Here is a 288,358-nt window from a genome sequence, read left to right on the forward strand (position 1 = left end):
AACAAAACAACAATAACAAAAAAAAAATAGTAAGACTAAGACTAACCTAAGGTGTGTAGGGACGTAGATTTGGGTGATAAAACAAAAAGAAACTCAGGAAATTGATTACTATAAAGTCAGGAAGGAGTTCCAGGAAGATTGGTGAATAGAGTAGATCAAGTTTAGCCCTACTCCAAGGAAAAGTTAGAGAAGGGAGGGAGGGTGACTGAGATGGCAATAAGAGTGCAACTGACCTGGGAGAGTCTTCTGCACCACATAGGGCAGCCCTGGTTTCAGGGGCTGAGGAAGTGAGAAGCAGAAAACCGGAGCCTTATGTGGAGGCGTGCAGCCCTCAGGAGTGCACAGATAGAGTGACAGGGACTAAGAAGTAAGCCAGGCCGCATTTCTTGAAGGCACTACCCTCACTGGTGCAGCCCTGTGACCCGCGACTCACCCCACAACCCATGCACCTGAACTGAGTCACCCGCCCCATTCCTGGTGCTCCAAGCACCCTCACCCCACCAACCCCCAGTTGGCATGCCCACCCCACACCCCCACCTCAAGTGCAGCCCAACCCACCTCTCCTGCACCCCTCCCATGCACTACCTCCCCCTCCCTGCTCCCTGCAGGCTGTGCCCAGTGCATAAAAGCTGGGCACTAACCTCCATACCCAGGCTATACCCACCCCCACCTGTCACATAGCCTCACCAGCCCCTGACCAGCTCTGCACATCGGTTTATGGCACCCCAAAACCTATGCATGTGCACAAACCCCAATTGCGTCCTACAGCTCTGGGAACATCAGTTTACGGCACTCCTAGACCCATGCATGCGCACAGCCCTCAGTCATATTTCCCATATCTGAGAGAGCTCTGACCTGTGCAGACAGGTCACATCTGTCCACTCCCAGGAAGATATAATGCTGACCCTCTGTTATAGCTCTCCGTATGCGCACAAAGGGCCCCATGCCCTAGACCAGTGTACACCAGGGTTACGCCCCCCAGACCTATGCACCCACACAGCTACATCCTCCCTGGCTGCTGGGTGCCTATGTTCATAAGCATCAGTGTAACATCCCCAACCTGTGCCTACACCTTCCTTGCAATGCATCACCGCACTGAGTGCCCCACCCTGTACCCTGCACCCTGCTATACATCCACCTCACAAACACAAGGCATTAGACTACTGAAAGAAATCAACTCCCAAAGTAAATCAATCAGATATTTACATGCGACGAAAACAACAGAAGATCACTAAGCATATCACAATGCAGACAGGCACTGAACAGCCTAACAACCAAAATAAAACACGAGAGGAGACACAGATGCTGGAACAAATAATGAAAAATGTTCATAAAACTTAATAAAATAAGGGATAGTTAATGACATAAGGAGATCAAGAAGAAAGCAGAAGGCTGGGATCTAAAAGAATAAATAGAAAAATAGTGGATATCACAGAGATTAAAAACTCTGTTGACCAAATAAAAAACATATTAGAGGTACACAACAGCAGATTTGAAGAGACAGAAGAAAGAGTAAGTGATACAGAGGATAGAATAACTGATTTCAAACACTCAACACAGCAAATGACAAAAAAGATGGAAAAAATTGAATTCAATCTCAGGGAAATGATAGACAAAACAAAGCACACAAATATAAGAATCATTTGTGTCCCAGGAGAAGAGAGGAGTAAAGGGCTAGGAAGAGTAGTTGAGGATATAATGGGGGGAAACTTCCAAACCCTTATAAATATACAAGTCAAAGAAGCCAAACAAACTCCAAACAGAATAAATCCAAATAGGCCTTCCCCAAGACACATACTTATCAGTGTGTCAAATGTTGAAGAGAAGCAGAAAATCCTTAAAGCAGCAGGAGAAAAACAATCTACTACATAAAAAGGAAACCATATAAGATTGAGTTGAGACTACTCAACTGGCACCATGGAGGTGAGAAGGCAGTGGTATGATACATTTAAGACCTGAAAGAGGAAGATTTCCAGCCAAGATTCTGAACCCAGCCAAACTGTTTTTCAAAACTGAGGGAGATATTAATGTTTTCATGGACAAAGAAGTCCTGAAAAAATTTGCCAACAAGAGACTGTCCTATAAGAAGTACTAAAAGGAGTTCTGCTGACTGAAAAAATAAAAAATAATAATAAAAAAAAGACAGGAAAGGGAGGTCTGGAGGAGGGAACATAATTGAAGAGTACCAGTAAGGGTAACATAAAGGATAAAAAGAAAAAGAGAGAAAAGAATATATAGATCTTAAAAATAAAATAAAAAAGAAAAGATGGTGGATTTAGTAATTTTCAGTAATAACTTTGAATGTTAATGGACTAAACATACCAATTAAAAGATATAGATGGGCAGAATGGATTAAGAAATATAATCCATCTGTATGCTGCTTACAAGACACTCATCGTAAACACAAGGGCACAAATAGATTGAAAGTGAAAGGGCGGAAAAAGATTTTCCATGAAAGTTGTAACCAAAAGAAAGCAGGAGTAGCTATACTAATATTGGACAAAATAGACTTTAGACATAAAGACATCAGAAGAGACAAAGAATGACACTTTTAAAAGGGACAATTCACCAAGAAGATATAACAATCATAAATGTATATGCACCCAATCAAGGAGCTCCAAAATACATGAGACGGACATTGGCAAAACTGAAGGGAGTAATAGATGTTTCAACAATAGTAGGCGACTTCAATACACCACTCTCCTCTATAGATAGAACAACCAGACAGAAAATTAACAAAGAAACAGAGAAGTTAAACAACTTGATAAATAAATCAGACCTAATAGACATATAAACGTCATTGCACCCCAAAACACAAGGCTATACATTTTTCTCTAGTGCTCATGGAACATTCTCCAGGATAGATGATATGCTAGGGCACAAAACAGGTCTATGTAAATTTAAAAACATTGAAAGAGTTCAAAGCACTTTTCTCTGATCACAATGGAATGAAGCTGGATCTCAATAACCACCAAAGAACAAGAACATTCACAAATATGTGGAGAACAAATAACACACTTTTAAACAGTGGGTCAAAGAAGAAATTGCTAGAGAAATCAGTAACTATGTGGTGATGAATGAAAATGAGAATATAACTTATCAGAACTCATGGGATGTGGTAAAGGCTGTGCTGAGAGGGAAATATATTGCCCTAAATGCTTATATTAAAAAACAAGAAACAGCAAAAATCGAGGACTTAACTGCTTACTTGGAGGAATTTGAGACAGAACAGCAAACTAACCCCAAAGCAAATAAGAGAAATAACAAAGATTAAAGCAGATAAAAATGAATGGGAGAACAAAAGAACAATAGAAAGAATCAATAAAACCAAAAGCTCGTTCTTTGAGAAAATAAAATTGATGGGCCACTAACAAGACTGACAAAGAAAAAAAGAGAGAGGATGCAAAGAAACAAAATCAGAAATGAGAAGGGGTGCATTACCATAAACCCTGAAGAGATAAAAGAAATCATAAGAGGATACTATGAACAGCTTTATGCCAACAAACTGTACAACTTAGATGAAATGGACAAATTCCTGGAAACACAGAAACAGTCTACACTGACTCAGGAAGAAATAGAAAATCTTAACAAACAAATCACAAGTAAAGAGATTCAATCAGTCATCAAAAATCTTCCTACAAAGAAAAGCCCAGGGCCAGATGGCTTCACAGGGGAATTTTATCAAACATTCCAAAAAGAACTAACACAAATCTTGCTCAAACTTTTCCAAAACAATTGAGGAAAAAGGAACTCTACCTAACTCCTTTTATGAAGCTAATATAATTTTAACCAACCAGGTAAAGATGGCTAAAAGAAACGAAAACTACAGGCCAATCTCCCTAATGAACATAATTCTAAGTAAATATTAACAAATTGATTCCAGTAACACATTAAAAGAATTATACATCACGACTAAATGGGGTTTATATCAGGAATGCAAGGATGGTTCAACACAAGAAAATCAATTAATGTAATACAGCACATAAACAAAACGAAATGGAAAAATCCCATGATCATCTCGACTAGTGCTAAAAAGCATTCAATAAAATTCAACATCCTTTTCTGATAAAAACACTCCAAAAGATAGGAGTCAAAGGTAACTACCTCAATATGATAAAGGGAATATATGAAAACCAATAGCCAGCATTGTACTCTATGGAGAGAGACTTTTTCCCCTAAGATCAGGAATGAGGCAAGGATGCCCACCGTCATCACTATTATTCAACATCATATTAGAAGTTCTAGCTAGAACAACCAGGCAGGAAAATGAAATAAAAGGCATCCAAATTGGGCGGGCCGCGGTGGCTCAGCGGGCAAGAGTGCTTGCCTGCTATGCCGGAGGACCCCGGTTTGATTCCCGGCCCCAGCCCATGTAAGAAACAAACAAACAAACAAAATATAATAAAACAAGAAAATGTTTAAAGATGTTTCCCTTTCTTCCTTCCATCCTTCCTTCCTTCTCTCTGTCTTTCCTTCCCTTCCTCCCTCTCTCTTTAAAAAAAAAAAAAAAAAAAGGCATCCAAATTGGAAAGGAAGAAGCAAAACTCTCATTATTTGCAGATAATATAATTCTATACTTGGAAGATCCTGAGAAATCTACAGCAAAGTTACTTGAGCTAATAAACAAATTCTGCAAGCAGCGGGATATAAAATTAATGTGCAAAAATCAGTAACATTTGTATACACAAGCAATGATTTAACTGAAGAGTCAGTTAAGGAAAAAATTTCATTCAAAATAGCGACTAAAAGGATAAAGTACTTAGGAATGAACTTAACTAGGGATGTGCTGGTTTGAAAGGAAGTATGCCCCCTAGAAAAGCCATGTTTTAATCAAAATCCCATTTCATAAAAGCAGAATAATCCCTGTTCAATACTGTGATTGGATCATCTCACTGGATGATGTGATTTAGTCAAGAGGGATTGTTAAACTGGATTAGGTGACGACATGTCTCCACCAATTTGGGTGTGTCTTGATTGGTTTATTGGAGTCCTATAAAAGAGGAAACGTTTTGGAAAATGGGCGATTCAGAGAGAGCAGAGAATGCTGCAGCACCACAAAGCAGAGAGTTGACCAGCCAGCGACCTTCGGAGATGAAGAAGGCAAATGCCTCCCGGGGAGCTTCATGAAACCGGAAGCCAGGAGAGAAAGCTAGCAGATGACACCATGTTCGCCATGTGCCCTTCTAGTCGAGAGAGAAGCCCTGACTGTGTTTGCCATGTGCTTTCTCACTTGAGACAGAAACCCTGAACTTCATCGGCCTTCTTGAACCAAGGTATCTTTCCCTGGATGCCTTTGATTGGACATTTCTATAGACTTGTTTTAACAGGGACATTTTCTTGGCCTTATAACTGTAAACTAGCAACTCATTAAATTCCCGTTTTTAAAAGCCATTCCATTTCTGGTATATTACATTCTGGCAGCTAGCAAACTAGAACAGGACGTAAAGGACTTGTACACAGAAAACTACATAACATTGCTAAAAGAAATCAAGGAACATCTAAATAGGTGGAAAGACATTCCCTGCTCATGGATAGCAAGGGTAAATACAGTTAAGATGTTAATTCTACTCAAATTGATCTATAGATTCAAAATTCCAACAACCTACTTTGAGGGCTTGGAAAAGCTAGTTACCAAATTCATCTGGAAGGGAAAGAGACCTCAAATAGCTAAAAGCATACTAAAAAAGAAGAATGAAGTGGGAGGATTAACAATCTCTGACTTTAAAATCTATTATAAAGCCACAGTGGTCAAAACAGCATGGTACTGGCACAAAGAAACTGACCAATGGAATTGAATCAAGAGTGCAGAAATAGACCACTAAATCTATAGTCAACTGATTTTTCACAAGGCCCCCAAATCCTCTGAACTGGGACAAAATAGCCTTTTCAATAAATGGGCTTGGAAGAACTGGATACCAATAGCCAAAAGAATGAAAGTGGGCCCTTATCTTACACCCTATACAAAAATTAACTCAAAGAGGATCAAATACCTAAATATAAGAACTAGCACCACAAATGTTCTAGAAGAAAATGTAAGTAAACATCTTCAAGACCTAGTGATAGGAGGCAGCTTCCTAGACTTTATACACAAAGCACAAGCAACAAAAGGAAAAATAGATAAATGGGAATTCCTCAAAAGCAAATGCTTCTGCACCTCAAAAGACTGTCAAAAAGGTGAAGAGGCAGCCAACTGAATGGGGGAATATTTGGAAATCACATATTGAACAAAGGTTTGATGTCTTGTATACACAAAGAAATCACAGAACTCAACAACGAAAGAACAAACAACACAATTTATAAAATGGGCTAAACATATGAATAAGCATTTTTCTGAACAGCAAATACAGGTGGTTCAAGCACATGAAGAGATGTTCATTTTTGTTGGCTATAAGGGAAATGCAGATCAAGACTACAATGAGATATCATCTCACATGTACAAGACAAAACAGGAAACTATAAATGTTGGAGAGGATGTGGAGAAATTGGGACACATATGCACTGGTGGTAAGAATGTATAATGGTCCAGCCACTATGGAAGATGGTTTGGTGGTTCCTCTGGAAATTGAATAGCAAGTTGCCTTAAGACCCAGCAATAGCACTGCTTTCAGAAGAGCTGAAAGAATGACATAAGCAGACATTAGCACACCAGTGTTCATAGCAGCATTATTCACAATCACCAAAAGATGGAAACAACCCAAATGCCCATCAACAGATAAGTGGGTTAACAAAATGTGGTATATAGAGACGATGAAATATTATGCAGTAGTAAGGTAAAATAACATTCTGAAGTGCATGACAAGATGGATGAGCCTTGAGGACATAATTCTGAGTGAAATAAGCCAGACACAAAAGGATAGATACTGTATGATTCTACTTTTGTGATCATGGAAGAAGTAAAATCAGAGGCTTAATTTTGTAATACAGAATATAGGGGGCTTAGAGATACATAGAACCTAGAGATGGGTGAACAGTTAGCTAGTCAGGTTTAACTGCAACGTAAGGGAATAGATAGAAGTGAAGGTGGTTCTCTATTGGGTCTATAAGTAATATTACCATATTGAAGATGAACAAGTTGAAAGGGGTTGTATAGACCTACGTGTCCCACTGATTCACACTAGAAATATAAACTAGTTCTTGCAAGAACTACCTCAAAGGTATGATTCGTGTACAAAGAGTGTTTAAGTCCAGGGTACAGGGGGAAAACTGCTATTGCATGCTATGGGCTATGTTTAAAAGGAAAACATCAGCACTACCACAGCAACAACAGAGGTAAATAATGGGGGGGAGGGACAAAAGTTAAGAGGAGGTTTAGATTTCCTGTCTGGCAAGGGTTGTTTATTGGTTTTCTTTCTCTTGAGAACAATGAAATTATCTAAAAATGAGTGTTGATGGACTGTGGACTTTGGGCACTATACATGACCCCTGATGAATGCAGGTGGTTGAAGGATGCACTGACTGAGAAGTAGACTGGCAAACGATGATGTATACTTATAAATGAATATTGTACTGCTACAAAAAAGGAATGAAGTTGTGAGGCAAGCAATGATGTGAATGGACATATGGGACATTTGGTGAGGTAAAATAAGCCAGAAAGAAAAGAACAACAACGGTACGTGCTCCTTTAGAAAATACTTACAAGAAAATAGAGGCCTAGATTGTAAGCTTTTATAGCAGACAAATTTAATTATATATAACCTGATATTTAGAGAAAAGAATGAAGCCAATCAGATTGGGATGAAAGTAATTCAGAAAACAAAGGTAAGGAAGACAATGTCTATATTTTAGAACCTTTTACATACTCTTTGAGACCAAAGGAAGAAAGGTTTATTTGGTCTGGACCGAAATTTTGTGTAGCACGTAATCTAAAACAACTTATCTGTATAGCTCATTTGAACAATTGAAACATAGGGAGCCCAGAATAAGAAAGGGGTCCTTTAATCCTGTATAGATTATTGTAATGCCTGGATACATCCTAGAGTATATTAAGCAGATAATCAAAAAGTATTGGCAAAGTCCCCTGAAGAATGGGAGAAAAAATACAGAACTCTTAAACTTTACCATCAGGAAATCCTCTGATATTGTGTCAAATGTTAGGGAAACCCAAATCGATAAGCCATACCCTTGATGTTGAGGCTTACTCTTGTGAAGCTTATGTATGTAGTGGAGAAGCTTAGCCTACCTCTAGCTATACCTAAGAGTTACTTCTGGAGGACCTGCTTTGTTGCTCACATGTGGCCTCACTCTCTCTTAGTTCAACTCCATAAGTAAAATCATTGTCAATTCCCCTACCTGGGACAAGACATCCAGGGATGAAATTCTCCCTGGCGATGTGGGAGACGACGCACAGGGATGAATCTGGCCCTGGCACCATGGGATTAACGATTTCATCCTAACCAAAAGGGGGAAAAGAAGCGTAACTAATAAAGTATCATCAGCAGAGAGAGTTCAAATATAGTAGAGAGGCTACTCTGGAGGTTGCTCTTATACAAGCTTCAGTTATACCTTGCTACCTTATCATAACCTGCCAAACCCCAACCAGGAACATTCCAGCCAATCCCAAAGAACACCTAAGGCAATATATAAGATTCCACAAGGGTTCCATGCACTAGAGTCACTTTCCAGAAACCTACAGCCTCCAGATGGGTCCCTGGACCAGATAAGTCCTGAAACCTAGAGGGCTCAGCCTTTCCAGAACGTCAGATAATTCTATCTCCCTACCCCATATTATTGACAGACACTTTCATGAAAAAGTTAAAATGGCCATAGCCCATTCTAACCCCCTAAAGAGAAGGATAGAAAGATCAAAGGTGATGGTGGAGTTATACAGTGAAGATAGGATTTAACAAATGAATGATTGCTGAATCATTAAATTGATAACTCTTTTAGTCTCCAGTATCCTAGAGCAATTACAAGTAAAAACTTAAAATTGTGGAATTGCAACCCACGTCAAACTCTGAAATATGTTCTACAACTAATTGTGGTACTGTGCTTTGAAATGTATTGCTTTTTTTGTATATATGTTATTTTTCACAAAAAAGAAAGAAAAAAGGTCGATTGTGGTAATAAAAAAATATTTAAGCCTTCTAGCCTCCTATATTCTGGAGCAGCTAAAAGGAAAAATCTGAGAGGATGGTAGGGTAGTCCATGACAAACTCTGGAATCTGTCCTATACCTACTTATTGAAGAGTGCTTTGAAAACTATTGCTTTTTTATTTCTTCACTTTGTATATATGTTATACTACACAATAAAAAAGTTTTTAAAAAGTCAGGAAGTTGGAAGGAAGGAGGCAGCTGGTAGTGGAATAGGGAACGTGGTGGACTTCTGGGGAGGTTGGTGAAGTACTATTCTTGATCTGGGTGGCGGTTACAAGAGTGCTCAGTTTATATTAATTCACTGAGTTCATGTGCTTGACTTTTTTATTCACCAGTCCCTGAAATCTGAGAGTCGGGAAGCACTGAATTAGAGCAGGTATAGAAGCCGAGGCAGGCAGGGCTGCTTGCTAAGCAAACCAAATGCACTTGATTTGCCCTTGAGCTGCTGGAGAGGCCTGACGGGGCCCTACACAGAATGCAGTTAACTCAAGTGTTCTTTAATCACTGAGCTAATGGATGTGTCCGTTCTCTTATATCACACATAATTCCAAAAACGATTTGCAGCAGACTATGAAACAAAATAGTAGTACATGAGACATTCACAGCAGAATCAAAGTTGTTAGGAGCAGGGAAACAGATGGTCACAGCTGAGCCTTGATTTATAAAACATTCACATCTACCTTCTCACCAACAACTGCTGGACAGGTGCTGCTCCTTTGCTAGTCAGGCTGGCGAAACACCAATGCCTCCAATGAAGCATGTTATAACCAAGTCTGGGCCCCGTACAGGTCTGGGCAAAACCATGACCCAGCGGACAGCTGTACAAGCTAGACCCATCATCATGTACAAGAAGGATCATTTAATTCCAAATAAGCTGCCTTGAACAGTGGCTCAGTTAACACCTAGAGGGTGGAAGAAGGTAGAGGAGGGGAAATACTCCCAGGTTACCCCCACCTTGCTTCCCCATCATGAGGTGAGTCTTTCCAGCGATAAACCAGACACTGGTTATAAGCACAGGTTGTCAGTGACTTGTTCAGGCAGGAGTCTCTGAACCACACTCTCTGAGTTATGCTACATTTGTGGACATGGCTGGCATGCTGCTCTCACTTCCATACTGCCCAGCTAACAGTTGTGCTCTGACCACACGTTTCAATTTCTCGTCAGACACAGAGGGCCCAGAGCAACAGTACCATTCTCCATAGCATGTAAGTGTGCACTAGGGACACCACATACTGGTGACATGTCTGTTTTTTTGTCCCTGCAGTATGTATTTATTACATCTACTCAGCACCAACAGTGTTCTAAGTCCTGAGATACCTGTCAGCACTTTCCTTGTCTCCCACCTTGGGATGTGGGACCCACAAATCTGATGCTCTTCCCCATCTGACTCTACTCTAACACTAGATTTCCCCAAGTTTCCTAATCTAGCAGGCACTTCCTTGCCTCCAAGACTTTGCCCACACTGTTTGCTCCACACAATATCCGTTCCTCTGACAATCCTCCACCCTAAGGAGAACTCATCGTGGCCAATACCTCCTCTAGTGTAATATTTCCCCTGTAGGATAGCACTGTGAGGTCCTCTGACAATCCTCCATCCTAAGCAGAACTCATTGTGGCCAATACCTCCTCTAGTATAATATTCCCCTATAGGATAGCTCCGTGAGGTACTCAAGGGCAGGGCCTCTGAGTCTCATCTCCACGCACCAGGAAACACACATCAGGCCTGACACAGGGTTATAATAACTAACATTCATCAAATACAACATATCTGATACTCTCCTAGGCATATATTTAATTTAACCCTCACAAGCCTACAAGGCAGCTATTATCCCATTTGTAGTTGAGAAAACTGGGATTCAGTGAAGTTACGTAGCTTACCCTTAGGTCACAGTAGCAAAGATTCAACCCAAGGACCATAGGCTCCAGAGTCTGTGATTTTAACCACTGCCAATGTATTCAGTTATTCTACAAACATGTACTGGGAGCCAGATGTTATTCAGTGAACAAAGTGAACAAAGTCCCTACCTCATAAAACTTATATCTGGAGTTAGTACATAATTACTGTAATAATTGTAGATACTAGGAAGAAAATTAAAGCAGGGTAAGGGTTTAAAAAGTGACTGCTGTGATCTATTGCTATTTTAGGGTGGTCAGGGTAGGTCTCTCTGATAGCATCTGAACAGAGACCCAAATCAAATGAGGGAGTAGTTTTCAATGGAAAAGCTTGGAGACAGTTCTAGTAACTGCAAACTACTTGTTGTGTGGCCTCTGGCTAGTGACTAAACTTCTGTGAGGCTGTTTCCTTACATATAAGCCAGGGATAATCTATTTTTATTTGCAGGTTATAAGGAAAAAGAGAGCAGTGTGTGTAAAGCACCCAGCTTAAGCTAAACTCAAGCCTACACCCACAAAATGCATACATACAGCCGAATTCCATGCTCCTCTTCCCATCCGATGTGAATTCCCCTTCCTGTTTCAGGGATGCTGTCCACCTCTCTGCACACTCTTCCCCAACACCCTAAAAACAAGACTCCCAGCCTTCAGGCAACCTATGCAGCACAGCCCACGCCCACCCCCTGCTGGCAGGATGTTGTACTGCAGTAGCTGTCCTCAAGCCTTCTGTCTCTTTCCTCCTCCTCTTCAAAAACCTTCCTTCACACACCTATTTAATGGAATACTGTGTTAAATATGGCTTGTAATTGCTTTTTTCACTTAGCCATACACTGTGGTCATCTTCCCATGTCAGTAAATATACATTCACCTTGTCTAGTTTTTTAACTGTTGCAATGTATTTCAGAGTATAGGTGTGCCTTGTGTTATCATGATCCCATTAAGTGAAAGGGGAAGAAGCAGAACATTATATGTAAATGCTTTTATTTTTATAAAAATTATATATATCTATTTCCCATGGAAAGAGGAGTGGGATGGACAACTGACGGAAAGGAATTTTCACAGCATATATTTCTTTGTTCAAAAAAAATTTTATGAAGATCATAAATTACTTTTCATAAATAAAAATAAAGGGATTTCTAAAACACTGTGAGAAAAAAAAGCCTTCCTTATCTGGGCAATGAGCACCTGATAGGCACCAGAGATCAAGATGAGCAAGAGATCCACCCTGCCCAATAAGAACATGGGCAACGACAACCCAGAGAGGAGATGCCAAAAGCTAAGAATCCACAGGAGTACAATGAGGGGGCAATGAACTCTGCCCAGGGAAATTAGGAAAGACTTCAGAGCAGGTGACTCTTAAAGAAAACCCTGAACAATGGAGGAAGTGAACAAAGCAAGGGCAATCCAGGCAGAGTGAACAGAACATGAAAAATCAGGGAAGCATACGCTTATGCAGCTTTTTGCCAAAGCAGCTTGGCTGAAGAATAAAACCAAAGGAAGCTGGGTCCTGAGACCCTCTGAAAGCTCTTACACCTGCCAGCTTTGAAAAAGCAAACCCCTCCCTCAAGAAGAGCTTTTTTCCCCAAAGGGAAATAGGGTCTTGTGGGTCCTATGTTTGAGAGAATATAGGCCTCCCTTACCCTCTTCAGAAAGCGTCCATTCTGTGTCAGTCAAGTGACAGTCTTTGCAACCTTGGCCAGGTCTCTTCACCTCAGTTCTCTGGGGAGTGGAGAAATAACCCTTGTCCACATCCCTTTCAAATAGCCCGCTCCCAACACAGTAGACACCAGACTTAAGGAGCAGGCAAGCCGAATGATGTGATCGAAACCACAGCTCAGTCCCCTCAGACTCATGAAACTGCACCCTCCACTGCCTACTTCTTACAATCCCCTCAGACTCATGAAACTGCACCCTCCACTGCCTACTTCTTACAAACTCCCATAAAATTCAGTGATCCCACACAGTTTTGTTTCAGGTGTTTTATTAAGTGGGCCAAACTTTAGCTGGTTTCTAAGCTGCGAAATAACATAAATATAACAATAATAATATAGCCAGTTAGACTGTGACAAGCTTTTCCTTTCCTTAAAAAAAGAAAAGAAAAAGACAAAACACACAATGGAGAGTTAAATAAATAAAATGTAAAAAAAACCACACACACAAAAAACCACCCGGTTAAAACATGCTTATGTTTACTTCTGTGCAACTCAATGCCAAGAGGAAATGTGTTTTTCTGCACGATGACATACCCCAGCTTGTCTCCTTCCCAAATAATACTGACAAACGAAAGATGTGGGACTGACTCATCAGTGCTTTCTTACAGGCACTACTAAAAACCCTTTTGATTGGAGCATGGGGCTTCTCGCTTAGCACTTCTGTGTGTGGCCCGTGAAAGGCAAATACCATGATAATGTTAACATAGAAAACATTAGTTTAAAAACAATGTGGAATGGCCTCATTAATACGACGGGGTGAAGAAGCAGAACTGCCCCACATGTAGCGCCGCAGGCTCAGTCCAGAGAGGCCGAAGGCTCCCAGCATGTGGCCACGGTGAGGGAAGGCACCGGCTTCAAAATAAGCAGCACCAACCTCATCTCCCTCTCCCTATCACTCTTTCATGTGAAAGTTGTGTAAAAAGCAAATCGGCAAATAAACTCTAAAATAGATTATTTATTCCAAAAATCCTCTAGTTTTCTTTTTACAGTGAGTATACATCTCCTCTCTGCTTCCTGCACAGCTCCCCTAGGTTCCTTTGGGAAAAAGGGTCAGAGCTACAGGATGGGAGTCTTTCTTGGTCCTGCTGCTAGCTAGTACTGGGAGATCAGATGTCAATGCCCTTGACAAGGGATGTCTCCAGTGTGATGTTGAACTCCTGCAATGTCTGCAGCACACGGATCAAGGAATTGACAAGTGTGTGGTCTTTGATCAGCGCCACATCTTCATACATGTGTGCGGTGATGGGGCAGTCAGCCAGCAGAGCAATCCATTGGTGTAGGAGGTGATCTCTGGCAGGGTGAGACCAACCCAGATGGATCAGAAGGGCAAGAGAAAGGAAAGAGATAGGGTTAGTGCAAGGCCAACAGGGAAACGTACTTCAGCATTCCTTGAACTAAGTTTTCCCCCTTCTCCTTTTCCCTCCTTAGAGAACCCCACCACCAACCTAGACACCAGGCTCCAGTCAGCATCACTCCATCTCAGCAGCCAGTCTCACCCAAAGCATTGCTCCTCCCCATAATTACCAACCACCAGGAATATGAATAGCTAACACTCACTTGGCACTTAGTATGTGCCAGGCTCTGTTACAGGAGATTTAATCCACATGACAACCTTATGATATGAAGTAGGTACTATTACTAACTCCATCTTATAAATAAAGAAATTGAAGAGAATTTAAGTAACTTGTTCAAGGTCACACAGTAAGTGGCTGACGTGATGTGAAAGTCTAGTTCTAGAGTCTATTTTAACCACTATGCTAACTCCCTCCCACACAGGGCCTGAATTTATTTGTGGTTCTAACTGCCTTAGGTTTATCTGGACTTCATAATCTCTCACATCACCTATTGGAATACCCCAAACAATCCTGCCCACTCCAATCTATACCACGTTATATCAGATTATTTCAAACCCCTGATTAAATAAGTTTGTCCTAATATGGCAGGAATTTTCATCTGTCCCAGCTTTTCAAGGCCCCTACCTTCCTTTTCATGTGTTTCCTACTGCTGAACTTTCCATATTTATGTGTTAGATCCTATCTCTATTATGTGTTAGAGTATATCCCTATATCCTTCAATTCCTTTAGGTCGGACCTCTGTCTGCCAGTTTTCCTCTCTGTCTGCTAATTCTCTCTGCCTCAAACTCCCTTCCCAGTTCTATCCTTCCATCACCTCAAATACTGCCTCCTCTCTGACGCCATCTCTCATCTTCTTCTATATTTTCAGCAAAACTTATGAATGCATATTTCTTTTTGGGACCCTAAACAACTTTCTGTCTTATACTGTATTTATTAGGGATGAGCGAACCCCTAAATGGGAGGGACCATGCTTTATTCAGCTCTGTCCTATCACCTTACATTAAGGCCTGGCATATTCAAATATTTATTAAAGCAATGACTAGATATATTCTGCTTCAAATATCCCCAATGGGTTTTAATCCTTTCCATTGAAATATGGCCTTTTCTCCCCCATTAATACACTCCCCACATCCCTATCCTCAAAGATCCCCGGATATATATACGGAACACAAAGAAAATGAAGGGCCTCTAAGAAGCCCTCCAAGCCTCATTTGTCCAAGGGCACCTGGTCATTAACAACTCTCCATCCCTGCAACACACCAGGCCTCCAGCACTACATTCAAGGCATAGCTGTGTGTTCTGGGCCGCAGTCAGTACCTGGCTCCCAAGCACACCAGCATCTGAAACTTGCCATCCTTGCCGATGTTCCGAGGAGTGTTGTTGATTGCAGTGACAAATCGGCAGAAATTCCGGGCCCTTGTCTGCCAGTTTTCCTCAGGGACAACTTCATTCTGCTCCAATGTCTCATAGTAGGTTTGTGCTTTTTCTGTGAAGAAGAGAAAGGCTTGCAAGAACAAAGGCTCTCAATAACAACCTGTCTCTGACTGTCCTGAGGCCACTTAAAATGAACCTCTCTAATTCCATGCAGTTAACTTAATGAGATTAACAGGAGTATTCTAACATTATTGGTAATATTTTGAAATGATCTTTATGTTGCCTGTCCTTATTTTTAATTTATTTATGTGGCCCTTATTATAAAGATGGTCTTTGTCCCTGGTCTAAATGATAAACTTTGCTCAGAGTTACACTTCTTGCTTGAAAATTCTCCAGGAGTGTACAACATAGGGCCTGGGTTCCATAGCTATCAACTGCCCTTGGATCTATAAGGAGAAAGCATGAGAACTCAAGAATCATCCCATATTATATCATAGATGCCTGGAAAGAATCTTTTATGTCCAATTTTTCAGGAGGTGAGGAGGGAGGGAGGTGGGGGGTGGGGCTTCTGTCATTCCCTTAAAGAAAAATCATAGCACACAAACAGCAGATCAGGTTTGAGAGAACCTGACTTGGGTTCTGCATTTCAGATGCCAAGGCTATAGTTAGCACTCATGTTATATTAGCAAGTCCATCTGTGTCTCTGCATGCTTTTCCCACCTTCACACCCTAGCCAAACTCACCCAGGAAATCCCAAATGAAGACATTTTTGAAGAGCCGGGGTGATTTAAATCCATGCTGAAAAGCCTGTTCCAGGGCCGAGACAAGGCCACATTCTCCACAGAGCAGTAGTGTCAGACTACCTCGCTACATAAGGAAACAAGGGTCAGGGAAAATGCCAGGCTTGCCTCAGCTGAGCTACCCTCCCACCACTCTACTCCCAAATTTATAGCCCAGAGCTGGGAAAACAGCAAAAGAAAGCAAAGACTTATCTATTCCCCCTAGTACCTGGGACAATGCCTGGTTCAAAATGGGTTTGCCATGAATAGCTATTGAATGAATGGATGGATGAATTGATGATGGATCTGGGTCACATATAAGGAGAGTCTCCACCAGGGAGACAAAGCCAGTGAAGCCATTATCCAAGGAGAAACAGGCAAATTTAGGACCCAAACAGGCACTGCTCATCAGGAGCCCAGGGACTCCATTCAGTCCTCAGTGTGAAGGGAAAATAGGGTAATCTGAAGCAGATGGCTCCTGGGGAAAGAATCTGCTCAATTTCAAACTAACTACAAAACTCTAGGCTGTTCACAACACATGAGCCTAGAAGAGTACAACAAGATAACTGGAAAAACAAGATCATTCCCTCTTACTCAATATACGGCCCTGGATTCAAGAGTAGGAAGGCTCACCTCTTTCTCAGGCTTATGGAAGTGCTTCACAATGCCATTGACCGCCTCCCCAATGGACTCCTGGATCTGCCCAGTGTTCAGCTCTATAAAAATCAAGCAGACATCCTTAACCAATCCCAGACACTAGCAGTGCTTACCTGGCTGAGAAGAAGACTGAGGATAAAGGGAGGGCCCACGGAAGAGGCAGGGCAGTCTGGACCCTGGGAAGTGGTGGTTCTTGACAAAACAGCTTTGATGTGCTAGCTCTTCCCCAAATCTTGGGAAAATAGCAAACACCAACCACCTCAGAGTTCTGTTTCTAAGAGATGCCAATAAATTTAATTTTCCATTTTACCCTGGAATTTCTGGCGATCAAAGGGAGGCCAAGAGTTGGCCATGAAGCTCAGGCCTAGGAAGAAGGCCCAAAAGGAGATCCCCTCCTCTGTAGGATCAAACACAAATAGTACAGAACACCCAGACTTGAGCCTCATATGTTCTCTCCTTTCCTTCCAGGCCTCTAAAGAGGGTACCAAATGTCCCAGTTGATTCATAAGAGGAGTGTGACAAATGTCGAGGCTGCTTTGTCAGCAGAGGCAGTTCCTGGGACAACTGCATAGGTGGGACACAGGCTAACAGAGATCTGCCCATTCCCCAGGTTTTGTGGCATGAGGGCCCAGTCCTTCCTTCCTCTTACTGGGCTTATTGTTGGGTGAGATGGTAACAAGCCTCCGGATGACACTGGGAGACTGCTGCAGTGGTGGGGTCCGACATGGCCTTTCGTCCACCTCAGGCTGGGATGTCAGCAGCTCCCCAACAAGGATTCGCTCCAGGCTTCCGTCATCCATGCCCTTTCCCAACCACCGGCCACATGGGAACCTGAAAACCAATTAACGGCCTATTAGAGTCACCAACCCCTTCAGTATCCCTCCCCTTGAGGCTCAGCAAGAACCATTAACAAAGCCAATTCCTGGGGACAGACTCTGAAACTAGGTGGCTAGGGACCCCCACAAAAGACCTTACTCAGCTGATCCCATATACCCACTGATGTATGCAATCAGGGTAGCCACCTGAGCAGCATCAGTGGCCTGGGACTTGTGCAAAGCAATACCATACACCTTCACTTGGAAAACTCTCCTGCTGTTTCTTTTCAGGTACATAAAACGGAGCCAGATAGGAAGCCTCTCACACCTCCAGGGTGTCCTTGAGAACTCTGCAAATCTAAACATCAAAGACATCCTCTGCGCCACTTTTTTAGGGCATAGCTGAGGGAATACTTACTTGTAGGTATGTCCTGTGATCTCATTCCTGACCATCACATGCTCTACCAGCCATTTGGCATACAACCCAGAGTTATCATGGCCAATTTGTACAGTAGTGAGCTTCCCCAAGTTCTGACACTGTGGGAGAATAACCAAAGAGAGAAGGAATAGTTCAGTAAAATGAGAGAAAAGAACAGCAGAGCTGAGAGCTTCGAAGACCAGAAATCCCACTCAGAGGTCTCAGACTTGACCTTTTTTCTGGAAACTACACAGGCACTCCTGGGACTGCCATCACCAGACTTTGGAGGTACAAATCTGACAGGCTTCCTGTAACCTGGCTCCTCAGTATTCACAGAGGCAGAACTCATGACTCCACCCACCTCCAGGGCTAGCAGTAGGGTATTATCTCATGAGTTGGGCCATCACTGAGAAAAAGATGCTACTACTTAGAGGAAGAACAAGACCTGGGAGCAGGAGGCTCTTGAAGATGAACAATAGCCTAAGGTTCCTAAGTCTATGAACCCTTGGGCTTAGCAGCTGAAGGAACTCTTAGAGATTTCTCAACACACCATGGACAGGGAAGTAGGTAGTTCAGATGCATAAGTGCCTTCCAGCCACTGACTATTTAGACAAGGCAGGCTCACTACTCTTCAGGGTCAACCCTTGGTTCCTGTTTCAGATCATCTCAGGACAAACTGGCTATACTGACATATAACACTGCGCAGAGCAGGCCTCTGTGAAACTCCCCAAAGCAGCTACTGCAGACCTGAAGTCATGGGCCCTGGATAAAACATACCTCAAAGGTCATCTCTAACACGTTCCTGGGAATTTGCAGGATCTGTGTTTCACCCAGTTCTCCTGAGATGCAAATCCATGGATTGGCAGTGAACATCGAGCCCCCCAGCTTCTTGCTTGGTACAATTAGGATATGGTATGGGATCACTGTGCAGGGGAAGCCACAAAGACATGAGATGGATCGTGAATCACTCCCACAACCTGATGGGGCCCTAAGCTGCCCCAAGTGTGTTGGCATGATTGTCGTGTCTCCAGAACCTAGTCCCTGGCTAGCTTAGAATAGTAATCAATTCCCCTTCAGTCTCACTCCTCCCCAGGTAACCACCCAAACAGTAAAAACTCAAGCCCATCTGAAGGCTCAGTGCCAAGAGAACCTGTTTCTTATACAATATCACCAACTCCTGATACTGCATTGAATTGCTTCCAGAACACTGTTTAATCTATCATCTCATGAACTCCAATAACATTTTTAAGAGAAAAACATTCTTAGCAGGCATTACAATACCATTATAGTAGGAGAAATAACTTGCCTCAAGTTTCCTAAATTCTAACCCAGCAAGACTTCTCCAGCAGGCCCTATGTCTCTGAGAGGGAGGGTAGAATGTCAGATAGAAATAAGAGTCCATGCTACTGAGGCTGCTGAGAAATGACCAAACAACTAGCCATAGGGAAAATTCAGAGACCATCCCCAAGCAAACAAAGAATCCTGACATCAAAAAAAGATGAGGTCTGAGTGGTACAAGGGTAGTTCAGTGGTAGATTTCTCGCCTGCTAGGGGGGAAACCAGGGTTCGATTCCTGGACCCTGCACTTTCAGGAAAAAAAAAAACTTTTGTAAAAAAGAATAAGGCTTCAACAATACTAGGGGAAAATAACTGGGGGATGGGGAGGACAAGAATTAAGTTGAGTTTTGGATTTTCTCTTTGGTGTGGGTTTTTCTGTTATTTTTCTCTTTGGAACAATGAAAATTGTCTAAAATTGAGAGTGATGATGGCTGTATAACTAAGTGAGGATATTGTGAAACACTGATTATTTGGGAGACAATATATGTTATATGGATATATCAAAATGAAATCTGCAGATTTTAGATAAATAAATAAATAAATAGGAAGAAAAGATAAGGCTTAAAGGGCCTTAGACCATATTGAACCCTCTTCCTCACTTTGCAAAGAGAGACTGAGACCCACAGCAGAGGTGGGCTCTGCTCACAAACACATAATGAGCTACGGGAGAGCAGGGCCTGACGCAAACTTCCCAATGCCATCTGGAGCATTGTTTCTACTCCTCCAAAGGGAGGTGTTCTTCCCTTTGGCCTGGTTTGCAACCTTCTGTGATGCAGAATATCTCTCTCAGCCCAAGACAAAAAGGAGATTTTTTTACAGATATGCAATCAGAGAAAACTTCACCACCCCATCTCACTCTACCTTCATCACTTTGGGATCCCAGAGATGTGCTGAGGACAACACTAGCAACACGATGGTCAAAAGGACTGAGCTCCCCAGTGAAGAATAAGAGCCAGAAGCTTCAGAGAAAAAACAATTTCTAAGCAGGGCAAATGGACCTCTTTTTCCATAAAAGCAAAAGGCAAAGAGATAACATAAGTAGTAATTTTCTTTCTTTAAAAAGGGGAAAGTGAGTTAGCTTCATGCAAGGTTTGTGAAAGTTGGGATGTCTGTGGAGAACTTGGCTACTCACAGATAGTTGTGAAGACATTGGTGAAGCAAAAGTAATCAACAGCATTGAAAGAGAGGAGGTGATAGAGGAACTGTTCCTTCTCGTCATCACAACGCAGGAAGGCATAACGCTTGTATAACTTTCTGTAGGAGAGGAGGCAATACATCAGTTTCCCAACCGAAAGGGGGGAAGGAAATTAGAATTATTCAGCCCTGGAAGGAATCAGCTAAGGAAGAATATATCAGGCCTCAAGTTCTTTAGGGTCACCCTATGTTCTAGTTTGCTAGCTGCTGGAATGCCACACCCTATAAAGGAACAAAGCTAGCTACTCATCTCACTGAGGGCTAGAGGGGGACTGCTATGGCAGGAACAAAGATAATCAAGCATTACCTTGGTCCAAGGTTTGATGTGACTATAATGTCTAAGTGTAAGTGGCCATGGACTGCCCTCTGCTAAACTGAGTGCTGGAAAAAAATTCTATCAGAGTTGACACAGGTCCTTTCAGGCTTCTAGCTGGGTTATTGCTCCAATGTATGGTATGCGTACAACAATGGCAGGAGATCTGCGATCATCATTTATTACCAAGTCCTACCTCAAAATGTTAAGCAGACCTGAATCCATGAGTCAGGTCTCATGTGAATGTAAGCCCAGATAGCTCTAAAGACAATGAACAATAGGCTTCTGCACCTATCTCTGATCCCAATCACAGAGAAGGAAGAGCTGTGAAAATCATGTCCTTCCTCCCTTTTCAAACTTCCTCCCTCCCAACTCTCATTCCACTGCCTACTTATCAAAGACTAACTCTTTGACATTTTGGGCCCTGTGCAACTGCAAAACAATATATCTTCCCCACGTAGAGGGGACAAAGAGAACCAAATGCCCAGGCCCTCAAAACAGAGAACAAAAGAAGGCAGTCCTGATTGCCAAGACTGCAAACCTATAAAGGTTTATAAAGTGTTTATAAGATATTCTCAACATATATTCTCAACTGATAACTCAAGGCCAATGTGTACAGGTGCTAGGGAAGGAAATACATGCCATCAAGTACAGTCTGGGTGAATAAATCAGGTAAATGCTACAGCATAAGACTGCCCATAATGAGTTGCCAAATGAAAGGCCCTATCTTGGAATTTAAAGAGCCATAAGCTGCAGTGATTCTGTAAGGTTTTCTTAAATAAGAAGTATATGAAAGACAGTAAGAACTTAGATATGTGATGCAGAGGAAGAAGGACAGGTTGTGGAAACTAGTTTGGCTGGAGTTGGGAAGTGATCAGTTATCAATGAGGCTGAAAGGTTAGGCTAAGGTCAAAGAAGAAAGGCCCTGAATATCCAGGCTAGAGTTTACAACGTACCATAAAAGTAATGAGTTTGTGGATTTCTGCAATTTGTCCTAGAACTAAATAAAGAGCCACAACCAACCAGCACATGAAGAATAAAAGGGGACAAGGATTATTAAATGAAGGCAGTGGCTATAAAAATAATGAGACTGGGGGAGAAGAGGCTAAAGGATTTGAAATGTGTATATGGCTGGTAAAGCAAAATAAGGAATCACTCCAAAGTTTGAACCGAAAGGGTTAGGAGAAGGATGTTCAGAGAGGATGGCAGTGACAAATTTAATAAAAAGTATGGGACAAAAGTAGTTACATTGAACATTGTGAAGTTTGGTTTTATTCTTTCTAAAGGTAAGATATCCAGATGGAAATAAATGTGGACTGGAGCTCAGAAGAAATGTCAGAGCTAGATCTTCAGATAGGGAAGTCACCTGCTTAGAGGTGACAGAAGTCATAAGTGGATGAGATCATCAAGTGAGAGAGAAAGAATAAGTGAGAGCAAACAAGAGAGTGAGAAAAAAAGCGTATACATGTAGAGCACTGAGGATTGTGGATGTCAACATCCTGGCAAAAATATGGGGATAAAGAGAATAGAATGGTGTGAGGTCATGACATCCTTAGTACTACCACTTTAAGAAAGCTGTTTTTGGGCATACAGACTGAGAGGATAGGGAGAACAAATAAAGTAGAATTATTTTTCTATGGGCAAGGATAGAATAACGTAAAATATCATATGCAAATTGTATGCATACTGAATACAGCAGTAATGTTAAACAAAATATGCCCCCTTCCCAAACAGGGATTTCTTATTCTTTCCCACTATTCCTAGGACCCTGGGGTTTTACCCCAAGTATAGTGGCCTTACTTGGTAAGCTCATGCTCTGAGAGAAGCTGCTTCAAATGTCTGGAAAGTAACTTTTTTTCCATGGACAGTCGCACCCATGCTCTGGCTTTTCCCACATCAGTCTTTATTTCCCCAATGTTCTGGATATGCCTAAAGGGGAAGCAGGATGGGAAATGAATTCAGTGTCAATGCCTTACCTGTAAAGCCAAAAGATAACTGCTACAGCCCTATTCCATCCTGGGAGAATCAATCAATCTAATCTCTCCCTTCCCCCTCTCTCTTTCTCTCCCCTCCTTTTCTCTCTCTCTCTTTTCCTTCCCCTCCCCCCTCTGTCCTTCCACTTCTCTCTCTCTCACCACAATATGGAGGGAGGAAAAAGCAGTAGGCCCTCAAAAAGCTAGGCTAACCCAGAGCCCCAAGGCTTTGAACCACTCTGTCATTTTTCTTCACTGTGATATAATTCTCCAAAATGCTTCATGAAGTGTAAGACCAATGAAGAGGGCATCCTGGTTAGCCGAGATGCTGTAAAAGAGACCAGCTCAGAGTTCTTGCTATTTAAGTGGACACCTAAGCAACAAGTGAAAACTGAATTCTAGTGGCTTATTATATGTTAGACTAACCTCATATCTTGAATGAGGGAGATTCTCAGGGGAGACATGACTGAGCTGGCATCAGACCTCCTCCGTTCTGAATCAAGAAGTATTCCTAGAACACAAAAGTTGGTTATGCCTAAAGAGATATGAATATGCAAATGGCTGACCACATTTCTTTATCTTAAAAACTTTCTACAGAAAATAGTGGAAGACTTCTGGGAAGATGGCGGAAGAGGATAGATAGAATTCATCCCTTCACCATGGAAAAACGTAAGAAAAGACAGAAAATGATTGGGACAGTGGTTCCAGGGTATGAGTGACCACGGAGGAACTTCTACATTATATAGGGAGAAAGTGGATGAAAAGGCAAAGAAAATATGATTGAGAGGACAGGGTGAGCTTATTTAATCATTACCACACCTAGGACAGGCTGCTATACTCAGGATGGAGTAGGTGCCAAAGGAACAGCACAATCTCACACTCCCACTTCTGCAACCAGCTTGGGAGAGCTTCCCTCTCAGCTCTACAGCCAGGAGCTCCTGCATGGTAATCTAGGAGCCAAAAGACTTGGTTTACCCAGACACAGAGACCTTGCTACAGTGCACAGTGCCTATTCTCCATCCCTGAGGCAGGCCACTGTGGACTCCTCTGGGGAGATTGGGGGGCCTTCCCCTCAGGAGCAGGGAGAAGGCAGAGCACAGCCAATCTGAAAATTGGCCAGCAAAAGAGACACTCTAGGTCCCACTACCTCCATCCTTTCTCTGGAGCAACCGGGGCATGCACAGGCAGAGAGGTGGGGATGAAGGAGTGAACTGCACTGCAATGCCAGGCACTCCTGGCACTCCACGGGCAGAGGAAGTTGAAACACAGGCCAACATCATTCCACACAGGAGCCTAGAAATAACCAGACCCAATGTGCCCACAAGTGGATTCTCCACCGAGGAACATGGTATCCACTTCCCACCCTGGAGGTTGGTGGCTTTCAGCATGCATGGAGACCTGTAGCCTTGACTGAATTTTTACCTGATCTAGATCCTATCCTGCTGGTGGCCATAGCTAAGGACAGCATGTCTGAGGGGAAGAGGGCACCCAACAATACCATCAGCTGGGAAGATAAGGAAAGTGCATACAGGCAAACTGCCTTTCTACTCAGCCTTTAACAGTACTTCAATTAGAGTTATACTTCCTGCATGAGGCCCCGGCTTTACTTTGGCTGGGAATTACTGACAAATCAAGTGTCACAGAACTTCAACACAAACCTAAGCAACCACAAAACATTAGACAAGTGAGGGAAATCAGCTTTCAAAATAGCCTTATCAAGACAATCAAATGCCTAGAAATCAACAAAAAATCACTAAGCATACCAAGATGCAAGAAAATATGGCCAAGCCGAATGACAAAATGAAAAAGCCAGAGGAGATACAGAATAATTAAAGATGTTCATACAAATCTCCTAAATCTCTTCAAAGGGTTGGCTAAAGACAAAGGATATTGAGAAGAAACCAGAACAGCATAAAGAAGAATTTGAAAGAATATATAGAAAAATAGCAGATCTTATGGAAATGAAAGATACTCTAGGTAATATTAAAATATACTAGACACACACAACAGCAGATTTGAAGAGGCAGATTAAGAATCAGCAAACTAGAGGACAGGGCAACTAAATTCAAATGCACAAAAAAACAAATGGCGAAAAGATGGAAAAATCTGAACTGGATCTCAGGTAATGATGGACAACACAAAGTGCACAAACATGAGAATCAATGGTGCCCTAGAAGGAGAAGAGAAAAGGGCTAGGAAAATTATTTGAGGAAATAACAGGGAAAAACTTCCCAACCCTTATAAAAAACATAAATATGCAAATCAAAGAAGCCCAACGAATTCCAAATAGACCCACTCCAAGAAACATACACATACACAGACTGTCAAATACTGAAGAGTAGGAGAAAGTTCTGAAGGCAGCAAGAGAAAAATGATAAACTACATAAAAAGGAAAACATATAAGACTAAGTTTGGACTACTCAACAGGCACCACAGAGATGAGAAGGCAGTGGTATGACATATTTATGATTCTGAAAAATAAAATATACCAGCAAAGAATTATAGATCCACCAAAGTTGTCCTTCAGAAGTGAGGAAGATAAGCCAAACCCTTGATCTTGAGGCTTGCCCTTATGAAACTTATTTCTGTAATGTCAGAGTTAAGCCTACTTATAATTATGCCTAAGAGTTACCCCCAGAGAACCTGTTTTGTTGCTCAGATGCAGTCTCTTTATCTAAGCCAACTCTGCAAATAAACTCACTATGCTTCCACTTATGTGGAACATAACACCCAGGGATGTAAGACTCCCTGATAATGTGGAACATGACTCCCAGGAACATGTCTGATATTGGCATTGTGGAACAGAGAAAGCCTTCTTGACCAAATGAGGGGAAAGGGAACAAAACAAAGTTTCAGTGGCTAAGAGATTTCAGTTGAGAGGTCATTCTGGAGGTTACTCTTATACAAGTTTCAGCCAAATATTGCCAATTGCCACAGTACACCAAGCCCCAACCAGTAACATTTCTGAAAACCTTAAAGAATACCCTGGGCTCTATTTAAGACTCTGTAAAATTCTTTCTTAGTTAAGTCCATTTGTTGAGAAACTTAAGGCATCCAGATTGTTCCTTTGCCAGATAAGACCTGAAACCCAGAGGTACCAGTCTCTCCAAGAACATCAACCAGTTTCATTCCCCTATCCATAACATCAACACCCCTTTCCAGCAAGAAGAAGTTAAAATGGTCATTGCTCAGCTATCCCTAAAGATTGAGAGAGTGATCAGGTGAGAGGGAGAGAAATAACTGAGAAATTAGGACTTGGAAATGATTTGGACTACTAACTTGATATATGGATATTTCTTTTTAGTTTCTGATATAATGGAATAGCTAGAGGGAAATACCTGAAATTGTAGAGCTGTGGTCCAGTAACCTTGATCTTTGATAATGAATGTGTAACAGTATATCTTCTGTTATGTGACTGTGTGATTATAAAGGTCTTGTGACTGACATTATTTTGCCCAGTGTACGGGTAGGTGAGTAATAAAGACTATATATATATATATATATATATATATATATATATACATAAAATAGGGAGGAATAAGGGGTATGGGATGTTTTAGGTGTTTTTAAATATTTTTTATTACCTTATTTGGAGTAATGAAAATATTCTAAAATTGTTTGCAGTATTAAATGCATAACTATATACTGACACTGTGAACCACTGATTGTATACTTTGGATGGTTTATTTGGTGGGTAAGTATAGTTCAACAAAATTGCATTTAAAAAAGTGAGAGTGAGTTTAAAATTTTCACACAAAAAACAAATGCTGACAGAATTTGTCAACAAGAGACCTTCCCTACAAGAAATACTAAAGGGAGTTCTGTTAGCTTAAAAAAAAAGAAAGACTGGACAGAGAGATCTGGAGGAGGGCACAGAATTGAAGAATATTAGTAAGGGTAACTTAAAGTATAAAAAGAAAGAGGGAGAAGAAAAACAGATCAGACAAAAACCAAAATATAAGATGGTAGATTCAAGAATTGTCTTTACAGTAATAACTTTGAATGTTAACAGACTAAACTCACCAATTAAAAGATACAGATTGGCAGAATGGATTTAAAAATATGATACATCTATATGCGGTTTATAGAGACTCATCTTAGACCCAGGGATATAAATAGATCAAAGTGAAAGGATGAAAAGAGATAGTCCACACAAGCTGTCGTCTAAAGACACCAAGACTATCTTACTAATATCAGACAAAAATAGACTTTAGATGCAAAGATGTCAGATGAGACAAGGAAGGATATTAAATATTAATAAAAGGGACAATTCACCAAAAACAAATCATGATCATAAATGCTTATGTACCTAATCAAGGAGCGCCAAAGTACATGAGGCAAGCACTGGCAAAACTGAAGGGAGCAATAGGCATTTTTACATTAATAATGGGAGGCTTCAATACACCACTCTCTTCTACAGATAGGACAACCAAACAGGATCAATAAGGAAATAGAGAACCTAAACAATGTGACAAATGAATTGGACCTAACAGACATATATAGATTATACCCCCAAACACCAGGATGTACATTTTTCTCTAGTGCTCTTGGAACATTCTCCAGGATAGATCATACGCTGAGGCATGAAACAGGTCTTAAATCTAAAATGACTGAAATTATTCAAAGCACTTTCTCTGATCATGACATAATGAAGCTAGAGATCAATAACCATCAAAGAACTAGAACTTTCATGGAGGATAAATAATACCCTCTTAAACCGTGGTCAAAGAAGAAATTGCAAGAGAAATTGATAAATATCTGGAGATGAATGGAAATGAGAATACAACACATCTAAACTTGCGGGATGTGGGAAAGGCAGTGCTGAGAGGGAAATTTATTGCCCTAACTGCCTATATTAAAAAAGAAAAAAGAGCAAAAATCGAGGTCTTAACTGCTCACTTGGAGACCTAGAGAAAGAACAGCAAACTAATCCTAAAGCAAACAGAAGAGAAATAACAAAGATTACTGAAGAAATAAATGAATTGGAGAACCAAAAAAGCAATAGAAAGAATCAATAATACCAAAAGTTGGTTCTTTGAGAAAATCAGTAAAATCGATGGATCCTTAGCTAGGCTGACAAAGAAAAAAAGAGAAAGCATACAAATAAAGAAAATCAAGGGCAGGCCATGGTGGCTCAGCAGGCAAGGACGCTTGCCTGCCATGCCAGAGGACCCAGGTTTGATTCCTGGTGCCTGCCCATGTAAAAGAAAAAAAAAGAAAGAATTATTGGGCAGGCCACGGTGGCTCAGCAGGCAGAGTACTTGCCTGCCATGCCAGAGGACCCGGGTTCGATTCCCAGTGCCCATGTAAATAAATAAATTAATTAATTAAAAAAAAAAAAAAGAAAATCAGAAATAAGGGGGGAGGCTCATTATCATGGATCCTGAAGGAATAAAAAAATCATAAGAGTATACTATGAATAACTCTATGCTAACAAACAGACAACTTACATGAAATGAATAATCTCCTAGAAACACACGCACAATTTATACAGACTCAAGAAGAAATAGAAGACTTCAACAAACCAATCACAAGAGATTCAATCAGTTATCAAAACTTTCCTACAAAGAAAAGTCCAGGGCCAGGTGGCTTCACAGGGGAATTTTATCAAACATTCCAAAAGAACTAACACAATTTCTGCTCAAACTCTTCCAAAAACACTGAATAAAAAGTAACACTACCTAACTCATGTTATGAAGCTAACATCACACAAATACCAAAACCGGATAAAGATACAAGAAAAGAAAAACTCAGGCCAATATCCCTAATGAATACAGATACAAAAATTCTCAACAAAATACTGAGACATTGAATCCAATGGCACATTTAAAAAAAAGTAGATCATTTAAACAACCCAACACTGGGAGCCCAGAATAAGAATTGAGGGCCTTTAATCATGTATAGTTTAATGTAATGCCTGGGTCCATCTCAGAGTATATTAAGCAGATTATGAAAAAGTATTGGTGGGGGTGCAAGGGTAATTCAGTGGTAGAATTCTCGCCTGCCATGTGAGAGACCCAGGTTTGATTTCCAGTCCCTGTACTTAGCCAAAAAACAAACAAACAAGCAAAACAAACAGACAAAAACCAAAAATTCAATGAACAGTGCTACAATAAAAGGATAATCACATGGAAAAATAGTGAAATGTGACCTGGCCATACAGTATATCCTTCCCCCAAAAAAGTACTAAAAAGGTCTCTTGAGGGATAAGAGAAAAAATATGGAACTACTAAACTGGGGAAACCCCTGATACTGCATCAAACATTAGGAACACCCAAATCAATAGGCCAAGCCCTTGATCTGGAGGCCTGTTCTTGTGAAGCTTATGTATGTACCGGAGAAGCTTAGCCTAGCTATAGGTATGTCTAAGAGTTACCTCCAGAAGACTTACTTTGTTGCTCACATGTGGCTTCTCTCTCTCTAAGTCTAACTCTGCAAGGGAAACCATTGCCCTCCCCACTACATGGGATATGACATCCAGGGATAAAAGTCTCCCTGACAGCATGGGAGATGGATCCCAAGGATGAGCCTGGCCCTGGCACTGTGGGACCAACCACAACGCCATCTTGACAAAAGGGGGAAAAGAAGTGTAAGAAATAAGGCATCAGTGGCTGAGAGAGTTCAAATAGATTCAAGAAATTACTTTAAAGATCACTCTTACACAAGCTTCAGTTAGACACTGCTACATATCATAGTTTGCCAAACCCCAACCAAAACCATTCCTGCTAATCCTAAAGAACACTTAGGGTGTTATGTAAGATTCTACAAAGGTTCCATGCACTAAAGTTACTTTCCAGAAACCTACAACCTCCAGATGGGTCCCTGGACCAGATAAGTGCTGATATGGAGAGGGGTCAGCCTCTCTAAAACATCAACTAGTTCCATCTCCCTATCCCATATTATCAACAAACCTCCTCCAACATGAAAAAGCTAGAATGGGCACAGCCCAAATACTCTAAAAAAGTGGGAGAAAGATCAAAGGTGGTGGTGGAGTTATACAGAGAAGACAGGCTTAACAAATGAGTATGACTGCTGAATCATTATATTTCTTTTAGTCTCCAGTATCTTAGAGCAGCTAGAAGTAAAAATGTAAAATTGTGGAATCAAAACCCATGCCAAACTCTGAAATCCATTCTACAACTAACTGTTGCAAAATACTTTGAAATTTATTGCTTTTTTGTATATATGTTATTTTTCACAGAAAGAAAAAAAAAGTCAACTGTGATGAAAAATGCACAGCTATATGATGATATTGTGAACCACTGATTGTACACTTTGGATGATTATGTGGTATGTGAATATATTATATGTATCAATAAAAAATAATTAAAAAAGAAATCCTACAACTCAAACAATAGAAGGACAAGCAACCCAATGATAAAATGGGTAAAAAGATATGAAAAGGCATTTTTCCAAGGAGCAAATACAAATGGCTAAAAAGCACACAAAATGTTGTTCACCTTCATTAACTACTGGGGAACTGCAAATCAAATCCACAATGAGATATCATCTCACACCTTTAAGAATGGCTGCTATTAAACAATCAGGAAACCACAAATGTTGGAGAGGATGTTGAGAAAATGGAAGACTTATTCACTGAGGGTGGGAACATAAAATGGTACAGCCACTGTGGAAGATAGTTTGGTGCTTCCTCAGAAAATTAAATATCAAGTTGCTCTATAACCCGGCAATTCTGCTACCTGCATATACCCAGAAAATCTGAAACCAGTGACATGAACAGACAAGTGTACACCAATGTTCATAGCAGCATTATTCACAATTACCAAAGGATGGAAACAATCCTAAGTGTCCATCAACAGATGAGTGGATAAACAAATGTGGTACGATGGAATACGCAGCAGTAAGAAGGAAGGAGGTCATGAAGTAGGCAACAACATGGATGAATGCTGAAGACATAATGCTGAGTGAAATAAACCAGACGAAAAAGGAGGGAAATTATATAATTTCACTAATATGCACCACCTAGAAAATGTAAGCTCAGAGTCTTTAAAAGTAGAGTACAGGGGACTTTCAGATAGACAGAAGCTAGAGAAGGGGAAGTGGTTACCTAGTATGTACAGATTTGTTAACAAGGTTGATCTTAAATGTTTGGAAATGGATAGAAGTTATGGTAGTATGAAGGGGTACATGGGTGGTTCAGTGGTAGAATGCTCGCCAGCAATGCTGGAGACCTAGCTTTGATTCCTGGCCCAAGCTCCACCACTGCCCTGCCCCTCCAAATGAAGTGATGATAGTTTGTTACCGGACCCTGGCATTGTGGGATTGACAATGCCTTCTTGACCAAAAGAGGGAAAAGAAAGGTAACAAATTAAGGTTTCAATGGCTAAGAGATTAGAGTTGAGAGGTCATTCTGGAGGTTACTCTTATGCAAGCTGCAGTGAGATATTACAAACTGCCATGGTATGCCAAGCTCCAACCAAAAAGTATTCCTGAAAACCCTAAAAAACACCAGGGCTCTAAGACATTATAAAAGTTTTATTTATTAAGTTTATTTTTCAGAAACTTAAAACCTCTAGATTTTTCCTATGCTAGATAATTCCTGAAATTTAGAGGTACCAGTCTCTCCTAGAATATCAATTAGTCACATTCCCCTACCCCATAATGCCAACATCCCTTTTCAACATGAAGTTAGAAGTCACTGCCCAAATATCCTTGAAGATAGAGCAAATGATGAAATGAGAGGGAGGAGTTGTAATAGAGAAATTAGGATTTAACAAAAAGTATGACTAATGAATCATTATTTAGATGTTTCCTTTTAGTTTCTAGTGTATTAGAACAACCTGAAGGAAATACTTGAAATCATGGAACTATATAACCCATGCTATACTTTGAAAGTAGACAAAAACCGCTACGTAGGGCATTCTTGTCTCTGTTTTTCAACCAACTATTCTCCCTATGTTCAGTGTTAGCTGATGTCAACTAGTACAAAAACAACAAGGAGTTCATGCTATCTTTTCTTATCATTTGAATTCATCTTCACCATAAGGATTAAAACATCTAAGAAAGGTAAAACAAAATCCCTGGTGGAGAGGGGAAAATGTACGATGGTGTGTGATGGGGAGATGGTTCCAGTAAGTAAAGGAAGGGAAGGCACTGTCCTGGGAAGGGCACTGTAGAGTGGCATAAAGGATATCAGACCAGGAAAGTCTAGTTCTCAACCTGGCCTCCTACTTTAATTCACTGTGTGAGCTTGAGTAAATTCATCTCCTTTCTGGACTGCAGTTTCCTTCTCTTTTAAAATAAGAGGGCTGGACTAGATGATATCTGGAGTCACTTCCAACTCATATTTTTATCAAACTAGAAACAGAAGGGAAGCATAAGGGATTATTCACACCAGGCCTTAACTTTGAGGAGTTCTAAGGTGGGACACTAACAAACAGGCTCTCCTGATTGACATGATAGATAACCCCAATGCCCACAACAGAGAAATAAACTAAAAAAGATGGCTTGCTCTAAACAAAAGATAGCAGGACCAAACCCAAACCTATATTTATCCTAAATTTATATCTTGTTGATATAAATCTATCTCACTGATCAAAGGGTATAAAAACATATATTGAATGCAAACATTATGGCTTTGATATGTTCTGTGGTTCAAAGAGACTGGTGGGTTCATATTTAAAACAGAAAACATTCCAAAGCAAAGGCTTCATTGACCTGGAAGAGTTGGTTCAGATGATAACTCCAATTAGGTATGGGAAAGTGAGTGGATGTAGTTTTCTTCAGTGGTACAGAGACCATCTTACCTGAGGTACTGAGGCTTCCTGATGTGAGTTTTCTCTGCCGGTTTTCCTGATAATGTAACAGGTGGGACCACAGAGCTGATTTTCCCTGGAAAACCAATGCAAGGGAGAAATACCTATCAGTTTAGATTTCAGAGGCCAAGGCATCTAGTGAATTGTTAGGGATAATTTGTACATACAGATAGAGGCTTTTGCTAAAAAGTGTCTGTACTTTCTCGTCTCAATATAGACATGAATGCAATATATATAGGCATATTGCCTTATAAAATTTAGGAGAAAAATGAAGGGAACAGACAAGTGGCCTCAAAGGGAATAGGAAAGAGATGGCCAAAGATAGCCAAGAGACTAGTGGATGTGAAAGAAAAAGGCAAATAATAGGTCAATTTGAGTAGACAGAGCAAGACGTTTTTACAGAGGAACTGTGCGCTAGTTTGAAAGTGTTGTGTACCCCCAGAAAAGCCATGATTTTAATCCTGATTCAATACTGTAGGGTGAAAGATTTTGATTAGGTTATCTCCGCATAGATTTGGCATGTCCAACCGTAGGTGTGGCCTTTAGATTAGATAGAGATGTGACTCTACCCATTCAGGGTGGGTCTTGCTTAGTTTACTACAGTTCTTCAAAAGGGGAAACTATTTTGGAGAAACCTCAGATGCGAACACTTGGAGAACAGCTGCTTCAGAGCTGACAGAGACATGGATGTTTGGAGATGCTTGGAGTGCTTACAGAGAGAGCACATGCTGACATATGGGCAGAGCCTAGCAGATGTTGCAATGTGTCTTCCCATGAGATGCTAAGCAAGCCGGAACAGAGTTGTGTCCTAGAGGAGCTAATGAAGGCCCACAGATACTTAGAGAAGAAACCATTGGCATCAGAAGCTGGAAGCAACAGAACCAGGAAGAAGGACCAGCAGATGCCAGCCACATGCCTTCCCTAATCAGCCTTCCTTGAACCAAGGTATCTTTCTCTGGATGCCTTAGTTAGGACATATTCATGGCCTTGGAACTGTAAACTTATTAAATTCCCCCTTTAAAATTCATTACATTTCTGGTATATTGCTTTCTGGCAGCCTTAGCAAACAGATACAAACTGATATCCAGTCAAAGAGATCCTATGATAGCTTCTGAATTTCCTGAAATATTTAAGGGTATTCTTACCCTTACTGCAGGCTGGGGAGAATAAGACACTGATATGATAAGGGATAAGACTGTGCAACTGAACGTACAGTTCAAGAAGCCTATAGGAAGGTAGGCTGGTACTTAACTGCAAGGGTGATATGTATCATAATTGATATAACAGAACAGCTTCAGTTACACTGATAAGACATAGTAATTCATCATTTTGCCAAGGGACGAATCTGAATAGCACTTGAAAGATAATGGAAGAGAAAAATTTGCCTATGTAGTGAGTGAACCCAGCTGGCCACCCAGCAAATGCTTTCTGTCTCTTTCTAATCTTACTTCAGTATAGCATGACCCTTCTTATAAGCCAGAAACTTTGCTTTTATTCATCACCACCAGACTCATGGTAAAACATTTTACTAATGTCCCACTCAGAGAAACATTTACCATGAGTCTGGTGGTGATAAATAAATATATAATATTATATATTATAACTGATATAAATGTTATATATAGTCTGTTTTGTAGCAGAAGCTATTATAACACTTTTATAAACAATTTTAGTTTTATATCTAATAAAATTATGATAATAGAAGCTGCCATGTCTTCAGGATTGCTACGAATTATGAATTATTTTGAATTATTAAGCTTTATGCTACATGTTATAAAATACCATATTTTTGTTTGTTTGGGGGCAGTTTTTTTGCTTAAAAATTCTTTTTTGTTAGAAAAGTTGTAGTTTCCAGAAATATCATGGATAAAATATTTTAAAGTAGAGTTCCCATATACCACCCTATTATTAACACCTTGCATTAATGTGGTACATTTGTTATAACTCATAAAAGAACATTTTAAAATTTATACTCAAAATATAAAATTTTATTTAATAGGTACCACTATTCCCATTTTATAGAAAAAAGTAAACTGAGGACCAAAACGTTACTTGTAAAAGGTCACACAGGCAATAAGTGGAATGTTAGTATTCAAGCTAAAGTCTACTAATGTCAGAACCAGTGCTTATAAATATTATGCTAAATGAACTCCTGCTGAAGCCACCATTTAACTTTTTTTATTATTATTATTATTTTAAACATAACAACATACAAAAACAAACATTCTTACCATATGATCATTCCATTCTTGGTATATAATCAATAACTCACAATATCATCACATACTTGTATATTAGATCACCATGATCATTTTTTAGAACACTGCATCAATTCAGAAAAAGAAATAAAAAGAAAAAAGAAAAAAACTCATACATACCATACCCCTTACCCCTTCCTCTCATTGACTGCTAGTATTTCCATCTACCCAATATATTTTAGCCTGTTTCCCCTATTTATTTTCTATAGCCCTTACCATTCCTTTTCCTTGATCACTAGCATTTCAACCTACTAAATTGATTTTAACATTTGGTCCCCCATTATTTATTTATTTTTAATCCATATGTTTTACTCATCTGTCCAGACCATAGATAAAAGGAGCATCAGACACAAGGTTTTCACAATCACAAGTCACATTGCGAAAGCTGTATCATTATACAATCATCTTCAAGAAACATGGCTACTAGAACACAGCTCTACATTTTCAGGCAGTTCCTTCCAGCCTCTCCATTACATCTTGACTAACAAGGTGATATCTATTTAATGCGTAAGAATAGCCTCCAGGATAACCTCTTGACTCTGTTTGGAATCTCTTAGCCATTGACACTTATTTTGTCTCATTTCTCTCTGCCCCCTTTTGGTTGAGAAGGTTTTCTCAATCCCTTGATGCTGAGTCTCAGTTCATTCTACGATGTCTGTCCCACATTGCCAGGAAGGTTTACACCCCTGGGAGTCATGTCCCACTTAGAGAGGGGGAGGGCGGTGAGTTTGCTTGTCGTGTTGGCCGAGAGAGATAGGCCACATTTGAGCAATAAAAGAGGTTCTCTGGGGGTGACTCTTAGGCCTAATTTTAAGTAGGCTTAGCTTATCCTTTGCAGGGATAAGGTTCATATGAACAAACCCCAAGATTAAGGGCTCGGCCTATTGCCTTGTTTGTCCCCACTGCTTGTGAGAATATCAGGAATTCTCCACACAGAGAAGCTGAACCTTCTTTTTTTCTCGTCATTCCCCCAAAGGGACTTTACAAATACTTTTTTATTCACTGTTCAATCACTATGGGTTTTATCAGGGCATCAGTCTGGACAAACCTACAAACTTTCATGCCCTATTCAAGGTTCCATGTACTTATGGTGTTCAATTAAACTGTCCACATAAGTTATATTAGGAAATGCACTAGTCAAATTATAAATTTTGTATCAAATAAACATTTTTTGCTTTAGTCTTACACATACGTTAAAGTTTTAAAATACGAATTGCCATCTATTTTCAATACCCTGCAATACTGATATTCCTTTGTTCTTCCTCATGCAAAAACATTTAATTTGTCCATTTAGTCACTATTATTGTACACTCTAGGCATTTCTAGACTTTATCATCTCAGTCTTTATCATCTATCTTTACTTCTGATTTCATTTGTGCTCCCAGGCCTCCTCCCTCTATCATTCTCACATGCAGCTTCATTCAGTATACTAACATTATTGTATTACAGTTAGGTAGTATTGTGCCAACCAATTCTGAATTTTTACAATCAGTCCTGTTGTACAATCTGTATCCCTTCAGCTCCAATTACACAACATGCAGCTTCATTCAGTATACTAACATTATTGTATTACAGTTAGGTAGTATTGTGCCAACCAATTCTGAATTTTTACAATCAGTCCTGTTGTACAATCTGTATCCCTTCAGCTCCAATTACACAATATCTACCCTATTTCTATCTCCTGATGGTCTCTGTTACCATCTGAAGTTTTCCAACTTCATTCATTAATGTCAGTTCATGGCAGTGACCATACAGTATTTGTCCTTTTGTTTCTAGCTAATCTCACTCAACATAAGTCCTTAAGGTCCATCCATGTTGTTACATACTTCATAACTTTATTCTGTCGTACAGCTGCATATTATTCCATCATATATATATATATATAATATATATATATACCACAGCTTGTTTAGCCACTTGTCTGTTGATGGACATTTAGGCTGTTTTCATCTCTTGGTAATAGTAAATAATGCTGCTATAAACACTGGTGTGCAAATGTCTTGTTTGTGTCCTTGCCCTCAAGTCCTGAGTAGATACCTAGAAATGATATTGCCAGGTCATATGGCACTTCTACATACTTAGCTTCCTGAGGAACCGCCAAACTGTCTTCCACAGCGTTTGTACCATTTGCATTCCCACCAACAGTGGATAAGTGTGCCTCTTTCTCCACATCCTCTCCAGCACTTGTCATTTTCTGTTTTATCGATTATGGCCATTCTGGTGGGCGTGAGATGATCTCTCATTGGGGTTTTGATTTGTATTTCCCTAATAGCCAGGGAAGTTGAGTATCTTTTCATGTGCCTTGTGGCCATTTGTATTTTCTCTTCTGAGAAGTGTCTGTTCGTGTCTTTTGTCCATTTTGTAATTCGGTTGTCTGTCTTTTTGTTGTTGAGTCGAACAATCTCTTTATATATTCTAGATACTAGATCTTTATCTGATATATAGTTTTCAAATATTGTGTCCCACTGTGTAGGCTGTCTTTTTACTTTCTTGATGAAAGTAAAACTTCTTGACGAAGTCCTTTGATGCATTTTCCCTACATTTTCTCCTAAAAATTTTTATGGTCTTCAATGTAATGTTTAGGTCTTTGATTCATTTTGAGTTAATTTTTGTATAGAGTGTGAGATACGGATCCCCTTTCATTCTTTTGCATGTGGATATCCAGTTCTATAGACACCATTTATTGAAGAGACTGTTCTGTCCCAGGTGAGCTGGCTTGATTGCCTTATCAAAGATCAATTGTCCATAGATGAGAGGGTCTATATCTGAACACTCCATTCGATTCCATTGGTCAGTATATCTATCTTTATGCCAGTACCATACTGTTTTGACCACTGTAGCTTCGTAATATGCCTTAAAGTCAGGTAGCGTGAGACCTCCAAGTTCATTTTTCTTTCTCAGAATAGTTTTAGCTGTTCAGACACTTTGCCCTTCCAGATAAATTTGGTTATTGGTTTTTTTATTTCTGAAAAGTAAGTTTTTGGGATTTTAATTGGTATTGCATTGAATCTGTATTTCAATTTAGGTAGAACTGACATCTTAACTATATTTAGTCTTCCAATCCATGAACATGGTATGCTGTGCCATTTATTTAGGTCTTCTGTGATCTCTTTTAACAATTTCTTATAGCTTTCTTTGTAGAAGTCGTTTGTCTCTTTAGTTCAACTTATTCCTAAATATTTTATTCTTTTGGTTGCAATGTAAACGGAATTTTTTCTTGATTTTCCCCTCAGATCATTCATTACTAGTGTATGGAAATACTATGCCACTTTGCTGTACTCATTTATTAGCTCTAGTAGTTTTGCTGTGGATTTTTCTGGGGTTTTCGACATATAGTATCATGACATCTGCAAACAGTGAAAGTTTACTCCTTCTTTCCAATTTGATGCCTTGTATTTCTTTTTTCTTGTCTAGTTGCTCTGGCTAGAACTTCCAAGACTTGTCTTGTTCCTGATCTTAGGGGGAAAGTTTTCAGTTTTTCCCCATTGAAGATGATGTTAGCTGTGCATTTTTCATATATTCTCTTTATCATGCTGAGGAAGTTCCCTTCTGCTCCTATTCTTTGAAGTGTTTTCAACAGGAAAGGATGTTGAACTTTGTCAAATGCCTTTTCTGCATCAATCGAAAGATGATCTTGTGGATTTTTTGCTCTGATTTGTTGATATGGTGTATTACGTTAATTGACTATCTTATGTTGAACCATCCTTGCATACCTGGGATGAATCCTAGTTGGTCATGGTGTATAATTCTTTAAATGTGCAGCTGGATTCAATTTGCAAGAATTTTGTTGAGGATTTTTGCATCTATATTCATTAGAGAGATTGGTCTGTAGTTTTCTTTTTTTTTTGTTTAACTTTTTTTTATTAATTAAAAAAATTAACAAACAAAACATTAAGATACCATTCCATTCTACATATACAATCAGTAATTCTTACTATCATCACATAGTTGCATATTCATCATTTCTTAGAACATTTGCATCAATTTAGAAAAAGAAATAAAAAGACAACAGAAAAAGAAAACGATAATAGAGAAAAAAAAAATTGTACATACCATACTCCTTACCCCTCGCTTTCATTTACCACTAGCATTTCAAACTAAATTTATTTTAACATTTATTCCCCCTATTATTTATTTTTATTCCATATGTTCTACTCTTCTGTTGATATAGTAGCTAAAAGGAGTATCAGACACAAGGTTTTCACACTCACAGAGTCTCATTGTGAAAGCTATAGCACTGTTCAATCATCATCAAGAAACATGGCTACTGGAACACAGCTCTACATTTTCAGGCATTCCCTCCAGCCTCTCCACTACATCTTGAACAACAAGGTGATATCTACTTACTGCATAAGAATAACCTCCAGGATAACCTCTCGACTCTGTTTGGAATCTCTCAGCCATTGACACTTAGTCTCATTTCACTCTTCCCCCTTTGGTCGAGAAGGTTCTCTCAATCCCTTGATGTTAATTCTCAGCTCATTCTAGGATTTTTCTCAGTCCCTTGATGCTAAGTCTCAGCTCATTCCAGGATTTCTGTTTCATGTTGCCAGGAAGGTCCACACCCCTGGGAGTCATGTCCCACGCAGAGAGGGGGAGGGTGGTGAGACTGCTCGTCATGTTGGCTGGAGAGAGAGGCCACATCTGAGCAATAAAAGAGGCTCTCTTGGGGGTGACTCTTAGGCCTAAATTTTAAGTAGACTTGACCTATCCTTTGTGGGGTTAAGTTTCATATGAACAAACCCCAAGACTGGGGGTTCAGCCTATAGCTTTGGTTGTCCACACTGCTTGTGAGAATATCAAGAATTCAACTTGGCGAACTTTCATTTCTCCCCGCTCTCACCATTCCCCGAAGGGAGCCTGCAAATACTTTTCCAGTCACTGATCAAATCACTCTGGGATTCATTGGGGCATCACTCTGGACAAACCAACAAAATCTCATGTCCTACCTGAGATTCCAAGTACTTATGACATTCAATCAACCTATCTACATGAGTTATATTAGGAAATGCTCTAGTCAAAATATAGATTTTGTAACATCCATTTTTTGCTTTAGTCTCACATATAAGGTGACATTTTAAAGTATCAATTATCATCTATTTTCAGCACCCTGCAATAATGACATTCCTTTGTTCTTCCCCATGCAAAAACATTTTTAAAATTTGTACACTGTACATTTCACTATTATTATACACTCTAGGCATTCCTAAATTATACCATCTCGATCTTTAGCATCTTTCTTTCTGATTTCATTTATGTCCCCAGCCCTCCTCCCTCTGTCATTCTCACATGCAGCTTCATTCAGTGTTTTAACATAATTACATTACAGTTAGGTAGTACTGTGTTGTTCGTTTCTGAGTTTTTGTATCCAGTCCTGTTGCACAGTCTGTATCCCTTCACCTCCGATTACCCAATATCTTACCCTATTTCTATCTACTGATGGTCTCTGTTACCAACGACATATTCCAAGTTTATTCACTAATGTCAGTTCATATCAGTGAGACCATACAGTATTTGTCCTTTAGTTTTTGGCTAGTCTCACTCAGCATAATGTTCTCAAGGTCCATCCATGTTGTTACATACTTCAAAAGTTTATTCTGTCTTAAAGCTGCATAATATTCCATCATATGTATATATCACAGTTTGTTTAGCCACTCATCTGTTGATGGACATTTTGGCTGTTTCCATCTCTTTGCAATTGTAAATAAAGCTGCTATAAATATTGGTGTGCAAGTGTCCGTTTGTGTCTTTGTCCTTAAGTCCTCTGAGTAGATACCTAGCAATGGTATTGCTGGGTCATATGGCAATTCTATATTCAGCTTTTTGAGGAACTGCCAAACTGCCTTTCACAGTGGTTGCACCATTTGACATTCCCACCAACAATGAATAAGTGTGCCTCTTTCTCCACATTCTCTCCAGCACTTGTCATTTTCTGTTTTGTTGATAATGGCCATTCTGGTGGATGTGAGATGATATCTCATTGTGGTTTTGATTTGCATTTCTCTAATAGCCAGGGACGTTGAGCATCTCTTCATGTGCCTTTTGGCCATTTGTACTTCCTCTTCTGAGAAGTGTCTGTTCAAGTCTTTTTCCCATTTTGTAATTGGATTGGCTGTCTTTTTGTTGTTGAGTTGAACAATCTCTTTATAAATTCTGGATACTAGACCTTTATCTGATATGTCATTTCCAAATATTGTCTCCCATTGTGTAGGCTATCTTTTTACTTTCTTGATGAAGTTCTTTGATGCACAAAAGTGTTTAATTTTGAGGAGCTCCCATTTCTTTCTTTCTTTCTTCAGTGCTCTTGCTTTAGGTGTAAGGTCCATAAAACCACTTCCAATTATAAGATTTATAAGATATCTCCCTACATTTTCCTCTGTTTTATGGTCTTAGACCTAATGCTTAGATCTTTGATCCATTTTGAGTTAACTTTTGTATAGGGTGTGAGATACGGGTCCTCTTTCATTCTTTTGCATATGGATATTCAGTTCTCTAGGTACCATTTATTGAAGAGACTGTTCTGTCCAAAATGAGTTGGCTTGACTGCCTTATGAAAGATCAACTGTCCATAGATGAGAGGGTCTATATCTGAGCACTCTATTCGATTCCATTGGTCAATATATCTATCTTTATGCCAGTACCATGCTGTTTTGACCACTGTAGCTTCATAATATGCCTTAAAGTCAGGCAGCGTGAGACCTCCAGCTTCGTTTTTTTTCCTCAAGATACTTATAGCTATTCGGGGCTCCCTGCCCTTCCAGATAAATTTGCTTATTGGTTTTTCTATTTCTGAAAAGTAAGTTGTTGGGATTTTGATTGGTATTGCATTGAATCTGTAAATCAATTTAGGTAGGATTGACATCTTAACTATATTTAGTCTTCCAATCCATGAACACGGTATGCCCTTCCATCTATTTAGGTCTTCTGTGATTTCTTTTAACAGTTTCTTGTAGTTTTATTTGTATAGGTCTTTTGTCTCTTTAGTTAAATTTATTCCTAAGTATTTTATTCTTTTAGTTGCAATTGTAAATGGAATTCGTCTCTTGATTTCCCCCTCAGATTGTTCATTACTAGTGTATAGAAACACTACAGATTTTTGAATGTTGATCTTGTAACCTGCCACTTTGCTGTACTCGTTTATTAGCTCTAGTAGTTATGCTGTGGATTTTTCAGGGTTTTCGACGTATAGTATCATATCATCTGCAAACAGTGGTAATTTTACTTCTTCCTTTCCAATTTTGATGCCTTGTATTTCTTTTCCTTGTCTAATTGCTCTGGCTAGAACTTCCAACACGATGTTGAATAACAGTGGTGATAGTGGACATCCTTGTCTTGTTCTTGATCTTAGGAGGAAAATTTTCAGTTTTTCCCCATTGAGGATGATATTAGCTGTGGGTTTTTCATATATTCCCTTTATCATTTTAAGGAAGTTCCCTTGTATTCCTATCCTTTGAAGTGTTTTCAACAGGAAAGGATGTTGGATTTTGTCAAATGCCTTCTCTGCATCAATTGAGATGATCATGTGATTTTTCTGCTTTGACTTGTTGATATGGTATATTACATTAATTGATTTTCTTATGTTGAACCATCCTTGCATACCTGGGATGAATCCTAGTTGGTCATGGTGTATAATTTCTTCAATGTGCTGCTGGATTCGATTTGCTAGAATTTTGTTGAGGGTTTTTGCATCTATATTCATTAGAGATATTGGTCTGTGGTTTTCTTTTTTTTGTAATATCTTTGCCTGGTTTTGGTATGAGGGTGATGTTGGCTTCATAGAATGAATTAGGTAGCTTTCCCTCCACTTAAATTTTTTTTGAAGAATTTGAGCAGGGTTGGTACTAATTCTTTCTGGAATGTTTGGTAGAATTCACATGTGAAGCCATCTGGTCCTGGACTTTTCTTTTTGGGAAGCTTTTTAATGACTGATTCAATTTCTTTGCTTGTGATTGGTTTGTTGAGGTCATCTATTTCTTCTTGAGTCAAAGTTGGTTGTTCATGCCTTTCTAGGAAGTTGTCCATTTCATCGACATTGTTGTATTTATTAGCATAAAGTTGTTCATAGTGTCCTGTTATTACCTCCTTTATTTCTGTGAGGTCAGTGATTATGTCTCCTCTTCCATTTCTAATCTTATTTATTTGCGTCCTCTCTCTTCTTCTTTTTGTCAATTTTGCTAAGGGCCCATCAATCTTATTGATTTTCTCATAGAACCAGCTTCTGGTCTTATTGATTTTCTCAATTGTTTTCATGTTCTCAATTTCATTTATTTCTGCTCTAATCTTTGTTATTTCTTTCCTTTTGCTTGCTTTGGGGTTAGTTTGCTGTTCTTTCTCCAGTTCTTCCAAGTGGACAGTTAATTCCCGAATTTTTGCCCTCTCTTCTTCTTTGATATAGGCATTTAGGGCAATAAATTTCCCTCTTAGCACTGCCTTTGCTGCATCCCATAAGTTTTGATATGTTGCGCTTTCATTGTCATTTGCCAGGAAATATTTACTGATTTCTCTTGTAATTTCTTTCTTGACCCACTGGTTAAGAGTGTGTTGTTGAGCCTCCATGTATTTGTGAATTTTCTGGCGCTTTGCCTATTATTGATTTTCAACTTCATTCCTTTATGATCTGAGAAAGTGTTGTGTATGATTTCAATCTTTTTAAATTTGTTGAGACTTGCTGGGTGACCCAGAATATGGTCTATCTTTGAGAATGATCCATGAGCACTTGAGAAAAAGGTATATCCTGTTGTTGTGGGGTGTAATGTTCTGTAAATATCTGTTAAGTCTAGCTCATTTATTGTAATATTCAACTTCTCTGTTTCTTTATTGATCCTCTGTCTAGATGTTCTGTTCATTGATGAGAGTGGGGAATTGAAGTCTCCAACTCTTATGGTAGATGTGTCTATTTCCCTTTTCAGTGTTTGCAGTGTTTGCCTCACGTATTTTGGGACATTCTGGTTCGGTGCATAAATATTTGATTGTTATGTCTTCTTGTTTAATTGTTCCTTTTATTAGTACATAGTATCCTTCTTTGTCTCTTTTAACTGTTTTACATTTGAAGTCTAATTTGTTGGATATTAGTATAGCTACTCCTGCTCTTTTCTGGTTGTTATTTGCATGAAATATCTTTTCCCAACCTTTCACTTTCAACCTATGTTTATCTTTGGGTCTAAGATGTGTTTCCTGTAGACAGCATATAGAAGGATCCTGTTTTTTAATCCATTCTGCCAGTCTATGTTTTTTGATTGGGGAGTTCAATCTATTAACATTTAGTGTTATTACTGTTTGGGTAGTACTTTCCTATACCATTTTGCCTTTTGTATTTTATGTCATATCTAATTTTCCTTCTTCCTACACTCTTCTCCACACCTCTCTCTTCTGTCTTTTCATATCTGTCTCTAGTGCTCCCTTTAGTATTTCTTGCAGAGTTGGTCTCTTGGTCACAAATTCTCTCAGTGACTTTTTGTCTGAAAATGTTTTAATTTCTCCCTCATTTTTGAAGGACAATTTTGCTGGATATAGGAGTCTTGGTTGGCAGTTTTTCTCTTTTACTAATTTAAATATATCATCCCACTGTCTTCTCGCCTCCATGGTTTCTGCTGAGAAATCTACACATAGTCTTATTGGGTTTCCCTTAAACCCAATGGAAACTGATGGATTGCTTTTCTCTTGCTGCTTTCAAGATCCTCTCTTTATCTTTGACCTCTGACATTCTGACTAGTAAGTGTCTTCGAGAACGTCTATTTGGATCTATTCTCTTTGGGGTGCGCTGCACTTCTTGGATCTGTAATTTCAGGTTTTTCATAAGAATTGGGAAATTTTCAGTGATAGTTTCTTCCATTAGTTTTTATCCTCCTTTTCCCTTCTCTTCTCCTTCCGGGATACCCACAACATGTATATTTGTGTGCTTCATATTATCATTCAATTCCCTGAGTCCCTGCTCATATTTTTCCATTCTTTTCCCTATAGTTTCTGTTTCTTTTTGGATTTCAGATGTTCCATCCTCCAGTTCACTAATCCTAACCTCTGTCTCTTGAAATCTACCATTGTTGGTTTCCATTGTTTTTTTCATCTCTTCTACTGTATCTTTCATTCCCATAAGTTCTGTGATTTGTTTTTTCAGAATTTCCATTTCTTCTTTTTGTTCATTCCTTGCCTTCTTCATGTCCTCCCTCAATTCATTGATTTGGTTTTTGATAAGGTTTTCCATTTCTGTTAGTATATTCTGAATTAATTGTTTCAGCTCCTGTATCTCATTTGAACTATTGGTTTGTTCCTTTGACTGGGCCATATCTTCAATTTTCCTGGTGTGATTTGTTATTTTTTGCTGGCATCTAGACATTTAATTACCTTAATTAGTTTATTCTGGAGATTGCTTTCACTTATCTTACCTAGGGTTTTCTTGCTAGATGAGTTTGTTGTCTATCTGTTCTTTGACCTTCAGTTCAGTCTTTTCTGGGCCTCTAGCTTAAGTTTTGTTTAACAGAGGGCAAATTTTCAGTTCTTGTTTTCTTGTTTCTTGTCCTGCTTGTAAGGTGCCTTTTCCCTCCCCACCCTTAGGAGGGTCTACATAGGTATTACAGACTCCAGCCGGGTTTTCCTGGACTAAACTGGCCTCCTATCAGGGGGAAGGAGTCACCCGCGTCAGTTTTCCCTGAGGGTGAGACCCAGCAGGTTGAAAGGCTTTCCTGTGAAGTCTCTGGGCTCTGTTTTTCTTATCCTGCCCAGTATGTGGCACTTGTCTGCCTGTGGGTCCCACCAGCAAAAGATGTGGCTCCTTTAACTTTGGAAGGCTCTCCCTGCTGGGGGCGTGGTGGAGACAGAGGAGAGGTTGTAGGCTGGCTTTAATGGCTTCAAATTGCCAAGCCCTGGGGTCTGAATTCCTTGAGAGAGGGATTCCACCTAAGTTGGGCTTCACCCCTCCCCTGGGGAACAGGTGGGAGACAGCCCTGAAAGCAGTCTGTTTCTGCCTATTTCTGGGCAGCTGCATCCTGAGTAGTCCCACTGCTGAATCCAGAGGCAGCCAAGCATCCGTAGAAACAGCCACAAAAACTTCCGTTTTGTCCCCTTTCCTCTTTTTTGGTTAGCCCAATAAGCGACCTCCGCCTTGACCAGTGTCGCCTGAGCTGGGGGCCTATTTTTAGTAGTCAGAATTTGTTTATTAATGCCACAATTGGTGTTTGGTTGGACTCAGTCTCTGCTACTGTTAGAGTCTCTTTCCTTTCCCTCTGGGAAGCCGCCTGTGGGGGAGGGGTGCTGCGCGCCGCAGCTTGGGGAACTCACGGTTCCGGAAACTCGCAGTTGGTCCAGCTCGTCCAGACTGGGGTACGCTGTGTGTCTGGTCACTATCATAGCTCCGGGAGCTGTTCTGTACTGTTTCTGGTTATTTAGTAGTTGTTTCGGAGGACAAACTAAAACACGCACATTGCTAAGCTGCCACCTTGGCCTGTAGTTTTCTTTTTTTGTAATATCTTTGTCTGGCTTTGGTATGAGGGTGATGTTGACTTTATAGAATGAGTTAGGTAGCTTTCCTTCCTCTTCAGTTTTTTTGAAGAGTTTGAACAGGGTTGGTACTGATTCTTTCTGGAATGTTTGGTAGAATTCACATGTGAAGCCATCTGGTCCTGGACTTTTCATTTTGGGGCGCTTCTTACTGACTGATTCAATTTCTTTACTTGTGATTAGTTTGTTGAGGTTGTCCATTTCTTCTCGCACCAAAGTTGGTTGTTCATGCCTTTCTAGGAAGTTGTCCATTTCATCTATATTTTAGAGTTTACTAGCATAAAATTGTTCATAGTATCCTGTCATTACTTCCTTTATTTCTGCAGGGTCAGTGGTTATGTCTCCTCTTCCATATCTGATTTTATTTGGATCCCCTCTCTTCTTCTTGTCACCTTCACTAAGGGTTCATCAACCTTATTGATTTTCTCATAGAACCAACTTCTGGTTTTGTTGATTTTCTCAGTTGTTTTCATGCTCTCAATTTCATTTATTTCTGCTCTAATCTTCATTATTTCTTTCCTTTTGCTTGCTTTGGGATTAGTTTGCTGATTTTGCTCCAGTTCTTCCAAGTGGACAGTTAATTTCTCGATTTTTTCTTTCTTCTTTTTTGATATAAGCATTTAGGGCAATAAATTTCCCTCTTAGCACTGCCTTTGCTGCATCCCATAAATTTTGATATGTTGTGTTTTCATTTTCATTTGCCAGGAAATATTTACTGATTTCTCTTGTAATTTCTTCCTTGACCCACTGGTTGTTTAAGTGTGTGTTGTTGAGCCTCCACATATTTGTGAATTTTCTGGCACTCTACTATTGATTTCCAACTTCATTCCTTTATGATCTGAGAAAGTGTTTTGTATGATTTCAATCTTTTAAAATTTATTGGGACTTGCTTTGTAGCCCAGCATATAGTCTATCCTTGAGAGCGATCCATGAGCACTTGAGAAAAAGTTGTATCCTGCTGTTGTGAGTGCAATGTTCTATAAATGTCTGTTAAGTCTAGCTCATTTACTGTATTATTCAAATTCTGTTTCTTTATTGATCCTCTGTCTAGATGTTCTGTCCATTGATGAGAGTGTTGAAGTCTCCAACTATTATGGTAGATGTGTCTATTTCTCTTTTCAGTGTTTGCCTCAAGTATTTTGGAGCACTCTGACTAGGTACACAAATATTTATGATTATTATGGTTTTCTGTTGAATTGTTCCTTTTACAAATACATAGTGTCCTTCTTTGTCTCTTTTGATTATTCTACATATGAAGTCTAATTTGTTGGATATTAGTATAGCTACTCCTGCTCTTTTCTGATTGTTGTTTGCATGAAATATTTTTTTCCAACTTTTCACTTTCAACCTATGTTTATCCTTGGATCTAAGATGCATTTCCTGTAAACAGCATATAGATGGGTCCTGTTTTTTAATGCATTCTGCTAGTCTATGTCTTTTGATTGGGGAGCTTAACCCATTAATATTTAGTGTTACTACTGTAAGGGCAGTACTTTCTCCTACCATTTTGCCTTTGGGATTTTATATGTCATTTCTAATTTTTCTTCTTTTTACCTTTACTGATAGTCTTCATTTCTACCCTCTTCACACCTTTCTCTCCTGTCTTTTCCTATCTGTGTTCTAGTCCTTCCTTTAGTTCTTGCAGAGCTAGTCTCTTCGTGACAAATTCTCTGATTTTTTTTGCCTGAAAATATTTTAATTTCCCCCTCATTTTTGAAGGACAATTTTGCTGGATTCAGAATTCTTGGCTGGCAGTTTTTCCTTTTAGTATCTTATATATATCATCCTACTGTCTTCTCGCCTCCATGGTTTCTGCTGAGAAATCTATGCATAGTCTTATTGGGCTTCCCTTGTATGTGATGGATTGTTTTTCTATTGCTGCTTTCTCTTTCTCTCTCTGACATATGATATTCTGATTAGTAAGTGTCTTGGAGTACATCTATTTGGATCTGTTCTTTTGGGATATGCTGCACTTCTTGGATCTGTAATTTTAAGTCTTTCATAAGAGTTGGGAAATTTTCAGTGATAAATTTCCTCCATTAGTTTTTCTCCTCCTTTCCCCTTCTCTTCTCCTTCTGGGACACCCACAACATGTATATTCCTGTGCTTCATATTGTCATTCAATTCCCTAAATCCCTGCTCATATTTTTCCATTATTTTCCCTATATTTTCTTTTGCTTATCAGATTTCAGCTGTCCCATCCTCCAGTTCACTAATCCTATCTTCTGCCTCTTGAAATTTAACATTGTAGGTTTCCATTGTCTTCTTCATCTCTTCTACTGTGCCTTTCATTCCTATAAGTTCTGTGATTTGTTTTTTTAGACCTTCGATTTCTTCTGTTCATTCCTTGCCTTCTTTATATCCTCCCTCAATTCACTGATTTGATTTTTGACGAGGTGTTTCATGTCTGTTCGAACATTCTGTATTAATTGTTCCAACTCCTGTATCTCATTTGAATTGTTGGTTTGTTCCTTTGACTGGGCTATAGCTTCAATTTTTCTAGTATGAGTTGTTATTTTTTGCTGCCATCTAGGCATTTAATCACCTTTAAATGTTTATTTAGTTTATTAGTTTATTCTAGAGATTGTTTTCACTTTTTTTACCTAGGATTTTCTTGCTGGGTGACTTTGTTGTTTATCTGTTCTTTGACATTCAGTTCAGTTTATTCTAGACCTTTAGCTCAGGTTTTGATTAACAGATCAGAATTTTTCAGTTCTTGTTTTCTTGTTTCTTGCCCTGCCTGTAGGGTGCCTTCCGCCCCCCACCCCACCCCCACCTCATTAGGGTCTACTTAGGTATTATAGACTCCACTCAGATTCTCTCAGACCAAAGTGGCCTCCTCTCAGGAGGAAAGAGTCACCTGCCTCAGTTTTTCCTGAGGGTGAGACCCAGCAGGTAGAAAGACTTCTTATGAAACCTCTGGACTCTGTGTTTTTCCTATCCTGCCTGGTATGTGGTGCTTGTTTGCCTGCAGGTCCCACCAGCATAAGGTGATGTGGTACCTTTAACTTCAGCAGACTTCCCTTGCTGGGACTGTGGTTGAGACAGAGCAGAGGTTGTAGGCTGGCTTTAATTGCTTCAGTTTTCCACACCCTGGAGTCTGAATTCCTTGAGGGAGGGATTTCCCCTGAGATGGGCACCACCCCTCTTCTGGGGAAGGCACAGCCTCCAGATAAACTCTAAAACAAGCTTAATTCTGCCCATGCCTGGGGCAATTGGAGCCTGAGAAGCCCTACAGCTGTATCCAAAGAGCAGTCAAGCCTTAGAAACACATCCACAAAAAAAGAAAAGACAAAAAAAAGTCCTTTCAGAGCAAGACACCCATTCCTCGGGTTTGCCAATCATGAGCTTAAGTTGGTATATTGCTTTGTGCATTTCCATGTCCTATATGCCCCCTCCTTTCCTTCAGGGCCCAGACCCTTTCAAGTATTTTGTGCTGTCTGATCCAATAAACCTCTGGGTTTTTTTTTCTTTTTCCTCAGCCCTGCCCCCTCTGCACCAGGGCAAAAAACAGCAACCTCAGCTTTTACTGGAGATTCAGCTGAGCTGGAGCCTATTTTTAGTAATTAGAATTTGTTAATTCCACAATTGCAGCTTGGTTGTGCTCAGCACCTGCTGCTAGTAAAGTCTTTTTCCTTTCCCCTCTGGGAAACTGCCTGTGGCAGGGGTACCGGCTGCTGCAGCTTGGGGGACTCACGGTTCTGGGTGGGCTTGCAGCTGGTCCAGCTTGTCCACACTGGGGTATGCTGTGTGTCTGGTCACTGATGTGGCCCCAGCAGTTGTTCTGTATTGTTCCTGGCTATTTACTAGCTGTTCTGGAGAATGAATTAAATCCCACTCCTTACTAAGCTGCTCACTTGGCTCCTCCCTTTCACATACGTACCACCATTTAACTTTTGAAGTTATACTTTCCTGAAGAAAAATTTATATTCTGGGATGGATTTTAAGATTTAAGGTCTTGGGATATATCTCTTGAGGATACTAAGGACCTATTTTGTTTCCATCCACTAAAAATGGATTTTTTTGGGGGGAGGAAATACAACATTTGAATGGTGGAAAATCCTTATCTATAGATCAGCAAGCTGTCAAAATTAATTTGGTGTGTTTGGGTTTCCTACAAGATGTAAGTCTTAAAATCCAACAAACTCAATGGTAAGTAAAAAAACAAAAACAAAAACAAAAATTAAAATCAGGAATACCATTTTTTATTGATTAATATACCAAGTATCTGAAAATATATATATATTCAACATTAATGAGATGTGCAACTACTATACACCATTATTATGAAAGAAAACAAATATACGTAGAAGACAAACCAAGAGCTTAAAATCTTCATGCTCTTTGACTCAGTAATTCAATTTCTAGAAATCCATTTATCTATCTATTTACCAAAACTATTACAATGTAGGCTCCTGAAAAGGCAGGGACTTTGTCCTATTCATCACTATATCCCCACTATCTAGAAGAGTGCCCGGTACATAGTAGGCACTCAAAAACTGAATGCTGACATGTTACCAAGCACTATGTAATAAATAGGCTCTGTACGTATACAGGGTATAATAATGAATAAGTAAGACACGGCCCTGACTTTATGGAATCTGCAGTTTGGCCGAGGAGTCACACATTAAAAAAATAAAAAGAACAGAGGCAATGTCCTCAGCTGCATGTCAGTAAAGACACCCTATAAGGACTTTATGATTTGCTGTCATTCTATGATTAAGCTTAAGTTACGTATTTGTACAGTTTCCACAACGCAGTATGGGCTCAGTCATCCTCAACCTGTTGGCAAAGGACTTTCCCAGTCTTTTATAAAAAGGAAGACTGGTAGACCCAAGCCACAACAGCAGGCAAGATCTTGGTGCTCCGTTAGAGGAAGGTAGGGCCCCTTAATACTATTAGCATATGCCACACATTAACACAGCTGATCACTAGAGAGCCTTCTCATGAAATGATTTTGAAGAGCCAAAAGGTTAGAGGAAAACTAGGCCCTCTAAGCCAGAAGAAGGAAGACCCTGGCTCACAGAGATTATACTGGTAAGAAGGAAAGGCAAAGGCAAGGACAAGACACTTAGGTCTTTCTAGTTCAGGAGACATGGATTATTCTTTTTCAAAGGGCTGAAAAGGACTGCAAGATTCAAAGAAGTCAGATCAACCATTTATGGATACAGCAAATGGGCAGCCAGAGTCAGGCTGGCCACACAGTATACAGCACCAGATTCTCACAGAATGTCCCATCTGCATACAAGAGAAATGTTAATTCACAGACCTTTTCCCAGTGGGAATACACAGTTAATGAACTGCCTTTGAGCATGTTTGGTTCTTCCCATGTTCCAAGTTCTCTCATTCTGTTCTAGCTCCAGATAGGCCCAATTGCCAAACATAATCCATCAGGCTGGCCTTCAACTCTACTTCCATAACAGAAGATGTCATTATTTTAAAAATCTAACAAACACACAGATTCATTAAGTTTTATTTTGTTTTCATTTGTTTAGCTATTTCCACAAGTACCATGCATCATTCTTCAAAGCCAGACACCTGGACAAACAGTATGGAAAAGCTAGTAAATGAAAACAGGGAGGATGTCTGCTTGTAGGAAGAGGCCAGACATTCATTACCTGTTTCACTTGTAGCCCATGACTCCAGATTCTTTCTAGGAGATCACACAGGCTGGCAATCAGGGTATTCTCTTCTACCCCTGTGATGTTCACCTCCCCATGCCCGAGCTCCACAGCCTCTCGGCCCATCTTCTCCACCAGCATCCTTTTGGTCTACAAGAAATGAATCAGTCAGTAGGATTAGATAACCTAAACAAATCTTCAAGCATTTAGTCCTAGAAATATATGTTAAGGAGATTTTTAAAATGAGAATAATTTACTTTTGATATTAATTTTCAAATTTTGAATGCTTATTATTAAGTCAAACACACACACAAAAATTGCTATATAAAAGTCACAGTTTTTATCAAATATTTACTATGTGCCAGGTTTTATGTTATCTCACTTAAGCCTCCTAACAGCCCAATAAGTATTCCAAACTTACTGATAAGAAAGTTGAGGTTAGAGAGCTGAAATAACTTGCCCAAAATCACAAAGTAAAGAAGCAGACCTACTTTTGAACCCAAATCTGCCTGATTTGAGTTCAAGTTCTTAAATACATTTTAATCATGTTATAAATTCTATGCTCCACCCCTAATCCTACCTTTTAGAAGCAACAACTCTCTAAACACTTTGACAAAATTTTTCTCCATTTAACCTTGTTAAAAACTTCTCAGTTAATATTTTTTTGTTATTGTGGTAAAATGCATGTAACAAATTTTTCTGTTTTAACTATTTTTAAAGTACACAGTTCAGTGACATCACAAAGCAATCACAATGTTGTACAACCATCACCACCACCTAGTTACAGACATTTTCATCACCCCAACAGGAAAGCCTATAAGCTAGTAGCCACACCCTATTCCTCCCTCTCCTCAGCCCCTGGAAAGCACTTATCTGCTTTCTGTCTCTATGAATTTGCTTATTCTGGACCTTTCATATAAATGAAATCATATGTTTCCATTTATTTTGCATCTGGCTTCTTTCAAGGCTCATACATGCTGTAGCAGTTCTTCATTCTTTTTGTGGAAGATTAATACGTCAGTGTTTCCATATAACTTTTAATTTTGAAATATTTCTCACACTCACACATACATACAGAATTATACTGTTATAACCACCACCTAGGTTAAGAAATAAAATACTACCCATCTATACTTTTGAAGAACCCCATGTACCTTCCTTCAATTACCTTCTCACTCCAGATCACTCCAGAAGTTGATCACAATCCTGACTTAAAAAGATAATCATTTCCTTGCTTTTTTGTATTTTTATGATGTGAAATTTATCTATGTTAATAGGTAAAGTTGTTGTCCAATTCCATTACCATACAGCATTCCACTGTATGAATATATCACAATTTATTTATTCTACCGATTGGTCTTTTGGACTGTTTCCAGTTTGGAGTTATTTACAAAGAATGCTGCTGTGAACTTCTTATACATATCTCTTAGGACACAATGCAAAGTTTTCTGTAGGGAATATACCTGGGAGAAGAATTACTAGATAATGCTGTGTTGTTTTTCAAAGTGGTCATATCAATTTACATCCCCCAAATATGACAATTGCTGCTGTTCCACATGATAGCCAATACTCAGTGGTGCCAGACTCATTATTGCATTTCTTCAATTCTAAGACGGACATTTTCCACATGTTAATATCTCTAACACTGAGATGTATCTCACAGTCATTGTTAGCCAGGTAGCACACAAAATGAAATTTGTCATTGCCTGGGCATGCATATAAAAATTTGAGAATAGGTGGTCAGTAACTTAGAAAAAATGTCCCAGAGACAACAGAAGAGCACTCTCTTGAGAAATGCAGGATCACCAATGTTCTTGATGGCAAAGAGAACAACATTGTGTGGAAAATCATGGATATCAAAGACTCAAAATAACTGGACAGAAGCTTACTTTTTTTCTAAATATTTGAATTCAGAATATCAGTATTAATATATTAAACTAGCATTTAACAATAATAATGTCTGCTGCAGGAGAAAATATTGATTTCATCCTATAAATGAGCACCACTCAAAAACTGAAAAAGCAGGAAAATCTTTTTTTCTCACATTAATGAATAAATAGGATGTGGTTAAGACCAAATCAGTTGAATGGCCTTAGATAGTAAAGTATATTGACTTAATTGAAAAACTGCATTTTTACTGGAAAACCAATTTAAATTCCCAATGATAACATTAAAATTTAATGATGATTCCCTCGTAAAATGGAGAAAAACATGTAAATATAAATTTAAAATATATAATACATGTTATAGAAAACATATAAATAAAGTCAGCTTAAGCTAAATAATGCACTTTGACCAGGCACATAACAGTCACGCCGTAAATTATTTCTAGACATAAGAGATCACCACTGTCATCTTAAAGAGGCAAAAATACTTTCATAAGTGTAAGACTAATCTTTGAAGAAAATTCAACCACAATGATTTCAAGTAAGTAATATAAGATATACCCAATTAAAAATTATACCTATTTCTAAGTTTTAAAGAATATATACTAATTTTATACCAAGCAAAGTGTGCTTAATCTTGTTTCATGGTAAATTTTTTATAAAACAAATACACCTGGGCCACGGTGGCTCAGCAGGCAGAGTTCTTGCCTGCCGTGCTGGAGATCTGGGTTCGACTCCCTGTGCCTGCCCATGTTAAAAACAAAAACAAAAAACACCTAATTTCAAGTTAATAGGATCTTAACATTAATACTATCTCACTATGATAGAGTATTTTAAAAACCAAGTGGTCACCTATCTCATACCTTATACAAAAAATTAACCCTAAATGGATTAAGGACCTAAAAATAAGAACTAAAACCATGAAATTCCTAGAAGAAATCATACGGGTGAACCTTCAGGACCCTGGATTTGGTAGTTACTTTTTAGATATGATAGCAAAAGCAATAGCAACAAAAGAAAAAAGATAAAGGGGACTTGTCAGAACTACTTTAGTACATTAAAAGAAACTATCAAGAAAGTGAAAAGGCGACCTACACAATGGGGGAGAATAATTGCTAACCATATGTCTGAAAAGGGTGTAATATCCAAAATATATAAAGAACTGCTTCAACACAACAACAAAAAGACAGAGAACCCAATTAAAAGAAAGTGGATAAAAGGACTTGAATAGATATTCCTCCAAAGACAATATACAATAGCTGATAAGTACATGAAAAGATGTTTAACATCACTGGTCATCAGAGAAATGCAAATTAAAACCACCATGAGATGCTACTTCAAACCCACAAGGATGGCTATTACTTAAAAAAAAAAGTGTTGGCAAGGATGCAGAGAAACAGGAATCTTCATATATAGCTGATTGTATTACAAAATAGTGCAGCTACTACGGAAATCAGTTTGGCAGTTCCTCAGAAAGTTGAAAATAAAGATACCATATGACCCAGGAATCCTACTCCCTGGTATACCCAAAAGAACTGAAAGGAGGGACTGGAACAGATTATCTATACACCAATGTTTATAGCAGCATTATTCACTATAGCCAAAAGGTGGAAGCAACTCAAGTGTCCCCCAACCAAAACATGGATAAACAAAATGTAGCCTATCCATACAGTGGGATATTATTCAGCTGTAAAAAGGAATGAAGTTCTGATACATTCAACAACTTAGATGAACCTTAAAGACATCATGTTGGGTAAAATAAGCCAAACACAAAAGGATAGATATTGTATGGTTTTACTTACATGAAATAACTAGGATATACAAAATTCAGATACAGAAAGTAGATTACAGGTTTCTAAGGGTGGAGCTGGTGGAATGGGAAGTTACTGCTTAATACATACAGAGTTTCAATTTAAGGTAATGAAAAAGTTGTAGTTAATAGATACTGGTGACAGTAGCATAACATTGTAGATGTAATTAATACTACTGAATACACTTGAAAGTGGCAGAAAAAGGGAAATTATTATTTACGTGTATGTTACAAGATAAAAGTAAAACAAATAAAAAAGAAAGAAAAAAAAGCAGTCAGAATTAGGCCCTTGTTTCACCGTGGCTGCCCAGGGAACCAGCACAGCTTACCTTGTTGCGGCATTCTTTCAAGAGGCCCTCCACAAACTTACAGTTGGTTTGGGCAATCACTGATGGGGAAAGATTGGACAATTTTGGCTGGCGGATGGTGCTGCCCATATTCCTGGCTTCTTGGATGTACTTCTACAACAAACAAGGAAAAATCAAAGACCTTTTGTGTTCAAGCACAAAAACCACAGGAACAGGAACTGAGGAGTACCTATAGAGGGCACTATCACCCCATACTTTCTTACCTGCCTCTTCCATAGGCCCAAATAATGTTGGAAAGCAAAAATCTAACTCTTGTAAGGGAAAAAATGAGATAATATAATAAATTCCATTTTCTCTGATATAAAGCATTCTATTTGTACTATAATTACCTTTGACCTAATTATACAAAGGGGCAAAAAACCACATGGCTGTAGCATGTACAGCTTAGTGTGCAAACCCACTGAGAAAGTCATTTTCCCCACCAAGCTGGGTGATATTGAACCTTTCCACCAATGTCAAAGATATCTACCCTTTTCAATGTAAAGAACAACCTTGCTAAATTAGAGCCTAGAAAATAAGATGTCACACTCAAAAGATGATTGCATTTTTTAGTTTTTTACAATGTGCCAGTGATTATTTATTCATATAAATAGATAAATACAGAATCTACATCAATGCAGTAAACTGTACACTGACACCATCTCCGAATCCTATGTTCATAACCATTATTTTTGCCTCAGTCTTCTATCTTCCCCTATATTTATTCAGTAGCGCAATTCTGTCCTTTGTACCTTCTGCCCCTCAATCTGCCCTTTTACTAATTCCCAAGGTTAGGCTTTAATTACAATCACACAGACCTCTGATATATGCCTCCTAACTCATTGGCTATCTACCTCCCCCTCTAAAACATTCTGTCCACAGATTCCTTCCCACAGCCACCACCAAACTTTTGATACTGTCATTTTCTCTAACTGAAATATTCTTTTTTCTCTCTCTCTCTCTAACAAACCTACCATCCTCCAAGGTTTAAATATAGGCTGGCTCTGCCAAGCAGTCTTGTTTGATTACCTCAGGTAGAAATGACCTATCCTTTTTTATAATCGGTGATTAAACTGTGGCTTGCCTATTATGGCCCTTTCAAAATACTCTTTTACTAAAATAATTTGTATACCTGCCTTGCTCCCATAAACTGATATCCCTTGGGGACAAGGCCATCTCACTGTCATATTTATATTTCATATGACACATTTTTATTTCAAATGACTGCTTAGCCATTTGACCAAGAAAAGAGTGCTCAATAAGCAATGCTTAAAGAAGCAAAATGGAGGTGAGGTAGAAGACCCAGGGGAGACTTTTAAAATAACACCAACACCTGACACCCATGCCATCCTCACACAAAAAATCTAAATACAACAGTATCCTATAAATCAGCTTGTTTTGAGCAGTTAAAAATTCAAAAGTGTACTTATAATTTTAATTTATTCCTTCAAAAAAACCAGGCAAAATATGTTACTTATTTTCCCATCCTCACTGAGGTGCCAGACACACTGAAAACAATATGCTTTATTGGATTTTTATCTACCTAATGCAAATCACAGGGTCTTTTCTAAAGGAGATGTTTCTGAAGAAGGAACTTGCCCAAGAGGTTAAGCCCCGTTTTCACAACTTCTATGCAACCAAGTAAGGCTTGTTCTCCCACTTGAGGTTCATATAACTAGAAACTTTACTAAAAGCAAGTGACAAGCAGAACTAAGAAACCCAGCCTACAAACAATGGGGATTTAGGAAGTAAATGCAATAATCCCCAGCTTCAAAACACTGATAACATTCCTCTCCTTTAAAAATCAAGATTACTTTTTAAAATTAAGATATAGAAAAAGCAGAAGAACCCCAGGTTCATAGACTCACAACATTAATCCAAATTCAACTTTTCCTATTTTTTAGTCTCACAGGATTAATTCCTTTATTACTACAGCTAATGCAAAAAAAAAAAAAAAAGTCTCATCAATTTTAAAAGGATTCCTCACCACATCCCTCCCATCAGATATCTTGTGTGTTTCCTTTCACAACCCATAGGGAATAAGTGAGTTATCATGCATGAATGAGTAAGGAAAGGACAGTGAAAGGCTCTCTTCTAAGCACTGACTTATTCCTGAATAGGGGTACAAATAAAGCCTGACTTAGGGAGACCTACAAGCTAGTGGCTAGCTGCCACATGCAAAATCTTCTATATCCTGGATTTGTCATAACTCAGACCCTTGTATCAAACTTCAGAAATTAGTCTTATTATTAACCCTTCTTTATGGGAAGAGGCCACTGCTGGAACTCTTGAATCAGACCAGAGGTCAAGGAAATGGGAAAGAGAAAGACAATGTAACATGATAAGAGGGCCATTCCCTGTCATTAATAAGGTATCTTACCTCCCTCTGGTCATTGTCTAAACGCAGGTGTTCTGTGTGTTGCTTCTGTCGATCTTTCCGCCTCCACTGGGCAGGGGCATTCCTTTTCGTCCACCTTACAGAATTAAAGCACGTAATTCAGACCATCCCACTAAGGAAGTAAGGTCAACTGACAGGAAAAAGCTTGAATGTTTAGGAGCTAATGCCAGACAAAGAGGCACCATAGATACCTCAGAGACCTTAAAGAAAAGTAGCTTAAAGATCAATGACTGGATAAGAAACAGATAAACTCCCCAAGGAACACAGACATATCTCCCTTGATTCATCTACTAAACCTTTACATGCAGATCCAAAACTATATTCATTCAATTGTCTGGCTTTGATATATTCATCTCCAAAAGTAACTAAAGAAGAGCAAAGCTACTAAGTTGACTATTTTCAGTTCAGATTCCAATTATTTGAATACCACTTATTAAAGGCATAATGCTGGTAAGGCGCTCTAGGGGATTCAGTATTGAGATAATTCTTTTCTTTATTTCCCCTATTATTTATTTTTCATCCATATTTTTTACTCATGGGTCATACCGTAGATAAAAGGAGCATCAGGTACAAGGTTTTCACAATCACACAGTCATACCGAAAAAGCTATATTATTGTACAATCATCTTCAAGAAACACAGCTACTGGAACACAGCTCTACAGTTTCAGGTACTTCCCTTTAGTCACTCAAATACACTATAAACTAAAAAGTGGATATCTATATAATACGTAAGAATAACCTTCAGGACAACCTCTCTCAGCCACTCACACTTTATTTTGTCTCAAGTAATGAGATAATTCTAACCCATGTGCAGTCCACAGCCTGGCTTTTTGCAGGTCCTGTGCATGTGAAGCCATCTCAATTTACACAGTGGAGATAGGAAATGACAAATACTCTGTCACCTACTTTCTTGTTCAAATCCAGGGGTCTTATGGGGATACCAGCTCAGGCCCAGGCTTAGTGGCTAGAGAGCTGAATCAGGGAATTCCTGGGAGTTGACTCACTTGTTGCTGACTGGCCCAGTGGAAAGAACATCAGACTGCAGCTTAGGGAAGAAGCCTGGCTCATACTTTCCTTGTCCGATCTTCATGTCAAGTAAATGGGGATGAACTGCAGTATGGTCAATTTTTGTCAGACGCAGCTCAATTGCTTTCTCTGATTGAGAACAAGAAAAGCAAGTCAAACGTTAAAAAGCTGGATACTCTTCCACTTCCAAGCAAAATCGAGTAACAGGGACTAATTTACCTTTCTGTCTGAAACAATGGGGAAAAAAAGTCAGACAAAATATATGAAATAATGGTTTTTAAGACACTGATAACAAAGGACAGTGATCTTTGAGACTGGAAATAAATAAAGTAACCTCTACAATTGCCCCAGCTAACTGGCTTGAGAGTTTCCAGACGGCCATTCAGGGAAGGAAAATCTAGGCAATCTGGAGAACACTCTGAATTAAGGAGACAAAGGTCTCAGAGAGACCAAGGCAGCCGGAATCAATAGGACAGAGTAATAAAGAGGAGGGCGCTACAGACAGAGAGAACTCAGGAGATCTGCAGAGGGTCTTTTTTGCATACTAAGCAGAGTAACTGATCAGTACATGCAGGTAAAGAAACTACTCAAGGCAAAATGATAGAGCAGGAAATTTTACAGATACTCACTCCACCAGAAAAAATAAATGGGCTGCCAAACGAGATTTGAATCAACTAGCTGGTAACCCTGGAACCAGACTGGACACTGCAAACAACCAACATTGTTCAGGGTAGCATTATACTTAGTTCAAAACTCAACTTTCACAGCCTCCCCTGCATTTAAGGATGGCCACATAACATAGTTCTGGCCTGGGAACTTCTGGGAAAGCTTTTGCTTTCCTGATAAAAGGGGAGAGTTACAGCTGGCATCAACCTTCCTCTTCTCTTCTTGCTTTGAATGTGAACACAAAGCCTCTTATAACCATGAGATAGCAAACATGAAGATAAAAGTCAACATACTAAGGATAACTGAGTAAAAACATAAAACCTCAGTTCCTGATTACATTGTTGATCTGCTGAGCTAACACCATCAACCAATAATTCTGCATTTCTTGCTAATCTGAGAAAAATAAACCACTATTCATTTAACCCACTCTGATTTGGTTCTCTAATACCTAGAGTAGGACCCATTCCTAAGTGACACATTCTTGAAGGACAAGAAGTAGTCCAGGTAAAAATGACAGGGAACAGCATTTTGGGCACACATGTAAATGTGAAAAATTTCACATTTTCACATGGGAAAAAAAGATGACATGTTGAGGAAAGAAACTGGTATGTTAAGGAACAGGGATATGTCAGTGATGTAACCATAATGTACAGCTCCAAGGAGGCCTGACCTGCTTCATCCACAGTGGTACACTTCTGGTACATGGATGTACGGAGAGTAGGTGTCCGAACATTTAACAGCCTGATCTTGTCTACTCGGGAATCAAATACTCGGAGAACAGGGTCTTTATCATCATCATCATGACACATAATTTTGTTGTCAATAAAAGAAGCAAACATCTGGGTCTCCAGAAATCTTGAGAGGAAGGGCAGATAGGGTTCAGGCTGATCTGATAGAAAAGATGCCTGTGGGACCAAGAGGAAACAGAAAGTCACTAACAGGGAAGAGGTAAAGAGTATGTCAGCCTTGACCACCAAGGACAACTTACTTAATTCTCTGAAACTTCCTAGGTCTTTATGAAAAGTAAACATTCCCTTCTTTTTTTAAAAAAAATTCACAATTTCAGATCTTCTGAAACTGTGACACACGTGCCCAAGTTTACCTAAGAAATCTCAGTAGTAACCAACCTTCCCAGAATCCTGATGGTGAATCTGCACATGGATCCTTTACCTTTAAGAGACAGCTTTCTGAATGGAGGTATCATCTGACAGTAATAACCAGCACATGCATTTTAAAGCAACAAGACCTTAGATTTCATTAACATTGGAAGGATTAAGAAATATGATTATTAAAGGAAAAACTCATCTTTGGTTAAATCTTCAATATGTACAGTATAGTCTCATTCCCCACAACTTTCCCAGCAGGATTACACTCACTTTATCAAAGTTTTGCATCTGCTCCCTGTTGGTAAACCAGGACTCCTTATCCTGGCTGGGCTGAATGACAAACACCTCATAATCTGCAAACATCTGAGTGAAACGATTTGCAAAAACTTCCCGTATCTGAATGTTTAGCTGGTAAATTCTGAGTTCTTCTTCACTGCACTGAACTTTGAGATCCTTATTGCTGCTGGGGTCTTCACGCACTTCCAACTAAAATAGGAAACAACAGTTGAGGACACTCAAGCTTCCCTTTTTAGCCTAAAGAAATGCAACTGAGCTGATTTTTTTCCCACTGGTCATTTACCATGAACAAATGGAGGGAATAAACAAAAGAGGAAAAAAATGGGAAGGAAAATGAAAGATAGGAATTCTGAGATGGAGACTAGGTAAATGAGGGAGTTTTCATGAACCTCAATGAAAGTGGACATGAGATCATTAAAAGCAGAAATTCACCATTAGAAAAGAGAAGATGAGTATCTCCAGGGTCAGGGGGGAAAGGAGGGAATCTGAGAAATCAGTAAGAAAATAATGCAAAGCAACAAGGTCTGACCCTGACTCTGCCTTCACCTCTTGGATTTTCTCCCCCTTATTACTTTACTTTTTTCCTTAAAGATTTTCCTTGAGTGTGTGAGTGTGTATGCTTAAACTATTGAATCTCCCTAAATATTTTTCTGCTCCTCTTTAATTGGCTCCAATGATTAAATAAAGCCAGTAAATGAAATATTTCATTCTTCATTTAAATTTTTTTAAAAGTCCAATAAAATTATTAGATTGGTCCATTTTGTTTATTTGTAATTTGCAAAAGTAACTGCATAGTGAGAATGGTGACAATGAAGAAATGGGTAAACTATAAACAAATACAGAAAGCTGACAGCCTCATCAAAGCCAGGATATGGATTAAGTACATCTCTGGAAAGAGCATAAGACTAGAACTAAAGAGGGTTAGGTTCTACTCTCAGATCAGCTACTTATTAGGGATTTAAGCTCAAGTAAAATACTTAAGCTCTCTAAGCCTCTTTCCTCCACTATAAAACAAAGATAATATATGTTCTGACTTTCTTACGTTACTATGAAACCACAGGGCAATGGATCTGAAAGAGGTCTAGAATACAAGAATTAACACACCATCATCTCTCCAAATCACTCTATTGTAGTGCTCATATGAAATGACAGCAGGCTCTCCTTAATATACAAGTGAGAAACTACCCAGATTTAGATTAAAATAGGATTTCTAGGATAATGTCTGTCCGAATTGAACCCAGAGTCTCCCATACAGAGCATTCTTTCATTGCTAACAAATATGCCTTGTCCTGAACTGAGTACATTCTCATCCCACATCTTATTTTACCAGCACAAGGACCCAAGCACAGACCAAACTTGCCACAGATGCATATACAATACCTTACCTTTTCCAAGCTCACCCCAGTCCTCTTGACCAAGGCCTGCAACCGTGCAATAGTTTCATTCTCCTTGAGGAGCTCATAGGAATGTAAAGGGGAGCCAGCGATGTTTCCATTTCTTTTGTCAGAGACAAGCTCAGAGGCCCGAAGCCTCTTCAGCTTGGAGGCACTCTCACTGCAATGAAGATTCCCTTCAGGGGGAATGCCAAATGCCATGAGAATTTCAGAGACTTCCTGGACAAACTCTAACTTGTTAGGAAACTGAGGCAAGTCCTCTGGCAGCTCAATAAAGTGGTTGTCAATGTCCACAAAGCAGAGATTAGCCTGAAAGTCAAAACAGGATGAGTGTGAACAACTTCAGAGCATTTAGGAAGAAGCTTCTAAAAGGATTATGAGCAAGAAATGGAAACGAAAACACCTGAAATGGTAAGACATGAGGTATATATAAAGAAGATGGGCCTCAGGAAAGAGATACACCTGAGTTTCAATCTTCCTTTTTCTTTTTTTCCAATCTTTCTTTTTCTAGTTTTCTGACCTTGGGAAAGTTACTTAAGCTCTCTGATTCTGTTTCCTCACTGTAAACAATGAAGACAGAGAGATAAAAACATTTAGAGAGTGGTAAGGATTAAATGAAGACATAGATGTTAAACATCCAGGACAAAAATCATGTATGTAAATGCTCACTAAATATTTAATGGATTTGTGAATTCTTACAGTAGTGAAAAGAACATTATGAGTCAGAAAGACTAGGTTCCAGGCCTAACTAAGACATCGTCACCCTTTATGACCCTGAGTGTATAATTATCCTTTTCTTAGCCTCAGTCCTGATTTGAAAGATTTGGTAGATGATTTCTAAAGCCCTTCTGGCTTTAACACTGCTTCTGAACGGATGAAGAGAAGCAATATATTTCTCATATATTGCTGGTTGTATTAATATATAACAATTTGTCGATTTTCCTATTAAAGGGTATTTGCATGATTTTCACTTTATTGTTTTCACACTGTTACACCTGTCTTCTTGGACATATGTGCAAGATCTTCTCTTGGATATATCCTAGAAGCTGAACTGGGTTGTAAGGTATACAAATCTCCAACTTCAGAAGATAATGCTTAGCTGTGTTCCAAATTTCACCAGCAATTTAATGTGATCCTTTTGGGCTAAATCCTTTCCAAAACTGTATATCATTAGACATCTTTAACAGTACCAGTGAAATGGTATAAAATGGTATTGCACTATCTATTTGATTTACACTGATTGCTAGTGAAGTTTTGTGCAATGCCTATTCATATTTCTAGCCCATTTTTTCTATTTGATTCCTTATTATCTTCTTACCAATTTGTTTCTTTTCTCTTGATGCTAACCCTTTGTAGGTAATGTTATAAATGACTTCTAGATTTTATTTTATCTTTCACTATCTTTAAAATATCTTCCTCAATGAAAAAAAATAAAATTTATCATTTTTTAAATTTATGGATAGTGTTTTCTGTATCTTGTTTACAAAATCTTTCCCCACAGAGAAGCCAGAAAGGTATTCATTAATATCTTCTTCTAGAAGATTTAAACTTTTGCTTTTGGCCTTTAATTTCTTAATCCATCTGAGGTTGAATATGCTAAGGTGTGAGATAAGGATACTCTTTCATCTTTATCCCCTATGAATAAGCAATTTCCCAGCTCCATTACTGAATAGTCCCTCTTTTGGCATAGTACCTCTATTGTATATCAAAATGCTGTTACATTATCACTGTACTCTAATAAAAAGAGGCAGAAAACTAATACGATAAGTCTAGCTTAATAACTCTTCCACAAACTCTCAATCTATTAAAACCGCCTGGTTTAAATGTCTGTGCATTCATTCATTCAATAATCATTCACTGGGCGCATAAATCTCTGCCTACCCACTTCTAATTAAAAAAGAGTTTTCCCATTTCAAAGATCCAAAGACTGGAAGAATCACTTAAATTTCACTCTCTATAGTTCTTTCAGTACATAACTTTGAGTCCTTGCCTAAAGGACCAGCAAATGTTTAGTACCTAAGAAAAGGGGTTTTTTTGCTCATTCCTTTAAGATTTTAAAATTATAAACACTGTCAGGCTAAGTCATTTAAAAAGACAGTAAAATGGAATTAAATCATCTAGTCATGAAGATCACCTGCCTCAGAAGCCGTGTGGATATAGCTAACAGAATAAGCCATGTGACCCACCAGAGGCATACAATACAATCATTTATTCTTTAGTTTCACTCTCCTCAGAAAGAAAAAAAGCAGCTTCTCCAATAGGAAACAGAAGCAGCTAAAAATAACTGCATCCACTCAACAATATCTGCTTGGGTTTATCTCCTACTTTTGTGAGCAATACATGTAATGTAATATAATATAAACTGGAGTTTTATAAACTACAAATGCTATGCTGACATTGTGGATACTTTGGGTCACAGGTGTCTAGAGAAGGAAAACCAGTTCAGCCTCACTACAGAGATGGGTTAGATTAAGATAAAATAGCTTCAGAGGAGACAGCACTAGTTATTCTTTGAAAAGTTAGGCTGAAGAAGGGAGGAATAAGAATGCAAAGTGAAAAAGAGGGTCATTCAATTACTAGTCTCACACTACCTCTTCCCAGCACACAGAAGACTCTGGCAAACAGAAGCAACTTACTACTCAAACCTACTCAAAAACCCTCATGACCCCTTTTCTCAGTTGAGAAGAGGCTAGATCCTGCATAACAACTTCGGAGACAAAAAGGAGCTTGAAAAAGGCATTGAACCCTATGTAATCAGCTTTCCTCCATTACTTTCCCTACCTTGTTGGGAGAGGAAATGGGAAGATTTATCTTCTCTGGGGTTGTAATCACATGAATCCCCCAAATTCCAAAAATTCTCCCAAATCTTTTCCTGCAGGAGTTCACAATGCCCTTTCCCAATTCTGAATTCATAACACCTAATCGTAATCGGCCATTCCCCAAGTCTATCTCTATGTTATTCATGAAAGGGGAGCTCAGCAATTTACTGATTAAAAAATAAAGTGGCCAAAATAGAAAGAAGTGACACCCTTTCTTTACTTAAGTGTCTTCCACTTGATTCCCCTGAAAAGCTGTGAAGGAACTGCCTCCTACCTGGACTCTGACAATGAAGTCCAATGGAGAAGCACAGGACAAAGGATGCCTCACAAAGGTACTATAGCACTCTCACTTGCTCAGGGCCAGCTGCGCTCATGTGTTGGTGTCAAAAGGAACAAAGAGCTTTTTACAGATTTCTGATGCCCACGGACAGGGCAGCAACTGATGAATTCTACTTTTAGAGGCTAGGGAATGTATACTCCATTTTCTTCTCTCCCTGGAGCAATAATACCTCTTCTAAACCAGTGCTGACCCACCCCACTACCCTCTTGCACAAACCCAGGTGAATTTTCCCAATCCTGCCTCTCAAAGGCTCTAACAGTATAGTTAAAAGATACTACAGGATGTCCACCAAAATGTTGAAAGTAGTTATCTCTGTGTGGCAAAATTCGAGGTAATTTTTATTTTTTATGCCTTTTAAATATTGTTAGAAAATTTTATTATAAACATCTATCATTTCTATCAGGCATCCCCAAGTTGCCTTTCAAAAATATTATCACTTGCCAATCACTACGTGTACCCTTCATGGTATTTCTTTCCTTGAAAAAGTGAGTTCTTTTCAAGAAGCCCCAGCCTGAGACTTCTTATGGGGACTAACCTCAGAGGTTACCCTCTAAAAATCAAGGTAGAAAATATCTAGCTATGTAACTGCCCCCACAAATGTGGGCATATCAGGGGGGCAGACTGGATGTGACAGGGACTCTGAAATCCGAGAGCTGCTAATGAAACACATTCTATAGTCCTGTTGTCACCACTCCTTCCCAAGTAGATCACAGGGAGAGGCCAGAAAATCAGGTGCAAAGGTCACAGCAATGATGGTGAATACTGCAAAAGTGGAAGCTCCAATACCCAGAACAAAGTGAACTTTTAGGTTTTTCAAACTGTTCCACTCAGAAAACAGCTGGTCTCCCATCAACCTCTTCATATACTCACATAGATAAGACACACAGAAGATGCTAAGCAAACCTACTGGGAACATTAACCTGCACCAAGTAAACAGCAAGGTGATGCCAATGCTGAAAATAAAACTGGAAAATGTCTTCCTTGCCTAGTGACCTATTTATTAGATTATGCATTTAACATGATGCCTCTTTGGCCTTCTACTTTCAACCATTTTTTGTGGTGTTTCTATTTTTAACTTATAAAATTATAACTACTTATTTGGAAGAGGTATCCATATTAAATATACATTTGTCTAAAAGAAACAACAAAAAAGAACCCCTTTCTCCAATCTTTGACATCTACTCTTCATACATATTTATGGATAGAATAGACAAATACAAATAAAAACCCATAACCCAAACTCAGAAATTTAGAAAACTAAATTCTCTCCATCATTTAGAACTTTTCTTCCTTAATTAATCTAGTCCCAGACCCAATAGCACAAAGTTCTACAGAATCAAAGGAGTAAAAAGAGTAAAAGCAGAAAGAGCTACAAGGAAGACATTTTTGAATTCTACAATCAAAGGAGAAAATATGAAAGGAAGTAATAAAGCTCTCCCTGTTTGCAGAAGACATGATCCTATACATGGAGAGGATCTTATACATTTTTCAGGAAAAACAACAACAACAAAAAACACACAACAAAGCTCCTAGAGCTAATAAATGAATTCAGTAACATGCCAGAACACAAGATCAACACACAAAAATCAATGGTGTTTTTATATACTAGTAATGAAAAATCTGATGGGGAAATCAAGAAAAATGTGTAGGAATAAATTTAACTAAGGATTAAATTTGTTAAACTTAAACGACTTACACATGGAAAATTACAAAACAGTGCTAAAAGGAATGAAATCAAAGAAAACCTAAATAAATGGAAATCGCGTTCATGGATTGAAAGACTAAATATTATTAAGACGTCAATTCTACCCAAAGCAATTTACTGATTCAATGCATTCCCAATCAAAAATACAACAGCAGCCTTTGGAGAAATGGAAATTTCAATAATCTGATTTATATAGAAGGGTAAGGGGCACCACAGCCAAACCAATTTTGAAAAAGAAAAATGAAGTTGGGGGTGCAAGGGTAGTTCAGTGGCAGAATTCTCAACTGCTATGCAGGACACCTGGGTTTGATTCCCAGCCTATGAATGTCCCAAAAAACAAATAAACAAGAAAACAAACAAATAAAAAATTCAACAAATGGTGCTGCAATAAAGGGATACTCACATGGAAAAAGAATGAAATTAACCCTGACCATACAGCATGCAAAAAAAAAAAAAGGAAAATGAAGTTGGAGGCCTCACATTTTCCGATCTCAAAACTTATTATAAAACCACAGTCATCAAAACAGCATGTCATTGTCACAAAGACAAACATACAGACCAACAGACTCAAATTAAGAGTTCAAAAATCAACCCTCACATCTATGACCATCTAATTTTTGACAATGGTGTCAAGTCCACTCAGTGGCAAAAGAATAGTTTTCAATAAATAGGGCTGGGAAAACTGGATGACCATATGCAAAAGAATGAAGGTGGACCTCTATATACACACTATATACAAAAATCAAAGTCAAATGGATCCAACACCAAATGGATATAAGACCCAAACTATAAAATTCATAGAAGAAAACATAAGAAAGCATCTTTAGGACCTTGTATTAGGCAATGGTTTCTTAGACTTAATATTCAAAGCACAAGGAACAAAAGCAAAAATAAACAAATGGGGCCTCATCAAAATTTAAGAATTTGTGTATCAAAGCACTGTATCAGGAAAAAGACAACTTACAGAATAGGAGAAAATATTTGGAAACCACATATCTGATAAGGGTTTAAGATTCAGAATTTATAAAGAAATCCTACAATTCAACAATAAAAAGACAATTATTCCTCTTATAATACGGGGAAAAGATCTGAACAGACATTTTTCCAAAGAGATATACAAATGGCCAAAAAAGCACATGAAAAAAGGCTCGAAGTTATTAGCCATTAGGGAAATGCAAATCAAAACCACAAAGAAATATAATCTCACACCCACTAGAATGACTACTATTAAAGTATATGGAAAATGACAAGTGTTGGACAGGATGTGGAGAAGAAGAACATTTGTACATTGTTGGTGGGAATGTAAAATGGTACAGCCATTATGGAAAGCAGTTTGGCAAGTCTTCAGAAAGTTAACTACAGAATTACCATATGACTTGGCAATCCCACTTCTAGATATATACCCAAAGGAATCTAAGGCAGGGATCTGAACAGATATTTGCACACCAATCTTTAGTGGTTTTAATCCTGATTGCCAAAAGATGGAAGTAACCCAACTGTCCATCAACAAATGAATGCATAAACAAAATGTGGGTATTTACATATAATGGAATGTTATTCATTACAAAAAAGAATGAAATTCTGATGCATGCTACAACATGAATGAACCTTAAAGATATCATGAGTGAAATAAGCCAGACATAAAAAGACAACTACTGTATGACATCACATATATGTCATGATATGACATAAGCAGAATATGTAAATTCATTAAGTCAGAAACTAGAATACAAATTACCGGGAGCCAGGTAGGAGAAGGGAATGGGGAGATAATGGTTAATTGTTACAGTTTCTGTTTGGGGTGATAGAAAAGTTTTGCAACGGTGATGGAGGCACAACTTTGTTAATATAATTAACACTGATAATATAATTATATATAAATATATAATAGAATTCTATATTTGAAAAGAGATATAAAGGAATATTAGATTATATATAAGTTATGACAAAACAGGAGAACTGTACTACACAAAGAGTAAATCCTAATGTAAAGAGTGGGCTAAATTTAATGGCATAATTATAGAACTATCGTTTCATCAATTATAACAAAAATACCATGCTAATGCAAAACGCTAATAATAGGGAAAATCATGTGTGAGAGGTGGATTACATGGGAACTCTACTTTCTGCATGTTTTTCTGTAAAACTATAAATGCTCTACTAAAAAAAAAAAATCAAAGAAGAGGGAAAAAGAACAAAGAGATGCATTTCATTATAATTTAAATATCATGTGTGGTTTAATTATCAAAGGTATTTAACAAGGATGCTGACAATGTGAGTTCTGCCTAAATCCAATTCCATGGGAATGCTCCCTTTTTTGGGGTTCCCTTGGTCATATTCACCACCAAACCAGACAGTCAAGTTGACAACGGTGTACATAAATTTCAAAGTCTTCTTTCCAGACTTTTCTAATCACTAAGAAATTCAGAATAGGAAAGCTGGTTTCATACCAATCACAATGACATAAAAAGGCAGATCAGTTCTATTAATAATTTTTGGAAAATGAAAAATAAAACAATCTTATCTTAATCATACTTTAAATCTATTTTGTAATGAAGTAGGAAATGAACAAATAAATAGATATATTTAATCAATTCCTTCGGTATTTAAAACAAGAAAGAGGAAAAGGCCATCCTCATAGCAAGAGGACAAGCTTTTTCTCAAGGTCTTCCTTATCTCAAACTAGCAAGTTTCAAAACTGGCTCAGTACTACAACAATCACTGATCAGGTCAACTTTTACAGATCAACTGTAGCCTGTAAAAGAAAACCATTTATTTATTAATACATGTCTGACTACTAATACAGTTATAAAATTATCTTGGATTTGCTTAGAATAATATAAGGCAGAAGTTGTAAAATGAAATACGAACATGTGTGGTAACTGCTGAAGCTGGGTGATAAGAACACAGATATTCATTATATTATTATGTATATGTTTAAAATTTTACATAATGAATAAAAGTTTTAAAGGTGTCTAAAATACTGTTTGAAAAATATCTACGAAAAAGGCAATTTATGATATAGCACAAATGTGGAAATTACAGGCCTGTTTATATGTATGTCAAGTGCTGAGGATGACAGGTATTCCTGGAATGATATAAATTGAGTTTAATGTTTACTGTTTTCACTTTTTGTCCCTAAAAGTTATATATGTTCCCCAAAGTAAAAGAAAATAAACTTGGCAATACCACCTTGGTCTCATCCCAAAGCCCTTCCCTCTCTCTAATTCCTATAGGCACCAACCCACAGATTCTCTCACCTCTTGAGGCAGCTCTAGCTTTGACCGGTCATCCAGGCCATTGGAATGCAAGCCCATTAGGTATGGCACAGGTGCATCTAAGAAATGCAGGAGAGAGGCTGGGAGTATAGGAACATAGACATGCTGCCATTGGAAAGGAAACATGAGAGCTGTAATCGTCTCTGCCACAGTCATCAGTCTCTGGTAATCTAGGTGAAAAAAAAAAAAAAAAAAGACACAAACCAAGCAGTCAAAAGGAGGCACTTGCTTCCCAAACAGTAATTTAAAACCTTTTTAAAATTTCCCACTTAGAAAGGATCAGGATAATATTCAGCATGGGTATGCTCAGAATGTGATTCCCTTGTAGGTGTCAGAGAGACAACCCAGATCCCAGTGGTCCATACCTTGAAATATACCTACCTACAGGTCCCTGCTAGTAAGAAAATTTAATATGAAAATATAACAAGTCATAAATAACTTGCTCTGCACACAAAACCAGAATAACTAGATTATTTTAAATACAATGGGGGTGAGGAAAGAGGTCAGAAAAGAAAAGTAACAGTATTCTCCATCTACATTCAGCTTGGAGGCCAGATTAGGTTCATTCAACACTCAGATATTTTTACAATACAATCTGAAAGGAGCTAACACAAGGTTTGTCTTCTCAAGCACTGAGGATCAATATCCATGCAGAAGCTCATTTTCCACACTAACCAATCTGACCTACACTTGGCAACCCTTCCTAAATAGGAACAACAGAAAAGTTACATTTTAAGAATTTGGTAAAAAGCTTCCCGATAGCTCAGATGACCCAGAGGATTGACTGAGGTGACTCAAAACTCTTGTTCTAGGTCAGAGACCATGGCCTACAAGGAAAATGCTTGTGCTCAAAGGTTTAGCTCTTCTTCAGAATGCAGTTCTAGACTTTTTTTTTTAAATGTGACTAATAAATATATTGGCTAAGCCAACAAAATAGATTAGTTAAAAGTAAACTTTACTAAATTACTATTCAAAAATGGTCTTGTGGTTTCAAGCATTTAAGGACAAAGCAGGAACATAAGTTTTAAAACCACATGAACTTTTAAAAACGAAATGGCTGATTTTGAATGAGTTTTCATTGGGGTTAAAATGGTTGTATGTAAAAAAAACCCAGCCTTCTATTTAAGCAAATCACAGGTTCATAAAAGAGTTATAAATAATAAATAACATTATAAATAATAAAAATAATATAAAGTTTCCAGAAAATGGGGAAGTATGAGTAGAAAGTGAGCAGAAGCTGACACTTATCATCTAGGTAGAAGTTTAGCAATGCATCCTGTATTTGATCATTAATAAAGGTTTGAAAGCTGCCTATTATCTTGCTTCTTGCTAAGGAAAGAAAGGGCGTGACCTGGAAAGAAATTTTTTTCTAGTAATGCAAATAAAAAGATACTAATGACAAAATTTATCAGTTTCAACATTTTTAAGACACTACAGAAAGGCTTCTTTGGGGAAACAAGACAGGTATGCAATGTGATCAATTAGCGAATAAAACACCTCAGAGATTTAATCAACAACAATACAAAAACAAAACAAGGGGGTTAGCAGAAGGGCCAGGTTTCAAGAGCTTTTTAAACTGACTAGAGTTCAAGGATAGACTCTGATAAAAGTTTAAGGAGACGATCTATTTTTTGTTTCATTGTGTCTATGTGAAGTATCACTTCCACATTAAAAACTATTTAGTAAGGCTCCCCCACTCCCAATTAAAGCAAGGACAAAAACTTTCCCCAAATCATGACAAAAGTTCTTGCAAGAATCAAATAAGGTAACTATATATCACGTCAGAAAAAGTATTTACTCCTACAAGAAAGTAAGCCACAACTGAGTAACAAAATTCAGACCATGGCAAACTCTACCTTCAGCCTCTTCTGTGATGCCTTTGCCTGTTTACCTGCTTTCTGTTGAAACCCTCCTGCTCTACTCTATAAGTTATTACTAAGAACTCTAGTGTTCCGTCACATCAGACCTCAATTCTTTTATTTTTCAGCTGTTTTTTTTTTCTAGATAGGAAGGTCAGAAAATAATCAATAATCTTTAGGATCTCAGACATTATAAGTATTTATTTTAAATTTCAAAATTAAGATGACTCAAAAGAATGTAGATGGGTGGGGGAAAATGGGGGGAAGGAAACAGAGAAAACTTCCAAGCAATATTAAAGCTGAAGGACTAGTTTTACTATGCTCCAACACTAGCTCTTAAACACATACTTTGGATACATATTTGGTTGAATAATACCTCCCCTCCTTCCAGTGTAGGCACACACACACACACACATGCATGTACACCATTTGGGGATTTTTTTAAAGGCAGTAAGTACAAGAGGCCTTTTCATTCATGAGAAAACCCAAACATTCTCCTTCCCTTATTCAAAGTCAGTAAAGCAGTGTTACTGCTTTATGTGGCTGGCGTCCCTAAAAGGTCTGCTCAGTGACAAATAAAATTTCACAGTGGGCCAACAAATACTCTGAGTAAAGGAGTCCCTGAGATGCTTTTGTCATGCAGGCTTTGTGGACAGTGGAATAAATCTTACAATATATATATAGCTGTTGTGTCTGGGAACATCTATACTGTAATCACAAAGGAAGGTATGCTAGAAACTGAAGAAAGAGGTAGCCTCTGCTCCATAAAAGCATGTTTTTCAATAGCACAAAAAATTTTCCCCCTATTCTTAGGATGAATTTAATCTAGTATCTGAAACAGACCATTTATTTTTGCTTGGCAATGGATAATTTTTATTTGCCTCAGAATAAAATCTTTTGAAGAATTACTTGTGGTGCATTTGAAATTTTGGTATTTTTTTTTTAACATGGGCAGGTACCGGGAATCAAACCCGGGTCCTCGGGCTTGGCAGGCAAGCATTCTTACCTGCTGAGCCATCGTGGCCCACCCTGAAATTATGGTATTTTTATAAACAAAACAGCTTTGGAGGTGACATTACCACCTCTTTCAAAGCTCAATTACTTTCAACTTATGTGGTTTGGTTTAACAGCTATGGGAATGTGAAATTTTACGGTCTTTGTGGTCTGTCTGAGTTGTAGGGTTTTTACCTTCTATGTTTTTATATATTTTTTAAAAGCCTAACAAGCAATGCCTCAGGGATCCAGCAATGAGTTGTACCCTCTAGACGCAACAGTACAAAAACCCAGTAGTATATTAGTACATGAGTATACACACAAAAATAAGTACCCTTTGCCACTGCATTTCTTGGTACTCATTGTTTCAAGACAATGAAACCAAAAAATAGGAAACAGCTGATGGTCATCTACATTCAAAGAGTTTCAGCCAATCACAATCAACTGTAGGCCCTTCAGCTCCAGGCAACTGTCTGGGTTTGCTCACAGTTCCCTTAGTGTTTCAATAAGAAACTGCTTTCATAATGTAAAACATATGGAGATAATACCTTTAATTGGAGTTGTGAGGAGGGAAGAATCAACACATTTTTATGACTGGTCTCTGTGCAAAAAAAGACAACTCTTAACACACGGGATTTGGATCACTCTAAAGAAAAGCCCTCTCTAAACAGACTAGAAGGCAGTTCCTGTACATTAAAAATTGAATTATATTCAACTTTCCCATTTGGAGAAGGCCTGATGTTTTCGCAAGCAGTGAAGACAACAAAATCAATAGGCCGACCCCTCAATCTTGGGACTTGTTCATATGAAACTTATCCCTACAAAGGACAGGCTAAGCCTCCTTAAAATTAGGCCTAAGAGTCACCCCCAGAGAACCTCTTCTGTTGCTCAGAAATGGCCTCTCTCTCAGCCAACATGGCAAGCAAACGCACTGCCCTTCCCCCTCTTCACGTGGGACATGACTCCCAGGGATGTAAACCTCCCTGGCAATGTGGGACAAAAACCCTAGAATAAGCTGGGACTCAGCATCAAGGGACTGAGAAAACCTTCTCGACTGAAAGGGGGAAGAGAGAAATGAGACAAAATAAAGTGTCAGTGGCTGAGAGATTTCAAATAGGGTCGAAAGGTTACCCTGGAGGTTATTCATACACATTATATACAGAACCCCTTTTTAGTTTAAGGTGTATTAGAGGGGCTAGAAGAAAGTGCCTGAAACAGTAGAGCTGTGTTCCAGTAGCCATGTTTCTTGAAAATGATTGTATAATGAAATAGCTTTCACAAAGTGACTGTGCGATTGTGAAAACCTTGTTCTGATGCTCCTTTTATCTACGGTATGGACAGATGAGTAAAAAATATGGAGTAAAAATAAATAAATAATAGGGGGAACAAATGTTAAAATAAATTGGGTAGAGGGAAATACTAGTGGTCAATGAGCCGGAGGGGTAAGGGGTATGGTATGTATGAGTTTTTCTTTTTTTCCTTTTATTTCTTTTTCTGCAGTGATATAAATGTTCTGAGAAACAATCATGGTGATGAACATATAACTATGTGATGATATTGTGAACCACTGAACGCACAGCAAGTATGGAATGTTCATACATAAGAATGTTCATGTTATATGTTGACTGGTTTTATTTGTAAAAATTTTTTAAAAACTGAATTATAAGCTGTCATAAAAAAAATTATGAGATTGTTCCTTGGCAGTGATTACTTCTTAAGGGTAGGATTCTAGGACAAAGAGAAGGGGAATTTTCCAACATTCTCTGCATTGTTTGTACACATATTTATTTGTTTAAAAACTTATTTTTATTAGGGACACTACAAGAAATTTTATCTCTGGGACTATGACAGGAGGGAGAGAGCAGGAGATTTCATTTCATTTCCTTTGGAATTGTATTGATATTTTTACCTTAAGCAAACAATTCTGTAATAAAAAGCAAATATTATTTCTGTAATAAAAGACTATAGTATTTTCAAAATACAATAAAAGATTACTTATCAACCTCCATCTAACCAACTCACTATATTAACAGACTTTCCCATTTTCTCAGTAAAGCATACATTGTTCTCACTCATTGAACTGTATGTTTAACAAGAGTCAGTTAATTTGTTCCCAAACTTATTGATATAATTTAACCAAATATTAAGTATATAAATGGTTAAAAATTCAGACAAGAGAAACAGTTGTTTCTATGAAAACAAAATTGAATGTTTTGAAAAGACTCAGTAACACAAAGTCATTAAAAATACTATAAATGAATTAAGCACACTGTGAGGCAACTATGTGCAAAAAACTAAAGAAAATTTTTAAACTCTAGAAAGCTACACTCAGATTCTTCCACAAGGGTTCTTTAAATTCCTCCTCCACTTAAAAAAAAAAATAATAACTGGAAATCCTAGTTAATACATTATGGGTTTTATGCAAGAAAAAGTACACAGAAATCTGATTTGTGAAACATCACCAAGGGAAATACCTGGACTCTTTAAATGTTTAATGGATTTAAGTTTCATTTTCAGGATTCCCAGACTTAACCGATTTTTCAATTCTTCAACCAACTATCCTACTAGAACATATCAAGATAAAGAGCTTCTGTTCTATATGTAATTTTAAAACAACCACTAAAAATTATTCTATTTAAATATACATGTCTTTATATGGCCCAAAGAGCAAATATTATTCAGTAGTAAATAAAATGACCTACACAAATAAAGGAAATGCTGCTTACAACTGCCAGTTCAATCATCTAAAAGGTAACACTTTCAGAGTCTAACAATTTAGTCTGCATTCATTTTCCCTAAATAACACCTCTTTTCCATTTGAGAATGCAGGACATAACAACAGGTAACACTAAATGTGACTGATGATAGCATGTTTTCGAAGTGCCAGAGAGTTTTCTTCTACATAAGAATAATTCAATCGTTTCATACCTCTTTATCGTAACCATCTCAGTTCTAGCCAACATCATCTCTCATCCGAATTATTACAATGCCCTCCTAACTGGACTCTGCTTTCCTCAACCCTCCCTTTGGGGATATATTCATTCATTCAACAAACATTCAGTGAGCACATATTCTGTTCCAGATACTATTTTAGTACTTGGAATATATCAGTGAACAAAAGGCAAAAATGGCTGCCTTTGTGGAATTTAAACACCATTTCTCTGCCCAAAATCTTCCTATGCCCACTTGCCACGTCTAGAATTTCAGCATCAAAATAAATAATTACAATAATGGATTATAACCCACTGAATGAAATTAAAATCTATTAATCATATGACAATAAACAAACAAGAGAGAATGTAAAGTTCTTCCCTATAGTAGAATGCCAACCAATAAATGTATAAAGAATAATAAAATCAGAAAATCAACATTTTGCAACACCATAGCAATAACTGATTCAGAGTATTATCTTCAATGGTTAATACAACAATTAGTTTAAAAAAAAATCTATGGAATTACATTAACCAAACAATGAACTCTGAGTTAAACCATGGCCCATAGTTAATAGTACAATTATAAAAGTGTGCTATCATTAATTGTAACAAATGTTCCACACCCGTGCTAGGCGTTAATAATAGGGTGGTATATGGGAATCCTATATTTTATGCACGACTGTTTTGTAAACCTACAATTTCTCTACTAAGGAAGGAAAAAAAAGCATTAATCACAAAAGAAAAAAGACACACAAAAAAAACCCTACCTCCTTTTCTTTTAATAAACTCCTTGCTATCCAAAAAAACAAACAAACACAAATTAGGTAAAATTTTGAAGAGGAACAGGATATTCAGAGTCTCAAAGCATCACCCCACAAATTATTAATTGAAAAGGCAAAAATGATAACTTTACAATGAAGAAACCTGGCAGACAGCACCTTAACCTAGTGATGAAATTAAAATTAACATTACCAAAAATGGAATAAACTGACATCATGCACTTCCTAATGGAAAAATCAACACTATGTGCCTCCTGACATAAGGCACTAAGGAAAGCACATTGCCACTTCTGCAATAACCCAGCCAAAAAAAATTTATAATCTGAACCTAATCAAGAGGAAATATCCAAACTGAGAAATATTCTACAAAATAATGAAAGCCAAATAAAGGTTTAGGAATTAACTACTAAAAGAATTCATGTTACAGAACTGGATTCTGAATCAGAAATGGAAAGAAAACAATTATTGTAATAGACATTATTGGGCAATAGAGATAACTGAAATACAGTATTGTGTTAAAGTTCTTGAATTTGATAATCATATTATAGTTATGTAAAACAATGTTCCTGTTCTTAGGAAATAAAAGCTGAATTACTTAGGGGTCACAGGATATGACATCTGCAATAACTCAATGGTTCAGTTATGTTTACACATGCACAGAAGCGATAATAAGGCAAATATGGCAAAATATTAACAATTGGTGAGTTTGTGGAGGGGTTTACAATTCTTCTTGTGATTCTTCCCTAAGTCTTACAATGGCCTCCAAGACCCTATATAGTCTGGCCTCCTGGTTAAGGCTCTAAAACCATCGCCCACCACATTCCTGCTCACTCACTCCATTCCATCCATATCAGCTTCCACACTGCTCTTGAGCATCCTAAGCATATTTTTTTTTTTTTTTTGCATGGGCAGGCACCGGAAATCGAACCCGGGTCTCTGACATGGTTAAGCACATTCTTGTATTAGAATCTTTATACTCCTTTTGCCTGGAATATATCTTTATATTTGTCTTTGCCTGGAATTTTTTTCCATAGATATTAACATGGCTCATTTAGAGAGGCCTAAGCTAATCACTATTTAAAATTGTTACCCCACACCCCTGTTTTATTTTTCTCTATAGACCTTATTACCACTTTACATACCATATATTTTATTAACTTATTTTACCATCTCTCTTTCCCCACTAAAACACAAATTCCATTATAGCAAGGGTATTTACCTGTTTGGTCCACTACAGTGTTTTAAGAACTTGGAACAATGTCCAGCACACAGTAGGTACTCAATATTTATTGAATGAATGAATTTTGTGTTACTTTGTGGCTCATTTAATAAGCATCTGTTTCCTTCTGATCCACCTTACCATACTGTCCAGATCTGGTGGTCTCAATGAATTACACTATTCCTTATAAAAACACTTCAGTTATAACAAACAAACAACAGAAAGAAGTAAAACATCTTCATGTTTTCTCAAATATATGAAAGGATAATCATAATTTGTGAATCCTAATTTTACTGTCAAGCTGAATAAAGGACAGAAAAGTAATTCTGAAGAATGAGAGAACAGAACTGATGGAAAGTTAACTTCCCGTAACCATTACCACCTGCCCCTCTTTTTTTTTTTTTTGGTGCACGGTTTGGGAATTGAACCCAGGTCTCTGGTATGGAAGGTGAGCATTCTACCACTGAACCACCCGTGCACCCACCTGCTCAGCTTTTCAGTATCAGTCAGAAGGGACACAATCAGGAGACAAGGTTATCTCAGATTGGTGTATCTACCCAGCAGAAGGCCTTTAGAGATATTAACCCTCTTAGGTTCCATCAGTTTGCTATCTACCATCTACTTGCAAAGTACCTGGGTTGTGCTCAACTTCTAACAGCTCTGACCTTTACAGTAGCCTTACTATGTCTGAATATGGAAGAAAGGGAGAATACTATGCAGGCAAAGAGCGCTAATAAACACTGACTTACGCTGTGAGTAGAGTAATATTTGAAACTCCAGAAGAGCACAAGTAAAAAGCTGAAACACATTCTCCACCCCAAGCAGTTCAAAGACCTCTTTGACAGGAAAGTCGAATAGAGGAAGTTCATTGGTGCTTGGTCTCTGGCAGATTATTGGCCCATAGACCCCAGAAAACTTCAAGGACCGGCCAGGAGGTGGAAGTGGTACCTCATAGAGTACATTATATATGTAGCTCTCAAGAGGAAGAGGAGGAGGCTGAGGTGAAGTGACTGCCTGGTACAGTTGCTCCAGCACACTTCTACATGCCTTCATGAAGGACATGGGTGTGATGAGGCAGATGCACTTAGAGACGTAGAGAGTATCCCGGCTAATGTCGTAGGAGTTGAAGCGCTGCAATTTGGTCCCAGGAACGCCTTCACCATCCTCCATGCCACTCTGGTCTCGACCATCAGCAGGGGGAGCATGTAGGACATCATACTCAGCATTGTGCATGTGGTAGAGAGTCTGCATTGCACTGCAGATCTGCTTGCTAGTCACCTCCTCATAAAATGTGAGAGCAAACCCAAATGTCCGAGAGCCATCCTCTCTTGTGATAATAAAGGCATGGAACTGGGGCTCCCTGGGATCAGCCTGGGTCTTGAATGCCAGCCCTTTGGGCATGCAAAGCTGCAAAAGACAACAAGGAAATAAGCAGTGAGAACTCTCACTGCTGATCCTCTTTTCAGAACACCATCATCACTATTCATTCACAGAGCATCAACAATGCTGGGTGTTTGGAATAGCAACATCAACACAGTAAAATACCTGCCCTAAACATCTCCCATTCTAATGCAAGATACACAAGTAAATAAAATCATATTTCAAATTCATCAGGACCATAAAGAAGAATACACAAAGTGTTAGGAGAACACTGAGCAGTCAGTTCAGCCTGGGAACATCAGATAAACTTCACAGAATAGATCATGCTAGAACTCAACAAGTAGACAAGGGAAAGAACATTTCAGGGACACTGAAGAGAATGCACAAGGATACAGAGGAAAAAGAGAGCTTAAAGAATTTTGGAAATAGGTGATTAATCATGACAACTTGATAGAAAATAAAGTATGTATTAGGAGATGCTAAAAGTATATCTAAAAATGAGAGACGCAAATTTGTGTCAAAAAATAAAACAAACGCAAATAGTTTTAAACTCTATCAGCTCACAAAATTCTATCATTAACAAAACCTCTTTTCATATCAAAAATGGTATTCATTTCATATAAAGCAAGGAGATGCAAAATCATGATAAAGATGTACTTTTTTCACTTTAATTCAGATAAGTTGCATGAAAAAAAGTTTAATTAATTAATTAAAAACTTAATTAATTAATCAAACTGACCTGAATCAATCAGTCCCACATTTTTCAGTTTTATATAATCCTGGCTATACAAATAAAATATCAGTAGCCTGGGTAAAACAAAAACCTACATTATATCTATTAGCTTTGAACTTGATTCCCCAAAGCCTTGGTGTTTCTAGAATACAGCATGCTAAAACAAAATAAGCACTGAACTAGGAGTCAGAAATGCGATGCTAAAAAAAAAGCAGAAAACCCTGATGCTCTCTAAGCCTCAGTGTTCTCAACTGTGAAATGTAGATAATAGAGTTTACTCCACTCACTTCACATGATTATTATGTGCACTAAACAAGATATCCTGATTCAAATATTCTAAAAACTATACAATGCCATTAAAAATATGAGAGACAGTACAAAAATATGGCTAAGAGCACAGGCTCTGGAGTCAGATTACAGGTTTCAAACTCCAGCTCAACTACTCATTAGCCATGTGACTTTGAACATATTACTTAAATTCTTTGGAAAAAATCTTAGTTTTCTAATCTATAAAATATCTGTGGGGGTGGGGTGGGGGGTTTTATATGTATGTACACAGGCACTTAATATTACCTACCTCATAGTACCTCAAGGGGAGTTGTGAGGATTAAATGAGTTAACTCGTATAAAACACTTACCAGAGTTCCTAGTGTAAGATTACTACTCAATGAAGGTTCTCTTTCATAGTAGCATTCTTCTACATGAGACTTAAAATGCCATGCTATCTCTAATTACGATGAAAACAAAAAAACCCATTTTGTCATATTAGTCACATACAACACAGAATGAATGAAAACTGCTTTAAATCTCACTCATCATGTAATCTCAAATGGTATAAACAGTCAGTATAGCTCATTACCACAAAAAATAGTTTACTGACCTAATGCTATGTATTTTATTTGACACAATAGAAGCATGTGACTTCTAACATATTTTGTATATTCTGAATATTTATTACATTACCTATATGTAATATATTATATACAGAATCATGAACCCCTACTTCAAAGGACCACATCATGCCATTTGATGGGACCACTGCTATCAGTCTGAACTCCTACTATAAATTACTCTGTAAACTTATAACAAACAAATACCAACCATTCCCACTGCATCTTGGTCAAAGGGATTCCATTCTACATTCTCAGGATATCGGGCTAGAACCTTAGACTTGAACGTTCGTCTCAGTGGTGTCTGCTCAAAATTTTCTCCTGAAAGAAAAAGAATGAAGCAAATCATCTCCACAAAATCCCTTTAAGTCACAGAGTAATGAATGTGTGAGCTTGGCAAGCCAGCCAGGTACAAAAATGAAGGCAAGAGGGTTAGTATGCCTCCTATCTAAGAATAGGAAAGGCATTAGAATTATTAGGTCAGTAAAGAAGCTGAAAAAGTTTAGCATGGTTAATATTGGACACCACTAGCTGTCTTTGCTTTCCTTAAAAATAAAATTATTACTAAAACTGAATGGTTAATTTTCTTGGGAGAGAAGGGAGAGGATTACAGTCATCTTTCTTTTTCCTGAAAGCCACATCAGTTTGCTTAAAGTTAATCAATGACATCACAGAAGAATTATTGAGAATTCAGAATAAATTATGCATTTCTGTGATCTCTAAAAAATACAAAAAGACTAAAAGATACAAAAACATTAAGGAAGAAGAATTTAAGGTAAATCTAATGTGCTGTTTTATCAATTCAGAATCATTTGAAATTTCTGAAATTCTCCATTGTTTCCCCCCTTCCCTCTCTGAAATACATTAGAATATACAGAAATAAAATTAAAGTGAAGAGAAGAAGAATCTAAGACCCCACCACCTAGAGAGATGCAAATCTGGAAAACCTATTGGTCAAAATAGGTATAAAAAGTTCAGAAGGTCAAAGAGTACAAAAATACCACTGGAGAAACATGTAAGAACCACCAGAAAGCTTTGGTTGTTCTCAATTGCTTCATTTTGTTTTTACCTTCAGTCGCACTTGAAATGAAAGGGCTGGCACCATCCCTGGCTTTAGAAGCCTGTATGTACTGGCATAATGCTATATGATAAATGAAATAACAGAGTATTACAACAAAGCAGCATTATTCAAACTTGTTTGACCATGACTCCAGTAAAAAATACATTTTACATCATGAACCAATAAACACATACATGTATGTGTAAATATAAATGTATCTAAAACAAAAACTTCACAAAACAATACTTACTTTACTATGGGTAACACATTTTTTATTTTTTCTACTCTCATTAAGCCAAAAAAAATACTGGTACTACTAATGGTCACAACTCATAATTTGAAAAACGTTATAAAAGAGTCAACAGGATAAAGAACTCAACAGATATCAAATTACTATTAAGTCACTAATGCTTTATCCTGAAAGCATACTCCCTCAAATATCTGTTTTCCTAACAAACTAAACACACCAAAACATTTTTTAAAAAATTAGCATGTGACATTGAAAAATATATGGGAAGTATGTTTGTGAAGATGTCAACAAAAATATTTTACACATATTTTATATATAGTATTATATATATATAAATACATACAAGATCAAGGACAATTCAATTGAATTTTATACCTATTTACTAAATAACCTTGTAAGAGAAGGGCTTCAGGTACTGTGAAGGATAGAGGGGCACCAGACAAAGCACCTACCTTCAAAGAACTGATGAATACAAGGAAAAGAACATACACAAACAATCATTTCATGGGAGGTTATTATCTGGGAGTCTCCAGATTTTCAATCAATGTAGTCTAACCATTCACAGCACACTTGCACAGGATCTAGTTTCTGTACTCTGATTAAAAGAACAAATTCTATTCCAACTATAGTTTTCTGAGGTAGTTTGGAACCCAAAGAGGCTGGGTAGTTATTAAGGAAGATGCGTTCTTTACCATCACAGAATTATGATAAGCCTAAAGTCAGATAATACTTCACCCTGAATCATCCCACAGCATCTCAAAAGTTTCTAAGAAATAGAAGAGTTTATAAAAATCCTAGGGCACCTGCCCCTAGGGAAAAAAGTTTCAGAAGAACCAATTTGGAAAGAGGAAGCTGGAAGTGAAAGGAATTGAAATTGTGGGACTTGATTTATTAGCAGAAAGAGGTTGAGTCTTGTCAGAAGTTGAAAAATAATGAATAAATAAGGAGGCCTGCCCCAGAAACCAACAATTTCAGTCAGAAAATCAGTGCTTTTATAACCAAAACCCTCTCTTCCATTTTCTCTCAGCTTTTCTCCATCTTCAGCAGAGGAAGCCCCCTTATTTATTCATTATTTTTCAACTTCTGACAAGACTCAACCTCTTTCTGCTAATAAATCAAGTCCCACAATTTCAATTCCTTTCACTTCCAGCTTCCTCTTTCCAAATTGGTTCTTCTGAAACTTTTTTCCCCCATCTTTCAAAATATTTTGATACTATTCACTAAAGAAGACTGGCAAAAATCAGTAGTCAGCTGGTAACAGCTACAGGAACAAAGCCCTATGGTTTATGTTGAGCTAGTCTCAGCAACACCTGCAAAGAGCATAACATGGTAAGCCTGTACTTACTATACAAAATAATTAAGCAGCAAACAGCTGACATAATGAACTCTAAAGTCTGAGATTCTCAGAATGTATTTTTAAACTGCATTCAGTTCTGAGAGAAGAAACTACTTCTTCCTCTTAAACCTCTTCACTTGTCAATTTCTTCCTTATTAGGCTAGAAAATCCTCTTTGTAAAACCTATGACATACTTGAACATGCACAGGAATCATGGCAGCTACCACTACCCTACATGAAAGCCTTTGAAGAAAGATGTTTTCCTAAGATGGCTGAGAGGTGCCCCTGGAAAAAAGGATGAGAATTTTAAACGGTGAGGTGAAGAATGAAGCAAAAGGGCTTTCAGGAAGATGGCAGAATAGGATAAGCCAAGTTTACCCCAGCTCCAAGGAACAGCTATAGAAGTGACAGAAGAAATGACCAGGACAGTGATTCCACGGTGTAAATGACATGAAAGGGGTCTTCTAGACTACATAGGAATGTCCTGGTTGAAAAAGTTGTGGAACTGAGATGCAGAGAACTGAAGACCATCCACCTAGTGCAAAGAGCCTAACATGCCCCTTTCCAAACAGAGGCAGGGTGCCCCGAGTAGTGCAAGGACTGGGAGGAGGGGACTAGGAAGTAAATCAACCCAGAATGCATGACACCTACGCATGCTGCCACACTCACACACATGGCCACACTGTATGTCCCCTGACCCCCACGACCTGTACCCACACCTGTGGCCCACACACCTGAGTCCCATACCCCCCACCCCCAGGGACCCAAGCACCCACTCCTCATACCCCAACATGGGACAGGCACATGCAAGCCCTGCCCCCACTTCCTACACATGCATACACTGCACTCCCTGCCCTCAAAACCCCTGAACCCTACCCCACACACCCCATGCCATGTGCACACTCTCACCCTGCTGTCCCAGCACCCTGCACAACCCTACCTGCACATCCATGCCACACGCATCACAAACCCCCTGCCCCAGCACACACACTCCCTGCTCTGGCCCAAAATGCCTAGCCCCTTGCCCCCCTCCCACAGGAATCTATGCACCTGTGCCCCCACACCTGAACCCCACCCACCGTGCCCCGCCCCCTGTGCCCTGCCCCCTCACCCGCTCCCAGGCACCCACAGCATGCCCTCCCACTCCCTGGGCCCCCCTCCAGCACATACCCTGCCCAGGGCACCCCACACACTTGTACAGCTCTCCCTCATCTGTTTCCCGCCTCCTCCTGCCTATGCAATGACCACACCACTTCTTATTCCTGCACTTCAAGGCCTGCCCAAACTGCCCCCTGCCCCCATGGCCCCTGCACCACCACTCCACAAACCTGCATACCGTACCCCATACTCCCGGGTACCAGCATAGTACCACCATCCCACGGGCACCAGCATAGTACCCACCTGTCCCACAAATACAAAACCTTACCCTACTGAGGGAAACCAACTTCCAAAGTAAATCTATCAAGATAATCACCTGCCTCAAAGGCAATGGAGAATCACAAAGCATATCAAGATGCAGACAGAAATAGAGCAGCCTAACGACTAAAAACACCAGAGGAGACACTGACTTTGGAATAACTATTCAAAGATCTTCATACAAAGATGTTTATAAAATCAATGGGCTGGTCTATGACATAAAAGGGATCAAGAAGACATCAGAAGATCATAAAGAAGAATTTGAAAGAATAAATAGAAAAGTAGCAGATATTACAGACATAAACGATACTGTAGACTAAATAAAAAATATACTAGAGAAAAACAGGAGCATATTTGAAGAGATAGAAAAAAGAATAAATGAACTAGAGGGCAGGACAACTGATTTTGAACACACACACAAAAAAAACAAATGGCAAAAATGATGGGAAAATTTAAATTGGATCTCAAGGAAATGATGGACAACTCAAAGCACATAAACATAAGAATCATCACTTTTCCAGAAGGAGAAAAGTTGAGTAAGGGCTAGAAAGATTAGTTGAAGAAATAATGGGACAAAACGTCCCCAAAACTTATAAAAGACATAAATATGAAAATCAAAGAACCCCAATGAACCCCAAATAGAATAAATCCAAATAGGCCTACTTGAAGGCACATACTAACCAGTCTGTTAAATGTTGAAGAGAAGCAGAAAATTCTGAAAGTGGAAAGAGAAAAGCAATCTACTAAATAAAAGAGAAACAAATTAGGAAAAGTTTGGACTACTCAACAGGTACTATGGAGGTGAGAAGGTAGTGATATGATGTATTTAAGATCGTGAAAGAGAAAGACTTCCAGCCAAGAATTCTGTACCCAGTCAAATTGTTCTTGAAAACTGAGGGGAAGATTAAAATTTTCACAGACAAACAAATACTGAGAGAATTTCTCAACAAGAGATGACCCTCCAAGAAATACTAACAGGAGTTCTGTAGGTTAAAAAAAATAAAAAAGACAGGAGATGGAGGTCTGGAAGAGGGCACACCAAATTGAACAGTACCAGTAAGGGTAACTTAAAGGATGAAAAGAGAGAAAGAAAAAAGAATATATAGATCTGCCAAATGAACTTCAAAGGATAAGATGCTAGATTCAAGAAATGCCCTTAGAGTAATAACTTTGAATGTTAACAGACTAACCTCACCCATTAAAAGATACTCACTGGCGGAATGGATTTTAAAATATGGTCCATCTATACGTGATTTACAAGAGACTCATCTTAGACCCAAGGATACAAATAGATTGAAAGTAAAAGGATGGAAAAAGGTGCTCCAAGCAAGCTATAACCAAAAGAAAGCAGGAGTAGCTATACTAATATCAGATGAAATAGACTTTAAATGTAAAGAAGTCATATAAACGAAGAATGACAATACATATTAATAAAAGGGACAATTCACCAAGAAGAAAGAACAATCATAAATGTTTATAATCCCAATCAAAGAGCTCCAAGGTATACGAGTTAAGCACTGGCAAAACTGAAGGAAGCAATAGACGTTTCCACAATAATGGTGGGAGACTTCAATAAACTACTCTCCTCTATAGATAGGACAACCAGATAGAGGATCAGCAAGGAAACAAAGAACTTAAACAATCTGATAAACGAATTAGACCTAACAGACATATTTAAATCATTACACACCTAAACACCAGAATACACATTCCTCTCTAGTGCTTACGAAACACTCTACAGGATACATCATATGCTGAGATACAAAATAGGTCTTTATAAATTTAAAAACATTGAAATTATGCAATGCATATTCTCTGATCATAATGGCATGAAGCTGGAAATCAATAACCACCAAAGAATCACAACTTTCACAAATATAGGGAGATTAAATAATGCATTCTTAAAGAACCAGTGGCTCAAAGAAGCAATTGCTAGGGAAACTGGTAATTATCTGGAGACAAATGAAAACTGACAATACCATATATTTAAACTTTAGGGACATGGCAAAGGCACAGCTGAGAGGGAAATTTATTACCCTAAATGCTTCTTTTAAAAAAAGAAGCAAGTGCAAAAATTGAGGCCCTAACTGCTAACCTGGAAGAACTAGAGAAAGAACAGCAAACTAACCCTAAAGAAAATAGAAGAAAAGAAATAACAAAGATTAAAGCAGAATTAATCAATTGGCAAACAAAAAAACAATAGAATCAATAAAACCAAAAGTTGGTTCCTTGGGAAAATCAATAAAATCGATAGATCACTAGCAAGGCTGACAAAGAAAAAAAAGAGAGAGGATGAAAATAAACAAAATCAGAACGAGACGGGGATCACTACCACGGACCCTGAAGAAATTTAAAAAACCATAAGAGGATACAATGAAGAACTAAACACCAACAAACTAGACAACTTAGGTGAAACTGGACAAATTCCTAAAAACAGAGGAAAAAGCTACACTGACTCGAGAAGAAACAGAAGATCTCAACAAATCAATCAAAAGGTAAAGAAAATCAGTCAGTCATCAAAATTCTTCTGACAAAGAAAAGCCCAGGACCAGATGGCTTCACAGGGGAATTTTATCAAACATTTCAAAAAGAACTAACATCAATCCTACTCAAAACTTCAAAAAAAAAAAAAAAAACTGAGGAAAAAGGAACGCTACCTAAATTCATTTCACAAAGCTAACATCACTCTAATACTAAAACTAGGTAAAGATGCTATAAGAAAGGAAAACTACAGACCAATCTCCCTAATGAATACAGATGCAAAAGTTCTCAACAAAATACTAGCAGATCGAATTCAAGGGCACATTAAAAGAATTAAACACCATGAGCAAGTGGGGTTTATACCAGGAATGCAAAGGTGGTTCAACACAAGAAAATCAATATAATACAGTATATTAACAAATCGATAGGGAAAAATCACATGATCATCTCAATCGACGCTGAAAAAGCATTCAACAAAACTCAGCATTCTTTTCTGATAAAAATACTTCAAAAGGAAGGAATTGAAGGAAACTTCCTCAGTATGACAAAGGGCATGCATATATGAAAAGCCCATGGCCAGCACTGTATTCAGCTGTGAGAGATGGAAAGCCTCCTAAGATCCAGAATGAAACAAGGATGCCCTCTGTCACCACTATTATTCAATATCATACTAGAAGTTCTAGCTAGAACAATCAGGCAGAAAAAAGAAATAAAAGGCATCCAAATTGGAAAGGAGAAGTAAAACTTTCATTATTTGCAGATGACATGATACTATACTTGGAAAATCCTGAGAAATCTACAACAAAGTTACTTGAGCCAATAAACAAATTCAGCAAGGTGGCAGGATATAAAATTAATGTGCAAAAATCAGTATTTTTACTGATCAGCATTTCTATACAAAAGTAATAACCTAACTGAGGAGTCAAAAAGTAAAAAATTCCATCCAAAACAACAACTAAAAGAATCAAGTAACTGGGAATAAACTTAACCAGGAATGCAAAGAACCTGTATGCAGAAAATTACATAACATTGTTAAAAGAAAAGAAGATCTAAAAAGGTGGAAAGACATTCCTTGCTCATGGATAGGAAAGTTAAATATAGTTAAGATGTCAATTCTACCCAACTGATCTACAGATTCAATGCAATACCAATCAAAATCCCAACAACTTACTTTGAAGACTTGGAAAAGCTAGTGATCAAATTCATTTAGAAGAAAAAGACCCTTGAATAGCTAAAACTACCCTAAAAAAGAAGAACAAAGTGGGAAAGTTAATGCTTCTTGATTTAAAGCTTATTATAAAGCCAGTGTGGCCAAAACAGCATGGTACTAGTACAAAGATAAAAATATGGACCAACGGAATCAAACTGACAGTGTGGAAATACACCACCAAATCTATGGTCGACTGATCTTCGACAAGGCACCTAAATCTGCGGCACTGGAATAAAATAGTCTTTTCAGTAAATGAACATGGGAGAACTCGATTTCAATAGCCAAAAGGATGAAAGAGGACCTTATCTTATACCCCATACAAGAATTAACTCAAAGTGGATTAAACACATGACTGATTCTCCTTTAGGAAATCCTGGCATTCCAGACAACCTTGGATAGAATGCAAAGGATAAACCTGTTACTGAATCTTCAGGAAGTTTATCTTTATTTACTGAGAGTATACGATGGGGTTGAACACAAAACCAAAAATAAAGGTAAAGTTAAATATGGTGTCAGGGTATGCAACTTTAAAAGTTATAGTTTCACCTTCTCCACCAAAAGGGGGAAGAGCGAAAAGAGACAAAATAAAGGCTGAGAGATTCCAAACAGAGTTGAGATGTTATCCTGGAGATTATTCTTACGCATTAAATAAGTATCACCTTGTTAGTCAAGATGTAGTGGAGAGGCTGGAGGGAACTGCCTAAAAATGTGGGGCTGTGTTCCAGTAGCCATGTTTCTTGAAGATGATTGTATAATAATATAGCTTTCACAATGTGACTGTGTGATTGTGAAAACCTTGTGGCTGATGCTCCTTTTATCTACCTTATCAACAGACAAGTAAAACATATGGAATAAAGATGAATAATAGGGGGAACAAATGTTAAAATAAGTTTAGAGTGAAATGCTAGTGATTGGTGAGGGGGAGGGGTGGGGGGTATGGTATGTATGAATTTTTTTCTGTTTTCTTTTTATTTCTTTTTCTGAATAGATGCAAATGTTCCAAGAAATGATCATGATGATGAATATGTAACTATGCGATGATATTGTGAATTACTGATTATATATGTAGAACAGAATGATCAAAAGTTAACGAATGTTTGCGTTTGTTTGGTGCTTTTTTTGGTAGTTTATAAAAAATTAAAAATTTAATAAAAAAAAGAGTTATAGTTTTAAAGACCTCCTTGTGTAACTTCAGGAAAATTTAAACACAACATAAGAGTTAAAATCCAAAATAATAAAATAAGTATGTTACAATAAAAAAAAAAGTGGATCAAACACCTAAAGATAAAAACTAGTGGGCCATGGTGGCTCAGCAGGTAAGAGTGCTTGCCTGCCATGCCCAAGGACCCGGGTTCGATTTCCGGTGCCTGCCCATGTAAAAAAAAAAAAAAATTAAAAAAACTAGTATCACAAAACTCAAAAAAACAAATATAAGGAAACATCTTCAAGACCCAGTAATAGGAGATAGCTTCCTAAACTTTACAACCAAAGCAAAAACAACAACACAAAAAAATGTATAAATGGGAACTCCACAACATCAAATGCTTTGGGGCCTCAAAAGACTTTGTCAAAAATGTGAAGAGGCAGCCAACTCAATGGGAGAAAATATTTAGAAATCACATATCAGAGAAAAAGGTTTGATTTCCTCTGTATACAAAGATATCATACAACTCAACAACAAAAGAACAAACAACCCAATTACAAAATGCACTAAAGATATGAATAGGCATTTTCCAAAGAGGAAATACAAATGGCTAAAAAGCACATGAAGAGATGCTCATTTTCATACCTAAAGGAAATGCAGATCAAGACACATCACATTTATAAGAATGGCTGTTAGTAAACAAACAGGAAAAATTAGAGAGGATGTGGAGAAATTGGGACATGTATGCACTGCTGGTGGAAAGGTATAATGGTACAGTCACTATGGAAAACACTTTGATGGTTCCTTAGAAAACTATATACCTAGTTGCCCCTCGACCCATCAATACCTCTACTGGGTATATACTTGGAAGAGCTAAAAGCAGTGACACAAACATATGCACACTGATATTCATGGCAGCATTATTTACAATTGCCAAAAGATGGAAACAATCCAAGTGCCCATCAACAGAGAAGTGGATAAACAAAATGTGGTATATACATATGATGGAATATTATGCACCAGTTAAGACGAAATGAGGTCCTAAAGTATATTTGACAACATGGCTGAACCTTGAGGACATAATGCTGAGTGAAATAAGCCAGACACAAAAGGATAGATACTGTATGATTTTGCTTTTATGACCTTGGTAAAGGTAAACTCAGAGGCTTATAATAAAGAACATAGGGGACCTGGAAGCTAGACTTGGGCGAATGGTTAGCTAATGAGGTTGAACTTAATGTAAGGAAATAGATAGAAGAGAAACCAGTTCATTATTGGGTCTATAAGTAATATTACTATATCGAAGGTGAACATGACTGAAAGGAGTTGTACAGAGCCAAGTATCCTCCCAATTAACACTACAAATATAAATAAGTTCTTACATGAACTACTTCAAACGCATGAATCTTGTACAAATAGTTTATAATATTGGGTACAAGGGGAAAACTACTATTGCATGCTATGGCCTATGTTTAATAGGAAGATACTAATAGTACCACAGCAATACCAGGGATAAATGATGGGGGTTGGGAGAAGGACATGGGTTTAGGGGAAGTTTGAATTTTTTATTTGGTAAGGGTGTGTTTATTGGTTCTTTTTCTCTTGGGAACAATGAAAATGGTCTAAAATTGAAAGTGTTGATGATTCTACCACTAAATGAGGATAATGTGAGAAATGGACTGTTGACATTGGACATTATACATGATGCCCAATGGATGGAGGTGGCTGAAGGTTACAGTGACTGAGAAGTAGAATGGCAAACTGTGGTGTATACATATGATCGAATATTGTGTGCTACAGAGAGGAATGAAGTCATAAGGCATACAACATTGAGAATGAATCTGTGGAACATTATGTGGTACAAAATAGGCCAGAAACAAAAGAGCAAATGTTGCATAGTCTCATTTAAAAAATACTTTTAAGAAAACTGGGGCCTAGATTGTAAGCTCTTAGAGTAGTCACATTTAGTCTGGAGCTGTACTTGTTATTTCTGATTTTGAGAGGCTGTGCTATAGTATAGCTTGGTATTTCCCTGGAACTCTGGGTACCTGGGTGTCACCTAAGGTTCAGAGTAGGAGTTCTGTAGTTCTGAAGTTCAGCATTGCTACATACAACTATTGTTAAAGAAACTGAAAAAGAGATCAGGCTTCAATTAGAGGTAAGAACAAAGCCAACTGGATCAGGACTAAGGTAAATCAGAAGACAGACAGTGTTAAGGAGGATATTGTCTATATTTCAGAACTTTACCTACTCTGTGAGACCAAAGGAAGAGAGAATTATTTTGTTCAAAAATCTAACTCTTCTGCAGCACACGGTCTAACTCAATCTGTAGTGGATATTCATTTAAACAACCCAAACACAGAGAGTCCAGAATAGGAATGAGGGCTTGTAATTCAGTACTGCTTAATATAATGTCCAGATACATCCTAGGGTATGTTGAGCAGATAATTAAAAAGTATTGGCAAAGTCCCTTGAGGGATGGGAGAAAAAATATGGAACTAAAAACTCTACACCATGGAAGCCCATGATACTGTCTCAAACATTAGGCACTCCCAAGTCCATAAGCCAAGCCCTTGATCTAGAGGCTTGCCTTTGTGAAGCTTACTTACATAGCAAATATGCTAAGCTTGCCTAATAATATGCCTAAGAGTCACCTCCAGAGGACCTCTTTTGTTGCTCAAATGTGGCCTCTCTCTCTTTCTGAGACCAACTCTGCAAGGAAAATCATTAGCCTCCCCCTTACAAGGGCGAATGTATCCCTGTCGATGTGGAATATGACTCTCAGGGATAAGCTTGGCTCTGGCACTATGGGGTCAACAATGCCTTCCTAACTAAAAGAGGGAAAAGAAATGTAACAAATAAAGAATCAATGGCTAAGAGAGTTATTCTAGAGGTTACTCTTACACAGCTCAGCTAGATATTGCTATTTACCATGGTTTGCCAAACCCTAATCAAAACCATTCCTGTCAAAAAAACAAACAAAAAAACCATTTCTGTCCACCCTAAAGAACACCTAGGGCTTTATCTACAATTCTACAAAAGTTCCATGTACTAAGGTTACTTTCTAGAAATCTATAACCTCCAGATGAGTTCCTAGGCCAGATATATTCTAAAACTCAGGGGGGCCTGTCTTTCCAGAATATCAACTAGTTCTATCCCCCTATTCCATATTATTAACAGCCTTTTCCAACATGAAAAACTTAGAATGGGCATAGCACAAATACCCCTAATGATTGGAAGAAAGATCAATGGAGAAGGTGGAGTTATAACAGAGAAGATAGGATTTAACCTATTACTACTGAATCATATTTTTATTTCTTTTAGTCTCCAGTGTCTTGGAGCAGCAAGAAAAACCTAAAATTGTGAAACTGTAACCTACACCAAACTCTGAAATCTGTTCTATAACTAATTGTTGTGGTATGCTTTGAAATGTATTGCTTTTTTGTATTTATGTAATTTTTCACAATAACCATATATATATACTATTTTAACATTTTTAAAAAAGAATGAAGCAAGAGTTGATCATGATGAGCTGACCTGGAGTGTGGACAAAGAGGAGGAGGATACTACGAATCATAGGGAGACATTGTCTTTACACCTCTGAACTCACCATTACCTTTTTATCCCTTGACCCTTCTTTATATAAGCTGAGTGAAGTAAGTCTTGTTCAAAAGTCAGGTTCTGAGTCAAGGTAGTGCAAGGGGTGCAAATCTTAGACAAAAGACTTTCTGTGAATTAAACTACTTAGACTAGTACCAGGAAAAATTACTTTCACTGCAAAGAATAAGGAAGTACAAAGAGTTATTATAAGGGTACAGAAAATCATGATCATTTCAAACACCCTACAAGAAGTGTTAAAAAAATATGAGAGAGCCGGGTCCCACACCCAGGGAAATCTGATCAAATGCCCAGACACCAGCAGAAAATAATGGATGACGCTCGGAAAATTGAAGATATGGCCCAGTCAAAGGAACAAACCAATAATTCAAATGAGATGCAGGACCTGAGACAACTAATGCTGAATATATGAACAGAAATGGAAAAACTCTTCAAAAACCAAATCAATAAATTGAGGGAGGACATGAAGAAGACATGGGCTGAACAAAAAGAAGAAATAGAAAATTTGAAAAAACAAATCACAGAACTTATGGGAGTGAAGGACAAAGAAGAAGAAATGGAAAAAACAATGGATACCTACAATGGTAGATCTAAAGAGACAGAAGCTACAATTAGTGAACTGGAGGATGGAACATCTGAATTCCAAAAAGAAACAGAAACTATAGGGAAAAGAATGGAAAAACTTGAGCAGGGGATCAGGGAACTGAATGACAATATGAAGCGCACAAATATACGTGTTGTGGGTGTCCCAGAAGGAGAAGAGAAGGGAAAAGGAGGAGAAAAACTAATGGAAGAAATTATCACTGAAAATTTCCCAACTCTTATGAAAGACCTAAATTTGCAGATCCAAGAAGTGCAGCGCACCCCAAAGAGAATAGACCCAAATAGGCGTTCTCCAAGACACTTACTAGTTAGAATGTCAGAGGTCAAAGAGAAAGAGAGGATCTTGAAAGCAGCAAGAGAAAAACAATCTGTCACATACAAGGGAAACCCAATAAGACTATGTGTAGATTTCTCAGCAGAAACCATGGAAGCTAGAAGACAGTGGGATGATATATTTAAATTACTAAAAGAGAAAAACTGCCAACCAAGACTTCTATATCCAGCAAAATTGTTCTTCAAAAATGAAGGAGAAATTAAAACATTTATAGACAAAAAGTCACTGAGAGAATTTGTGACCAAGAGACCAGCTCTGCAAGAAATACTAAAGGGAGCACTAGAATCAGATACGAAAAGACAGAAGAGAGAGGTATGGAGTAAAGTGTAGAAAGAAGGCAAATAAGATATGATATATATAATACAAAAGCCAAAATGGTAGAGGAAAATATTATCCAAACAGTAATAACACTAAAAGTTAATGGACTGAATTTCCCAATCAAAAGACATAGACTGGCAGAATGGATTACGACCCAGCAATACCACTGCTAGGTATCTACTCAAAGGACTTAAGGGCAAAGACACAGACGGACATTTGCACACCAGTGTTTATAGCAGCACTATCTACAATTGCAAAGAGATGGAAACAGCCAAAATGTCCATCAACAGACGAATGGCTAAACAAACTGTGGCGTATACCTACAATGGAATATTATGCAGCTTTAAGACAGACTAAACTTATGAAGCATGTAATAACATGGATGGACCTAGAGAACATTATGCTGAGTGAGTCTAGCCAAAAACTAAAGGACAAATACTGTATGGTCCCACTGATGTGAACCGACATTCGAGAATCAGCTTGGAATATATCATTGGTAACAGAGACCAGCAGGAGTTAGAAACAGGGTAAGATAATGGGTAATTGGAGCTGAAGGGATACAGACTGTGCAACAGGACTAGATACAAAAACTCAAAAATGGACAGCACAATAATACCTAAGTGTAATGTAACTATGTTGGAAGAAAGAATGAAACTGCACCTGAAATATAGTTTTTTGTTTGTTTGTTTCTTTTGTTTTTGTTTTTTTCTTTTTCCTTTTTTTATATATTTTTATTAGTATTATTATTTTAATTCTCTTCTCTATATTAACATTCTATATCTTTTTCTGCTGTTTTGCTAGTTCTTTTCCTAAATCGATGCAAATGTACTAAGAAATGATGATCATACATCTATGTGATGATACTAAGAATTACTGAGTGCATGTGTAGAATGGAATGATTTCTAAATGTTGTGTTAATTTCTTTTCTTTTTTTTATTAATAAAAAAAAATATGAGAAGGGATTTACAAACCTAAGATCTTTTTATTAAAACAATTTAATCTTTCAACATTTACTGGGGGCCGAGTTTTAAGAATAACCAACAAGGAACTTTAATGCTTCAGGGACTCCTATATTAGCCCCACATCTTGAAACCTGTGTGTCACAGTGTATTAGTTAGGGTTCTCTAGAGAAACAGAACCAACAGGGAACACTTGCAAATATAAAATTTATGAAAGTGTCTCACGTGACCGTAGGAATGCAGAGTCCAAAATCCACAGGGCAGGCTGCGAAGCCGATGACTCCAATGGATGGCCTGGACGAACTCCACAGGAGAGGCTCACCAGCCAAAGCAGGAATGGAACCTGTCTCCTCTGAGTCCTCCTTAAAAGGCTTCCCATGATTGGATTTAGCATCACTAATTGCAGAAGACACTCCCCTTTGGCTGATTACAAATGGAATCAGCTGTGGATGTAGCTGACGTGATCATGACCTAATCCTATGAAATGTCTTCATTGCAACAGACAGGCCAGCGCTTGCCCAATCAGATGAACAGGTACCACAACTTGGCCAAGTTGACACCTGTCCCTAACCATGACACACAGGTACCCAATCAAGAACTCTGAAAATTCAAACAATATTAGAAATATGGCATCACAACCAGAACTTTGTCCAATTGTTCTAGAAACAACAAATTATCTGCATAATACCTACAGAATGCACAAATGTCAACAGGTCTGGATATCTACTTAAAAATGAGTTAACGAAGTATGGTTCTATCTTCGTGAATCTGTCCTCCAGGGAAGTACAATTCAGATAAATCACAACAGATTTTTTTTAAGCATGCATGCCTTCAAGGACTTCTAATGGGTTTGTTGTTTACTTGTTCTTCTACCAAGTCAGAAACAAAACATTTGTTTTGTGACTGTTCTGTCAATACTAGCTTGATTTCAATAATACTAAATGAGGGATGCTGAAGCTGGGAGGGATCCCTGAATTCCCTGAAATTATTTTAAAAATTTTGTACGAAGACATACATTTTTCTGGGAAGAGAAACACAACTTTCATCAATCTCAAAGTGGCCTGAAATGTAAAAAACATCCAAGTGTTTTTCCTAATTTGACCACTTATAGATTAACCTAAATGGGCAAATTTTCACACAGACTAATCACATAAGCACTACTAAATAACTGATTTCTAGGTTGATGCCGACCCCAATTAGGACTTTTTTTCTCTTTTCTATCATGAAAAACCTATGTTGACTGGATACAAAATTTACTCCCTTTAAAAATACACACATGTTGGAGCAGGAAGGAAAAACTTGAAATTGTGGAACTGTAACACATATCAAACTTAGAAATCTGTTCTATAACTACTTGTTACAATGCACTTTAAAATTTTTTGCTTTTTTGTATGTGTGTGTGTGTGTGTATATATATATATATATATGATATTTCACAACAAAAAAAAATTTGTTTCATTGCTTATTTTTTTAAGGAAAAAGCCACTGAAGTCTCTTATGGGGTAAGTTATCCTGCTTTGGCTGGAGAAGCCCACATAGTAGCTGAGAAACCAATAAAGTCCTGAAGAACTGACATTGCTAAACGCCTACTGAATGAACAGTCAGTAAAAAATCAGGCAGTGGCACTTTCAGTGTTACTATGAGTTGGTGAATTATAGATTTAGCTGCACACTTGAAGACTGAGTTAATATCTTGCTTACGGAATGTTTCTTTTGCCTTACAAATGAGCACATCTATAGTTATGGCAGGACTTGCTGCATCAGCACCAGCTACTCTTTGAAGGATATTTTCTTTTATAGGAATGCTTTGGCAACACATGCAAGTAGTGATACACATTTAAAGGGTTGAAACTTTTTTGAATCTCATGGTTTTATCCTGGAGCACCTTTGTTAATGTTTGCACTATCGGTGCCAGAGAAATGGCAGAGAAGCTGGATGGCCCCAAAGCACAGATCAAGGCAGTGGTATTGAACCTCAAGCAGGCATCACTGAAGTCTTCTTCCCTGCCATACACTCGCAATCGAAAACACAAAAGCCAACTTCACTCAAGACTGTCCTGGATGAATTACTAAACATTTTATTAATTCTCCCGTAATTTTGTAAAATCTCGTCTAATAAGTGTTTCTTTAATATTCTGAATGATGAAACGCGAGATTATCCACCAAGCACTACTGCTACATAATGGAGTATGACAGTTATCCTAAGGAAAAGCACTTGTCTGATTGGGCTGAACCAGCTATATGGAATATATGATGCTTATTCAGGCTTGCGTATTTAGCTCACATTTTCCTGAAAATGAACGAAGTGTGCTTGTTTCACTGTTGCCAGTGATAAAATTTAAGTTTTAGAAAACCAGAATTCTAGAAAACTTATATTTGTCACAGTAAGCTTGACACTTCCTGAATATGTAACAACTTTTCTGACGAGATTGGTGGTGAAATTAATGAATATGATTTAAAAAAATATATTATGATATGTCTCTATATGGAAATTCTGGATATTCAATGAAAGAACATTTTCCTAATTACCTGTGGGTAATCAGGAACTTGTACATTCACAGTATAAGACGACTAATGGATTTTAATGTAAAAGTATAGAAAAAGTTTGTTGATAAGATTCCAGATTCTACACTGCCACTAAACTACCACTTGTTGAGTTTTGGTCTAGCATCAAAGAAGAAAACCCTCAGTATTTGTAAAGCTATTAAACTCTACTTTCCAACTTTTAAAAAAAATACACGTCAGCATATTAAAAAAGAAAAGGGTAAAGAAAAAAAGTCGAGCCTCAAAACTTTTCCCTGAAGTGATATGAATGGTTTTCAGAAAATTTTTACCAAAATCTCAACACTGCTCACTTACAGTAAATGTATTACATCTGTGGAAAACAAAAATAGTTTTTAAATGGTTGGTGAGAACATATGTAAAAAGGCATGTGTGTCCCACACTGATGCCTGAGAAAGATCCAATGCAATCAAATCTCAAACTGGTTTATGTTAAACTACAAGAACTACAAGAACTGTGTTAGCTCAGGGTCAAGCAAGATAAAATCTTCATTTTCTAAGAAACTGTTAATAGGACACATCTGTTATATGTACATATCACATTAGATTTACCAAATAAAAGGCATATTTCAATTACTAAACCTATCAATAATCATAGCTGAGATACACTTAAGAAACTTTACATAAAATTTGAAGTAAAAAAAGGGGGTTTGGACATTTTTTATCTTGTCCCTTGGACAAGATGGAAAGGATAATATAAAGAATGATCTGTAAAACTACAAGTAAAAAAAACTAGACTTTGTCAATAGAATAATTTATGTCTAGTAGGATAGAGGCTCTGCTTCTAGTCCTGGCAGAGTGGCTTCTATCAGATCAATTCTCCAGCAGACAACTATAAACTCTGGACAAAACGCAAAAAATAACTACATGAGGGCACTGGAGAACAAAAGCAGGCAGATATGAAGGGGGAAAGAGTGCTGACACTTGGAAGAAAGTAACAATACTGGGTGAGTTACTCTTTTTAATATCTCTTGCCAGGCAAGCCCCAGTCTGTATCATGAGGGGTAAATAAACCTCAGATAGAAACCCAGAGTCTTCCTGGCTTGAAGAATCAGAGGACAGACTTTAAAGTAACCATAGCAGCTAGGAAGTGTGGGAGGAACATTCCAGAGAGAGTCAGGAAGGAGAAGCCCCAAATTCTGTGTAAACTCTGCCCAGGCATGCAAGTAGCAGATCCCAAACAGTCAAGTTAAGGCTAAAATAACTAAACTAAGATTTAAGCTGTCACATACCTCAGGAGAACAGAGTTTAACAAAACAAAAAAACCAACGCTTCTGGAGGAAGAAGACAGAATCCAGAGTCTCTACAACATATACACAATGTCAAGGTCATGATCGAAAATTGCTTGATATACAAAGCAGCAGGAAATCATGACTCCTTTTTTTTTTTAATTTTATTGTTATAACAAATATACAACTCTGTATTTCCGTCTAACCACTTTCAAGTGTACAATTTAGTAAGTATTAAATACATTCACAATATTCTATCATTTCTGACATCATTACTTGTTTGTCACCTGAAACTGAAACTCTGTACCATTAAGCAGTAACACCCCATTCTACCATCCACCCCTACCCCACCCCCAGTAACCTGTAATCTACTTTCTGTTTCTATGAATTTGCATACTTTAGTCTTTTCATGTTAGTAAACTATACAATATCAGTCCTTTGGTGTTTGGCTTATTTTACTCAACATGATGTCTTCAAGGTTTATCCATGTTGTGACATGTATCAGAACTTCTTTCCTTTTTACAGCTGAATACTATTCTATCGTATGGATATACCACATTTTGCTTATCCATTCAACAGTTGATGGATATTTGTGTTGCTTCCACCTTTTAGTTATTGTGAATAATGTTGCTATAAATAATGGTATACAAAATATCTGTTCAAGTCCCTGCTTTCAATTCTTTGGGCTATATACCAAGAAGTGAGATTGCCAGGTTATATGGTAATTTTATTTTCAACTTTTTGAGGAACTGCCAAACTGATTTCCACAATGACTGCACCATTCTAGTACCACCAGCAATAATGGAAGGGTTCCTATTTCTCTGCATCCTTGCCAACACTTTTTTCAGTTTTCATTTTATAAAAGCCATCTTGGTGGGTGTGAAGTAGTATTTTATTGTAGTTTTGATTTGCATTTCCCTGATGACCAGTGATGTTGAGTATCTTTTTACATGCTTACTGGCCACATTAGAGAAATGTCTATTCAAGTCTTTTGCCGATTTTTGAACTGGGTTATTTGTCTTTTTGTTGCTGAGTTGTAGCTGTTCTTTATATATTCTGGATACTAAACCCTTATCAGATATATGGTTCACAATTATTTTCTCCCATTTTGTAGGCTGTCTTTCCACTTTCTTGATAGTACCCTGTATGGTTGTAAGTTTCATACATTTTTACACGAAGTGGTATAATATTAACTTCAAATAAACTGTAAAAAGGTAAAGATATACATTATATTGACTATGATGTTCTCTTCTGAATTCATATGGGAAAGGCCAAACTATTACAACTTCAGTCTGAACATTCACTAGACAAGATACAGTATGTTGGGAGTTCCAGGAAGATGGTGGAATAGGATAGGTCACATTCCCCCTGTTCCAAGGAACTGTTAGAAAAGTGACCGAAAAATGACGAGGACAGGGCAGGCCACAGTGGCTCAGCAGGCAGAGCTCTCACCTGTCATGCTGAAGGCTGAAGACCAGGGTTCCATTCCCAGAGCGTGCCCATGCCAAAAATGGAAAAAAAAAAAAAAAAAAAATTACCAGGACAGCGATTCCAGAATGTAAGTGACCTGAGAGGGTCTTCTACACCACATAAGGAGGCCATGGTGGAAAGCTGAAGAAGTGAGACACAGAGAACTGAAGACCATCTAGCTACTGCAAACAGGCCAACACGCCCCTATCCTAACAGAGGCCTGGAGCCCTCATGAGCACTCAGACAAGGAGAATGGGACAAGGAAGTAAGCCAAGCTGCATTCCTTGAATCTGCTAAACCTACACATGCTGCCCCCACCCCGTGACCCAACACACCTGAACCCCATCACCTGCCAAGCACCCCAACCCCAACCACCCACGCATCCCTGCCCCACACTCTGGCCCCATGCAAGCATTCACAGTTATCCCAGTGCAACTCACTTCTCCCATGCAACTGCACACTCTTGCCCCACTCCCAAGACCCAAGCACCCGTGTTCAAACCCTTGCACCCCAACTACCTCCTCCCTGCTCCCGCAGGCGCTCACTTGTACATCCAGCTTGTGGGGGCTCACTAGCACAGGCAGTCACACAACCCTGCCCTGCCCACCCCACCCCTCATCCTGCACACACACACACACATCAGCATCCGGCACTCCCAGACTTGAACACATGCATGTGCACACCCACATTCTGTGTGCCCAGGTACCAACATATCCATACCCTGCTCCCTAAATCCCTGCACCCTGCCTGACGGCCCGAACTCTACCCACGAGCAAACCTGGACCCCACCCCCAGGCTCCCACATAGGCACAGAAATATCCTACCCGCTGGGCACCCACACATCTGTACACCGGCCTCTCGACCTCTGCACCCCACCCCCTCTGCCCCATGCACATGCACACCCTTGCACTACTCCCTGGCACAAATACCCAGATCTCTCATCTGGTAGGTGCTCATGTGTACATCTGTGCCACACAGCCATCACCCTGTACACGTGTGCACCCCTACCCACCCCACACCTGCACACCCTGCAGGGTGCAGGGATTTAGGGGGCAGGGTATGGATATGTGGGTACCCGGGCACGCAGAATGTGGGTGTGCACATGCGTGTATTCAGGTCCCACACCTGCACACCCACTCTACACACTCGTGTATCCGCATCCTGGCCCCCCTGGAACTCCTCCCCCTGTACAAGGAAGCACTCACACCCTGACCTCTCTATGCCCCTAACTTTGTACCCTGTACTCCACACCCTGATACCTATAATCCCCACAGTCCTCACACCACCAATCCCAACTGCCTCTCACCACATCCTAACTCTGTGTCCCCTATGCCACACACTGTTCCTGAGCTCCAAGGCCTGCCCAAGTGGCACCCCACCCCCTTGGCCCCCACACCGCACCTCCACAACACCATGCCCCGTACCCCACGCTCACGGACACCAGTGTAGCGTCCCTGACCTGTGCCTATGCACCCATCACCACACTGTTGTACTCCCATCCCACGCTCACCATCCTGCTCCACAGCCATCCCACAAACACAAAACCTTAGACTACTGAACGACATCAACTTCCCAAGTAACCCTATCAAAATATTTATATGCCTCAAAGGCAAAAGATTACAAAGCAAGTAAAGATGCAGAAAGGTATTTAGAGCCCAACCCTAATGACCAAATTAAAACACCAGAGGAGACACAGACTTTGAAGCAACTAATCAAAGGTGATCATATAATTCTACTACATAAAGTCAATGGGTTGGGGGTATGTGGTCTGCCATGGCACCAGTGAGGCCACCCACAAGGTGGGAAGCTGGGAGTTTTGGGTTGAGTGATGAAGGAGTTTTTCTGGTTGGGTTCAGGAATAAGACTGTGAAACAGAATAAGTGGCATCCTAACCATCTGAAGTTCTATGCAGGGAGTGCCCGCGAGGGGCAAGGCTTTGTGTTTTGAAGAAAATTGAAGATTCAGCAAAATTACAAGAAATTGTTGTGGAAGACAAAAAAGGCTCAAACCTCACAAGAATCCTAGTTCACAGATGGATACCCAGATCACCTGAAACATCTCAACGTGGCGAAAGAGGAAAGAGGAAGCAACTTTAAAAAGTCAATCAAACTTTGTCAGAACAAACTGACCAACCTTTACCAGAACAATACAGCATTGATCTGGCTTTATTTGAAGAACAATGTAGCAATGACCAGCCTCTTGCATTGACCAGCCTCTACCAGCCAGACAGAGAACTAAAACATTAAACTCCATTGCTACTTCAAAGAAAAATAAAAAGAAAACATCAAACCAAAAAGCACAAGAAGCGTATGAACAGGTAAAACAATCTAAGTGTGCCACTAAGAAACAAGAATGTGAGAGAAGAAAATGAGAGAGAGAAAAAGCTCACAGGCTCTACAAAAAGAAGAAAATGGGAAGTGTTCAAAATATTGAGCAAAAAGATTAAAAGGGTCAATGAAATTTGAATTTACAAATGGAGTATCTTCTTCAAAAAACACAAGAAAAAAATTAAATAAGACATTTTGTCCTTAAAAAAATTCAATGGGTTGGCTAATGGCATAAAGGAAGTCAAGGAGACAGTAGAAGAGGATAAAGAAAAATCTGAAAGAATAGAAAAAAAGTAGATATCATACAGATTAAAGATGCTGTAAAACAAATAAAAAATATACCAGAGACAAACAACAGTAGATTTGAAGAGGCAGAAAAAACAATAAGCAAACTAAAGGACAGGACCACTGATTCCAAAGACACAAAACAGCAAATGGCAAAAAAAAAAAAAAAACAAAAAACGGAAAATTTGTATTGGAACTCAGGGAAATGATGGACAAAAACACAAAACACACAAATATAAGAATCATTGCTGTCCCAGAAAGAGAAGAGTAAATGACTAGGAAGATTAGTTGACGATATAACAGGAAGATATAATATCTGAGTACTCTGCATAGTTAGCAAAGATTCTATGTCTTATCAGACTAATGTACTTATTGATATGTATGTTGACCATCCCCTTCTTTATTGTTTTAGTCAATACCTCCTCATTTAAATATATATATATGTCTTTCTAAAACCATGTTAACTCCTCTAGTTCAAACTTTTACATCAATTTCATTAAATAAAGAAGAAACAAACAAATAAACAAAAAAACTGAGGGAAAGATTAAAATTTTCACAAAGACTGAGAGAATTTATCAACAAGAGACTAACCCTACAAAAATACTAAAAGAAGTTCTGTTGGTTGGAAAAAAAAGAAGACAGGAGAGGGAGGTCTGGAGGAGGGCACAGAATTGAAGAGTACCAGTGAGGGTAACTTAAAGGATAAAAAGAGAAAGAGGGTAAAGAACATATAGATCTGACAAATAAAATCCAAAAGAAAAGAGAGTGGATTCAAGAAATGCCTTTATAGTAATAACTTTGAAAATTAATAGACTAAATGTACCAATTAAAAGACACAGATTAGGAGAATGGATTAAGAAATATAATCCACCTACATGCTGCTTACAAGAGACTCATCTTAGACCCAAGGATACAAATAGATTGAAAGTAAAAGGATGGAAAAAGATGTTCCACGCAAGCTGTAACCAAAAGAAAGCAGGAGGAGCTATACTAATATCAGACAAAATAGACTTTAAATGTAAAGACATCGTAAGAGACAAAGAAGGACACATACATATTAATAAAAGGGACAATTCACTAAGAAGAAATAACAATCATAAATGTTTATGCTCCCAGTAAAGGAGTTCCAAAGTAGATGAGAAAAACATTGGCAAAACTGAAGGGATCTCAGGTAGCACATGAGATTTTGTTGGTTTGTCCACAGTGATCCCCCGATGAATCCCAGAATGATGTGATCAGTGACTGGAAAAGTATTTGCAAGCCCCCTTCAGGGAATGGTGAGAATGGGGAGAAATTCAACTTCCCCAAGTTGAATTCTTGATATTCTCACAAGCAGTGTGGACAACCAAAGCTATAGGCTGAGCCTCCAGTCTTGGGGTTTGTTCACATGAAACTTAACCCCACAAAGGATAGGTCAAGTCTACTTAAAATTTAGGCCTAAGAGTCACCCCCAAGAGAGCCTCTTTTGTTGCTCAGATGTGGCCTCTCTCTCCAGCCAATATGATGAGCAGTCTCACCACCCTCCCTCTCTCTGCGTGGGACATGACTCCCAGGGGTGTGGACCTTCCTGGCAATGTGGGACAAAGATCCTGGAATGAGCTGAGACTAACAGCATCAAAGGACTGAGAAAAACTCTAGAATGAGCTGAGAATTAACATCAAGGGATTGAGAGAACCTTCTCCACCAAAAGGGGGAAGAGTAAAATGAGACAAAGTGTCAATGGCTGAGAGATTCCAAACAGAGTGGAGAGGTTATCCTGGAGGTTATTCTTACGCATTAAGTAGATATCACCTTGTTGTTCAAGATGTAGTGGAGAGGCTGGAGGAAATTGCCTGAAAATGTAGTGCTGTGTTCCAGTAGCCATGTTTCTTTATGATGACTGAACAATGATATAGCTTTCACAATGAAACTCTGTGAATGTGAAAACCTTATGTCTGATACAGAAAAGTAGAACATATGGAATAAAAATAAATAATAGGGGGAACAAATGTTAAAATAAATTCAGTTTGAAATAGTGGTAAATGAAAGTGAGGGGTAAGGGGTGTGGTACGTATAGTTTTTTTTTCTCTATTATCATTTTATTTCTTTTTCTGCTGTCTTTTTATTTCTTTTTCTAAATTGATGCAAATGTACTAAGAAATGATGAATATGCAACTATGTGATGATATTAAGAATTACTGATTTATATATAGAATGGAATGATATCTAAATGTTTTGTTAATTTTTTTAATTAATAAAAAAAGTTAAAAAAAAAAAAAACTGAAGGGAGCAATAGATGTTTCACCAATAACAGTATAGGAGACTCCTCTGTAGATAGGACAACCAGACAGTGGATCAACAAGGAAACAGATAATTTAAACAATTTGATAAATGAATTAGACCTAATGGACATATATAAATAATTATACCCCAAAATACCAGGATATATATATTCTTCTCTAGTGTTCATGGAACATTCTCCAGGATAGATCACATGCTGGGGCACAAAATAGGTCTTTATAATTTTAAAAACACTAATATTATTCAAAGCACTTTCTCTGATCACAATGGAATGAAACTGGAAATCAATAACCACCAAAGAACAAAAAACTCAAAAACATATGGTGATTAAATAAATAACATGTTCTTAAACAACCAATGGGTTAAAGAAGAAATTGCTTGAGAAATTGGTAGCTATCTAGAGACAAATGAAAATGACAATACAACATATTAGAATTTATGGAATGAGGCCAAGGCCTCATTCCATAATGAGGAATTTTACTGCCTAAATGCCTACGTTAAAAAAGAAGAAAGAGTAAAAATTGAAGACTTAACTGTTCACCTGGGTGAACTAGAGAACACACAGCAAACTAACTCCAGAGCAAATAGGAGAAGAGAAACAACAAAGATTAAAACAGAATTAAATGAGTGGGAAAACAAAAAGAATCAATAAAACTAAAAGTTGGCTCTTGAGAAAATCATTAAAATCGATAGATCACTAGCATGACAAAGAAAAAACGAGAGAGGATGCAAATAAACAAAATCAGAATGGGGTGGCGGGGGGAGTCATTACCACAGACACTGAAGAAATTTTTAAAAAATTGTAAGAGGATACAATGAACAACTATACGCCAACAAACTAGACAACTTAGATTAAATGGATAAATTCCTGGAAACACACGAACAAGCAACAATGACTCAAGAAGAAATAGAAGATATCAACAAACCAATCACAAGTAAAAACATTCAATCAATTATCAAGATCTTCCTGAAAAGAAAAGTCCAGGGCCAGATGGCTTCACAGGGGAATTTTATCAAACATTTCAAAAAGAACCAACACTAATTCTGCTCAAAATTTTCCAAAAAAAATTGAGGAAAAAGGAACACTACCTAACTCATTTTATGAAGCTAGCATCACTTTAATACCAAAATGGGGAAAAGATGCTGTAAGAAAGGAAAACTACAGGCCAACTTCCCTGATGAACATAGATGCAAAAGTACTCAAATTGAGAGTGTTGATGGTCTGTTGACTTTGGACATTATACAGGATGCCCAATGGATGGAGGTGGCTGAAGTATGCACTGACTGAGCAGCAGATTGGTGAATGATGGTGTATACATATGATCAAATATTGTGCTGCTACAAAAAGGAACAAAGTTGTGAGGCATGCAACGTTGTGAATAAACCTGCAGGACATTTGGTGAGGCAAAATAAGCCAGAAACAAAAGAGCAAATATTGTATAGTCTCATTTAGAAAATATTTATAAGAAAGCTGGGGCCTAGAATGTTTCTCTTATAGCAGAAACATTTAGTCTGGAATAGTAAATGTTATTTCTGGATTTTGAAGGGCTATTTTATATATGTATAACCTAGTATTAAAGATGAGAACTAAGCCAATCAGGTTGACATTAAGGTAATTCAGAATACAAGGGTAAGGAAGACATTGTCTGTTTATTTTAGAACTTCACCTACTCTATGATACCGAAGGAAGAAAGGTTCATTTTGTTCAAAACCTAAATTTTCTGCAGCACATAATATAACTCAATCTGTCTGGATAGATCATTTAAACAATCCAACACAGGGACCCCAGAATAAAAATGAGAGCCTTTAATCCTACACCATTTAATGTACTGCTTGGATACATTCCAGAGTATATTAAGCAGATAATCAAAGAGTATTGGCAAAGTCTCTTGAGGGATGGGAGAAAAATTAGGGAACTATTAAATTTCACCACCGGGGAAACCTCCGATACTGTGTCAGACATTACGGACACCCAAATTAACAGGCCAAGCCCTTGATTTGAGGCCTGCTCTTGTGAAGCTATATGTATGTAGTGGAGAAGCTTAGCTTACCTATAGATATGCCTAAGAGTCACCTCCAGAGGACCTCTTTTGTTCCTCAGATGTGGCCTTTCTCTCTCTAAGTTCATCTCTGCAATGAAATCATTGCCCTTCCCCCTAACGTGGGACATGGTATCAAGGGATGAAAGTCTCCCTGGGGGCGTGGGAGATGATTGAAAGGATGGAGCCTGGTCCTGGCACCGTGGATCAACAATGCCATCCTGACAAAAAGGGGGAAAAGATATGTATCAAATAAAGTATCAGTGGCTGAGAGAGTTCAAATCGAGAGGCTACACTGAAGGTCACTCTTAAGCATGCTTCATTTAGACAGTGCTGCCTATCATAACTTGCCAAACCCCAACCAAAACCATTCCTGCCAATCCTAAAGAACACCCGGGGCATTATGTAAGATTCTACAAAGGTTCTTTGCACTAGGGTAACTCTCCAAAACCTAAAACCTCCAGATGGGTTTCTACACCAGATAAGTCCTGAAATGCAGAGAGGCTAGCCTCTCCAGAACATCAACTAGTTCCATTCCCTTATCCCATATTATCAACAGCCCCTTCTAATGTGACAAAGTTAGAATGGGCATAGCCCAAATTCCCCTTAAAAGAGGGAGAAAGATCACAGGTGATGATGGAATTACACAGAGAAGGTAGGGTTTAACAAACGAGTATGACTGTTGAATCATTAAACTGATATTTCTTTTAGTCTCCAGTATCTTAGAGCAGCTAGAAGTAAAATGTAAAATTATGGAATTGTAACCCATACCAAACTCTGAAATCTGTTCTACAACTAATTGTTGTGACATGCTTTGAAATTTATTGCTTTCTTATATATATATTATTTTGCACAAAAAAAGAAAAAAATATGTATTTCTTCTAGTCTCCAGTGTTTTGGAGCAGCTAGAAAGAAAATCTGAAATAGCAGACTAGTAACCCATAATAAATTCTAAAATCTGTTCTGTAACTACCTGTTGAAGTGTACTTTGAAAATCATTGCTTTTTCTTTCTTTTCTTTGTGTATATGCTACATTTAAGAATTAAAAACATTTTTTTAAAAAAAGTGTTGGCAAAGTTCTTTGAGGGATAGGAGAAAAAATATGGAACTATTAAATTTTATCACTGCGGAAATCCCTGATACTGTGTCAAACATGAGGGACACCCAAATCAACAGGTCAAACCCTTGACCTTTCCTGCTCTTGTGAAGCTTATTTACGTAGCAGAGAAGCTTAGTCTACCTATAGGTATGCTTAAGAGTCACTTCTTAAGTCAGAACAGGCACAGCCCAATATCCCTAAAGTGGGAGAAAGATCAAAGTTGATGTTGTCAAAGAGTTGGGTGACTACGTGACCAACTTGCACAAGATGCGGACCCCGGATTCTGGCTTGGCAGAGTATCTCTTTGACAAGCACACCCTGGGAAACAGTGACGATGAGAGTTAAGCCTTACACTGTCTTCCCCAGAGTCACGGGGTGACTTCTGTGGTCACCAGGGCAGTGCATGCATGTTGGGTTTACCTTTGCCTTTTCTATTAAGTTGTATCAACACCCACCAAGTTGTTTCATTTGTACCATTCCTTCAAATAAAGTAATTTGGTACCCCCCCAAAAAAAAAGTTGATGTTGGAGGTTTACAGAGAAGATAAGGCTAACAAATGAATATGACTGCTGAATCATTATATTGATATTTCTTTTAGTCTCCAGTGTCTGGGAGCAGCTGGTAGTAAAAATCTAAAATTATGGAACTGTAACCCATACCAAACTCTGAAATTTGTTCTACAAACGAATTGTTTCAGAGTTCTTTGAAATGTATTGCTTTTCTGTATATATATTATTTTTCACCAAAAAAAGGGGGGGGGTAAAAAAGTTGATTGTGATGATAAATACACAGCTATATGATGATACTGTGAACCAGTAATTTACACTTTGGATGGCTACATGGTATGTGAAAATATACTTCAATTAAAAATTCTAAAAAAAATCTTAATTTTTTAGTGTCCAAGGTAAAATTCTGGACACTAAATTCTACAACTTAATTTGATTATTCTATTTTGCCAACTCAGACTATTTCACAAAAAACACCTGGTGTCTCTAGGTTGTCATGGGCATTCTATCAAAAGTAATTCCTTACATCTCTCTCTCTCCCTGACAGACACACACACACACACACACACACACACACACACACACACACATGCACAATAATAGTTCCTTCTTTAGTTCTTGCCCCTTGTTTTCACAGCCTCTAGTCTTATGCTACTTCAGGTACCTGCCAGTGTTTATTTACTGCTCTTCCCTTTTTAATTAGCCTCAAGGCAATTAAATGGGACTCATTTGTCCATGTTATTGGAAATGATGTATGCTCTGTTAATAAGGACTATAATTCATTACCATGCCAAATTTCTTTTTTGTCTTTTTTTTAACAGCTTTATTGAGATATAATTTACATATCATAAAAATCACCTATTTAAAATCTGTAGTTAAGGTAGTTTATAGTGTCTTTACAGAGTTGTGCAATCATCACCATAATATAACTTTAGAACATTTTCATCATTACAAAAAGAAACTTTGTACCTATTAGCAGTATCCTCCATCTTACCCCAACTCCTCACTCCCTCACCCCAGGCAACCATTGGAGCAATTATTTTCTGCCTCTACTGATTTGCTTATTTTGGGCATTTCATTTAAATAAAATGCAATCTTTTGTTTTTGGTTTTTTTTAATATTTTAAATAAGCTTTTTATTTAAGAATAGACTTGGATTTACAGAAAGGTTGCAAAGGTAGTATAGCACATTTCCATACATCTCTCACCCAGTTTTCCATATTAACATCTTACATAATTATGATGTATTTGTCACAATTAATGAATGAGTACTGATAGAGTATTATTACCTAAAGTCCATACTTCATTTAGGTTTCCTTAGATTTTACCTAATTTTTTTTTTTTTGTTCAGGATTCCATTTGGGATTTGGATTATATCTAGTTGTCATGTATCAGGTTCTTCTTAGCTGTGATAGTCTCTGATACTCCTTGTTTTTGACAACTTTTCTTTGAGGAATAATGACCTGATATTTTAGAGACTGTCCCTCAGTTGGGATGTGTGCAATTTTTTTTCATGATTACACTAGGTTTAAGGTTCTTTTGTAAGAAAGACCAGAGATGTGCCATTCTTATCACATCTCATCATATCATATCAAGGGTACATACTATCAATGAGACTTATCACTGTTATGTTAATATTGATCACCTGACTGAGGTAGTGTTTGTCAGGTTTCTCCAATGTAAAATTCCTTTCTTCCTTTCCATACTTTGGAAGGAAGTCACTGTGCAAAGCCTGCTCCACCTCCTTGAGAGCACAGTATCTACCTAAATTATCTGGTATTCTTCTGCATGGAAGATGTTTATTTTCTGCCATGTATTTATTTATTCATTCATTCATTCATACACTCACATCAGTAGAATGAATGAATATTTTATATTTTAGAGTATAATCCAATCTACTTTATTCTTATGTTCAAATTGTTCCAGTTTTGGTCATTGGAAGCTCTCTCAGTTGGTTATTATATCTTTTTGTCATATATTGTGATTTTTTTTTTGGCATGTCTTTACTTTCTTGTACTTCAAAATTTTCCAGGTTCATCTTGTACATATCGTGCCCCAGTTCTAAAACCAGTCATTTCTCAAAATCATTTTCCTGGTTTGTTTTACTGCATCCAAGATATGGATGCTGATTGTGCTCACTGCTAGTCAGGTGTTATTTCTTCTAGGCCCTATGAAAGTATTTTTCAAAGTTTTCTCTTTTCTGCATTAATTCCTATCTCCTCAAAGATGCTTTTATTTACTTATTTTTTAATCTTCTTTTTTTTTTTTTTGGCCAAGTGCGTCTTTCATCTAGAATCTTTTCCCAAATGCCTCATGATCTCTGGCTGTTTACATTTTTATTTTATTAATTTTTAAATTTTTTTAAAAAAACCCAAAAACACCATATAAACGCAAACATTCATAATTTTTTATCATTCCATTCTATATATATATAATCAGTAATTCACAATATCATCACATAGTTGCATATTCATCATCATGATCATTTCTTGGAACATCTGTATCTATTTAGAAAAATAAATCTTCAGAAACATGGCTACTGGAACAAAGCTCCACATTTTCAGGCAGTTCCCTCCAGCCTCTCCACTACACCTTGACTAACAAGGTGATATCTATTTAATGCGTAAGAATAACCTCCAGGATAACCTCTCGACTCTGTTTGGAATCTCTCAGCCATTGACACTTTATTTTGTCTCATTTCACTCTTCCCCCTTTTGGACAAGAAGATTTTCTCAATCTCCTGAGTCTCGGCTCATTCCAGGATTTCTGTCCCACGTTGCCAGGAAGGTCCACACCCCTGGGAGTCATGTCCCACATATACAGGGACAGGGTGGTGAGTTTGCTTGCTGTGTTGGTTGGAGAGAAAGGCCACATCTGAGCAACAAAAGACGTTCTCTTGGGGATGACTCTTAGGCCTAATTTTAAGTAGGCTTGACCTATCTTTTGTGGGGTTAAGTTTCATACGCACAAACCCCAAGATTGGGGGCTCAGCCTATAGCTTTGTCTGCACTGCTTGTGAGAATATCAAGAATTCAACTTGCGGAAGTTGAATTTTCCCCCTTTCTCACCATTCGCCGAAGAAGGGGCTTTGCAAATACTTTCTTCCTTTTTTTTTTTTTTTTTATACATGGGCAGGCACCAGGAATCAAACCTGGGTCCTCAGGCATTCCAGGCAAACGTTCTTGCCTGCTCAGCCACCGTGGCCCACGCAATACTTTCTTATTCACTGTTCAAATCACTCTGGGATTTATTGGGGCATCACTCTGGACAAACCAACAAAATCTCATGTCCTACTCAAGGTTCCATGTACTTATAGTGCTCAATTAAGCTGCCTACTTAAGTTATATTAGGAAATGCACAAGTCAAAACAGAAATTTTGTACCAAATAAACATTTTTTGCTTTACTCTCACACATAAGGTAAAATTTTAAAATATTAATTACCATCTATTTTCAGCACACTGCAGTAATGCAATTCTTTTGCTCTTCCTCATGCAAAAACATTTTTTAAACTTGTACATTTAATCACTATCATTATACACTCTAGGCATTCTTAGATTATACCATCTCAGTCTTTATCGTCTTTCTTTCTGATTTCATCCTGCCCCCAGCCCTCCTCCCTCTATCATTCTCACATTCAGCTTCATTCACTGTTTTAACATAATTGTATTACAGTTAGATAGTATTGTGCTATCCATTTCTGAGTTTTTACATTCAGTCCTGTTGCACAATCTGTATCCCTTCAACTCCAGTTACCCAATATCTTACCCTATTTCTATCTCCTGATGGTCTCTGTTACCAATGAAATTCTCCAAGTTTATTCATAATGTCAGTTCGTATCAGTGAGACCATACAGTATTTGTCCTTTTATTTCTGGCTAATCTCGCCCAGCATAATGTCCTTAAGGTCCATCCATGTTGTTATATACTTCATAACTTTATTCTGTCTTATAGCTGCATAATATTCCATCGCATGTATATACCACAGTTTGTTTAGCCACTCATCTGTTGATGGACATTTAGGCTGTTTCCAACTCTTTGCAATTGTAAATAATGCTGCTATAAACATTGGTGTGTGCAAATGTCCATCTGTGTCCTTGCCCTCATGTCCTCTGAGTAGATACCTAGCAATGGTATTGCCGGGTCATAAGGCAATTCTATATTTAGCTTTCTGAGGAATCACCAAACTGCCTTCCACAGTGGTTGTAACATTTGACATTCCCACACAGTGGATAAGTATGCCTTTTTCTCCACATCCTCTCCAGCACTTGTCATTTTCTGTTTTATTGATAATGGCCATTCTGGTGGTGTGAGATATCTCACTGTGGTTTTGATTCCCTAATAGCCAGGGAAGTTGAGCATCTCTTCATGTGCTTTTTGGCCATTTGTATTTCCTCTTCTGAGAAGCGTCTGTTCAAGTCTTTTGCCCATTTTGTAATCGGGTTGGCTGTCTTTTTGTTGTTGAGTTGAATAATCTCTTCATATATTCTGGATATTAGACCTTTATCTGATATATCGTTTCCAAATATTGTCTCCCATAGTGTAGGCTGTCTTTTTTACTTTACTTTTTACTTACTTTTACTTTCTTTTTACTTAAAATTCTCTGATGCCCAAAAGTATTTAATTTTGAGGAGTTCCCATTTATTTACTTATTTCTTCAATGCTCTTGCTCTGGGTGTAAGGTCTAGGAAACCACCTGCTAGCATAAGATTTATAAAATATTTCCCTACATTTTCTTCTAACAGTTTTATGGCCTTATATCTAATGTTTAGTTCTTTGATCCATTTTGAGTTAATTTTTGTATAGGGTGTGAGATATGGGTCCTCTTTCATTCTTTTGCATACGGATATCCAGTTCTCTAGGCACCTCCATTTACTGAAGAGACTGTTCTGTCCCAGGTGAATTGGCTTGACTGCCTTATCAAAGATCAACTGTCCACAGATGAGAGAGTCTATATCTCAATACTCTATTCTATTCCATTGGTCAGTATATTTATCTTTATGCCAGTACCATGCTGTTTTGACCACTGTGGCTTCATAATATGCCTTAAATTAGGTAGCGAGAGACATCCAACTTCACTTTTCTTTTTTCTCAGGACACTTTTAGCTATTTGGGGCACCCTGCCCTTCCAGATAAATTTGGTTATTGGTTTTTCTATTTCTGAAAAGGAAGTTGCTGGGATTTTAACTGGTATTGCATTGAATCTGTAAATCAATTGAGGTAGAATTGACATCTTAACTATATTCAGTCTTCCAATCCATGAACACGGTATGCCCTTCCATCTATTTAGGTCTTCTGTAATTTCTTTTAACAATTTCTTGTAGTTTTCTTTGTATAGGTCTTTTGTCTCTTTAGCTAAGTTTATTCCTAAATATTTAATTCTTTCGGTTGCAATTGTAAATAGAATTCTTTTCTTGATTTTCCCCTCAGATTGTTCATTATTAGTGTATAGAAACACTACAGATTTTTGAGTGTTGATCTTGTAACCTGCCACTTTGTTGTACTCACTTATTAGCTCTAGTAGTTTTGCTGTGGATTTTTCTGGGGTTTTCGACATACAGTATCATATCATCTGCAAACAGTGAGAGTTTTACTTCTTCCCTTCCAATTTTGATACCCTGTATTTCTTTTTCTTGTCTAATTGCTCTGGCTAGAACTTCCAACATAATGTTGAATAGCAGTGGTGATAGTGGACATCCTTGTCTTATTCCTGATCTTAGGGGGAAAGTTTTCAGTTTTTCCCCATTGAGGATGATGTTAGCTGTGGGTTTTTCACATATTTCCTTTATCACGTTGAGGAAGTTCCCTTCTACTCCTATCCTTTGAAGTGTTTTCAACAAGAAAGGACACTGAATTTTGTCAAATGCCTTTTCTGCATCAATTGAGATGATCATGTGGTTTTTCTGCTTTGATTTGTTGATATGGTGTATTACATTAATTGATTATCTTATGTTGAACCATTCTTGCATACCTGGGATGAATCCTACTTGGTCATGACATATAATTTTTTTAATTGTTGCTGGATTCGATTTGCAAGAATTTTGTTGAGGATTTTTGCATCTATATTTACTAGAGAGATTGGTCTCTAGTTTTCTTCTCTTGTAATATCTTTGACTTTGGTATGAGGATGACATTGGCTTCATAGAATGAGTTAGGTAGCTTTCCCATCTCTTCTATTTTTTTAAAAAGTTTGAGCAGGATTGGTACTAATTCTTTCTGGAATGTTTGGTAGAATTCACATGTGAAGCCATCTGGTCCTGGACTTTTCATTTTGGGGAGCTTCTTAATGACTAATTCAATTTCTTTACTTGATTGGTTTGTTGAGGTTGTCCATTTCTTCTCACACCAAAGTTGGTTGTTCATGCCTTTCTAGAAAGTTGTTCATTTCATCTACATTGTCGTATTTATTAGCATAAAGTTGTTCATAGTATCCTGTCATTACTTCCTTTATTTCTGTGGGGTCATTAGTTATGTCTCCTCTTCAATTTCTGATTTTATTTATTTGCATCCTCTATCTTCTTCTTTTTGTCAATCTTGCTAAGGGTCCATCAAGCTTATTGATCTTCTCATAGAACCATGTTCTGGTTTGCTGATTTTCTCAATTGTTTTCATGTTCTCAATTTCATTTATTTCTGCTCTAATTTTCATTATTTCTTTCCTTTTGCTTGCTTTGGGGTTAGTTTGCTATTCTTTCTCTAGTTCTTCCAAGTGGACAGTTAATTCCTTGATTTTTGCTCTTTCTTCTTTTTTGATATAGGCATTTAGGGCAATAAATTTACCTCTTAGCACTGCCTTTGCTGCATCCCATAAATTTTGATATGTTGTGTTTTCATTTTCATTTGCCAGGTGATATTTACTGATTTCTCTTGTAATTTCTTCCTTGACTCACTGGTTGTTTAAGAGTGTGTTGTTGAGTCTCCATATATTTGTGAATTTTATGGCACTCTATTATTGATTTCCAGCTTCATTTCTTTATGATTAAGTGTTTTGTATGATTTCAATCTTTTTAAATTTATCGAAACTTGCTTTGTGACCCAGCATATGGTCTATCCTTGAGAATGACCCAGGAGCACTTGAGAAAAAGGTGTATCCTACTGTTGTGGGGTATAATGTTCTATAAATGTCTGTTAAGTCTAGCTCATTTACTGTATTATTCAATCCTCTGTTTCGTTATTGATCCTCTGCCTAGATGTTCTGTTCATTGATGAGAGTGGGGAATTGAAGTCTCCAACTATTGTGGGAGATGTATCTATTTCTTTTTTCAGTGTTTTCAGTGTTTGCCTCATGTATTTTGGAGCATCTGGCTCAGTGCATAAATATTTATGATTGTTATGTCTTCTTGTTGAATTGCTCCTTTTTTTAATACATAGTGTCCTTCTTTGTCTCTTTTAACTGTTTTACATTTGAAGTATAGTTTGTTGGATATTAGTATAGCTACTCCTGCTCCTTTCTGATTCTTATTTGCATGAAATAACTTTTCCTAACCTTTCACTTTCAATCTATGTTTATCCTTGGATCTAAGATGTGTTTCCTGTAGACAACATATAGAAGGGTCCTGTTTTTTAGTCTATTCTGCCAGTCTGTCTTTTAATTGGAGAGTTGAATCCATTAACATTTAGTGTTATTACTGTATAGGTAGTATTTTCTTCTACCATTTTGCCTTTTGGATTTTATATGTCATATCTAACTTTTCTTCTTTTGACCTTTACTGATAGTCTTCATTTCTACACTATTCCCCACACCTCTTGCTCCTGTCTTTTTGTATCTGCCTCTAGTGCTCCCTTTAGTATTTCTTGCAAAACTGGTCTCTTGGTCACAAATTCTCTCTGTGATTTTTTTTGTCTGAAAATGTTTTAATTTCTCCCTCATTTTTGAAGGACAGTTTTGCTGGATATAGAATTCTTGGTTGGCAGTTTATTTCCTTTAGTAATTTAAATACATCATCCCACTGTCTTCTCACCTCCATGGTTTCTGCTAAGAAATCTACACATAGTCTTATTGAGCTTCCCTTGTATGTGATGGACTGCTTTTCTCTTACTGCTTTCAAGATTCTCTCTTTCTCTTTGACCTCTGACATTCTGATTAGTAAGTATCTTGGAGTATGTCTATTTGGATCTATTTTCTTTGGGGTACACTGCACTTCTTGGATCTGTAATTTTAAGTCTTTCATAAGACTTGGGAAATTTTCCATCATAATTTACTCCATTAGTTTTTCTCCTCCTTTTCCCTTCTCTTCTCATTCTGGGACACTCACAACATGTGTATTCATGTGCTTCATATTGTCATTCAATTCCGAGTCCCCCCTCATATTTTTCCACTATTTTCCCTGTTTTTTCTTTTGCTTGTTGGATTTCCAATGTTCAATCCTCCAGTTCACTAATCCTGTCTTCTGCCTCTTGAAATCTAACATTGTAGATTTCCATTGTTTTTTCCATCTCTTCTACTGTGTCTTTCATTCCCCTAAGTTCTGTGATTTGCTTTTTCAGACTTTCAATTTCCTCTTTTTGTTCATTTCTTGCCATCTTTATATCCTCCCTCAATTCAATGATTTGATTTTTGATGAGGTTTTAAATGTCTGTTCATACATTCTGAATTAATTGTTTCAGTTCCTGTATGTCATTTGAATTGTTGGTTTGTTCCTTTGACTGGGCCATAACTTCAATTTTCCTAGTGTGATTTGTTATTTTTTGCTGGTGTATAGGCATTTAATTACCTTAATTAGTTTATTCTGGAGATTGTTTTCACTTCTTTTACCTAGGGTTTTCTGGCTGGATGAATTTGTTGTCTGTCTGTTCTTTGACATTTAGTTCAGCTTTTTCTGGACCACTAGGGTTAGGTTTTGTCTAACAGAGGAGAATTTTTCAGTTCTTGTTTTCTTGTTTCTTGCCTTGCCTGTATGGTGCCTTTCCCCCCACCCCACCCCCACCCTTCAGAGGGTCTACTTAGGTATTCTAGACCCCATCCAGATTTTCCCAGACCAAACTGGCCTCCTGTCAGGAGGAAAGAGTCACCTGCATCAGTTTTCCCTGAGGGTGAGACCCAGCAGGTTGAAAGATTTTCCTGTGAAGACTCTGGGCTCTGTTTTTCTTATCCTGCCCAGTATGTGGTGCTTGTCTGCCTGCAGGTCCCTCCAGTGTAAGATGATGTGGCACCTTTAACTTCAGCAGACTCTCCCTGCTGGAGGAGTGATGGAGACAGAGGAGAGGTTGTAGGCTGGTTTTAATGGTTTCAAATTACCAAACCCTGTGGTCTGACTTCTTTGAGGGAGGGATTCCACCTGAGTTGGCCCTCACCCCTGCCCTGGGGAAGGTCTCAAACAAGCTTATTTCTGCCTATGCCTGGGGCAGTTGCAGCCTGAGAAGTCCTGCCACTGTATCCAAAGGCAGTCAAGCCTTTGTAGAAACACAGCCACACAAATCTCTGTTTTGTTTTTTTTTCTTTTTCCATCAGCCCTGCCACCTTGGCACTGGGGCAAAAATCAGCGGCCTCCGCTTTGACCAGGTTCACCTGAGCTGGGGGCCTATTTTTAGTAGTCAGAATTTGTGAATTAATTCCACACTTGAAGTTTAGTTGTGCTCAGCCCCTGCTGCTGGTAAAGTCCCTTTCCTTTCCCCTCTGGGAAGCAGCCTGTAGGGGAGGGGTCCCAGCCGCAGTGGCTTGGGGAACTCACAGTTCTGGGAGGCTCGCAGCTGGTCCAGCTGGTCCAGACTGGGGTACGCTGTGTGTTGGGTCACTGATGTGGCCCCAGGAGTTGTTCTGTACTGTTTCTGGTTATTTAGTAGCTGTTCTGGAGAACGAACTAAATCCCACATCTTGCTAAGCCACCATCTTGGCTATCTCTCTTTCTTACACTTTTTTAAAAAATATTTTTTTGGCATGGGCCAGCTCTGGGAATCAAACCCAGATCTCCAGCATAGCAGGCAAGAATTCTGCCACTGAACCACCGGTGCCTGCCCTCTAACTTTTTATTCTGAATTAATTTCAAGCTTACAGGCCATCTGCAAAATGTCTGTTTACATTTAAGAATAATGCACTAAGATGCTGATTGGAAGCTCTGTGTACATAGGTGGTGTCTGCTGACTAGATGCTCACCGTAGAATGATCTGGTTGGACAGTTTCTTCTCTCTACCATCAATATCTTTGGATCTTTTGTTCTTGGGCTGGTCACATTCACAGAAAAGGACCATCCAAATCTCTGCCTTAAGGGTATAATTCTAGCTGACAGCTTCCTGAGAATCAAGTAGTGCAAGAGTAGTGTGGTTCTCAACATTCAGTATGCAAAATTTCTCTTACCTCCTTATAGTTAAAATGATATCCTTCCTTTCAGGTATGTCTGTTTTCTCAGTTTTTGGTGCTTGATAACTCAACTGTGATCCCAAGTACACATACCCATTCTTTTACTTATCCTTTCAGTTTTCTTCTGTAAAGGAGGAAGCCACATGGAGTGTCAAGGGGTGGGGGCAACAAAGTTTGTTTGTTTGGAGTTTTTTTGAGATATAACTCACAAAGCATAAAATTCAGTTTTAAAGTGCATTGTTCAGTAATTTTTTAGTATATTCACTATGATGTACAACCATCATCACATCTATTTCTATAACATTTCTATTACCCAAAAGGAAATTCCATATACATTAGCAGTTAGTACCAGCTGGTCCTTTCCTCCATACCCTGGCAAACACTATGTGCTTTTATCTCTGTGTATTTGCCTATTCTGGATATTTCATACAAATACAATTGTACAAAATGTGTCTGGTTTATTTCACTTAGCATAATGTTTTCAAAGTTTAACTATGTTGTAACATGTATCAGTACTTCATTTGTTTTTATGGTTGAATCATGTTCCATTGTATGGATATATCACATTTTATTATTCATTCACTAGCTGATGTCAGCAGGTTCTTTAACAGACTTTTAGATCTGTTTTAGATCCACCTTTGTCCCCACTTCCATAAGTTCCTAATGCCACAATTCCTGAACTTTTTGTAAGTTATATTCTAGCTCTGCTTTCTCAAGTCTACTGTCAATTACCATTCATTCATTTGCTTTCCAGATTTTAAAATTTTGTCGCTATTACCTCCACTCTCATTCTGTTTTTTGTCCTTGTGGGTACATGTCTTTTATTCTTTCTATTGTTTTAATAGGGTTTTGGAAGAGAGAGGCAATAGAGGGAGAACTAATGCATGCCTACAACGGACCATCTTTCACTTGTCATTCAAAAGGTAGGATTTCCATGCTGGATCAGGTTTTAGCTGGATCAGTAGTCACTAAGCATGGAGTGCCCACAGTGGAAACACCATTAAAGATATGGAACTAGCTCCTCTATTTTCCTATCTTTCAGGTGAAGAAAATAAGACCTAGAAGACTAAGTAAATCAATTATATAACATCATACTCCTAATAAATGGCCAGGGTGGGACCTTAATCTTGTCTCCTGCCTTCTAAGATAGTTGCTAAGACTTAATTTAAGCAGATCTTTTCTTTCCTTTTTTTTTCAATTTGCTGTTGAGAAGAGCATGGGGTACCACTGTTCAGATTTGGCATCTGACACTCCTTCCTTAGTGATTCCAGTCTTGGGGTTTACCTAAGCCCAGTTTTCTGGAATGATTAATTTTTTTAAGAAAAACATTTGTGTGGCTGTATCATCTCTGGGAACCCTCACCCTAAGTTCAAAATACTGCATTTTGAGTAAGTCTGACTTCTGACCACATGGTCAGCTCCTCTTCAAGAAGCAGTTACTTTCTTTACTTCATACTGCAGAACTGTAAATTTACTTCAATTTCCTACGTAGAAATGGTAGGGAAACACAATGAATAGAGTACAGTGTTGGACGGTTCTCAATAGCTTCCAAGACCGTGCAAGGCTTATTGTGTTTTTTATTAAAGTGTGCTCTATTTTAAAAATGCTTATATTAATGAAGTAGTCATCTAAAAGTAATAGCAAAGTTAATTCTCATTTACTTAGAAACTTGTATTCCCTTCTATTTACTACACTGTGTCCCATCAGTCAAAGATGATAGGAGATAATCTGATTTGTACAGGGGTTCAGAAATTACTTGGAAGACAGGGAGAACAGAAATGCTTGGTCAGGAAGTGAGTTATAGACAAAACACAAACCAGTTCATAAACATTCACCCAAAAACAGAAGTGGGGGGGGGCAACAATGCTATTCTGGGAGGCAGTCTGTTTTAGGAGAGGTTTGTAACAGCAAAAAATACAGTGACATCTTTTAGTACAGAAAGTAATCTGATTATAGCATCAGTAGTACTGAACTGATAACCATGGTCGACAACAGGAGCAATACTAGGATACCCCAGAAGGCCAGTATGCAAAGGATAGAATAATATCCATTCCCAAAGGAAAAGAATTCCATCTTGCTGCAAATAATGTGAAATATCGGATTGCTGTTGATGTGGTGAGGTGGATGTGTATTCAATGGCATTTATTTTGGGGGCCTGTAGAGAGGGATTGTTGAGCTGATGTCAAAGAATTCTGTCCATGCTATAGTTCTGAATGCTTGAAATATACAAAGAGATTCACCTAGTTTCCCCCAATGGTAAAATCTTGCAAAACCATAGAACACTATTACAACCAGAATGTTGGCACTGATACTGTCAAGATACAGAATAGTTCCTTCACCACGAGGATTCTTTAGGTTTTTCAGTTGCCTTTTTATAGCCACACCCATTTCCCTTCCCCATCCCTGCCCCCTGACAGCCACTAATCTGTTCCCCACTTCTATAACTTTGTCATTTCAAGGATATTATATATAAATGAAACCACACAATATGCAACCTTTTGGAATTATCTGTTCTCACTCAACATAATTCTCTAGAGATTTATTCAGGTTGCCACCTACATAAATAGCACATTCCTTTTTATTGCTGAGTAGTATTCCATGGTGAATGAACTATAATTTGTTGACCCATTCACCCACTCAGTTGTTTTCAGTTTTTGGTTATTACAAATAAAGTTTCTATGAGCATTTGTGTATAGGTTTTTGTGTGAACATAACTCTTCACTTTCCTAGCATAAATGCTCAGGAATGCAATTGCTAGTAGTTGTACGTTCAATGAGTTATGAAACTGCCAAGCTGTTTTCCAGAGTAGCTGTAATATTTTATATTCCCACTAGCAATGTATGAGTGATCCAGTTTCTCCACATCCCTGATAGCACTTGGTGTTGTCAATGTTTTTTATTTTAGCCATTCTGATAGATGTATAGTGAAATCTATTGTGGTTTTAATTAGCATTTTCCTAATGGCTGATGTTCAACATCTTTTCGTATTTGCCATCTGATTATCCTCTTTGGAGAAATATTAGTTCATATCTTTTGCCCATTCTCTAATTCGATTGTTACTGTTGAGTTTTGAGAGTTCTTTACATATTCTACATATACATCTTTTGTCAGATACATGGTTTGCAAATATTTTTTCCCATTCCATAGCTTGTCTTTTCATCCTCCTAACATGATCTTCCTTAGAGCACAAGTTCTTAATTTTTAGGTAGTACAATTTATCATTTTTTCCTTTTATGGATCATGCTTTTGGTGTTAAGTCTAGGCACTCTTTGTCTTTTTCCAGATTCTGAAGATTTTATTTTATGTTTTATTCTAAAAGATTAATAGCTTTATTATTACATTTAAGTCCATGATCCATTTTGAGTCAAATGCTGTGTAGGATGTGAAGTTTAGGTTGAGGGTAACTTTTTTTAACTTTTTATTCTAAAATGCTTTCAAGCTTACAGGACATTTACAAAAATAATAACAAACCTCACATAGATAACTCCAACATTTCCCTACCCCACAGAAACCAATCTACCAATTTTAACATTTTGCTACATTGCACATTTGATGTATCATTCTAGGTGCAATTTTGAAAGAAGAAAACTCTAAAAGTAAGGCTTAAATGCCATAAAATCCCAGGTTCTCTACTGTGATACAGAAGTATCCTCAACTCAGGTTATGAGAGGGTTTCTCCCTAACTAAAACAACCAATAACCTCCTGAATTCTTACATTGCACCAAGCATCATTTATCTCCAAACTGCTCTACCTTCCAGCTGCTACATGACAATGTCCCTTCAGAGCCTTCTCTTACTGTCAGAATGACACAGACCCAAGGAGAGTTAACAAATGATACTAAAATGGGCCCAAAGTGCCAATAAATGAGCTTAGTAAAAGGCACATAAAGATATAAGGCTAGGATCTTATATCAGTCCTTGGAAGAAAACCAAGACTAAACTAAATCCACCACTGTTTCCAAAGCTTTAAGTGAAAAACTAGTTTCTTAGAGTTCAAGGGAGCAAATGCCACATAAATTCTCTCTCTCCAGTTTGTCAGTGTTCACGGTCTTCTATATCTCTCCTGCTCACTGTTTGGGCAGACTCTAGAAATGAATCAGCTCCATTTAAATCAACAATCCTGCAAAAAGTGCCCCTCTTTTTCTGGAAAATCATAGGTCTGCTAATTACTAAACTGGGGACCCTAGCAGGATGAGTAACAGTGTAGCAATTTTTCTGCAGTTCAGTTATTTATAGAGGTAAGAGTGGCAGCAGATAATCTTCAAGCTATAAAAGTGAAATACCATCATCTCTCTCTCTCTCTCTCTTTTTTTGTTTTTTGTTTTTTTTTTTGGCCACTATTCTTTTTTCAGTCTATCTTGGTACATCTTGTTTTTTTTTTAATTTGATCCTCAAACTGACTCTTTAACTCTAGCTCCCATGATTATCCTCTGAATATCATATGTTTTTGCCAAACAGGATGGCTTGCTATTGCCTAATTATGGCCCATGGTTCCCTTGTTCACACACTCTTCTATTTATTTACATCATCCTGGTCAAGATCCTGTTCAAATGCCACCTTTATTATGCAGCCTTCCCTAACCACTACCAACATATGTGATTACTCTTCCTATCTAGTATCTTGTATTCTGTAACAGAGCCAAGCGGCAATATCTTTTTTTTTTTAGAAATCATACCATTCTACATATGCACTCAGTAATTCTTAACATCATCACATAGATGCATGATCATTGTTTCTTAGTACATTTGCATCGGTTTAGAGGAACTAGCAACACAACAGAAAAAGATATAAAATGTTAATATAAAGAAAAGAAATAAAAGTAGTAGTAATAGTAAAAAACAACAACAACAAACAAACCAACAAGCAAACAAAAACAAAAAAAACCCTATAGCTCAGATGCAGCTTCATTCAGTATTTTAACATGATTACTTTACAATTAGGTATTATTGTGCTGTCCATTTTTGAGTTTTTGTATCTAGTCCTGTTGCACAGTCTGTATCCCTTCAGCTTCAATTACCCATTGTCTTACCCTGTTTCTAACTCCTGCTGAACTCTGTTACCAATGACATATTTCAAGTTTATTCTCGAATGTCCGTTCACATCAGTGGGACCATACAGTATTTGTCCTTTAGTTTTTGGCTGGATTCACTCAGCATAATATTCTCTAGGTCCATCCATGTTATTACATGCTTCATAAGTTTGTCTTGTCTTAAAGCTGCATAATATTCCATCGTATGTATATACCACAGTTTGTTTAGCCACTCTTCTGTTGATGGAGATTTTGGCTGTTTCCATCTCTTTGCAATTGTAAATAACGCTGCTATAAACATTGGTGTGCAAATGTCCGTTTGTGTCTTTGCCCTTAAGTCCTTTGAGTAGATACCTAGCAATGGTATTGCTGGGTCGTATGGCAATTCTATATTCAGCTTTTTGAGGAACCGCCAAACTGCCTTCCACAGTGGTTGCACCCTTTGACATTCCCACCAACAGTGAATAAGTGTGCCTCTTTCTCCGCTTTCTCTCCAGCACTTGTCATTTTCTGTTTTGTTGATAATGGCCATTCTGGTGGGTGTGATATGATATCTCATTGTGGTTTTGATTTGCATTTCTCTAATGGCCAGGGACATTGAGCATCTCTTCATGTGCCTCTTGGCCATCCGTATTTCTTCTTCTGGTAGGTGTCTGTTTAAGTCTTTTTCCCATTTTGTAATTGGGTTGGCTGTCTTTTTGTTGTTGAGTTGAATAATCTCTTTATAAATTCTGGATACTAGACCTTTATCTGATATGTCGTTTCCAAATATTGTCTCCCATTGTGTAGGCTGTCTTTCTACTTTCTTGATGAAGTTCTCTGATGCACAAAAGTGTTTAATTTTGAGGAGCTCCCATTTATTTATTTCCTTCTTCAGTGTTCTTGCTTTAGGTTTAAGGTCCATAAAACCACCTCCAGTTGTAAGATCCATAAGATATCTCCCAACATTTTCCTCTAACTGTTTTATGGTCTTAGACCTAATGTTTAGATCTTTGATCCATTTTGAGTTAACTTTTGTATAGGGTGTGAGAGATGGGTCTTCTTTCATTCTTTTGCATATGGATATCCAGTTCTCTAGGCACCATTTATTGAAGAGACTGTTCTGTCCCAGGTGAGTTGGCTTGACTGCCTTATCAAAGATCAAATGTCCATAGATGAGAGGGTCTATATCTGAGCACTCTATTCGATTCCATTGGTCGATATATCTATCTTTATGCCAATACCATGCTGTTTTGACCACTGTGGCTTCATAATATGCCTTAAAGTCAGGCAGCGCGAGAACTCCAGCTTCGTTTTTTTTTCCTCAAGATGTTTTTAGCAATTCGGGGTACCCTGCCCTTCCAGATAAATTTGCTTATTGGTTTTTCTATTTCTGAAAAATAAGTTGTTGGGATTTTGATTGGTATTGCATTGAATCTGTAAATCAATTTAGGTAGGATTGACATCTTAACTATATTTAGTCTTCCAATCCATGAACACGGTATGCCCTTCCATCTATTTAGGTCTTCTGTGATTTCTTTTAGCAGTTTTTTGTAGTTTTCTTTATATAGGTTTTTTGTCTCTTTGGTTAAATTTATTCCTAGGTATTTTATTCTTTTAGTTGCGATTGTAAATGGGATTTGTTTCTTGATTTCCGCCTCAGCTTGTTCATTACTAGTGTATAGAAAAGCTACAGATTTTTGAATGTTGATCTTGTAGCCTGCTACTTTGCTGTACTCATTTATTAGCTCTAGTAATTTTGTTGTGGATTTTTCTGGGTTTTCTACATATAGTATCATATCGTCTGCAAACAGTGATAGTTTTACTTCTTCCTTTCCAATTTTGATGCCTTGTATTTCTTTTTCTTGCCTAATTGCTCTGGCTAGAACTTCCAACACAATGTTGAATAATAGTGGTGATAGTGGACATCCTTGTCTTGTTCCTGATCTTAGGGGGAAAGTTTTCAATTTTTCCCCATTGAGGATGATATTAGCTGTGGGTTTTTCATATATTCCCTCTATCATTTTAAGGAAGTTCCCTTGTATTCCTATCTTTTGAAGTGTTTTCAGCAGGAAAGGATGTTGAATCTTGTCAAATGCCTTCTCTGCATCAATTGAGATGATCATGTGATTTTTCTGCTTTGATTTGTTGATATGGTGTATTACATTAATTGATTTTCTTATGTTGAACCATCCTTGCATACCTGGGATGAATCCTACTTGGTCATGATGTATAATTCTTTTAATGTGTTGTTGGATACGATTTGCTAGAATTTTATTGAGGATTTTTGCATCTGTATTCATTAGAGAGATTGGTCTGTAGTTTTCTTTTTTTGTAATATCTTTGCCTGGTTTTGGTATGAGAGTGATGTTGGCTTCATAGAATGAATTAGGTAGTTTTCCCTCCACTTCGATTATGTTGAAGAGTTTGAGGAGAGTAGGTACTAATTCTTTCTGGAATGTTTGATAGAATTCACATGTGAAGCCGTCTGGTCCTGGACTTTTCTTTTTAGGGAGCTTTTGAATAACTAATTCAATCTCTTTACTTGTGATTGGTTTGTTGAGGTCGTCTATTTCTTCTTGAGTCAAAGTTGGTTGTTCATGTCTTTCCAGGAACCTGTCCATTTCTTCTAAATTGTTGTATTTATTAGCGTAAAGTTGTTCATAGTACCCTGTTATTACCTCCTTTATTTCTGTGAGGTCAGTAGTTATGTCTCCTCTTTCATTTCTAATCTTATTTATTTGCATCCTCTCTCTTCTTCTTTTTGTCAATCTTGCTAAGGGCCCATCAATCTTGTTGATTTTCTCATAGAACCAACTTCTGGTCTTATTGATTTTCTCTATTGTTTTCATGTTTTCAATTTCATTTATTTCTGCTCTAATCTTTGTTATTTCTTTCCTTTTGCTTGCTTTGGAATTAGTTTGCTGTTCTTTCTCCAGTTCTTCCAAGTGGACAGTTAATTCCTGCATTTTTGCCTTTTCTTCTTTTCTGATAAAGGCATTTAGGGCAATAAATTTCCCTCTTAGCACTGCCTTTGCTGCGTCCCATAAGTTTTGATATGTTGTGTCTTCATTTTCATTTGCCTCTAGGTATTTACTAATTTCTCTTGCAATTTCTTCTTTGACCCACTTGTTGTTTAAGAGTGTGTTGTTGAGCCTCCATGTATTTATGAATTTTCTGGCACTCCGCCTATTATTGATTTCCAACTTCATTCCTTTATGATCCGAGAAAGTGTTGTGTATGATTTCAACATTTTTAAATTTGTTAAGACTTGCTTTGTGACCCAGCATATGGTCTATCTTTGAGAATGATCCATGAGCACTTGAAAAAAAGGTGTATCCTGCTGTTGTGGGATGTAATGTCCTATAAATGTCTGTTAAGTCAAGTTCATTTATAGTAATATTCAGGTTCTCTATTTCTTTATTGATCCTCTGTGTAGATGTTCTGTCCATTGATGAGAGTGGTGAATTGAAGTCTCCAACTATTATGGTATATGTGTCTATTTCCCTTTTCAGTGTTTGCAGTGTATTCCTCACGTATTTTGGGGCATTCTGGTTCGGTGCGTAAATATTTATGATTGTTATGTCTTCTTGTTTAATTGTTCCTTTTATTAGTATATAGTGTCCTTCTTTGTCTCTTTTAACTGTTTTACATTTGAAGTCTAATTTGTTGGATATTAGTATAGCCACTCCTGCTCTTTTCTGGTTGTTGTTTGCATGAAATATCTTTTCCCAACCTTTCACTTTCAACCTATGTTTATCTTTGGGTCTAAGATGTGTTTCCTGTAGACAGCATATAGAAGGATCCTGTTTTTTAATCCATTCTGCCAGTCTATGTCTTTTAATTGGGGAATTCAGTCCATTGACATTTAGAGTTATTACTGTTTGGATAATATTTTCCTCTACCATTTTGCCTTTTGTATTATATATATCATATCTGACTTTCCTTCTTTCTACACTTTTCTCCATGTCTCTCTCTTCTGTCTTTTTGTATCTGACTCTAGTGCTTCCTTTAGTATTTCTTGCAGAGCTGGTCTCTTGGTCACAAATTCTCTTAGTGACTTTTTGTCTGAGAATGTTTTAATTTCTCCCTCATTTTTGAAGGACAATTTTGCTGGATATAGGAGTCTTGGCTGGCAGTTTTTCTCTTTTAGTAACTTAAATATATCATCCCACTGTCTTCTAGCTTCCATGGTTTCTGCTGAGAAATCTACACATAGTCTTATTGGGTTTCCCTTGTATGTGACGGATTGTTTTTCTCTCGCTGCCTTCAAGATCCTCTCTTTCTCTTTGACCTCTGACATTCTAACTAGTAAGTGTCTTGGGGAACGCCTATTTGTGTCTAATCTCTTTGGGGTGCGCTGCACTTCTTGGATCTGTAATTTTAGGTCTTTCATAAGAGTTGGGAAATTTTCAGTGATAATTTCTTCCATTAGTTTTTCTCCTCCTTTTCCCTTCTCTTCTCCTTCTGGGATACCCACTACACGTAAATTTGTACGGTTCACATTGTCCTTGAGTTCCCTGATACCTTGTTCAAATTTTTCCATTCTTTTCCGGATAGTTTCTGTTTCTTTTTGGAATTCAGATGTTTCATCCTCCAAATCACTAATTCTATCTTCTGTTTCTTTAAATCTGTCATTGTAGGTATCCATTGTTTTTTCCATCTTTTCTACTTTATCTTTCACTTCCATAAGTTCTGTGATTTGTTTTTTCAGTTTTTCTATTTCTTCTTTATGTTCAGCCCATGTCTTCTTCATGTCCTCCCTCAATTTATCGATTTCGTTTTTGAAGAGGTTTTCCATTTCTGTTCGTATATTCAGCATTAGTTGTTTCAGCTCCTGTATCTCATTTGAACTATTGGTTTCTTCGTTTGACTGGGCCATATGTTCAATTTTCTGAGCGTGATCCGTTATCTTCTGCTGGCGTCTGGGCATTTAGTCAGATTTCCCCGGGTGTTCGACCCCACAGGTTGAAAGATTTTTCTGTGCAATCTCTTGGTTCTGTTTTTCTTATCCTTCCCAGTAGGTGGCGCTCGTGGCACACGATTGTCTCTGGGTTCCACCAGTGAAAGTTGCTGTAGGTCCTTTAACTCTGGAAAATTCTCGCCGTAGGGGAGGTTCGGCAGCCGAAGCGTCTTGGAAGAATGCCAGCCGGCCTGGGGTTCCGAATGCGGGGAGGGTCGCCGGCCGTCGCAGCAGAGGAGAGCGTCCGGCCAAATTAGCTAGTCGGCCCGGGGCACCAATCGTGGCGGGAGGGCGCCAGCTGTCGCAGCCCGGGAGAGTGCACTGTTCCCAGCCGACGGGGGAGTCACGTGTTTGGAAGGGATCCCCCGGTCACTGTTCTCCGCAGTCTGGGGATTTCCGACCCAACTATCTCAGTTGTTCCGGGGGGCCTCGTGTGGTGGGGGCACCAGCCGCCGCGGCCTAAGGGGACCGCCTGTCCAATTCTACCAGCTGGCCTGGGAAGGTGGAAGGGAGGGACTCCGGTCGCTTGCCGTCCCACCCAGGAAAGCCCGTGCCCCTTGGTGATCTCACCGGAGCTGGTTCTCCCAGATAGTCAGCCGTTCCAGGATGGGGTACGCTGTCCCTTTGATCTCCCTCGTGGCTCCGGGAGCTGCTCTGTATTATCTCCACTCCCCCAGTAGCTGTTCTGGAGGAGGAAAGGTGAGGGCGGCAAGGCTGTCGAGGCTGGTGGCGGAGGAGCACGGTGAAGGCGGGGGAAGAGGGAACCGTGGTGGTTGGAGAGCAGCCGGAGCAGGAGGGGGAGGAGGGGGGAGAAGGAGGTCAGGCGGCTCGGCTGCTGCGGGGCGTGGGCGCCGCGCGGCGGGCCGGCGGAGACAGAGAGGGGGGAAGGAGGTCGGGCGGCTCGGCTGCTGCGGGGCGTGGGCGCCGCGCGGCGGGCCGGCGGAGACAGAGAGGGGGGAAGGAGGTCGGGCGGCTCGGCTGCTGCGGGGCGTGGGCGCCGCGTGGCGGGCCGGCGGAGACAGAGAGGGGGGAAGGAGGTCGGGCGGCTCGGCTGCTGCGGGCCGGCGGAGACAGAGAGGGGGGAAGGAGGTCGGGCGGCTCGGCTGCTGCGGGGCGTGGGCGCCGCGCGGCGGGCCGGCGGAGACAGAGAGGGGGGAAGGAGGTCGGGCGGCTCGGCTGCTGCGGGGCGTGGGCGCCACGCGGCGGGCCGGCGGAGAAAGAGCCAAGCGGCAATATCTTACTAAACTGTGACTTCACTGAAAGCAAGATTTTACATCTAATTCATTTCAATCTTTCTACATCTCTTGCCTATGAAAGGTCAATTCTCTTCAACAGAACCAAATTTTTCATTCTTTCCAGAGACCATTAAAATGCCTTAAAACCTTGCCACAGGAGTCGGAGAATTAAACATTGAAAAGATTCCAAACCACAAAATGACACCTTTGAATAAACTCAACCAATCTGGCATACATCATAAAAGTGGTAAAAAAAAAAAAAAATATCCACACTCCATGGTCTGCTAAACACATTAAAATAGCACACAAAGGTATTCAAAAAAGTATACCCACTAACTCAGTAACCAAACAGCACAGCCCCAATATAGGCCATTTCTCATAGTAGACATATTTATGACTACAAGAAAAAGAAAAGCAAATGTCTAATAATGAAGGGATAGTTTGGCAAACTATTGCATGTTAAGGCAACAGAATACAATCTAACTACTAAAGCAAGCATATAAAAACATTGAACCATACAACACAAGAAAAGAAGACCAAAAACATTTATTAATTACAACTGGCTTAAGTCCAGATATAAAATAAATTGGTCAAAATGTTTAGAACCAATGGTTCCCAAGTAGAGGCCTATAAAAGATATAGTAATGATAGGGCATCATTTTTAATATTTCAAAAGCTACACTGAAAATGAAAAGATTACATAAACTAAAATGTCAAATTTATTTGCCTTTGACTGGAATTACATTAACCCTATGTTGTACTTCTAATTACTTCAAGGCAATTAGAAATTATAATTAGTCAAGAATTTTAAAATTTCAATTATAATTTTATAAATTGGGGGTTTTAGAAAACACCAGCTTTTTCTAACTTTTTATTATGAAAAATACAATGAATTGTCATGGACCCATCAGCCTGTTTTGAAAATTAACATATGTCCAATCTTGCTTCATCTTATACTACCATTCAAGATTATTTCAGAGCAAACCCAGAATATCATTTTACCTATAATATTTAAGCATGTTTCTAAACAATAAGAACTTTGTTTTAACATAACCACATTACTATTATTGCACCTAAAAATTTTTGGACAAAAAAATCCTAATGCCAACATCTAGTCAGTGTTCAAATTGCCTTGTCTCACAAAAAGTTTTTAAATTTTTAAAATATTTTTATTGAGAAATCTTCACACACATACAGCCCACACATGGTGTACAATGAATGGCTCACAATATCATCACATAGCTGTGTATTCATCACCATGGTCATTTTTAGAACATTTGCATCACTACAGAAAAAGAAAAAAGAAAATACTCATACATCCCATACATCCTCCCTCTGATCGACCACCAGTATTTCAACCTACCCAATTTTTTTACCCTTTATTCCCCCTATTATTTATTTATTTTTTATCCTTATTTTTTTTAGTCATCTATCCATATCCCGTGAAAGGTGCTCAGAAACAAGGTTTTCACAATTGCATAGTCACATTATAAAAACTGTATCATTACACAATCATCTTCAAGAATCAAGGCTACTGGAACACAGCTCAACAGTTTCAGGTATTTTCCCTCCAGCCACTCCAATTCACCATAAACTAAAAACGAATATCTATATAATGCATAAGAATAACCTCCAGGATAACCTCTCAACTCTATTTGAAATCTCTCAGCCACTGAAACTTTATTTTGTTTCATTTTTCTCTTCCCTCTTTTGGACAAGAAGGTTTTCTGAATCCCATGATACTGGGTCCAGGCTCATTTCAGGAGTTCTGTCCCACGTTGCCAGTGAGATTTACACTCCTGTAAGTCATGTGGGGGCTGGGTGGGCAGTGAGCTCACCTGCCAAGCTGGCTTAGAGGGAAAGGCCACACCTGAGCAAAGAAGAGTTTCTCTAGGGGTGACTCTTAGGCATAATTATAAGTAGGCTTAGCTTCTCCTTTGCAGGAATAAGCTTCATAGGGGCAAGCTCCAAGACTGAGGGCTCAGCCTATGATTTGGTTATCCCTACTGAATGAGAGAATATCAAGAATTCCTCAGATGGGGAAGTTTAATATTTCCTCCTTTCTCCCCAGTCTCCCAAACAGACTTTGCAAGTACTTTTTTATTAACTGCCCAAATTACTATGGGATATACTGGGGCATCCCACTAACCTGTATAAACCAACAAGTGCTCATGCTCTATTAAAAGATTCCATGTAGTTATGGTGTTCAAGTAAACTGAGCATACAAGTTAAATTAGGTAATGCGCTACCCAAAATACAAATTTTGCACCAAATAAACATCTCTCCCTTTGGTCTCATACAGAAGTTCATAAATTTTAAAATCTGTGTGGACCTAGGAGGAAATATAACAGCATGTAATGTAAAAATATATATATAGACTTCCAGGTCAAGATGGCGGCTTAACAACGTGTGCATTTTAGTTTGGCCTCCAGAACAACTACTAAATAACCAGAAACAGTACAGAACAGCTCCCGGAGCCATGATAGTGACTGAACACACAGCATACCCCAGTCTGGACCAGCTGGACCGGCTGTGAGCACCCCCCAGAACTGTGAGTTCCCAAAGCTGCGGCGGCCAATGCCCCTCCCCACAGGCCGCTTCCCAGAGGGGAAAGGAAAGGACTTTACCAGCAGTAGGGACTGGGCACAATCAAACGCCAATTGTGGAACAAATTAACAAATTCTGACTACTAAAAATAGGCCCCCAGCTTAGGTGATCCTGATCAAAGCGGAGGTTGCTCATTTTTGCCCCAGCGCCAAGGGGGCAGGACTGACAGAAAAAGGGGGGAGAAAAAAGAAGGAAACAGAGGTTTTTGTGGCTGTGTATCTACAAAGGCTTGACTGCCTCTGGATACAGCAGCAGGACTTTTCAGGCTGCAACTGCCCCAGGCATAGGCAGAAGTGAGCTCTTTGGGGGGCTTATCTGGAGCTTGTGCCTTCCCCAAGGGAGGGGTGAAGCCCTACCCAGGTGGAATCCCTCCATCAAGGAATTCAGACACCAGGGCTTGGTAACCTGAAGCCATTAATACCAGCCTACAACCTCTCCTCTGTTTCCACCATGCCCCCAGCAGGGAGAGTCTGCCAAAGTTAAAGGAACTGCATCATCTTATGCTGGTGGGACCTGCAGGCAGACAAGCGCCACATACTGGGCAGGATAAGAAAATCAGAGTCCAGAGACTTCCTTCACAGGAAAGTCTTTCAACCTGCTGGGTCTCACCCTCAGGGAAAACCGATGCAGGTGACTCTTTCCTCCTGATAGGAGGCCAGTTTGGTCTAGGTAAATCTGGCTGGGGTCTATAATATCTAAGTAGACCCTCTCCTAAGTGTGTGTGGGGGAAAGGCATCACACAAGCAGGACAAGAAACAAGAAAACAAGAACTGAAAAATTCTCCTCTGTTAAACAAAACTTAAGCTAAAGGTCCAGATAAAGCTGAACAGAATGTCAAAGAACAGATAGACAACAAATTCATCCAGCAAGAAAACCCTAGATAAAAGAAGTGAAAGCAATCTCCAGAATAAACTAATTAAGGTAATTAAATGCCTAGACACCAGCAAAAAATAACAAATCACACTAGGAAAATTGAAGATATGGCCCAGTCAAAGGAACAAACCAACAATTCAAATGACATACAGGAGCTGAAACAATTAATTCAAATTATACGAACAGACATGGAAAACCTCATCAAAAACCAAATCAATGAACTGAGGGAGGATATAAAGAAGGCAAGGAAAGAACAAAAAGAAGAAATTGAAAGTCTGAAAAAACAAATCACAGAACTTATGGGAATGAAAGGCAAGGTAGAAGAGATTAAAAAAACAATGGAAACCTACAATGGTAGATTTCGAGAGACAGACCATAGGATTTCTGAACTGGAGGACAGAACATCTGAAATCCGACAAGAAACAGAAACTATAGGGGAAAAAATGGAAAAATTTGAGCAGGGACTCAGGGAATTGAAAGACAATATGAAGCGCACGAATATACGTGTTGTGAGTGTCCCAGAAGGAGAAGAGAAGGGAAAAGGAGTAGAAAAACTAATGGAGGAAATTATCACTGCAAATTTCCCAACTCTTAAGAAAGACTTAAAATTACAGATCCAAGAAGTGCAGTGTACCCCAAAGAGAATAGATCCAAATAGACATACCCCAAGACATTTAATAATCAGAATGTCAGAGGTCAAAGAGAAAGAGAGGATCTTGAAAGCAGCAAGAGAAAAGCAATCCATCACATATAAGGGAAGCCTAATAAGACTATGCGCAGATCTCTCAGCAGAAACCATGGAGGCGAGAAGACAGTGGGATAATATATTTAAATTATTAAAAGAGAAAAACTGCCAACCAAGAATTCTATATCCAGCAAAATTTCCCTTTAAAAATGAGGGAGAAATTAAAACATTTTCAGACAAAAAATCACTGAGAGAATTTGTGACCAAGAGACCAGCTCTGCAAGAAATACTAAAGGGAACACTAGAGACAGATACGAAGACAGAAGAGAGAGGTGTGGAGAAGAGTGTAGAAAGAAAGACTATGAGTAAAGGTAAAAAGAAGGAAAATTAGATAAGACATATAAAATCCAGAAGGTAAAATAGTAGAAGAAAGTACTACCCATACAGTAATAATACTGAATGTTAATGGATTAAACTCTCCAATCAAAAGACATAGTCTGGCAGAATGGATTAAAAAACAGGACCCATCTATATGCTGTCTCTACTCAAAGGACACAAGGCCAAGGACACAAATGGACATTTACACAACAATGTTTATAGCAGCATTATTAACAATTACCAAGAGATAGAAATAGCCAAAATGTCCATCAACAGACAGTTGGCTAAACAAACTTTGAAATTTACATAAGATGGAATATTATGCAGCTGTAAGACAGAATAAAGTTATGAAGTATGTAACAACATGAATGGACCTTAAGGACATTATGCTGCGTGTGATTAGCCAGAAACAAAAGGACAAATATTGTATGGTCTCACTGATATGAACTGACATTAGTGAATAAACTTGGAATATTTCCTTGGTAACAGAGACCATCAGGAGACAGAAATAGGGTAAGATATTGGGTAATTGGAGCTGAAGGGATACAGATTGTGCAACAGGACTGAATATAAAAACTCAGAAATGGACAGCACAATATTACCTCACTGTAATACAATTATGTTAAAACACTGAATGAAGCTGTATATGAGAACGATAAAGGGAGGAGGGCTGGGGCATAAATGAAATCACACAGAAAGATAGACGATAAAGACTGAGATGGTGTAATCTAGGAATGCCTGGAGTGTATAATGATAGTGACTAAATGTACAAATTTAAAAATGTTTTTGCATGAGGGAGAACAAAAGAATGTCATTACTGCAGTGTGCTGAAAACAGATGGTACTTAATATTTTAAAATTTCAACTAATGTGTGAGACTAAAGCAAAAAATGTTTATTTGGTACAAATCTATACTGTGACTAGTGCATCTCCTAATATAACTTATGTAGATAGTTGATTGAACACCTTAAGTACATGGAACTTTGTATAGGACATGAGATTTTGTTGGTTTGTCCAGGTGATGCCCTGATGAATCCCAGAGTGATTTGATCAGTGAGTGGAAAAGTATTTGAAAAGTGGTGAGAACGGGGGAAAACTCAACTTCCCCAAGTTGAATTCTTGATATTCTCACAAGCAGTGGGGACAACCAAAGCTATAGGCTGAGCCCCAGTCTTGGGGTTTGTTCATATGAAACTTAACCTCACAGGGGTTAGGTCAAGCCTACTTAAAATTAAGCCTAAGAGTCACCCCCAAGAGAACCTCTTTTGTTGCTAAGATGTGGCCTCTCTCTCCAGCCAATATGATGAGAAGTCTCACCACCCTCCCCCTGTCTATGTGGGACATGACTACCAGTGGTGTGGATTTTCCTGGCAGCGTGGGACAGAAATCCCAGAATGAGCTGAGATTCAGCATTAAGGGATTGAGAAAAAACTCTAGAATGAGCTGAGACCCAGCATCAAGGGATTGAGAAAAACTTCTCAATCAAAAGGGGGAAGAATGAAATGAGACAAAGTGTCAATGGCTGAGAGATTCCAGAGTCCAGAGGTTATCCTGGAGGATATTCTTATGCATTAAGTAGATCTCACCTTGTTATCCAAGATGTAATGGAGAGGCTGGAGGGAACTGCCTAAAAATGCAGAACTGTGTCCCAGTAGCCATGTTTCTTGATGATGATTTTATAATGATATAGCTTTCACAATGTGACTGTGTGATTGTGAAAACCTTGTGTCAGATGCTCCTTTTATCTACCTTGTCAACAGATGAGAGGAACATATGGAATAAAAATAAATAATAGGGGGAACAAATGTTAAAACAGATTTAGTTTGAAATGCTAGTGATCAATGAAAGGGATCAGTAAAGGGTATGGCCTGTAAAAATTTTTTGTTTGTTTGTTATTATTTTTCTGTTGTCTTTTTATTTCTTTTTCTGAATTGATGCTAATGTTCTGGGAAATGATCATGATGATGAATATCCAACTATGTGATGATATTTTGAATTGCTGAGTGTATGTGTTGGGAATGTTTGTTTCTTGTAATTTTTTTTAATTAATAAAAAATTAAAATATATATATGTTTCCTAGAATTTTGTTTTTCTTATAAAATGGTTTAAGGAAATGAAAAGGGGGGGGAGGCAAGATAATTTTTTCCTGTGTACATAAACCCCAGACAAATCAGACAAACTTCAGACTGGCTAGCATAAGGATCAGAGAAAAAGGATGGATAGAACCAAATGTGGTTTTCAAAATATTTAACAATCAGTGCAGCATGGGCACGAACCAATCATAATGTTGGTCATAAACATATGACATACAGGCTGGTTATCAACCCAGGATAGAGTTCTGACTGAAGAACATAGAGGCCTTGGGAATCTACTTCCCATTTTCTGAAATTCAACCCCGCCTGCAGTGGAGCAATAAGCTACAACTAACTGCATTAGTCACAATCACAAGGAAAGTTACCAAAGATTATGATAAACATCTTCTACTTGGCACAGCTGTTATCTGCTACAGTACTACAGCTGCAACTGACATTCCTATCATTTATCAGTTGAACTAAACAAAGTAAGAATCCTCTTTCAAGCAAATAGCATGGTAAAATAGAAAGAGTTCTTAATGCAAGCATGACCTAGGATATAAGTTGCCTATCTCTATAAGAAAAAATTGTACATATAGTACTGATAACTAGGAATGCTAATAACCTCAACCCCTAAAAGTACATTGCTCGTAGGTCACAGCTTTTGGATAGTGCTGTGTGACTGTTATTTAGAATCTTTTCCTAAGTCAAGGGCATGCCCTGGCTATTTCAAAATAAACCTAAAACAACATACTTGAAAGAAGGAAGGGTAGCTATGTTTCTTGAAGATTATTATATAATGATAAAGCTTTCACGATGTGACTGTGTGGCTGTGAAAACCTTGTGTCTGATGCTCCTTTTATCTACGTTATCAATAGACAAGTAAAACATATAGATTAAAAATAAATAAATAATAGGGAAGCAAATGTTAAAATAAATTTAGTAGATTGAAATGCTAGTGATCAGTGAAAGGGAGGGGTAAGGGGTATGATATGTATCAATTTTTCCTGCTTTCTTTTTATTTCTTTTTCTGATTTGATGCAAATGTTCTAAGAAATGATCATGATGATGAATATACAACTATGTGATGATATTGTGAGTTACTGATTATATAACAAGAATGGAATGATCATATGGTAAGAATGTTTGTGTTTGTATGTTGTTATGTTGAATTAAAAAAACAGAATACAAAAAAATTTAAAAAAGAAAGAAGGAAGGAAGGAGAGAGCTCTTGAAAGAAAATGAGAAAGCCTGGAATTCTAGGCCTGGTTCAAAACTAGATTTAGGGCCTAGACTAGTCACTTTTATCCTGCTGGGTTCTAGTTTCCCTACCTGCATATACAGTACCTGCCAACTTCCCCAGTCTTATCGCTCACACTCCTTTTCTCCCACTTTACTTATTATTCATACTAACTCACTTGTAGCTTCCCCCAAATAGTAATATAGAGCTTTTCCATGCCTTCAGTCTATTGTACATATTATTCTCTTTGTCTAAAATGACTTTCACATTGGTCTCTGCCTAGTTGGTCAACCTACATTTATTCATGTTAGTGTTATAAAAAATCCATGGTACTCCAAGAATTTTGCCATTTTCCTCAAGTTCTTATGATACTCTTCTGAGGGAGCTATCTTCCAGAGCCATTTTCTGGCCATAACACAAAATCTATTCCTTTGACTGTAGTTCGTAGGACACGATCTTCATTTCCCTCACTACCCTAGTTCCTAGAACTGAAATCAGTACTAGCCTAACTAGCACCATTTAAAAATTACTAAAACTGGAAATGCAAAATGATAGGGTTAGAAAACAGTTTAGCAGATTCTAAAAAGGTTGAGCACAGTATCATACAACGCAGAAATTCTACTCCTAGAGAAATGAAAACACATATCTACACAAAAACTTATACATGAATGTTCACAAGAGCATTATTTAAAAGTCAAAAGTGGAAACAATACAAACGTCCATCAACTGATGAATGGATGAATAAACTGCAGTATACCCAAATAATGGATTATTATTCAGCCATAAAAAGAAATGAAGTACTATTACATGCTAGGACATGGATGAACATTAAAAACATTATAAATGAAGGAGATCATCACATCTAAGATTTTATTTAGATGAAATGTCCAGAACAGGGAATCTATAGAGATAGAAGGTAGACTAGAGGCTGCTTAGGGCTGGAAAGAAGGGGGATGATAGCTAAAGGGTACAGGGCTTCTCCTTGAGGTGTTAAAAATGTTCTAAAATTGACTGTGGTGATGACTACACGTATAAAGCTCTTATTAAAAAAAACCAACAGGACTATCCACTCCTTCTCTGTCAGCACTAAATTTCCATTAATGCATGATAAAATCATTTTTTTTGCTATTGATCCAGCCTATGCAAACATGGCAGCACCCATATAATTCTGGCCCAACAGTGAGGGAGACAGTGGCCATGGCGTGGGCCCCGTGGGGGTCAGAAGTCATCATGCTGAGGGTGGCCTAGAGGGCACTGTTTAATTCGGATGCAAGTAGTGACCCAGGCACCAGTCTTCAGGTTGTGGGGCTGATGAAGCACCAGGCTTCCTTCCGACCAGTGTGTCCTACAGCTTCGAGGTTTCCTGCAGGCCGCCGGTGGATATGCCATCTAGAAACCAGTCCAGCTTAGACTAGCAGATGACCCGCTCTCCTCCATGCTGCTCAAACGCTACCAGAATGTCCCTAGGATTGGGAAGGTTGATGATGTCATGAAAAGACACTTGTCTTTGGAAATGGCCAGCCACAAGGAGAAACTAAAACTCAAGAAAGTTCAGCTGACGAACAAGGTCCTGGGAAACCCTAAGGATACCAGCAACCTGGAGGATTGAATTGTTGTCTTTAACAATCATGATCCACAGTTATGAAGAACACATGCAGAAACATCAAAAGGACAAAGCCCACAAGTGCTATCTGCTGATGAGCATTGACCAGAGGAAGCAAAAGCTGAAAAACCTCAGTAAGATCAACTATGTCTTTGAGAAGACATGCAAGGAGCTGGGGATTAAGTACACCTTTTCCCTCTGTACTATAGGCCACTCACCACTGCTGGGTGACCAAGAAGGCTCTGTGCATTCGGATTTTCCAGAAAAGTCAAACGCTGAAAAAGCAAAAACAGGCCTTAAAAGCTACAGCAGTAGCCCAGGAAAAAGAAGGCCAGAAGAGCCTGGGGAACCCATTCAAAGCCAAACCAGAGGCAGTCAAAGAAAACCAATTAAATTATATTAAAATAAAAATAATAACTTCTTGGCAAGTAGACCACAATTTTGCCATAAATTAAACTTGCAGCAAACTAAAAGTCCTACACTTTTTTCAGAAGTATTGTTAGTAAGTCACATCTCCTTCTCACATCTCTACTTTTGTGTCACCTACTGTTTCATTATTCAACCCAAATTTCTCATTTTCCAAGAATATCCTCAACATTCTCATCACAACAGTCCTGAGTCCAAAAAACAGTATGCTGACAGTTCCCTGGTACTACCAGTCTCCTCACCTAAACGAAGAAATTGTAGTTAGATGGAACAAATAATCTTAATGGGCCCACGTTGGCTCTTCATAATCAGTCTCTTTTTCAAAATCCTAATACTATATTCTTTAATAAGCCACTCTAGATTTTACCAAGGAGTATGCCTTACCTCCTTCCCATTTTCAAAAATACGTCTTTTTGTGGTATTTTCATGATTCCTCAAAGTTCACTGACAATGACTAAATCATCTCATCTCAAATTCTTTAAGAATTTTGGGCTGTAATTTGTCTAGAAAAGGAGACCAGAATTCATTCAGAACAATTAAATACTCCTGAATAAATGCCTAATGATCTCAGGTTGCTGTCTTCTCTTACCAATTCAGTTCTAGCCTTACCCATTCTATTTATAGCTTATCTGAACAATGGGGAAAAAAGCCTCTGGGAGCCATCTCAGTCTTAGAAACATTTTTTTCCCCAAATGTGGTTATTTGAGGATTCATGTTTAGAGTATCAGCCAGCATAAAATAACCTTTTTGAAGAACTATTTGGCACAATAAAAAAAGTTGCCTTTTTTTTTTTAGGTTCTTTAAAACAAATCCATAAAAATGTTGGAGGAAGTAAAGAAGCTAATTATAACAGAGCTCTAACCACAACAGCAAAACTGAACTAACCACGCTACTAAAAAAAAAGACTAAAGAATTCTGAAAATGAACATACCTCTGCTACAAAGTAAGAAGATAGAAGAAAAAATTTACATAGCTAAAAATTAAAATTCACCCTCAAAGAGAAAATATCCCCACAATTCATCAATTTTTCAACCCAAAAATATTTACTAAATGTGGAAGACATCTAATCAAAACAACTCACCAAAAACATAGCGTACTCTTACCCCTCAACAAATCTAAGCTATAAAAAATTAAGCACACAGTAATGTTTTCTCTACTCAGCCACCGATTTACAGAAAATATATGTAAGCCATACTTAGCCATTTTGCTACATTACTATTATTCTATCCTTATGCAATAATCCAAACCAATCATGACTGAGTTCCTATGTACACAAGTCTAGATAAGTGCTATGGAGACAAAAAAAATTTATAATTCAAAGCCATCCCCTCCTGTAATTCCTAAACACATCTGAATAAATTTGTACAATTTGTCCTTACTTCTTAAGGCAGAGAGCCCTCTCAAATCTCGGGGCCCTTGTCTAAGTGAAACTGGGAAGGTACTGCAGTGTATATCCTATGGTATATACACTATGGAAGAAGCAGAACTTTAATGGCAGGTAAATCTGGATTCAAATGTCACGATGGATTTTAAGTAACTTGCCCAAGGTCTCTCTTCTATAAGTCTTAATTTTCTCATCTGTAACATGGGATAATAATATTTACTTCAAAAAGCCATTGTGAGAACTAATATATGTAAAATATATGGTACGTACTTGTACAGAGCAAAAAAAGTACTCAACAAATATTAACTTCTTTCCTTCCAACAGGATCACCACACACAGAAGATACTTCTGAATCTTTAACTATGAAAACAAGACACAGAAAAGCCCTAAAGTTCCCAAATGCCACCCAAGAAGAAAACCATTGCGTGAGAGCGGCAACGTATATCTGCTTCACAGAATATATGCCAAAGCTGAGCCCAGAGCAGGAAATATGACTGTACCAAATATACTTACATGTCCCAAACTCCAAAAACCAAACCACAGCTTATAATAAGGGACTTTCCAATAGCCTCTTCTTCCCCCAAGTATGCAAGGAAATTTGAGAACTTGGGACCCTCCTGTCAGTTTACCCTCAATAAAGGAAAAGAAAGTTTCCTTTATTCTTAAGACTTTTACAGTGATTTTTTTTACAGTTTATGACCACTAAAATTTCACCAACTGGTACTAAGTGAAAGCACAAAGGCCAGCATTTGTTTCATTAAATGTGTATTAAAAGCACTGTATTGGTCATATCAAAGCCTTGTTGTACTTCAGGGCCCAGCTGTGAGCACAATAGAAATGTTTCTCTTTCACTTTGGAGAATGCTGAAAATGGTATAAAAAAGGGGCAGGGGTCATATTCCTCAGGCAATTCAGGGTAGAGTTATAGAACACTGTTAAAAAGATTTAGCTATAGGGCGGGCCACAGTGGTTCAGCAGGTAGGAGTGCTTACCCGCCATGCCCAAGGACCCGGGTTCGATTCCCGGTGTCTGCCCATGTTAAAAAAAAAAAAAAAAAAAAAAGATTTAGCTATAGCTCCCAGGAGTGTAAATCAACCTGGCAACATGGGACAGATATCCTGGGATGAGCCAGGACCCAGCATCATGGGATTGAGAAAGGTTTCTTGACCAAAAGGGGTTAGAGAAATGAAACAAAATAAAGTTTCAGTGGCTGAGAGATTTTACAGTTGAGTGGTTATCCTGGAGTTATTCTTATTCATTATATAGATATTCCTTTTTAGTTTATTGGAATGGCTGGAGGGAAGTATCTGAAAGTGTTGAGCTGTGTTCCAGTAACCTTGACTCTTGATGTCGTCTACACAAAGATATAACTTTTATAATGTGACTGTGGGATTGTGAAAACCTGATGTCTGTTGCTCCTTTTATCCAGGGTATGGATAGATGAGTAAAAAAATAGATAAAAAATCAACAAATAATAGGGGGACAAAGGGTAAAACAAATTGGGTAGATGGAATTGCTGGTGGTCAATGAAAAGGAGGGGTGAAGGGTATGGTATGTATGATTTTTTTCTTTTTCCTTTTTATTTCTTTTTCTGGAGGGATGCATATGTTCTAAAAAATGATCATTGTGATGAATACACAATTATGTGATGATACTGTGAGCCAATGATTGTATACCATATATTGAATATATGTGTGAAGATTTATCAATAAAAATATTTTGAAAAAAAAATAGCTCTGGGATTGCAGACCTAAATGTGAAAGGGAAAACAAAAAAATCTTTTAGAAGAAAACACAGAATATTGTGACCCTGCAATAACAAAGACATCTTAAACATGACAAAGAAAGCACTAATTATAAAGAGAGAAAACTGATAACTGTAATTTATTAAGTTTAATTTGTATGAAATATGCAGAATAGGTAAATTCATAGAGACAGAAGCCCATCAGACAGGAGCTAGGGAGAACAGAGAATGACTGCTTAATGGGCACAGGTTTCCTGTTGGGGTAATGAATATGTTCTAGAACTAAATAGTAGTGATAGTTACAGAACAATATACTTAGTGTCACTAATGATAAAATTTACGTTATGTATATTTTACCACCAAAAAAATAATTTAAAAATACCCTGGGCTCTATCTAAGACTCCATACACGTTTTTCTTAGTTAAGTTTATCTTTTTAGAAACTTAAAGCCTCCAGATTTTTCCTATGCCAGATAAGTCCTGAAACCCAGAGGTATCAGTCTCTCCAAGAACATCGATTAGTTACATTCCTCTACCCCATAAGGCCAACACCCCTTTCCAGTACAAAGAAATTTAAATAGTCACTGCCCAGATATCCCTGAAGATTGTGAGAATGATGAAATCAGAGTAAGGACATGCAGCAGAGAAATTTGGATTTAACAAATGGTTATGACTACTGATTTATTACACAATATTTCTTTCAGTTTCTAGTGTATTTGAATAGCTGGTAGGAAATATCTGAAATTGGTGAACTGTAAATCAGTAATCTTGATCTTGGATAATGAATAAACCATATAGCTTTTATCATATGACCGTGTGATTGTAAAAACCTTGTGACTGACATTCCCTTTACCCAGTATATGAACAGATGAGAAATAAAATAAAGACAAAAAATAACAACAATAGGGGGGACAAGCGGTATGAGATATTTGGGGTTTTCTTTTTCGTTTTTATTTCTTTTTTTGGAGTAATGAAAATCTTCTAAAATTGACTGTGGTGATGCACAACTATATGATGATACTGTCAGTCACTGATTGTATACTCTGGACAGATTAAATGGTGTGTGGACATATCTCAATAACATTGCATAAAAAAATATATACACACACACACACGTTGGTGAGAGAAAAAAATAAAATGAAAAACTTTTGTTCCATTAAAAGTCATCATTAAAAGGGTGTGTCATGGTGTTCTCACCTGTCATGCCAGAGACCCAGGTTCAATTCCCAGAGCCTGCCCATACCAAAAAAAAAAAAAAAAAAAAAAGTCATCATTAAAATGGAGAAGAAAAGGCTCAAAAGAACATTATTGGTGTATATGAATAAACTGAAATCTAGACTGTAAGCTTTATGCTAATGTTAAAATTCTTGAACTTGGTAACTGACTTAAGGTGGTTACATAAGTGAATGTCCTTCTTGCTCTCAGGAAATGTACAAGGAATTATTAAGTGGTCAGGGAATACAATGTATCTCAAATGTTTAGAAAACAAATAGAAAGAATGGTATGGTAATGTGACAAAATGTTAAAAGTTAGTGGATCTGAAAGACTGAGATGGTATAATCTAGGAATGTCTAGAGTGTATAATGATAGTGACTAAATGTACTAATTTAAGAATGTTTCTGTATGAGGAATAACAAAGAAATGTCATTACTGCAGGGTGCTGAAAATAGATGGTAATTAATATTTAAAAATTTTAACTTATGTGTGAGACTAAAGCAAAAAAATGTTTATTTGGTACAAAATTTATATTTTGACTAGTGCAGTTCCTAATATAACTTATGTAGGCAGCTTAATTGAACACCATAAGTACATGGAACCTTGAGTAGGGCATAAAATTTTGTAGGTTTGTCCAGAGTGATGCCCCAATAAATCCCAGAATTATCTGAACAGTGAGTAAAAAAGTATTTGCAAAGTCCCCTTCAGGGAATGGTGACAATGGGGAAAATTCAACTTCCCCAAGTGGAGAATTCTTGATATTCTCACAAACAGTGGGAACAACCAAAGTAAGAAGCTGAGCCCCCAATCTTGGGGTTTGTTCATATGAAACTTAACCCCATAAAGCATAGGTCAAGCCTACTTAAAATTAGGCCAAAGAGTCACCCCCAAGAGAGCCTCTTTTGTTGCTCAGATGTGGCCCCTCTCTCCAGCCAACACAACAAGCAAACTCACCGCCCTCCCCCTGTCTACGTGGGACATGATTTCCACTCATGTGGACCTTCCTGGCAACGTGGGATAAAAATCCTAGAATCAGTTGAGACTCAGCATCAAGGGAATGAGAAAACCTTCTCAACCAAAAGGAGGAAGAGTGAAATGAGATAAAATAAAGTGTCAATGGCTGAGAGATTCCAAACAGAGTTGAGAGGTTATTCTGGAGGTTATTCTTACGCATTAAATAGATATCATCTTGTTAGTCAGGATATAATGGAGAGGCTGGAGGGAACCACCTGAAAATGTAGAGCTGTGTTCCAGTAGCCATGTTTCTTGAAGAGGACTGTATAATGATACAGTTTTCACAATGTGACTGTGCGATTGTGAAAACCTTGTGCCTGATGCTCCTTCTATCTACCTTATCAACAGATGAGTAAAACATAGGGAATAAAAACAAATAATGGGGGAACAAATGTTAAAATAAATTTAGTAGATTGAAATGCTAGTGATCAATTAAAGGGAGGGGTAAGGGGTATGGTATGTATGAATTTTTTTCTGTTTTCTTTTTATTTCTTTTTCTGAATTGACGCAAATGTTCTAAGAAATGATCATGATGATGAATATGCAACTATGTGATGATATTGTAAATTACTGATTATATATGTAGAACGGAAAGATCATATGTTAAGAATGTTCGGGTTTGTTTGTTGCTATATATTTTTTTAATTTAAAAATTAATAATAATAAAAAAAGACATCATGGAGAGGCTAGAGGGAACTCCCTGAAAATGTAAAGCTGTGTTCCAGTAGCCATGTTTCTTGAAGATGACTAAATAATGATATAGCTTTCACAATGTAACTGTGTGATTGTGAAAACCTTGTGTCTGATGCTCCTTTTATCTACCTTATCAACAGAGAAGTAAAACATATGGAATAAAAATAAATAATGAGGGAACAAATGTTAAAATAAATTTAGTAGATTGAAGTGCTAGTGATCAATGAGAGGGAGGGGCAAGGGGTATGGCATGTATGAATTTTTTTCTGTTTTCTTTTTATCTCTTTTTCTGAATTGATGCAAATGTTCTAAGAAATGATCATGATGGTGATATGCAACTATGTGTTGATATTGTGAATTACTGATTATATATGTAGAATGGAATGATCATATGTTAAGAATGTTTGTTTCTTGTTACATATATTTTTTAAATTTAAAAATTAATAAAAATAAAAGGGGCAGGTCACGGTGGCTCAGCAGGAAAGAATGCTTGCCTGCCATGCCAGAGGACCCGGGTTCGATTCCCGGTGCCTGCCCATGTAAAAATATATAAAATAAAATAAAAAATAAATAAAAATAAAAGTTAGTGGATCTGGATATGTAGGTGGGGGGTATCTGGAGTCTCTGGAATTAGTTATTAATTTTGCAACTTTAGAGTAAAAAATTTAAGATAAGAAAAAAAGTCACCATTAACTGTGAAAAAGCAACACAGATTATTTGCAATACATAAATCTGACAAAAGACTCATATCTACCCCATATTCTTTAATGGAATAAACATTCCATTAAATCAATAAGAAAAAGGCTACCAGAAAGAAATATGGGCAAAAAATTTTAATAGATACTTCACAAAGAGGATATTCAAATGTCTGATAAACTTCTGAGAGACTACTTAACTTCATTAGTCAGTCAGAAAATGTGAATTTAAATAACGCACTACATAACCAGTAAAGAAGCTAAAATGAAAAGGAAGGAAAACGCCAATTGTTGGTAAAGCAACCATTTGGAAAACTGTATGGCAGTATCTACTAAAGCTGAACATATGTATATCGATGACCCAGCAATGCTATTCCTAGATACACACCCTATAGACCAAAAGGCATGTTCACCAAAAGGCATATATAAAAATGTTCATAATATGTCACTATAATTAAAATTTGGACACTACCCATGTGTCCATCAATGACAAAACTGATAAATAAATTATGGTTTGGTCACACAATGGAAAACAATACAACAGTAAGAATGAATGTGTCAAATATAGTTGTACAGAAGAATCAGAAAAAAAGGGCCCATAGTGTATGATTCCATTTATATAAAGTACAAAGACAGGCTAAACTAATCTATGCTGTTAGAAGTCAGATTAGTGGTTATTTTTGGTGAATGGGAGGGCAAAATAGTGACTAGAAGGGGCCCAAGGAAGGATACTTGGTTGCTGGCAATATGAACTGTTTAGTTTGTGAAAATACATCACAGTGTACGCTTTTGATATGTGCACTTTATTGTATGTATATTTGATTCAATCAAGTTTTTTAATTAAAACAAAGTAAACTCTGGATTCTGACAGACCAGAATTTGAATCTCAGCCTTTCCAAATAACTAGCTGTGTAACTTAGGCAAGTTACCTAATCAAGTTGTACCTCAGTTTCCTCATCTACAAAATGGGATAATAATAGAACTTCCTTCAGATGGTTGCTAACAGCTCCATAGGAGATAACATAAGTAGCAGTGCTATGCTAGCACCACATAAAAATTTTAGTAGCTGCAATCATTTAATGAGTACTTACTGTGTGCCAGGCACTGCTCCAAGTCATTTAACATATTAAGCCATTTAATCCTTACAACAACCCTTTGTTAAGTTCTATTTACACTTCCAGTTTGAAGATGAAGAACCTAACACTGAGAAGTAGACTGCTCAAGTTCATACAAATAGTAAATGGAGAATCTGGGTTTCAAACCAAGTGATGGACGCAACCTTTAGATTTTACTATCTCCTTTACTATCCCAGAAGGGAACCTCAGCTTTAAGAAAAGAAAAAAAATCATAATATTTACTTTAACAGTTTGTACATTGTATTATGGAAAATTGGACCCCAAATTCAAGTCTCAGTGCTGCCACTAATCAAATGTGTGAACTTGGACAAGTTTCCCGGACCCTTTCCATCTATACTTTCTTCTTCTGTAAAATGAGAGACCTTCAAGTTTAACCCGTTCCTTGCTGCTCTTCTGTAAGACCTATGTTGTATATCTTTTTTTAACATTTTATTTTGAAATAATTTCAAACTTACAGGAGAGATGCAAAAATTAAACAAATCACATACAGCGAAGTCCAGCATACCCTCATACCACCCCCAAATACCAATATCCACCAACTTCAACACTTTGATACTTTTGCCATGATATGCTATCCACCTAACATTCATCCATCCAACCATCCATCTAACCACTCACCCACCCATCCCTCCATCCATCCATTTTCTGAACATTTGAGAGCAGGCTGCGCACATCTCACACTTGAAGCACATTACACGTTCATGTACATTTCCTACAAACAACGATATCTTTGTTTATAGGATATATAATAACCTTAATAGCAGTTATCAAGCTTAAAAAATGCAACACTCTTATAAAGCTCATAGACTATATTCTAGTTTTCTTATGTTCCAATAATGTTCTTTTTTCAAAATATTTTTATTGACATATCTTCACACACATACTGTCCATTCAAAGTATATAACCAGTGGCTCATAATATCAACACAGTTATGTATTCATCACCATGTTCATTTTTAGAACATTTGCATCACTCCAGAAAAGAATTAAAAAGAGAAAAGAAAAAAATCATACATCCCATATCCCTTATCCCTCCCTCTCATTGACACTAGTATTTTAATCTACCCAATTTTTTTTTGTTACCCTTTATCCCCCACTCTATAGGATAAAGGTGGGGATAAAAAGGTGTGTCTGATGCACCTTTTATGCAGGGTGCGGACTCTGCTTCTCTAAGAGTTTGCATATTTTCTACTATTTCTACTATTTTCTTTGGGGTTTACCACAGGGCTTTGATTCTAACTTAACAACTTAAGTAGCATACAGAAACTTTGCTCCTATACCCGTCCATAATCCTCCCACCTTTATGTAGTTCATGACACAAATTTCTACTCTAGCAGAAGTTTGATTTTTGTCTGAACTATACAGCTTCTGTCAAAATTAGACCAAAGTCATTTTCAAACTAAGATCCTATGACATTTTCTAAATGAAAATTATAGTAACAGTATAAAGCACTGGTGGTATCAGTCTCCTTTTCCCCTAACCATTCTTGGTAGACTCCCCCTTTAACTCTTCTCTACTTCTTGCTCACAATTGAAGAAATTTAAGACCTACCCTTTAGACTTCTGGTAGTAAATTGAACAGTGGTTCCCAAAAAGATATAACCATGCCCTAATCCCCGGAACCTGTGAATGTTACTACATGTTCAAGCCTGCAAGCTGCAGGAATCCAATACACCAGAAACAGAACAGCTTTTAAAATGGAGAATTTATTAAGTTGCAAGTTTACAGTTCTAAGGTTGTGAAAATGTCCAAATTAAGGTAAGGCTATGAAAATTCCAAATTAAGGCATCAGGGAAAGATACCTTGGTTCAAAAAGGTGGATGACGTTCAGGGTTCCTCTCTCTCCTGGAAAGCCACATGTGAGATCTGCTAGCTTTCTCCTCAACAACTTTCCCAGGGCTCTGTCCATTCTGTAGGCTCTGCCGGTTCTGGTGGCATTCATGGCTCTGAAACTTTTTCCAAAATGGTTCCCTCTTAAAGGGTTTCAGTAAACAACTCCACCTTAAATGGGTGCAGACACATCTCCACGGGAACAATCAGAAAGGTTCGACACCCAGCAATATTGATGAAGATTAAAGGACATGGTTTTTCTGGGGTACACAACAGATTCAAACTGGCAAACCATATTTGGGAAAAGGGTCTATAATTAAGGATCCTGACATGAGAGATTATTTGGGTGGACCCCAAATCCAGTGACAAGTATCCTTATAACACAGAAGAAGATACACATATATGAGAAATAGATAAATACTGGAGTGATATGACCACAAGTCAAGGAAGCCAAAGAATGCCAAGAGCCACCAGGAGCAAAGAATGATTCTCCCCTAGAGCCTCTAGAGAGAGTTCAACTCTGTTAACACCTTGATTGTTGTACTTCTGGCCTCCAAAATTATGAAAGAATAAACTTCTGTTGTTTTTAAACCACCCAATTTGTGGCAATTCATTGCAGCAGCCAATGGAAACTAATATACCCTCCAAACCACATTCTATCTCCTATTCCACTTGTGAAGAAAACTCACCAGCTTTCCAAGAAAAAAGAGAGACCCACAATTACCCTTCAAGAAAATCCCAACCCCTGAGGGATGGAAAAGGGAACTATGGTGTATACATACAACAGACTACTGAGTGGCCCCAAGAAGGAATGAAGTTGTGAGGCATGCAACTAGGTAAATGAATCTTAAGGACAGTATGTTGAATAAAATATCACAAACAAAAGGACAAATATTATCATGCCTCACTCATACAGATTAACTATAATATACAAACTCAGAGAATTGAAGTCGAGAGCATGGGTTATCAGGTTAAGGCCTAGTGTAAAGGTTCCTAGATTGTAAACTCTTATAGCAATCACATATATTTAGGAATTCAAATTGATACTTCTAAATTCTGAGACACTGAGCTATTTGTATATAACCTGTTCATTCCCTGAAACTTTGGGTATTTATGTGACACTTGAGACTCAGAGTTAGAGCACTAAAGCTATGAAAATCAGCATTACCCCATTCAGCAATGGTTTAAAAAGCTAAGAAAGTGATCAAACGACATGTAGAGATATAAATGAAGCTCATCTGGATAGGACTAAGGTAAATCAGAATATCAGGAAAAGGATAATATGGCCCATATTTTCAAACTTCAACCTCTGTACAAGAACAAAGGGAGACATGTTTATTTGGTGCAAAAGTTATACTTTGGGTAGCATATTATTTAATTTAACTGGTATGGTCAGTTTACTTGAACACAATAATTACGTAGAATCTTTGAATAGGCGGTGAAATCTTGTTGGTTTGTACAGGTTAGTGGGATGCCCCAATATCTACCAGAGTAATTTAGGCAGTTCATATAAAAGTACCTGCAAAGTCCCCTTGAGGGACTAGGGAGAAAAGAGGAAATACTAACTTCTCCTTCTGGGGAATTTCTGATATACTCATAAGCAGTGGGGACAACAAATTCAATAGGGTTAAGACCTCAATCTTGGGGTTCACCCCTATGAAGCTTATTCCTGTAAAGGAAAAGCTAAGCCTATTTAAAATTATGCCTGAGTCACCCCCAAAGACCTCTTTTGTTGCTCAGGTGTGGCCTCTCTCTTTAAACCAACTTGGCAGCTGAACTCACTCCCCTCCTCCCTATGTGGGACATGACTTCCAGAAATGTAAATCTACCGGGCAACATGGGACCTGACTCCTGAGGATGAGGCAGGACCGGACATTATGGGAATGAAAAAGCCTTCTTGACCAAAAGGCAGAAGAGAGAAATGACACAAAATAAAGTTTCAGTGGCTGAGAGATTTCAAACAGAGTCAAAAGGTTATCCTGGAGATTATTCTTACACATTATATAGAAACCCCTTTTTAGTTTATGGTGTATCGGAGTGGCTAGAGAGAAGTACCTGAAGCTTTTGAACTGTGTTCCAGCAGCCTTGATTCTTAAAGAAGACTGTATAACTATATAGCTTTTACAGTGTGACTGTGGGATTGTGAAAACCTTGTCTCAAATGCACCTTTTATCCTGGGTATGGACAGATGAAAAAAAAAATACGGATAAATTAATAAATAATAGGAGGGATAAAGGGTAAAATTAATTGGGTACATGAAAAAACTAGCAGTCAATGAGAGGGAGGGATAAAGGGTATAGGATTACGATTTTTTTCTTTTTTTATTTCTTTTTCTGGAGTTAATTCAAATGTTCTAAAAAACGATCATGGTGATGAATACACAACTATGTGATCATACTGTGAGCCACTGATTGTATACCATGTATGGAATGTATGTGTGCTAAGTAAGAGGTGTCAATAAAAATTTTTTAAAAATTTTAAAAAAGAGAACCAAGAAGTTCATCTGGCACCAGTCAGACCAATATGTCAAAATTAAGCATAACTGGCAGAAACCCAGTGGCACTGACAACAGGGTATGAAGAAGATTCAAGGGCCAGATCTTAATGCCCAACATTGGTTATGGGAGTAACAAAAAAACAAAGCACATGCTGCCCAGCAGATTCCAAAAGTTCCTGGTTCACAATGTCAAGTTGCTGGAAGTGTTAATGATGTGCAACAAAATTACTGTGCTGAGGATGCTCACAAAATTTTTTCCAAGAACCTCAAAGCTGTGGTAGAAAAAGCAGCCCAGCTGGCCATCAGAGTCACTGTTCTAATTTGCTAGCTTCTGGAAGGCAATATACCAGAAACAGAACAGCTTTTAAAAAGGGGAATTTAATAAGTTGCTAGTTTACAGTTCAAAGGCTGTAAAATTGTTCAAATTAAAACAAGTCCATAGAAATGTCGAATCTAAGGCATCCAGGGAAAAATACCTGGGTTCAAGAAGGCCGATGATGTTCAGCATTTCTCTCTCAGCTGGAGGGGCGCATGGTGAATATAGCGGCATCTGCTAGCTTTCACTCCAGGCCTCCTGCTTCATGAAGCTCCCCGGAAGGCATTTTCCTTTTTAATCTCCAAAGGTCACTGGCTGGTGGACTTGTGGTTCTCTCATCATTCAGTCGTGGTTCTGCGACTATCTCCTCATTCTCAAAAGGGACGCTCTCTGAAATGTCTCCTCTTTTATAGGATACTAGTAAATTAATTAAGATCCACGTAGAACAGGTGGAGACATGGCTCCATTTAATCAAGTTTAATACCCACAACTGATTAAGTCACATCTCCACAGAGATGACCTAATCAAGTTTCCAACTGATTAGGAATAGGGATTAGAAGAAAACATTCCTCTCACAGGACTGATTGACCGAAACATGGCTTTTCTAGGTTACATAAATACTTTCAAAGCAGCACAGTGACCAACCCCAATACCCAGCTGGCTGCATGGAGAAGAAAATGAATAGACAACTTTTGTGCAAGTTTTATTTGCATTAAATAAAACCATAAAAAGTCAAATATATATATATATTCATTGTAAAATTATTTATAATAAAAAGTGTAAATCTATAACAAAAGAGTGAACCCTAATGTAAACTATGGGCTACATAGTTAATACAATTATAATAATAATATTTCACAGTTATTGCAAGGGTATCACACTAATACAAAATTTAATATTAGGAAAAATATGTAAGCGAGAAGGAAGTATATGGAAATTGTACTTTCTGCAAGATTTTTCTGTAAACTCTCAATTACACTAGTAGGAAAGAAAAGTGTAAATCACTGAAATGCCCAATAATCATTAAGTAATTTACAGTTCACCCATACTTGGGAATTTAACAACAATTAAAATCATGTTTATAAAGAATATTTAATGACATGAGAAAATATTCAACATACATTTAATAACATGGGGGAATCATAAACACATGCAAACAAAAAAGGGAGGATACAAACTGTATTTCTCTTTTTTGACCCCAATTTTATAAATGTTATGTATACCCATATATTTTTTCACTGCAACTATTTTTGAAGTTTTGATGTCTTTCCTAACAATATTTTTTAATACACAGACATATATTTGGAAGACATATGACAAAATATTCCTTATAGACAAAGTTTCCACAGACGAATGAGAAAAAGATAAACACCACAACAGAAAAATGAACAAAGGCTCTAAACTGGCAATTCATAAACTATATGAATGTACATGAAATATATGAAAAGACGCTAACCTCACTAATAATTAAATTCAAATCAAAACAAGATATTTTCTACCTAACAAACTGAAAATAATTTAGAAAAGCAGGCTCATTTTATTACAGATGTGGAAAAATGAAATCTTACACACTGTTGGTGGGAGTCTAAATTATTACAACCTTTGAGGAAGGTAATTTGGCAATGTCTACTAAAACTTAAAATGCACATTCCTTGACTCAGCATAGTCCAGTTTTAGAAATTCATTATAACGAAAGACTCCCACATATGTGCAAAGATATATGTACATTTGAAAAATGAAAAACTTAAAAATATATTCCAGTCAGAAAGATCTTTCTATTGACATAGGATATCTCTTAGAATATTTTATGTAATTATATAATGTTACAATATATATTATATATTTTGAAATTAACCCACTTTTTACTTCACCTTGTTTGAGTGAGCTTCTGTTCCTTATAATTAAATAAACCTAAGATCAATGGAATTTTAAGAATATTTAATGATATTAAGAAATACTTAGGATAGATACATATTAAGTGAAAAAATCAACATGCAAAATTTTACTTACATTTCACATTATTGTAATATATATAAATATACACATATATAACGACACACAGTAAAAACTAGAAGGAACTGGTCTGTGTGACAGTTACACACATAGACATACACCTATAAAAATTCATCAAGCTATATACTTAGGATGTGCGCATTTTATTGCATTTAAGTTACACCACGATAAATTTTTTTAAAACTGGAACGAACTACATAAAGACATCAAAATGCTAACAGAGCTGGAGAAAAGTACCTAAAACTGTTGAGCTGTGTTCCAGCAGCCATGATTCTTGAAGACAACTGTATAACCATATAGCTTTTATAACGTGACTGCGTGGTTGTGAAAACCTTGTGTCTGATACTCCTTTTATCCAGGGTATAGACAGATGAGAAAAAAAATATGTAAAAAATAAATAAATAATAGGGGACGTAAGGGGTAAAATAAATTGGGTAGATAGAAATACTAGTAGTCAATGAGAGGGAGGGATAAGGGGTATGGGATATACAAGTCTTTCTTTTTTCTTTTTCTGGAGTGAGGAAAATGTTCTAAAAATGATCATGATGATGAATACACAACTATGTGATGACACTGTGAGCCACTGATTGTACATCATGTATGGACTACATGTGTGTGAAGATTTGTCAATAAAAATATTTTTTAAAAAAACTAATAAAAAAAAAGAATGCTAACAGAGCAGTATAAAGGAATTACATGGGACTTCTTGTAACAATTTAGCAAGTATGGAGTTGGGGCCCAAAATCTGCATTCCTAATCAATTCTCAGATGAGGCTGATGCTGTTGGTACAGAGATCACACATTGAGAACCATGGCGTGCAAGGCCTTATCTTTTCTCCATATCCTCTCTTCTTGCCTCTTTAACCTCATTTCAACTACTTTACACCCTCAGTAGCCTCTTTGTGGTTCCTCTAATACGACAATCAAGTTTAAGGCTTTGCACTGGCTATTTCCTCTGCCTGACATATTTTTCTCCACATACACATACACACATATTTCACTCCCTTGATTTCTTAAAAATCTTTCCCCAAATGTCACCTTCTCAATGAGGTCTACCCTGACAATCCTATTTAAAAGTTCAAAATTCACTTCCACCCCACCCTAGCATTCCAGATCACATTTTTCTGGCTCTACTTTTTTTCCATAACTCTTTTCTCAATCTCCTAATATAGTATGCAAGATATTTATTATGTTTATTGCTTTATGTTCTCCATCCACTAACGTGGAAGATCCATAAAGGCAGTTTCACTCACACATGCTCTAAGTACCTAAAATAGTAACTGGCAAATAACTGGAACTCAATAAATAATAGCTGGATGAGTGACTGTAAAATAAATATAGAAAACTTTTCAGGTCCTCTGGAGAATAACTACCTATAAGTCAGCTGCTCTCAATTACAAATATATCTTGTTCTAGTTTGCTAGCTGCCAGAATGTAACACACCAGAGAAGGACTGGCTTTTAATAAAGGGGATTTATTTCGTTAGTTCTTCAGAGGAAAGGCAGCTAACTTTCAACTGAGGTTCTTTTTTATGTGGGAAGGCACAGGGTGATCTCTGCTGGCCTTCTCACCAGGCCTCTGGGTTCCAACAACTTTCCCTGGGGTGATCCCTTTCTGTATATCCAAAGGCCTGGGCTGAGTTGCAAGTGCTGAGATGAGGTGTGCTGAGCTGCTTCGGCTGTGCTATGTTGAGCTCGCTCATTTAAGCACCAGCCAATTAAATCAAATATCCTTCATCACAGCAGGCATGCCTCCTAGCCAACTATAGATGTAATGAGCAACAGATGAGGTTCACGTACCACTGGCTCATGGTCACAGCAACAGAACTAGGTACCTTCACCTGGCCAAGTTGACAACTGAACCTAACTACCACATATCTCCATCATGTCACTTAGTACATTTATTGCAATTACTACTATATGTTCAACTCCTCAAAAGACTGAGTTCAGGGACTATGACTGTATCTCATACATCCTTTTAGGCAACTGCTCCATCACTAAATTAGTCTTTCAATAAAAGAAAGACACAGGGAAAACAAGCTTTCAATTCTTGCTGTGTGATCTTAGGCACATTATTCAAATTCTCTGCAATTTTGTTTCCTAATCTGTAAACTGAGGATAATGCCATCTAATACCTAGCATTGAACTACAGTCAATAAACAATGGCTATTAATTTAATTATCATCTACTAATAACAGGAATGGCATGCTAATCTAGCCTCACTTTCTTGCCTGTGAACTCTACGACCCACAGCTGAGACTAGCACAAACGGGATTGGGGTAGAGGGGCAGAACATAGCTAATGGGTCCTAATGAAGACTGACTCAATGATCTTGGCCTCCTTAGCACCACATTCAAACCAAGCTGAGCTAAGCTGCCTCTAACAGAGCTAGATCAGCAGAACAATCCTACACAAAACACTACACCTTCTTCTAGTAGAAAACTATAAATGCTTAAATACCACTTTCCACATAACAAAAATGCAGTGAAAAGAAAGTATACTTCTTACAGAAGTTGTGACAAAATATAGGGAAAAGATTATTAGATATTTAGCAAACGGATTACACATTATTTGGACATAAAGAACCTTGGAATTCAGCAAAACTGGACATGTTTAACAGATGATGCTTCTAGATATTTATTATATTTTCAAAAGATGTTTAACCCAACAAAAGATTGTGATCCTGGGTCAATCGAACTGGTTAAATAAATTAAAACTAGATTCATTGAAAAAAAATACAAGTTCATATGAGCTATTACAAAATATAGCTTCGTAAGTTAAAAAATGACAAAATGTTCAGACTGCAGTGCTGTGATACTTAATAACATTTGTCAATTCTGCTAGGTTATTATATCCAGTAGTGTGGTCAAGCATTGGTCTGCTTGTTAATGTGAAGGTATTTTGAGAGGAGATTTGCATCTATAATCAGATGATTGCATCTACAAATAACAAAGGAGACTGTCCACCTAGCAATATGGAGAGTCACCCAATCAACTGGAGAGCTTAAAAGCCAGAACTGATGATTTCAAAGGTCAGAAGAGGAATTTCACTTAACTTCGGACTTGGTTTCAGCTGAACTTCCAGCTAGCCCATCTGCCTTCTGCCCACTTGAGCTTCACCTTTATCAGCATTTCCAGATCGAAGCCTGGTCTAGCCAGCCCCCAAGGTCACACAAGCCAGCTCCTACATAAACATATACATACACACATATACATACACATATACATACACACATATTTCACTCCCTTGATTCCTTAAAAATCTTTCCCCAAATGTCACCTTCTCAATGAGGTCTACCCTGACAATCCTATTTAAAAGTTCAAAATTCACTTCAATTTACATATACACGTGTGCGCACACACACAGATACTCACACAGAAACACACACCCACACCCCTATTGGTTCTGTTTTTCTGGATAACCCTAATACAAGTCCAAAAATGCCTCTATATCACCATCTTGGCTTTAAATCTGAATCAGGTTCTGAGTTTTCTGAATATAGGAATACAATTACAGTTCTTGATATTCTTCTCCTCTACATGACCCAAATTCTTCACTTAGTCAGCACTTAAAGTTGAGGAAGTTTGGTTTATTAAGTTCTAAAAAGTTAAGTGCTATGCCTTATCTTAGAAAAAGCACTGTTAAATATAATTCTTTGAAAATCAGAATAGCAGCTTCCATCTTTCCATATTCAATATAGCAAATTTTATCAAGCACCTTTATATGAAGTACTGTCTTCTAGCAACGCTAAGAAATTTGCCTACTAAATCTGGGATAAGAATTTATATATTATATTATCTATATATTATTGATCTGTAATGGTTGAATTTTTATAATGACTAATGACTTTTATAATCAGGAAAAAAATAAAGAACTTTTTTTTTAATGGTCATCCTCAAATACAGAATCTGGGGAAAACAAAAAGGTTTACGAGACACCTAACTTAAACCAAAATAAAATGTCTGATTTTCTTCAACAATGAACAATATATCCCAAAATTAATACCTATCTTCCCAACAAGGCTAAATTATTGTTAGGGGGCCATTCTAAAGCTACAAACACAAAAAAGAAAAGGGCATCAAGGATGATGCAACTGTGTAAAGGACCAAGTCCTTGGACATTCCTGCAAAGTAATTCTAATGTATTATATTAAAAATGGATGTAATTTGTTACAAATTAGGTTCATCCATTTTTTGTCTTATAAATTATGGCCTACCATTACTATTTCTAAATCATTTATTCCTTTATCTTCCTACTTTTAAAAATCAGGAGAGTTTCCTTGCCACTTCCTATTTCCTTTCATTATAAAACATTAAACCAGCCCCAAAACTAAAACTACAAAAGATGCAAACTGTAGGCTACATCGAGGTATTTCCAAGGTTAGCAAATGAAAACCATTCTTTTCCAAAGAAAATAGACTTCAAGTAAAAAATATAAAACATCCTGAAATCACACAAAAAAGAGAGCTGCTTAGAAGCAAAGTGTAACTTTGATTACGATTACTGAATCATTACATAGATATTTATTTTTTACTCTCTGGAATATTAGAGTAGACAGTGGGAAATATGTGAAATCTCTGATCTGTAATCCAGCTGCCTTGATTTCTGATAATGATTGCATAGTCTTTATCTTGGGCCCTGTGACTGTAAAAACCTATGACTGACCCTCAATAGTATGCACTTTATCCAGCTTTTTTACTTTAGCGTCTTATGATCCCTAAAGACTGCCCCTAATGTTTATTAATGAAGTGCCTTGGGTCAGCCCAGAACTAATCCACCCCAAGTCCAAAGTTATTTTGATAACTGAAACTGGACCTAAACAAAATAGGTGCACCTGACATTTAGAGTAGCTTAGATTTTAACCTATAAATGGCCTATACCTCATTATAATACTAAAAATCAGGCGCATCATCATTTTAAGGCCACCATTTTCTTTGTGACTAAGCATGCAATCCACCTACACATGCGCAATAATTAGATCAACTTTAATTACATCATCTAGAGCCATTTTGCTCATTATCCTAAAACCTGTCCATCTTTTGATACCATAAAACTATCAGAATTATTGCGTTCAGGGAGACATTTTAGCAAAAACTTTCTCTTTGAAACCCTGGTGTTTCAGGAATTGGTCACTGGAATACATCAGACAGAGAACTTACCAATTTTGATCTGTATCCAAAGTCCTAATGACTTTTTGGTCTAAGAAAAATGCTTCCAGAACTGATAAGAGGGGAGATAGGGAGGAAAAAAGAAAAGAAAAGAAAACTACATTTCAGAAAAGGAGTGACCTGGTTCTCTCATGACACAGCTCCTCTACTGCAAGGTAGGTTGGGGACTGAATTAAAGAGGCCAGGCCACAGTTCTGCTGTTCAATGATTAAGCATGGTTTCAGGTTTACCATATCTATAAATAAATTTTTAAAATCTCATCAATGGTGAGACAGCAGGCAGCAGATCTGGATTCTAACAGTTTTTTTCTAACATGCTGCAGGACACTGGACAAAAATGTTATCATGTGAAGCTGAAAAATTTTAAAACTACACTGTAAAACTCTGAAATGATATATATACAAATAATAATCATAACCATCGGTCAAAAGTGGTGGCTGGCATAAAAAGGAAAAAAAGCTCTGATGCAGTTTTTGAAGGATGAACCTTGAAGACATCATGTTGCGTGAAATAAACTACAGATTATATGAAACACCTAGAAGAAGCAAACTTCACAGAAACAGATACCAATTTATAGGTTACCAGGGGCTTGACAGGTGAAGAGTTTCTGTTAAAGGTAATGAAAAACTAGGGGTAATGAATATCACAGATGGTAGAACAATATTGTGAATGTAATAATACTATTGAATTATATACTTGGAATATGTTTAAAATGGGAAATTTTGAATTGTATATTTGTTACTACAATAAAAAGCTTTTTTAGAAAAAGTGGTGGCTGGACTATCTCTGAGTTTTAGCTCCAACATTTTTTATTTTGTGATCAATAAAGTTGAATGCACATTCATATCATGTTTTACCAACGGGGAATAGTTAGGAAATCAAGGAATCTGACACTCAGAAATGAATGAAATTGAATGAGAGGAACCTCCAAAGACCTTCTCACTGCTTGGGCCACTAAGCACTTCATGAAAGCACTAACCCAGCTAGTTCATCACATGTGTACAGTAAGCCAAAGATGGCCTAGGGAAAGTGTGACCAGACAAACCCATCACATTAAAGAACAAAAAAATTTCTAGTCTGGTTCTCTTAAACAAGAAATTATAAGATCGCATGGATACCAACCAAGCAAACATCTTATGTATAATATTTAAGAAACTTACTTAATTTCTTTATGGGAACATAAAATATGTATGTTCCCATCTTATCTCCTAGAGTCATATGTGATCCCTTGGAAGCATGCTGAAAGTAGCTTAAGAGTTGGCACATGTTCTCATCCTCCACCATACCAGGACACCATACTCTGACTCAGACCAGGGTTTTATACACTCTAAACTAAAATTGGCCATCCCAGAACACCTAGAACACGGACATTTGACCAAAATCTGTCTCAGTTCAGAAAACTGTATCTGAAAATATGAAAATGACAGCAGGTGTTTAATCACTGAAGCCCACCATAAGTCACCAGCTTCTGAAGGGCCAGGCTTTCTCTCTCTTGCTGGACCCTATGTCAAATTCAGCAGGTATGTAAAACATATATATATAAACATGTAGGTCCTCTCATGTGTATCCAAGTTCCTCTAAAACCACTTGACAGTGGTTTGGTTTAAGCACTAAACACTGAGACTCAGGATTTCTTCCTAAGAAGAAAGAGAGAAGCAGGGCCTTAATGTCATCAAAGTAAAATCCACTTACTTTCCTGGTGACTCTCCCTACCTGAGGGAGTGAAATGGGGTCCTCTTATGTTCTGAGAATATACATCTCTTTAACTAAATTTAGTATGTAATTTTAAACTACCTTCTGCTGCTCAATAACTGTTTTCTGTTATGTTGGTCTCTTTTCCAGACTTTTTACCTGTTTCATCTTAAAAAAAGAACACATGAGCTAACTTGGGAATGCTCCCTCTGCTACAGCAGCCTAGACCTCTGGCAGTATCCACTGATGCCTAAGCTAAGCCATCAGAATTTTGACACTTGCTGCATGCAGGCACCTGGGCTTTAGAGCAGAGTTGACTTCATAAAATGACCATGAGAGAATCTGCCCAGAATCAACCTAACTGGTAGAGGAAGATAAATTTAAGTTTAGCTTATATTGACTCCTTGTTTGAAAGTGGCACTTATATAAAAAACTCCTTGTTTTATAGCCACTTCATTCCTCTGAGGAAGTGGCTATAAGAGGTAAAGCCTCTCCTCTTAAATAAGATATACTTCTTAGCTATCAGGGATATGCAAATCAAAGCCACAATGAGATGCCACTTCACACCCATTAGGATGGCTATAAAAAAAAAAAAAGATACTGAAACAAGTGTTGGTAAGGAGAAACTGGAACCCTCAAGCACTGCTGATGGGAATATAAGATGGTGCAGTCACACTTTGGAAAACAGTTTGGCAGTTCTCCAAAAAGTTGAACATACAGTTACCAGATGACCCAGCAATTCCATTCCTAGGTATATATCCACACAAAAATTGAACACCTTTTGGCATTATTCATAATAGCCAAAAGAATGAAACAACCCAAATGTACCTCAACTGACTGATGGATAAATAAAATGTGTTATGTCCATACAATGGAATATTATTTAGCAATAAAATGTAATTACATACTTGTCAATTACAAAGCATGAACTTTATTTGGATCCTGATTGGACAAACTGAAAAAATAAATCGAGAAAATAATTTAATTATTTTAATATGGGGAAATTTTAATATTGATTGAATATTTTAACATATTTAGGAAGTACTGGTATTCTTTTAGGTGTGAAACGGCATTGTAGCTTTTAAAGAGTTCTTAACTTTAAGAAATACATAATGAAATGATTTACAAATGAAATGATATTTGCGATTTACTTCAAAATAATCCAGGCCATGGGGGGGTAGGGCAAGGGTTGGATAGGGATGAATCACAATCAGCAGTAAAATAATTGTTGAATTGGTGTGATAGGTGCACGAGGCTTTATGTGCCATTTACCCAATTTTTGTATATATTCTAAATTTTCCATAATAAAAAAGTTCAAATAAACGCAACCAGTGAATATACATAACTAAAAAATTGCTCTGAATTTAAGGAGGAAAAAAAAACAAATGACATACTGATGCATGGTACAACATGGATGAACCTTGAAAGCAACTGAAAGATGACAGACGCAAAAGATCACATATTATATGATTCCATTTATATGAAATGTCCAAAACAGGCAGTATTTAGAGACAGAGAAATTAGTAGTTGCCTAGGGCTGGGATGGGGGATTGAAAGGAAAAAGAAAGTGACTACTGATGGGCATGGGCTTTCTGGGGCCCTGGGATACAGGAATAATGAATATGTTCTAAAATTGATTGTGATGATGAATGCACAACTCTGTGAATATACTAAAAACCAATAAATTGTACCTGAATTATATGGCATGTGAATTATATCAATAAAGTTGACTGATATATACATATACATATGTATGGTGAGAGAGAGAAAACGCACACACATATAAATCATAAAGCAAAATGCTAACAATTGATCAATCCAGACAAAGGGCATACAGGGGTTCTTTGTACTACTCCTATCAGTGTTTAAGTATGAAATTATATCAAAATAAAGTTTTTAAAAGTAATAACAGTAATAAGATACCTTTCAATTATAATCACGTACAACATTCTTTCTTGACCTGAAACAAACCTGCACTAGGAAAAAAATGCCATAATGTCTGTTTCTGCCACTGCTAAACAAGTATTTTACTCATCCTTTGTACTCACAATATTACTGCAAAACATGCAAAGTATCACATAAGTGGCAAAAAAGACAAGACTGAAATGTGGCAAAAGAGGCAAAAGTGCTCCAAATTTCTCAGGTTCTTAGTTTCTTCATCTATAAAATCAGCAGGCTATAAAATTTCTAAGGTTGCTTCCATGTTTCACATTCCATGATTCTGAAGTTCTAAGAAGTATCACCTGACTAATGCTTTTCTGGAAAGTCAGCATATTTTTTCTCCTTCCCAAAGGTAAGGTTAATATATTTCAGTGAATTCTCAGTGTTCTAAGAAGGCTCTCATACAGGACAGTAGACCGTCTCCCGACTGCTCATGTCTCCAGCCCCAGCCCACAGCTGCTTTTCTTCAACTCTTGGCAGGGGCTTCTGCCCAGAACTTAGGGAAACTGGAATAATGGATGCAAGAACCTAGGAGACTTACATCTCAATGCTGGGTACTGGTAAGTTCAGAGAACTTAAGGATTCTAAGGTAAGAAATAGGTCACAAATATTCTGGAACCTTAACTTTCAGGCTGAGATAGGGAAAAACAGACTCAGGAATACTACCTTATGATAAATCCTTCCCCTATAGTCACTTAGTGAGGCATCACCTCTGCCACAAGAAGAAACAAGGAAAATTAAAATGCACAGGAATACCCACCAAAAGCAGTGGAAAGAGGGACTGGATTCCATCACCATAGTAGGCCTCCTCACTCAGGATGGGTTATGGAAAACTTAAATCAGAAGCAATTCTTCCAGATTTGCTCATCTAACTAACAAGCTCAATAAATCAACAGCCCAGTTTGCTGTACTGATACCATTTCCTAAAGATGGCTGGGTGGTGCTTTTCCTTCCAACCCAAAGTATTCTCGCTATTAACTAGAAAAGAAAACAAAATTAACAACTTTCACACTTTCCTCAGTTCCTTGCACAACAAACAGCTGCAAGACTTGCCTAAGTGCTTAAGCCTGCAAGAAAGAGGAAGAGCTAAGAGACTCCTACAAAATCCAATGATGTGTCTACAGTCTATGCTAACTGTTGCAAACAGAGACAAATGAACTTCAATCCTTCTCCACAAAACCAAAAGGAACAATGAGCATCTTTATTTGTTCATTTTGGGTTCACTTTAAAAGAGTATAGAGAAACTATCTGAGGTGCATAATTTAATTTGCTTGGAAAGAATATAGACTTCTTACCACCTCCCAGGAGAACCTAGGTACAATTCACAGTTTCCTGTAGTTTCACTTACTATGACATCATAAGTTTTCGTTAAAGAGAAAATGCACCCTGGAGAGGCTCAGCATGGATGCTCACAGCGCTATATGTATTCTGTGTTGTTTTATTCAATGATTCCCTCTGGGTAGTTCAGATTTCCCTCCCAATACACCAGAAACAAAATGAAGGTTTAAAAAATAAAAAAAAAATTAAAAAAACCTTTAATCAGTGCCTAGTCTAACAATTTATGTAACTGGATAAATGGTTTTAGAATTCCACCGCTGCATCCACATTTAAAAAGATGGAAAATATCCATCTTTATATATTTTATACTATTCTTCTCTCTTTCTTAACTCCCAATAAGCTTTCACAGGGATATAATATAAGCTTGCTGAAAAGCCAGATAATTAAAATAATCATTTAAAGAGAATTAACATATTTGAGGGTCTACTTGGTGAGATGCTCTCTATTTACATTCTTTTTTTATAGATTAGGACCCTGGCAGAGTTATATAACTTGTCCTCAGTCACAGAGATAGTTAATAGAAGACCAACTGCTCTCACTAACAGTCACTTTCTAGTTTCATTCCTATGCTTTATCATTTGCAAATTATTACCTTTATTTTCTAAAACCAAACGTCTATACAATCTAACAGATACTCAAAAACACAGCATAAAAAATATTGGTTTATTCCACTACCTTAAGGTTTGTTTTTATTGGGGAGATCAGTGTTATTTTCAACATTTCCCAACATGTCAGTGTTCTCTAAAAGCCAGTAAGATGCAGTTTAGTGTCAGGGCAAAGAGATACAGTTTAGTGTCATGAGAAGAGCAGTAGACCAAGAGTCAGGCAATTAAGCAGCAGGATGTAGGCCTCACTGCCACTTCTAGGCCCTATTTTCCTCTCTGAGTTCCCTTTCAGTTTTAATACCTTGAACAATATTTTGAACTAAATTTCAACAACCACATCATAAAGCCAAGCATTTAATACAAATGAAACATGGATAAAAAACCAACATCTGTATTACAAGAATCTGAAGGCCTAAAAAGTGAACTTGAAACAATAAAGCTGCACTGTTAAAAAGCCTAGTATTAGATTATTGTCCCATGATTTTTGTCTCTATTGGCTATTAATCTGAGGAATTAGTATAGTTTTCTGGTACTGTTAAATCATCAATTTGTCATTTTTTTAAAAAAAAGACAGTCCATTTTTATCATCTGAGGTAAGCACCTAATTTTTTTTCATTAAAAAAAAATCACTGGAATTTTTCTGGGAATAAAAAAAGAAAGTGTTCTTTCATTTTTCATCTCTGCAGCAATGTAAAATTAGTCAACAGAATAATTATGTTTAGAAGAGACACTTCACAGTGAACATATCATTACAAAAACTGGAAAGGAGTTTCCCTCATCAAATCAGGAAGGCTGTAACTTTTAAATATAACACTTAAAATGGGACACTCCCAACAAAAACTTTTTCAAAACTGTGTGATTCAAAGGCTCCAATGACAGTGCTGTGGAATTCACACAGGGATTTTACAATGCTGACACTTTTCTGCAAAGTGTGCCAAATCTGGTCAGGTCCCCATCTTCGTTTCCCACTGTACCCTTTCTGAAGGGTTACTTGAGAAGCAACCCGACATAACACAGGCTCTCCATCAGCATACTGTCCTTTTATTCACAGAATGGCCCGGGCCTCATAAAGGTTATAAACAACTTTTCTTTAAAAGGCATGGCCCCGAGGCACAAGTCCTTTTTAGTGCCAAGGGAGTTCCCACTCTTCTTGATGCGGCCTAAATTCACTTTATTACTTCATGTCCCATTCTGATGGCCAACGCTGAAGGAAAACCCAAAGGGCCCGACCCAGGGCTGGATTATAACGGTCTCGAGGAATTGTTACCACAGGCTTCTTGGGAAGAAATCAAATAAACTCACCAAGTTTTTGTTTTGCGTTTTCCTGTTGTTGTTTTAAAGTCTGGGTGGAACTTACTTTCACTAAGATGTGGGATGCCTTCTTCCCTCCCTAACGTGTGGTCAAGGACAGGCTTCCCTTTATTTCATTCTAAGTTACTCAATCAGACTAAGAACACACCACCCTCCCCTGCTCCTCGTCCCAGACGACTACTCCACAGTGCAGAGGATCCCTCCCTCACGGCTCAGCGCCCCTTATCCGCGTCCCCTCCTGCAGCCCATGTCCCCTTCCCCCGCGCCCGCCCTGGGTCCTGCGGAACCACCCCCGTCCGCGTCCCGGGACAAAGAGCGGAGGAGAGGGTGCCTCAGGGGTCTCGGCCGCAGCCGGTGCGGGAAAGCTGCCCCAGGTTCGGTGCGCACTCACCCGACAGCTCGTCCGGCTCCAGCCCGGTCTCGGTGTCCAGTCCGCAGATGACAAAGTAGTCGGCGAAGCGACTGGGCGCCAAACCCCCTCCGCCGCTGCTGCTCATGGCGCCGGGGCCGACACCGGCCGGGCCGTGCGGAGCGGCCCGGAGCCCCCGCACCCGGGCGCCCGCCTGCCCTCAGCCGCCCCTCCCGGCCGCCGCTACCGCGGCTCCGGCTGCCGCCCCCGGCCCTGGCAAGGTCCCTGCGGCCGCCGCGACTGTCGTGACGGGGCGGGGAGGCACCGGGCCGCCCCGCACCACATCCTGGACGCCTACCGCTCCGCGCGGCCGCCGCCGCAGCCAGCCGAAAGCGCTGTGGCCGGAGCGAGCCTGGAGAAGGGCGGAAAGCGTTGAGGAGCCCCCACCGCGGCCCCAGCTCCCGCTGCGCCTGCGCAGGCGCCTTCGGGGAAGGGGCGGGCGCCTCGCCGAAAGGATGACGTGATGCTCTAAAGGCCCGGCGGGCCGCAGTCTCCCCACGGTCGTCGCAGAGCGGCCGGCGGCTGTCTAGTTGCTCACAGCCGCCAACCACCGGGTCCACCACTCACTTTGAGAAGGCTGAGGAGATGCGGGATGAGTGGGCCTATCCGCAGACCCTAACATTGGCCCTACGCCATTACAAGAGGTCCTGAGATTTCCTCCTTAGCCCGACCCCGTCAGGCGAGTAGGGGCACAGGACTGAGCTCAGAAGCCCAACCCGTCATATCTCTAGCCCTTCAGCCTAAGACTCCAGGTAACACTTTCTTCTGCCCCAACTCTAAGGCATCCGTGTCGAGCCCTTTCGCAGTAGAGGTAAGAATGTCCAGGCCTTTGGCAGTGGTGAGTTGGCCTGACCTGTATCTAACCATATTTTACGGATAGGTAAACTGAGGCTCAGAGAGACGCAAGGACTTCCCCAAGGTGACACTGAGTCTAAGAGAAGAAGCCTGGACTAGAATCCTGGGTCCCTGATTTGCAACCTCCCCTTACCTCCCTACAAGCCGGGCCTTTCCCCACACCTCAGACCGTCTTCTTTTCTCTTCTAAGAGGTTCAGAGGCCTTTATGGAGCTCCCCTTCCCCTTCTCTGTGAGAATTCTCTGATCCATTCCTAGGCCGGTCCTCTTGCAAGAAGGTGGGGGAGGCAGAGGGAAACTTGCTTCCTGGTCCTTGACCCAATGATTTTCTCACAAAAGCTAGACAGACGAGTTTTGGTTGGAAACTGAGGTCCAGAGGCCAAGAAGGCAAGATAGTATCGTGGTTACTAGCATGGGCTCTAGAAACGGAATGTTCAAATTTCAATCTTGACTTTTTATCATTTACTGTATGACCTTGGGTGAGTTACTTAATCTCCCAGTACCAGCAGTCATGGTTTTTATGAACATTACATAAAATAAATGCATATATAGGTAAAGTGGTTAGAATTGTGCCTGGAACATAGAAGACAATCAATAAATATTGGAAATTATTATTCAAGCAAGATTATGCTCAAGATCTGCTCTGGAAGGCTGCCCCTAAGGGCTGTAGAAGGCAGCTGACTTCTCCAAGGGCTGTGCCTGGGCTCTCTCCTGGGTTTTCTCCTGGGTACTTCTCTCAAGTATTGGTTCCCACGGGGAGGGTGACCTAGAGGTCACAAACAACATCACTCAGAACCATAGCACCTGCTCCCTCTGTACCTAGCCTGCCTGAATTGGCAGGAGAAAATTGAGGAAAAGAAGGGACCTTCCCAAAGCCCATTCACGGAAATGGCCCATCCTATTGGATATGCTGGGGATACAGTAAGCGGGGGTTCTAAATGGTTATAGAGCACAGAAGGGGATTTACTGCTCCAGGTGGGAGTATGGTCATAGCTGGTTTACAGAAACCTAAAAAGATCTAGGTTTCAAAGGATGAACGGCAATTTCTCAGGTAAAAAGAGAGGAGAAGGAGATATTTAGGCAGCTTGTGCAGCAACAGGAAGGTGACAGATAGTATGGTGCTCAGGGAACAGCAAGTAGGTCATTATGATGGGAAATGGAAATCAGAGTCAGAAGGAAAGAACAAGAAAGGCCAAGCTATAGAGTTTATTTCATAAGGTGTGGGAGAAAGGGGGGTTGTTTTAAATTAAAGGATTTTAAGCTAAGGAATGTAAAAATCTGATCCACATCTTAGAATGATCCACCTGGGGATGATATAGAGGAAGAGACTTGAAGAGGGGATAAATGTCCTCAGCTTTTAGAAATTTTTTTTTCCAATTTGTCCAGGGTGATCAAGTGCCAGAAGATCTCTCATACTAACTAAACTTGTAAAACACATGTTTAGAAACAAAAGAATGATTGTTTTAATTTGTCCTGGGAAATGTAACTACTCAGAGGCCCAGAATATTCAACTGTAAAGTGATCTCCTTCCCAATAGGAAATGCATTTGGCAGAGTGCTTTGTAGAGAGTCAAGGAAGAAAAAAGAACTGGATGCATCTAAAATACAGTGTTTAAATCCTCATTCCCATCCTTATTAGCTGTGTGAGCTCATGCACATCAGTTAGCTTCTCTGGAATGAGAATATTCACAAGATTGCTTTAAAGATTCATAAATTCATAAATACTTCATGAAATAAAGGAATTTTAAATATCTGGGACATAATACCCTCCTAATAAATGACAACTGGAGCACCTATATCAGCATGAAGGACATGAGAGAGCAAGCTATGTGGATATGGGAGGAGGGGAGTAGGGGGGAGAGATTATTCCAGGAAGGACCTGAGGCAGAAACATGCCTGAAAGATTCAAGGGGCAATGAGAAGATTAGGGTAGCTGGATGGGGATGGGGGTGGAGGGAATAGTAAAAGATGGTATAATGTGTGCAGAGCTGTCTAGCTGTCCATCAAAAAATTATGGCTCTCCCTGTCATAGTGTGTGGGGTTGTCCCAAGGAGATAGCTGCCTGGTCAGGGCCAACAATTCCCAGCCCCACTTGTATCCAGATGTGGTGAGGTCACTAGTTCTCGCCAATGGAATGTGTGCAGAAGTTGTGTGTCACTGCTAGATCAGGGCCTTTAAGAAGCAAATGGGACTTCTCTCTCTTTTCTGCCTTCCATCAACTAGAAGTAGAAGATTCTGAAGTTCTAAGGACTTGCAAAATAGAAGACAGAAAGAGCCTGGATCTCTGAATCAAGCCCATGAAGGAAAGAATCTATCTGACCAGTGTGCACTGGACTGTTCTTTGAACAAGAAATAAACTTCAGTTGCCTTAAGCCACTGGTACTGTGGGGTTTATTTGTTAGAGCAGTGTATTACTATTACCAAAGTAGATGATGAAGGTTGGAGATAGATCATGGAGAACCTTGTAAGAATACTGCAAAGATTTTGCCTTAGTCTCAAAATGAAATGAGAAGTCATTGGAGAGTTTTGAACCAGGCAGTGGCATGATCTGACATAGTTTGATGCAAGATACTGTATCAAACACTATATATAACTCTGCCTAGACTGTGCCCCTGAACCCCAGATTTGTACATCCAACGATTTCTGATTTCTTGTCATTTCAATTTTGATGTCTAAGAGGCATCTCAAAATTAACATGTTCAAAAACAAATTTCTCGTTCCCTGCCCCCACTCACTCCACCGCAGCCCTATAATTCTACTCCTTCCACAGTCTTCCCCTCATTTCAGACCTGGCAGCTCTTTTACCTCAGGCCCAAAACCCTGGAATCATTCTTGATCTCTCTCTCTCTCTCACATGCACACACACACACATACACACACTCCACATTATATCCATCAGAAACTTCTATTGGTTCTGAAAATTCAGAAAAATAAGTAAAGCATAATACAGTGCTATATAACCTTCTAATTCATTTAATCTGGTTCACTAAAGAATACCTAGGTCATTATATAAGATTCTACAAAGGTTCCATGCATTGGGTAACTCTCCAAAACCTACAACCTACAGATAGGTCCCTGGATAAGGTAAGTCCTGAAATGCAGAGGGGCCAGCCCTTCCAGAATATCAACTAGTTCAATCCCCCTATCCTATATTATCAACAGCCCCTCCCAACATGAAAAACTTAGAATGAGTTTAGCCCAAATACCCTTAAACAGTGGAAAAAAGATCAAAGGTGATGGTGGAATTATACAGAAAAGGTTGGGTTTAACAAATGCGTATGAGTGTTGAATCATTATACTGATATTTCTTTTAGCCTCCAGTACCTTAGAGCAGCTAGAAATAAAAACCTAAAATTGTGGAATTGTGACCCATACCAAACTCTAATACCTGTTCTACAACTATTGGTTGTGATGTACTTTGAAATTCATTGCTTTTAGGTATACATGCTATTTAAAGAGAAGGAGGAGTATAACAGAGAAGATAGGATTTAACAATTGAGTATGACTGCCGAATCATTATTGATATTTCTGTTGGTCTCCAGTGTCTTGGAGCAGCTAGAAGAAAAAACAAAAAAATCATGGAACTGTAACCCATACCAAATTTTAAAATCTGTTCTATAAACTAAAAAAAAAAAAAAAAGAAGAAGAAGAAGAATAAGAAGAAAATTAGCTGATTCAGAAAGTTTAAAAAGGAAACTGAAAAAAGAACAAAAACCACTGAAAGTGTGAACCATTCCGGTAACTTGAAAGCCAGAACAGAATCACTAAAAATGTTTTGAAAAATACTTTGTAACTTTATTTTATAGGTTACCATTACCCTTAGCAAATATTCCTGGAAAATGATATTGAGGTATAGGAACAATGGAAAAACTGTGAAATAAAAAATTCATACTAGATAAAATACAATGATATGTTTAATGTACATGATAAATCCCTTATTTTTAATATAAAGAAAAAGTATACAATTGTTATTAATAAACCAATTTCTTTCTCTTCATTTTTATATATTAAATAAATATTTAAAGAACATCAGTGTGAAGGGATACCAAATTACTAGCCTTTTTGTTACTCCCTCAAGTCTTGGTTCTGCCCTGGGTAAATGTAAGAACTTTCAAGTCTATACTGTACAAAAGCGACACTAAGGTAGGAGGGAGGATATTATCACGGTGGATCAGCCCAAGAGCAATGGGAGTGAATCCCTAGAAAAAGTCCATACAGATACACTTATAGATCCAAACCCTGCATAGAAAGCTGAAATGGGTTCATTGAGGTCATCTTGGATCAAAATTAACTGCAAAATTATATATATTTGCATTGCAGTATTGTTTGTAGTAGCAAAACACTGGAAACAATTTAAATACCAGCTATAGAGAACAGGTTAAAGAAACTACTTTTTTACATACATTAGAATATTGTTATGGGGTGAATTGTCCCCCCAAAAGACAAGTTCAAGTCTTTAACCATCAATTCTCTGAACGTGACCTTAATTGGAAATAGGATCTTTGAAGATGAATTAAGTTAAATTAAGATGAGGCCAAACTGCATTAGGGTAGACCCTCATCCTTTATGACTGGTGTCCTTATAAGAAGGGGAAAATTGGACACAAAAAGATGAGGGGAGAAAGCCGTGTAACAACTGAGGCAGAGATTCCATGGTTTGCCAGCAAACCACCAGAAGCTAGAAAAGTCAAAGAAGGATTCTCCTCTACAGGTTTAAGAGGAAATAGGCCCTCCTGACACCTTGATTTCAGACTTCTAGAGTGAGACAATAAAGTTGTGTTATTTTAAGTCACCCAGTTTGCAGTGCTTTGTTATGGAAGCCCTAGAAAATGAAGACAAATATTATACAGATGTAAAACAAAAGAAAAAAACAAAAGGCTTATTATGCCCTGATGTGGAAAAATATCTGATATATTGTTAATGAAAGAGCAAGGTATAAAACAGTGTATGTAATACGTAATCTCTGTGAAAAAAGAGAAAATGGAAGAATCTATGTGCTTCTTTACTTGTATATACGCAAGACTATCTTTGGAAGGATAAACAAGACATTGTTAAAAATTGATTGCCTCTAAGGAAGGAAACAGAATGGGTTCAGGATGGGAGGGAAATGATTCATTGTATATTGTTTTGTACTTTTTGAGTTCCAAACTCAAAAAAATAAATAATTTAAAACTGAAAGAAAAAAAAAAAAGCCCAGTCCCTTCTTCCGCTCACTACTCACAGCAAAATTATCAGCTAATCACACAGCTCTGCTCCTGCCATACCCTGCCAATCAAAATCCTTAGTGGGGTTCAAACTCTAAGCTTCTCTATAATCCAGGCTCAACCTAACCATTTCATCATTCTTCCATGACTCCCCTTCACGCTGCTAAAGTCTGGTCAAGCCTTACTATTCATTGTTTCCCAGGCCTCCACCCTGCTTGGAACCATACCTCATCCTCACCCTGGATGTTGGAAAGCCCAGAGTGAATTAACTTATTTGTAGTTCTCCCTTTGCACTTCTATTCCCACCCTATTCTCTGGGATTTGTATCAGCAAAAATACACAAAACCTTCTCCCTGACCCTACTTAAGCCTGGTAATTTGGGGCCCTGCTGCTTTAACTTAGACCTGCACATCCTGAAGAAAGGAAGAGCTACCTGGTGCAAAAAAATCCCTGGGCCCATGGCCTTCTTCCACGGGAAAAAAAAAAATCAGGAATTAGGAGCTTCTCCACCTTTTCTTTCCAGGCTAGGCCTAACCCTTGGTCCAAAGTCAAAAGCAGTGGTGGGGCAGTATAAAGAAACCCCCACATTACTGGATACATCTAACCTTCCCATCTGTCCGTTCTTACCTTGGCCCTAGAAAGAATCTCTGAAGAGAGTGTGGAGCCATGGCATTCTAGACTAATGCCAGATTAATCACCCACTCTGGTGGTGGAGAGCTCAAACTCCACCTCTTCTCAGAGTCCTCCACTGAGGATGTTTAGAACCCACTCCATCTCACCACACAGAGTCCTGAGCCTAGCTGTTTGGTTTGCTAAGCTGAAGAAATGCAACATACCAGATGTGGACTGGCCTTTTTTGGGGGGGAGAGAGGGGCAGGAAGGGGGTGCATGGGCCAGGACTCAAACCAGGGTCTCCCACATGGCAGATGAGCGTTCTACCAGTGAACAAACCATGGTCTGGCTTTTAACAGTAGGGATTTATCAGATTACAAATTTACAGTTCTAAGGCCGTGAAAATATCCCAATTAGGGCATCAATAGGACGATACCTTCTGTGAAGATCAGTTACTAGCAAGCTTGGGCTCCTCTGTCAGATAACAAGGCACTTGGCAATATCTGCTGGTCCTTTTCTCCCATGTTTCATTGCTTTCAGCTTCTAGCTGCTCCATCTTTCAGCTTCTTTGCGTGCTTCTCTGAATTTCATCTCTTAGTTTCTGTATGTGTTTTATCCTCTCCTGAAGGACTCCAGTAAGAGGGCTGAGACCTGCCTTGAATGAGGTGGGTCACATCTCAACTGAAATAACCTAATCAAAAGATTCCACCAATAATAACTAGATCTACACCCACAGGAATGGATTAAAAGAACATGACCTTTTCTGAGGTACATCAACGTTGAACTTGCTCACTAGCCAAGCAGTTTTCCTTTCCAGAAGAGTCATTGTTAACAATGCCTTGTTTTATCCTTATAGAGTTAAGCTATGCATATGCTAGCAGGGAGGCCTCCTCCAGTAACTCTCCATCCAGGAAAAACCTGCCCACTCCCCAGCTCACAGAATAGCATTCAACAAAAATCAGCTTATGAACCCGCAGGCACTCAAAACCCTTCCTTTCAGTGCTCAATGAGGAGTTCACTATGTACAAACTGAGATGAATCCCACTAATTATATGGGAAAATGTATGCTTCACAAATATGGGCTTTGTCACAACTAAAAATGTAAATACATCTAGGTACAGAGTGACATACCCATAGCCATCTCTGGCAGTCAACTCTCTCTACACATTAACCCGTCTTTACAAATGAAGACATATATACTTCATTTTCCCATGCCCAAAGGCCCCTAACACTTCGTTCCTCCTATCTCTCAGTGATGCATCCCCCCTAAATTAGTTGAAAATCAGACATCACTCTTCAGCCACTATCCCCACAGCAACAAAGAAGCCCCAACAAAGAGTTAGCAACAGGCAGCATCTGATGCCTCATGGCATGGGGAAGTACGAAGTTGAGCAACAGGAGCAGCAAATTGCTGTTAATGTCCCCAAGTGAGGCAAGTTTCCTGAAAGCAATGTTGTAAGCATATGTGTATCTATGTACATGTCTGCTTAAGTTTATTTATATGTGAGTGAGCACTCTTATATAGCGGTTATGTTTATAAATGTACTTATATGTATTAGATGTATATTTGTGTATTTGCATGTGTAAATAAGTGTATATGTGTATTTAGTTTAAGAGTGTGTGTGTATCTGAGGAGTCTGAGGTAGGACAGGGTGACTAGACCAGGGAAGCAGAGGGGCACTTCTGGCTCTATTACAAGCCCAGGGCTTACTCAGCTGGTGTTCTCCTCACTTCTTTTCCCCTCCTCCTATCCTATCCCTCTAGTTTTGAGGCTGGGTTAATGGCTTCATATGTGCTGTCCCCAGTCATCTCCCTTAGACTGTGAACACAATGACCTCGCTATTCCCATCAGCCTGAGGCCCAAAAGCTTCTTGGGAGAGGCCATCATTCTAGTGATGGGAAGTGAAAGCCTGTGGACCAAATCCAAAATGAGGATATATTTAGCTGCAGCTGAGCACTCAGATTTGGGGAGATGATGGAATTGTTCTATATCTCTTTTTGTGGTAGTAGTTACATGATTATTTATGTTTGTCAAAAATACATAGAACTATATTCCAAAAAGGGTGAATTTTACTGTATTTAAAATTATACCTTAGCAGGCCATAGTGGCTCAGCAGGCAGCATTCTTGCCTGCCATTTTGGAGGCCTGGGTTCGAATCCTGGTGCCTGTCTGTGCTGGTTTGAAAGGATGTGTGTCCCCTAGAAAAGATATGTTTTACCAAATCCCATTTCTTAAAGGCAGAATAATCGCTATTCAATATTGAATGTTTGAAACTGTAATCAGATCATCTCCCTGAAGATGTGATTTAATCAAGAGTGGTTGTTAAACTGGATTAGGTGATGGCATGTCTCCATCCATTTGGGTGGGTCTTGATAAGTTTCTGGAGTCCTATAAAAGAGGAACCATTTTGGAGAATAAAGGAGATTCAGAGAGAGCAGAGAATGCTGCAGCACCATGAATCAGAGTCCATCAGCCAGCGCTTTGGAGATGAAGAAAGAAAACACCTCCCAGGGAGCTTCATGAAACAGGAAGCCAGGAGAAGCAGCTAGTAGATGACACCGTGTTCATCATGTGCCCTTCCAGCCAAGAGAGAAATTGTTTGTGTTCACCATGTACCTTCTCACTACAGAGAAACCCTGAACTTCATTGGCCTCCTTGAACCAAGGTATCTTTCCCTGGATGGATACCTTTGATTGAACATTTCTATAGACTTGTTTAATTGGGACATTTTCTTGCCCTTAGAACTGTAAACTAGCAACTTATTAAATTCCCCTTTTTAAGAGCCATTCCGTTTCTGGTATATTACATTCCGGCAGCTAGCAAACTAGAACACTGCCTATGCAAAAAAAACAATTATACCTTAAAAAAATGGAAACATAGCTATAAGGTTGACAACTGAATATTTTTAGATTTTTCCTAATGCGTGTAAACAAAAACATAAAGGTTCATACTCTCAATTTTTTAGGTAGTATCAATCTGCTTTTAAAAGGTATGGCAGACAGGAAAAAAACAAAAATTATTGTAGAGATAAATTAATAATATTTAATACTGTAAATTATTGCATTTATGGCTCCCCGGAGCCCCAAGGGTACAGGCAGGAATGCTTTTCACATTTGTATAGATTGAGCATTGCCATGAGACATCATTCACTGTAGTCATGAATTATGTAGTTATTATGACAATTTTCCAACAGATGGCAGTAAAGAAACTTGCAAAAGGGGCACCTTTTCCTAGTTTACCCAAAGTCACTAAATGAGTTAACAGTGGGCCTGGCACTTTCTCTACATTGACCAACACGGTAAACTTGGTTTGAGTCCTGGCCCATGCACCCCCTTCCTGCCCCTCTCTCCCCGCCAAAAAAGGCCAGTCCACATCTGGTATGTTGCATTTCTTCAGCTTAGCAAACCAAACAGCTAGGCTCAGGACTCTGTGTGGTGAGATGGAGTGGGTTCTAAACATCCTCAGTGGAGGACTCTGAGAAGAGGTGGAGTTTGAGCTCTCCACCACCAGAGTGGGTGATTAATCTGGCATTAGTCTGGAATGCCATGGCTCCACACTCTCTTCAGAGATTCTTATAGTGCTGGATGGTTTCCATCAGCTGTGCTCTCTCTGTTTTCATATGACTTCTGTGCGTCTGTTTCATTCTTCTCCCTCCCCTTCTATCCTCACTCATTGTTTAGATGCTCTATATTGCAAATGCCCAGGGCCACATTCAAGGGCATTCCATCTGTGCTAAAGGCCCTGCACTCAAAAGGGCCCTATACTTGGTTTAATGCTCTGCTGTCACTCTCTTGAAATTCTTAATAATTTTATCTTTGAACTTGCGTTTTGTAAGGGAAGTCCAATATGTTAAGGAGCATGTGAGTAAGCATATGAAGAGATATGAGCAATATACATTTCCACGGTCCTTGCTGCCCTATTCCCACATAGAGTTTGAGAATACTCTATGAGCAGAGAATTCCAAGGCTCCCATGGTGCCAGCGAGTTCAGCAAACACAAAGCCAGTACAGGGAAAGTGTGTTATGTCTACAACTGAATAAGCAGGGTCGCTGACAATCTCAATAGGCTTTGCTTTCCTTTCAGACCAAAACTTGCTTCTAACACAGAACAGAAGTGATGGCATTCTAAGAAACACAAACTACCAAGGAATCCTATCACATCCTTTCTTGTTTTGCTGAAAATGATGGCATAGAAGGAAAGGGAAAGAGGAATCCATGTTTTGGTTTGCTAAAACTGCCAGAATGCAATATACCGGAAATGGTTTGGCTTTTATGATGGGAATTATTAACTTACAATTTATAGTTCTTAGTCCATGAAAATATCCAACTCAAGGCATCAACAGGAAGATACCTGGCCTCTGAGTACAGACTCCTGGCACCTGGGACATCTCTATCACATGAGAAGGTAAATGGCCAGCATCTGCTCATCTTCTTTGCTCCCAGGTTTCATTCTTTGAGTTTCTGACTTCAGTGGCTCCTTCTCTCAGCTTCTGTGAGTGTGTCTTTGTCTCTCAGCTTCTCTGGGACTTCTCTGAGCTCTCTGAGTTTTTTTCTGTGTGTCCTTTATCCTCTTATATTAAGGAAATAAAGACCTATCTTGAATGGGGTGGGTCACATCTCAGTTGAAACCAACCTAACCAAAAGGTCCCACCTACCATAGGTCTGCATTCACAGGAATGGATTAAAAGAACATAGCCTAGAGGAAAATGCCTGAAACTGTAGAGCTGTGTGCCAGTCACCATGTTTCTTGAAAATGATTGTATAATGATATAACTTTTACAGTGTGACTGTGTGATTGTGAAAACCTTGTGTCTGATGCTCCTTTTATCTACCTTATCAATAGATGAGTAAAACATACAGAATAAAAATAAGTAATAGGGGGAACAAATGTTAAAATAAATTTAGATTGAAATGCTAGTGATCAATGAAAGGGATGGGTAAGGGGTATGGTATGTATGAACTTTTTTCGGTTGTCTTTTTATTTCTTTTTCTGAATTGATGCAACTGTTCTAAGAAATGATCATGATGATGAATATGCAACTATGTGATGATATTGTGAATTACTGATTATATATGTAGAATGGAATGATCATATATGAAGAATGTTTGTGTTTGTTTGTTGTTATATATTTTTAATTAATTAAAAAAATTTTTTTAAAAATCAGTGGTGTTTCTATAAACTAGTAATGAGCTATCCAAGCAGGCAATAAGAAAAAAATTCCATTTATATTGGCAACTACAAGAACCAAATATCTAGGAATAAACTTAACCAAGGATGTAAAAGACCTGTACACAAAACAACAACAAAACATTGCTAAAAGAAATCAAAGAAGACTTAAATAACTAGAAAGACATTCCATGTTCATGGATTGGAAGACTAAGTGTCATTAAGATGTCAATTCTACCCAAATCGATCTCCTGATTCAATACAATACCAATCAAAATTCCAACAGTTTACATTGCAGAAATGGAAAAGCTACTTAACAATTTTATTTGGAAGGTGTGCTGGTTTGAAAGTGTACCCCAGAAAAATCATGTCCATAATCCTGATTCAGTATTGTAGGGTAGAAACCTTTGGTCAATTATGAGTGTGGCTTTTTGATTAGATAGAGATGTGGCTCCACCCATTCAAGGTGGGCCTTGATTAGTTTACTGGCCTCCTTTAAAAAGGGAGACATTTTGGAGAAAACACAGTTGCTTCAGAGTCAACAGAGATGCAGACATTTGGAGAAGCTTGCAATGCAGACAGAGCAAGCAGATGCCTGGACATGGATGTTTGGATATGCAGAGCCCAGCAGACATTGCCATGTGCCTTCCCATGAGGTGTTAAGCAAGCCAAAACCCAGACTTGTGTCCCAGAGGAACTAAATGAAGGCCCACAGATGCTTAGAGAGGAAACCACTGACATCAGAAGATAGAAGCAGCAGAACCAAGAACAAGGACCAGCGGATGTCAATATGTGCCTTCCCATGTAACAGACATCGGCCTTTCTTGAGTCAAGGTATCTTTATCTGGATGCCTTACTTTGGGCATTTTTCTGGCCAGAGAACTGTAAACTTGCAACTTAATAAATTCTCTTATTTCTGGTATATTGCATTTTGGCAGCATTTAGCAAAACAAATGAGAATGGTAAAGGGCCTTGAATAGTCAAAAACATCTTGAAAAAGAATGAAGTGGGAGGACTCACAATTCCTGATTTTAAAGCATATTATAAAGCCACAGTGGTGAAAACAACATGGTACTGGCATAAAGTAGAATCAAACTGAGTTTAGAAGTAGATCCTCAGATCTATGGTCAATTGATTTTTAACAAGGCTCCCAAGACCACTCAACTGGGTCAGAATAGTTTCTTCAATAAATGGTGTTGGGAGAACTAAATATTCATATCCAAAAAATGAAAGAGGACTTCTGTCTCAAGCCCTATACAAAAATTAAATAAAAAATGGATCAAAGACCTAAATATAAGAGCCAGTACCATAAAACTCCTAGAAAAAAGTATAGAGAAACGTCTTCAAGTCCTAGTGATAGGCAGTATTTTCTTAGACTTTAGACCCAAATCACAAGCAATGAAAGAAAAAAATAGATAAACGGGATGTCCTCAAAATTTAATACTTCTGCGCTTCAAAGGAGTATATCAAAAGGGTGGAATGGCAGCTGAATCAATGGGAGAAAATATTTGGAAACCACATAAAGAAATCCTACAATTCAACAATAAGGAGACAAACAACTCAATTAAAAACTGTACAAAAGACAGGAATAGATTTTTTTTTCAAAGAGGAAATACAAATGGCCAAAAAGCACATGAAAAGATGCTTAGCTTCCCTATTTCTTAGGGGAATTTAAACCAAAACCAAAATGAGATAAGATATCATTTCACACCTACTATAATAGCCACTATAAACAAACAGGAAACTATAAGTAATGGAGAGTTTTGGAGAAATAGGGACATTTATTAACTGCTGGTGGGAATATAAAATGGTACAGCCACTGTAAAGAACATTTTGGCGGGTCCTCAGAAAGCTAAGTATAGAGTTGTCTTACCATCTGGCAATCCCACTACTTAGTACATACCTAGAAGACCTGAAAGCAGGGACTTGAATGGACATTTGCACACTGTTGTTCATGGTGGAATTATTCACAGTTGCCAAAAGATGGAAACAACCCAAGTGTCCCTAAACATATGAAAGGATAAGCAAAATGTGGTATATACATATGATGGAATATTATTCAACAGTAAGAAGAAATGTAGTCCTGAAGCACGTGACAACATGGATGAACCTTGAGGACATTATATTGAGTGAAATAAGTCAGACACAAAAGAACAAATATTGCATGATCTCACTAATATGAACCAATTATAATATGTAAACTCATTGGTATAAAATACAGAATATAGGTATACTGATTTGCTAAAGTTGACAGAATGCAATATACCAAAAACGGAACAGCTTTTAAATTGGAAGTTTATTAAGTTACAAGTTTACAGTCCTAAGGCCAGAAAAATGTCTAAACTAAGGCATCCAGGAAAAAATACCTTGAAAGGCTGATGTCAGTCACATGGGAAGGCACATGGCTGGCATCTGCTGGTCCTTGTTCCCAGTTCCATTGCTTCCAGCTTCTGATGCCAGCAGTTTCATCTTTAAGTGTCTGTGGGCCTTCACTTAGCTCATCTGGGGCACAAGTCTGGGCTCTGGGCTCTGGCTTGCTTAGCATCTCATGGGAAGGCAGGTGCAGTGTCTGCTGGGCTCTGCCCATGTCGAGGCATCTGCTCCCTCTATCAGCACTCTATACATCTCTAAATGTCTGTGTCTCTGTCAACTGTGAAGCAGCTGTTCTCCAAGAGTCTACAACTGTGTCAGCTCTGAGCTCTCTCCAAAATGTTTCCTCTTTCAAAGTCCTCTAGTAAATGAATCAAGACCCACTTGGAATTGGTAGAGTCACATCTCCATCTAATCAAAAGGTCACACCCACAATTGGGTGTGTCACATTCCATGAAAATAGTCAAATCAAAAGTCTCCCCACTACAATACTGAATTAGAATGAAAAGAAATGGCCCCCTCAAGATTGGGTCAGGATTAAAACATGACTTTTTTTTTTTTTTTGAGAAGTCGTAGATTTATAGAACAATCATACATAACCACCCTACTATAATAACCTGCATCGGTATGGGTCATTTGTTACAACCGATAGAAGCACATTTTTATAATTGTACTATTAACTATAGTCCATGGTTAAACTTAGTCTTCACTTTTTGTATTGTGCAGTTCCATGGATTTTTTTTTTAATTTTTATTCTGTTACCATATATACAACCTAACATTTCCCCTTTTAACCACATTCAGATATAAATTTCAGTGCTGTTAATTATGTTTACAGTGTTAATCTATTATCACTACCATCCATTACCAAAACATATCCATTGTTCTAAATAGGAACTCTAAATTTTAAGCCTGAACTCCTTATTTCTTAGGAAGGAAGTATCTTGTCTATTTTTTTCCTTTCTCTTCCTTTTTTCCCATTTCCTTTTTTCTTTTTTTTAACTTTTTTAACAAAACATGATTTTTTATGGTGTATATAATAGTTTCAAACTGGCACAATATGTTACCAGGAGATAGAATGAGGTTAGAGAATAGGGACTGGTTGCTTAACATGTGTAGAATTTTTAACATTTGGAAATGCATAGAGGTAATGGTAGCATGTTATTGTTGAGTGTAATTAACAGTGCTGAACTGTAGGTGAATGGAGATGCTTGGAGCCTGCCAGACATTGCCATGAGATGTTAAGCAAGCCAGAACCTGGAGAGAGCCAAGGGAAGCCAAGAAATGAAGGCCAGCCCCGGAAAAACACAGCGAGAAACCCCCAAAGGAACAAAGGCTGAAAGCAATGGAGCCCAGGAACAAGGGACCAGCAGGTGCCAGCTGATAGAGGTGTTCCTGACCATCAGCCTTTCCTGAGTGAAGGTAAACTTAATTTGCCTTAATTTGGACATTTTTATAGAGTTAGAACTATAAACTCATAACTTATTAAATTCCCCTTTTAAAAGCCATTCCAGTTCTGGTATATCGCATTCCAGCAGCTTACTAATTAACACAGTAATATCTTAATATTCTTCCATCAAAAGTAACAAATATGCTTCAGCAAAATAGAGGTCAGTGTTCTGAGGGGGGTGTGGAATAAGAGGAATGGGATGTTTTGGATTTTCTTTTTTAATTTTATTTATTTTTCTGGAATAATGAAAATGTTCTAAAATTAGTCATGGTAATGAATGCACAACTATGTGATGATACTGTGAACCACTGATTGTATACTTTGGATGTATTGAATGGTGTGTGAATATAATTTATTAAATTAAAATATATATGTGTGTGTGTGAAGCAAAAATTGACACAATTGAAGGGAGAAGTAGATAATTTTCAATCATAATTGGAGACTTCAATATACCACTTTCAATAATTGATATAATATTTAAACAGAATTTCTATAATGAAATAGAAGACTTGGATAACACCATTAATCAATCAGACCTACTAGACATTTATAGAACATTTTATCCAGCAATGGTAGAATACACATTTTTCCAGTTTCACATGGAATATTTTCTAAGATAGACCATATTTTAGGCCACAAATCAAATCTTAATAAATTTTAAAATATTGAAACCATACAAAGTATCTTCTCAGACCACAATGGAATAAAGCAAGAAATCAATAACAGAAGGAAAACTGGAAAATTTTAAAATAAATGGAAATTAAACAACACATTATTAAGCAACCAATAGGTCAAAAAAAGAAATTACAAAGGAAATTAGGAAATCAAAGAGATAAATGAAAACATACCCAAAATTATGGGATTCAGCAAGGGCAGTGCTAAGAGGGAAATGTTTAGCTCTAAATGCTGACATTAAAAGAACAAAAATCAATACTCTAATTTCACACATAAGGAAACTAGAACAAGAAGAGCAAACTAAACCTAAAGTTAATATAAGGAAGGAAATAGTAAAGATTAGAGCAGAGATAAATGAACATAGAATAGAAAAACAATGGAGAGGCTCAACAAACCAAAAAATATGACCAGAAAAGGAAATGACAGACCAATATTACGAATAGATGCAAAAATCCTCAACAAAATACTGGCAAGCTGAATCCAACAGTATATTAAGAGGATTATACACTCTAATCAAATGGAATTTGTTCCAGGAATGCAAGAATGGTTCAACATAAGAAAATCAATCAGTGAAATATACTGCATTAATAGAAAGTAGGGGAAAAATTATATAAGTTCCATTAATGCAGAATAAGCATTTGACATGATCCAATATTGTTTCATGATAAAAACATTCAGAAAACTGAGAACTTTCTGAACATAATAAAAGATATTTATGAAAAACCCACAGTAAAAATCATACACTACAGCCACCAGAGCCCACACAGCCAGAAGCCTTTGGAGATGAAGAAGGAAAATACCCGTGGGTGAACTTCATGCAACAAGAAGCCTGGAGAGAAAGTTAGGAGTTGCCACCATGTTCGCCATGTGCCTTTCCAGTTGACAGAGAAACCCTGATCATCAGCCTTCTTGAACCAAGGTATCTTTAGCCCTGGATGCCTTAGATGGGACATTTCTATTAGCCTTGCTTTAATTTGAACATTTTCACGGTCTTAGAACATGTAAACTTAGCAGCATAATAAATTCCCCTTTTTAAAAGCCAAAATAATACACTATAGTGAAGACAGAAAGCTTCACCACTCAGAAACAAGACAAGGACACCCACTGTCAACATTGTTATTCAACATTGTGATGGATTTTCTAAGCAGAGCAATTATGCAAGAAAAGAAAACAACAGGCATCTAAACTGGAAGAGATGACATCACATTATCCCTATCCATAGATGAGATGATCCTATATATTAAAAAAAAAAAACAAAACTGTAAGAAAGCTACTAAAACTAATGAATGAGTTTAGCAAAGATGCAGGATATAAGACAAATTTGCAGCAGTCATCTGGGCTTCTATATATAGTAACGAACAATCTGAAAATGAAATCAAATGAACAATTCCATTTACAATAGCATCTAAAAGAATAAAATACCTAAGAATAAATTTACCCAAGGTGATGAGAGATTCATATACTGAAAACTAGAAGATATTGCTGAGAGAAATGAAAGACCTAGATCAATGGAAAGATATTCATTGATTGGAACATTTAATATTGTTAATATGTCAATAGTACCTACAGTAATCTAGAAATCCAATCCAATCTCTATCAAAACCCAGCAACCTTTTTTACAGAAATAGAAAAGCTGATCATCAAATTTATATGGAAGGGGTTGCAAGGGTAGTTCAGTGATAGAATTCTCACCTGCCATGAGGGAGACCAGGGTTTAATTTCCAGCCCATGCACTTCCCAGATAAACAAACAAACAAAAATTTAACAAACAGTGCTGCAATAATGAGATACTCACATGGAAAAATAATGAAATGTGACCCCCATACAGCATACAAAAAAAAAACAAAACATATGAATTGCAAGGGCCACAGAATAGCCAAAACCACCTTGAAAAAGAATAAAGTTGTAGGACTCACATTTCCTGATTTCAAAACTTACTACAAAGCTACAGTAATTAAAAGAATGTGGTACTGGACATAAGGATAGACTTATAAACCAATAAAATAGAATATAAAGTACAGATATAAATCGACACATCTATGGCCAGTTGATTTTCAACAATGGTGCCAAGTCCATTTGATGGGGAAATAATACTCTCTTCACAAATGGTGTTAGGACAACTGGAAATCCTCATGCAAAATGGATCAAAGATTTGAGTACTATAGCTAATTCTATAAAACTCTTACAATGAAATAGGGAAATATCTTCAGGACCTTGTAGTAGACAACAGAATTTTAGATTTTATAACTAAAACAAGAGCAACAACAAAAAATAGATAAAATGGACTTCATCAAAATCAAATACTTTTGTGTATCAAAGGACATTATTAAGAAAGTGAAAGGACAACCTACAGAATGAGAGAAAACATTTGGAAACCACATATCTGATAAGAATTTAATATCCAGAATATATAAGAAATTCTAAAACTTAGCAACAAAAAGAAAACCCAATTCAAAAATGGGCAGAAGACTTGAAAAAACATTTCTCCAAAGAAGATATTCAAATGGCCAAGAAGTATATGAAAAGATGCACATCATTAGGCAATAGAGAAATACAAATTAAAACTACAATGAGATACCAGTTCATACCCACTAGAATGGCTATTATTAAAAAAAAAAAAAATCTAAAAAAAAAAAAAAAACAGTTGAAAGAATATAGGGGAACTTCATACTTCCTGAATAACGTTATTGTAATCTTACCACTGCTCGTGTTAAAAAAATAAAAATTTAAACTAAAAATAAGTGCTAGCAAGGATGTGGAAAAATAGGACATTGTTGGTGGGAATGAAAAAATGGTGAAGCCACTGTGAAAACAGTTTGGTGGTTCCTCAGAAAATTAAATATAGAATAACCATATGATCTGGGCATTCCACTCCTAGCTATATACCAAAAAGAACTGAAAGCATGTATTTGTACACCAAAGTTCATTGCAGCATTATTCACAATAGTCACAAGGTGGAAGCAATCCAAATGTCCATCAGCAGATGAATGGGTATACAAAATGTGGTATATCCATACAATAAAATATCATTCAGCCATAAAAGCTAAGTGAAGTGTAGGTACATGTTACAACATGGATGAATCTTAAAGACATCATGTTGAGTGAAATAAACCAGGCACAAAATGACATTATTATATGAGTTCTCTTATAAGAAATATATAGAACAAGCATATTCTTAGAGATGGAAAGCAGAATGGTGGTTACTAGGGGTGTGGAAAGGAGGAAATAATTACTGCTAAATAAGTGTAAGTTTTGATTTGGGATGATGAAAATAATCGGGAAATGATAGTGATGAAAGTTACAATGTACTTAATGTCAAAGAATTAGCTACTTAAAATGACCAAAATAATTTAAAGTTATATATATTTTACTATAAGTAAAAATAGATCATTTTAAAACAAAACAATCCACCTGAAGCATTCTGTTGAGCCGCTGGAAGTGATGTTCATATAGGGCAGCAAGCTCTCCAGCTCTGCGGCAGGCCCTGCATGCTGCAGGATCACACCCAGTACAGCTTGGGCCTCATGGCAGTGCCACGAGTGGGTGTTCACAAGCCACAGAAACGCAACAAGGACTCTCTCTGGTCTTGCTGCAGCTGGAGCACCATGGCTTCTTACAGGCCTCAGGATCCCTTGAGATGGTTTGGATGACTTTGGGGCCCGCCAAGGGAAATGGTCAGGCCCAGCGCCTGCAGGTAACACCTCTCATGAAGCAGGTTGTTTAGTACTTGCTGCTTGACCACTTGTTCCTCCTGCTTGGCCTGCTCCTCTGCCTGCTCTGCCTGGTAACAGCCTTCCAGAGGATGAAGCAGTAGTTGGCCCCTCTCTCATCCCCTCACAGGTAGGCATGGACTGGCTCACCCTTCCAGTGGGGTCCCTGGTCCAAATTACAGAAGAAGCAGAGTACTCCTTGTGCACATACTGGGTATGTGCATATCAAGGCCAGTCTGTCTAGTGGCAAACTGAGGGACTGAACCAGGACACTCTTTGCAAGCTCATTATCCCAAAACTCGCCCTGCTTGTAGATGTAATTCACAGAGCTCTCCTAAAGAACACTGGATGAAGAAGTACAATCACAGCTCTGGGGCAAAGTTTGGCTGGCTTTGGAATATACAGTGTGATGCTGGGGACCACGAGGAAGCATAGTTTTCAGAGGGAAAGGAGGCATTCAGGTCATGTAAATAAAGGTATTCCTAGGGCCACATGCATATGCCAGGACAAGATGCATGCACAGAAAAGACTGGGGAGTCCCTAAGCTTTTGCAGGCTATTCTCTAAATTCATTATATAGATCAGCTTTGAGAAGAATACTCACACTGGGCAATCTGAAAACACTAGGAAAGTGTTTTGTTTTGTTTTTTTTATTAAACTTTTATTTTGAAATAACTTTAAACATAGGACAGTTGCAAAAATAAAAACACCACAAAGACAAATCCAACATACCCCTATACCCATTCAACCAGATACCCAGATCCACTAATTTTGATATTTTGCCACTTCACTGTATAATTCAATCTGTCTATCCATCCATCCTTCAGTCTGGATTCATCCATCCATTTTCTGAACATATGAGAGTAAATTGTACACATCATGCCCCTTGAGATTTAATTCTTCCACGTGTGTTTCTTATGAACAAGGATATTCATTTAAATAACCACTTTAAGTAGTTATCAAGTACACGAAATTTAACATTGATAAAAACCACAACGAAGGAGGGAAAGAAAAATGAGACGAAATAAAATTTCAGTGGCTGAGAGATTTTGAACAGAGTTGAGAGGTTATCCTGGAAGTTACTCTTATGCATTATAGAGATACCACCTTTTAGTGTATGGTGTATTGGAATGGCTGGAGAGAAGTACTTGAAACTGTTACGGTGTGTTCCGATAGTCTTGTTTCTTGAAGATGATTGTGTAATGATATAGCTTTTACAATGTGACTGTATGATTGTGAAAACCTTGTGTCTGAGGCTCCTTTTATCCAGAGTATGGACAGATTGGTAAAAAAATATGGATTAAAAAAAAGTAATAGGGGGATAAGGAGTAAAAAAATCGGGTAGATTGAAATACTAGTGGTCAGTGAGAGGGAGGAGTAAGGTTTATGGTATGTATGAGTTTTTTCTTTTTCCTTTTTATTTCTTTTTCTGGAGTGATGCAAATGTTCTAAAAATGATGATGGTGACGAATACACAAATACGTGATGATATTGTGAGCCACTGATTGTATAGTGTGTATGGATTGTATGTTGTGTGAAGATTCATCAATAAAAATATTTAAAAAAACACGAGATACCACTTCACACCCACTAGGATGGCTATTATTTAAAACATGAAAAATAACAAGTATTGGAAAAGATGTGGAGAAAAATGAATGCTCATTCGTGTTTGATGGGAATGTAAAATGGTACAGCCATTGTGGAAAAATTTGGTTGTTCCTCATAAAGTTAAGTGTAGATTTACCATATAACACTGCAATTCCACTTCTAAGCATAAATCAAAAGAACTGAAAGCAAGGACTTGAACATATATTTGTATACTGATGTTCATAGCAGCATTATTCACAACTGCCAATAGTTGGAAGCAATCAAAGCATCCGTCAACCAATAAATGGATAAATAAAATGTGATATACACATATTATGGGATATTATGCAGCTGTGAAAAGTAATGAAGTTTTGATACACGCTATAATATGGATGAACCTTGAAGACATCTAGTTGAGGGAAGTAAGCCAGACTCAAAAGGATATATTGTATGATTCCACGGGTATGAAATAATTAGAATAATCAAATTCATAGAGTCAGAAATTGTAATACAGGTTACCAGGGGTTTGGAAGGGGATAGAGAATGGGGAGCTGAAGCTTAATTTGTACAGAATTTTTGTTGGGGGTGATGGAAAAGTTTTGGTAATGGATGATAGTGATGGCAACACAGCATTGTGAGTATAATTAACACCACTGATTTAGATATGTGAATGTGATTAAAGGAAGGAAATTTTAGGTCGTATATATGTTACTAAAATAAAAATTAAAAACAAAAATTGGACTATGAACTATATGCTTTATATCAATGTTAAATTTCTTTAGCTTGATGGCTGTACTTCAAGTGGTTACATGGTGATTGTCCTTGTTCTCAGGAAATGTACCTGAAAGTGTTAAGTATTAGAGGATCATGATGTATGCAGCCTACTCTCAAATGTTTGGATAATAGATAGACATTCATATAGATAGTTATATAAATAGATGATATAATAAATGCCATAAAATGCAAAAATTGATAAATCTGTGTATCTGGGGGTGTATGTTAGAGTTCTAAGTATTGTTTTTGCAATATTTTTGTAATATTCCTATAAATTTGAAGGTATTTCAAAATAAAAAGTTTAAAAAAAAAGAAATTTAACATTGCTATAAAGCCTACAATCTATAGTCTAATTTTTACCATATGCCACCAATAACATCTGTGTTAGTTAGATTCAGTTGTCAACTTGGCCAGGTGAGCATACCTAATCTTGTTGCTGCGGACATAAGCCAACGGTATGTGAACCTCATCTGTTGCTAATTACATCTGCAGTTGGCTAGGAGGCGTGTCTGCTGCAATGAGTGACGTTTAACTTAATTGGCTTGTGCTTAAATGAGAGAACGCAATGTAGCACAGCCTAGCAGCTCAGCATTCCTCATCTCAGCACTTGCAGCTCAGCCCAGGCCTTTGGAGAAGTCACCCCGGGGAAAGTTGTTGGAACCCAGGGGCCTGGAGAGAAGACCAGCAGAGACCATCCTGTGCCTTCCACGTAAGAAAAGAGCCTCAGTGGAAAGTTAGCTGCCTTTCCTCTGAAGAACCAACAAAATAAATCCCCTTTTATTAAAAGCCAGTCCGTCTCTGGTGTGTTGCATTCCGGCAGCTAGCAAACTAGAACATCTTTTTGAGCTGTTTCTCTTCCCTTGTTTTATCTCATCCAGGATCATGTATTGCATTTGTCATTGACTCTGCTTATTTTTTGTAATTGTGGGAACATATATACCACATAAACATTTCATCTCAACCATTCCCAAGCATACCATTCAGTAGGATCAATTACATTCACAAGGTTGTAGTAACCCTCACCAAAATCCATTATTAGAACTTTCCCTTCACCCAAACAAAAACCCTGTACTCATCCTGCATTAACTTCCCATTCCCTCTGTCCCCCATCCCTGGTAACAAACACTACTTTCTGACTCTATGACTTTGCATATTCTCCAATATTTTCTTTATAGTTAATAAGGCTTAATTTTTTTATTATGAAATATAACATATATACAAAAAAATAAATTTCAAAATACATTGTAATAGATAATTATAGACAATATTTCAGAGTTTGATACAGGTTACTGTTCCACAATTTTAGGTTTTTCCTTCTAGCTGCTCCAAGACATTGGTGATTAAAAGAAATATCAATATAATGATTCAGCAGCCATACTTATTTGTTAAATTCTATCCTCTGTTATAACTCCTCCTTTTCCTTTGATGTTTCTCCAGATCTTTAGGGATATTTGGGCTATGCCCTTTCTAACATTTTCATAATGGAAAGGGCTACTAATAATATGGTATCAGAGAATGCTGATGTTCTTGGAGAGGCTGGACCCTCTGGGTTTCAGGACTTACCTGGCCTAGGAACCCATCTGGAGGTTGTAGGTTTCTGGAAAGTAATCTTAGTACATGAAACTTTTATAGACTCTCAGAAAGAGCCCTAAGTGTTCTTTAGGGTTAAAGCAGTGCTTTTGGTTAGGGTTTGGTAAAGCGTGGTAATTAGGAACATCTAGCTAAAGCTTGTGTAAGAGTAGCTTGCAGAATAGCCTCGCAACTCTATTTGAACTCTCTTGATCACTGATACCTTGTTTTGTTACATTTCGTTTCCCTCTTTTGGTCAGGAAGGCTTGTTGATCCCACCGTGCCAGGATTAGGCTCATCCCTGGGAGTCATGTCCCTTGTTGTCAGGTATATGGGACTTAATATCCTCAATTTACAAGAATCTCATTTGGTTTGATACTAACTTAACCTCAGTGATATGCACAAACTATGTCCTTATTCTCTTCAAATCCCCACCTTACGTAGTTCTTGTCACAAATTACATTTTTATACATTCTGAGTCTTAAACCACTGATTTATCATTACATTTTATGCATTTGTCTTTTAGATTCTGTAGGAAGTAAAAAAAAAAAAAAGTGGATTTACAAACCAAACATAAAATAGTACTAGCATTTATATTTATCCATGCTATTACCTTTACTGGAGATCTTTCTTTCTTCATGTGGCTTCAGTCTGTTGTATACTGTTGTGCCAGTTTGAAGCTATTATGTACCCCAGAAAAACATGTTTTCATCCTGGCCCAATCTTCTGGAAGTAGCCATTTCTTTTAATTTTAATACTGTAGGTTGGAAATTTTAGATTATCTCCAAAGATGTGACTCCACCCATTCCAGGTGGGTTTTGTTTAGTTTACTAGAGTTTTTAAGAAGGGAAACATTTTGGAGAAACCTCAGAAATGATAGAGCCTACAGAGAGAGAACAGATAGAAACTTCAGAGCAGAGCTGACACAGATGCAGACACTGAGAAAATAGAGACACAGATGTTTGGAGGTGCTTGGAACCCAGAAGATGTTGCCATGAGATGTTAAGCAAGCCAGAACATGCAGAGAGCCATGGGAAGCCATGAGATGAAAGCCAGCCCCAGAGAAGCAAAGGAGAAACCTACACAAGAACAGAGGCTGAAAGCAATGGAGCCCAGCAGATACCAGCTACTTGACTTCCCAGCTGACAGGTATTCCTGACCCACCAACCTTCCTTGAGTTAAGGTATTCTTTCCTGGATGTCTTAGTTTGGACATTTTTATAGGCATAGAACTGTAAACTTGTAACTTATTAAATTCCCCTTTGTAAAAGCCATTCCATTTCTGGCATATTGCATTCTAGCAGCTCGCAAACTAAAACAGGTGTCCTTTCCTTTAGCATTTCTTGTAGAGCAATTCTAGTAGTGATGAACCTTCTCAGTTTTTGTTTATCTGGGAATGTCTTAATCCCTCTCTCCTTTATAAATGATAGTTTTGCTGTATAGAGAATTACTGATTGGCAGTTTTTGTCTTTCAGCACTTTAAATATGTCATTCCACTATTTTCATGCCACCATGGTTGCCAAAGAAAAATGCCACTTAATAATATCAAGGTTCACTTTACATGACATTGCTTTTCTGTTGTGGCTTACAGAATTCTCTCTTAATCTTGGGCATTCAGTAGTTTCATTATGATATGTCCTAGTGTCAGTCTATTTGGGTCTATTCTGTTGGGAGTTCTTGGAGTGTCTTAGATGTGTATATTCATGTCTTTCATTAAATTTGGTGAGTTTTCAGGCATAATTTCTTAAAATACTCTCTCTGCCTCTTCATTTCCCTTCTGGACTCCCACAATGTGTATACAGGTATGCTTGATGGTGCCACAGGTTCCTTCGGCTCTGTTCACTTTTCTTCATTCTTCTTTCTGCTTCTCAGAAATGAATTCAATTATCTTATCTTCAAGTTGTCTCAGTAATGTCCTTAGTCCCAATGTCATTTTGGGCATTTTCTCCTCCACTATGAATTTCAGTCCAGGATCACATATTGCACTTGTTATTTTCTTTTGTCTCTCTCTCTTTTTCATTGGTTATATATACAATATAAAACTTCCCATCTCAGCTGCTTCCAAGCATATCATTCTGGGCCATTAATCACATTCATAATGTTGTGCTACCATCACTCCCATCTATTACTAAAATTTGATATCACCCTGATTAACTATTGCTTTTTATCAACTTGAAGAGGTTACCCCTATTCCTGTTTTTTATCATGAATGGTTGTTAAATATTGTCAAATGTTTTTTATGCACTAATTGATATGATCATGTGATTTTTCTTCAGACTTTTAATATGGTTTATTATGGTGTTTTTTGTTTTTTGGGGGGAGGTATGCGGTTTTGTGGAGATAACAGTTCATCCTTTTCCTATGTGAGTATCCAGTTACTGCAGCACCATTTATTGAATTTTTTTTTTTTAGTGATTTTTTTTTTTTGGCATGGGCAGGCACCAGGAATTGAACCCGGGTCTCCAGCATGGCCCACCTTTAGTGATTCATTTTTAAGTTTCAACTTTTTCTTATTTTCTAATGTATTTAAAGTATTCAGGTATATTTAAATTAATGAATTTCACTTTAAATACTACTCTAGTTGTGCCCTAAATTTTGACATATAGGATTTTATTTATTATTCTATTCCAAGTATTTTATAATATCCTTTATGATTTCTTTACTAGATATATTAGATTTTTAAATTATATTTTTATTATCTTTCTGATTTTATTGCATTATATATCAGAAAACAGACTACCTGATAACTGATCCTTTGAAATTTATTGATGCTTCCTTTGTGATCTATTTTTGTAAAGATGCCATGTGTGCTATTCTTTTGGGGTGCATAATTATACATATATATATCTACTAGTTTTAGTTAATACATTTTATTGTTTACAAATTCAATATTTGCTTTTCAAAATACCTGTTGGAGTTATCAGTGTCTAAGAGGCATGTGCTGAAATTTCCAACTGCAATTTATTTCCCCTCACAGTTCTATCGATTGTTGCTTTTCATGTTTTGCAGCTGTGCTCTTCACTCATATATGTTTATGCTCATTGTATCTTTCATTCCATTCTTCCCTTTGAGATAGATTAGATTGAGAAGGAGAGAGGGGGACATGACCCTAAGACCTGTAGCAAAAAGTTCCTTTTGGTGTGCACACACCTACCTAGGCCCCACACACCAAGCCCTCAGTAAGGTTGACACCTGAAAAGAACCAATGAAAAGTGCAGCTCATAAATCCCTCGTTAGCATATCCAGAGGGGGAGGGGCTCCTCCAAGTCTTTATAAAACAAGGATCCTGACCTCAGACTGCTTCTCCTCCTTTGGAGATTGCCCATGCTCATCTTCCTTCAAGTGTGTACTTTCACTATGCATTCAGCTTTTGAGCTGTGCACACTGACTAGTCCTCCAGTTCTTTCCTGCGGTTGAGTCAAGAACCTTCATGGCATCAGCCCCTGGTCGAGGTCTCAACTTCACTGAGAATTGCCAGGGCTCTCCAGCACCCAGCAGAGAATGCCCTGTGATGTTCAGCATCCGGCCTAGAACTTCTGGAGCTCTCTGACATCCAGCTGAAAATCCCAGGGCTCTCCTTCATCTGGCCAAGAATTTCCAGGACTCTCCAGCATCGAGCTTATTAAACTATTTGGTTGTACACACTGACTAGTCCTTGAATTCTTTCCTGTGACTGAGTCAAGAACCCTCATGGACCAGCCCTTCGTTGAGGTCTTAATTTTTCTGAGAACTCGTGGGGCTGTCCAGAATCATCTTCCCAGTAAATAATATACTTTTTTATTTATCTTTCCCAAATGGCTCATGCATGAAATAGGATCTTAGAATATATTTTATAATTAGTACATGTACAAATAAGAAAAATCTAGACTTATAATGAATTCATTATGGTCTTTCTGAGGATAGCTGCTGCCAGAGTTATTTATAGTATGTTTTTCATCCCCTATGATATTTTCACCTTTAATTCTATTTTGTCAGATGTTAAGACTGCTCCTCCAGCTTTTTTCTTTTTAATATTTTTAGAGCAGTTGTAGATTTATAGAAAAATCATTCAGCAATCACAGAGTTCCCATATACATCCCCCTTCACAATTCTCCTTATTATTAACAGTTTGCATTAGTGTGACATATCTGTTACACATAGCAGTCATGAGAAGACTTGGTCTTATGGCTTCTCTTTTTCACACAAAATATTTCAAGGCTGAAAGGACCCCTTACAGGAGTTCTTCAATCTCCTATGGGAGCTCCATTTTACCCTACTTTGTATTACTAGCAAAGTAACCAAAGGGAAATCAATACAACAAGGGGCAATAAACCACCACACAAGACGTCCTTGTTTTGTCTGATGTAGTCCTTGTTTTGTCTGATGTTTTGCTCAAGTGTTTATCTACAAATAAAATGATTAATTTGTTTAAGTGAGATAAGTTATGTGAAAGCATATAGTCATAAAACAAGCTATACAAGGCAAGGTATGCTTAATTTAGTATTTTTACAGGAGTGTATTAATCTTTTTTCATTTATTTCAGAGAATTATATCATCTGACCTGTAAGGTCAGACTTTAGACCTCACTCCAGATGAAGAAAATGAGACCCAGAGAATTTAAGCAATTATCTCCAAATCACCCAGCCTAACAAGTCTGCACCAAATAAGAAAAATAAAAGAATCAGATAGAGTACTGAAACTGCAATAAGATCCACCTTCTGAATATTATGTACGAACACTGAAAGGTTAATTACACAGCAGGAAAGCTGCAGCCCTGGGATTCATTCAACCCATTTGTCAGAAACCCAAAGAGAACTCTAAAAACAAACTCTAATAAATGATTCTGCTATAAAGAAATCAATGTTATGTGTGCTAGAAATTTACATGATCACCTGTATTTACTTTCTTCTACAATTTAAAAGACTGAAAGTTTTACGTTTGTATTGTTCTTAGAGGTGAAGTGTGCTCAGAATTTCAAGAGAATATATTTGTATTCAATGACAGGTTTTTAAAATACAAATACTTCCATGAAATAAATCCCAAGCACTATGTTTAAGTTTCTCCATAAATTTATTTCTAATATATATATATATATATATATATATATATATATATTTTTTTTTTTACATGGGCAGGCACTGGAAATCAAACCCAGGTCTCTAGTATGGCAGGTGAGAACTCTACCACTGAGCCACCGTTGCCCGCCCCCAGTACATTTTCATTTGCATTTATTAATAGTGTCTTAGAAATACTACAGTCAAAGAAATGAAGCTCCAGAGAGAATGAACTAAGAACAGAACAGTCTTAATTTCTTAGTGTGTCAGCTTCCTAGCTAGCTTCCTCACCTCCCTCCCTGCCCCTGCACAGTTATTACTATGTAATTGTGTTTAAACTGTGATTAAAGTCTAAACTGACATTTGGCACCAGAACAACTCTATGAATCTGTGAAGGCAGGCCAGTGATCCAGCAGTCACTGAGAATGAATCTGGAAAGGCTGTTGGGGAACAGTAAAAAAAATACCTGAAGTTGCAGCTGCAGTTTTTTAACAAAGAAAAGCAACAAAGGGAAACAATAAATGGCTAGGACAGGGAAAATATTCTGAGAATAGAAAAGGCACAATATGGGCACACCAGAGTAAATAGTGAGGCTCCTCCTGATTGCAAGCTCTTACTTTTATTTTTTAAAAGTCTGATAAAATTTCTTCAATTACATTTTACACAGTAATCTTTAGTGAACTTTCTCCAAAAATGGTATGTTTTAGGTTCACTTGTAAAAGTAACAAAAGCCTTTATGACTTAGTTTCTGGTCAATAAGAAAGGATGGAAACCTTGCTAGAAATAATAAATAATTTCACACAAAAGGCTAGGTGACATAAGAACAATGTAATAATATACTTTCTTTGTATTTACAATAAATCCATTTGTTAATACTGTGATAGAAAAAATAACAAATCACTTAGTCTACATTATGTAGTAGAAACAGGTTTTGAGGATGATCATACTTTTCACAAGACAAAATAACAAGGATTTCTCCCACAGCTAAAGTACTATTCAACATAACGAAAAACTTCGGTGAAAGTAAACCTTTTGATCGGCTATGTCTGAGAATCAAGAAATCATGGGCCCTACCATTAAGCAGCAAAAAAGCTCTTTAGTTTTTCCAGGACTATTTAAATATAGTAGTTAGCATGTAAGCAGTTAATTTACATTGTATATTAGCGAAAGTAAAAACACTAAATTTGGAAACTGCATTAATCAAAAACAGCCCTAACAAAAAAGGCCTTCAATAGAAACAGAACAGCATCATTATGTGTCTCATGCATACAAAAATTATAATATACATACCTTAATGACCAGACTAATAAATAAATGAGGTAAATTTTACAATCATTGGACCAAACAATTTGCTATATTTAAGCACTTAAGAGTTGTATTACCTCTATGTATTTGTTTCAAAATATAAAGTAATACAATTAACTTAACATCTAAGGCTGTATACATTGAAGTGGTTTTGGATCCCCTTTTGAGATATTAAGGGAGAATCGTGTAACAAAATATTATCTGAATATAAATTATCAACACCAAATATGATACAGTTATCATGTAATCCTCATTATGTATACGCAAAGTGGAAAAATCATGAAAGTTAATTTCAGACTAATCCATGATAAAAACCCAGAACAGAAAAAAAAAGACAAATAACAAAAATAAAATTCAAAAAATAGATATAATTTGATATCCCTTTCATATTCAGTGGTCTGCAAGCTCAAAACAAATCTATCACCTCAAAGGCAGAAAGAGGATAGAATATGTAAATCTCTTTTGGGAATTAGCTTTTTTAAATTTATACTCTGAAAGAAGGCTAATCTTAGCCAGAACTGCTGTAATATTTTTAAAAATTTATAATCTTTGTTTTGATTATTAGTGAGCACTAGGAGAGAAAAATATCATTAAATTATCAAATCATTGATAAGTATGTATGGCCAGTTCATGAAATAAGTTGAATTAATCAGTTGGATCAAGAATTTACTACCATGCTGCTGTTAATTACCTGTAACTATACTTTGTTTAGTAATTTAGATATTTACCATAACTACTGACGGTACTTTACACAGTACATCAATTTCCATTTTTACTTTCTTCTCTCCCTTGCCAATTAAATGCCTTATTTTAATGTCTGACAGTAAATTTTATTTTACAAATTCCTAGTTTCAATTACTCTAAATAGGTGATTTTAAAACATAAATGGATGCACCTACTATCCTGAGATGATGATGATGATGATAAGAAAACTAAAATCCAGATGATTTTTTTACTCAAATTTCTGCTTCAGTTTTTTTTGGAAGATTGCTGGCAGAATGGAAAGAACAGCCAAAATCATCAGAACAAATACTGAGTTCCATGAAACAGCTTCTCCTGCCGTTGTAAGCTGGTACAGTGTTGTTCCCGCTTTAATTGCTACAAAAGAGGGAGGTGCAACACCTGAAATAAAAGATAAAAATATGGTTAAAAAACAAAAACTTTAAAAAATTAAAAATCTCTGTGTATAATATTTCTTATAAGAAGTTTAAAAATAAAGCAATTTCCATTTGGGAAAAAACATCTCTAGAGATTAATTTTTTTAAAGATTCTACTGTGAAATATAACAAATACAAAAGAGCAATAAATTTCAAAGTACAATGTAACAAGTAGTTAGTAAACGGATTTCAGAGTTTAATATAAGTTACAACTCTACAATTTTAGGTTTTACCTTCTAGCTGCTCCAAGACACTGAAGACTAAAAGAAATATCAATGTAACGGTTCAGCAGTCACACTCATTTGTTAAATCCCATCTTCTCTGTTATAACTCTTCCTTCTCCTTTGATCCTTCTCTCAATCTTCAGGGATATTTGGGCTCTGCCCTTTCTAACTTTTTCATGTTGGAAAGGGCCGTCGATAATATGGGATAGGAGGATAGGACTAGTTGATGTTCTGGAGAAGCTGGCCCTTCTGGGTTTTAGGACTTATCTGGCCTAGGAACCATGTGGAGGTTGTAGGTTTCTGGAAAGTAATCTTAGTATGTGAAACTTTTGTAGAATTTCAGATAGAGCCCTAGGTATTATTTAGGGTTAAAGGGAATGGTTTTGGTTGGGGATTGACAAAGAGTGGTAATTAGCAATGTCTAGTTAAAGCTTGCTTAAGAGTAGCCTCTAGAATATCCTCTCAACTCTATTTGAGCTGTTTTAGTCACTGGTACCTTATTTTGTTACATTTCTTTTCCCTCATTTGGTCAGGGAGGCACTATCAAACCCACAGTGCCAAGGCCAGGCTTGTTTCTGGGAGTCATGTCCCGGGTTGCCAGGGAGACTTTCACCCCTGGATGTTATGTCCCATGTAGGGAAGAGGGTAATGATTTTCCTTGCAGAGTTGAGCTTAGAGATAGAGAAGCCATATCTGAGCAACAAAGAAGAGGTTTTTGAGAAGTTAACTCTTAGGCATAACCATAAACAGGCTTAGATTATTCTCCACTACATAAAAAAGCTTCACAAAAGCAAGCCTCAAGATCAAGGGTTTGGTCTACTGATTTGGGAGTCCCCAACATTTGAAACAGTATCCAGGGCTTCCCCAGTGATAAAATTTGATAGATCCATATTTTTTTTTAGAGATTAATTTTATATTTATCTACAGCCATTTAAAATGGTGAATGTGCTCTGATCTATGAATTTCAAATTTGGGAAATGACATATATGAGCAAAGATCTGGTTTTAAGGGTGTTCTTCAAAGTATTATAATAATAAGAATCTGGAAATAATGTAAATGTCTGAAAACAATGTTGAGTAAACTGTAATTCACTCTCGATAGAATATGCTTAAAAATGAAGTGGTAGAAGTGATGCCCCAATGAATCCCAGAGTGACTCGATCAGTGAGTGGAAAAGTATCTGCAAAGCCCCCTTTGGGGAGTGGTGAGAACGGGGAGAAATTCAACTTCCCCAAGTTGAATTCTTGATATTCTCACAAGCAGTGTGGACAACCAAAGCTATAGGCAGAGCCCTCAGTCTTGGGGTTTGTTCATATGAAACTTAACCCCAAAAAGGATAGGTCAAGTCTACTTAAAATTTAGGCCTAAGAGTCACCCCCAGGAGAGCCTCTTTTGTTGCTCAGATGTGGCCCCTCTCTCCAGCCAACACAACGAGCAGTCTCACCACCCTACCCCTCTCTATGTGGGATGTGACTCCCAGGGGTGTGGACCTTCCTGGCAACGTGGGACAGAGATCTTGGAATGAACGGAGACTCAGCATCAAGGGATTAAGAAAAACCCCAGAATGAGCTGAGACTTAGCATCAAGGGATTGAGAAAACCTTCTCGACCAAAAGGGGGAAGAGGGAAATGAGACAAAGTGTCAATGGCTGAGAGATTCCAACCAGAGTTGAGAGGTTATCCTGGAGGTTATTCTTATGCATCAAGTAGATATCATCTTGTTATTCAAGATGTAATGGAGAGGCTGGAGGGAACTGCCTGAAAATGTAGAGCTGTGTTCCAGTAGCCATGTTTCTTGAGGATGATTGAATAATGATACAGTTGTCACAATGTGACTGTGTGATTGTGAAAACCTTGTGTCTGATGCTCCTTTTATCTACCTTGTCAACAAAGGAGTAGAACACATGGAATAAAAATAAATAATAGGGGGAACAAATGCTAAAATAAATTTAGTTTAAATGCTAGTGATCAATGAAAGCAAGGGGTAAGGGGTATGGTAGGTATAATCTTTTTTTTTTTCTTTCCTGTGTTCGTTTTATTTCTTTTTCTATTGTCTATTTATTTCTTTTTCTGAATTAATGCAAATGTTCTAAGAAATTATGAATATGCAACTAAGTGATGATATTGTGAATTACTGATTATGTTGTTTTATTGTTTCTTTTTTTAATTAACAAATAAATTTTAAAATATTCTAACAATAAAAAAATGAAGTGGTAGGACATATGTTGACATGGAAAGCAGATTACACCAAAGTACACACGAAATGATCACATTTCATTAAAAACCAGAATGAATGGGGAAAAAAACCTTAGCCAAAGCTGAAGTTAACTAAATCTCTAGTTATTTCACCTCTAAAATAAGGACTTAGGGACAAAAACTCTCTCTTCGGATTCCACAAATATATTATTTTACAAAGTCCATCTGTTAAACAACTAATTGTTGCAGTATGCTTTGAAATTTATTGCTTTTTTTGGCATATATGTTATTTTCCACAATTAATAAAAAAAAATCCAAAATTATCCATGCTGATATAATTTTTAAGTTTGTTAATGAATTTTTAAGGTAGCAATTCAGAAGTGATTCTGATTTTTTTAAAAAAGATCTATTTTCCCAGTCTTAAACTTCAAGGAATTTACCAGATGATAATACATTTAAAACACTGCTCATTTTGTTGGCGTCTAAACAACTCAACTTAAACTGGAAAGAAAAGCAGAATAGTCTTACTAAAGAACCACTAGAATTCACAATATATTCAAATGAATCTTTACGTTCCCTGATTAATTTCAAAATTAAGTGTACTCTCCTTGAAAGCAAGAACTTTTATGAATCTTTGCTTTCCTCATACTTTTGGTAATGACCACAAAAAAATAAGGATTTCAATAAAATGAAAAGTGGGATCAATGTGTAAGTTAAAACTCAATTATTTATTACTTAACTAGAAGACAAAAGGAGAAAATTACTCAAAAAAAGGCACACAATTTTTTTTTTTTTTTTTTTTTTTTTTTTTTTTTTTTTTTTTTAAAGGAAAGACAGAGAGAAGGAAGGAAGGATAGAAGGAAGGAAGGGAGGAAGAAAGGGAAACATCTTTTAAACATTTTCTTGTTTTATTATATTTTGTTTCTCCGTTTTTGTTACATGGGCTGGGGCCGGGAATCGAACCGAGGTCCTCCGGCATAGCAGGCAAGCACTTTGCCCGCTGAGCCACCGCGGCCCGCCCCACACAATTTTTTTTTTTTTCTCTCCACAGAGGAGAGACTACAGTTAAAGAGTCCTGCTTAATCCTGTATGATTCAAATAATATTTAATAGACAGTATTCTTTGAAGAGGTAAAACAAATATACCTAAGACAACACAATTCAATACACATACCCTGAGTTTCTGTTTATACAGACCAGGCAATGCGCGCAAGTTATATATGGTGTTTCAATGTCTGTAAGAAGCACACAATCTAGCCCAGCTATACAATGTTAGATGTGCACACAATAAGCTCTAACAACATGAACCAGAGACCTTACCTAGAAAAGTGCCGATAAAAAAAACTTTCAATGGCACATTTATCACAGGAGATGTAATATTAATAAACCAATTAGGCAGAAATGGTGTTATTCTCAAAAATATAATATAGTTAATGAGATGTTCTCTATGCCGTTCAACCTGTCACAAGAAAGGAAAGAATTAACATCATGATAAGGCCAATCTTGAAAAGAAATTACTTAATATAAAATACCTTATTTTGAACTCTCATTTCTGATGATTAGTTTATACAACAGAAATGATCAAATAGGAACCTGAAAATGGCAATGAACTATTTAGCAAATGCTCATTACCACAGCTAGTGAAAAAGAACTAAATAACATGAGTTTTTAAATTGTGCTTATAGCATAATGCTACCGTGTGCCACTAAAGATGGTTTTACATCAGCCTAGATAATGATAGCTCAGTGATAACATTTTAAACCTAAAATACCCAAATTCAACCTATATAACTAGATATAGGATACATATCAAGTGGCCAACGTTTTAATGCCTTTAACTCCTACAATGTAAAGGACTTGAGTAACACATAAACAATCTATCCTCCGATTTAAAAAAATTTCAATTTTTGTCTTAATACAATATATATCATGAGTGAATTCATTCATTATTGATAAATGAGATTAAACAAGTATATATGGATAAATATACATAAATATATATACTTTCTTTGAATAAAGTATATACACACACACACACATACTTTCTTTGAATAACTAATAAGCTTACATACAGAAAACAAAACAGCTAGCCCAAAGGAAAATGCACATATAAGATTCTTTTTATATTCAATACATACGTAGTATAGTGAAAACACTAGACTACACGTTTAGAGACCTAAAATACCAGATCTTGCTTTATAAGTAAATGATTATGATTTGGGGTAAAACTCCTCCTAATTTCTGAATCTGTAAAACAATGGGGTAAGGCAGGATCATCTTTAAAATTTCTGTGAGAGTCAACTGTCTAGGATTCTTTACATGATTCATTATAAAAATAGGGTCATCTTAGAAATGCCATCTTTATTTTACAATATACAATTTTGTAACATTAGAAATTTATTACTATAAAATCTGGCTCTATGACCTGTTCTTAATTTTTTATTCTAAAACAATGATTTGTGCTAACTTTTCTACTTATCTGTTGTTTTCCCCCCACATTTCCAGTTAAGTTTGGGCCATACCTTGGCCCAAAAAGATACCTTAATTTCCTGAAAGAAAAAGTTTTTATAATTTGAAAGAGATAATACAACTTCATGCTTTCCAATAATGGAAAAATAATATATCCCTGCACATACTGCAATATGTACTTATAAATGTTTTCTTGACAAATTTGCTGAGAAGGTTTAGCTCAATTTTTTTCAAAGTTAATATTCTACAAGAATACAGATATACTGTTAAAGTTCCAATAAAAAGTATATTTCTAAAAAAAAAGTATATTTCTTGACCTAATCTATATTATATATAGTTTTGGCCATCAAGTTAATCAATTGTAACAGAAAAGGACATTTTCATCCTGAGTAAAATATTATTTCGATTTAGCACATCAAACAAAGGAACTGTGAAGATCAAATTTGTATCCTGACTAATGGAAAACAAAAGGCATATATTTTTTAAACTTTTAAACTGTATAATGTATATACAAAGCAAAGAAAGAAAAAAGCAATAATTTTCAGAGTACTCTTCAACAAGTAGTTACAGGACAGATCCCAGAGTTTGTTGTGGGCTACCATACTATCCTCTCAGATTTTTCCTTCTAGCTGCCCCAGAACATAGGAGGCTAGAAGGAATAAATATTTTTTTTATCATCACAATCAACTTTTTCTTTTTTGTAATAAATAACATATATAAAAAACAAAATTCAATGCACAGCACAACAATCAATTGTAGAACAGATTTCAGAGTTTGGTATGGTTCACAATTCCTCAATTTTTAGGTTTTCACTTCTAGATGCTCTAAGATACTGGAGACTAAAAGAAATATCAATCTAATGATAAGCAATCATACTCATTTGTTAAACCCTACCTTCTCTGTATGACCCCATCATCACCCTTGATCCATCTATCCTACTCTTTAGGGATTTCTGGGCTATGGGCATTCTAATTTTTTCATGTTGGAAGGGGCAGTCAATAATATGGGGTAGGGAGATGCAACTAACTGATGTTCTTGAGAGGCTGGGCTACGGGACCATCTGGAGGTTGTAAGTTTCTGGAAAGTTACCCTAGTGCATAGAACCTTTGTAGAATCTTATATAATGCCCTAGGTGTTCATTAGGACTGGCTGGAGTGGTTTTGGTTGGGGTTTGGCAAGTTATGATACATAGCAATGTCTAACTGAAGTTTGCGTAAGAGTGACCTCCAGACTATCTCTCAATTCTGTTTGAACTTTCAGCCACTGATATTTTATTAGTTATACCCCTTTTCCTACTTTTGGTCAGGATGGAATTGTTGATCCCACAGTGCCAGGGAAATCTTCAACCCTGGTTGTCATGTCCCTCATAAGAGGGAGGACAATGATTTCACTTACAGAGTTGGGCTTAGAGAGAGTAAGGCCACATCTGAGCAAGAAAAGAGGTCCTCCAGAAATAATTCTTAGGCATACCTATAGGTAGGCTAAGCTTCTCCACTACCTACATAAGCTTCACAAAAGCAAGCCTCAAGATCAAGAGCTTGGCCTATTGATTTGGGTGTCCCCAATGTTTGACACAGTATCAAAAGATTCCCTGATGGTAAAGTATAATAGTTTCATATTTTTTCTCCCATCCCTTAAGGGACTTTGCCAATACATTTTGATTATCTGCTTACTATATACTAGGATGTATCCAGGCATTACATTAAATTTACAGGATTAAAGGCCCTCATTCTTATTCTGGGATCCCTGTATTTCAATTGTTCAAATGAGCTACCCAGACAGGTTGAGTTAGATAATGTGCTACAGAAAATTTAGGTTCCAGACAAAATAAACGTTTCTTCCTTTGGTCTCAAAGAGTAGGTGCGATTCTAAAATGCAGACACTCTCTTCCTTACCCCTGTGTTCTGAATTACAAAAGGCATATTTTGCACATCCTTTCTAGTGGAATAGTATCTCCCCAAAATTCATGTCCACCTGTACTCAGAATGTGCCTCACTTGGAAATAGAATCCTTGCAGATATGAGTAGTCAAGGATCTTGAGATGAAATCATCCTGGATTTTGGGTGGGCCCTAAATGTAATGACTGGGTCCACAGAATAGGATACACATATAGAAAGAAGGGAAGGCCATGTGAAGACAAAAGCAGAGACTGAAGTGAGACAATTAGCTATAAGCCAAGGAATATCAAGGACTGCTGAAAGCCAACACAAGTTAGAAAGAGACAAGGAAAGGTTCTTGCCCAGAGCCTTCAGAGGAAGCATGGCCCTGCCAACATCTTATTTTGGATTTTTAGCCTCTAGAACTATGAGGGGATAAATTCATGTTGCTAAGCCACCCAGTTTGTGGTAATTTGTTATGGAAGCTCTAAGAAATGAATACACCTTCTTCTGGAGGTACAACTTCAAAGACTTCCATTTATCCATGTGTGTCTGGGTTCATTTGCAAAGAGCGACCCCTTAGACTTTTGAAAAGAAGTAACAGAAAAGGATTTAGCAACACCAAGTTGTCCCTTTCTGTGTAGTAGTGCTTACATTTATTATTGATTAGCTGTAGCACAGACCCTGACTAAACATGTTAGTTGCTCCCACTGATGAAATGCATTAAATAAGTTGGATGATACAAATTTTACAGTGATAATACTTGCACCAACTCAAAACAGGTGTCTAAATATGTGATTCCTTTATATCAAAACTTTAACTTTTCTGCTGATTGAACTGGATTGAAGAAGTAAAACTATCATTATGAACAGGAAAATTTCATAGGTGAAACTTCGAAAAAGGAAAATTTTCATTATAAACAGGAAAAATTGGTATTTGAAACTTACTAACATTCTTATTTGCTTACCATCTGACTTAATTTTAGTCAGATAATTTTGAATAAAACCTTGAGTTTGAGTTAATTTACGTAGAGGCTATACATCGACATCCCAATTAGCCAAAGAGTTAAATCAAATGTTTAAAAATACATGTTTACCTGCTGTGACCATTTCACTGCTTTCTCTGTTAGGTATTTGTAAACAACAGGTCTCCCGACTAAATAGGAAAGCATATAACAGAATGAGGCACCGAGTCCAGAACACTGGAAAATAATAAGAAGTGATAAACATTTTTTACCTCTATATCTTATTCACGAAGATATATTCACCTAAGGAAAAGTAGGCTCAACTAGTGTTCTTTTAAGGGGTGGGGAGAGAACAAGAACACATTTTATTTGGTCCATTCTCATACCAAATCATAACTAAATTGAGACCAGCTAAAACAAACTGGCACTTGTGATTAAACTTAGTGACTATACTGAAATAGTTAGACTAAGAATAAAACTTCCAGAGTCAATTTTTTTCAATTGCCATGCTTGAAAAGGGACCCTCCATCCCTAGGCCACCCCCAGCTCTAAGACCTAATTGATTGTGCCACGAACACCCTTAGACTAAGTTATAAAACAGAATAGGAAGGAAAGGCTTAAGTAGAGCTTATAAATGCAACCTAAGTCCATGCTGGTCCTATTTTGGGGGAAAAAAAACCCAAAACTTTAACCGGTCCTTACAGAGGGACTTAACACATATTATCTTAACTTTAAACTCCTGTTAAACTATGAGTTTATATTTACACGGATTGTGGACTAAAATGTCATCATTATTCTCATTATTCTATTGAAAGCTATTTTTTCCAGTCTCCCAATTTTATTTTATGTACTTACCAAACAAACAAGAAATAAGGCTAGCGGGAAGGGATAAAGAAACCCTGAGAGTATACTGAGAAATATAGAGCCTGGAATAGCAAATGTTTGCAAGCTGTTAACTTCTAAGTTAAGGATTAAAACATAATTAAATGGAATTTTTAAAAAGAAAGAAAAATCCAACATTTTAACAAAAAAAATCAATACAGAAAGTACCATGTTAATGAGATTATATCTGTATTTCAGCATTAAAAATTAATGGATGCATGAACTCATTAACTCCTTAGTTATAATGCCTCTAACTCTAAATTGACCATTTACTAACACCATCATAAATACAAAGTTATTAAGAGTGAGCTCAAAAGTCCTCAAAGGGGTGGGACACGGTGGCTCAGTGGCAGAGTTCTGGCCCGCCATGCTGGAGACCCGGGTTTGATTCCCGGTGCCTGCCCATGCAAGAAAAAAAAAAAGTCCTCAAAAACCAAATGAATATCCTTAACTCCTTAGCCTGGTACTCCAAGTCTTCTACAATCCGAGTACATCATCTAGCACCTCTTTCTAAATTTATTTCTCAATCCTCTCCATCTCACACCCTATACTCCAACTAAACTGGACTGCTAATGATCACTTCCTAACCACACCCCATACTTGTAAGCTCTACTCTAGACTTACTCTGTCCAGAATAACCACACGGTATTATTACCCTTCCTTCCCCAATTATTTCAGCTGGTAATAGTTGTTCTGCTTCAGAATGCTCAAAGTACTATGTTTGTACTTAACACATAATTAGTACTTAAAAAAAGAAAACCCGAATGAATTAATTCATTCTTAAATTCAACTTCAATGAACGAATGCTAGGATTAAAATAAGGTGTTAAAAAGTAAAGTTATTTATATACAAGAGTTTGAATTTAGGTATTACTCATGAAGGTACTAGTTCTACACTGTTCAATAAAATGGTCACTGGCCACTACATGAAGCTATTGAGATACTGAAATGTGGCTAGTTCAAACTGAGATGTGCTGTAAATATAAAATACTCACCAGATTTCAAAACCTCAGTATGAAAACAGAACATAAAATATTTCATTAATAATTTTTATACTGATTACATGTTCAAATAAATATTTTTGGTATATTTGGTTAAGTAAAACATATTATTAAAATTAATTTCAGCTGTTTCTCTTTAGCTACTCTAATATGGTTACTAGAAAACTAACATGCAGCTTACATTTTATTAATCAGCATTAAACTAGTAAAACAACAAAAACTCTGTTATATACCTTAAGATAAAGTCTTTCCCTTTTGTTCACTGAGTTTGAAAGTACTTTTTTTAACACTTAGCTTATTTTTATTTAAGAGTCAATAAAACAAAATCATAAGAAAATTTTGATTTATCAAATTATTTTATAAAATATCTAAATCATGTGAAATAATTATTTAATTATTAAGAGAACAGTTACAATGTACAATAAAACCAAATTGACCAAAAATTTATTAACCAATAATCTATTTAAAATTTTAAGTCAAATTTTATTTTGCAGTAATAAGCCCACTCTTACACTTTCACCTTCTCTAGGGCAGTTTATTCTTTTCTGCTAAATTGCATATGGATATTAAGGCAACCAGGCTATAATACTTATCATCCCCTAGATGGGCAGGATTCACTTATGGTAACTAGCTTATTGGCCAGATCGGTAGGCTATCTCTTTACCCTAATTTGAAGGATAGTTGTCCCCCCAAAGCTGGGGGGCAATATGGGGAAAAAAATGACTTTCAAAAATAAATAGAAATTATATGCTTTGTTCACATAATGTTCATAAAAATCTTATAAAAGACAAAGGAAAAGGATGAATGAGATTTTTTTTTACTTGGGGAAAATATTTCAATTTATGGTTAAAGCATAGAAAGTACTTAAAGTACATTAAGAACATAAGGGATTCAAAGTAATTAAAGTATATCAAGGCAAAATAACCTGTAAGTCTAATACTATGGTTTTCACTGATATGTAAAATGAAGTTGAAGAGAAAAGACAGCAGTTAACAGATTTCTCAAGTTTACATACATGAAACTGCTTTACAAACCACTGCCCAAATGACCTGTCAAAAAAGACAGTTGAATAAAAATTATTCTCTAAATTTTCCCCTCATTTGAGTTTTTCTAATAATTAAATGGTAGGACAATAATAAAATCCCTATATATAACATACTACCTCATTATACAAATGTATCTTCACCAGCTGGGTAAATGTACTTGTCACTAAATTGTTTATGCTAGGAATAATTTCTCCCAATGTAGATTCTCAAAACAAGTGCATAAGGAGACAACTATAGAAATATGTATCTATTCCAACATAAATCCAAGAAAAGAAAATGCTATTGACTTTTACAGGAGAAAAGTTTTACAGGAGAGAATTAATAAAGTAACTTATTTGCCTTCTTAAAAAATAGAACCTGGTTTTAAAGGGATGATGATTACCTTCACCACATTAAGAGGTAATATCTTTCATTAACTGAAGATTTGGAAAACAAGTTTGGTTTAGAATACAAAATACAAAAATCAGAAATGAAACTTAAAGCTAGCTCACAAATTGGACAATTAATCATCAATAGCACAAGGAAATTTTCCAAAGGAAACAATTAAATGGAAGATAAAAATCATATGAACAAAGAGATTCATAACACAGTATCCACAAAAGCAAAAAATTAGAAACAAATTATACCTCCAAAAATAAGGGAATATTTTTAAAATTATGGTATGTTTACTATTAATTCAAAACAATATTTTGAATAGTATAGAGGAAAAGGAAAATGTTTATAGTTAAATGAAATAAGCAGAATATAAAAAATTTTTAGAAATAAAAATTGAGATAGGATTATAGGTGAGAATTTTTTCCATTTCAATTTTTCAATATAGTAAAAACAGTTACACTATGTATAATTGAACAGCAGACCTTTTAAAACCTTTTTCTTGAACAAAACTAGAAAACATTTTTTTCAGTTAAAAGGATACAAAATATATGTAGCAAAATAAGCTACAAGTACTTGTACATAAAAGGTGTCCTTATATTTGGATAAAACTTTTCCTAGAGCCTTGGCATCATCCATATCTCTGGGAACCTTCATATTCACTCTTTCTTCTCTAAAGAAATAAAATTAAAGTGAAATTTTTAAAACAGAATTTTGCTAAAAGAATTTAATATCAAAGTCAAGTTCAAAACATGAAGTTTTATTCAAAATGATTTGACACCTTGGCCTGTAATATGGTAAGTGTAAAGTCACAATTTTTTAACTCAAAGGTCTTTAAATTATTTGGTTTTTAATGCTTTAGTATAACTTCATGAGACAACAAATCAATATATCCAAGGTCAAGATAACAGAAACTTAAATTTAAAAGCATTTACTCCAGCATTGGTTTAAATTAAATGTAAGTAATGAACCACTGAAGTTAGTAATATTAAAAATAATATTACATAACATCATTTTGAGTAATCTGCATTATAAGCTAAAGTCAATAATCAATTTCAACTAAAATTAAGTAAACTTTTTAATGAATTCAGTTTACTCCTTTTCTGGAATATCCCAGGTTCAACAAAATTCAGAAAAAAATCTTTCCTTTCCCTTTCTATTAATTCTATTTTATTTTTTAGTGCCTTGTTTGAAACTATACTATTTCTTGCTTATGAAAGCCTCAAATAATCAGATTCAATGTATATTATGCCCATTGTTTACATGATAAGATTTAACTGGCCCTACAGAACAATGATAGAATGCTGAATTCTTAAGTCTTATAAAAATAGCCGGTAAACTAAACCAGCTTTCCTCATTTATAAAATTCAAAACCTAAAAAGACTCTATAGGAGTGTGAACACATACCACATGTACATATTCATATATTATGAAATAAGCAAAATAAAAAGATTTGTTAATATTACATTATTATATAAAATTGATATGTTATTCTTAGAGTACACTGGAAGCAAAGACAATGGTAATCTACAGTATACATTATATCTTTTCTCTATTTCAGTCAGCACTGTATTCCCTATTCCCTGATTAAAACCAGAAAGGATCTAAAATTTAATCACGCTAATATTAACATAACAATTTAACACGTTAACTACTCAAAGATAACTACATTTATGTCAGAAATCAAAGCTTTAAAAATCCAAATAATTACATTTTAACTATAAAATTTCAACCATAAAGAACTGTAAAGGAAAGGAATTTGGAGGCAACAGGAAATTCCTGTTACCTTGAAATCACATCACGGTTACCTTTTTGGTTTTCAAAATCCAGTCTGGCTGAAAGTCTAAATACATTTTAGTAATCCTTCATATAAACTATGATTGCACACTGGTGGTATTACTGTGGTTAATAGCCTTGGGATATTTTGCCCTCTTGAAGCAGATTTCAGAATTACAATCTCAATTAAAATTCAAAAACAAAAATAAAAAAATTCAAAAACCTCCAAAACCCCGAAATTTTCTTATAAATTATGAGTCAGCAAAAACTGACCCATTCTCAGTGCCTGCCCATGCAATTCCCAGCGCCTGACCTTGCAAAAAAAAAAAAAGCTGACCCAAACTTATATAAAGTTACTATGCAGGTTTCACTACAAAAAAAAACTAACATAATTGCTTACGGGATGTGCCCCATACCCAACCAGAGCTACTAACTACAAAATGTACAATGCATAATCCATATTACCTCTCCGAAATGGAAAATTCAAATCTGAAACACATTTTACCATAAGGTTTTGGTTAAGAACATGTGAACTTGTACACAGTCTCTTACAAAGTCAATTTCACTGTGAAAAGTACCTATTCAAACCATATCAGTTTCATTAAACAGGTAAGAGAAAAAGAGCTAGGAGACAAGGATGTGACAAGGAGGGAAATGGATAAATAATAGCAGGCAAAAATTAACCACAAGGAAAGGTGGGGGGGAGACAGAGAGGGAAAAGGAGAAAAGCAGAAAAGAACACGATTGGTGTTTTTCAAATGTGTTTTCAAACATCTAGTACTGGACTGTAAAATAAATTTAATTAGTTACTAACAGCACTAAAAAAATTAAATGAAATAAATAGAATAGTTTAGAAAATACCAGAAAACATCATCTAAAATAATTAAGGACTGTCTCATGAAACTTTAACTTTGTTATGTACATATATATGTATGTGAAAGAGAAAGAAAGCAAACATGATATAGAGTCACCATATAAAAATATATTTCTTATTGTGTTTATATTTTAAAATTTTTGAAAAATAATCAAGAATATGAAGCCTTTAGATGAGTTACTAAGAAAATCTTGCAGAAAAAATCAAGAGACATATTTAGAAAGAAGTATCTAAATAACAGTATTGACATGGACTTGCTACAAGCCATGAAAGCCGAGGCAACAATCACCATGACAGTTCTACTTAAAATAAATATTATATTTCAGCTTTTAATCTTCTTCCATCTCTATAAATGTCTAGAAAATTTCAGTTTTTCAGTATACTTACTCACTGAGCTGAGGAAAATTTTTATATACCAAAAACATAACAAAAGCTGCAGATAAGAAAATGGACACCAATATAAGGAGCGACATTCTTGCTGACCCAGCTTCTGCCCAGGCTTTCTCTGAAAGGAAAACAAAGCTATAATTTAAGAAAAATACAAAGGAAGACAGTATTCTAAGCCAGTAAATAACTTCCCTAAATGCTTTCCTCCCCAAAAACTGTTCATACTTTTGCCCAAAACACTTTGTGACTTAAACACTATTGTATTTAAATTTATTAATTGGACACATTACTTTTGAGAGATATATGTACTTTAGCAGCATGAAAGAAACAGACCATCAGAATTTGCAGTACTGATTTGTTGAAAATCCAAAGGGTAAACAAAGGACTTTCTTTTTTTTAATCTTTACACTCTAAATGCTATCACTGACTTTCAATTTTATATATTTATATTGGGAATTCACCACACAAACAGAATGGTCTTTAGGAAGAACGAGGTAATTTGGCAATTACACGAACTGTCAAAAGAACTCAAGAGAGTTACTAATACAAATGGTGAATGTTACACTTTCTTTTAACACCAAGGGCTTTGGAATATAAACTTCAACTTCAAATTCTGGGTGGCTCTGTCTCTGACGCCAAGAATAAGAGAGTTTGTATTTCCTCCCAACATAATCTTAGTGTTACCTTAAAAATTATATGCCTTATATTGGATAGATGGAAATATTAGGAATCAATGAGGGGGAGGGGTAAAGGGTATAGTATATATGAGTTTTTTTCTTTTTTCGTATTATTTCTTTTTCTGAATTGATGCAAATGTTCTAAGAAATGATCATGGTAATGAATATACAACTATGTGATGATACTGTGAGTTATTGATTATATACCAAGAATGGAATGATCGTATGGTAAGAACGTTTGTGTTTGTATGTTGTTATATTTAATAAATAAATAAATAAAATAAAAATTGTATGCCAGTTTGACATTTCCTCAGGAATATGATTCAGCAATCCCATTACTAGGTACATATTCAGAGCTACTGAAGGCAAAGGCAAACAGACATTTGCACACCGATGTTTACAGTGGCATTATTCATTGTTGCCAAGAGATGCAAACAGCCCAAATGTCCAACAATGGACAAGTGGCTAAACAAGCTGTGGTATATACATATGATGGAATATTATGCAGCTGTAAGAATAAAGATGTGACGCATGTAACACTATGGATGAACCTTGAGGACATTATGCTAAGTGAAATTAGCCAGAAATAAAAGGTCAAATACTCTATGGTCTCACTAATGCGAACTAAACTCAATGAGTAAACTTTGAGAGTTAAAGTTAAGAACCCAGGTTATCAGGAGATAAAGAGGGTAGAGATTGTATATTTGGTGCTGAAGGAGTACAGAATGTGCAACAGGACTGGTTATAAAGATCCAGAAATGGATAGCACAATACTATCTAATGGTGGCACAATAATGTAACTACACTGAATGAAGTGGAGTGTGAGTATGGTTGAGGAAGAAGGGATGGGGCATATGCGACACCAGAAGGAAAGATAAGATAAAGACTGGATGGTATAATTGGTATAACTTAGTGATACCTACAGTGGACTATGATGGTAATTAAAAGTACAAATATAAGAATGTTTTCACATGAGGGAGAATAAATGAATGTCAACATTGCAAGGTGTTGAAAATGGGATGGTACACAGGAAAAATACAATCAATGTAAACTAGGGTTTACAGTTAACAGTAATATTGTAATATGCTTCTTTTGAATGTAACAAAGGCAATATGTCTAAACTAAATGTCAATAAGTGGGGGATATGGGGGAGGGGTATGGGATCCCTTGCAGAAGAAACAGAAATGTCCTCATATAGACTGTGGTGGTGAAGGCATGGCTATGTGATGATACCGGGAATCATTTATTTTTTTATTGAGGTTGGACTGCATGATGTATGAATGAAACTGTTTAAAAATGAACAGAGAGACAGAAGTGCTGGAGAAAATGTGGAGAGAGAGACGTACCTACTCACTGGTGGTAGGGAAGCAGAAAGGTGCAGCCCCTCTGAAAGGCAGTGTGGTGATTCCACACAAGGCTAAGGGTGATCCTGAAACCCCACTGCTAGGTGTATGCTTGGAGGAACTGAGAATGGTGACATCAATGGACATTTGCACACTGATGTTTATGGTAGTAGTGTCTGCAATTTGCAATGGATGGAGGCAGCCTCAGGATATATCAACTGAGGAATGGAAGGGAGAACTGTGGTATATACATAAATGGACTACTGAGCTGCTGCAGGAAGAAATGAAGTTGTGAAGCACACAACTAGGTGAAAGAAACTTGAGGATAGTATGGTAAATGGAATGTCAGAAACACAAAAACAAATATTATGTTCACTCATATGGACTAACTATAATATATCAACTTAAAGAATTGAAATCAAGGGCATAGGTTCTCAGGTTAAGGCCTATTGTAAAGGTTCCTAGATCGTAAGCTTTTACAGCAGTCACATCTATTCCGGTGCCTTCCAAAGGGTGCCTGGTAGTAGACGGGGCATTTGGGTGGGTCGATGGGCTCCACCTACCTGCCAACCCCAGTCCCTCTGCAGGTGACTCACTCAGGTGGGGGATCGTTTGGCTGCAGCCAAGAGTTTCCCATAAGTGAGTAGTCCCAGGCAGGTTGTCTGTCCAGGTCAGGAGCCTTCCAGACTCGGATTAACTGTCTATGCTCAAGGGGTCCTTCACAGTTTTTTTTCTCTCCCCTCTCTCCCTGTTCTAGACTGCCTCAAATTGCACCTCAGAAAGCTCTCACCCCTTAATCTTAACAGCTGCTGAGGGTCAAGGGTCTGTTTTCCGTAGCTGCTTTTTGCTGGTCAGAAGGCATAGGCCCTGCCTGACGGCGTAGAACTTTCTGGCTATATCATTTAAATTGAGAGGGGATGGAAGACTCTTAATAAATCATATTCACTCACCATAAAAAGAGGAAAGAAAAGAGTAATCAGCCCAAAGTTAGAAAAATATCAGTGTGTACTAAAACCAATCCAATCAAAAATATAGTTTTCCTTTCTAAATAGAAAGCCTACTTAGTCACAAAACTGTTCTCAGAAAGCTGAAATGGTTACTTTCTCACTTCATTACATAAAAGCCATTCTAGTGGAAAAGGAATAAGGATAATATATAAATACTGAGTTTTAGTTTTGTTTTCTATGAGCTGACATCAAAGCAAAGACACCTATTATACATAAGTAGTCTGTATAATTTTTCAGGATGGCTATTACTTTTTTTATTTATTTAATTTATTTTGTATTATCAAACCAAAACAACAAACATGAACATTCTTAACATATAAACATTCCATGTATGGTGTACATTCAGTGGCTCACAATATCATCACATAGTAGTATATGCATCACCATGATCATTTGGCTAGTACTTCTTATAGGTATGCTACTTCAATATCTACCTGAAATTAATCAGTCCAGGTCCACACTTTTAACTTAGTATCCTGCTAGACTCAGATCCAGAGTATAAAAGGACTAAGACAAATAATTCAGGGCTAAGACAAATAATTTGGTATTATGGACATCTTTTAAACCCTTAATAATTTTTTTCTTTTCATCCTGAAGATATCTGTGGACACAATGAGAATCACTTCCAAGAACAAATGGCTAATTTTCCCTCCTTTCTTGGAACTTCTCTTTGGGTCTTTTACAATACATACTATGCATATCAAATATAGAATTGCTTAGGGCAGGCCACTGAGCACCTATTAAGTATACAATGTTTTATTCAGTCTCTGCTCCTTAGAAGCTGATGCCATTAGCTAGACACCAAAGCAATGGCACAATCAAAGGGGTTTTGCATTTATAGGAAGGCAAAATTATTAAGCTGGAGTAATGAAGGCAAGATTCATGGAGTGGGTAGAAAATTAGTTGATTAAAAGATGGGAAGAGTTTAAAGCCTTCTAACCTGTACTGTAGCTAAATATATTTTTTAAATTTCCATAGGTAATGAATTTAAGAAAGTCTTCTTAAATTAAAGATTAAGTAAGACATTTAGTATGCGAGCTCTACAACTAAACTATAATATTTTTCTTCATACTACTTTGAATTCACCAGTCCTAATTAAGGAGTCAAAGGGTAGAAAAGTGCCAGATGATGTTTTACTGGACTGTAGAATACTTACTACCCTGAGTGTTCCTCGAATACAAATATCTCTGCCACTTGTAGTCTTACAGTTGGATGATGAAATATATAACAAAATTTTAACTTCTAGGTTTAATTTGATACCTATTTTCTTCACTCTCTAAAATTAGGCAAACATTCCCAAGCATTGTGTTCAACAAGAACATAAGAAAGCAATAATATGAATGTAATAAAAAAAAAAAGGTTATTCGATTTTGCAACTTTCTTTCACATTAACTGGTAAATAGGGAGTGTTGGCAAATATGAGTCAACAATCTTTTTGAGTATAATTCTAATAAACCCAGAAACAGCATGTAATTCACGTACCATTTTCATAATAATTTTATAATATTTTACACTGTTTTTATAATAATTTTGCATCTAAATGGGTAGCATACACATTTATAATGTGCCTTCTTCTGGCTGCAGTAGACTCGCATGTTATTTAACACTCATGTGTTAGCTACCCAGAATATATATGTATTTTTCACGTTTTTTAATTAGTGAAATATAACATATATATATATAAAGCAATAAATTTCAAAGTACATTGTAACAAATGGTTACTGAGCAGATTTCAGAGTTTGGGATGGGTTACAGTCCCACAATTTTTCGTTTTTTCTTCTAGTTGCTCTAAGACACTGGAGACTGACAGAAATATTAATATAATGATTCAGCAGTTATACCCATTTGTTAAATCCTATCTTTTCTGTTATAATCCCTCCTTCTCTTTAAATAACACATATACATAAAAGCAATAAATTTCAAAGCACATCACAACAATTAGTTGTAGAACAGATTTCAGAGTTTGGTATGGGTAACAATTCCACATTTTTTTCATTTCTAGCTGCTCTAAGGTATTAGAACCTAAAAGAAATATCAATATAATGATTCCACACTAATATTCATTTGTTAAACCCAACCTTCTCTGTATGAACTCCACCATCACCTTTGATCTTTCTCCTACTCTTAAGGGATATTTGGCTATACCTATTCTTTTTCATGTTGGAAGGGGCTGTCAATAAAATAATATGGGATACAGGGATGGAACTAGTTGATATTCTCAGCTACCCAGAATATTTATATTCATTAACTGCCAAATATTCCATCATCCAAATTCCCAATCTAAATTACTCCATTATCTGTTTTTTCCGACCTCCTTACAGGCAGGACAAACACACTGTTAGAGAAAGTCAGAATCATGATCCCTCTGCCTGCTTTCCTACTGTCAGTTAGGAAATCACTGATAAACAGTAATCTATTCACAGCACTCTCCAAAAGGGCTACACTTCTAGCCTCTTCAAGTCTTTAATTCTACCTTCCCGTACTCTCTACAGATGACACTGCATTCCACTTCAGTGAGCTTCCTAATGTCTACTTCAAGATCTATTCATTAAATTGTCTTTCCTTGCCCCTTTCCCCTTATTTTTTTTTAACTTTTTTTATTGTATAGTATAACATATACACAAAGCAAAGAAATAAAAAATCAACAGTTTTCAAAGCACTCTTCAACAAGTGGTTACAGGACAGATCCCAGAGTTTGTCATGCATGGATTACCATATGCCCTTATTTTTGCATTAAATGCTAACATATTTCCTTCCAGATCTTGCTCTCAGAAATACAGGTTCTCCATTCGCACAGTACCTTCAATCCTTTTCCTTCAAGCACCTTTTCTCTAACTTGTAACATGCATAAATCCATTCTGGAAAACCACAACTTGGGTGGGCCACAGTGGCTCAGCAGGCAAGAATGCTTGCCTGCCATGCCAGAGGACCCGGGTTCGATTCCAGGTGCCTGCCCATGTAAAAAAAAAAAAAAAAACTTAACCTTACTGGTCCTCTAGTAGTTCCCACTTATTTTATTAATTTCACATAAAAATCTTTTGAAAAGCAAAATCTGTCTATACCTACAAGATCTGAGGACAGACTCTTACTAGTCAACTTGTCCACTAATTCTCAATATTCTGAGTTTTCTAGGTCTACTTGGTCCTACTATAAAGGAAGCAAAAAACCCTTTTCTTCCAAGGACATAAATTTACAGGCATTCTAATAAGTTTTAAGGTCTACTGTAATATTTATAGTTGGAAGTAAATTTTATTTCAAGGCCAAGATAAAATTTTTTAATCATTAATAATTGAAAACAGTAGCAGTACCATCAAATATAAGTTTAAATTGCTAAAATAACAATAAAATATAAAAAACTAACCATTAAAAAATAAAGACTGGTATTACTGAAAGCACCTTTACAGGTAGCAGAAGAAATGTCCCTCCCAATCTTGTGTAAAAACTCCCTCTCAAAGGCTTATTATGCCCCGCAACTCTGCTACAAGCCAACCCATTCACTATTATCTACCCACTTTCAGGCACTCCTTCCCATTCACTGAAGACTCTTGAGATCAAGCATATGGTATATTTCTCCACAACCTTAAAAGATTTCATCATTCTACATGACCAATCCAGCCTCAAAAATTCTTAGACTTTCATTTTCATTCAACTTCAGCCACCCTCCTCCAAGGCTACAAACTATATTCTCACATCACCCAGGACTGCTCCATTTTGGACATTTTATGTTCCAATATGCCCTTCTTTGATAACCTCTATTCTTTTGTGACCTCACTCCCTGTATTTTCTCCTCTCTATTGAGCACTTACTTGACTTCTCTTCCTTCCACACCTGGTCTCAACTCCATGATGTATCATCTGAACCAGCATCTTTTATTGGAATCCTTATCTTTCCTTTGTATCTATCTAACCCCAAATCAGAGTTACATGTTCACTTTCTTCATTCCTACATCAATATGACCAAGTGCAATATATTCGGGAGGTATAACTATCAATTCTAAACTCTGAGATACTGAGCTGTTTGTATATAACATGGTCTTTCCCAGAAACTTCAGTATTTATGTGACACCTGAGACTCAGAGTCAGAACTCTGAAGCTATGAAAGTCAGCAGTACTCCATATAGGAACTGTTTAAAAAGTTGAAAAAGTGATCAGACATCAAGCAGAAATATGAAGGAAGCTGATTTGGATAGGACTAAGGTATAATAGAAGACCTAATTAAGGATAATATTGTCCATATCTTAAAACTTCAACTTCTGTGTGAGACTGAAGGGAGAAATGTTTATTTGGTGCAAAATCTATACTATGGATATTGCATTTCCAATTTAACTTGTATGGTCAGTTTAGGTAAACACCATGAGTACATGGAATCTTGAATGGGGCATGAGATTTTGTTGGTTTGTCCAGGTTAGCATGATGCCCCAATGGATACCCAGAGTGATATGAACAGTGAATGGGGAAGTATTTGCAGAGCCCCCTTGAGGGAATGGGGAGAAAGAGGAAAATATTCAACTTCCCCATTTGGAGAATTTCTGGTGTTCTCGCAAGTAGTGGGGAAAACCAAGTCAGTGGGCCAAGCCCTTGAGCTTGGGGCTCAGCCCTATGAGGCTTGTTCCTGTGGAGGACAGGCTCAGCCTCCTTAGAATTGGGTCTAAGAGTCACCCCCAGAGAACCTCTTTTGTTGTTCAGATGTGGCCTCTCTGGGCCCACACAGCAGGTGCACTCACTGCCCTGCCCTACCCCCACTCCCCCGCCCCACATGGGACATGACTCCCAGCAGTGTGGAAGATTTGGGGCAGAGTTGGGAGGTTGTCCTGGAGGTGATTCTTGCACATTGTGTGGATGTCCCTTTTTAGTTTGTGGTGTGTTGGAATGACTGGAGGGAAGTATCTGAGGCTAAAGAGCTGTGTTCAGTGGCCTTGTTTCTTGAAGATGACTGTATAATAACATGGCTTTTACAGTATGGCTGTGTGATTGTGAAAGCTTTGTGTCTCATGCTCCTTTTGTCTAGGGTATGGACAGATGAGTACAAAATACAGATAAAAAATAAACAGGGTGGGGCGGGCCACGGCAGCTTGGAAGGCAGAGTTCTCGCCTGCCATGCTGGAGATCGGGTTTGATTCCCAGTGCCTGCCCATGCAAATTTAAAAGATTTGCAGATTTGTCAATTGATAAATTCATTTAAAGTGCCATAGAACTTAGAGGAATTACTATGTATTTCTCAACCAAGAATTACTAAAATTCTTCTCTTCTTCAAAATTTTTCCTTTTTTGAAAATTAGAGCAGGTGTATGTTTAGCGAAAAATCATGCAGAAAGTAGAGTTTCTGTATACTCCCTCTCACACAGTTTTGCATTAGTGATACCTTTGTTACAACTGATGTAACAATATTATTATAATTATATTATTAACTATTGTCCATAGTTTCCATTAGGATTTACTCTTTGCGTTTTATAGTTCTATGAGATGATTTTTTATTTCCTCTTGGTAACTTATAGACAACTTAAAATTCTCCATTTTATCCACTTTCAAATATACAATTCAGTGATATTAATTATATTGACAAAGTTGTGCCTCCAACACCATCATCCATTGTTAAAACTTTTCCATCATAACAGAAACTCTGTACCAATTAAACATTAACTCCCGATTCACCATCCCCACCAGGCCCCTGGTAACCACTGCATTTACTTTTTTGAATGCCAAATTGCCACCTGCAATTAACAAAAACTGTTTATCATAATCTAGAAAATCAGTTGCTAAGCAGTTACAAATGATATATCAACAGCTGATTACCACAGGCAAGTAAACCAAACCCTGACATGTAAGAGATCCACAAAATCTTTTGCCCACAAAAGAATTCCTAACATTAATTAGGAAAAAAGACAGAGAGAGGGAAGAAAGACAAGAAGAAAAAGAAAAAAACTGGGAACCATTAATAAACAGAATGAATAACTTCCTTTGCTTCATACTTATAGCCCTCCATAACCTGAAACCATACCAACCATGATCAACCATACTTCCTACTAACACTCAACAAAAACCCTCCACTCCTATCAAGATAACCTCTTTGCTGAAACATAAAAGGTTCATGTTAACATTCAAGCCCACTCTGCTTCCTCTGCCCAGAATCCCCTTCCCTCCTCTCTACTTAGCCAAATCCTGCTTCCCATGAAGGCATTACTAACCAATCTAGCTCACATCAATTTCTTCCCCCTGGTTTCCTATGAATTTGTAGTCTTCAGAAAGCATTTTGTCAGCATTATAGAAAGAATTACTATGTTGACCATGTTGTTCTAATGAGAAAAATGACAATTATAAAAACACTTTGGAAAGCTTCAACGTTTTATTTTCTGAACAGCACATTAGATACAAGACAGTGATAAAACCAACTGCTATCTCGAACCAAATAAAAATCTTCATGAATGCCCTACATAGAAGAAAACATATTTTCAGGAGACCCAGACCTTGGTTTATTATCACTCTCAAGGGTAGTATCTTCAAAACAATGTTCCTTTAATTTAAGGTGGGTTGGTACTTTGACAACACTTCTGAATTTCTGAAGTTATTTTGTTCTACTGTACATAACTTCGACAAATATCCAAATTCATAGAGCTTAAGCATAAGACTAGTGGAGACATCTGAATTATTTTAAATACATTAGTATTTTCTGTTATATATGCTTAGAGATCCATCACTGGAGGTAGGTCGCACCAGTGTGAGTGAGCTACAGATAACTTAATGGCCATTTGTTAGGATCATTTCCAGTTTATGGGCTTCAAAAGCATATAAAGCTTTTTTTCTGAAAACATTTAAAACCCTGAGAAAGGCCAGGATGGTGCACAGGAAAAACTCTTCAGAATGAGAGATCTTAGATATAATAGTAATTGCTAACTGAATTTAGTCCAAACTTAACATAAGCCAAGCTTCCAACTAAATCTTTTATATGAACTAGTACATTTAACCTGAACGCAAACCTAGATACTATTATTACTATCCTCATTTCACAGTTCAGACATTAAGCTTTTGGAAGTTAAAAAAGTCTAAGATCAGAAGTGGTAGGTAGCACAGGGACTCAAAATCAGGTGTTCCTGCCAACCAAAATCCCGGCTCTTTAATAATCTGGCTTCATAACTCTATGCAAGCATTATACCATTCTGGGCCTTGGTTTATTCATATGTAGCAATAAAGCAATGAATGCGAAAGTTCCTTCCAGGTCTGACAGCTTCAATATTATCAACCTTACAATTTCCTTGATTGTCAACAAACTACTGTCATCTGTCATTTCTTCTTCTAATTCAATTCAGCAAGCATTTACTACCTACCTACTAGGGGTCCGGCCTTGGGCTGGACGGCTGCCCAAACCCAGATCCTCCACTCCCTCTGCTCCCGCCCCAGGGCGCCAGCAGGCCCCTCTCTGCCCGCAACTCCTTTTCCCCATTCTGCTTCCCGAGACCACTTACCCTTCAGGTGGTCTCCGCTACCAAGCGCCGCGGGACTCCGCGTCCCGGTTGTCCCGTCCCTCGCTGGGGTCGTGTGGAGCTCCCTCGTCTCCGATCTTTCGGCGACTCTGCCTTTCGCCATGGTTGCAGCAGGGGAGGTGGAGGGAGCGCCTCCTTAACACAATTCCGCCGTAAGAGTCCTTGCAAACCCAGGAGCCACAGCAAGAACACTTCCGGCGCAACCTCCTCACCTGAGACGAACTCAGCTGAAACCCGCAGAGCCACTCATCCTAGGCTCCGCCCCTTACCGCCCCCGAGCCTCGCGCGCTCGCGCCGGCCCAGTCACCGCGAGACAAGTCAAGATCCTGGCCCGCCTATCCAGTGTCGCGGCCCGCCTCTCGTCTGTAGAAAGCATGCGCAGTTGCTGCACCGAAGTCTCCCGGCTGCGGCTCGCGGACATAGATAACCAAAGCTCCGGGTTAGTTATCCGGAAGTGCAGACCTAGAGACTTCACACCCTTTGACACGGCCACCGGAAGTGCGTTTGCGTGGTTGATTGGCATTTCGTGACTGACTCTGATTCAATCTACTCTCTCTACAGCAGTTCCACGAGGTGTTGTGTTATGTCCCAAGTTGGTGTAAGACATTAAGTCCGAATCAAAACTACCTGAATTTCAGGAAATTAGGGTTCGGAGAGGAACTTTAAACTTTGAAGGTCATAGAGTGGCAGAAATGTATTTAGAATCCAGACTTTCTTGTTCCCAAGCTTTCCTTTTTACTACCCTACTATTCCTTACTAGTAAACCTTGGTGAGCTCATTGTACTACCTTTTCCTTTTGTGTCCAAACGTGCCTTTTTGACAGTTAACACTTCCCTCTCCGCAGTATTCGGCTTATTATAATGTTAATTGGCATTCCCTCTTGAAAATGACTTGGCAATGTGCAGAAAATAATTTGATAGTTCCTATCCAGTACTTACGTTTCTAGAAACTATTCCGAAGATAAAAAGCTTACAGAGCGAGTTGTTTCTAATTGTATTATTTATTAACATAATATTGCATTTGTGGAAGCAGTCTAAAGATCCAGCAGTAAGGGAAGATGGTTAAGTAAATAATGGTAGTTCCATTCCATGGAACCATTTTAAGTCCTTCAGTGATACTCTCTTAAGAGGAAGTTATCCATTATGCAGCATTTTAATAATGAATATTTGTTATTAAAAGTAGTTAATTGGATTATTTGTTTACTTGTTAATTGTCTGCCTCTACCTCTAATGTAAACTCTGTTAAGGTAGGGACCTTCTCTTTTTGTACATCATTTTATCCACAACAACTGATAGGATGTCAACAACCAAACAGAAATTCAAAAATTTGTTTAATAACTTTTCAACTACAGAAAATTATATTCATGAGGAGACTAATATACAGGTCATGCTTATGCAAAAATAAATTCCAAGAGCAACTATTAAAAACAAAACAACATAAAAAAGCATAAATATTAGAAGAATTATATAAGCAAATAAATTTATGTCTTTAGAGAAGAGGCGGTCATCTTGAAAAAGACAAAACTATTTAGGACACAGTTAATATATTTTATATGTAAAAAATAACCAAAAACACCAAAACGAAGAAACAGATGGACAAAAAATATTTGCCACATAATAAGAATTGCTACGTTTCACCAAGAAAAGAACAATTCAACAGAAAAATGGGCAAAGGATATGAATTCATAGAGGAAATTCAAATAGCCAGTAAATTTGGAAGAGATGAGCCCTTTTATTAAGAGTCAATTAAATGTAAATTAAGTCAACAACTAAATATTTTTACCTATTATATTTGCAAAAAATAAAAAGCCTGATAATAACCATGTAGGCAATGGTGTACAGAAAAGGGCACTCTAAATCATTGTTTCTGGGAAAATACAAAGAGACAAACTTTAAGCAAGGTAGAAAGGTCCAAATGTGTGTTCTGGACCAAGACTTTCTGGGTTCAAATTGTGGCTCAGCTACTTACTGGCTGTGAAACTTTGGGCAAGTTACTACACTTCACTGTACCTTAGACTCGCCTCTACAAAATGGAAATAATTGTGGAGCCTACTTCATAGGGATGTTGTAAGGATTAACAGAGTTAATATATTTAAGGGACTTATAACTGCCTGGTACATGGTTAATGATTTTAAAAAAACACCACAACTGAACAATTCCTGCAACTGAGCATTTCTTGTAGATCTCTCAGAAAAACACTCACATGTATGTACAAAAATTGTTTGTAGATTGTGTGAAGATGTATTTCCCACTAACTCAATCAATGAATATGTTTATTGGGCCTTATTTCAGTGGAGATAATCTAATCAAAAGTTTCACACTACAGTACTGAATCAGAATTCAATGGAATGCAAATATCTGTTTATATTCATACTTTCAGTTCTTTGGGGTATGTATCTAGAAGTGGGATTCCAAGGTCATACGGTAATTCTATACTTAACTTTCTGAGAAACACCAAACTGTTATCCACAGCAGTACTGCATGACTTTACATTCCTGCCAACAAAGAACAAGTGTTTGTATTTTTCCACATTCTCTCTCACACTTGTTCTTTTCCATTTTTTTTTATAGTAGCCTGTCTAGTGTATGTGAAGTGGTATCTCACTGTGGTTTTTATTTATATTTCCCTAGTGGCTAATGATGTTGAGCATCTATCTTTTCATGTACTTATTGGCCATTTGTATATCTTCTAAGAAGAAATGTCTATTCAAGTCTTTTGTCCATTTTTAATTTTTTTTGTCTTATTGTTGTTGAAAATACTGATAATTTTTGGAAAAAAAAGAAGACTAAGGATACTAGACTTGCACTAGCAGATATGAAAAATATTGGAAAAACAGCAGTCATTAAATCATGAGGCTTGGCGGCAGGAAAAATTAGGTAAATGGATTCTAATAGATTGATGTTATTAAGGGTATTAAGTATATAATAAAAGTAGAATTTTAAATCAGCACCCAAAAGATAATTATCTAACCAATTATCTAACCAATCAGGAAAAAAGTTAGATACCTACAGCATTCAGTATATAAAAATAAATACAATGATATTAGAGCTTTAAATTTTACAAAACCACGAGAGAAGAAAAATATTTTTATTATCTTGGAGTGAAAAAGACTTCTTAGTATAAGTTATAAAGAAGCCTATGATTATATCCTATGTGCAATCTGAACACAGAATTTGTCACTTCAAAACATGCCCAAGAGAAAATCCATTATCCTCCAAAACCCAGGGGAGCCTGATCTGATCACTGATCGCTGCTTTTGATCACCTATATAAGATCATGGGGCCCTGGGTCTGAGGGCTGTCATTTTCCAGCCCCCCTCAGACAAAAGTGGCAGAGGATTCTTAAAGAAGCAGTACTTTATTTTTTCTCTTTCCATTTGGGATAAAAAATACCTGTAAGAGTTATAAGTTCATGGTTCTGTACATCATCATCAACAACAAACTAGCACTCTCAGAGAGGTGAAGGAATTAAGTTTCCAGAGCTATAACAACATAATACTCAGAATGTCTAGTTCTCAACAAAAATTTATAAAACACACGAAGAAACAGGAAAGTATTGTCCATTCACAAGAAAAAAGAATTTGCCAGAAACCATTCCAGAGGAAGCTCAGACATTGGAGCTATCAGTCAAAGACTTTAAATATGTTCAATGAGCTAAAGGAATCCATATACAAAGTACTAAAGAAAATTAGGAAATCATTTTCTGAACGAAATAAAGAGATGGAAATTATAAAAAGCAACCAAGCAGAAATTTTGGAGCTGTAAAGTACAGTAATTAAAATGAAAAAACAAAGTCATTAAGTAGATTCAACAGCAGATTTGAACTTGAACAGCAGAATAGGTGAACTTGAAGACAAGACAATTCAAATTATTGAGTGTGTTAGTTAGATTCAGTTGTCAACTTGGCCAGGTGAGCATACCTAGTTCTGTTGCTGTGGGCACAAGCCAATGGTACGTGAACCTCATCTGTTGCTAATTACATCTGCAGTTGGCTAGGAGGTGTGTCTGCTGCAATGAGTGATGTTTGACTTAATGGCTGGTGCTTAAATGAGAGAATGCAATGTAGCACAGCCTAGCAGCTTGGCATTCCTCATCTCAGCACTTGCAGCTCAGCCCAGGCCTTTGGAGATGCAGAAAGAAGTCACCCCAGGGAAAGTTGTTGGAACCCAGGGGCCTGGAGAGAAGACCAGCAGAGACCATCCTGTGCCTTCCACATAAGAAAGAACCTCAGCAGAAAGTTAGCTGCCTTTCCTCTGAAGAACCAAAAAAAAAATCCCCTTTTATTAAAAGCCAATCTGTCTCTGGTGTGTTGCATTCCGGCAGTTAGCAAACTAGAACATTGAGTGTGGAGCAGAAGGTAAAATTAATGAAGAAAAATGCACAGAGCCTGAGGGACCTATGAGAGACACAATCAAGGATATCAGTATATGCAATTTTAGAGTCCCAAAAGGACAAGAGAGAGAGAGAGAAAGGGAGAGAAAAAGTATTTGAAGAAATAATGGCTGAAAACTTCCCAAATCTGAGGAAAGACATGAATATAAATATCCAGGAAGTACAATGAACTTGAGTAGAATAGACTCTAAGAAATCTGTTTCAAGACATATTTGATTGAAATTGTCAAATTCTAAAGAGACCGGATTTTGAAAGCAGGAAGAAGGAAGAGAATTGTCAAATATAAGCAACTCCCCAATAAAATTAACATTGGATTTCTCATCAGAAACCTTGAAGGACAGAAGTCAGTGGGTTGCATATTTAAAGTCCTTAAAAATAAAAAAACCCAAACTGTCAACAAATAATTCTATATTAGTAAAATTATCTTCCAAAAATGAAGGGAAAAAATGAAAGAAAAGAAACTTTTAAAAAATGTAGTTATAGAAGGTGAGCAAAGGGTGGGTTTGAGATGTTTGGGTGGATTAAGTGGCCATTTTGACAACATGGGTCTCTTTTGGCATGTTTAATTGTGATGGTTAATGGAAAGCCTTCAGCTTAAGATAATACTTTTAAAATAAAATTCTCTCCTGATGGTCACTTGATCTCTGCCACTCAATGTGAAAATCAGCAGAACCTGTAGGATCTTATTTGGAATTGACATTCTCTATTGTAATTTTGTTCCTGTTTCTTTTTTTAAAAGGGAAATTTAATAAGTTACAAGTCTACAGCTCCAAGGAAATGAAAATGTCCAAACCAAGGCACCAAGAAGAGGCTATCTTCACTCAAGAAAGGACGATTGGCCCAGAACACCACTGCCAGCCAGGAAGCCATGCGGCTGTCATCTGCCAGTCCCTCACCCCTGGGCTCCACCACATTTAGTCTCCATCCACGTGGGGACCCCTCAATTTGCATCCCTAGGGCTGGCCACCATTGCCCATGTACCCTACAAAAAGCAACTAAATTGAAGAAAAAACCAATGAAGTAATAGAGAAAAAATATATATACAAGACTAAAGAAAACAAATGGCTGAAAGGCAGAAGTAAAACCTTCATTCTCACTTATTATCTTAAATATAAATGAATTAAATCCTCCTGTTTAAGGCCAGAGATTTGTAGATTGAATGAAAAAACATATTCCATCTATATGCTGCCTAGAAGAGACTCACTTTAGGTACAAAGACACAGAGAGGTTGAAAGTAAAAGTGTGGGAAAAGATGACAAGGATCAACAAAACCAAAAGTTGGGTTTTTGGAAAAAAAAACACTGTAATTGACAAACTTTTAGCTAGACTAATAAAGAAAAACAGAAAGGACACAAATAACTGAAATCAGGAATCAGAGTAGACACATTTCTACTGACCTTACAGCAATGAAAAAGGATTATAAGAGGGTAATATGAACAACTGTATGCCAACAATTTAAAAAACCTAGATGAAATGGAGTAATTCCTAAAACATTACAAATCACCTAAACTGACACAAGAAGAAATAGAAAATCTTGACAGACCTACAAATAAAGATTGAACCAATAGAACAATGGTTCAATCAAAAGACAATGAACTTTGTTTTTCCTAACAAAGAAAAGCCCAGGACCACATGGTTTCACCACTGATTTCTACAAACTTTTAAAGAAAATTTCCTACCAATTCTCTCACATTCTTTGTGCTGGTTTGAATCTGTGTGGACCCCAGAAAAGATATGTCCTTAATCCTCACTTAATATTGCTGGGTGGGAGCTTTTTGATTGTTCCCATAGAGATGGGACCCACCCAATTGTGGGTGGTAACTTTGAGTAGATGGTTTCCATGGAGATGTGTCTCCACCCATTCAAGGTGGGTTGCTTACTGGAGCCCTTCAAGAGGGAACCATTTTGGAAAAAGTTTTAGAGCCACGAGAGCCATCAGGACCAACAGAAGCCACATAGCCAGGGACCTTTAGAGATGATGAAGGAAAATGCCCCTGGGGTAGCTTCATGAAATAAGAAGCCTAGAGAGAAAGCTAACAGATGTCTCCATGTTCACCACATACCTTTCAAATTAAGAGAAATCCTGAACATCATCAGCCTTCTTGAACAAAGCTATCTTTCCCTGGATGCCTTAGATTGAACATTTCTATAACCTTCCATTAATTTGGACATTTTCATGGCCTTAGAACATGTAAACTAGCAACTTAATAAATTCCACTTTAAAAAGCCATTCCATTTCTGGTACATCTCATTCTGGCAGCTTGCAAACTAGAACACATTTTGGTATAAGGAGTGGGGTGCTGCTGTGGTTTGCAAATACCAAACATGTTGGAATGGCTTTTTAAATGGATAAGGGGAAGATTCTGGAAGACTTGTGAAGAGCTTGATAGAGAGGGACTAGAATGCTTTAAAGAGACTCTGGGTAGAAATGTGGACTCTAAAGATACTTCTGATAAGGCCTTAGACAGCAATGAGGTATGCATTATTGCAAACTGGAAGGAAGGCGACCCTTGTTTTAAAGTTGCAAAACGTTTATGAGAATGAACTCCTAGTAAAGTCCCCTTGGGGAAATGGCAAGAAAGGGGGAAAATTCAACTTCCCCATGTGGAGAATTCCTGATATTCTCACAAGTAGTAGGGACAAACAAAGCAATAGGCTGAGCCCTCAATCTTGGGGTTTGTTCATATGAAGCTTATCCCTGCAAAGGACAGACTAAGACTACTTAAATTTAGGCTTAAGAGTCACCCCAGAGAATCTCTTTTATTGCTCACATATGGCCTCTCTCTCTCTCTCTCTCTCAGCCAACACGACAAGCAAACTCACTGCCCCCACCCCCACCCCATGGCACATGACTCCCAGGGCTGTTAACATTCCTGGCAACGTGGTACAGAAATCTTAGAATGAGCTGGGACTCAGCACCAAGGGATTGAGAAAATCTTCTTGACCAAAAGGGGAAAGGGAAATGAAACAAAATAAAGTGTCAATGGCTGAGAGATTTCAAACAAAGTCAAGAGGTTATCCTGGAGGTTATTCATACACATTATATAGATATCACCTTTTTAGTTAAGTTATTATGGAGAGGCTGGAGGGAACTGCCTGAAAATGTGGAGCTGTGTTCCAATAGCCGTGTTTCTTGAAGATGATTGTATAATGATATAGCTTTTGCAATGTGACTATGTGATTGTGAAAACCTTCTGTCTGATGCTCCTTTTACCTATGGTATGGACAGATGAATAAAACATATGGATTAAAGAATAGATAAATAATAGGGGAAACAAATTTTGGAGTAGATTTAGTGGATTGAAATGCTAGTGATCAATGAATGCGAGTGGTAAGGAGTATAGAAAAAAATAACAGAAACAAAAGCTAAAATATATTGGGTAGATGGAAATACTGGTAGTCAATGAGAGGGAGGGGGTAGGGGTATGGTATGTGTGAGTTTTTTTCTTTTTATTTATTTTTCTGAATTGGTGCATACGTTCTAAGAAATGATAACAGTGATGAATATACAACAATGTGATGATATTGTGAGTTATTTATTATATACCAAGAATGGAATGATCATATGGAAGAATGTTCATGTTTATATGTTGTGTTTAAAAAAAATTAAAAGAAAGAAAATGGACTGCTAGCTTTAGACGGAGGGCAGATTTTAAAACCATGAACTTGAATATTCAGCAGAAGAGATTTCCAACTTAAATGTGGAAAGTGCATCCTGGTTTCTCCCTGCAGCTTATAGTGAAATGTGACAGGAAGAGATAAGCTGAGAATTGAAATCTTGAATATAAAGAAACCAGACATTGATGATCTGGAAAATTCTGGGCTTCCAGAAAAGGAGATCTCAAGGAATAGTGCTCCATGTGAGGATTTAACCAAACATGGAAGCAGTTGGCCATTTCAGAAAAAGCCAGGATTGGAGACAGAGTAATCCAGGAAAGATTTGTGGAAACTCCTTTTGTCTAATGGACATGATCTTTGCCAACTACAGAGAAAATCAACAAGAGTGTTGTGGGATCTGTGTAAACAGAACTGCTGCCAGTCTGGACTAAAAGATTTAGAAAATGGACCAAGTGAGGATAAATGTCTTTAGAGGCAGAACCATGGAGGCTAAGGTCTGAAGTCAAAGACCTTGGGCCAGGAGAGTGGGCCAATCCAAGTACTTGGAGAGGGTAAGTTTGCCCTGAAGGCAGAGAGTGGGTCTCCCACCTTATTGCAGTGGAAAAGTTGTGCTGCCTCATGCCTTGGAGGGTTGGAGCACATTCCTTGGGAATTGAGGAGAGCCTGACTCCCACTACATGGAGAGGTTGAACATGTGCCCTGGAGATGGCAGAAAGCCTGGGTTTGGCCTTGATTCTTGGAGAGGGTGGAGCCAAGAAAAATGTGGTCTCCCCAATGTCCCCCAAGGCTGTATTCAGAGAGAGGCAGGCTGCTGTGTAGGCCCTTGGAAAGGGAGGGACTGCCACTTTCTAAAGTGCAATGATAAATGACTCTCAGACTTTGACATCTGTTGGAGTTTGTCCTGCAGGTTTTTGAAACTCCTTGGTTCCAGGGACCCCTGTGTTCCTTCCAACTTCTCCCTATGGAAATGTGTGTATTTATCCTATGACTGTCCCTCCTTTGTATGTTGGCAGAAAATAACTTGTTCTGAGCTTTACAGGCCCAGAGCCAGAGGACAGACCATGCTTGTAACTAACTTTGATGAGATTTTGTACTGTTTCAGACTTTGTATTTGTCATGGAATGAACGTATTTTAAATTTGGAAAGAACATGTCTTTTGGGGGAGCTAATGGTGGAATGTACTGGTTTGAATCTGTGTGGACCCCAGAAAAGGCATGTCCTTTAATCTTCATTCAATATTTATGGGTGGGAGCTTTTTTATTGTTTCCATGGAGATGGGATGCATCAATTGTGGGAGGTAACTATTGATTAAATTGTTTTCATGGAGATGTGTCTTCACCCACTCAAGGTGGGGTTGCTTACTGGAGACCGTTAAGAAGGAACCATTTTGGAAAAAGTTCAAGAGCCACTAGAGCCACCAAGACCAACAGAGCCTGGGCAACCAGAGACCTTTGGAGATGAAGAAGGAAAATGCCCCTGGGGGAGCTTCATGAAACAAGAAGCCTGTAGAGAAAGCTAGTAGATGTCTCCATGTTCGCCATGTGCCCTTCCAGTTGAGGGAGAAACCCTGAATGTCATTGGCCTTCTTGAACCAAGGTATCTTTACCTGGATGCCTTAGATTGGACATTTCAATAGGCTTCCCTTAATTTGGACATTTTCACAGCCTTAGAACTGTAAATTAGCAACATAATAAATTTTCCTTTTAAAAGCCATTCTGTTGCTAGTATATCACATCCCAGCAGGTTGCAAACTAGAACACTCTTCTGCGAAACAAAAGAGAAAGGATTACTTTCTAATTCATTCTGAGTCTAGACTTACCTCAAAACCAAAGTCACATAAAATGCACAAGAAAGTCAGAGACAAATATCTCATATGAATATAGATGCAAAAATCCTAAATGAAATACTGACAAACTGAACCTACCATATATTAAAAAGTATTATGTACTATGACTAGGTTGTATTTATTCCAGGAAAATGAGGATAGTTCAACCTAAGAAAATCAATCAATATAATACACCTCAGTAATATAATAAAGGAAAAAAAATTATCATCTCATTGATGCAGGAAAGATATTTGACAAAATCTAACATCTTTTCTTGATAACACTCAGAAAACTAAATATAGAAGGGAATGTTCTTAACATGATAAAAGATATTTATGAAAATCCCACAGCAGATAGAATACTCAATAGTGAAGACAGCTTTATGCCTAAGATCAGGAACAAGACAAGAACACTGTCGACACTGTTATTCAATATTGTACTAGAATTTCTAGCCAGAGCAATCAGGCAAGAGAAAGAAATAAAATATACCCAGATTGGGGCATGCAATGATGTGAATGAACCTGTGGGACATTTCATCAGGCAAAATAAGCCAGAAACAAAAGAGCAAATATTCCATGATCGCATTTAGAACATACTTATAAGAAAAAAAAAACTGGGGCCTAGATTGTAAGCTCTTAATGCAGTCACATTTATTCTGGAGCGGTAATTGCTATTTTTGGATTTTGAGAGACTATTTAAATATATATAACCTGGTATTTAGAGATAAGAACAAAGCTAACCAGGTTAGAATTAAGGTAATTTAGAATGCAAGCGTAAGGAAGACATTATCTGTACTCTACTACTCTTTGACATCTGTGCTGGTCTGAATCTGTGGTGGACCCCAGAAAAGCCATGCCCTTTGATCCTCATTCAATATTGCTAGGTGGCAGCATTTTGATTGTTTCCATGAAGATGTGACCCACCCAGTTGTGGGTGGTAACTTTTGATTAGACGATTTCCATGGAGGTGTGTCTCCACCCGCTGAAGGTGGAGTTGCTTGCTGGAATCCTTCAAAAGAGGAAACATTTTGGAGAGAGAGTCCCTTTTTGGTAGAGCCACGTGAAAGCCAGTGGATGCCACCATGTTTGCCATGTGCCCTTCCAGCTGAGAGAGAAACATTGAACGTTGTTGACCTTCTTGAACCAAGGTATCTTTCCCCGGATGCCTTTGATTGGACATTTCTATAGACTTGTTTTAATGGGGACATTTTCTCGGCCTTAGGACTGTAAACTAGAAACTTATTAAATTCCTCTTTTAAAAGCCATTCTGTTTCTGGTACATTGCATTCTGGCAGCTAGCAAACTAGAACAACATCAAAGGAAGAAAGGTTTATTTTGTCGTGAACCTAAATTTTCTTTTGCACATAGTGTAACTCAACCTTCTGGACAGATCATTTAAACAATCCAAACACAGGGAACCCAGAATAAGAACAAGGGCCTTTAATCCTATACAGCTTAATAATGCCTGGATACATCCCAGAGTATGTTAAGCAGATAATCAAAAAGTATTGGCAGGGGGGTGCAAGGGTAGTTCAGTGGTAGAATTCTTGCCTGCCATGTGGGAGGCCCAGCTTCAATTCCCGGTCCATACACTTCCCAAAAAACAACGAACAAAATTCAACAAAAATGGTGCTGTAATAGCAGGATAATCACATGGAAAAATAATAAAATGTGACTTGGTGTACAGCATACAGAAAGAAAAAAAAAAGTGTTGGCAAAGTCCCTTAAGGGATAGGAGAAAAATATGGCACTATTAAACTTCACCATTGGGGAAACCCTGGATACTGTGTCAAACATTAGGGACACCCAAATCAATAGGTCAAGCCCTTGATCTTGAGGCTTGCTCTTTTAAAGCTTTTTTATGTAGTGGAGAAGCTTAGCCTACCTATAGGTATGCCAAAGAGTCACCTCTGGAGGATTGTTTTTCTTGCTCAGATGTGGCCTCTCTCTCTCTCTAAGCCCAACTCTGCAAGTGAAATCATTACCCTCCCCCATACATCCCTATATCCCATATTATCAACAGTCCCTTCCAACACATGACATCCAGGGATGAAGGTCTCCTGGCAGCATGGGAGATGACACCCAGAGATGAACCAGGACCTGGCACCATGGGATCAACAATGCCATTCTAAAAGGGGGAAAAGAAGTGTAACAAATAAGGTATCAGTGGCTGAGAGAGTTCAAATAGAGTTGAGAGGCTATTCTGGAGGTCATTCTTATGCAGGATTCAGTTAGACATTGCTACTTATCATAACTTGCTAACCCCCAACCAAAACTATTTCTGCCAATCCTAAAGAATACTTAGGACATGCTATAAGATTCTACAAAGATTCCATACGTTAGGGTAAATTTCCAGAACCTACAACCTTCAGATGAGACCTGAAATGCAGAGAAGCCAGCCTTTCCAGAACATTAATTGTTCCATCCCCATATCCCATATAATCAACAGTCCCTTCCAACACGAAAAAGTTAGAATGGCCATAGCCCAAATACCCCTAAAGAGTGGGAGAAAGATCAAGGGTGGATGGTGGAGTTATACTGAGAAGGCAGAGTTTTATAAATGAATATGAGTGCTGAATCATTATATTGATATTTCTTTTTAGGCTCTAAACCTTAGAGCAGCTAGAAGTAAAAACCTACAATTGTGGACTTGTAACCCATACCAAAGCCTGAAAACTATTCTACAGCTACTTGTTGTAATGTACTTTGAAATTTATTACTTTTTTGTATATATGTTATTTTTCACAAGAAAAGAGAAGGAGTGTAATAGAGAAGATAGGATTTAACAAATGAGTATGATTGCTGAATCATTATATTGATATTTCTTTTTTTTTTAAACTTTTCATTTAATATATTGAAAAAACAAAAACAAACTTCTGTTTTCTAATCCCATGGGTTTGGGGTCATCTGAGAATCTTGTTAAGGTATAGATTTTGATTCAGTGAGTCTGGGTGGGGGGCCGAGATTTTGCATTTCTAACAAGCTCCCAAGAGATGCCCAGGGGCCAAGTTGTAGGAAGGTGTTATCTTACCCTGGAGCTTCCCATTGGGAAAATACAGAACTAGAAGGACATTTCTGAGCTTATTTCTATGGTTGGTTTATGATGATCTCAAATCCTTAAAGCCTTCCTATTGTTTAGCAGGAATATTTAGCTCAATTGTGCCAAAATCTTTAAGAATGCTCAGCTCAAAGCTAAGCCTACCTATAGTTATGCTGAAGTTATTTCCAGAGGACCTCTTTTATTACTGGCTTCTCTCTCTCTAAGCCCAACTCTGCAAGTCAAATTATGAGCCCCCCCACTGTGTGGAACATGACTCCCCGGGTGAAAGTCTCCTTGGCAATGTGGGAGATGACTTCCAGGGATAAACCTGGCCCTGGCACCATGGGATCAACAATCCCATCCTGACCAAAAGGTGATAAGGAATTGTAACAAAGAAGGTATCAGTGGCTGAGAGAGTTCAAATAGAGTCGAGAAACTACTCTGGAGGCTACTCTTACATAAGCTTCATCTAGACATTGCTATTTATTATGGTTTGCCAAACCCCAACCAAAACCATTTCTGCCAACCCCAGAGAGCATCTAGGGCTTTATCTGGGATTCTACAAAGGTTCCATGCACTATGATTACCTTCAGATGGGTTCCTAAGCCAGATAAGTCCTGAAACCCAGAGGGGCCAGCCTCTCCAGAACATCAGCTCTTTCCATCCCCTGTCCCATATTATTGACAGCCCTTTCCAATGTGAAAAAGTTAGAATGGGTATAGGCCAAATACCTCTAAAGAGTGGGAGAAAGATCAAAGGAGAAAATGGAGCTACAACAGAGAAGATAGGATTTGACGAATGAGTATGACTGCTGAATCATTATATTGATATTTCTTTTAGTCTTCAGTGTCTTGGAGCAGCTAGAAGGAAAAACCTAAAACTGGCGCTATAACCCATACCAAACTCTGAAATCTGTTCTATAACTGATCGTTGCGATATGCTTTGAAATTTATTGCTTTTTTTGTATATGTGTTATTTTTTACAATTAAAAAAATTTTTTTAAGAAAACAATGCTCAGCTCACACACCATGTTTGAAAACTTCTCTAACAAGAAGAAACTGTGAAGAAGGTTTTTTTTTTGAACCTAGCCTGTGAGATGCCCACCCAGCACCCCTAGGTCTATGGAAAAAGAAGCGATATCCACTTATTTCTGGATATAATATCTAAAACAATGGTTCTCAGATTTGTGCACATAAGAATCAGCTGGGATGCTGGTTAAATATGTAGATCTGGGTGCCCTCTTCCGACCTACTAAATTCAGATCCCTAGAGGTGGGGCCTGAAAGGTTTAGGAGGCAAAAGGGTGAGAAAAAAGAAAGGTATACCTGGAAATTTAAAGTGGGGGAGGGTTATTTCTGTGCTCCCGGGCAGAACTCACCAAACCCAAGATGGAGGGAGGTGAGTGTGCACGTGGGCGTCAGCATGGGCAGCTTTTAAGAATGGAGGTCAGGTGACGTCTGGAAGGGGCAGTTCATTAGTTCCGGAAGTCAGGTTGGAAGGGGTGACACAGCCTCCACAGCTCCAGTTGCAGTGCCCTTCCCCGTTCCCCCGACCTAAAATTCCAGCCTTTTTGTGATAATAGGGCGCTGAGATCTTTCTGGCTACTTCCTTCTGTCATGGGGCGACGTGGGGTTATAGGCTGGAACCGTCATGGCCAGGGGAATGGGGAGGCTGGCTGTACGAATCTGGTGAGGAAGGCAGGTGATGATAATGATGCAGGGGCATTTGGTTGACTGCTACCCGGGATAGTTCCTTCACGCGTCCCTGAAGGAAGTTGAGGAGGCATGGAGCTAGGAGAAAAAACAGACAGATTAGGATAACTGGTCCTAGTAGCGGGAGGAGCCATGTCACCAGGGGAGAAGAAAACCAGCTTAACGCAGAGTTGGTTCCTTGTTTTCTGTGATAGAGATCATCTCTTAGTTTGTTCAGGGTTTTAATATTTTGTTCCACCAGACCCAACTCGTTGATGTAATAGCAGCATTCCTCTTGGAGGAATATACATGTTCCTCCTTTTTCCACTGTCAGCAGGTCTAAGGCCTGTTGATTTTGAAGAGTTACCTGGGCTAGTGAGGTGAGTTGGCATTGTAGAGAGGAGAGGCATTCTGATGTTGATTCCAGGGCTACCTGTAGTTGAGTTTCGAAGTTTTGAGAGGTTAAAATATTGTGTCCCAGCACCCTTCCTGCTGTGGCTGAGGCTGCAATTGAAGCAGTTAAGCTGATGCCTACTAGGATAGGAAGAAAGGCAGCCCTTTCTTAGCGAGGAGAGGGCAGTAGCCAGGTTAGTTCGGACTCCCCAAAGAGGGTCAATTGAGGAACAATAGTTACCAGGAAACATGGTCCTGGGGCAGTGGAGTTAAGGCACCTGGTAAGAGTTCCATCATACCAGAAATATTGTCCTTTGGGGACATGGGTGGTGTTGTGGATAGTGACGTTAGTTTGGCACTTGCTATGAAGTTTTGTTTGAGGGTTTTTTTATCCAGTGTAGTGAGGCTCTTAATTTGGCAAGAAGATCTTGCCCCATTAGTGGGCTGGGGCAAGAAGGCATTACTAAGAAAGAATGTATAATGTGGTACCCTTCTATTAAACATGTAAGCAGCCCAGTAGTTAAGGGGCGCGAAGGACGGCCATCTATGCCCATAACCGTGACCTGGGAAGGAAGGAGTTGATCTGAGTAAGAGGGGAGGACAGAAAAGGTAGCCCCTGTGTCCACTAAAAAGGAGGTGGACTTACCCGCTACCTTGATTGTTACCCTGGGCTCAACGAGGGTGATTGGGGTCACTGAGGCTGGGCGTCATCAGTCGTCGGTGGCCAGGCCCAGGACTGCCAGTGGTGGGTTAAGGGTTGGAAGGACGTTCCCTCCACGGCCAGGCGCCGAGGGGCAGTCACTTTTCCAATGTCCCTTTGTACCACAGAGAGGGCATGGTCCCTTGGGCGGTCGACAATTGGGGCACTGGCAGGACTATTGTCCATTGAGGCCACATTTGAAGCACTTTCCTGGTGGTGGATTAGTCATAGCCGGCTTCTTCTCCATTGAAGTGGGCCACAGAGCCACAATCAGGGATTGGGTTTGTAAATTTGCCTTTCGGCGGTCCCGGGATTCCTTTTCTGCCCTCTCTAGTTCATCACGAGTATTAAAAATTTTAAAGGCCGTGTTTACCAGGTCAAGGATAGGGGCCTGAGGGCCCTCCTCAATTTTTCTAAGTTTACGCCTTATATCTGGAGCTGACTGGGATATAAAGTGTGTGGCTAAAACAGTTTTATCAGCCTCTGAGTCAGGGTCTAGGCAGGTATATTGGGAGAGGGTTTTGTGAGCCGGTGTAGAAAAGCGGCCAGATTTTCTTCAGGACCCTGGGTAATTTTCCTTAGCTTATGGAAGTTTATTACTTTATCTGAAGCTTTCTGCATGCCGGCTATGAGGCATGTAAGCATTTTGTCCCGTCTAGTCCACCCGTTCCTCCCCGCTGGAGTGTCAATCTGATATTCCCACCCTGGCTCTTGGTCTGGCACAGCCTTGGCCCCTACCGGCATGGTGTGGTTGGTTATATGCACCTGGTTAGCATGAGCCCTGACTGCATTGAAAATGCAGTCCATTTCATCTGTAGTTAGGGAAGAAGAGCAGATTACATGAATATCATGCCAGGTTAAATTGTAGGCATTAGCTAGATATTGAAATTCCTTACTATAGGTGGTTGGGTCCCTAGAGAATGAACCTAGCCATTTCTCAATATTAGAGAGGTCAGCTAGGGAGAAAGGGGTGTGTATTCAAACTAAACCCTCAGGTCCTGCCACTTCCGATAGTGGACAGTAAAGAGTTATTTGAGTGGGTATGAGAGCTTATAGGTGAGGAGGGCAAGGCTGTTGAGGACTGTGGGGGACTGGATGGAGATGGAAGGGGAGGATAAGATGGCGGCTGGAGTGCTGCCGGGGTGGGGGTGCAAGAGGGGGGGTAAGATGGCGGCTGGAGCGCCGCCAGTGGAGAAGGAGGAAGAGAAAGGCAAGATGGCGGCAGGAGTGCTGCCCGAGTGGAAGGGGAGAGAGGAGGGCAAGATTGCGGCTGGGATGCCACCAGAACAGAAGGAGGAAGAGAAGGAGAAGATGGCAACTGAGATGCCGCCGAAGCAGAAGTGGGGAGGGAAAGGCAAGATGGTGACTGGAGCTCCACTGGAGGGAGGGTAGGGTAGAGCGAGGGAGAGGAGGATATAAAGGGAGGGGCGGGAGCGCAGAAGGAAAAAAGCCTGGACATAAGGAATTTCAGCCCATTTGTCGTTCCTCTGGCAAAAGTTGCGGAGGTTCGTAAGGATATTAAAATTGAAAGTCCCATCCTCAGGCCAATGAGAGAGGAGCTATTGCCCATACTGATGGGTCTCAAAGGAGAAAGGACTGGCCCAGGGGGTATCGGGGTCCCAACACCTTGAGAGGGTTCTTGGAGCTCTTACGAGTGGGAGCTCATCTCCCCAGGGGACGTCTCACCCTGGTTTGAGGCCCTTTCAGGTCCTGGACCTGAATTTGGGAGGGAAACAAGAAGTGGGGAGTCCCCACAGCTTTTTGAGTCCTGGAAAAAGTGTATGAGGCTTGCGGGCATCCCCATTCATCTCAGCCCTCGGAAGAGAACCTGACGTGAATTCATGGTTTTCGGAGAGTAATTAATGGACAGGCTCTCGGAACCATGAGACCCAGCAGCAGGGTTTGGAGGGAAGGGACTTATCCAATCTGTGGTGGATGTAGTGGCAGGCGGAAGGATCCCTTGTCACTGGCCATGTGGAGGAAGGAGGAGAGAGGAAGCCAGGGTGCCCTTGGAGGAGGAGCCAAGATGGCTGCTTAGTGAGGTGTGGGATTTAGTTCATCCTCCAGAGCAGCAAATCAATAGCCAGAAACAGGACAGAACAACTGTTGGGGCGACATCAGTGACCGGACACACAGCGTACCCCAATCTGGACCAGCTGGACCAGCTGCAAGCCCCCCACCCTGCAAACCATGAGTTCCCCAAGCCACAGTGACCAGCGCCCCTCCCCCGCAGACTGCTTCCCAGAGGGGAAAGGAAAGAGACTTTACTAGCAGCAGGGGCTGAGTGCAATCAAACACCAAGTGTGGAATTAATGAACAAATTTGGACTACTAAAAATAGGCCCCCAGCTCAGCTGAAACTTGAGTAGAAGTGGAGGTCACTGGTTTTTGCCCTGTCGCAGAGGGAGCAGTCCTGGCAGAAAAATAAAAAGGTTTTTTTTTTGGATCTGAAAAGGTCTGGGTCCTGCAGGAAAAGACCAGGTACATAGGATCTGGAGATACCCAGAACAACGTACCAACATAAGCTTTTGGTTGGCAAACCTGAGGAATGGGGTCTTGCTCTGAAAAGGAGTTTTCTTTCTCTCTTTTGGGGTTGTGTTTCTATGGATTGATTATTTTTTGGATACAGCTGCAAGGCTTCTCAGGCTCCACTACCCCAGGCATAGGCAGAATTGAGCTTCTTTGAGAGCTTGTCTGGAGCCTGTGCCTTCCCCGGGAAAGGGATGGGGCCCAGATCAGATGGAATCCCTCCCTCAAGGAATTCAGATCCCAAGGTCTGGAAAAGTGAATAGATTAAAGCCAGCCTACAACCTCTCCTCTGTCCCCACCAAGCCCCCACCAGGGAGAGTCTGCTGAAGTTAAAGGTGCCACATCACCTTATGCTGGTGGGACCTGCAAGCAGAAAAGCACCACATACTGGGCAGGATAGGAAAAACGCAAAGTCCAGAGATTTCATAGGAAAGCCTTCGAATCTGCTGGGTCTCATCCTCAGAGAAAACTGATTCAGGTGACTCTTTCCTCATGAGAGAACAGTTCTGTCTCAGAAAATCTGGTTGGGGTCTATAATACCTAAGTACACCCTCCTAAGTTGGGGGGGGGGGGATCATATAGGCAGGGCAAGAAACAAGAAAACAAGAACTGAAAAATTCTGAACTGTAAAACAAAATCTAAGCTAGAGGTCCAGAATAAGCTGAACTGAGTATGAAAGAACAGAAAGATAACAAAGTTATCCAGCAAGAAAATCCTAGGAAAAAAAAAGTGAAAACAATCTCCAGAATAAACCAATTAAGGTAATTAAATGCCTAGAAGCCACCAAAAAATAATTAATCATACTAGGAAAACTGAAGAAATGGCCCAGTCAAAGGAACAAACCAACAATTCAAATGAGATACAGGAGTTGAAACAATTAATTCAGAATGTTCGAGAAGACATGGAAAACCTCACCAAAAATCAATCAATGATTGAGGGAGGATATAAAGAAGGCAAGGAATGAACAAAAAGAAGAAATCAAAAGTCTGAAAAAGCAAATCGCAGAACTTATGGGAATGAAAAGCACAGTAGAAGAGATGAAGAAAACAGTGGAAACCTACAATGTCATATTTCAAGAGGCAGAAGATAGAGTTAGTGAACTGGAGGATGGGACACCTGAAATCCGACAAGCAGAAGAAAATATAGGGAAAAGAATGGGAAAATATGAGCAGGGACTCAGGGAATTGAATGACAAAATGAAGCGCATGAATATACAAGTTCTGGGTGTCCTAGAATGAGAAGGGAAAATGAGGAGAATAACTAATGGAGGAAATTATCACTGAAAATTTCCCAACTCTTATGAAAGACTTAAAATTACAGATCCAAGAAGTGCAGTGTATCCCAAAGAGAATAGATCCAATAGACTTACTCTAAGACACTTACTAATCAGAATGTCAGACGTCAAAGAGAAAGAGAGAATCTTGAAAGCAGCAAGAGAAAAACAATGCATCACATACAAGGGAAGCCCAATAAGACTATGCATAGATTTCTCAGCAGAAACCATGGAGGTGAGAAGTCAGTGGGATGATATATTTAAGATACTAAATAAGAAAAACTGCCAACCAAGAATTCTATATCCAGCAAAACCATCCTTCAAAAATGAGGGGGAAATTAAGACATTTGCAGACAAAAATTCACTGAGAGAATTTGTGGCCAAGAGACCAGCTCTGCAAGAAATACTAAAGGGAGCAATAGAGACAGATAAGAAAAGACAGGAGAGAGAGATGTGGAGAAGAGTATAGATATGAAGACAATCAGTAAAGGTAAAAAGAAGAAAAATTGGATATGACATATAAAATCCAAAAGGCAAAATGGTAGAAGAAAATACTACTTGTACAGTAATAGCACTAAATGTTAATAGATTAAACTCCCCAATAAAAAGGCATAGACTGGCAGAATGGATTAAAAAAACAGGACCCATATATATGCTCTTTACAGGAAATGCATCTAAGACCCAAGGATAAACATAGGTTGAAAGTGAAAGGTTGGGAAATGATATTCCATGCAAATAACAATCAGAAAAGAGGAGGAGTAGCTATACTAATATCCAACAAATTAGACTTCAAATGTAAAGCAGTTAAAAGAGACAAAGAAGGATACAATGTATTAATGAAAGGAACAATTCAGCAAGAAGACATAAAAATCATAAATATTTATGCACCGAGCCAGAATGCTCCAAAATCCATGCGGCAAACACTGAAAAGAGAAATAGACACATCTACCATAATAGTTGAAGACTTCAATTGCCCACTCTCATCAATGAACAGAACATCTAGGCAGAGGATCAATAAAAAAACAGGGAATTTGAATAATACAATAACTGAGCTACTCTTAACAGACATATATAAAACATTACACCCCACAACAGCAGGATACACCTTTTTCACAAGTGCTCATGGATCATTCTCAAGGACAGACCATATGCTGGGTCACAAAGCAAGTCTCAACAAAATTTAACAAAATTGAAATCATACAAAACACTTTCTCAGATCATAAAGGAATGAAGCTGGAAATCAATAATAGGCAGAGTGCCAAAAATTTCACAAATATATGGAGGCTCAACAACACACTCTTAAACAACCAGTGGGTCAAGGAAGAAATTACAAGAAAAATCAGTAAATATCTCCTGGCAAATGAAAATGAAAACACAACATATAAAATTTATGGAATGCAGCAAAGGCAGTGCTAAGAGGGAAATTTCTTGCCCTAAGCCTATATTAAAAAAGAAGAAAGAGCAAAAATCAAGGAATTAACTGTCCACTTGGAAGAACTAGAGAAAGAACAGCAAATTAACCCCAAAGCAAGCAAAATGAAAGAAATAATGAAGATTAAGCAGAAATAAATGAAATTGAGAACATGAAAATGATTGAGAAAATCAACAAAACCAGAAGTTGTTCTATGAGAAAATCAATAAGGTTGATGGACCCCTAGTGAAGTTGACAAAAAGAAGAGGAGAGAGGATACAAATAAATAAAATCAGAAATGGAAGAGGAGACATAATGACCCCACAGAAATAAAAGAAGTAATGACAGGATACTATGAACAAATTCATGCTAATAAATATGACAATGTAGATGAAATGGACAACTTCCTAGAAAGGCATGAACAACCAACATTGACTTGAGAGGAAACACACAACCTCAACAAATCAATCACAAGAAATTGAATCAGTCATTAAGTAGCTCCCCCAAAAGAAAAGTCCAAGACCCGATGGCTTCATATGTGAATTCTACCAAACATTCCAGAAGGAATTATTACCAATCCTGCTCAAATTCTTCAAAAAAATTGAACAGGAGGGAAAGCTACCTAACTCATTCTACAAAGCCAACATCACCCTCATACCAAAGCCAAAGATATTACAAGAAAAGAAAACTACAGGCCAATCTCTCTAGTAAATATAGATGCGGAAATCCTCAACAACATTCCTGCAAATCGAATCCAGTAGCACATTTAAAAATTACAGTTCCAGGTCAAGATGGTGGCTTAACAATGTGCACATTTTAGTTTGTCCTCCAGAACAGCTACTAATAACCAGAAACAGTACAGAACAGCTCCTGGGGCCAGGTCAGTGACCAGACACACAGCATATCCCAGTCTGGACTGGCTGGACCGGCTGCAAGCCCCCCCAGAACCATGAGTTCCCAAAGGTGCAGTGACTGGTGCCCCTCCCCTATAGGTTGCTTCCCAGAGGGGAAAGGAAAGGAACCTTACCAGCAGCAGGGACTGAGCACAATCAAATGCCAATCGTGGAATTAATTAACAAATTCTGACTACTAAAAATAGGCCCCCAGCTTAGGTGAACCTGGTCAAAGCGGAGGTTGCTCATTTTTGCCCCAGTGCCAAGGGGAGAGGGCTGACAGAAAAAGGGGGAAAAAAGAGAAGGAAACAGAGGTTTTTGTGGCTGTATTTCTACAAAGGCTTGACTGCCTTTGGATATAGCAGCAGGACTTTTCAGGCTGCAACTGCCCCAGGCATAGGCAGAAGTGAGCTCTTTTGGAGGCTTGTCTGGAGCCTGTGTCTTCCCCAGGGGAGGGGTGAAGCCCAACTCAGGTGGAATCCCTCTGTCAAGGAATTCAGACCCCAGGGCTTGGTAATTTGAAGCCATTAAAACCAGCCTACAACCTCTCCTCTGTCTCCACCACGCCCCCAGCAAGGAGAGTCCACCAAAGTTAAAGGTACTGCAACATCTTATGCTAGTGGGAGCTGCAAGCAGACACACGCCACACACTGGGTAGGATAAGAAAAACAGAGCTCAGAGACTTCACAGGAAAGTCTTTCAACATGCTGGGTCTCACTCTCAGGGAAAACTGACACAGGTGACTCTTTCCTCCTGATAGGAGGCCAGTTTGGTCTGGGAAAATCCTGCTGGAGTCTATAATATCTAAGTAGACCCTCCTCAGGGTAGGGGGGAAAAGGCACCATAAAGGAGGGCAAGAAACAAGAAAACAAGAACTGAAAAATTCTCCTCTGTTAAGCAAAAATTAAGCTAGAGGTCCAGATAAAGCTGAACTGAATGTCAAAGAACAGATAGACAACAAATTCATCCAGCAAGAAAACCCTAGGTAAAAGAAGTGAAAGCAATCTCCATAATAAACTAATTAAGGTAATTAAATACCTAGACACCAGCAAAAAATAACAAATCACACTAGGAAAATTGAAGATATGGCCCAGTCAAAGGAACAAACCAACAATTCAAATGACATACAGGAGCTGAAACAATTAATTCAGATTATACGAACAGACATGGAAAACCTCATCAAAAACGAAATCAATGAATTGAGGGAGGATATAAAGAAGGCAAAGAATGAACAAAAAGAAGAAATTGAAAGTCTGAAAAAACAAATCACAGAACTTACAGGAATGAAAGGCAAGGTAGAAGAGATGAAAAAAACAATGGAAACCGATAATGGTTGATTTCGAGAGGCAGAACATAGGATTTCTGAACTGGATGACGGAACATCTGAAATCCGGCAAGAAAGAAAATATAGGGAAAAAAATGGGAAAATATGAGCAGGGACTCAGGGAATTGAAAGACAATATGAAGTGCATGAATATACATGTTGTGGGTATACCAGAAGGAGAAGAGAAGGGAAAAGGAGGAGAAAAACTAATGGAGGAAATTATCACTGAAAATTTCCCAACTCCTATGAAAGACTTAAAATTACAGATCCTAGAAGTGCAGCATACCCCAAAGAGAACAGATCCAAATAGACATACTCCAAGACATTTACTAATCAGAATATCAGAGGTCAAAGAGAAAGACAGAATCTTGAAAGCAGCAAGAGAAAAGCAATCCATCACATACAAGGGAAGCCCAATAAGACCATGCACAGATCTCTCAGCAGAAACCACGGAGGCAAGAAGACAGTGGGATGATATATTTAAATTATTAAAAGAGAAAAACTGCCAACCAAGAATACTATATCCAGCAAAATTGCCCTTCAAGTATGAGGCAGAAATTAAAACATTTTCAGACACACAAAAAAAAACAGTGAGAGAATGTGACCAAGAGACCAGCTCTGCAGGAAATGCTAAAGGGAACACTAGAGACAGATACAAAGGCAGAAGAGAGAGAGGTGAGGAGAATAGTGTAGAAAGGAATACTATGAATAAAGGTAAAAAGAAGGAAAATTAGATATGACATATAAAATCCAGAAGGCAAAATAGTAGAAGAAAGTACTACCCATGCAGTAATAACACTGAATGTTAATGGATTAAACCCGCCAATCAAAAGACATAGTCTGGCAGAATGTATTAAAAAACAGGACCCATCTATATGCTGTCTTTACTCAAAGAACATGAGGGCAAGGGCACAAATGGACATTTACACACCAATGTTTATAGCAGCATTATTAACAATTACCAAGAGATGGAAGCAGCCAAAATGTCCATCAATAGACGGTTGGCTAAACAAACTGTGGCATTTACATAAGATGGAATATTATGCAGCTGTAAGATAGAGTAAAGTTATGGAGCACGTAACAACATGAATGGACCTTAAGAACTTTATGCTGAGTGTGATTACTCAGAAACAAAAGGACAAATACTGTATGGTCTCACTGATATGAACTGACATTAGTGAATAAGCTTGGAATATTTCGTTGGTAACAGAGACCATCAGGAGATAGAAATAGGGTAAGATATTGGGTAATTGGAGCTGAAGGGATACAGATTGTGCAACAGGACTGAACATAAAAACTCAGAAATGGACAGCACAATATTACCTCACTGTAATACAATTATGTTAAAACACTGAATGAAGCTGCATATGAGAATGATAGAGGGAGGAGGGCTGGGGCATAAATGAAATCACAAAGAAAAATAGATGATAAAGATTGAGATGGTATAATCTAGGAAGGCCTAGAGTGTATAATGATAGTGACTAAATGTGCGAATTTAAAGAATGTTTTTGTATGAGGAAGAACAAAAGAATTTCATTACTGCAGTGTGCTGAAAATAGATGGTAATTAATATTTTAAAATTTCAACTTATGTGTGAAACTAAAGCAAAAAATATTTACTTGGTGCAAATTTGTACTTTGACTAGTGCATCTCCTAATGTAAATTATGTAGATAGTTGGTTGAACAACTTAAGTACATGGAACTTTGTATAGGACATGAGATTTTGTTGGTTTGTCCAGGTGATGCCCTGATGAATCCCAGAGTGATCTGATCAGTGAGTGGAAAAGTATTTGCAAAGTCCCTGTTCTAGTTTGCTAGCTGCTGGAATGCAACACACCAGAGACGGATTGGCTTTTAATAAAAGGGGATTTATTTTGTTGGTTCTTCAGAGGAAAGGCAGCTAACTTTCCACTGAGGTTCTTTCTTACGTGGAAGGCACAGGATGGTCTCTGCTGGTCTTCTCTCCAGGCCCCTGGGTTCCAACAGCTTTCCCCGGGGTGATTTCTTTCTCCATCTCCAAGGGCCTGGGCTGAGCTGCAAGTGCTGAGATGAGGAATGCCAAGCTGCTAGGCTGTGCTACATTGCGTTCTCTCATTTAAGCACAAGCCAATTAAGGTAAACATCACTCATTGCAGCAGACACGCCTCCTAGCCAACTGCAGATGTAATTAGCAACAGATGAGATTCACCTACCATTGGCTCATGTCCACAGCAACAGAACTAGGTGCTTTCACCTGGCCAAGTTGACAACTGAATCTAACTACCACAGTCCCCTTTGGGGAATGATGAGAATGGGGGAAAACTCAAATTCCCCAAGTTGAATTCTTGATATTCTCACCAGCAGTGTGGGCAACCAAAGCTATTGGCTGAGACCCCAGTCCTGGGGTTTGTTCATATGAAACTTAACCCCAAGGGGATAGGTCAAGCCTACTTAAAATTAGGTCTAAGAGTCATCCCTAAGAGAACCTCTTTTGTTACTCAGATGTGGCCTGTCTCTCCAGGAAACACAGCAAGCAAACTCACCACCCTCCCCCTGTCTATGTGAGACATGACTCCCAGAGGTGTGGATGTTCTTGGCCACATGCAACAGAAATCCCAGAATTAGCTGAAACCCAGCATCAAGGGATTGAGAAAACCTTCTTGACCAAAAGGGGGAAGAGGGAAATGAGACAAAGTGTCAATGGCTGAGAGATTCCAAACAGAGTCAAGAGGTTATCCTGGAGGTTATTCTTATGCATTAAGTAAATATCACCTTGTTAACCAAGATGTAATGGAGAGGCTGGAGGGAACTGCCTGAAAATGTAGAGCTGTGTTCCAGTAGCCATGTTTCTTGAAGATGATTGTATAATGATATAGCTTTCACAATGTGACTGTGTGATTTTTAAAACCTTGTGTCTGATGCTCCTTTTATCTACCTTGTCCACAGATGAGTAGAACATGTGGAATAAAAATAAATAATAGGGGGAACAAATGTTAAAATAAATATAGTTTGAAATGCTAGTGATCAATGAAAGGGAGGGGTAAGGGGTATGTTATGTAAAAATTTTTTTTCTGTTTTTGTTTTATTTTTCTGTTGTCCTTTTATTTCTTTTTCTGAATTGATGCAAATGTTCCAAGAAATGATCATGATGATGAATATGCAACTGTGTAATGATATTGTGAATTGCTGAGTGTATGTGTTGGGAATGTTTGTGTTTCTTTCTTGTAATTTTTTTAATTAATAAAAAAAATTATACACCATGATCAAGTAGGATTCATCCCAGGTATGTAAAGATGGTCCAACATAAGAAAATCAATTAATGTAATACACCATATCAACAGATCAAAGCAGAAAAACCACGTGATCATCTTGATTGATGCAGAAAAGGCATTTGACAAAATTCAATGTCCTTTCCTGTTGAAAACACTTCAAAGAATAGGAATAGAAGGGAACTTCCTCAATGTGATAAAGGGAATATGTGAAAATTCCACAGCTAACATCATCCTCAATGGGGAAAAAACTGAAAACTTTCCCCCTAAGATCAGGAACAAGACAAGGATGTCCAATATCATCTTTGCTATTCATTATTGTGTTGGAAGTTCTAGCCAGAGCAATTAGAGAAGAAAAAGAAATATAAGGCATCAAAATTGGAAACGAAGAAGTAAAACCCTCACTGTTTGCAGATGATATGATACTGTATGTCGTAAACCCCGAAAAATCCACAGCAAAACTACTAGAGCTAATAAATGAGTACAGCAAAGTGGCAGGTTACAAGATCAACACTCAAAAATCTGTAGTGTTTCTATACACTAGTAATGAACAAGCTGAGGGGGAAATCAAGAATAGAATTCCATTTACAATTGTAACCAAAAGAATAAACTATTTAGGAATAAACTTAACTAAAGAGGCAACAGACCTATATAAAGAAAACTACAGGAAATTGTCAAAAGAAATCACAGAAGACCTAAATAAATGGAAGGGCATACCATGTTCATGGATTGGAAGACTAAATATAATTAAGATGTCAATTCTACCGAAATTGACTTACAGATTCAATGCAATACCACTTAAAATCCCAAAAACTTACTTTTCAGAAATAGAAAAACCAATAAACAAATTATCTGGAAGGGCACGTTGCCCTGAATAGCTAAAAGTATCATAAGAAAAAAAAATGAAGTCAGAGATCTCATGCTACCTGACTTTAAGGCGTATTATGAAGCTACAGTGTTCAAAACAGCATGGTATTGGCATAAAGATAGATATACTGACCAATGGAATCTAATAGGGTGTTCAGATACAAACCCTCTCATCTATGGACAATTGATCTTTGATAAGGCAGTCAAGCCAACTCACCTGGGGCAGAACAGTCTCTTCAATAAATGGTACCTAGAGAACTGGATATTCATATGCAAAGGAATGAAAGAGGACCCATATCTCACACCCTATACAAAAATTAACTCAAAATGGATCAAAGACCTAAACATTAGATCAAAGACCATAAAATGGTTAGAAGAAAATACAGAGAAATATCTTACATATTTATAATAGAAGCCAGTTTCCTAGACCTTACACCCAAAGCACAAGCACTGATGGAAGAAATAAATAGATGGGAACTCCTGAAAATTAAACACTTTTGTTCATCAAAGAATTTCGTCAAGAAAGTAAAAAGACAGCCTACACAATGGGAGACAATATTTGGAAATGTTATATCAGATAAAGGTATAGTATCTAGAATATATAAAGAGATTGTTTGATTTACCTGCAAAAAGACAGACAACCCAATTACAAAATGGGCAAAAGACTTGAACAGACACTTCTCAGAATAGGAAATACAAATGGCCAAATGGCACATGAAAAGATGTTCAACTTCCCTGGCTATTAGGGAAATGGAAATCAAAACCACAATGGGACATCATTTCACACCCAGCAGAATGGCCATTATCAGTGAAACAGAAAACGACAAGTTCTGGAAAGGATATGGAGAAAGAGGCACACTTATCCATTGTTGGTGGGAATGTGAAATGGTACATGCTGTGGAAGGCAGTTTGGCTGTTCCTCAGTAAGCTAAGTATAGAATTGCCATATGACCTGGCAATACCATTGCTTAGTATCTATTCAGAGGACATGAGGGCAAGGACACAAACAGACATTTGCACACCAATGTTTATAGCAGCATTATTTACTACTGCCAAGAGATGGAAACAGCCTAAATGTCCATCAACAGACAAGTGGCTAAACAAGCTGTGGTGTGTATATATATATATATATATGCATGATGGAATATTATGCAGCTGTAAGACAGAATAAAGTTTTGAAGTATGTAACAAACATGGATGGACCTTAAGGACTTATGCTGAGTGAGATTAGCCAGAAACAAAAGGATAAATACTGTATGGTTTCACTGATATGAACAGACATTAGTGAATAAACTTGGAGATGTAACAGAGACCATCAGGAGATAGAAATAGGGTAAGATATTGGGTAATTGAAGCTGAAGGGGTACAGATTGTGCAACAGGACCAATTGTAAATACAACTATGTTAAAACACTGAATGAAGTTGAATGTGAGAATGATAGAGGAAGGAGGGCTGGGGACACAAATGAAATCAGAAAGAAAGATAGACGATAAAGACTGAGATGGTATAATCTAGGAATGCCTAGAGTGTATAATGATAGTGACTAAATGTACAAATTTAAAAAATTGTTTTTGCATTAGGAACAATATAGGAATGTCATTATTGTAGAGTGTTGAAAATTGATAGTAATTAATATTTAAAATTTTTAATTTATGTGTGAGACTAAAGCAAAACAATGTTTATTTGGTACAAAATTTATATTTTGACTAGTACATTTCCTAATATAACTTATGTAGACAGCTTAATTGAACACCATAAGTACATGAAACCTTGAGTAGGGCATGAGATTTTGTTGGTTTGTCCAGAGTGATGCCCCAATATATCCCAGAGTGATTTGAACAGTGAATAAAAAAGTATTTGCAAAGTCCCCTTCAGGGAATGGTGAGAAAGGGGAAAAATTCAACTTCCCCAAGTTGAGTTCTTGATATTCTCACAAGCAGTGCAGCAATAGGCTGAGCCCCCAATCTTGGGGTTTGTTCATATGAAACTTAACCCCACAAAGGGTAGGTCAAGCTTACTTAAAATTAGGCCTAAGAGTCACCCTCAAGAGAACCTCTTTTGTTGCTCAAATGTGGCCCCTCTCTCCAGCCAACACAACAAGCAAACTCACCACCCTCCCCCTGTCTATGTGAGACATGACTCCCAGGGGTGTGGACCTTCCTGGCAACGTGGGACAGAAATCCTAGAATGAACTGAGATTCAGCATCAAGGGATTGAGAAAAACCCTAGAACAAGCTGAGACTCAAGATCAAGGGATTGAGAAAACCTTCTTGACCAAAACGGGGAAGAGTGAAATGAGATAAAATAAAGTGTCAATGGCTGAGAGATTCCAAACAGAGTCGAGAGGTTATCCTGGAGGTTATTCTTACCCATTAAATAGATATCACCTTATTAGTCATGTGTAATGGAGAGGCTGGAGGGAACTGCCTGAAAATGTAGAGCTGTGTTCCAGTAGCCATGCTCCTTGAAGATGATTGTATAATGATATAGCTTTCACGATGTGACTGTGTGATTGTGAAAACCTTGTGTTTGATGCTCCTTTTATCTACCTTATCAAAAGATGAGTAAAACATATGGAATAAAAATAAATAATAGGGGGAACAAATGTTAAAATAAACTTAGATTGAAATGCTAGTGATGAATGAAAGGGAGGGGTAAGGAGTATGGTATATATGCATTTTTTCCAATGTCTTTTTATTTCTTTTTCTGAATAGATGCAAATGTTCCAAGAAATGATCATCATGATGAATATGCAGCTATGTGATGATATTGTGAATTACTGATTATATATATAGAACCGAATGATCGTATGTTAAGAATGTTTGTGTTTCTTTCTTGTCATATTTTTTTGATTTAAAAATTAATAAAAATAAATTTTAAAGAACCATATTGGTAAGGATTATGTCAAATTATCTATATTCACATATAACATGACTCCATATTTAGAAAATCCCAAAGAATTTACAAGAAAGCTACTAGAACGAATAAAAAAATCATCATATATGCAAGATACAAAATAAATATTCAGAAGCCAGTTGACTTTCTATATTGCAGAAATGAACAATCTGAAAAGAAAATCAAATAATTCCATTTGCAAAGCATCCAAAAGCATAAAATACATTGGAATAGATTTGACCCAGTATTTGAAATATTTGTACACTGAAACCTACAAATCATTTCTGAGAGAAATCAAAGAAGTAAATAAATGGAAAGACATCCCATCTTCATTGATCGGCTAACATAACATAATATTATTAAGATGTCAAAGCAGCCTAAAGTAATGTACACATGCAGTGCAATCCCTATCAAATTTCTGGCAATTTTTGTTGTTGCAGAAATGGATAAGCTGATCTGCAAGTTTGTATGTAATTACAGGTGGCACCAAATAGCGAAGACAACCTTGAAAAACAACAAATTTGAAGGGCTGTCATTTTCTGGTTTCAAGGCAGATACAAAGTAATAGTAAATAAAAGTATTATTCTGGCACAAGGATAGACATTTAGACAAGGAGAATCCAAAGGTAAACCCTCATCTATGGCCATTTGATTTCTAACAATGATTTCAATTCTATTCAAAGGGGAAATAATCATCTTTCAACAAATGGTGGTAGGAAATACACATGCAAAGGAATGCATGTGGACCCCTACCTCTCACCATATACAGAAACTAATTCACACAGGGGTAAGAAGACAATATCTATATTTTAGAACCATACATACTCTTTGAGACCAAAGGAGGAAAGGTTTATTTGGTCTGGAACCAAAATTTTCTGTAGTACATAATCTAACTCAACCTATCTAGATAGCTCATTTGAACAACTGAAACACAGGAAGCCTAGAGTAAGAAAGAGGTCCTCTAATCCTGTATAGCTTAATGTAATGCCTGGATACATCCTAGAGTATATTGGGCAGATAATCATAAAGTACTAGCAAAGCCCCTTGAGGGATGGAAATAAAAATATAAAGTTTACTAACAGGAAATCCTCTGATACTGTGTCAAACTCTAGGGACACCTAAATCAGTAGGCCATGCCCTTGATCTTGAGGCTTACTCTTGTGAAGCTTATGCAGGTAGTGGAGAAGCTTAGCCTACCTATAGGTATGCCTCAGAGTACTTCTGGAGAACCTCTTTTGTTGCTCAGATGTGCCCTCACTCTCTATAAGCCCAATTCTGTAAGTGAAATCATTGCTCTTCCCCCTACATGGGACATGACATCCAGAGGTGATAGTCTCCCTGGGAGATGAATGCAGCCCTATCACTGTGGGGTCAACAATTATATCCTGACCAAATGGGGGAAAAGAAGTGTAACTAACAAAGTGTCAGTGGAAGAGAGAGTTTAAATGATCTAGAGCCTACTCTGGAGGTTGCTCTTATGTAAGCTTCAGTTAGAAATTGCTACCTATCATCATGTGCCAACCCCCAACCAGGACCATTCCAGTGAATCCTAAAGAACACCTAGGGCAATATAAGATTCCACAAGGGTTCCATGCACTAGAGTAACTTTCCAGAAAACTACAACCTCCAGATGAGTCCCTGGACCAGATAAATCCTGAAACCTAGATGGCCCAGCCTCTCCAGAACATCAGATAGTTCCATCTCCCTACCCCATATTATTGATAGACCCTTCCAACATGAAAAAGTTAGAATGGCCATAACCCAAACACCCCTAAAGAGAGGGATGGAAAGATCAAAGGTGATGGTGGAGTTATACAGAGAAGATAGGATTTAACAAATGAATAGGATTACTGAATCATTGAATTGATATCTCTTTTAGTCTCCAGTATCTTAGAGTAGCTAGAAGTAAAAACCTAAAATTTTGGAATTGTAACCCATGTCAAACTCTGAAATATGTTCTACAACTAATTGTGGTACTGTGCTTTGAAATTTATAGATTTTTGTATATATGTTATTTTTCACAAAAAAGAAAGAAAAATGTCGATTGTGGTGATAAAAAAATATTTACATCTTCTAGCCTCCTATATTCTGGAGCAGCTAGAAGGAAAAATCTGAGAGTATCGTATGGTAGCCCATGACAAACTCTGGGATCTGTGCTGTAACTACTTGTTGAAGATTGCTTTGAAAACTATTGCTTGTTCATTTCTTTGCTTTGTATATATGTTATATTGTACAAAAAAAGTTTTAAAAAAAACTAATTCAAAGGGGGATAAAAGACCTGAATATAAGAGCTAATAGTATAAAACTCTTACAAGAAAATATAGGGAAATATCTTCATGATATTGTAGTAGGGAATAGATTTTTAGATTTTACACCTAAAGTACAAGCCACAAAATAAAAAATAGAGAAAATTGACTTCATCAAATTTAAAATTTATGTGCATTTAAGAGCATCATCAAGAAAGGGAAAAGACAGCCTACAGGATGGGAGAAAATATTTGGAAACCATGTATGTGATAAGGATTTAATGTTCAGAATATATAAAGATAAGACTTTAATATTGAGAATTATAAAGAACTCCTACAGCTCAATAACATAATGGCAAAGAACCCAATTTTAAAAATTATCCAAAGAAGATATTCAAGTGACTAATAAATATATGAATAAATGCTCAATATCATGGACATTAGAGATAGGCAAATTAAAAATATAATGAGATACCACTTCACACCCATAGGATTACTTTTATTAAAAAAACTGATCAGAACTCACATGTAGTATAGAATCCACCACATGAACACAAATAGAGTCCCTAGCAGCCATGTGCTCCAAAACAGGCAAGGATTGGATGTAGCCCAAGAGGGAACTTGCCTCTTCTTAAAAGAAGAGTGCTGCTTTTATGTCATCCACTGAGATGAAATTCAACAAAACATATGGGACCTTTGGGAACAATCCCAATGAGTTAAGAACAATGGTGGAAAGTCCCTTTGGTGGAATAGGGAGGAAGGAGGAAATATTCAACATTCCCATCTGGAGAATTTCTGATATTCTCACAAGCAATTGGGACAGCCCAATTCAACAGGCTGAGCCCTTGATCTTGGGGCTTGCCCCTATGAAACTTATTCCTGCAAAGGAGAAACAAAGCCTACTTATAATTATACCTAAGTGTCACCCCCAGAGAACCTCTTTTGTTACTCAGATGTGGCCTCTCCAAGCCACCTCAGCAGGTGAACTCACTGCTCCCCCTTCCCCCACTACATGGGACGTGACTCCCAGGGGTGTAAATCTCCCTAGCTATGCGGGACAGACTCCCAGGGCAGAGCCAGCACCAGGCGTCAAGGGGTTGAGAAAGTCTTCTTGACCACAAAGGGAAGAGAAATGAAACAAACAAAATACAGTTTCAGTGGCTGAGAGATTTCATGTAGAGTCAAGAGGTTATCCTGAAGTTTATTCTTATGCATTATATAGATATCCCTTTTTAGGTTATGGTGTTTTGGAGTGGCTGGAGGAAAGTACCAGGATATGGACAAATGTGTAAAAAAAAAAAAGGATAAAACATAAATAAATAATAGGGGGCATGAAGGGTAAAAAACTAGGAAGACTGAAATACTAGTGGTCAATGAGAAGGAGATGTAAGGATTATGGGATGTATGAGCTGTTTTTTTTTTTAATCTTGCTTTTTCTGGAGTGATGCAGATGCGCTAAAATGATCATGGTGATGAATACACAACTATGATGATATTTTGAGCCATTGTATAATATGCTTGGACCGCATGTGTGTGAAGATTTTTCAATAAAAATAGTTTTTAAAAAGAACAGTGCTGGAAGCAACTAGAATCCTTTTCCACATCTACCTAATTAACTACTTGGATCCTCCCTTTTCTAGGTCCTTTTTTTGATTCCTTTTTTTCTCATTCTTATGTTTGGCCCATATATATTTAACTTGCTTGTTAAATTTGTTTCCAACAGACTGCAAGCATTCCATACTAAGCTCATACTTACTTGCAAATATTAAGCTATTCTGGACCAGGACCAGCCTATCCCTGCCTTCACTGGAATAGAAAAAGTGTTTTACACCTTGGCAGTAGGGCATACTTCTTATAAAACAGCAGGAAGAAATTTCAGAAGTTGGACTTTCGTCTGCCAGCCTCCTCTTAAGATTAAGGGTGATTAACTCTTTCAGGGGGAAATTGAAGCAAGATAGAATAGGGCATCAAGGCTGTGGTCCCCACTCTTCTATACAGCTCCAAAAGAGTTAATGTAGAGCTGCAAACCTCATAGAACAAAAATCCCCCTAGAGCCCTGAATCCTCCCCAAATAATAAAACCTTGTAAAATCATTGGCCAAAATGGAATCTTAGTTAATGTCAAAAAGTATGGTGTCAGAAAGATTGTTAAGTACCTGCTCCAAAACGAATTTTGACAACGTGACTATGCTCCACAAGCATCAATAGCTATCTCTTCCTAAAACAAATAGACACATGGTGTTCAAATATCAAGATGAAAAATCACTGAAAAAAATTGCCCTATATAACAAGCTAACTCCCTCCATTCAAGGTGTGTCTCTACCTTGAGCATATCCACATTAATTTCTTTAACGTGTACTCTCTCTCTTTAATAAATGTTACTACTTACTACCAAAAAAAAACTCACACAAAAAAACTGTAAATAGCAATTGTGAGGTGAGGTTATTGAGAAATAGGAACACTTATACATTGGTAAGAAGGTAAAATGGGGCGCCACTATGGAAAACAGTTTGGCAGTTCCTCAGAAAGTTAAACAGAATTATCCTATGACCCAACAATGCCGTTCTTAGGTATATAGCCAAAAGAATTGAAAGCAGGAACTTGGACAGATATTGTACACTGTGCTGGTTTGAAATGATGTATGGAGCTTAGAAAAACCATGTTTTAATCCTAATCCCATTTTGTAAAGGCAGCCATTTTCTAATCCCTATTCAGTATTGTATGTTTGAAACTATAATTAGATCATCTCCCCCGGCTGTGATTTAATCAAGAGTGGTTGTTAAACTGGATTAAGTAGAGGCGTATCTCCACCCATTTAGGTGAGTCTTGATTAGTTTCTGAAGTCCTATAAAAGAGGAAACATTCTGGAGACTGAAAGAGATTCAGAGAGAGCAGAGAATGCTGCAGCACCACGAAGCAGAGAGTCTCCTAGCCAGCGATTTTCGAAGATGAAGAAGGAAAACAGCTCCAGGGAGCTTCATGAAACTGGAAGCCAGGAAAAGAAACTAGCAGACGGCGCCGAGAGAGAAACTCGGACTCTGTTCGCCATGTGCCCTTTTACTTGAGGGAGAAACCCTGAACTTTATCAGCCTCCTAGAATCAAGGTATCTTTCCCTGGATGGATGCCTTTGATTGGATGTTTCTATAAATTTGTTTTAATTGGGACATTTTCTCAGCCTTAGAACTGTAAACTAGCAATTTATTAAATTCTCCTTTTAAAGGTCATTCTGTTTCTGGTATATTGCATTCTGGCAGCTAGTAAACTAGAAAATACACCAACATTCATTGCAGCATTATTCACAATGGACAAAAGGTGGAAGCAACCCAAGTGTGCTACCCAAGTGTACTAGTTTTAAAGTGTTCTTTTAAAAAGGGTAATTTATTAATTGCAAGTCTACATGTTCTAAGGCCATGAAAATGTCCACATTCAAGAAAGGCTATAGAAATGTCCAATCAAAGGCATCCAGGGAAAGATATCTTGGTTCAAGAAAGATTTTTTATTTTAGTAAAATGAGTTGCCTATTATGTACAGAATTTTTAACTAGGTTGAATTTAAGCATTTGGAAATGGATAGAGATGACAGTGGCATGTTATTTGAGTATAAGTTATAGTGTTGAATTGTATGTGAATGTGATTGAAAGGGGTTGTTTAGAGTCATGTCTGTCACCAGAAGGAAAGTGAGACGTTAAAATATGGGAACATAAAACACAGTGAATCTTGTGTTGGATGATGACTGTGATTAACACTACAAATATAAATAAATTCTTTCATGAACCAGAACAAATGTATGACACTTTTACAAAGAGTTAGCAATAGTGTGGTATATGGGGAAAATGTTCCTATTGCAAACTATGGACTATAGTTAACAGCAATATCTTAACATTCTTTCATCAACAGTAAAAAATGTACCACACCAATACTAGGAGTCAGCAATAGCAGGATATAAGAGGTAAGGGATGTTTTGGGTTTTCTTTTCTTTTTTCTTTTTTGTCTATTTTTTTCTTTTTCTTTTTGAGATAATGAAAATGTTCTAAACTTGACTGTGGTGATGCTTGCACGCTATCTGATGATACTGATTGTATACTTTGGATGGATTGTGTGGTGTATGAATATAATCTCAATAAAATTACTTTAAAAATTTTTAATTGCATTATTAAAAAAAGAAGAGACAGAGAGGCAGGTATATTTTAAAATGTTAAAGCATAGCAGAAAACCCAAGTGGACCTTCACTTACTGCAGAACAAAAGACATTAAATTACAAATGTTTTTAGAGTGGCAGAAAGGACTGCCTAAGGACAGACATTTCCCATCATTCAGTTAAACAAATGTTATTATTGTAAACCTTGATTAAACAAATGTTTTCCATAGTTTTCATCTCCTTGAAGATTTAAATAATACATACATTTGACAAAAAATTGTTATAAAAAATTTAAGTAGTAAGGTATGAAAAGTAAAAATTAAGAGTCCCTGTTTAAGATGAGTAAAAAGGTATGGATGAGGAATGGAGGAATATTGGAGAGGATGGGGAGTAGAATAAATTGGGTAGATGGAAATGATGGTTGTCAGGGAGGGGCACGGGGTGTGTATATGGGATGTATGAGTTTTTTCTTTTTTCTTTTTGTCCCTGGAACAGTGCAAGTGTTCTAAGAAACAATCATAGTGATGAATACACAACTATGTGATGATATTGTTGGCCATTGATTGTACACCATGTATGGACTGTATGTGTGTGAAGATGTATCAATAAAATATTTTTTAAAAATAAACAAGCAAAACAAAAAGAGTCCCTGTTTATATATCCATATAATTCTACTCCCCCAACATAACCATGATATCATTTTTATGTGTACAACACTAATCACAGAGCAATCTGAGACTTGCTCATTCCTGTTTACCCATGCTTGGCATAGTAGTACTTGCTAAAAATAATTGAAAATTCATTGAATGAGTTGTAAGTCTCTTGAGGATTGGGTAGGTGTTTAAAAAATGGGTTGGTAATTACTGACTACTTCCCCAGACATGTTAGAATAAGTTTCTTGAGTTCGGCATTTATTTTTGCATTTTAAGTTGAGCATTTACTAAATGACCCATCTATATAATGTGGAAAGGAGATAAAATTATGGCTATTAGCCAGAGTTGAAACCTTTAGGGAGTTCACATGTGCCTTAGTTTCCCACTGCTATCACAATTACCATACAATGGTTGGCTTAAATAGGAATTTATTTTCTCACAGTTTTGGAGGCTGGAATGCTTGTTTCTTCCTGGGGTCATTAGCATTCGGGTGGGCACCCAATCGCTAGGGTTCCTTAGTTTTCCTGTCACAAGGCGGTGTCCCCTTCCTTCTCTTTCAGATTCCATTTGACATCCAGCTTTTGGCTCTCCCCTGCGAATTTCTCTCTTTAAGACTTCCAGTAATAAGAGTAAGACCCATCCCAATTTATCTGACTGCACCTTAACTAAAAATAACATCTTCAAAATGTCCTATATCCAGTGGGTTCACACCTACAGGAATGGATTAAGATTAAGAATATGTTTTTTGGGGGGGTGTAGACCTCAATCTACCCCTGCATGTAAGAAGGGATAATACTGTGTGCACTACAGCTTTTCTGTAACAATACTAATATTAAAGTGATTATAAAACCAAGCTCACAAACTGAGGAATTTAAAAAATAAACTGTTAGTTTTTTGCAACATCAATTTTTATATTGTGCTAACATATTGTGCTGGTTTTAGACTGTTGTGTACCCCAGAAAAGTCAGGTTATTTTTCCTAAACCACTCTTGTGGGGGCACATCTATTGTTTAGGTGGAATCTTCTTTGTTAAGTTGTTTTCATGAAGATAAGATCTATCCAACTGTGGCTGGGACCTTTTGATTAGGTGGTTTTCATGGAGATGTTCTCTGCCCATTCAAGGTGGGACTTAGTCTTTTTACTAGAGTCATTTAAGAGGGAACCATTTTGGAAAAGCCTTTGGAGCTGACCTAGAGACATTTGGAGATGCAGAAATAAAATGCCCTTGGGGAAGCTGTTTGAAACCAGAAGCCAAAGGACCAGCAGATGCCAAACACATGCCTTCCAATATTGGCCTTTCTTGAGTCAAGGAATTTTCCTCTGGATGCCTCAGTTTGGGCATTTTTATGGATTTAGAACTGTAAATTTGTAATCAATAAATCTCCTTATAAAAGCCAATCCATTTCTGATATATTGCATTCCAGCAGCATTAGCAAACTAAAATACATATATACAATATCATATTTCCCATTTAAACTGCTTTCAAGTATACAACTCAGTGATATTAATTATATTCTTAAATTGTTGGAGTTTTTTAATACTTTCTTTGTGGATTTTATTGAGAGAAATTCACTTATCATATATCTATTCCATCTACAGTATATAATCAATATCTTACATATCATCTCTTGTGCAATCATCATCACACTCAATTTTAGACCATCTTCATTGCTCCAAAAAGAAAATTGTCATATAGACACACAAAATGAGAGCCCAAAACACCTTTTATCTCTTATCTCCACCTACTATTGACTGCTAGTTTGATTGGTACACCAATTACTGTTGATCAGAGAATTCTAAGGTGTTTCTGTTAATAATAATCTGAAGCTTGCAATAGGTATCTTTTTCCCCACATTCCACTCTGGTATTAACTCTTTGTACCAGTGTTGTACATTTGTACTAGTTCATGCAAGAGCTTATTTAAATTTGCAGTGTTAATTTGTGATGTACATGACTCTAAACAACCCCTTTCAATCCCATTCACCTACAATATAGCACTATTCCTTATATTCCCAACAATGAGCTACTCTTACCCTATCTATTTCCAAGCATTGTAAATTCAACCTTGTTATACATTCTGAACATATTAGGTTACCATCCCCCCTTCTCTAGCTCCTGTCTATTTTTCAGTATCCTGTATTCTACATTTTAATAGTTTGGGTTTACATATTCTAGTCAGTTCATATTAGTGAAATCATATATTATCTCCTTTTCTATCTGACATTTCACTCAGCATTATGCCCTCTAGATTCATGCATGTTGTCACATGTTTCAGGACCACATTTTTTACTTTCGCATAATATTCCATAATAAGTATATACCACATTTTGTTTATCCATTCATCTGTTCGTAGGCATTTAATTGTTTTGATCTTTTGGCAAATTGTGAACAATGCTACTATGAACATCAGTGTGCAAATGTCTATTCATGTCCATGCTTTCATACCTTCTGGTTGTATACCAAGTAGCAGAATTGCTGGGTCATTAGGCGATTCAATGTTTAGCTTTCTGAGGAACCACCAAACTGTCTTCCACAGCGGCTGTACCACTTTATACTCCCACCAGCAGTGAATAAATGTTACTATTTCTCCACATCCTCTCCAATACTTGTAATTTCCTGTTTGTTTAATAGTGGCCATCATTATAGGTGTGAGATATCTCACTGTAGTTCTGATTTGCATTTCCATAACAGCTAAAGAAGATGAACATCTTTTCACATGCTTTTTAGCTATTTGTACTTCCTCTCTGGAGAAATGTCTATTCATATTTTTCATCCATTTAGTGATTAGATTGTTTGTCTTTTTATTGTTGAGTTGTAAAATTTCTTTACATATACTGAAAATCAAACCCTATTCATATGATGTGCCAGTTTGAAGCTATTATGTATGCCAGAAAAACCATGTACTTTAATCTTCATTCAATATTACAAGGCGGAATCTTTTCTGTTGCTCCCATGGAGATATGACCCACCCAATTGTGGGTGGTAACTTTTTTTGGGGGGGGTGATAACTTTTTAAAATTTATTTATTAATTAAAAGAAATAAAGTAACAAAATAAAACAACATACATAATCAGTAACTCACAATATCATCACTTAGTTGCATATTCATCATTTCTTAGATCATTTGCATTAATTCAGAAAAAGAAATAAAAAGACAATAGAAAAAGAAATAAAACGAACACAGGAAAGAAAAAAAAAAGATTATACCTACTACACCCCTTACCCCTCGCTTTCATTGATCACTAGCATTTCAAACTTAATTTATTTTAGCATTTGTTCCCCCTATTATTTATTTTTATTCCATGTGTTCTACTCCTTTGTTGACAAGGTAGATAAAAGGAGCATCAGGGCGGGCCGCGGTGGCTCAGCGGGCAAAGTGCTTGCCTGCCATGCCGGAGGACCTCGGTTCGATTCCCGGCCCCAGCCCATGTAAAAAACAAACAAACAAACAAAATATAATAAAACAAGAAAATGTTTAAAGATGTTTCCCTTTCTTCCTCCCTTCCTTCCTTCCATCCTTCCTTCCTTCTTTCTGTCTTTCCTTCCCTTCCTCCCTCTCTCTTAAAAAAAAAAAAAAAAAAAAAAAAAAAAAAAAAAAAAGGAGCATCAGACACAAGGTTTTCAAAATCACACAGTCACATTGTGAAAGCTATATCATTATACAATCATCCTCAAGAAACATGGCTACTGGAACACAGCTCTACATTTTCAGGCAGTTCCCTCCAGTCTCTCCATTACATCTTGAATAACAAGATGATATATACTTGATGCATAAGAATAACCTCCAGGATAACCTCTGGACTCTGTTTGGAATCTCTCAGCCATTGACACTTTGTCTCATTTCCCTCTTCCCCCTTTTGGTCGAGAAGGTTTTCTCAATCCCTTGATGCTAAATCTCAGCTCATTCTGGGGTTTTTCTTAATCCCTTGATGCTGAGTCTCCATTCATTCCAAGATCTCTGTCCCACATTGCCAGGAAGGTCCACACCCCTGGGAGTCACATCCCACATACAGAGGGGTAGGGTGGTGAGACTGCTCGTTGTGTTGGCTGGAGAGAGAGGCCACATCTGAGCAACAAAAGAGGCTCTCTTGGGGGTGACTCTTAGGCCTAAATTTTAAGTAGACTTGACCTATCCTTTTTGGGGTTAAGTTTCATATGAACAAACCCCAAGACTGGGGGCTCAGCCTACAGCTTTGGTTGTCCACACTGCTTGTGAGAATATCAAGAATTCAACTTGGGGAAGTTGAATTTCTCCCCGTTCTCACCACTCCCCAAAGGAGGCTTTGCAGATACTTTTCCAGTCACTGATCAAATCACTCTGGGATTCATCGGGGCATCACTCTGGACAAACCAGCAAAATCTCATGTCCTACCTGAGATTCCAAGTACTTATGGCATTCAATCAAACTATCTACATGAGTTATATTAGGAAATGCTCTAGTCAAAATATAAATTTTGTAACTAATAAACATTTTTTGCTTTACTCTCACACAGAAGGTGACATTTAAAAATATTAATTACCATCTATTTTCAGTAACCTGCAATAATGACATTCCTTTGTTCGTCCTCATGTAAAAACATTTTTAAAATTGTACCTTGTACATTTCACTATTATTATACACTCTAGGCATTTCTAGATTATACCACCTCACTCTTTAACATCTAGCTTTCTTTCTGATTTCATTTATGTCCCCAACCCTCCTCCCTCTATCATTCTCACATGCAGCTTCATTCAGTGTTTTAACATAATTATATTAAAGTTAGGTAGTATTGTGCTGTCCATTTCTGAGTTTTTGTATCCAGTCCTGTTGCACAGTCTGTATCCCTTCAGTAGGGAGTGATAACTTTTGATTAGATGGTTCCCATGGAAATGTGTCTCCACCCATTTAAGGTGGGGTTGCTTACTGGAGCCCTTGAAGAGGAAACCATTTTGGAAAAAGCTTGAGAGACACCAGAACCAACAAAACCCACACAGCCAGAGACCTATAGAGCAGAAGGGAATGCCCATGGGGAAACCTTATGAAATGAGGAGAGAAAGCTCACAGACATTGCCATGTGCCCTCCAAGCTGAGAGAGAAACCCCAAACTTCATCAGCCCTTTCTTTGGAGTTAAAGTATCTCTCCCTTGGTGCCTTCACTTGGACATTTTCACAGCCTTAGAACTGTAAACTTACAACTTAATAAATTTCCTTTTAAAAGCCATGCCATTGCTGATATATGTCATTCTGGCAGCTTACAAACTAGAACATATGGTTACCAAATATTCTCATGCATTGAATTGGCTGTCTCTTCACCCTTTTGACAAAGTCCTTTGAAGCACAGAAGTGTTCAGCCCTGAGGAGTTCCCATTTACTTATTTTTTTCTTTCATTGTTTATGGTTTGGGTGTAAGATCTAAGAAGCTACCTCCCATCACTAAGTCTTGAAGATGTTTCCCTATATTTTCTTCTAGGAATTTTATGGTACTGGTTTTTATATTTATGTCTTTGATCCACTTTGAGTTAATTTTTGTATAAGGTGTGAGATAGAGTTCCTCTTTCATTATTTTGCATATGGATATGCAGCTCTCTCAATATCATCTATTGAAGAGACCATTCTGTCCTAGTTGAGTAGACTTGGCAACCTATTAAAACTCAACTGATGATAGGATAAGCTGTGTTCACCCCTGCTCCATGGAACAACTAGAGAAGTGACACTGTCAATCCATGGAGTGTGTTGGCAAAAGAGATAGTTAAAATACCACCATTTGATTCTTCAAATTCTTCACTTGTAAGAAGCCAAGCTCTGGAGGATAATGTTTTTTACACCTTTATAGAGTTTTGTGAAAATAGGAGGTATAGAGATGTTGGCTGGTTGTTGTTAGATATACTGGATACATTAATGAGTGAAAGGGATGGGCTTAAGGTTTCAAACGAGAAGACTCAGAATCAAGTCAGACTCAGAATCTTATTGTTAGAGTAGCAACTTTACAAAATAAACTGAAATCTCAATCTTGCATGTGTCTGCTGTTAAAGCAAGGGTATTGATTGGAAAGGAGGGGGACCCTGAAAAATGTGATGGCAACATATGGATTGATAATGATGTTGGGGTGAAGTTGAAACCCTAGGTCATGCTGTGTCTTCTCTAGATAACCCTGTAATAGCCTGCTCTGAGGACACAGCCGCCCCACCTCCAGCCTGCCTTAAGGAGTTGACCATCCAACCTCCACCTGAAGGGATTAGCCCTAGACTAATTATTCCTGTTTCACCAGATAAAACTGCAAATGCATGCCCTGAAGCAAATGGTTTGGAAGATATTTCTAATTCTTTTCATGACACCCCCACCACCACCCTTCATTTCTTCCAGACCTATAACTAGACTAAAGTCTCAACAGGCCCCTAAAGGTGAGGTACATGTACATTATACTCCAAAAGAACTGTGTGAGTTTTCCAATCTATATAGACAGAATTCAGGAGAATATGTGTGGCAATGGATTTTAAGGGTGCGGGATAATGGTAGGAAGAATATAAGGCTGGATCAGGCTGAATTTATTGATATGGGCCCACTAAGCTGAGATTCTGCATTCGATGTTATAGCTCAAGGGGTTAGAAAAGGCATTAACAGTTTGTTTGGATGGTTGGTTGAAACATGGATCAAAAGGTGGCCGATATTACCTGTGGAGGTTGGAATGCCAGAACTGCCCAGGTATAATGTAGATGAGGGAATCTGTTTCTCTAGAGAACCCTAAGTAATATACACCTCAAAACACCAGATATACATTCTTCTGCAGTGTTCAAGCAACATTCTCCAGGATAGATTATATGCTAGAGCACAAAACAGGTCTTAACAAATTTTAAAAAGATTAACATTTTCCAAAGCACTTTCTCTGACCACAGTGGAATAAAGCTGGAAATAAATAACCACCAAAGAACCAGAACTTTTACAAATATATGGAGATTAAATAACACTTCTCTCTCTCTCTCTCTTTTTTTTTTTTTTACTTTTTTATTGTATAGTATATATAAAGCAAGGAAATAAAAAAGCAATAGTTTTCAAAGCACTCAACAAGTAGTTACAGGACAGATCCCAGAGTTTGTCATGGGCTACCATACAATCCTCTCAGATTTTTCCTTGTAGCTGCTCCAAAATATAGGAGGCTAGAAAGCTTAAATATTTTTTATCACCACAAATCGGCTTTTTTTCTTTCTTTTTTGTGAAAAATAACATATATATTAAAAAGCAATAAATTTTAATGTACAGCACCAAAATTAGTTGTAGAATGTTACAGAGTTTGACATGGGTTACAATTCCACAATTTTAGATTTTTACTTCTAGTTGTTCTAAGATACTGGAGGCTAAAAGAGATATCAGTTTAATGATTCAGCAATCATATTCATTTGTTAAATCCTATCTTCTCTGTATAACTCCACCATCACCTTTGATCTTTCTATCCCTCTCTTTAGGGGTGTTTGGGCTATGCACATTCTAACTTTTTCATGTTGGAAGGGTCTGTCAATAATATGGAGTAGGGAGATGGAACTATCTGATGTTCTGGAGAGGCTGGGCCCTCTAGGTTTCAGGACTTATCTGGTCCAAGGACCCATCTGGAGGTTGTAGGTTTCTGGAAAGTTACTCTAGTGCATGGCACCCTTGTGGAATCTTATATATTACCCTAGGTGTTCTCTGGGATTCACTGGAATGGTCCTGTTTGGGGTTTGGCAGGTTATGATAGGTAGCAATGTCCAACTGAAGCTTGCATAAAAGCAACCCCCAGAGCAGCCTCTCAATTCTATTTGAACCCTCTCTGTCACTGATACTTTATTAATTATGCTTCTTTTCCCCCTTTTGGTCAGGATGGAATTGTAAATAACACCTTCTTAAACAATAAGTGTGTCAATAAAGAAATTACTAGAGAAATCAGCAAATATCTGGAAACAAATGAAAATGAGAATACAACATATCAGAATGTATGGGATGTGGTGAAGGCAGTGCTGAGAGGGAAATTTATTGCCCAAAATACTCATATTAAAAAAGAAGACAGAGCGAGAATCAAGGACTTAACTGTTAACCTGAAGGAACTACAGAAAGAACAGCAAACTAGCCCCGAAGCAAATAAAAGAAGAGAAAAGTGCAAAGCTTGACACAGACATAAGTGAATTGGGGGAAAAAAACAATAGAAAGAATCAATAAAATGAAAAGGGGGTTCTTTGATAAAATTAATAAAATTGATGGATCCCTGGCAAAGGAGGTGAAGAAAATAGAGGAGAAAAATAAACCAGAAATCAGATGGGGCGCATTACCATGGACCCTGAAGAGATTTTAAAAAAGAAAGAAAACATAAGGGGATACTATGAAAAACTCTATTCCAACAAACTAGACAATTTAGATGAAATGGACAAATTCCTAGAAAGACATGAACAACCTACACTGACTCGAGAAGAAATAACAGATCTCAACAAACCAGTCACAAGTAAAGAGATTCAATCAATCATCAGAAATCATCCTACAAATTCCCAGGCCATGCAGAAAAAAAAAATCTTCCTACAAAGATAAACTCAGGGCCAGATGGCTTCATAGAGGAATTTTGCCAAACATTCCAAAAATAACTAACACCAATCCTGCTCAAACTCTTCCTAAAAATTGATGACAAAAGAACACTACCTAACTCATTTTATGAAGCTAACATCACTCTAATACCAAAGCCGAGTAAAGATGCTACAAGAAAGTAAAACTACAGGCCAATCTCCCTAACAAATATAGATGCGAAAATTCTTCTCAAACATACTTGCAAATCCAATCCAATGACACATAAAAAGAATTAAACACCACGACCAAGTGTTGTTTACATCAGGCATTCAAGGGTAGTTCAACACAAGAAAATCAATCAATGTAATACAACATATTAAAAATTGCAAGGGAAAATTCACAAGCTCATTTTGATTGATGCTGTAAAACTATAACCACAAAATTCAGCTTACTTTTCTGATAAAACCACTTCAAAAGTTAGAATTGAAGGAAACTTCCTCAGTATCGTAAACCCACAGCCAGCATCATACTTAAGATGTTGATACTGAAAGCATTTCCCCTAAGATCTGAAATGAGACAAGGATGCCCACCGTCACCACTATTATTCAACATTGTGCTAGAACTAAGCTAGAGCAATCAGGCAAGAAAAAGAAATAAAAGGCATCCAAACAGAAAAGAACTAGTAAAATTTTCATTATTTGCAGATGGCATGATTCTGTACTTGGAAAATCCTGAGAAATACATGACAAAGTTACTTAAGCAAATGAACAAGTTCAGTAGAGTGATACAAAATTAATGTGCAAAAATCAGTAATGTTTCCATACGCAAGTAATGACTTAACTGAGGAAACAATTAAGGAAAAAATTCCATTCAAAATAGCAGCTAAAAGAATCAAGTACTTAGGAATAAACTTAACCAGGGATGTAAAGGACCTGTATACAGAAAACTACAAAATATTGCTAAAAGAAATCAAAGAAGATCTAAATACATGGAAAGACATTCTATGCTCATAGATAAGAAAGTTAAATGTCACTAAGATGTTAATTTTACGCAAATTATCTACACATTCAATGCAATACCAAACAACCGAAATTCTAACAACCTACTTTGAAGACTTGAAAAAGCTAGTGATCACATTTATTTGGAAGGGAAAGAGACCTCAAACAGCCAAAAATATTCTAAAAAAGAAGAACAAAGTGGGAGGATTAACTCTTCCTGATTTTAAAGTGTATTATAAAGCCACAGTGGTCAAAATAGCACGGTACTAGAATGAAGTTAGACATAGTGATCAATGGAGTTGAATTGAAAGAGCAGAAACAGACCACCAAATCCATGGTCAATTGCTCTTTGACAAGGCCCCCTAATCCACTGAACTGAGACAGAATATTCTTTTTAATTAATAGGCATGGGAGAACTGGATATCCATAGCCAAAAGAATGAAAGAGGACCCTTACCTTAAACCCTATACAAATATTAACTCAGAGTGGATCAAAGACCTAAATAGAAGCCAGTACCAGACCTAAATAGAAGCCAGTACCATAAAACTCCTAGAAGAAAATATAGGGAAACATCCTAAAGACCTAGGTAGCTTCTCAAATGTTACACCCAAAACACAAGGAACAAAAGAAAAAAATGATAAATGGGAACTCAAAATCAAACGCTTTTGTGCCTCAAAGGAATTTTTCAAAAAGGTGAAGAGGCAGCCTACACAATGGGAGAAAGTATTTGGAAACAACATATTAGATAAGGATTTGATATCCAGTATATATTAAAAAATCATATAATTCAACAGCAAAGGAACAAGCAACTCAATTATAAAATGGCCAAAAGATAACTAGAGACACTTTTCTGTAGTGCAAATACAAATGGCTAAAAAAAAAAAAAAAAACACATGAAGAGATGTTCCTCTTCACTACCTATAAGAGAAATGCAAATCAAAACCACAATGAGATATCATCTCACACCTATAAGAATGGCTGCTATTAAACAAACAGGAAACTACAGATGTTGGAGAAGATGTGGAGAAATTGGAACATTTAAGCACTGTTGGTGGAAATATATAATGGTGCAGCTGCTGTGGAAAAGAGTTTGGTGGTTTCTCACAAAACTAAATATTGAGTTGCCTACAACCCCCTATGCTACTACTCTGTATATACCCAGAAGAGTTAAAAGCAGCAACATGAACAGATATTTTCACACCAATGTCCATATCAGCATTATTGACAATCACCAAAAGATGGACACAATGCAAGTGCCCAACAGATGAGCAGATTAAAAAAATGTGGTGTATGCATATAATGAAATATTATGCAGCAGTAAGACAAAATGAGGTCCTGAAGCATATGACAACCTGAATAAAACTTGAGAACATAATGCTGAGTGTAATAAGCTAGACACAAAGGAATATAAGCTGTATGATTTTGCTAATATGGTCCTGGTAAAGGTAAACTCAGCTTTATAATGTAGAATATAGGGGACTAGAAATACACAAAAGCAAGAGATAGGTGAATGGTTACCTAATGAGGTTGAACTTCAGTGTACGGGAAATGATAGAAGTGATGATAGTTCATTAGTGGGCTTATAAGTAACATAGCCATACTGAAGGCAAATGTGTTTGAAAGGGGTTGTATAGAGCCATGTATCCTACTGATTAATGCTACAAATATAAATAATTATTTGCATGAACCATCGAAGGTATGAATCTTGTATAAAGGGTCAATAACAGAGGGGTATAAGGGGGAAACTACTATTGCATGCTATAGCCTATACTTAACAGGAAGACAGCACCAGTACCACAGCAATACTAGGGGTAAATAATTGAGTTGGGAGGAGGGACAATAGGTAAGGGGAGTTTGGGATTTTCACTTTGGTGACAATGTGTTTATCTATTTTTCTTTTTGGAGCAATGAAAAGTATTGAAAATTGAGAGTGATGTTGATTGTCAACTAAGTGAGGGTACTGTGAGACATGGATTGTTTATTTTGGACATTATCCATTATTCCCAGTGGAGGGAGGTGGCCAAAGAGTACAATGACTGAGAGGCAGAAGGGGAAATTGGTGTATACATGTGGTGGAATATTGTACAGCTATAGAAAGGAATGAAATCATGGGGCAGGCAGCAAGGTGATGAATTTTTGAGGACATTATGTTGTGTAAGGTAAGCCAGAAACAAAGGGACAAATATTGTATAGTCTCTTTCAGAAAATACTTATAAGAAAATTGAGATCTGGATTGTGGGCTTTTATAGCAGTCATATTTATTCCTGAGTTTTAAGTGCTGTTTCTGGATTTTGAGATGCTGTGCTGTATGTGTGTAACCTGTTATTTCCCTGGAATTTGGGGTGGCTGTGTGGCACCTGGGACTTGAATTGGAGTTCATCAACTCTGAAAGTCAGCATTGTTACATACAATAACTGTTAGGGAAACCAGAGGAGAGATTTGGCTTCAATTAGAGATGAGAATGAAGTTGATCTGGTTGGGACTAAGGTGGGTCAGAATACAGGGTAAAGAATGTCAGTGTCTGTATTTTGGAACTTCACCTATTGTGTGAGACCAAAGGAAGAGAGCTTTATTTTGTCCCAAACCTAAATTTTCTGTAGCTCACAATCTACAGGTGGCTTTTTTTTTTTTTTTGATAGTTCATTTAAACAACCCAAACACATGGAACTCAGAGTGGGAATGAGGACTTGTATTCTCTGTAGATTAATGTGATACCCAGATACATCACAGAGTATGTTGGGCAGATAATTCAAAAGTATAGGCAAGGTCACTTGAGGGACTGCAGAGAAAGGGTGGAACTGTTGAATTTTATCACCTGGGACAATCTTATACTCTCTCAAACACTGGGACTCCCAAGTTGGTCGGCTGAGCCCCTAATCTTGACACTTGCTCTTGTAAGTCTTGTTTCTATAGTAAAAAGCTGAGCCCACCTGTTGTTGTGCCTGAGAGTTACTTCCAGAGAGTCTCTTTTGTTGCTCATATGTGGCCTCTCTCTCTCTGTCTCTAGGCCCAACTCTGCAGGTAGGATCATTGCCCTCCCCCTTATGTGGGAAGTGACATACAGGAATGTGTGTCTCCCTGGCAATATGGGACTTTACTCCACAGGGATGAGCCTGGCCTTGCACCGTGGGATCAACAATGGTTTCCTGAACAAAAGGGGAATAAGAAATATAACAAAATAAGGTATCAGGCAGTGTAATGGTGGCTCAGTGGCAGAATTCTTCCCTGCCATGCCAGAGACTCAGGTTCAATTTCCAGTGCCTGCCCATGTAAAAAATAAACAAACAAATAAATAAAATAAGGTATCAGTGGCTAGGAGAGTTCAAATAGAGTTGACAGTCTATTCTAGAAACTACTCTTATGCAAGCTTCAGCTAGATATTGCAAACCCCCAAAGAAAATCATTCCTCATAACCCTAAAGAACATCCAGGGCTCTATCTGAGATCTGACAAAATTTGCACATACTAAGTTTACTTTTAAGAAATCTAAAACCTTCAGATAGTTCCTAGGCCAATTAAGTCCTGAAACCCAGAGGGGACAGCCTCTCTATGTGCATCAACCAGTTCCATCCCCCATGTCATATTGTTGACATCCTTTTTCAACATGAAAAAGTTAGAATAGGCCTAACCCAAATATCCCTAAAGATTGGGAAAAGATCAAAGGAGAAGAAGGAGTTATAACAGAGAATTTAGGATTTAAAAATTGAGCACAACTACTGAATCATTATATTGATATTTCTTTTTAGTCTCCAGTGTCTTTGAGCACCTGAAAGGAAAAACCTGAAATTGTGGAACTGTAGCCCATACCAAATTTAATATCTGTTATACAACTACTTTGAAATCTATTGTTTTTTGGTATATATGTCATATTTCACAATTAAAAAGTTAAAAAAAATTCAAATTGACCATAATTGTGAGGGTCTATTTCTGGACTCTCATTTCAATTCCAGTGATCAATATATCTAACTTTATGACAGTCCATTGCTGCTTTGACACTATACCTTTGTAATATGCTTTAAAATCAGGTCGTATGAGTCTTCCAACTTCATTCTTCTTTTTCAAGATGGCTTTGGTATTTAGGACCCCTTAAACTTCAATGTAAATTTGATTATTGACTTTTCTATTTCTGCAGAGAAAGTTGTTGGAATTTAGATTGATTGCATTAAATCTGTAAATCAATTTGGGTAGAATTGATACCATAGCAATATTTTAGTTTTTCAATCCATGAACATGAAAAGTCTTTCCATTTATTTAGGTTTTCTTTGATTTCTTTTAGCCATGTTTTTTTTTTAACTTTTTTATTGTATAGTATAACATATATGCAAAGCAAAGAAATAAAAAGCAATAGTTTTCAAAGCATTCTTCTACTAGTAGTTACAGCACAGATCCCAGAGTTTGTCATGGGCTACGATATGATCCTTTCAGATTTTTCCTAGCTGCTCCAGAACATCCCATATGTTTTGATAAATTGTTTTCACATTTTCATTAATCTCCAGATAACTACTTATTTCTCTAGCAATTTCTTTTTTGACCCACTGATTGTTTAAGAGTGTGTTATTTAATCTCCATGTATTTGTGAATGTTCTGGGTCTTTGGTGGTTATTGAGATCCAGCTTCATTCCACTGTGATCAGAGAAAGTGCTTTGAATAATTTCAATGATTTTAAATTCATAAAGACCTGTTTTGTGCCCCAGCATATGAGCTATCCTGGAGAATGTTCCATGAGCAGTAGAGAAGAATGTATATCTTTGTGCTATGTTCTGGAGCAGCTAGGAAAAATCTGAAAGGATCATATCGTAGCCCATGACAAACTCTGGGATCTGTGCTTTGGGGTGCAATGACCTATATATGTCTGTTAGGTCTAACTCATTTATCAAGTTATTTAACTTTTCCATTTCCTTTTTGATCTTCTGTTTTGTTGTTCTATCTATAGAGTAGAGTGGTGTATTGAAGTCCTCTACTATTATTGTTGAAATATCTGTCACCCCCTTCAGTTTTGCCAATGTCTGTCTCATGTACTTTGGAGCTCCTTGATTGGGAGCAAATACATTTATAATTGTTATATCTTCTTGGTGAATTGTCCCTTTCATTAATATATTGTGTCCTTCTTTGTCCTTTATGATGTCTTTACATTTAAAGTCTATTTTGTCCAATATTAGTATAGCTACTCCTGCTTTCCTTTGGTTACGACTGCATGGAAAATCTTTTTCCACTCTTTCACTTTCAATCTATTTGTATCCTTGTATCTAAGATTAGTCTCTTGTAAGCAGTATATAGCTGAATTATGTTTCTTAATCCATTCTTCCAAACTGTATCTTTCAATTGGTAAGTTTAGTCCATTAACTTTCAAAGTTATTACTAAAAAGGCATTTCTTGAATCCACCGTCTTATCTTTTTTATTCTATTTGTCAGATCTATATAATCTTTTCCTTCATTCTCTTTGCATTCTTTAAATTACCCTCAGTGGTATTCTTCAATTCTGTGCCCTCCTCCAGACATCCCTCTCCTTTTTTTTTTTTTTTTCAGCTGGCAGAACTCCTTTTAGTATTTCTTGTAGGACCAATCTCTTGTTAACAAATTCTTTCAGGACTTCTTGTCTGTGAAAACTTTAATCTCCCCCTCAGATTTGAAGGACGGTTTGGCTGGGTGCAGAATTCTTGACTGGGGTTTTTTCTCTTTCAGGATCTTGAATATATAATACCACTGCCTTCTTGCCTCCAGGGCTAATTCAGTAGTCTGAACTCAGTCTTATTTGGTTTCCTTTGTATGTAGTAGATTGTTTTTCTCTTGCTGTTTTAAGGATTTTCTGCTTCTCTTCAACATTTGACAGACTGATTAGTATATGCATTGGGGAAGTCCTAATTGGATTTATTATTTTTTTAAAAAATTTTTTTTTTTTTCACTAGGGCAGGCACCGGGAACCGAACTGGATTTATTCTGCTTGGAGTTTGTTGGGCTTCTTTGACTTATATATTAAAGTCCTTTATGAGGGTTGGGAAGTTTTCCCCCATTATATCCTCAACTACTCTTCCTAGCCCTTTTACTTCTCTCTTCTCCTTCTGGGACACCAATGATTCTTATATTTGTGCACTTTGTTTTGTCTATCATTGCCCTGAGATCCAATTCAAATTTTTCCATCTTTTTTGAAATTTGCTGTTTTGAGTCTTCAAAGTCATCTATCCTGTCCTCTATATCACTTATTCTTCTTTCTTCAGTCTCTTCAAATCTGATGTTGTGTGCTTCTAGTATTTTTTTTAATTTTTTATTAATTAAAAAAATTACAAGAAGCAAACATTCCCAACACATACACTCAGCAATTCACAATATCATCACATAGTTGCATATTCATCATCATGACCATTTCCCAGAACATTAGCATCAGTTCAGAAAAAGAAATAAAAAGACAACAGAAAAATATAACAAACAGGAAAAAAAAAATTTTACAGGCCATACCCCTTACTGATCCCTTTCATTGGTCACTAGCATTTCAAACTAAATCTATTTTAACATTTGTTCCCCCAATTATTTATTTTTATTCCATATGTTCCTCTCATCTGTTGACAAGGTAGATTAAAGGAGCATCAGACACAGGGTTTTCACAATCACACAGTCACATTGTGAAAGCTATATCATTATACAATCATCATCAAGAAACATGGCTACTGGAACACAGCTCTACATTTTCAGGCAGTTCCCTCCAGCCTCTCCATTACATCCTGAATAACAAGGTGATATCTACTTAATGCATAAGAATCTAGTATGTTTTTTATTTGGTTAACAGAGTCTTTAATCTCTGTGATATCCACTATTTTTCTATTTATTCTTTCAAATTCCTCTTTATGCTCTTCTACTGTCTTCTTGATCTCCTTTATGTCATTTGCTATCCCATTTATTTTATTAAGTAGAGTTGTATGAACATCTTTGATTAGTTGTTCCAACTAATCTGTATCTCCTCTGGTGTTTTAATTTGGTCATTAGGTGGAGCTATATCTGTCTGCATTGTGATATGCTTAGTGATCTTCTGCTGTCTTCGTGGCATGTAAATATCTTGATTGATTTACTTTGGGAGTTGATTTCCTTCAGTAGTCTAAGGCCTTGTGTTTGCAGGATAGTTGTACAGCAGGGAGCAAAGTACAAGGTGGGGCACTCAGTACAGTGATTTGTTACAGGGCAGGTATAGGCACAGGTTGGGGATATTACGCTGATGCTTGTGAATGTTTGTGTCCAGCAGTCAGGGAGGATGTAGCTGTGTGGGTGCACCAATCTTGGGAGCATAACACTGGTGTGCCCTGGCCTAAGGCATGGGGCCCTTTGTGCACATGTGTAGAGCTGTAGCAGCAGGTTGGCTTTGTGCCCTCATGGATTGGGGCAGATGTGGCCTGGCTGCACAGAGCTGGGAAGTGTAGCTGAGGGTTTTGTGCATGTGCAGATTTAGGACTGCTGTAAATTGAAGTTTCCAGAGCTGAATGATGTGATTGGGGGACCATGTATATGTATGCATCTAGGAGTGCCATGAACTGATGCACGGAGCTCAAGGGGGGTGGGGTGAGGCTATGCTACAGTATGGGCAGCGGGTCAAGTGTAGCCTGGGTATGGAGGTTAGTGCCCGCAGCCTTTATGCACTGGTAACAGCCTGCAGGCAACAGGGAGGGGGAGGTAGTGCTCAAGAGGGGTGCAGCAAAGGTGTGTTGTGGTGGGGCTATGGGGCAGGTATGCGTACTGGGGGCTGGTGGGGTGAGGGCACCTGGAGCACAGGGAATGGGAGGAGGTGAAGGGGTTTGGGGGTGTAGGGTGAGTCATGGGTAACGGGGCTGTGCTGGTGAGGGTAGCATGCCCAAGGAACATGGCATGGCTTACTCCTTAGTCCCCAGCTCCCATCTGTGCACTCCCAGGGTCTTCATACCTCTGCGCCAGGCTCCAGCTTTCTGCCTCTCAGTTCCTCAACCTCTGCAACTAGGGCTAACCTATGTGGTGCAGAAGGCTCTCCCAGGTCAGCCACATTCCTGAATTGCCGCCTCAGTTGCCCTCCAATCCGTTCTCTAAGTTTTCTGTGGAGCAGGGTTAATCTTGAGCTACTTTATTCATTAGCCGTGTTTTATAGTTTTCTGTGTAGAAGTCCTTTTCATCCTTAATTAGATTTATTCCTATTATTACTTTAGTTGCTATTATAAATGGAATTTTTTCTTGATTTCCTCCTCAGATTGTTCATTACTAGTATACAAAAACACTATTGATTTTTGCCTGTTCATATTATATCCTTTTGCTGCAGTCATTTATTAGATCTAGTATCTTTGTTGTAGTTTTTCATGACTTTCTAACTATCATGTCAAATACAAATAGGATTAATTTTACTTCTTTTCTTTTTCTTGCCTAATTACTGTAGTTATAACTTCTAGCATAATGCTGAATAACAGTGCTGACATTGGATATCCTTGTCTTGTTTCACATCTTAGAGAGGCAGTGTTTGGTCTTTCATTATTGAGTACAATGGTAAGTGTGGATTTTTCATGTATACCTTTTATAATATTGGGGAAGTTTCCTTCTATTCCTATTATTTGAAGTGTTTTTATCCAGAAAGAATGCTGGATTTTGTCAAATACCTTTTCTGCATCAGTCAAGATGACCGTGTGTTTTTCCCCCATTCAAATGTTAATAGGGTGCATTGGATTAATTGATTTTCTTGTGTTGAGCCACCCTTGCAAACCTGGAATAAAACTCACTTGATCATGGGATGTAATTCTTTTGATGTGCTGTTGGATTCAGTTTGGAAGTATTTTTTGAGGATTTTTGCATCTATATTCATTAGAGAGATTGGTCTGTATTTTTCTTTTCTTGTAGTATGTTTTCTGATCTTGGTATTAGGGTAAGTTAGTATTAGAATGAGTTAGGTAGTGTTCCCTCCTTTAAAATTTTTTTGGGAAGAGTTTGTGCAGGACTGGTATTAATAATTCTTGAAATGATTGGAAGAATTCACCTGTGAAGCCATTTGGTCCTGGGCTTTTCTTTTTGGGGAGGATTTTGATGACTGATTCAAACTTTTGTAATTGTTCTGTTGAGGTCTTCTGCTTCTTCTAGAACCAGTATAGGTTTTTTAATATTTTTATAGGAATTTGTCCACTTCATCTAAGTTGTTCAATTTGTTGGCATATAGTTGTTCATGATATCCTCTTATGATACTTTCTATTTCTGTGAGGTCAGTAGTAATGCCCCCCTTCTCATATCTAATTTTATTTATTTGCATCTTCTCTCTTTTTTTCTTTATCAGTCTAGCTAAGGGTTTGTCAATTTTATTGATTTTCTCAAAATACCAACTTTTGGTTTTGTTAATTTTCTCTGTTGTTTTGTTATTCTAAATTTCATTTATTTTTGCTGTAATCTTTGTTATTTTTTTCCCTATGCTTGCTTTGGGATTATTTGCTGTTCTTTTTCTAGTTCCTCCAGGTGTGCAGTCAGGTGTTTGATTTGAGCTCTTTCTTCTTTTGTACTGAAGGAGTTAGGGTTATAAATTTCCCTTTCAGCACTGCCTTTGCTGCCTCCCATAAGTTTTTTCTCCCCCCTAGGTTTTTTTTTTTTCATGGGCAGGCACGGGGAGTTGAATCCGGGTCTCCGACATGGCAGGCGAGGATTCTGCCACTGAGCAACCATGCACCACCCTGCATCCCATAAGTTTTTATATGTTGTGTTCTCATTTTCATTCATCTTGTGATGTTTACTGTGATTGATTTCTCTTGCAATTTCTTCTTTGACCCACTATTTAAGACTGTGTTGTTTAATCTCCATATATTTGTGAATACTCCAGTTCACCATCTGTTATTGATTTCTAGCTTCATCCCATTAAGGATCAGAGAAAGTGCTTTGTAGAGTATCAATCTTTTTATATTTATTGAGGCTTGTTTTGTGACCCAACATGTGCTCCATCCTGGAGAATGATCCATGAGCCCTTAAGAAGAATGTATATCCTGCTGTTTTGGGGTGCAATGTTCTATATATATCTGTTAGGTCTAGTTCATTTATCATGTTATTCAAGCTCCCTTTTTCCTTATTGATCCTCTTTCTAGATGTTCTATCTGTTGATGAGAGTGGTGTATTGAATCTCCAACTATTATTGCAGATGTGTGTCTATTTTTCCCTTCAGTTTTGCCCGTGTTTGCCTTGTGTATTTTGGTACACCATAGTTTGGTGCCTAGATATTTATGATTGTTTATTCTTAGTGGATCACCCCTTTTATCGATATATAGGATCCTTCTTTGTTTCTTATAATAGCTTTGCACTTAACGTCTATTTTGTCCGATGTTAGTATAGCTACTGCCAGCTCATTTTTGGTTACTGTTTATGTGGAATATCTTTTTTCAAACTTTTCACTTTCAGCCTATTTCTGTCTTTAGGTCTAAGGTAAGTCTCTTGTAGCCAGCATATAGTTGGATCATAATTTTTTAGCCATTCTGCCAATCTGTGTCTTTTGATTTGGGTGTTTAATCCATTAACATTCAGTATTATTACTATAAATGTAATACTTATTTTCACTATTATATCTTTGGTTTTTATATGTCATGTCTTTTTTTTTTGTCTCTCTTTTACCCTTTTAGTTATCATTACTGATAATCTTCATTTCTACACTCTGTGTCAAGCCTTTCTTTTTTCCCTGCATCATCACTCTTCCCCTGAGATGATAAATACTATTGATTAAGTAGGGATGGTGAAGTAAACAGAAAATGATATAGAAAAATGCAGGATGTAGATCGGGAAACTTCAGTAAATAGCTCACATATTTTGCTACAACAACTACTATTTATGAAATAAATAAAATACTAAGTGTCAGGTACTTTAAATGCATTGTCTTATGTAATGCTCTGAAAATTCCATTAAAGGTGGTTAATATTGTTCTTAGATTTACAGATATGTCACAGTTTGGGTTCCTCAGAAAGCAGGTTTCCAAGAGGTAAAAATTAGCATTCAGGTAGTTTATTGAGGAGTGCACTATACAAATAAAGGCGTGTGAAGGAAGCAGAATTGGGCCAAGGGAGAAGTTGTGGAGCAATGTATCTCAAGGGAGGCCTCAGCCAAACCCCATGGAGAGTTGTGAAGCTGTGTGAGCCCTTCAGAGATGTCCTGAGTTAAGAAGAAAAGTAGAGGCCTCTATACTCCAGCAGGAATCAGCCATTCTATATAGACTGCCCCAGAAATGGGGTGTGATCTTGGGAGAAGGCACTTCTCTTCTACAGAGGCAATTCCAGAAGAGGGATGACTTCTGAAGGTGGTCTGCAGGTGCCACTATCAGCAGCTGAGGAAATAAGTCCTTCATTCACAAGAGGGATTTGGGGGTACATTATGGTGTATACCAAATATGGGAACTGAGATCCAAATTTCCCAAGGCTATACAATTTGTAAATGATATAACCACTTTAAACAGAACCATCTAACTCCAAAGCCCACAGTCTTAACCACTATTTTACACGAACTCTTTCAAAGTTATAGTGCTGGACATTACAGCACTTCTTAGCCATATCTCCTCTTTGCGCTCATAGCCACCAACTTGGCTGCTTGCTTTCAGGTTTCTGTCCTTGCTTCACCCTTTGTATTCAACACAAGTTGCTATCTTTTGGCACCTGGTTTAGTCAGGGTTCTCTAGAGAAACAGAACCAATAGGAAATACCTGTAAATATGAGATTTTTATACACAATTGTGGGGATGTATGAGTCCAAATTCTGTAGGGCAGGCCGCTAGCTGGCAGCTCTGATGAAGGTTGTGGATGAACTCTCCAGGAGAGGCTTGCTGGCAGAAGAAGTACAAGTTCTCTCTTCTCCTTTTAAAGTCTTCAACTGATTGGAATAAATCCAACTGACTGGATTCTCTCATTGTGGAAGACACTCCCATAGTTGATCATAGATGTAATCAGCCATAGATGCAATCAATTGACTGATGATTTAATACACCAGCCTTTTGGTTTATTAACCAGCCATGAAATGTCTGCAGTAGTGGTTAGGGCCAGTGTTGCTTGACCAAGCAACTGGGTACCATCACTTGGTCTAGCTGACCCAAGAACCTATCCATCACAGCACCTCTCTGGAATTTAATTCTCCAGGCTTGCCACACTACTTCCGCTTCCTTAAACAAAATGACTTTCCCCGTTAAACTGGCCTGGTGCCTTCCTACCAGAGCATTCTACCCCTAAAGGAGATCTCCCTTCCAAAGGGGCTTTCTACACCTCTTGGCTGCTGCCAAGACTGGATGAGAAAACCCTCCCAACAGACAACAGTATGTGTGGATCATTTGATTCTCCAAGAGACAGTCATCTATCAAAATCTCTTTGTGAGGGTGGGAGATTTGTCTGAGTTCTGGTTTCTCTGTGAAAAGTCAGTCAAAGCCAGAAGGAGTGACTCAGTCATACTAACGCTGGAATGTGGCAATTTACAATTGTCATACCATACTCATTAAGTAAAATCACATTTTGTGCCAGACATACAAAGATATAATCATATGAAAGGTATCTTTATGGCTATGAAGCATGGATAAAATTAGTTTATCATAAATGTAAGAGAGTCTACTATAGGATCTGTTGTTGTGAAGCACAAATATAAAAAGTAAAGTGACTGTGTTTGATTTTACTTCAGAAAACATTGCTATAAATAAAGTGATGTGCTCAGTGTAGAAGAGTGATTTGAAGGAGATTTCTTGCTAGTGTATAACTATTGAATCAATAAAACTAAATCGTACTTCCTAGAATTCACCTTCAAGATAGAAAAACTTTTTAACAGGGCTGGTATTCTTCCAGACTTCAATTACTTTCTTATTTATTTATTTATTTATTTATTTATTTATTTATTTATTACTTCCACTTATTTCCATATCAGGTCTTTTACCTCCTAGAAGTTAAGCACATTCTTCAAATATTGCATTGTGCTTCCTCTAGATTTTTTAGCAGGGAGGGTGTAGGCAAATGGAGAAAGGGGAGCACACATAGCAACATGTGGGTCCTAGCTTATGGTCTGAACTCTTAGCATCCAAAACATTAAAAGTTGCCAGATTATTGCTCAGGCCTTGGCTTGAGAGACACCTTTCCCAGGTCTCTGAGTGACTGCCTCATCATCATTCAGGTTTCAGTCAAATGTCAGGCCTTTCTGATTGTCCTAGTTAATATTAAACAATCAATAGATTAAAGGTAGACACTAGACAGATAATTGTAGCCAGATGGTTGAATATAAGCCAACCCAAATTCCTCCCTAGGATTTTTCAAGTTGGTCCTGAAACAGAGTATTCCTTTTCATGGCCTTTAAGCCCAAATGCAGTAGGAAAGAGAAATGGCACAAATGACAGCAAGTCCCATGTTCCAATATAGTATTTCTCATATTAACCTCACTCCTGCCCTTCCCAGGAATTATTTATGTGAGCTAAAAAAATTCCCCTCTGGGGCTTCTGATCTGGCTCTTTTTAATTGCAAACCAAGACTTTTATGCTATAGTTTCTAGGTTTCATAAGGCTTGAAAAATAACTCTTTTTGTTGTTTTTACAATAAAACCAATCTTGTAGTTTTGTTAATTTAGTCTTCTCTATAAAAACTGAACCCTGTGCCTGAGAAGACTCTGCCCCTTATCTGTGGGAGGCTACCAGAAGCAGCAGAACAAAATAGAACACTGTGGTATCTCCTAACAACAACTCAAGAGCTCTGATTCTTCTGTACTCTCTTTGCCCCTTTTCCTAGAACAGGGAAGGGAACCAAGTGTCCCAGGTCCTCACCTGTCCACTGTCTGCTTTCCAAGGCACTAGAGTGGGAGGAGGGATGAAAAAGTCAACCAATTTTTTCATGCCTTAAGTCTAGCTGTATTGGGGGAGGGGGAGAACTTGGAATCACTTATGAGATTGGCATCTTAACCTAGGCAGAATTGAATTTTAGTAGTCATAAAATCTGACTAGGTGTCATTTAAGGTACAGAAGAAGGGAATTTACTACAGGACAGTTGAAAGTGGTAATTGAAAAGAATAAAACATGGTAATTTATATGTGCTTACTCTGTGCCTAGTCTGTTCAAGAACTTTATATATATTAAACTGACTTTTCCTCAGAATAACCCTGTGAGGTAGGTTAATGACAATCACCAGAGGACAGAGGAGGGAACTAGGCACAGAGAAGATAATTTGCCCGGTTTGGACTCTGGGAAATGTACTCCAGAGCCAACGAAGCTCCTGACCAAAATGCTCATATACCCCAATAAATTAAGATTTGTTAGTAAGCCAGCTACTTATATATTTGAGACCCACTGCATGTCAAGACTATATCATGCATCAGTTCAGAGCTCTCTTTTCAGTTTGCTTAAAGAATAAGATTTCTAGCTTATGAATTTCAAGAAATCTTAGATTATTCAAAGTGGATAATTTAAAGGTAAGGCCCACTTTGTAGGACAAAGGCCAAATTCAATGACTTATCAAGAATAATTGAGAGAATTTTCTCTCTTTGCTAATGTCCCTCTTCCTTCATCCCATTTTTTAACAGCAAAAAAGTGATATCAGAAAGCAGTCCCCCACCCCAACCCCGAGGAATGCAAGGGGAAACTGTGGTATACACATACAACAGACCACTGAGTGTTTGCAAGAACCAGTGAAGTTGTGAGGCATGCAACTAGGTGAATGAAACTTGAGGACAGTATATTGAATGAAGTATCAGAAATAAAAAGACAAATATTATGCCTCACTCATAAGGACCAACTCAGAGGACTGAAGTCGAGAGCATGGGTTATCAAGTTGGGGTCTTTTGTAAAGATTTCTAGATTGGAAGTTTTTACATCAGTCACATCTATTCCAAAGTTAGGTGACTATTATTTCTAAATTCTGAGATGCTGAACATTTGTGTACAACCTGGTTGTTCCCTGGAACTTGGGGTATTTGTGTGATTCCTGAGACTCAACATTAGAGCCCTGAGCTATGCAAACCAGCATTACCCCATATAGCAACTGTTTAAAAAGTTGAAAAAGTGATCAGACTTCGACTAGAAATATGAATGAAGCTGATCCAAACAGGACTAAGATGAATCAGAATACAGGGTAAAGGATGATATGGTCTATGTTTTAAAACTTCGACTCCTGCTTGAGATCAAAGGAAGAGATGTTTACGTGGTACAAAATTTATGGTTTTGGTAGTGCATTATCTAATTTAACTTGTATGGTCAGTTTATTCAAACACCATAATTACATGGAATCTTGAATAAGGAGTGAGATGCCCTGACATATCCCAGAGTAATTTGGATAGTGAATAAAAAGTATTTGCAAAGTCCCTTTGGGGAACTGGGGAGAAAGGAGGAAATATTAAACTTCACCATCTGTGGAATTCCTGATATTCTCACAAGCAGTGGGGACAACCAATTCAATAGGCTGAGCCCTCGATCTTGGCACTGGCCACTATGAAACTGATTCCTACAAAGGATAGCTAAGCTTACTTACAATTATGCTTAAGAGTCACCCCCAGAGAACCTGTTTTGTTGCTTAGATGTGGCCTCACTGCCTGAGTTACTTCCAGAAAAATTTTTGTTGCTCAGATGTGGCCTCTCTCTCTCTAAGCCCAACTTTGCAAGGAAAATCATTATCCTCCTCACATCATGGAGCATGACATTCTGAGGTGAAATTCTCCCTGACGATGTGGAACATGACTCCCAGGGATGAGCCTGGCCCTGGCACCGAGGAATTGACAACACCTTCCTGACCAAAAGAGAGAAAATAAATCTAACAAAATAAGGTATTGGTGGCTAAGAGAGTTCAAATAGAGAGGCTATTCTTGAGGCTAATTTCATGCAAGCTTTAGCTAGATATTGCTAATTGCCATGGTTTCCCAAACCCCAACCAACATTATTCCTTTAACCCTGAAGAACACCTAGGGCTCTTGTGCTGATTTGAAACAGTTGTGTACCCTAGAAAAGCCATGTTCTTTGATCCTAATTCAATATTGTCAGGTGATATATTTTTTATTGTTTCCATGGAGATGTGATCCAACCAATTGTGAGTGGTACCTTTGTTTTTTTTTTTTGTGATAAAAAAATATTTATTCCTTCTAGCCTCCAATGTTCTGGAGCAGCTAGGAGGAAAACTCTGAGATGATGGTATCGTAGCCCATGACAAACACTGGGATCTTTCCTGTAACTACTTGTTGAAGAGTGCTTTGAAAATGTCATGGTCAGGTTCATGTGTCAACTTGGCCAAGTGGTGGTACCTGTTTGTCTGGTTGGGCAAGTGCTGGCCTGTCTGTTGCGATGAGGACATTGCATAGAATTAAATCATGATCATGTCAGCTACACCCACAGCTGATTCCATTTGTAATCAGCCAAAGGGGAGTGTCTTCTGCAATGAATAATGCTTAATCTGATCACTGGAAGCCTTTCAAGGAGGATTCAGAAGAGACAGGCTCTTTCCTGTTTCAGCTGGTGAGCCTCTCCTGTGGAGTTCATCCAGACCCTCCATCAGAATCGTCGGCTTCACAGCCTGCCCTGTGGATTTTGGACTCTGCATTCCCGCAGTCACATGAGACATTTTCATAAATTTTATATTTGTGAGTGTTCCCTGTTGATTCTGTTTCTCCAGAGAACCCTAACTAATACAGAAAATACTGCTTTTTTCTTTCCTTGCTTTGTATATATGTTGTATTATACAATAAAGAAGTTAAAAACAAAAACATCTATCTGTTATCACAGTTAGGAGGTTATTTTCTTCTCCTCGGGTTCCATGACTGCTGTGAATGTCATTCTGCAGACAGGAGTGTCTGGAACTATTCCTGAAGTAGAGTTCTCAACAACAAAGCTCAACAGACCAGAAAATAAAAATAATCATGAATAAATTAAAGGATGATAATACCAAATAATACCTTGTAGAATAATAAACATAGAATAATGCTCTATTGTTGGGGTTGGAA

At 37.8% G+C, this 288,358-nt stretch overlaps 2 protein-coding genes, 1 long non-coding RNA gene and 2 pseudogenes across 5 annotated transcripts; 3 read left to right on the forward strand and 2 right to left on the reverse strand.

Moving 5' to 3' along the window:
• Positions 1 to 13,637: 13,637 nt before the first annotated feature.
• DENND5A (DENN domain containing 5A) lies at positions 13,638 to 168,936 on the reverse strand. 3 transcript variants are annotated; one of them, XM_077113953.1, is made up of 23 exons: positions 168,798 to 168,935; positions 82,991 to 83,062; positions 82,133 to 82,242; positions 79,668 to 80,325; positions 71,118 to 71,305; positions 62,985 to 63,302; positions 61,573 to 61,788; positions 60,867 to 61,101; positions 59,509 to 59,659; positions 58,486 to 58,579; positions 56,088 to 56,219; positions 52,060 to 52,212; positions 32,682 to 32,766; positions 23,341 to 23,425; positions 22,742 to 22,870; positions 20,567 to 20,688; positions 18,874 to 19,019; positions 18,097 to 18,215; positions 17,513 to 17,694; positions 16,840 to 16,922; positions 16,171 to 16,294; positions 15,371 to 15,539; positions 13,638 to 13,988 (listed from the first exon to the last, which is right to left on the reverse strand). In XM_077113953.1, the coding sequence occupies exons 1-23, from the start codon at positions 168,901 to 168,903 to the stop codon at positions 13,805 to 13,807; spliced, it is 3,861 nt and encodes a 1,286-aa protein (XP_076970068.1). In that variant the 5' UTR covers positions 168,904 to 168,935; the 3' UTR covers positions 13,638 to 13,804. The 3 variants fall into 3 exon arrangements, with proteins under 3 accessions (XP_076970068.1, XP_076970069.1, XP_076970070.1); XM_077113954.1 differs by lacking the exon at positions 168,798 to 168,935 and adding an exon at positions 146,146 to 146,167; XM_077113955.1 differs by having other exon boundaries at positions 13,810 to 13,988; positions 15,405 to 15,539; positions 168,798 to 168,936.
• Positions 103,648 to 104,420, forward strand: LOC143644665 (thyroid transcription factor 1-associated protein 26 pseudogene; annotated as a pseudogene).
• LOC143643923 (small ribosomal subunit protein uS15m pseudogene) lies at positions 141,025 to 141,852 on the forward strand (annotated as a pseudogene).
• Positions 168,937 to 169,197: 261 nt separating the features above from the next.
• On the forward strand, positions 169,198 to 172,039 carry LOC143644666 (uncharacterized). The gene is made up of 2 exons (XR_013156813.1): positions 169,198 to 169,626; positions 171,891 to 172,039. It is a non-coding gene; the product is annotated as an uncharacterized LOC143644666 (long non-coding RNA).
• A 26,374-nt stretch (positions 172,040 to 198,413) lies between these two features.
• TMEM41B (transmembrane protein 41B) lies at positions 198,414 to 225,259 on the reverse strand. Its single transcript, XM_077113956.1, has 7 exons — positions 224,825 to 225,259; positions 214,340 to 214,457; positions 211,847 to 211,975; positions 208,858 to 208,951; positions 208,135 to 208,239; positions 204,014 to 204,152; positions 198,414 to 200,241 (listed from the first exon to the last, which is right to left on the reverse strand). Exons 1-7 carry the CDS (start codon positions 224,943 to 224,945, stop codon positions 200,072 to 200,074), a joined length of 876 nt encoding a protein of 291 aa, XP_076970071.1. The 5' UTR covers positions 224,946 to 225,259; the 3' UTR covers positions 198,414 to 200,071.
• Positions 225,260 to 288,358: the final 63,099 nt, after the last annotated feature.

Source organism: Tamandua tetradactyla, chromosome 8 (assembly GCF_023851605.1).
Source record: "Tamandua tetradactyla isolate mTamTet1 chromosome 8, mTamTet1.pri, whole genome shotgun sequence".
NCBI classification, from domain to species: Eukaryota; Metazoa; Chordata; class Mammalia; order Pilosa; family Myrmecophagidae; genus Tamandua; species Tamandua tetradactyla.

Bases quoted from the DNA above. Each gene is read 5' to 3' on its own strand.
- DENND5A (XM_077113953.1), bottom strand. From the start codon at position 168,903: ATGAGCAGCAGCGGCGGAGGGGGTTTGGCGCCCAGTCGCTTCGCCGAC. The intron at 83,063-168,797 runs GTGAGTGCGCAC...TTTATCATATAG, and splicing joins GGAGCCGGACGAGCTGTCGG to CATTATGCCAGTACATACAG. The intron at 61,102-61,572 runs GTGAGTGTAATC...TTGGTCCCACAG, and splicing joins AGATGCAAAACTTTGATAAA to GCATCTTTTCTATCAGATCA.
- TMEM41B (XM_077113956.1), bottom strand. From the start codon at position 224,945: ATGGCGAAAGGCAGAGTCGCCGAAAGATCGGAGACGAGGGAGCTCCAC. The intron at 214,458-224,824 runs GTAAGTGGTCTC...TTTTCCTTTCAG, and splicing joins TAGCGGAGACCACCTGAAGG to AGAAAGCCTGGGCAGAAGCT. The intron at 200,242-204,013 runs GTAAGGTCTCTG...CTTTTATTTCAG, and splicing joins TTTTATCGGCACTTTTCTAG to GTGTTGCACCTCCCTCTTTT.